At 41.8% G+C, this 288,358-nt stretch overlaps 7 protein-coding genes and 1 long non-coding RNA gene across 19 annotated transcripts; 4 read left to right on the top strand and 4 right to left on the bottom strand.

Moving 5' to 3' along the window:
* Nucleotides 1–18,705: 18,705 nt before the first annotated feature.
* On the bottom strand, nt 18,706–40,223 carry TXNDC12 (thioredoxin domain containing 12). 3 transcript variants are annotated; one of them, XM_077824453.1, is made up of 8 exons: nt 40,103–40,223; nt 38,750–38,988; nt 36,000–36,060; nt 23,984–24,036; nt 23,198–23,271; nt 22,523–22,592; nt 22,348–22,431; nt 18,706–19,587 (listed from the first exon to the last, which is right to left on the bottom strand). In XM_077824453.1, the coding sequence occupies exons 2-8, from the start codon at nt 38,838–38,840 to the stop codon at nt 19,508–19,510; spliced, it is 513 nt and encodes a 170-aa protein (XP_077680579.1). In that variant the 5' UTR covers nt 38,841–38,988; nt 40,103–40,223; the 3' UTR covers nt 18,706–19,507. The 3 variants fall into 3 exon arrangements, with proteins under 3 accessions (XP_077680579.1, XP_077680577.1, XP_077680580.1); XM_077824451.1 differs by having other exon boundaries at nt 38,744–38,988; nt 40,103–40,217; XM_077824454.1 differs by lacking the exons at nt 38,750–38,988; nt 40,103–40,223 and adding an exon at nt 39,864–39,888.
* Nucleotides 30,730–34,497, bottom strand: KTI12 (KTI12 chromatin associated homolog). Its single transcript, XM_077824315.1, has one exon. The coding sequence runs from the start codon at nt 34,462–34,464 to the stop codon at nt 33,742–33,744; it is 723 nt and encodes a 240-aa protein (XP_077680441.1). The 5' UTR covers nt 34,465–34,497; the 3' UTR covers nt 30,730–33,741.
* On the top strand, nt 40,166–56,362 carry BTF3L4 (basic transcription factor 3 like 4). Its single transcript, XM_077824455.1, has 6 exons — nt 40,166–40,287; nt 42,433–42,496; nt 43,447–43,560; nt 46,053–46,254; nt 48,792–48,851; nt 49,871–56,362. Exons 2-6 carry the CDS (start codon nt 42,443–42,445, stop codon nt 49,915–49,917), a joined length of 477 nt encoding a protein of 158 aa, XP_077680581.1. The 5' UTR covers nt 40,166–40,287; nt 42,433–42,442; the 3' UTR covers nt 49,918–56,362.
* A 25,768-nt stretch (nt 56,363–82,130) lies between these two features.
* On the top strand, nt 82,131–173,726 carry ZFYVE9 (zinc finger FYVE-type containing 9). Its single transcript, XM_077824548.1, has 19 exons — nt 82,131–82,288; nt 108,076–108,180; nt 124,173–124,277; nt 125,156–127,260; nt 133,874–133,973; nt 142,220–142,396; nt 142,983–143,152; nt 143,792–143,915; nt 145,571–145,693; nt 146,725–146,880; nt 157,180–157,404; nt 160,519–160,601; nt 161,197–161,301; nt 165,366–165,516; nt 166,932–167,012; nt 168,302–168,464; nt 170,081–170,186; nt 172,246–172,422; nt 173,234–173,726. Exons 3-19 carry the CDS (start codon nt 124,208–124,210, stop codon nt 173,393–173,395), a joined length of 4,278 nt encoding a protein of 1,425 aa, XP_077680674.1. The 5' UTR covers nt 82,131–82,288; nt 108,076–108,180; nt 124,173–124,207; the 3' UTR covers nt 173,396–173,726.
* A 2,010-nt stretch (nt 173,727–175,736) lies between these two features.
* CC2D1B (coiled-coil and C2 domain containing 1B) lies at nt 175,737–243,530 on the bottom strand. Of its 8 annotated transcripts, XR_013346878.1 has the most exons (26): nt 243,450–243,530; nt 241,791–241,885; nt 234,607–234,748; nt 228,005–228,117; nt 226,873–226,995; nt 224,101–224,235; nt 221,520–221,811; nt 220,754–220,878; nt 220,530–220,605; nt 218,800–218,910; nt 212,318–212,448; nt 209,772–209,844; nt 206,596–206,711; nt 205,571–205,775; nt 202,778–202,950; nt 202,104–202,229; nt 197,807–197,865; nt 197,484–197,600; nt 196,824–196,897; nt 195,512–195,570; nt 192,749–192,800; nt 191,101–191,200; nt 180,709–180,799; nt 179,212–179,344; nt 178,548–178,744; nt 175,737–176,886 (listed from the first exon to the last, which is right to left on the bottom strand). XR_013346878.1 is itself a non-coding variant. In XM_077824551.1 (25 exons), exons 2-24 carry the CDS (start codon nt 241,854–241,856, stop codon nt 179,225–179,227), a joined length of 2,679 nt encoding a protein of 892 aa, XP_077680677.1. In that variant the 5' UTR covers nt 241,857–241,885; nt 243,450–243,530; the 3' UTR covers nt 175,741–176,888; nt 179,217–179,224. The 8 variants fall into 8 exon arrangements, 7 of the variants coding, with proteins under 7 accessions (XP_077680679.1, XP_077680677.1, XP_077680675.1 ...); XM_077824551.1 differs by lacking the exon at nt 178,548–178,744 and having other exon boundaries at nt 175,741–176,888; nt 179,217–179,344; XM_077824549.1 differs by lacking the exon at nt 178,548–178,744 and having other exon boundaries at nt 175,750–176,886.
* A 168-nt stretch (nt 243,531–243,698) lies between these two features.
* Nucleotides 243,699–270,299, top strand: LOC144269260 (uncharacterized). Of its 2 annotated transcripts, none has more exons than XR_013346896.1 (3): nt 243,699–243,728; nt 256,848–256,984; nt 269,770–270,299. It is a non-coding gene; the product is annotated as an uncharacterized LOC144269260 (long non-coding RNA). The 2 variants fall into 2 exon arrangements; XR_013346897.1 differs by lacking the exon at nt 269,770–270,299 and adding an exon at nt 259,366–259,568.
* Nucleotides 246,139–281,687, bottom strand: ORC1 (origin recognition complex subunit 1). 2 transcript variants are annotated; one of them, XM_077824776.1, is made up of 18 exons: nt 281,554–281,687; nt 277,902–277,995; nt 276,978–277,105; nt 268,522–268,691; nt 266,998–267,382; nt 263,989–264,283; nt 262,180–262,290; nt 261,961–262,065; nt 259,657–259,858; nt 258,502–258,608; nt 257,472–257,573; nt 256,699–256,870; nt 254,042–254,149; nt 253,160–253,309; nt 250,335–250,454; nt 248,475–248,641; nt 247,172–247,259; nt 246,139–246,719 (listed from the first exon to the last, which is right to left on the bottom strand). In XM_077824776.1, the coding sequence occupies exons 2-18, from the start codon at nt 277,988–277,990 to the stop codon at nt 246,525–246,527; spliced, it is 2,694 nt and encodes an 897-aa protein (XP_077680902.1). In that variant the 5' UTR covers nt 277,991–277,995; nt 281,554–281,687; the 3' UTR covers nt 246,139–246,524. The 2 variants fall into 2 exon arrangements, with proteins under 2 accessions (XP_077680902.1, XP_077680903.1); XM_077824777.1 differs by lacking the exons at nt 276,978–277,105; nt 277,902–277,995; nt 281,554–281,687 and adding an exon at nt 269,230–269,300.
* Nucleotides 281,688–281,850: 163 nt separating this feature from the next.
* PRPF38A (pre-mRNA processing factor 38A) lies at nt 281,851–286,964 on the top strand. Its single transcript, XM_077824973.1, has 10 exons — nt 281,851–282,043; nt 282,538–282,697; nt 283,537–283,658; nt 284,380–284,465; nt 284,625–284,735; nt 285,287–285,399; nt 285,563–285,589; nt 285,668–285,765; nt 286,144–286,192; nt 286,539–286,964. Exons 1-10 carry the CDS (start codon nt 281,914–281,916, stop codon nt 286,579–286,581), a joined length of 939 nt encoding a protein of 312 aa, XP_077681099.1. The 5' UTR covers nt 281,851–281,913; the 3' UTR covers nt 286,582–286,964.
* The last annotated feature ends 1,394 nt before the right edge of the window (nt 286,965–288,358 follow it).

Raw genomic sequence — 288,358 nt, 5'->3', positions numbered from 1 at the left:
AATTACTTCACGACCTCAGGTAAGAGGGGAGGGGAGGAGGCAAAGCTCAAGCCCCACCACTCTGGGCAAGGGGACCAAAGCTGAAGCTCAAGGGCTTCAACCCCAGGCAGGGGGCCTGCAACCTGAGCCCTGCCGCGCAGGACTGAAGCCCTCCAGCTTTGGTTTTGGCCCTGGGCGGTGGGGCTCAGGCTTCAGCCCCAGGCCCCAGCAAGTCTAAGTCAGCCTTGGTGACTCCACTCAAAAGGGGGTCATGACCCACTTTGGGGTCCCGACCCACAGTTTGAGAACCTCTGTTCTACTTATTTTCCTGCTTACCTCTCCCCATCCTGACAACGCTGGGAATCTGAGTGATTTAACAAACCCCTCCTAGCTCTGAAGAGCAGCTGCTAACGGGGTTGGTCTGTCTACCTCAGCTCTCTCTCTCTCCCAAAGGCTGCTGGGAACCAGAAGGACTTAAGCATTTAAGCCATGGATTCTGCTCCCTCAATCTGGTCACTTGTCTTAACCTTCCAGCAGAGGTATTCAGCCATCTTGTGGCTCTGAAGAGCTGCTGCAAACTGCGGTTGCCCCCGGGGTTCTGGAACAATTTGTATAGTGGGGCTGCAGAGAGCCATTGAACCAAACTGCAAACCTTGTATAGGATGGCAACCACTTCAAGCCAGCCGGTGCTGCGCAACCTCAGCACCACTAGTTCCAGTGCCTATGGCAGTGGTCCCCAACCGTTTCCTGTCACATCCCCCCTTACCAGTAATGGAATCTATTTGCCTCCGCCTCCCCGGGAGCCACGGTTGGGAGCCAGAAGCCAAGCTGGGGCCGGGGCCAGGCCATGGTCTGGGCTGGGAGGCGGGGGGCCATGACTGGGATCAGAATGGAGCTGGGGGCAGAGCTGGGCTGGGCGGCACTCCCTCCCCACCCCCCATGGAGGCTGGCCCAAGCCCCACTGTGCCTCCCGAATGTTCCTCTGCGCCCCCCTGGGGGGCACTCCCACAATTTGGGGACCTATGGGTTACCCTTCCCCTCTTCCCCCCCACCCCAAAGAACACTGGGAGCCAGAAAATTAGTCAGTGGCTCATTGCTTATTATTTTTTCTATTAAGGATGGTAATTTTATTTTGGTATATCAGCCCACCCTGGAGAAATAACTTATTTTCTGCTGTTTTAACCTATTTGATGACCAAATAGTATATTTTTATGCTGATAGTTCACCTAGACACAGGTTCTAATGTTGTGCATAATGGGGGCTCTAGATCACACTTAGTTCTTCCCTGTATACATGTTCCCCATTTTCCTCAAGATGTTTATTAACCAACGTCAAAGAGAAAAAGAGGGAATAAATATCTGACATCAACTGCTCCTGCAATTCCTTGACATGGAGTTAGAAGAAGAAAGGGGTTTTGAACTCTTCCTTCCCCTGCCTACTCATCCTTAGCTATAGCAATGTTTGATGCAGTAAGTGTTGCTGAAAAATTCTCCCTCTTTCAGATCTCTTCAAAAGCAAGTTCCAATATAACGTGGAGATTGTCATGTTTTCCAGCCTCAGTCTTGACCCAACTCTTTGGAATCTAAATTAGATTTCTCTCATCTTAAATTATTGTTTTAGAGAAAAAGGAGGTTCTGTGAAGCAGCCTCAAAATGTAGAACATCAGAGTTACTGGCACAGAATGGGAGCTTAAAAAACCACTTCCTGGCATAGTGGCATTATTACAAAAGACAGCGCCCCACTTCACCGAGAGATTGTGATTCTGGGAAATAACTAAAATGTGTAATAGGAAGCAATGTGCTCCAATTATTGCATGGGAGCCAGGAGACCTGAGTTTTATCAGCTCTGCCTACAACCTGTTGTATGACCTTGGCTGAGTCACTTGTACTCGTGTCACTTGTACTCTCCGTGCCTCAGTTTCCCAGCTGTACAATAGGAATAACATTATCTAGGATCTGTTGTGAAGGGCTTTGATTTCCAGAGATGAAGTGCTATATGAGCGCTACGTATTATATCCCCGAGAATTCTCACACTGACTTTTGGGATAAAAGAGTTACGTTACAACAGACGTTTAACCCAGAGCCCTATTGGCAGTACCTCCCAACACAGTGGGTCATAGGATTAATACCCCATTCCGATGCACAGGATAGTTCACACTGCTTAGTTACACTCAGGTCACATTTGAGGGTTTTTCTTCACAATCATGAGGTCTCGAAACTTTCAGTTGAAAAAACCACTGAAAACTGGGATTCTGACCTCATCATGTGACTGAAGCCTTAGGCATGGGTTTATAATGCCTAGGCCTTAATCCAGCCTTGGGTGGAGGGTGTCTTTAAAGGGTAGACTGCTCCCTACCCAGCAATTTCCCAGGGGTGGGGATCTAGACTGGAGCTACATTAGTGTGACATCTCCTGGCCTCAGCCGTTGGTGTCATGTTGTTGTTGTCATGCCTTGTTGTCAGACATGTCAAAGGTAGAAATCATACCTGGAGTTGAATTTTACTTGTTTGCATGGTGCAATATCCAGCTGTTGAATAGATTATTTTATTATATTATTATAATCTAAGGTGTATTTGAGTTAGTTTCACAAATATCCCTTTGTAATTTGGAATTTGTAATTTGTAATCCCTTTGTATATTTGGAAGAGCAATAACTTTTCTTTAGTAGGGTATAATTGGAGAAATTATATATTTTTGCTGCATTATCCCAGTCTGATACAGTCACATGTGCTAACCACATTTTCCATCAGCGATGACAACAGAAATCACACAACGTGTAAAAAAAGTCATTCAGAAGTGTGTTTCAAGAAGTAGTATGGTGAATAGACAAGCAGAGACAAAACCCAAAAATTGCAAAGAATGGACTAATGGGGGATTATTTTTTTACATTTGGAATTATCATGGGGTTACAACATATGTACTTTTGGCCATCTGATTACTGAAAGGTTGGTTTGTAGGATCATCCCTCAGGACTTTTGCAGAATGTGTCTCTTCTCTAACTAACACAGCAAGGGTTCCAACATCTTGTGCTACAATCTAAGATCTTCATCATTGAACTGACCTGTAGCATAGCCTGAAAGGCTTTTAAACTGTACAATATGTCCTATCACTAAGTGGTACAAAGAAACAGTATTAAATACTGACCCCGTGCACTATCATTGGCCCTTCTGACAGGGAATTATCTTGGGTGAAACAGTCTAGAAGAATGGCTGTTTCTAACACTGAACAGTTTGTACTCAAGGGTATGGACAGATGTTCAGTGTATATAGTGAACGAGAATCCTCTTAAAATACTACTTCTTCTAGAAGGCATGGAGTTAAACTTTTCACAAAGGCCAATGGGACTTGAGAGGACTTTTGAAAATGCTACCCTTGAGCAAAAGGCACGTATTTCAAGAGTCCCATCCTATGATGTATTAAATGCTAAAAACAAGAACTACATTAATCTCCTGCACCACTCTGCATCTCCATGACATGCTAACCTACTGCTTTTGAGGTGAACTATTAATTAGTTTTGTCTTCTGAGACGAGTCTTACTCTATGGACTGATCAGCACTAAACACACCAATCACAAACATGCAAGGACAATAAAATTATACTCCCCTTTTATACAGACTGGAAAACTTGGGCACAGAGAAATTAAAGGTCTTGTTGAACATCACACAGCAAGCCAATGACAGGATGAGAATAGAAGTCCAGGAATCCTGACACCTCCCATACTCTATTAGTCCCCAAATATATAATATAATACCCCCCAAATATAGGGGATGAATAAGTCTCACTGCTTGTTACAAAAGATCAAATATTTCCTGACACTGGGCGATGATGACTCAACTCAATTACAGTGAATTGAACAAGCTTTTGAAAACATGCATTGAGTACCCTGGGACTCTGGCCACAGTATACTTTTTTTTAAAGGGCAGGGTTATCGTTTAATACCAGCTTTTACTGACTAATGTTGAGAAATGTCCCAAAATATTTAATACCATAATTTCTAAGCCTGAACTATTTAAAGAAAAACTGATGGACAATCACAACACAACAGCCTACTTCACAACATGAACAATCAATTGACCTGAATGTTATGAAATCCCACCTAAAATGGCAATTGCCTTGCTACTGAGTACACTGCATATTAACAGACAGTATTCTACAAGGACTGTGATGCCTGAAAGAAGGTATGCCTTGGAAGCAGGAGGAGGAACTATGGCTGTGTTACTAAGAACTAAAGCACCATGTGGCATCAGTTCATCACAATTTAGTACTAATACGTTTTCAAGCAAAGAGTGCAGTACAGCTTTGTCAAAATTACAAGACAAACTTGATTATAAAATTGGATTACCTGACAATTACATTAATCTGCTTTAAATCATTATTATAAATTGCCCTAGTATAAAAGCCTCTTAAAGACAGCGATTACTCCAAGGTCAGGGTAAATACATATACTGCACCTTACATGGTAATGAGCCTCAATAACTATAAAGAGGAGAAAGGCTTGTTTAATTTCCTGCACATAGAGGTATATAGGTCTGATCTTGCGCCATTGGAATCCAGTGGCAAAACTCCCATTGAATTTTTGGATGCAGGATCAGGCCTCTGAGCCTAGGGGGCTGAGCCTCCTCCACTCTTATGAAATTCAGTGGATTTGAGACTATGTAGCCCTCCCAAAAGGTGCTCAGTACCTTGCAGAACTGGGCCTTATTTGTTAATTTTATCCAGAAGAGAACCAGAAGATTTGTTCTAATTTTAGTGTGACATTGCCTTTGATCCTACAGGAAATAATATTGGCATCAGACATGACATAATGATAACATGATAGTGGTATACATGGGTGAAAAAACTTGAAAAATAGCGGCTTTGTTGCATTTTGATTAAGGGCATGTCTCCAATACAGGTGATTAGCTGGACCGGGTGAGATGGCAGCTGCACAAGAAAACTGGTAGTTTCTCAGTTCATTTGTGTAGGCCGGTAGATCATGAAGTGAAGCTTCAGTAGCCACCCCATAGTTAAAGCTGAAGTTGCTTCCCATTGTAAACCCAGTTTTCAAACTCAGTTGTCTGGAAATGAACAGTTAAAGAGATCCATACTCTTCCCTACTATCTATAAATTCTTCTTCACTTTATCATCCTCCATGATTTCCATCATCCATCCAAGCGTAACTTTCTTCCCTTGTTTGGCTCAGTAACGCAAAAATGTTGCTGGATGCCTACTGCTGATTTTTATGTATGTATATTAAATGCAAAGATTTTGAAAGGAATATAGTTTCAGAGTGCATTTAGCCATGGCAGAGTGCCATACATTTTTTTGATCAAATGGTTGGCAGAATAGAAGAGTATTTTTGTGAACAGAATTGGAATGATTGATCTGTTTTGTTTTATACAGTCTGCTGATTACATGCTGTTGTAGATTAATGTACAGATATAGAGAGTTTACAAGTTTTTATTTTTAACTGTATTGTGTAATGATGTACATACATATGTTTTGTAGCGAGTAATAATAATCCTATTTTTGCAACAGTGAGAGAAATTCTATTCCTCTCAAACAGGAAAAATGATTTTACATCTCTTAGTAGTTTGATGTTTTTCACTTCTGCATTTTTTGAAAATTTTAGGGGGGAAGTTAAGATTGGACAAGAGTGAAAATCATGTGGCATGACAGAAACTGCTGAACGATTACACAGCAATGGGAAAGCAGTTAAGTGAGCTCTTAACTATTTGTTTCCAGACTTTCCAATATTTGGAATTTTTTGAAGTATATTATTTCAGCCTTCACTCTTTTTTCCATTTCGGAATACAATTTTTTCCATTTTGGAATATAAATATACTATTTTTTCTACATCACTTTTGAGATTTCCCCCTTAATACTATAAGTATTACAGAATATTATAAATAGTCCAATCCCACAGTCCCTAATCAGGCAAAATTTCCTCTGACTTCAATAGAAATTTTGCTTGCAGTAAGGACTACAGGACTAAATCTAAAGATTAATTTTAAATATAGAACTGATCAAGCAATATCTGTAAAAAAAATTTGCAAGTCATCCTAGCTGTATTTATTCCAATTCATCAGTCACCATGACTCTAAGGACTCTTTAAAGAATTATATATTTTTTTATTTTTAATTCAGTACATTGTATTGTGTTACATTATTCCCAGACTATCCCTTTGTTTACGATTTATAACTTCAAAAATGCTCACCTGGGTTTTAAACTTGGCATAGAAATTCTCAGCCCAAAGGATGTGTCATTGACACAATGTATGGTGTTAATCCTTCTGGAACCTACTTTCAATCAGCACCATAGCACATTGGGATTGATAACAGGGGCATCATCCAGGTGTACCAAACCTCAGTGCTTCTCCATACACATCACAACATCTCTGTAGCATGGGTTAAAACAGAAGCACAAGGTAGTGACATTGGTACCCCTGGATTTCCTTTCACTCCTTCCTTTCCCCATTCTCTCTTTATAACTGTTTCAAAATAAAGCAAATTAATTTAAAAATGGGGGGAAATCAGGTTTACAGTAGAAGGCAAGTAAGCAAGGAAAGTCAGAGTTAGAGCAGACACTTCTTTAATTCATCCTTCATTTAGCCCCAAATGGTGGATCTCTCTCTCTCAAACAAACACACACACACACACACACACACAGAGTAACGCTGGGCACAATCCCAAAACCTGGCACCATATAGCGCGTTTCTAAACTGCTTTTCCCTTTGATAAAATAACTCAGACTTTACTCTTAATCCTGCTCAAACTCTACACTCTAGTATTTGTTATCTGCATTATTAGTAGTACATTTTCACCGTATCAAGATAAAGCCTTCTTTTATAGGAATGGGGCAGTCTCCATATACGTCTAATACAGTGATTGCTTTTCTGTAGGAAAGCAACTAAGTACAGCGTGGACACTACCAGACAAATAATAATAGTACCTGAAGAACGGGAAGTACACAGGGTCTGCGTTAAATTAAAAATTGTCCCGAGGCAGAGAGAGCGAGGAGGCAGGAGGAGGCTACATAACCTCCTTTCAGAACTCTGGAAGTTAAATCACACTCTTCTTTTCAGCTCTGTTCGAATAAACACAGCGGCTGCCAGGAGTCACTGGGGATTTTTAGCCCTTCGGTTCAGAAAAGGGGTCAGTGGCAGCAAACAGCGCGTTGGCTTCAGTTCTCCAGGGTCCCAGCGCCTCCTGCAGCAGAGAGCCCCGGGGGGCTTCGCACTCCGCAGTCCTGCTGCGGGGCGGTGGCAGCTTTGGAAGCGTCTCGTCGTTTCGCAGGGGCCGGTGCCCCAGGTTTGAAACACACCCAGCACCTCCATGCCATGCCCGAGCCCGCTGAGCGCTGGGCAGTCAGCGCCCTCCTGACCATGCCAGGCTGCCTGGAGGGGCTGGGAGCTGCCGGGAGGGTTCCAGCCTCGCCCCAGCTCTGCGCCCAGAGGAGCGGATGGGATTCTCCGGCACGGCCACCGGCTGCCCGGCGCCCCCCGCCTCGGAGGACCCGGGGAAAGTTGGAGCAGCCCGGCCAGCCGCGATCGCTCTTACCTTGGGCGCAGGGGTGCAGCCTCAGAGGGGGCAGGAGCACAGCGACCCGGCGGGGCGGAGGCACCAGCCAGCGCCGTGCAGGGCTCCCCGGCGCTGCGTGAAGCTGAGCTGAGCGGAGGCTCTCGGCGGCTCCTGCCCAGGCCAAGAGCCGGACCACCTGGGACGGCCCTGAGGGCGGAGCTAGGGGCGCTGGAGGCGGCTGCAGCCGCCTGCCCTCCCCGCTGGGCGGCAGCTCACGGGGGGGGCGCTGCTGCTGGGTCCCCCGCGCGGAGCCGCCAGCTGCGCTGCTGCGGGAAACCCAGCGCGGGGACCCAGGCGCAGCCCGCAGGGGCAGGGGCAGGGGCAGACTCTGCGCTCAGCCGCACCGGTGCGCGCACACCCCGGGTACACCCCGCTACACCTGTCTGCGCGCGCACACCCCGGGTACACCCCGCTATACCGGTGCGCGCACACCCCGGGTACACCCCGCTACACCTGTCTGCGCGCGCACCCCGGGTACACCCCGCTACACCTGTGCATGCATATACCCCGGGTACACCCTGCTACACCTGTCTGCGCGCGCACACCCCGGGTACACCCCGCTACACCTGTCTGCGCGCGCACACCCCGGGTACACCCCGCTACACCTGTCTGCGCGCACACACCCCGGGTACACCCCGCTACACCTGTGCGCGCACACACACACTGGGTACACCCCGCTACACCTGTCTGCGCGCACACACCCCAGGTACATCCTGTTATACCTGTGTGCATACACACCCCAGTAACACCCCCACTATACCTGTCCACACACCCTGGTTACACCCGCACTGCACCTGTGTGCACACACACACACACACGAGTTACACCCCAGCTATACCAGTGTGCACACACACACATTGGTTACACCCAAGCCATACCTACCTGTGCACGCACACACATCCCGGTTACACCCCTGCTATCCCTGTGTGTGCATACACACTCCGGTTACATCCCCCCTATACCTGTGTGCACACACAAACCAGTTACACCCCAGCTACACCTCTGTGCACACACATGGGCTACATCCCCATAGCCTCCCTAAACCTGTGTGCACACATACTGGTTACACCCCCACACCCTTACTATACCTGTGCACACCCACACACTGGTTACACTTCCGCTATACCTGTGCACACACAAATGGGTCACACCCCCACAGCCCTGCTATAGTTGTGTGTGCACACACATGCAGGCTACACCCCCGCTATACCTGTGCACCCCCACACAACCCCATTATACATGTGAGTGCACACACAGACCGGTTACACCTCTCCTACACCTGTGTGCACACTCACACACACCAGTTACACCCCAGTACGCCTGTGGACACATCAGTTACACCCCAGCACACACACACCAGTTACATCCCCACATCCTCGCTACACCTGTGTGCGCACACACCAGTTACACCTCCGCTACACCTGTGTGTGCACACACTGGTTACACCCCAGCTACACCTGTGTGCATACACATGGGTTACACCCCACAGCCCCACTAAACCTGTGCACGCGCACACACCGGTTACACCTCCACAAGCCCATTATACCTGCGTGCGTGCACACACACTGGTTACAAGCGGGCTGTACCTGTGAGCACACCCACACACACCAGTTACACCCATACACCCTCATTATACCTGTGCACACACCAATTATACCCTCACACCCTCATTATACCTGTATGCACACACACACCAGATACACCCATACGCCTCCATTATACTTGTGCACACACGGATTACATGCCTGCAATACCAGTACACACACAGTATACACATACTGGCTATACCCATACACCCCCATTATACCTATGCACACACCAATTACACCCCCTCTACAAACACACATGCCCCAGTTATACCTATACACCCCCATTATATTTGTAAGCACACTAGTTACCCCCCCAGTATACTTGTGCGCACCCACACATCAGTTACACACATACACCCTCATATACTTGTACACACTCCAGTTACATGCCCTCTCTACATGTGTGAGCATTAGGTACAGCCATACACCGCCATTACACCTGTACACACACCAGCTACATTCCCTACTATACCAGGGTGTACCCATGGATTTCTCTGCTCCCCACCATACCCATGTGAACATGAGCATCCACATACACACACATACCAATTATACGCAGGCATACCTGGACACACACACATTACACTCATGTATCTCCTACATTCCCATTACAACTGCGTGTCTTCCCCCTTCTCTGTTGCCCCTTCACATCCATATTCATATTCCACCCCTACACATCAGGGGGATCTCTTGCCACAGCAGCTGAGGAAGAGGGGGGATTGCTTACCCAAGCCAGGGAGAGGAGGGGAATCATGGTTCCCATAGGAACATTGCAGACCAAAGGTGATTTTTACCATAAATACAGGGCTGCGGAGGTACAAAGAGGAGAAGGAATCATTTACATTGATCCAGCTGAATGGCAGATTGACAGTTTCTCCCTTCCCCAGACCTGGATTGTTCTGACTCACTGCACAGTAGCTTTGCAAATCAGTACCTATCTTAGGGCTTGTCTACATGAGGACTTTGACCACTATGACGTAAGGTGTGATGTGAGTTTAAACCTCTGTAGTTATACCCTGTGTAGACTGGCCCATAAAGGCTGCCATCGCGTGCTGCATCACCTCAGTTTTCATTTACAAAATTAAGGGCTGGACTGGCTGGTGCAAAGTGAATTTAAAATTGCAGAGGTGGTGGATAGAGGATTCCCCTTGTGCAGAGGAACCTGCAGCCAGGGAAAGCTGGCGAAGAGGGCTCTGCCACATCCTGCACGAGCCATCCCTCAACAGAAAGGGGGAAGAAGTTGTTTTGGGGGTGTGCCAGGGTTGGGGAGAGAAAGGGGTTTGACGGAGCAGACTCCCTAAAGGACCTTCCATCAGTGCCATACATTAGAGCTATTGAGGGATTGCCGATGATGATGACATTAGAGCTCTAACTTGCTCCAGGGCCAGGCAGCTCAGATTAGGGAGCCACAACCAGTGCCCTGATGGTCCTGTGTCCCCACTGCACTTGAGCTCTGCTAGGTTCTGGTGGTGAATCTGCCCCACAGTGTCTCTAGCGCCAGGAAACATAACTTGCTACTGATGGATTCTGGTTTCAGGATTCTCCTGGAAAGCTAATCTGGTCTCCGTTTATATCCTTCTTGTAGAAAAGTGGATATTTGTTAGGACTTGGGGGACACGGTGAGTCTGTGTACCTTAGACATTTAGACATATCTATATATCTTGAGGAAGCCATTGCAGCAGACTGGAAAACAATGGTACTTCTAAATGGTCTGTGTTACGCACGGGGTCAGACAAGATGATCACAGTGCTCCCTTCTGGCATTAAGCTCGATGAAGAAAAGCTCTACATTAAAATCAGGACCATTTCATATCTGGCCCATAAAAAGAGTGGAAAACAGAGAGACAGAGAGCAACAAAAATGATTAAAAGTCTACAAAACATGACCTATGAGGAAAGATTGGAAAAATTGGGTTTGTTTAGTCTGGAGAAGACTCAGGTGGGAACGTAACAGTTTTCAAGTACCTGAAAGGTTATTGCAAGGAGGAGAGAGAAAAAATTGTTCTTAATTTCTGAGGATAGGACAAGAAGCAATGGGCTTAAATTGCAACTAGAGTGGTTTAGGTTGGACATTAGGAAAAACTTCCTAACTATCAGGGTGGTTAAGCACTGGAATAAATTATCTCGGGAGGTTGTGAAATCTCCGTCATTGGAGGTTTTTAAGAGCAGGTTAGACAATCACCTGTCAGGGATGGTCTAGATAATACTTAGTCCTGCCTTAGTGCAAGGGACTAGACTAGAAGACCAGGAGTGCCAGGGGGGAAGGAGGGATGACTGCAGGCAGAAGGGGTGGAGAGGGGGCCCACCACTTGCTCTGGCTCAGGGCCCCACAAATCCCTAATCCACCTCTGGCTCTAGGAAGCATACCCACCTCATCCCTCTCCAAAACCTACGTTCCAGAACAGCCAATGTACATAATGGGTGTTTGCTGCTTTGTCTCATCACAGCTGGCGTTGCTGTTCTTTAATATTCTCTCTCTCACTGGCTTGCATTAATTCAAGGCAAGGATCCAGATACTCAGGCTAGGAAGGCATTCCAAACAGACAGCCTTCTGAAGCACACGCAGTCTCTATCTCTGATTTCAGAGAAGGCACATTTTGACCTAGTACGGCTTGTGGCACTGTCTCCAAGTCAACCCTGCCAAACATCCCCTGATAATCTTCTTGATAGCACATGAGCACTGTGCCACTGTAGAGCCCAACAGCCCAAAGGGACTGTGCGTATTCACAAAGTTGCTGGAATTGCAAAATTCACATTCAACCACACTAGAGCGTCTCTCTTGTTAGACTCTTGTGTGACTCAGGGCTTAACTGGGAGGGATGGGATAGCACGAGTGGAACAAGAAGTTTATAGGGTATAGTGGACTACTAAACTAAATCAAGGGAACATGGGAATTTGTCTTGGCCAAGGTTTTACTTTCTTCTATAGGTCTTTGGAGTACTATCTATAGTACTTCCATCCAGAATCTCTAAGCACTGTACAATAGTATTAATTACCCCTCACAACAACCTTGTGAGCTGGTTAAGTATTATTACAGATGGGCAAACAGACAAAGCAAGGAAGAAATTTCCCCAAGCTCACACAGGAAGTGTGCAGAAAATCCAGATGTGATTTTTTTTTTAATGATATAGTGTAGGGTCTTCTTTCAATGTCTGTGCATAAGTCCTGAGAGCATGTGTATCAAGCGGAAGATACTGAATACTCCTACGTATTTTAATTTGATTTTATTAAATTGGCTAATTAATTAATTGCATTATTACATATTACAACTGACCTAAGACACTCATTTCATATTGTTATTTTAATCTTTTATTTTGCTAACTCTTTTTAAAGGAGTATATTATTATTGTTATTTTATTTATTGTGTTAAAATAGCACCTCGGGGTCCCAATTAAGGGCCCCACTGTGCTAGGTGCTCTACAGAGCAGGAATCAGAAGACCATCCCTTTTCCCAAAAGGCTTATAGTCTAGGCTTATAACAAGAAACAACAGAACAAATGTGGCAGAGGGTAGAAGTGGGCGGGCGAGGCAATGGTAAAATAAGCAGGTTTTGCACACTAGTTAGTAGTGTCAGCTTATTACCTCAGCTAGACCTGAGTATATTTGTTCCCCAGTGCACGTATAGTGTCAATCCATCCGGAAGACATAATCACAAGTTAAAATGGCAGGACCATTAAGAACTCCAAACTAGATGAAATATTCCTGACACCGAAGCCACACTAGACAAAGTTCTTTGAAAATGTACCACTGCCAGGGGGAAAAAAATGCAGAGAGCCAGCACAAAGCCCTATTTCAAGGAAGACTTAAGAGCCACGTAGGCCTCATGCTGGCCCCCAACCCAGCTGTGAATTTCATTCCCTTTGATTTGTATATATAGTATGTCATTCATTACAAATTAAGTTTGCATAATACCTTTAATATCACACTATGACACAAAAATAGCACTTTACTACACCAGGCCACAATTGTTCCTGGACTCGCACCATGTTTGTTGTCCTTTGGGATGCACTCAAGAAGAAGATAGAAAATCTGAGAGAGAGAGAGTTCATTTTAGATAGCAAAATTTAAACGCAGGGTTAGAATCTTAGGGCCGTTGATTAGGATCCAGTGTTGAGAGAGTTTGATCAGTTTTAGAGATGGCTCACTCAAAAGTGTGGCTGTAGGCTATTAACCACCATTGTAAATCGAACCTTTGGGTTCCATGATAAAAGACAGTAATGATTTCCCTATTAATTGCACGAAGACTATGAGCAGATGTAACCCACACTGAAATCAGTCTGTTAATTCCAGTCTCTCCATAAGACCCTGCTGTGATTCCAACAAGAAATTAGCCATCTACGACACCTATTTATTTTATAAAAAGAAAAGGAGTACTTGTGGCACCTTAGAGACTAACAAATTTATTTGAGCATAAGCTTTCGTGGGCTACAGCTCACTTCATCACGAAAGCTTATGCTCGAATTTGTTAGTCTCTAAGGTGCCACAAGTCCTCCTTTTCTTTTTGCGAATACAGACTAACACGGCTGCTACTCTGAACCCTATTTATTTTATAGTGTTTCCCCTTGCCATGCTGTAACTAGCCTTCATTGAGTAACCCTGTGATTATGTTGTTACCACTCTTTTTCCCTCATCCACCTCCTCCCCCCTCACAGCCTCTTTGCAATTTGTCTAATATTAGTTGAGAAGGGGTTAGGGTCTTGTCTTTCCCTCTGCAGTGAACACCTATCACAGCTTTGGCCATTATAAAAAATTGATTATAGATTTAGCCCATATTATTACAATTCCTGTATATTGCACATTTGTCCCAGCTTCACTGGCTAGTTCCTGTTGTTTAGTAATTCAGAAGGAGGAATTTCAGTATTTGTAGTTGACACCTACTGAAAAGTCTGGTTTCAGAGTAGCAGCCGTGTTAGTCTGTATCCACAAAAAGAAAAGGAGGACTTGTGGCACCTTAGAGACTAACAAATTTATTTGAGCAAAAGTCTGTTCATCCCCAGAAGCATAGAGCAACTTCTGTTCCAGCCTGCCAGATGGGAAGCTGCAGTTGATTTACTGTTTAATTAACTTTTGGATTTTCTTCAGCGTGTTTGTTTCTTTCTTTCAGGGCGGTTGATTACCAGGGGCACTTCACTGGATCAAGATTGAAGAGTCTGGAGTGGAGTTTGGAGTATTTGTTCCACTCATACAACAGAGAGGAAACTGGAGACCCCAGAGGATCTCTGGGAAAATGCTAAAGAAAATTCAGTATTGTATTAAGACTTTTTTTGAGCTTTCAAAAAAAAAAATCATCATTGCCCTGACAGCAAAACCAAAACCATCAGTAAAGAGAGAGACACACAAAGAAACATGACAGATAAACAATTCTGAGGCTTTAATTTTTGTACACTGCTGGGCTGACCAAAAAGCTAACCACTTGCCACAGCACATCATACAACTTTAGGCTTCAGTCCTGCAAACACTTATACACCTGAATTGCCCCACTGAATTCAATGGGACTGCTCACATGCATAAACTTACTCATGTTACAAGCATTTGTGGAATCAGGGTCTTATTCTTCAGATCATCTTTCAAAATGTGTCCCTCTCTTTATGGAATTAAATACCAAACATCCTCCACTCTTGGATATAAATAGTAAAGTACCATGGTGTATAGAAATTGTGTGGGGAATGAATAAAAGCACTGAGGTATTAGACCAATAATAGAGATATAGGGAGAAAATACATGTTCAAAGAGAAGAGAGATGAAGAAAGTCTAGAGCTGTGTTTTACAATACGTACTTCTTTTGCCTAAGAAAAATTATTTCATACTCAACACCTTTAGATGAAGCAAGCTGAGATAAATCCACAAATTTACCTGCTCAATACAGAGAGTGAGTATGGCCAGGTAATTAAAGGTGTCAAAAGATACATACAATTGAGTATCGGCATCATAAAGATGGTTGTTAAATCTAGAGGTAGTCGTAAAATAACAGAGACTACGTAGAGAGAAAAAAGCAGAGGGCCAAAGATTGATCTTTGTGGCACTGAAGGAGATGGTTCTTGGTACACCACCAGAGGGAATGAGTAGAGGGACACATAGGGACAGAAGCCTGTCCAGGAAGGAAGCAAGAAGAAGAGGGAGCAGGTCAAGGTGGTTTTTTTTTTTTATTAAGAGAAGGTCGCTGGGGCAGATTTGAAAGAGATTAAGTAGGTACCAAAGAATAGGGAGTTGTTGACAATTAATGCAAAGAGAGAAAGCAACAAATAGTAGGAGGGAAAGCAGGTCAAAGAAAGCATGTGTTCTTTAAGTAACTGGATTATGGCTGGAAGGCCCAGGGTGACAAAGGAAAGCAAGCAAAGGAAAGAGAAAGAGAGATGGAGACCACCTTGAATCACAACTATCTTAGCCTGAAGCAAGTTCCTCACACCTGCCAGGGAAAGGAAAACTGAGCGGCTGGAGAAGTCGGTTAAAATGACTTTGTGGCCACATTATTTTGACCTCAGTACATCCTGAAAAGCCAGGTCTTTGGGAATGTTTGTCTCATATCACATTGATTGTGGCTTCACTGTCAAAATAAAAGAGGCTAGGGTTGCTGTGGGTTCCACTACAACATTTGTGGGACAAACCATAAGGAACCATGGTTTGAGCCATTACTAGGATCCTGAAATGTGTGATGGCTGTTTGTGATTATGAAAAGAAGCTGCGCATTAAAGTGCACAATAGCAGAGGGGCAAAAGATTGTGCAATCTTTTTAAAAACTTGCATTTTAACTTGTTGAAGTCTATCTCACTGAAGCTACTCATTGCAGCTAGAATGAACAGGCAGATTGCTCCCCCGGGTGGCAGTTGGGAAAGCTGCAAGCCACCTTTTTATTTATTTATTTATTTTTTAGAACAGATTTTAAAAAAATTATTAAAACTAATATTAAAATTATATAATATAAAGGTTAAGGAAAGAGTGTCTGTACATCTGGGTATAGTGCTTAAATTATCCCAAAGTACAAAGGGTGGTTTAAAAGTAATACAATATATATACGGTACATAATCAGCAATAACCCAAATAAGATTAATACATTTAATGATACAATTTAGATATTAGCATCCAAGTATTCAGGTACATCACTCATGAAAAGTTATACAGTGAGCTGGTTGTAGAAAGCAAATATAGGAATGAGTGTAGACTGTCCCTCAGTAACTGAGCACTTGAGATTGATGGATTATATCTACTAAGGGACAACCTGAGAAGTATTTCAGTTACTTTCCGATTTCCCTTCTCATTGGCACTCCAGCTCAGCTCTCCTGGTATTGCCAATGTCTGGTGATGTGCTGAGATAGATATCCCTCAACCATCTGATGGCATCCAACACCACGAGTTGCCACATCAGCCGAGCGTAACGTTGACTGATTCTGCATTCTCACAAAACTCACTCGTTACTGGGGTCCCATGCACCCAGGGCTCTGACGATCAGCAGGTAAGTTTGAACCTTGTAGCCCCTAGCTCTCAAGGTGTCTGCCAGAGGGAAGTATTTCTCCAACTTTCGAGACTGGGCATCGTGGAAGGCCGGGGTCCTGTTTTCAAAGGGAATTGTGAGGAACTACTATGATGATCTTCTTCTGTTCCTCGTTGGTGATGACAATGTCCAGTCGCAGTTGTCTGTCTGTTCCAGGGATGGCTGAGTTCATAGCAACCTTCCCCACAGGTGGTGGGATGGCTCTGACCAAGCGATCTTGGATGGCATTGTTTGAGCAGAGCTGCCAGGCTGTGGAATGGGGCTTGCAGTAGAGTCTCATTAGCATAGCCACACTTCTTGTACTCTATGCAATGTTATTGTAGCCCTGTTGGACCCGGATACTGAAGAGACAAGGTGGGGTGAGGTAATCTCTTTGATTGGAACCACTTCTGTTGGTGAGAGAGAAAAGCTTTCGGGCTTACACAGAGCTCTTCTTCAGGTCTTTTTTATATTGTTAGTTCTATTTATGTATTTATTTGCAGAGGTCCTAAGTTTTGCTGTTTATTTTTAGGTAAACTGACTCATTCTAAGGAGTAAACACTTTTTTATAAAATCAGTCCTTAAAAATAATTTGCATTACCTAAAAAAAAAAAAAAAGGCCCCTCCAAGCCCCTTCACTCTTTATGATGAACTCCCGGCAAGTGTGAGACTTCTAGGGCCTGCTGGGCAACTCTACAGCCTTGCACTCCTAGAGCTGAATTCCTAGTATGTATGGGGTGAGGGAAAATTTTAGGGTCCACCACAGCTCTCTAGAAATAATTTGTACCACACTGCAGGAATTTTCAATACATATTTTATTTTTGCTTCAGTTGGGTTTTGTTGCATTAATACTCAAAAAAAACCCTAGACTTAAAACACTGGACATAAATCCATAGACGTAAACCAGATGGTACGTTTTAGAAAAGAGCACTGACTGTGGAATATATAGAGGCAACTGTGATATGAAATATGAAATGCAAGTGTGGTTGCTCAGCTCTGCACATGAAATCCAATCAGCTGTGTGTGTGCAAGAGGAACAAAGCCCAGGCACTGACATACTGTAGTGATGAGTGCAGTTATAAATACCAAGACAGATTAGATGGGAGTGTGTAGAGCTGACAGACTCCACGGACAACAGCACTGATGGACACAATAGACAACAGCGTAGAGGGCCCTGCGGAAATTGTGGGAAGGCTTTGGAGGACTAGTGGCCCTCAGCTGTGTCAGCTCCAGCCTACATTCACACTACATGGACAGCTGACAAGGGCAGCTCACTCAAGAACTGTCCTATACCCCTGGTCATGCCTGCCAACTGGTGTTACTAGCACCACCAAACATGACAGAGGGGTTTGGGTATGGGCAGGGGTCAAGTTAATGGGAATACTCAAGCTGTTACACATGGTAACTCTGTAGTAGAGACACATTCTCCGTGGGTATAAGAGCAGTTTCCCTTCCACAACTGGTAGGCAGCACACAGGGGATAGCAGCATGTGGAACGTACGCAGGCTACACAAACGGTACTTGCTGCTGATGGCTATATGACTCAACAGGACAATCCTGCTCAGGAGTTCTTTCACTAACAGTGTTAAAAATCCCATGTACTGTTATGCGAACCGTGACAAGCCAGGCCTTAGCAAAGCATAGTTCTACAACACATTTCTCTTGCATTCTTTCCTTCGGCCTTTTAAAAGAGACAGACCTGGCCATAGATTCACTCGATAATTCCCCAGTCAGTAAACACACAGTGTTTAGGTCAAGAACAATGGTAACTCATTCAACAAATGTTTCTATGCAAAATGGGTAAGCGATATATATTTTAGGATACATTAAAAACCATTTTCTTTTCAGTTCCAATAGGTAATTGCTTGGTACTTTTCTGTTCCCAACTTCTTTTAAATAGCATAAAAGTGGCTGGATAATAATTAAACGTTGAGAAAATAGGCCTGTTTCAACCACTGAAAAGCACAGCGATTGTCATTTTTCATAAAAAAGTGAAAATCTTTTTAATCTGTGACATTCAACATCAGCACTACCACAGTTTAAACATATTTAAGTCCCCCAATTCCTAAAAGGAATGGAAAATTACTCCATTCCCCCCAAAAACCTCACCATGCATTTTATTCTTAAAAAGTTTCATTTTTATTTTTCACCGTAGTACAAAAATACAGTACAATGCGATGGCAAGACATTCTCCAAAAACATTCTGCAAAAAGGGGGAGAACCCCATAATGCTTCGATATAATCCATCTTCTCTTAATAAAACAATTGAAAGATGAACATACAATAGATAGGTGGAGTTTCAACCTGAATGCAAGTAAAGTCAAGTCACAAAGAGTTCCTACAAGAAAAAAAATGTTCAGAGTGAATATTCCACATGCGACTCTTAGATATTAATGAAAATAACTCTACTTGTGTTAGTGTTCATGGCAAAATTATTGGTTTGATATTTTTTGGCTTTTCAGAATAGAGCAGGCTTGAGTCACATCCTCCTACTCATGAGTTTCCCCACTGAAATCAAAGGGATGACAATGTCAGTCAGACGTGGGGGAGCAAGCGCTGATTGGAGACCAAGTGTTGGCAATTTGAAAACGTAAAAATCATTCCTCTTAAGAGGGTAAGATCTAGGCCTCTGGATACTAGTGGTCATTGTTTACACGGACAGATCTGACATATCCATTCAAGATGAGGTTGTGTATGCAAGTACATCAGCTATAAATAAGCACTGAAGTGTAAACTAGACGGGGAGGAGAAGATAACACTGTATTTGATGGAGGTGTGTGAAAAATCAGATAGTGAGAGGAGAATTACGTCCTTCCAGTGCAGTATATTTCTTGGTACGTTTAAAGGTTTAAAAAAAAAAAATTATTTATCCTTTCAGAGCTTCAGGGTGATGGAAAAGGAACGTTCAATATATATATTATAATTCATCTCCAAGATGTTTTTGTTTGAAAGCATCTCCTGTCAGCTTCTCTTGGGCTTCCTTCATTCCTTGGATAACTGTCAAATTAAATACATAGAATATCAGCTGGATCATTACTACACATGATATGGATCAAGTAAGGAAGTGCATAATGAAAAGTATTTTTATCAACCAATGGTGCAATCTTATAGAATAAACCCGTTGGAAGTAGCCTGCAAAAGAAAAAAGTTAGAGTTATGCTCTTTTTGGCTTCTATTTGATGGATAAAGAAGCATTAAATATCTCCCACTCGTACTCTCTTCCCTTTCCCATACCTTTTTTAAGTTCATGCCTCATCTACCCTATTTTTGTTGGCAGACTCTATGGACAAAGAAAGAACTAGCAGGATTATGACATCAGATAATAGGCACATGAAACCTGATAATTTGAGAGGGAAGTAATTTTTAATCACTTTTTTTGCTCACAACTTAAATGGCTGAAATACACTTGGGTATCTGTATTTAAAGTTCAGCACTCCCCTAACAATCCACATCTCTAAGACCCTCTCCAGTATTACCAAGAAAGGCAAGTTTTGATATTCCTGATATTTCTAAGGTAAAAGATAAATTTAAAAAAAAAAAATCTTGTATAAAGCCTGAGAGTGTTTTTGTTTTGTTCTTTTAAAAAGTCACAGCCGCAAAATTCAACAGAAACCTATTTTTCTCTTTTATGGGTCACCTTTAATATAACAGAACAAAGCTTTGCCTGCATCTATCCCCATCAGCACACCTAAGCCATTCTGCTGTGGTTCGTTACTTCAATGGCAGTTTCGTGCCTGCTTCTCTCAGGCGCCATTGAAAAAATCTCTACCAGAACAATTAAGAGGAATTGAGATTTTTACATTCAGAATATAATTAGAAAGATTCCCTCTGCTTTACCATGCACAAAACACAGTGTCACAGCTCTCGGCCTTGTTGGCTCTCTCAACAGCAAGGTGAGCAGTGAACCTGAACTATTCTTTCACAGGCAGGTGGCCTCTCCAGGGTCAAGGTAAACAAGGGAGCCGGCATGGGGAAGCCTGCACTGCTCTACATGCTGTTTTGTGGATACCTGTGATTCAGTATCCAAGACAACCAACACACCACTATTTGAAATGTACCAGTAAATTGCATGATGAACTAAGTACATTCTATAAGTGGGGCTTAGTTTACCTTAATATCAGGTATGATGCTGATGTGATGGACTATAGGACTGGCAAACCCTTAGAGAGGTCACTTTTTTTCCTTATTATTCCTCTTCATCACCCTCCAAAAAACAGAATCACTACTCTTCCCAACTGATTATTTTAGGGCCATGTCTACAATCTCCCACCAGATCATCTCCACTGGTGTTAGCAATTTTGGAAGTCATAATATAGACTGGTTTCAGAGTAACAGGCATGTTAGTCTGTATTCGCAAAAAGAAAAGGAGTACTTGTGGTACCTTAGAGACTAACCAATTTATTTGAGCATAAGCTTTCGTGAGCTACACGATGAAGTGAGCTGTAGCTCACGAAAGCTTATGCTCAAATAAATTGGTTAGTCTCTAAGGTGCCACAAGTACTCCATAATATAGACTGACACTGATTACAGGTGTGCCAATCAGACCCGCTCTTAACATGGTTAGATGACATGATTTTTAAAATTCTAGCAGCAACTGGCCTATACTAGGGCTCTGAAGGTTGCTTATACTGGTAGAGTTGGGCTGGCAAGATATTTTTGGAAAAAGTTTCCATAGTGTAGACAGGGCCCAAAAGATTCACAATTAGACATTTCTTGATTTGAGAACAGCGTTGTTAATTAACCAGCTTATATCACACATAACAGGGCCACATTGCTCACAGCTAGCACCTGGTCCTAATGGCTATTTAGATACTTTACTGAAGAGATAGAAAACATAAGGTAAATTAATTCTTCTTAAATGAGGTTGTCGTCTTACAGTTGTGTGAAAAGGGAAAGCACACAAATGGAGAAGCGTCCACATTTACATCAGAAGTCACAGATGGATATGTAACATCAAAGGCTGAATTTTAAATGATCAGAAATGCTTTTATTTTACATCATGATTCTGTAATAGAGGTCAATCCATCCACCCACAAGGTGCAAAAAAGCCACTCATTCACCTTATTTGTAACAGCTTCCAGTTGTGCTGTGTTAAGGAAAAGTTAGCATATGTGACTCCATTTTGGTTTTGGGCCCACCATTGTCTAAAAGCAAGCACATCATGCACCAGGAGGAGTGTTCCTTAGATACTGCATTCCTGTGAAAACCTCCCCCTTGTTTCCAGCCTGTTTCGACTCCCGGTTTCTGTTCTTTGTCTGTTCCTAACTCCCTGCCTCCTGGCCTTGTGATGTGGGCCTCCCATCCTGATAAGAAAAGTTACTGATGCATTGCTTTAGGACCATGTTGTATAGCTGAAGTAATGGTTTAGCACGGGGAATGTACCTAGCAGGGATAGGTGGTAGATAAGGGAACGGTTTGTCTATTGGCTAAGGTTTCCGATGCACAAGGGCAACATGCTTTGCTACAAGGTATATAATCTTTGTATAACCTGCATTCGGGGTCCCCTTCTGACTAGCAGGGGGGCACCACGCTCGAGCATAATAAACTTAGTATCTTTGGGAACTCTGCAGTTGTGGACTTGGTTCACGTGCCTCAACCTAGACTCGAACTGCGCGTGACGTATCAGGTATAATTCGCAACTGCTGTGAACTATAGGTTACCTCCACTCAAAAAACAAGCTCACAATAGCTGCCATTCCTATGACATACCTGCAATGCACTCCCACTCAATTCAAATTTAGAGCTCATTCTCGCATACCTTGATCAGCATTGATGTAGAAATACTTATAGCTTGGGTTTCCCTTCTCATTAATAATCTCTGAATGGACCTTCCCACTGGGATCTGTGAAACGAGAAAGTGATTAAAATGTGTAAGTGGTGAAGATGACAAAGTAGTCCTATAAGAGGTTGTAACAACAGTGAGCATGCCTTACCCATGAAAAGGATTCTGGGAATATAACCACCATCAGGGCTAAAAGCTTCATCCTTTGGCTCTTCTTCATCCTATGGGTGCAAGACAGATGTAAGACAAAATTCTCCTTTCTAAGCAAGGGATCTAACAAAATGTAACATTTACTTTAAAGCTATTTTCTTCCAATGGTTGTTATAAAATGGTAGTTTTAACTAACATGAACAGCTTGAAAAGAAAATAAATGAGTGCAAAATCCTCTACTTTTGCCAACAAAGTAAAAAGGTCACCCAACAAGTAACAGTTTTAAAAATAACTGTAAATCAAATATTTTCATCAGTTTACATTAAATGGACTCACTATTTTGGAGTTTTATAGGTATCTGGAATGTTTTATAGGTCATAAATCTGTATAGAAAAGCAATTTCCTTTCTTATTATTAGGGAATAGTATAATGTACAGATTGTTAATAAAAAAAATGGAACGGAATCAGCTGCATGAATAAAACCATATAACAATACAGTAAAGGTTTTATTTTTTAAACGATCAGTTATATCAGTCAATACTTTGTATCTATTAAATAATTATAAGAATTTAGTTAGGAAGGGATGGAGTCAGGAGAAATAAATAATGATAAGAAATAAGGGGGAAATGCTCAGTTACAAAATAGTAGTATGGACATGAACTGTAGGGAAGCCTACCTCAAGGTTTACCATAATAAAATTATGGGCAAGTTCGGAGATCTCCTTGGATTCAGCAAATTTTGGCTTTAAAGCTAAGAAGAAAAAGAAGGGTGGGGGAGAAAAGAGAAAACTGTGTAAGAAAAAAAAAATCATAATTCAGGCCTACACCAAAATCACCACTCCATCCCTTCTTCCAGAGGTTAGATGCTTGACTCTGAATAGTAAGTAACTGAATCTTTGTCTTAAATTACTGAACCCATAACACAGAGTGAAAGTTAACCAGCCCAATCCTCAGTGATCAGTCAGATAATGAATACTGGCCAAAAATAGTCACATGGGTAATTTTTGAACCAATGGTACAGAAGAAAAAACCTTTCTCTGTCCCATTACCAGTCACCCAAACCACCTCACCTAATTTTTAGACCTATGTCATTATAGTTAGCCAGCTCCATTATATCACTGAACAAGACAAAAATCTAACCATCCACTGAGAAAGTCCAGTTGGAATATGCAGGTTTACTGTTCTTTCAAACTTTTATAATTTTCCATACCAAGGATTAAGCCTTCAATAGAAATGGAAGGTACCTCCCATTTGGTGTGTTTTTTTAATAACCAATTTATAGCATGGATTTGGACAGCTATTAATTTATTGCATTGAAGATTTCTATTTGTGCGCTACTATATTGATCTGAGCAAAAAGCAAAATACTACACATGCTATGCTTCAAATGTAAATAATAATAGACTTGTATAACGAAACCTTCCATTAAGGATTTTAAAGTGCTCTAGAATTAAATTCACATACCTTTGCAAGCGCCACACCAGGACTTGTGGATGATAATCATTAGAGGCAAACCACTTTAGAAAAAAAACAAAGCACAACTGATATCAATTCTAAGACACTTAACAAGACTGCATTCCTGAATGAAACTCTGAAAATGCACTTTCCAGTAATTAAAACTTTTAAAGAAGGCCCTACCTACTGGAAAAAGTCATAGATGTAAACTGATTCTATTGTGCTCCCGAAGCTTCATTTCCTTGCTAAAGTCTTCCCAAGTTATAACCATCAGCACCAAATAATCCAATAAAATGCCTTGTGATACTCTGTACCTCAAAATAGTACTCTGGAACCCCCATATCACCACTGTGATCGGATTATATTTTGTACAAAGTATACCTTGTGAGGTATCCTTTGAGAAGTTATGATTGGTTGAACATTACTATTCTGTTGAATTATGTGTGTTACCATTGTATCTGAAGTTATGAAGTTTTGCTGTGTGTGTGTTACTGAAATATGTTGTATCTGGGAAACGCCCACTGCTAGTCTTTCATTGGCAACAAAGAAGCAACTAACACTGACAAGACAGATTTACACCAGGACCAGTCAGATGTGTTTATGACCCATTAAGAAGAATCCATTCTCCCAGTGACTCCTCAGAGAGGGCATGTTCACAATGAGGGCTATCTAACCCCCATATCCCTGCAAGGATCTTTCTAGCACCTGGAGAAAGTATAAATGAGGGTCGATGACATCACCACTGTGCCTTTCTCCTCCCCCATTCAACATCTGGAAGATTGTTTGGAAGACAAAGACTTGGAACTGGGGAGATTGACAGGCTGAGAAGAGAATTCAGGCTGTGTAATAAGAACTGTAAACTGCCTGGAACATCCAATGGGGTGAGAAAAACTGCTGGATTCAAATCTTGGTCTGATAAAGTATCAAATTTAGACTGCAATTTTCTTTTAAATTTCTTATGTAACCAACGTTGACCTCTATGAAGCTCTCCAACACCACTTTCTACAAGCCATTACCCTCTGATCCCACTGAGGGTTACCAAAAGAAACTACAGCATTTGCTCAAGAAACTCCCTGAAAAATCACAAGAACAAATCCGCACAGACACACCCCTGGAGCCCCGACGTGGGGTATTCTATCTGCTACCCAAGATCCATAAACCTGGAAATCCTGGGCACCCCATCATCTCAGGCATTGGCACCCTGACAGCAGGATTGTCTGGCTATGTAGACTCCCTCCTCAGGCCCTACGCTACCAGCACTCCCAGCTATCTTCGAGACACCACTGACTTCCTGAGGAAACTACAATCCATCGGTGATCTTCCTGAAAACACCATCCTGGCCATTATGGATGTAGAAGCCCTCTACACCAACATTCCACACAAAGATGGACTACAAGCCATCAGGAACACTATCCCCGATAATGTCACAGCAAACCTGGTGGCTGAACTATGTGACTTTGTCCTCACCCATAACTATTTCACAGTTGGGGACAATGTATACCTTCAAATCAGTGGCACTGCTATGGGTACCCGCATGGCCCCACAGTATGCCAACATTTTTATGGCTGACTTAGAACAACGCTTCCTCAGCTCTCGTCCCCTAACGCCCCTACTCTACTTGCGCTATATTGATGACATCTTCATCATCTGGACCCATAGAAAAGAAGCCCTTGAGGAATTCCACCATGATTTCAACAATTTGCATCCCACCATCAACCTCAGCCTGGACCAGTCCACACAAGAGATCCACTTCCTGGACACTACAGTGCTAATAAGCGATGGTCACATAAACACCACCCTATACTGGAAACCTACTGACCGCTATTCCTACCTACATGCCTCCAGCTTTCACCCAGACCACACCACACGATCCATTGTCTACAGCCAAGCTCTAGGATACAACCACATTTGCTCCAACCCCTCAGACAGAGACAAACACCTACAAGATCTCTATCAAGCATTCTTACAACTACAATACCCACCTGCTGAAGTGAAGAAACAGAGTGACAGAGCCAGAAGAGTTCCCAGAAGTCACCTACTACAGGACAGGCCCAACAAAGAAAATAACAGAACGCCACTAGCAGTCACCTTCAGCCCCCAACTAAAACCTCTCCGATGCATTATCAAGGATCTACAACCTATCCTGAAGGACGACCCATCACTCTCACAAATCTTGGGAGACAGGCCAGTCCTTACAGACAGCCCCCCAACCTGAAGCAAATACTCACCAACAACCACACACCACACAACAGAACCACTAACCCAGGAACCTATCCTTGCAACAAAGCCCATTGCCAACTACGTCCACATATCTATTCAGGGGACACCATCATAGGGCCTAATCACATCAGCCACACTATCAGAGGCTTGTTCACCTGCACATCTACGAATGTGATATATGCCATCATGTGCCAGCAATGCCCCTCTGCCATGTACATTAGACAAACTGGACAGTCTCTACGCAAAAGAATAAATGGACACAAATCAGATGTCAAGAATTATAACATTCATAAACCAGTCGGAGAACACTTCAATCTCTCTGGACAGTCGATTTCTGATCTCAAAGTGACTATCCTTCAACAAAAAAACTTCGAAAACAGACTCCAACGAGAGATACATTGGATACAATTAACTTAGGCTTGAATAGAGCCTGTGAGTGGTTGAGTCATTATACTAAGTGAAACTATTTCCCCTTGTTTATTCCCCCCACCCCCCACTGTTCCTCAGACTTTCTTGTTAACTCCTGGAAATGGCCCACCTTGATTATCACTTCAAAAGGTTTTCTCTCCCCCCACCCCACTCTCCTGCTGGTAATAGCTCATCTTAAGTGATCGCTCTCCTTACAATGTATATTTTTTCATGGTCTGTGTGTATGTAAAAAATCTCCTCACTGTACTTTCTACTTTATGCATCCGATGAAGTGAGCTGTAGCTCACGAAAGCTTATTCTCAAATAAATTGGTTAGCCTCTAAGGTGCCACAAGTACTCCTTTTCTTTTTGCAAATACAGACTAACACGGCTGCTACTCTGAGACCTCTATGCTAAAACTTATAATCACTTAAAATCTATTTTCTGTAGTTAATAAACTTATTTTAATGTTTTATCCTTACCAGTGAATTTGTTTGAAGTGCTTGGGGAATCTGCTCAGATTACAAAGGCTGGGGCACATCCACTATCCTTTGACAAAGTAGTGTACTAATTAATGAATTTGCATCATTCAAGAGAAGGTCTCGAGCAGCAAAAGATGGTTACATTTCTGGGGTGCAAGGCTTGGGAGCTGAGAGATTTGCTGGTGTCTCTCTTTCTGTATAGTTCATGAGTAGCTTCGAGAGCATTCATGCAACTTAGCTGGGCATGTCTCTGCATGCTGTTGGCAGAGTGATCAGAGCACCTGAAGGGGTTTGCTACTTGTCACTAGCACGGCATTGTAAGACACAGCCCAGGGAGGAGTGTTAAGGGGGCACAGTGGTCCGTCCTTTCCAGGTTGTAGCCTCAGGATATGTTACAGCCATCCAACAACTTTTCCAGCGTTCAAATTCTCTAACCTCCTTTGCATTAAATTCAATCTGTTAGGCAATTAGACAGAAGGACCTTGAGTGCACTAGAGATTTTTCCTAACGTTTCCCAGTTTCTAGGAGGCACCTGGTAGGGCCGGCAGGAGCACTACAGTAAACTGCCCTGAGCAAAAGAGACATTGCTACATTTTAAATGTGATGTTCACATTTCTAGCTAGGTAATAAATATGATGTTCACATTTCTAGCTAGGAAAAAATAATAACAGGCATGCATGTAGGACATTTAACCACCATGTCACACAGCTCTGCTCTGAGAAAGGCTAGCAGACACAGTGCTTACTATGCCAACAGCCACCTGGAGCCCTGTTTTCACTAACATGCTCACTGTGTCTGCTACCAGTGGTAGCAGTAATAGGAAACCCAGGAATTCAGTAGACACAGATGGCAAACTCTATTTATTGCCGACAGTTTAAAAAATAAAAATAATAAAAAAAAACAAACTATGAAGCAGTTAAAAAATAGTAATGAATAAGCTGATCAATGGCTGAAGCCCAGAACAATCTCATTCTCTAAGTGGTAATGATGGCTATTGGTATAGTTACATTGCAGCTGGTCACTCTGTCAGACCCTAAAAATCTATCAATCATCTACTATAACAGGAATGATGTCATGGCAACAGAATGGTAAGAACATAAGAATGGCCATACTGGGTCAGACCAATGGTCCATCTAGCCCAATATCCCGTCTTCTAACAACAGCTGGTGCCAGATGCTTCAGAAGTAATGAACAGAACAGGGCAATTATCAGGTTGTCCAGTCTCAGCTTCTGGCAAAAGGTTATCAAAAGATAATTTCATGAGCCCATTCCCTTTCTCTAGACTTTCTGATGAAGCAGCAGTCCACTATCAGAAGCATTCCATAAACCAGTGTTGATTTCTATGTTCCTTTCTATGAAGCACTGTGGGAATCACCAAAAGTATCTTGGGGCTCACTTGAGGAGGAAGTGTGGAGAGCTGCAGGATGTGGGCTCATGATTTGAAGGACATTGAGGGAACCCCTATTTTAAACAATCAACTACTAGAAGTTTTTGTTGAAACTTTCTGCAAAGGAAGAGTCCAAATATTGATTTGCCAGTTACTTCATGTATACTTATTACTAAACAAGACTCCCAAGAAAAAGTAGAAACGTTATTCTCCTATGTTTGTAGATTTTAAAGCCAGAAGGGACCATTATGATCTTCTAGTCTATTTCATCCTACATAACACAGGTCACAGAGCCACACCCACTAATTTCTACATCAAACCCATAATTTCAGTTTGAGCTAGAATGCAGAATCAGTCAACACTATGCTTGGCTGATGCAGCAACTCATGGTGTCGGACACAATCAGGTGGTCGAGGGACATCTATATAGAACACATCACTGGACATCGGCAATACCAGGAGGGATGAGCTGGAGTGCCAATGAGAAGTGCAGTCAGGAACGTAACAAATACTTTCCTCATGGATTGTATATTCTAAGTGGACAACCAACCTAATTCTCAATTACTGAGGGACAATCTCCACTCATTGATATATTTTGCTTTCCACAACCAAATCTCTGTACAACTTTTCATGAGTGATGTACCTGAGTACTCGGATTCTAGTATCTAAACTGTATTCTTAAATCTATTCACCTAAATTTGGGTTATTGCTGATTATGTACTCTATGTATCATGTGACTTAAAAATTAACCTCATTTTTGTGAATAATCTAACCACTATACCCAGATGTACACACTCTTTTCCCAACCTATGTATTATACATTTTTTTAACATTAACTTTAATAAAAATTTTACATCTTTTAGAAATACATCTCATAGTCACTTAAAGAGTTCCGGTGATTTAGAACCCACTATATCCCTATACAGGTTGTCCCACTACTTAATTACTTAACTGTTTAAAATTTGCACTTTATTTCTAGTCTGAATTTGCCTAGCTTCAGTTTCAGATCACTGGATCTTGTTATACCTTTGTCTGCTAGATTAAAGAGTCATGTGCTATCAGAAATCTCTTCCCATGCAGGTAGTTGTAGATAATGTCACCTCTTAACCTTGTCTTGGATAAGCTAAATAGAGTTTCTTAAGTCTTTCACTGTCAGACAGGTTTTCCAGACATCAAATCATTCTAGTAGCTCTTTTCTGAGCCCTTTCCAAAGTGTGGACACTGGGTTCCAGTAAAGGTCCTACTTATTCTGTATACAAAGATAATACCTGTTCATATATTAACTCCAAGCAAACAAGTTCTTCTAAAATCTTGTCCTAGAAAGCACCTCTGTTTCTTCACTAACATCTCACAATTATATAAACACTTTCCAGACAGCAAGATTCATCCGCACTAGAAAGCCGCCGTCTCTAGGATAGACTTTTGGGGGTTTAATATATGTCTTTATTTTCTCCAGTTTGGGAAGTATGAAATTTAGCAGTATGTTAAAATATTTCTGAATGACATGGTCTAACACATGATCAGAAATTGGCAGAATTACAGGTAGAATTGAAAAAAAACAAACACATGTGATTTGATTGGAATGGATTATTTCAGTAAACTAGGGGTTTTTTGAAAATATGCAGGCAAACAATATTTCCCCCAAGATTTGTATATCAGCTAAGCCTTGACTTTCCTTTACCTCAAAATATTGCATTTTAAGTCATCAAGTTGTTTTTTTAAAGTTGTTTTGGATATAGGAATATGAAGCCATTCTAGACAGAACCTGAAAGCGTTAGCCTTAGGGAGGGAGTATGCCTGATGTGGTATCTAGATTTCTAGCTATGTATATCTCATATCATGTGGTGCAGAACATAGGAAAGGGCCGCTACAAATGTCAATTTAGACACAAATTGTGATTGGGTAACAAGAGTAAGAAGTTACACTGCATGAAGTTTTTAATTAAATATGAATCATGGTAGTCCAAAACAGCTTTGATGGAGGTAAGTTTACTGGCTAGCTGCTACTACTAGTGAAAATAAAAGTAAATACCTTTGTTTTCTTGAAAACAAAATTTTATGGAAAAATGTACAGGGTGGTCACTATAAGGTGGAGTCTAATTTTTTAAACAAGTTTTACATAGCATTTTTTGACACCTTACATTAAAAGTAAGAATTTCAGAAGTTGAATTTCTTGCTCATTACTTCAGTCGGGGCAACATTTCCACTCATGTTGTTCATTTGCTGCAGATACCTCAGTTTGGATGATTCACTATAGATATGAAAGTGTGTTTCACTTTTATTTATAATCACTTTCAGGTTTTCATGCAAACAGTATAATGCTATAACATTTGGCCTGTTATCACTGCAAGGAAATGTTATAAAAACTGTTTACACAAATTACAAAAAGTCATGCAAGTCTATCAGCTGTATAGGGTTATCCAGATCTTGTTTGCATACAAGAAAAACTAAGCAAGAAAGTATGGAATTATAACTAGGAATAATCTGATGGAGAAAAGGACAATTTATCTGAATATCAGGGAGAAAAAAATCCAGTAGTTAGATACATTAAGCTGTGGAAATAATGTCTTAAATGAAGTAGTGCACACCATCACTTCGGATACTTGAAGACAGGACAAAACAAAACGCTCTGCCAAGAACAGGTTTGCATTAGCAGAGAGGTGATCCATTAAGGTTTTTTCTACCTCACACCTCTAAGAGTCTTGACAGTGTCTCTTTGCACCTTATAGTCTGTTTCTAACAAGAGAGTGGCACGTAAAAGGAAAAATGTAACAGAAGGATTTTTAAAGCCACATCACAATGGCCACACACCCTTAGTAAGATAAGATCCCAAATCCCTTCACAGAGCCAGAGGCTGCTGCAGCCAGAGGGATATGGGGCAAGAAATACTCCCATGTGGAGAGTAACAGTATCTTTGCAAGGACAGCTGATACATGGAGAGCACAGAAGGCAATCTGGCACCAGAGAAAGCACACAATAGATGCAGGCAAGGAGCCAGGATGTTAGAGGAGTGTGGCATGGGATTTTTACCAATTAAACTTATAAAACTGTAAAAGTCTTCCCAGGGCAGTGGTGGCAGTGCTAATGCTTGATTCATTTTAAACGAGACTGTTCCTTACATTATATTGTTCCAACTTGCAGTGGATGACGGCATTGAATTACTTAAATTTATAGGAAAGAATGAGAGGTATGAATGGAAGCGTCCTTCCAGTTATAACCAATTATAGTTCTGAGTACCAAGAAAGGGGGGAAATTGTGCTAAGAGATGCATATACGGTCAATTCCAATTTTAACCACAGAAATATATTATCAGTATAGAAGCTGCTTCTCTGTAGCATACACAGAACATGGGCACACATTTTCCTGCCCAAACTAATATTAGAACATCAAACGAACTAAGGGATGTTGAGAAAATAGAATGTTACACCCTGACTGATTTCTTTCATGTAGCCCAACATGATTTTGCTCTTTAAATTTTCTTCAGCAGTAGGGTGACAGATTTATCCAAAAGATATACTGAAGTTATAACAGTATCAATGATTCCCATTTAATAAGTGAACACAGTCCAGCCAGCCAGCACCTGGTCTAGTACCACACACTACTATCAAGGGCAAACTTTTCTAGACAGATTTTGAATTGAGGAGTTTATAATTACTAAAATAGAATTCTCAGCAAATCAGGTATCAGAGATGTTTTACTGCTTTTGACCACACACTTCCCAGCTTTTATTCTTTCCAGTTTAATTGCCCACAGGGGGCAAAGTGGGGTCTCTTTACATAGCAGCTATAGTCATTTTTCAGTCTCACAATATACAAATCCACGTACTGACTGGTATATATTATTGGGTAGTCAGAGCATATGAACTTTTGTACTCACTGAAGTGACCCGCCCCCCACTTTATGCCATCATTCCAGACAAATAAATGAATGTTTAACAGGGAGGGAAGCCTTCCTCAAAAGGCAAAGAGAAGCAGGTATGCATATGCAGGGAGAGGGTTCATACTAAGATTAGGGTTAAACAGAAGGACAGGATCCAAAACTGAGTTAGCAAGCAGGTATGTCTACACAGCAGAATTAGTACATGGCAAGCCGCGGTGTAAATCTACAGCGCTCTAGTATACCATGCACTGACTGTGTGGCCCATGCTGGTGCTCACTAAAAATTACCTAGTGTGCTTTTAACCTACTACTGTTCACAGAGCACTAAGGAAATTTTAGTGCACAGCAGGAGGTGCAAGCAGACAGGTACTGGGAAGCATGCTACAGCATGTAGATTTACACCCCAGCTTGCCATGCACTAACTCCCCATATAATCTCTTAATTAAGGCATATAAAAGAGTTCCAAGGGGTGTATGCAATCAGAGCAGATACTGTAATAATGAAGCACAATTCAGATCATCCTCATTGTGAGAGCACCTGCTGTTAACTGAACAATTAGTGTATTTAGCCCAGGATCTGCCAATGACTTTGGAAAGGAAGCCACAGAAAGTTGCTGAAATAATTGTTTTGAAAGTAAATTAAATATTTCATTCCATCCCAGGCACAGGATTTCAAAAAGAGAGACAGACATTTGAGTTCACAAAGTAAACATATTTCCACTGTCCAAACTGAAGATTAATTTCCTGGGTTCAGAAAAACTTTTGAAAACACCCCCAGTTTTTAAAAAGGCTATAAGTCCCAATCCTGGAGTAGCAAGGCCTCCTTTGTACAGTCTGATGAATCCATTTTATCCTTGCCTTATTTAGGGCAGGCACAAAAAAACCCAGATGAAAGATTATCGTTCCTCAAGATGCTGCAGCAGCATGAGAGCTCAGCTCCCCCTGTAGCATTCCTCTTTGGACACTGCAGAGACTATACGGTTAATGGGGTTTGGCTCTCCATAGCCCCCATTAGTAGACTTTTGGGATGCTTGAGGATGCAATGGCTAGCTGCTTGTAGCTGCCCTTGTTAGGCATTCCTACTCAGATGCTGAGGCTGCTACTTGGGGGTGGGGGGAGGGGTGTGCACACCCACTACTCCTGTTAGCAGAAATCGTGGACCACCGCAGCTGGTTCTCCATACCCGCTCTGGTTGGATACTCTTGCTCAGATGATGGGCAATGCAGGGCCCTCCTATCAGCACAGACTTCTGGTCCAGGCACTGGAGACCAGGGACTAGGGACAGCCAACTTCCCATTAGCATAGACTCTTATTTTGGGGGATGTGGAGGCTCTCGGTGACTGGACCCCATTAGTCAGCCTCCTGTTCAGACACTGGACTAGGGAGACTACAGGGGTCACTGGATGCTGCGGCTCAGGTACTGCAGGAACATGTTGGCCAGCTGGGGCAGGTTCTCCTCACTGGGATGCATTTTGGTGTAGCTGATGAACTGCCTTCGGAGCCGACTCAGCTCAGCCATGCCCAGGGGCCGGCTCAGCACCAGCCCCTCGCTGGCCCCAGCCACCTGGATCAGCTCCCCAGGCTGGGCCCCGCTCCTTTGGGCGGCCAGCACAGCAGCCAGCACCTCCTGGGTGACCCGGTCCAGCTGGTGGAGGAAGCCGGCGGACTGCAGGGGCTGCGAGCGGGTGGACTGGTTGGGCGGGGGCGGCCTGCTCTCGAAGAGGGCGGCGCGGATCTCCGCCAGCGGCAGCGGCTCCTGCCCGTGCACGGTGAAGAGGGGCCGGTCCCAGCGGTTCCGCGAGTCCGGGGTCTCGAAGGGGCCCGCGGACGGATGCGGGGCGCCCCCCGAGCAGTGCAGCAGGCAATGCGGCGTGCCCGCATGCTTGGTCACGCAGTAGAGCTCGTAGCGGAAGCTCTTCAACTCGTTCCCCGCGTCGACGATCACCACGTCCCGCCGGCTCAGCCGCCGCTCCACCTCGGCCCGCAGCGCCGCGCGACCCCCCGCGGCCTCCGCCACCACGTGCACCGGCCGCTCCTCCGCGCTCAGCGCCCCCCGCAGCTCCTCGGCCCGCCGGCTCTTCCCGCTGCCCGGCAGCCCGCACAGCACCACGAGCGGCATCTTCCGGCCGCAGCCAGGGACGCCGCCATTATAACCCGGAAGTCCCTCGCAAGCACATCCGGGGCGGGCAACGAACGTCACTCCCGGCCCCAGGGCCACAAGAGAGCTTGGCCCTCAGCAGGAGGCGATGTCAGGCTCTAACGCCCCTATGCAGGGAAGGGAGGGCTGGGGGCGAGGGAAGCACGTCACAGTGTGGCCCAGCCACAGCGCCCCACCGCATAGCAACCAGCCACGGCAGCCAGCCACCCCACAGCACTGCCAGCCCACTGGGCATCGCCCCAGGTCACACAGTCACCCTGCAGGGCACTACCATCCCACAGCGCATCACCCCGGGCCATTGTACACAGCTTCTCCATAGTGCACAGCCACCCCATAGTGCCACCGCAGGCCACAGCGCTCAGCCACCCCATAGCACACACCCACGCACACACACAAAGATTTTGTCTCACCTACACACAAGGTTTTGTCTCACCTATGTACTCCTTGGTCTCATACAAGCTTTGCCACTCACAGACACTCAGATACTACAGAATCTGGCTAGATACGTCACCTGGGTCTGCCCTTCCAGCAATGGAAGATGGGGCTGTGAAATTCACTGACTGACCATTCACTGCATTAGCCAAGACTAAGGAAGAGACATCTCACTGCCAAGGCTTGACAACCTCCCTCCCACTAGCTTGTTGTCTCACTAAATGTAAGACGAACTGCGTAAGGTCACATACTTTTCTATGGAAAAACAATAGTGCAGTAATTACCACAAATACTGCAGTAAAGTGGTTTTTGGAAAGGCATATTGCATGGATACCATTACGTACAGTTAAGTGCCACCTTAGAATTCTCTAACTGCACCTGCTATGTTAATTTTATGTCCTCACTACACATTCTCATATTGTGAGTGGGAGAAAACAGATGGATCAGTTTGAATGCAAAATTCAAATTCTAGCTATATCTTTCATAAAAATCTAGTATGTAATTTTTATATTTTTTAAAATAAGGAAATATTTTACACTTCCAGATTGGTGTCACAGATATAAAATAATCTTTTCAATTAACTCTATGGCCTCAGTCCTGCAAACATTTATGCATGCAACTGCAAGTAGTCCTGTTGAGTTCCAAAAAACCTATTCATGTATGTAAAGTTAAGCACTAGTTTAAATGTCTGCAGGACTGGGGCCCATGTCTCTTTCTATATTGTAGTAGGTTGTCAAAAAGCATGAGAATTTTCTTTTCAGCTCAATGATGCAATAAAGCCTCAATCCAGCAATTGGATCTGTGGGTAGATCTATGTAAACCTATGAAGATCTACACGGCCTCAAGGATGTATCTACCTGGAAGATCTGATTGCAGTATCAAAGCTTATCATTCTCAAATGTTAAATGTCTTCTCTCTGATGTATTATCTGGGTCTGTAGGTTCTCCTATACCACCTGGATATTTTTACACATAACTAGCTCTGATTAAATATAGGATCAATGCAGAATCTTTTTTTTCTTTTTAATGTAAAGCCACCCTGTGAACTTAAATTGTATAACATACCTGGCTGCTGCCTCTTTCTTCCCATCTTCTAGTGTCCTCCAATGAATGTGATCTCCAAAACCTAGAAAAGGGAAAGGTTTATAAAAGTAGCATAATTTAAAATGTCAAATGACAGATAAATATATTTTCTGACACTATCAACTAGTTTTATTTCCCTTCTTTAGCAAGCATTTTTTATATGTAACCATTTGTTTTCAATATTCACACTCACTATCACTTGAATCTCTGTTCTTGGATAATAAACTTACTCTTGTTTTCACTATACATATACCTACGTGCTGTGCATTCAGCAGAGCTGTGTTCTAAGATATAACTAGTAAGCTATAGGGTACTGTTCCTTTAGAAACAGCAGGCCTAGTAATTCTAAGTAATTCAGTGAATAAGCAGCCGGACCTTACAGAGAGCGTTCAGAGGGCTTAGGAGACGGGTGTGCCTATTGCTATCTGCAGAGAGAAAGCAAGGTCTGCAGAGCCCTGGCGGGGAACACTGCCAGAGGCTGGGGTAATCAGGGAGCTGACACACAGCAGGCACAGGCAAGATTTGCTCATAATTGGATTTGTTGGGTAAAGTTAATTTTCATAATCCTCTTTCATAATAATGCAAGGTCTAAGAAGACTGGGGAAAATTCCAATATTAATACCTTTTAGTCAATTATTAAAGAACATGGGGGCTCAGTTCTGCATGCCCTTACTCATACAAGTAGTCCCACCAATTCTGTAATTAACAGACATGCAATCTAAGCTGTGTATCCTGAAGTGAAGACAAGGAGAGGATGCAGAATGGCACCAAGATCTGCTATCAGCACTATCCATCGAATAAGATAGCAGGATTGTCTGTGTCACTCTGAAGTTTAGAATGTCTGTTAAGTCAGTGTGAAGCGATGGAAACAGATACAAACAGAGCTGAGAGCTCTTTTTCTATAGAATATCACCAGGTTCAATCACCACTGGGATTCGCAGCCTGTTACTGTCCAATGTTTAAGTTCTCAGCCATTTTTTTTTGCTTTTTTTACACATTATGAATTACACCCATACAACAGCATGGCTTTCACCTATCACTATGCTATTTTTCTATTTAGAGTTAAACAGTACATAAGTGTGCCTATCCAGGCCTCCAGGCATCTTTGCCATTTATTAAAAATATAACCGTACTGGTACGATATATTTCTGTATGGGACCAAATTCTATTGCCTATTAAAGTCCCTTTTCTGCAAAAGTATTTAACTGTGTGCTTTACTTTAAGTACATGCTTAAGTCTAGTTCAATGTGATTTAAGTATATGCGTGCTTAAGCATTTAGCTTAATCAGGCTGTAAACAGGCAGTAGAAGTCTCTGATGTCAATGGGGACAAGACTGGGGGTATGGGGTACATTTAGCTCAAGGGAACCTTACATAAAATATTCAGGGGGATGAGGAGGAGCATTATTTCTTGTAATCAATTATATTTAAATATACATTAGATCACATTTCTTTCTAGTAAGCAAGGATGACTACATTCATTAAAAATAAAATCATTACAATCTTCCCTCGCTCCCATGACCTGTTTAATATTAATAGTTTTATTATCAAAAAAATTAAGAACCACCTTTCCACGATGAATGGAATTCTGTTACTAACAAAATGCAACAATCAACAGCTTATGAAATAACCTTATTTTTAAAAATAGGGACCTCTAGAGTTTAAATTCAACTATCAAAAAAAGATAACTAGTAATAATAAAGATACTTCTTCCCTGTCACTGAAGAACATAGTCAAGAACATTTATAAATGGACTAAACCTGCTCCTCAAATTCCAGACTTCAGAACAAAGATAGAGAAATAAAGTAAGGTGGACTGAACAGAGCTGGGGAAAGATAAATCCAAATCATAGTACAGGATAGTCGAACAACTATAGGTTTATTAAGAAAAGCTGAAATCAGTAAATAATGTAAAAAGGTAAGATAATATGGATAGAAGGGATTGAGTCAGAACAAGTGACAAGAGAGGGGATGGTAGTGGAAGTAGTCTCTAAGGTGCCACAAGTACTCCTTTTCTTTTTGCGAATACAGACTAACACGGCTGTTACTCTGAAACTAGTGGAAGTACAGTTTACTGGAATTTGAACAGTAGTGAAAGATAAAAACTATAGGACAAACCATACAATATCTACTTGATCACCTATTTACTAGCCATAACCCAATGTGCTTATGTTGCATAGTTGTAGGGATGTCAAAATGGGACAATCTGAAAGGGAAATTAAAAATTTAATTGAGATTTCATTGACAGACCATTTACAAAATCCTTCAACAGCAAAGAAATTTTAAAAACTGCCTTAAAACTATCTCAGAACTAACAAATCTTCTTCTAAATGAGAATGAGACTTGGCAGGTCTGCTACAACCAGCAATTGACAGTTTTGAAAAAGAATAAACCTGCTAAGCCCCTCTTCTTCACTCCACAACATTAAGGCATTTCCTACTGTATCACAGCTGCATTGCAATTGCTCATAATCAATTTATGGCCTGGCACCATAATATCTTGTAGGTTTCAGTCTCAGTTCTACCACTAAAGTGATTATCTCCTTACTCCCCCTACCGATGAAATTTACCTAAATAATCAAGATTACTATTTGAATGCATTATTGCAAATATTAAATACAGTTCTGGGGTGCGCGGAAGGGACCCTCCTGATTAGGGATTTATTTACTTATTTATTTACAGCAATCATAAAAGTTTAAATACAAGCAAAAATAAAAGAGATGCCAAACCCTTGCCAAGCCCTTCTCCAGCAGAGGATGTGGTAAGCACCAGGAAAATCAGGCAAAGAAAGAGATTGGAGAGTGCTGCTGTTAATTGAATCTTCATGGTGTCAGCTTGGATCCTCGGCAGCACAATGAATACTTCTCGATGGCCACAGTCAGCAAGATCAGATCAAATCTGGTTTAGGGTGCTTTTTTTTTTTTTTTTAACCCAGGAAGTGATGTTAGGCGGATGTGGGTGGTGCTTCAGAGTCCTGTATCAGGTTAATAATAAAAGGAACAGATCCCCCAAAATCTGAATCAGAGACTTAGCAAAATTATTTCTGATCTATAGCTTCAGCTCTGCATATTTGGTTCTAAACTGGCCACTTTCCGAGAAGAGACATTGCCTTGGGGGTGGGGGAGGCATTTAAATAGTAATTTCATCTAGATTTGAAAGGGGAGCTCATCCAATTCACACATGCAAACTGGTTTTGCCGCCAGCCCCTCATGAGGAGTAGTAATATTGCTCAAATCCAGATTTTGGTTAAAGCTATAATTGTTACCAGCATGATTTAATGTTTAACTAACCCAGTCTACATATGTCTTGGACGATTGACAGAGAATTGATCGAAATTGATCGGTTGCTCTTCAGTACCTGCAAGCGGGGGGTGGATTTCAGTTTTATTTTATTCTGTTAAAAAAAAAAAGTGGAGCGTATATATCACTATGCTCAAAGCGGAACGATCTTCGGGGTTGGATACATTTAACGCCTAGCTGTTTGCAAACTGAGAAAGTAAAAGCTGGATTATCGCAGATCTTGATTTATATGTTTTACAAATTGGAAGCTGTGGGATTCCAAGAGCTCTTACATTTTTAAAAACCTGCTTCTTAAAGTCTGCCTTACTGTACAAATGCTGACCAGCCAGCCTCTAAAACCTGGAATCCTGAGAACTATCCCAACATGCTGCTAACTCTGCTCAATTAGCGACTGGTATCTTCTTGGGAAACACTTCCTCGGTTTGCAACCCTGGACACTTTCCCATTTTGCAACCACCACGGCTTTTCTTTTTTGCAACAAAACAAACAAACTCAGCACCTAAGAGAAAGCAATTTCCTTGCCTACGGCAGTGCAGAAATAAACCAATACCCTCCTCCATCCTACACGAGGATAGTCCGTAATAGAATACATAGGACTAAGGCAGAGACCAGCAACAACCTCCACCCCCGTCTCCTCCTACGGAAACTACAGCTCCCAGGATGCACTACCTCGACCTGGTTCTACAGTCCCTGTGTGTGTGTGTGTGTGTGTGTGCATTGCATGCTGGGACTTGTAGTTTCCCCCTGCAGCGTGTGTGTGCAAAGCGAAAGGGAAGAAGAGGAAGCTACCTTCAACTTTCCATGTTATGCAAATAACTCGGTGTTCCTTCCAATCGGAGGTGAGTGGGCGGGGCCCAGGGTCCCGTGGTCCGCGGCCTTGCTTTCTCTGTGCCCCTCTTGTCTCTTTCCTTGCTTGGCGTGGCCGCCATCTTGTTCTCGCCGCGTGTTGGCTGCGGAGGGTTTGCCGGACTCAGGTGAGAACTTTCTATTTCCTCCCCTCCTCCACCGCTTCTCCATCCCCCCGTCCTCGCACCGGACCCTCTGCCCCCCCCTTCTATCAGTGGCTCGGCTCGGCCCGGCTCGCACGGGCGGAGGAGCGGTCCGTGCTGTGAGGGGCATGGGCCTGCCCCGCTGCCTGAAGGGAGCTCGGCTTGTTCTATGGAGTCTTTCCCCCTTCCTTCAGGGCTAGTCATGGGGGGCGACCCAGGGCAGGGACCTTTCCCGCCCTTAGAGCTGGATGTGGGGGAGGGGGTCTTCTCCACGACCGTAGACCCCGTGGGCTTCAGGGTTGGATATTGGGAGGGCCGCCTCCGTTCCAAGGCATGGACCCACTGGATATGGTGTGGGGAGAGGGTGCTGCTCTCCTGGGGGTATAATCACTTCCCACCTCCCCAGGGCTGGATATTGTGTGGGGAGGGGGTGCTGCTCCACTTGGCTATAATCAGTTCCCAACTCCCCAAGGCTGGATTTTGTCCCCTTCTCCTTTTCAGGGGCATACGCTGCTTCCCTCCAGGCGTCGGGGGCAGTTAATATTGTGGGGATCTCTTCTGCACCCCCTCTCCTGCTGAAAATGATGGGGAATTCTCTCCTGTAGAAAACAAACATCTTTCTCCCACCTTCTTTTTTCTAGCTGGATTTTGTGGGCAGCCCCTATCTCAGGACATGTCCATTATAGGGACTCCTTCCTGTGAATGTATTTGGAGGCTCTGGCATCCCTTTCCCCTCATTACCACCTGAGGCTAGCACCTTTCTTTCTTTGCCAAGTATGGAAGTTGTGAGGGGTTTCTCCTTACTGAACAGTGAGCTGTAGCTCACGAAAGCTCATGCTCAAATAAATTGGTTAGTCTCTAAGGTGCCACAAGGACTCCTTTTCTTTTTGCGAATACAGACTAACACGGCTGTTACTCTGAAACCAGTGAAACATTAATGACTTCCTGGGGCAGACCAGCTAAAAGACTCCCAAAATTACTGTATACAGAAGGTGTTGGGTGCTCTCTCCTTCTAATTATGGTGGTTTTGGTTTTAAGAAAAAACAGTAATCATCCCATTTTATGCAGTGGATACTTTAACTTCATAATGGATGAGTTGAATATCATAGCTCTTTATTATGTGAAGGGTGTTGTGAGACCATGGTATTTGTGTAGCCTGAATACCTAATAAAATTTATTCATTCAAAATGTACTGCGATATTACTGAACTGATTAAGATTAATCATGGGAATGGCAAAGAAAGCTTACATTTTAAAGCAGTCTTATGAAAGACTTCCTTTTCCAATGTCACCTTGCCATTTTTACTTTATTAAAGTGCAGTAGTTTTAGAAATGACTCTTGTGAAATGCATGCTGTTTTAGAAAGTAAATTGAGTTGCCTGTCACTCAGCTGTATTGTAAGTTTATTAGAGGGGGTTTTTTTGGGGGGGGGACACAACAAATACACTGATAGGATGGTAAATTAATATTAAAATTAGAATAATGTGTTAACTGTGACTTTGAATTTCCTGGTTTCTGTCAGTTTGTATCAGAATGCCGTCCCTTCTCCTAACATATATTTTCTTCTGCATTCTATGTCATTTAGATCAGGGATTCTCAACCTTTTCTGAGACACCCCCCCACCCCCATGCTATAAAAACTCCACAGCCTGCCTGTTCCACAACTCGTTTTCCGCATATCCAGTAGATTAAAAGCCAGGGCTGGCATTAGCAGTAGCAAGCAGGGCAATTGCCTGAGGCCCCATGCCACAGGGGGCCCGCAAAGCTAAGTTGTTAAGCTTTGGCTTCAGCCCCAGGTCCAGGTGACTTGAACACCGGCCCTACTCTGTTTTGTTTTTTTTTTTTTTTTTGGCGGACCCCCAAAACCTGCTTCTGGGCCCCCGATCCCTGGTTGAGAACCACTGATTTAGATGATACGGCTTACATATAGTATTGTCTTGAGCTCTTGTTAGCGAATGTTTTTGTTGCTTATGATATTATTTTAAAGGACATTACTATGAACTTGAAAATTTATAATGTACATTTAAAAATATTTTTAAGTAAAGGTAGTGTCATATAAAAATTGAGCTGATTTGTGTAATAAACTTAAAATTTAACATCATGCTAATATGGTCGGTATACTTATTCTTCAGACACAGCATTATGAATCAAGAAAAGTTAGCCAAGCTTCAAGCTCAGGTCCGAATAGGCGGAAAGGTAAGAAGAGGAAAACAACATTAAATTCATAGAGAGACCTGCCGTATTTTATTTTCGTTGTATATTTTAGTGGTCTGAAATAATACTGCTGTTATGATCAGGATCATAGCACACTGGAGTCTGGAAAGTATCTTTCTTTAAATCCAAAACAGTTGGTTGCCAATACATGGATATTTTATTCGGTGACTTAATCTTTTCAGTGTACATCAGTTTAATGCCTAAGGGTAGAAGGGTGTTTGTAGAAGCTTGTAGCATATAAACTTAATTAAATATGAAAAATACACTTTTGCCATATTTGTAAGATTTGCTTATATTTAAGATACTTGATGAATTGTCTTTCTGGCAAAACAAACTTTGTGCCTTTCTTAAAATAACTTTTGGAAAATAAGAAAGAGAACATCTTGAGAAAGGAAAGAAAAAAAAAGAAGGAAAATGTAAATGTTTCCTCTTATTGAGAACTTGCTGTGAAACACTTTGAGCTGTAAATAAGCCAGTGTAAATCTCTTATACTGGACCCTTTGATATTAATTTATCCAATGACTTTATGCTTTTAAAAAACCCTAGGAACAAGCTTGTCCAAGTAAAGCCTAACATACTAAAATTTTATAAAGGGTAAACTGTAAAGAACTTTGGGTCATGGGACTTCTCTATATTCTAGAGTGAATGAGAGATGGAGCATACTGGGGTAGTATGATTTTAAATTTGTGGAATAGTGTATCTTCTGGGAGAGAATTGTTCAGCTCTGTATCATTTGCTGTGAACTTTGGAAAACTGGGCCAGGTTGTCAACCCAGGCTTGATAATTATCAGAGCAGCTTTGACAATCTAAGTGCAGTACTCAGCAACTCCTTTTTGTTTAAATTAGTTAGTTGATATTATGGTACATGTGACTGTAGTGTCCGATCTTCAGAGTTGCTGACTAGTGTTTCTTGCATTGTCTGACTTTTTCAGGGTACAGCTCGCAGAAAGAAGAAGGTGGTGCACAGGACAGCGACAGCTGATGACAAAAAACTTCAGAGTTCACTCAAAAAATTGGCAGTAAATAATATCGCTGGCATTGAAGAGGTATAGTGGTATAAGAAGTTAATTGCCCTGTCTACATTGTTCACTTTAAAATTGACAGCTGGCTAGACGTTGAAATGCTAAGAAAAGTTGGGTCTGATTCTCATCTCACATGGTGTAACTCCCTGACTTCGGTGAAGTTACTCCAGGTTTACATAATTGGTGTAAATGGTAACAGATTTTGCACCCTAATTACTTTAAGCTGTTGGTATTGGAAACTGGCTGGCTGCCTGTGTTGCATATACCTTTGAATCGCTTAAAAACAAAATCTGCTCAAATGATTTTTTTTCTTAGTAAAATTGGTTTGTCTGAATTTGATTACAGTTAAACATTTCTGACTCTTAAATTAGAGTTACTTGGTAAGCAAAACAGCGTGCCTGATGCTGTACAAAATGTAAAGGAGAAACATAATGTGGACCTCTTTCTAGATTTCAAGACTTGGCTACTATATTGTTACATGGAAACAAACAGAATTGATTAACAATCACAAGGAGCAGTTGTGGGTTTTGTTTGTTTGTTTTTTTTACATTTTCAAAGACACTAAATACTCTCTCTCTACATATAAGTTATGATCCCAGTTAGCTGAATCTGGCCCAACTAGACAGTAATGGAACCTCTTCGATGTTTTTAGAATATCTTTTTTAAAAATACAAATTTTACAGGAAAGTCAGAGTATTTTTAAGTTGACCTTCCTAAGAAAATTGACCTTCCCATGTGCCACTGTGTACAAATGAAGAGAATGCTGAGATAATATGTAGAGGGGAGTGATCATAAATTAAATGTTATTGCAGTATTTGGCTGAAGAAACGTAAAACATTCGATTAATTTTAAATTTTGTATTGTGTATGTGGAGGCCTGCTCCTTCAAGAGGTCCTAGTGCCTCCCATAGGGTGACTATGAATTATCCTAATTTTCTTTGACTGTTTGTTTGAGCACAGTTAGTGTGCTCTGTGCTGTACAAAACTCAAAGATAAACACAGTCCTTGCTCCCCTTTACCCAGAGCTTAAAATCTTAATGCACAGCCAAAACTCTTTAGATACAAACTGTTCTGGGAAACTGAAGGGATGTTATCTGGACACTGCTGGCTTCCATTTTAATGACTAGGCCCTCACTCCTGAAAGTTGTTCCTCTTGGCCAGACCCACATTGACTTTAGAGGGCTCTATCTGTGCAGGACAGCTTGCAGGATTGAAGCCTGGGTGTGAGAGTGCTTATCAGTGAGGTGGGTTGAGAATGGTGAACTGTTTAAGTAAGAATGATCACCATGCACACTGAGATCTGAAACAAGTTCCAGGCATAAAGGACATCATGCAGCTTTATGAGACTGTTGTCTAAAAACAGGTTTAGAGTCTAATTCTAAATTATTTTAAATTAATCTTTATTGTGTAGGAACATTCCCTAGGCACTCAAATCTTCAGTATTTGTTTTTAAGCTTAGTCTCTGCCTTTTCCCCATAACATCTCAGTTAAAAACAAATTGAACAACTATAATAAAACAAAAAAACACAATGTTATAAATATGCTGCCATTGACTATGTTTACCAGGACTTTTTCTTTTCTTATTTAAAATAAAGACATTTCCAAAACACTCTTATTTTACACTCATTCTTTCTCAGTTTCAGAAAAAAATACCTTTCATTTTCTTTCCTTCTCCATCTAGTTTAAAACAAAACATGACAAAACCCAGATATACTGTTCCTGTTTAGAGGCAGAAATGGACTAGTGGTCCATCTAGTCAGGCATCCTTCCTCTGGCAGTGGCTAATTCCAGATGATTTAGAAGCAAGTGAAAATCTTCATCATACCTATGGTCAAGACATTGGTGTGATTGTGCGGGCATAGAGGTCGGTGCTGGCAGAATTGAGGCGTAAGGGGCTTATGATGTGCATGGGTGGACCCCTGCACTCTCATGGATTCTTTTGACTTCAGTAGGACTTCGTACAGGTATAGGGATCCATCTCTGTGCATCGTATTGCAGTATTTGGACCTAAGTTTTCAAGTATTTACCATGGAAGTAGGAGACTCTTATTTTTCCCTCTGATCTCTTCCCAGATGATAATTGGCTTATGCTCTGGAGCATGATGATTTATATAAATTGTTGTCCTTGGCAGGTCACTTTTTAACCAAAACAATTAATTTAACTGTATGATAACACAATAGAACACAGTAATCCATTGCTTGCTCACGTGTTTATCTGAATACTAGTTTCATAAAGGAACTTCAGCTCTCAACTTTTGCATTTCCATTCAATGTACATGTCCTTCTGCTATAAACCTATATTCCATTTCCATTACAGGTTTGGCTAATTATAACTTTTTTATTCATTTTTATTACTCTCTAAGAATTGTAGAGTCTTTTCTAAATTCTCTAAATATAGGCTTGAATATTTAAAAATGTTAATATAAACAATGTTGTTTTGGAGCATTTGTACAGACAAAACTGTTAGAGTATATTAGTGAAATGCATGAAATGTACTAATTGTTCTGTATTTAAATAGGTGAATATGATAAAAGATGATGGAACAGTTATTCATTTCAACAACCCCAAGGTCCAAGCTTCCCTTTCCGCTAACACTTTTGCAATTACTGGTCATGCAGAGGCTAAACCGATCACAGAAATGCTCCCGGGAATCTTAAGCCAGCTTGGTGCTGACAGTTTAACAAGTCTCAGGAAGTTAGCTGAACAGTTCCCAAGACAAGGTGGGTGTCCCTATTTGGATCATCTTATTGAAGATTTTTAAAAAGTTGTATCACCTTTTGGAAAAGGTTTGGGGTAAAATTTTCCAAAGGGCTAGTGTGATATAGGCTCTCTGGAAAACTTTATACTTGGCCTAATACTTCGTGTTTTACTAATCCAAATAAATCACCCAAACTATTTTCACAGTAAACTTCACTTGTTCTTATGAGAGAAGACTTTCTCATGCAATACAGTTTTCTTCTATATTAATCATACTACTTTTCCTAACATCTTGACTAGCACAGTGTATCTGAAACTAAATATCACTGCATTAGACTTAATGCTTTACTACTTTATGATATGAGTAGGCACCTTAAATCCCCCTGAACTATAACATTGTGATCGTTAGCTTTCCATGTATTTTCTGTTTGGCTTTCTGATAGATGTTGGATTTTTATAAATTCCAAACCCACTTTCTATTCTCATAAATATCACCATGATATAAACTGTTCTGCTCTTCATTTAATATTGCTATCCACTTAACAATGTTGTTGTAATGTAATGAAAAGCCTATTTTCTGTCTGTTTCAAGACTCTGTTACGTCGGCCCGGCTATGTGAAAAAAAGGCACATTTTTTCAGTTACAAGTTAGACATGTTTGTCAGTAGTACTGTGTTTTAAAATACCTTGCAATATTAAGTATATGGTTTCATGACTTGATGAAGCATGTCTTCTATTTTCAGAAATATAGAATGAAATATAAAAAAGGTAGATTGATATAAATTATTATTTCTAAACTGAAACTTTTAACTTGATAGAAATTTCTGCAAGAGTTGAAGTAACTTCTATAGGCAGAATAAAAGGTTAGTGATAGCTATACAGATAAAATGCTGGTGCCATAAAATCAGGTGAGGAGAATGCATAGTATAACAGTTGGAATAAACTAGTTAATTGATACTTTTAAACATCTTTTTCTTTGATAATGCTACACTTCAATATTGAACACTTACTGTAGTGAGATGTTTACCTAAAATGCTGCTTTAAATACATAAAACTAACAGTAATTCAAGGCTCACCTGGATGTAGGATTCAGTTTCTTCTGTTTAGCAATTCATTTTGAAGTAATCATAGGCTTATATAAAATGTTTTTCCCCCTCTCTCCTCACCACCTCTCCTCCCATCTTCCTTGAAAGAGCAACCATACACTTCAAACTTACTCTCAGATCATTAAAAAATGAAACTAAATTACATTTTTCCTTTTTTCATTGCACATATTTAATGTCCCAGTGTCTCATCACTTTGTAAAACCTTTAGAACTGTGATATGCGGTAACAGTTTAAAGGCTTTGTTTTACTGAAAGATGTACAGTACTTGATGCAGTTGTATTGTAGCATCACAATGGAATACCGGAAGGGGTATGTGTGGCCGAGGGGGCAGGAACTGGTGTTTTGAATTGAACATTCTATTTGGGGGAATGCATCTTAGCTCTTCAAATCCTGTCAATTTTGAACTTGCTTAACAATTGCTAGGCTATCAATCAACTTTATTAGTAAAAAAAGGTGGAAATGGGGAGTCACTTTTTCAACAGTGAGCATTCTTTCATCATCTCTAATTAAAATATTGGAGGCTTAAGCTTTAAAAACAGAGGCTGAGCATGCACAGTAGTTAGTTTAACTTTGTGCACAATGAAGAAAAGGAGTACTTGTGGCACCTTGCTATTGTCATTATTGTTGTAAACTCCCATATTGGAGTTTATAGTTTTTCATTTCATGTTGTGCATTGATGAAACTAGAGTCCTTGCTGCCACACTCATTCAAACAGAGAAATCCAGTTCTTAATTTCAAACTTTTTAAAAATATTTTTGAACATGCTCTAAAGGAAGCATAAAAATATATAGATGTAAAATGGCACTAGGTAATACCTACTACTTGTTCTAAGGTCCAACAAATTTACCCATCCCAAGAGAACCAAGACAATTTAAATGTATATTTTAATTTCCTTATTTTCCCTAAGTTTTAGAAGAGCCAAGAGTTCAAGTCAAGACAGAAACACCAAATAATTTTCTATGTTACTAGTAGCCATAAAGAGAAAAAATCCAATTTGTCTAAATTTCAAATGGAGACATGAGCCCATTCTGATACATTAAAAATCCTTGCAACCAGTCCACATTTAGGACACTTCTTAAGATGTTACAGAATTCCTCTGAGTAACAGGAAGGAAAACTGGTAAGAAGGAATTGTTCTATTCTGTAGTTTTTCACACTTTTGAGTACATTTGACAGGTATGCTATATGTTGAGGGCTCCAGTACTCTTAAAGCTGTGGTTTTATTTAAATAGAACTTACAGGGGAATGATAGGTTTCTTATGGACCCTTGAATGGGAATGCTGTATTTTTCAGAATGTTCTCTCCTTGCAGTAGTAACCTCCAAGAGAAATCAGAAGATATCCACTTCCTGTTTTAACCTGTAAATTATGGCTTTTGTTTTGAGAGAGACAAGTATTGTATAAATGGGACTAACTGTTGTGTTAAAGCATCTACTTAGTACAAAACTTTTTTATAGTGTTGGATAGCAAAGCAACAAAATCTGAAGACATTGATGAAGAAGATGATGATGTCCCCGGTAGGTTCACTAGCTCATTCTATTTCTTCAATTTGAGATTTAGTTACCATTCTGATACATGTTTAGATTTGTGCAACTGTATTTCTCTTGCATTTAGAGAGGCAGTTTGGTATAATGGACTGATCATGGAACTGAGATAAGGAACTCCTAAATTGCAGCTTTCACACTAACTTACTGTGTGGCCTTGGGCAAATCACTTAACCTATCTGTGTCTTACCATCTGTAAAATAAGGATAAATACTACAGGGAGGTTGGGAGGATTAACTATTTAATATTTGTACAGTGGCTTCAGGATGTAAAATACTATATGAATTTTCAGTAGTAATCATTGGATTACCTTTTCAGATCAGACTGTTTAAATGCATGCTCATTTCTGTAATAGGAGGTACTAAGCTCCACCTACTTCCAGGTTCTGAAAATTCTCTTAAAGGAAAAAAAATAGAATCTTAAACTGGGAACTTATAGCCACATGCCATTGTTTTTAGACTTGTTCTTTTGGGGGTAAATTGTTGGAAACTATTAATTTGTGTTTTTAACACAATTATCTTCTCTATTCATCAGTGTAATTTATTATCTAAAGAGGTAGTCAGGAGACCAAAATTCTGTCTCTGGAGTTGATATGCTGTGTGACCTTGATGGTCTATAGGTCTATTCTAAAGTTTCTACCCAACTTCACACCTAGATCCTAATTTTAAAAGGTGCTAAGCCCTCAACAGTCTAAGTGAAGTCAGCAAGAGCGCCTCTGAAAATGAGATCTAGGCATCTTATGTTGAGCATCCAGAGTTAGTGGATGTTTTAGAAATTTAGATCTTGCCTTTCCTGTACCTCAAGTTCTTCATCTTTGCAAATGATACCCCTTTTGCAAAGTCCTTTGAAATCTCTAGGTGAAAAACACTATGTAATCATTAAGTATAATTAATAACTATTTGGTATATTAGATAAAGTTACATAGTTTCTTTAAAAAATATGAAGACAGCATTATTGGGGAAATGACTATTAAATATTTCCATCTCTTTCAGATCTCGTAGAAAACTTTGATGAAGCATCAAAGAATGAAGCGAATTAAATCATTAATAATTCTGGAAGCTGGCATGGACTAGATTTAAGAAATCAGCTATGTGGTTCCAAAGTTTTACAGAAACAGAGAACATCACCTGTTAATAGTTCAGTAATATAAATATTTTGTATTTTAATTATGCTGTTTGTTCAGCATTTTCTGTCAGTTGATTTTGCATTTTGCACTTACTCCCAGGATCTACTTTTTCGGTCAAAATATAAGAAATGTCAGTGCAGTTTGAGGGTGTGTGCATGTGCGTATGTGTATGGTGTGGGTGTACGTATAGTGGAGAACAAATTGGAGAACAGTTCTATTTAACCTTCCCTTTGCTCTCAGAAGTAGAAGTAAAGCAAATCTTTACAGTTGTTACTTTTTATTTCCACCAAATAGTGCACAGAAAGCAGTGAAAAGTGAAAGTCTTACTTGTCCACATTTCATTAATTCAAGGCATTCTGCCATTAAGACTTGGGTTTAATTTGCTGTGTTAACTATTGTATTTGCAAATATGTATCTCTTCCATGTTGAAAATGTTCACATGCTATTTGCTATCAACCTCATGTTGATTCCAAATGATACCAAAGACAGGATATTTACAGCCTGTTTGGTATGGTAACATTTTTAAAAATCAGACCTAGAAGAGTTTGCTTATTTTCCTTTTTAAAATTCCTTTATCTCTCGCTGTCTCCCTCTACTCCTCCTCTAACTTTCGCCAACTCTATCAGCCTTCATTTCGAGTCCCTTATTATAGAACTGATGTTTGTTCAACCCATTCCACATAGACTAAGCAGTATGTTCTCCTCTTGATTATGTGGGTGTACTTCCCAGGAATATTACTTGCTAATTTTCAGAGATTAGTTCTCTCTACCATCCAGAAGAGCTAGGCTGAGTCAGTTCTTGAACTTGGACATCCAGTTGGTAACAGTTCTGCATTACTTTTGCACAGTAACATACTGTTGCTTAAAGGACTTTGAGCTGTTCCAGTGCCATAACTGCAGCCATTAGGAGCTGACAAGGCACTGTCATTCTCCAGGGCACTAGAAATTAGGAGTGTCTTGCGGATAATACTTAATGTGAGAGAAAGAGGTCATTGATCATATTGCTGTAGCCTCCTGCTGGGCAGTTTGTGCAATGACTCTGAAGGGATTTTTTTGGCCTATCTAACTTTGCCTATAACCTACCTCTAGGTTTGGTGTCATGGCTATAGTAGCTTATTAAATACCACAAACCTTTTGTAGGCATGCAGAGGACTTTGGAGGTATCACTGGTATACTGCAGTATTTTCTGAACCTTCCTTCAAAATGCTCAATGTGAATCCCTTTGTCAGAGGCTCTTTGAAGGTGCTTGATGTAACTTGCATTACAACATAGTTGGCATCACTGTTAACCTGTGTCAAGGGCAGCTGTGGCTTAGGAAAGCCATTTTTCTCTACATCTGTCATCTTAAATATAGCTTAATTCTGAGACATATCAGCTTTCTACGTAGGTTCATACACTAGATAACTGTAAAATACAACGCTATCAGTACATGAGAGTTCTAGTGACATCAACGTAAACTGCAAAAGCAGAGCTCTTGTGGTTTGTCATCCGGACTCAATTTATTTTATAGACTTGTTCAGTTTTCCTGTTATATTTTATATAATACATGGATCTTACTACAAAATAAAACAACAATACAAAAGAGGAAATGTTCCCTCTTGTGTGTCATTTCCTTCTCCCAGTAGCACTTTCTGAGGAATGTGTTGATGCAGCTACTGCTTTAAATAGCATTACATTCATTGTCATGTTGCGTTTGATAGCTAACATGAAAGCTTATTGGATTGGGATAGATCCTGCAATACTCTGAGAAAGCCCTGAGGATTCTCACCTTCTCCTCCCCTTTTCCTGTTAGTACTAGATGGGACTCCCTTCATTCTCATGGCTACTCCAACCTTCTGCAGATTGTTGCTCTTGGTTAATGAAAATCTCTTATTCTTTCACACGCATACAAACTGAGCAGACTGCCCTTCCAATGCCTCTTCTGGCCCAGTGAGCAAAGAAAGGAGACTAGGAAACAATCTTTCAGCTTTGCGGAGCACTTCCACTAGTTAAGTGGCATGAATGAAGAACATTTAAAAGTTGCAACTGCACTGACTTTACAGATATCCAGCATATTTTTTCACTACCAATCATTTAGTTACTGAAAATCCACATATTGTAGTATAAAGCATTGATTTCTGGAATAGAAAGTGTGGTAAAAAATATTTGGAAGAGTAAAAACAGTAAGAATCTGGGGTAAAAATGATTTGGTAAGTTTGTAATGAGACTTACTGATTCATGCGCAAAACAGAATCTTTTTAATTCTTGCTATTTGGTCATTGTAACCATCATTGCTTACCAATGTTTGGAAACCAGCAAACTATGGGCTGTGTAAACACTTTTTTTTTTTTTTTACTGTATCCAAAAGCTGTTGACCACTTTTGATTTGCTGCTGAAATGCTAAAGCTTATAGAAATCCATTAAACTGATTTTAATTGAAAATAACCCACCAAGGCTCTTGTGGAAAATAGCTAATGTTCCTTTATATATAGCTAGGAAATGACTGGAACAACCTTGGTGCACACAGACAGGAGTATAGAAAATTGAATGTGCAGTATACAGGTGCCTAATTTTGAGATGTATGAATACTACATAAAGGGTGCCAGGTGTGTGGTTTTCTTTACACTATGGGATCCAGTGTCTCCATTTGGAGCCCTGAGGATTTCCTATTTACAACTCATTTCAGTGGTCCATTCTGAAGGATAACTACACAAGACTATTTAAGAACTCAGTCTTTACTTCCCTTGACCAAGACATCATTGTTGAATTACATGACACCCCTTTTCTTTCCTTGCTTAGGTAGACTACAGCACCTGCTAATCTAGATTGCACAAGCCAATATTAGCTTAGTTCTCTGTTGGGAGCGAGTTACACGGTTGTGGTATCCAACTCTTGAGAAAACCGTGCTCATGAATCTTCTGCTTCTGGATGAGAGTTGTGGTGTTGCAGTGAACATAGCTGTAAAAGGCATGGATGGGGAGGGAAAGTTGACCTTGAATTGGACTCTGTATTCATGGGATGCTAGGGCAGAGTTAGAAGCATTGGGTTATGTGCTCGTGGTGACCTGAGATGGTCTGTAGATGGGCTGTTGTGGTTTATACCAGCTGAAGCTGTATCAGGGGTGTGGCTTTACTCCTAGATATAAACTGAAATAATCAAGCTGGAGATTGTAAGTGGGTGTTCCACTGTAGCTAATTCTGTGCCCAATAAATTATGCAATCTTCTGGCTCGCCAAAGATGGAAGTGGCCAGTTTTTCATTGCTGTGGCTGTTTGTCAAGTAGTAGTAAAGCATCTAAATGGATCTGAAGGCTACAAACTGAAGTAACAATCTGTGGGCAGATGCCCTTAGTCTTGGGGGATGTTAAAGAGGAGGCAAGTCCTTGACATCGCTCTCCGTTTCTCTCCAGCATCATTTCCATTTTGCCTAGGTTCCGCTTTATCCCACTGATCTCAGCTAGTCTTTAAGAAAACTGGGAGGTTGTGTTGTTTACTTTTTGACCTGTCCTAACGCAAATGTCTGTCTACAGGGAAGATAGACATGCTTCCTTTGCTATACTGGGTCTTGAAATAAAGCATCAAGTCATAAAATTACCAAGCTTCAATTAATATATTTCTGTAACAAAATATACAACAGAAGAAAGTTGGCCTCAAATTTTCTTTAAAAAACAATTTTAAATGTAGTTTGTGATGAAGGAGCTCTTGTTAGAACTAGTAATTTGGCTCTTGCCACACATACTTTCCATTTGTAATTATAATTGTTCATTTTAATTAGCATAAAATACCATTTAGCTTTTCACGGGTTCTTTTTAGATATTGGAACCCCATCAGTACCTGGCCCAAGCCGGGGAAGCTAATGATCCAACCAGTGGACCAAATTCGGTAATGAATCCTGGTTGCATCACATGCGACCTGCGGCACGTTGCATGTACGCATTTAAAAAAAAAAAGCCCCACACACATGCACATGAGGCATAGCATTTCACAGTATAACCCATTTCATTGGGGCACAGTTATCAGCAATATAACAGATTTCATTACTTTCCAAAGTGTTACAAAAGGGTTGTTCTTTAACTTTTTTAACAAACAAAACACCCTTATGCTGTTGACCTTTGATCCCCACCGCCTTTAAAGAATTATATGGTTCATGTTGTTATGCTGTCCAAAATATTCCTCCTCTTTGAAATTAGACTTAATCTAATCATCTTAATTTTATTTTACTGTTAAACCATAAAAATTGAAATTCAGCTGACATGAAGATTTTAATTTTTAAAGCCGCAAAAACCAAAGAAATTTTGGTTTAAGGCTGAATCTGTATATACAGGGGCTTAATTGTTCTGTTTAGGTAGGCAAAGTGTTCTTTCCAGAGTCTTGTCTCCTGTCTCGAGATTACCTTCAGGATGTTTGAATGAGAAGAAAAGGGCATTAATATAAAATCAAGAATTTGGAGATGACAATCATCTTTGAAATAATCACAGAAGAGCTGAATATTAAAATCAGGATGAACATGGAGAAGACCAAAATCATGTCAGTTTGAATGTGAAAAAAATAAAAGATCAAGAAATTATTAAAGCAAGAATATTAGGTGAAGAGGTGAAGCAAAGCTTGGTGACTCATTTCAAGGAACTTTTACATCATTAGGAGGTGCAAGCATGTTCTCTGTTTTAAAGAGACCATATAATACTTAGTACTTGCTCATAGACGACTAAAGACTGAAACAATACCAAGAAGGGTTGGAAACAACACCAAGAAGGCAGAACAGAAATGTAGGCTGGAGATAGTTGTGTCTTCTATCAAATTAGATAGGAGGATGATCAAAATTAAACTAAGTGAAGCATCTTGATGACTGAAAGATAAATACTTAGCGCTTGTATAGAGGTATGCAACCCCTGTGATCTAGCCATCTTGGACAAAGTAGATTAATATTTTTCTCCATTTCCAGACGAGGGCAGGAAATGGTTTGAGAGGTTGACTTCCTTAAGGCAAGATGGCACATCAGTGACCTAAAATAGGAATTACCAGGCCATGCCAAAAAAAAAAAAAAAAAAAAATCACTACATATGTGATGGCATGTAAAACAATACACAGAGGCCAAATTACAGTCAGCAATGAGAAAAGGTGAATTTGGCATTTTTGTTGTGTGATGGCAATAGTGAGGCTTTTATCATGTATTGAATGAGGAAGTGAAAAATATGTAAGTACCAACACTCCCTTAGCTGTACATTCAGTTGATATGAGGTAATCTTAAATATACAGTAATCACTGAAAAATTAATGAATGGGGATTGACAGGTTCAAGGGAGAAGTTCTAAACTGGATTCTTGTATTTTAGGATTTCATGTGCATAAATATAAACGATAAATATTTTTTTAAATGTTTTTTTTTACTAACAATCTAAAATCCCAAAAATACCTATCTTAGGTTTATACTCTGTTGGCTATTGAGTGCTCTGGGAACATCCTGAGGCCTGGACAAATAAAACATTGGAATTTCATCTGATTTACTACTGAAGACTTTGAGATATATTACTAGTTTGCTACCCCTGAATTTGTATGCAATGGAAAAGAGTGTACACAGTCTGCAATACGTGCTATGGGATTTCGTGGATTTTCATAGCTAATCTACTCCATATTCAGCTCATTTTTGTACAGAATGAGTGAGAGCTTCTATCACAGGCTTATTTAATTACCAGTATCCTGAAATTTTTTCCATGGCATATAATACCAGTCTTGATCTTGGTTTTTAATCCTAAATGTCCAAACAATTACATGCTTTTCATTGTTTCGTACAAAAAGGTTACTGCACCTGGCCATTTCATGCTATTTAATACCATAGATAATTGAGAGACTTCTGGTTCCAGATTGGTGAGTAACCCTTCTAGCAATTGCAATAATGTGTGCTTTAGGAGTGAACTTTTTAACTGGCTTATTGCATATCTTACCAGCTGTAATACACTATTATGGTAAATAAAACTGCATTAGTGAAGTTTCAAAATCCTGACCAATAAAGAAACAGGAAAAACTCCAATCATGTGTAGTAATAGAATAGGCAGTGTTTGCTTATGATTAGAGCATGAGACTTGGGAGATCTGGGTTTTGTTTCTAACTTTACCACTTGCTTTTTGTGCATCTTTGACCAATTTACTTAACCTCTCTTTGTTAGTTTCTAGAGCTGTAAAATGGGGATAATGTACATTTTCAAAAATTACTTTGAAATCATCAGACACATAAGTGGTAGGTATTGCTACTGGTATTTTATCAAATATCTTGAGCAAGTAAGGGAATTTTGAAACCTCGCAATGTAGTCTGTGCTTTTGAAAAAAAGAAAAGTGGAATTTTGTCTGATAAATATTGTCAGCTAAATAAAGATTATCTTTTGGACAAAGTCTACATGATCACTGATGACAACTGACGACATATATCCTATTGGGATCCAGGAAGTGGGCGGGCGGAAGCCCTCCCACTGCTAAAGGGTCCCCGCCCCCCAGCCTAAGGCGACATATATGTTGGGCAAACTAAATGCATAATACACCTGATTTCAAATAAATACAGAATGCATATACTGCTGTTACTAAAAATATAAAATATTTTAAATGCAATGAAAAATTGGAGTTGTATTTTGATTTTGTCACAATTGATTTTCAGTTTTTCAATCTAAAGGATATTTCTTAGTTTTGTCTCCTGAGGGTTCCTTCTTAATTGGACCTATCTATTAGTAATATTCACTAGTTTTCCTGAAGGTTTGGTTTGTAAATCAGAACATAGAGCTTAGAATGACGTTTACTGGCATTTTATTAAAAAAAAAATTTTTTTTTTAATTCCTTGCTTTTGACATGTTTTGTAAGTCTCTGCCATGCATCTTGAGAGTAATGTGGTCATCCCAAACTCATGTTGACAAACTTTATTGCATGAGCTACATCAAATGCAACACGAACTGTATATGTCACTGAAAAATATGACTCTGCAATTGAAGGACCATTTCACACGGTTTTCATCTTCTTCTTTTGTAAGGTGCAGCAGTAACATTAACTACTTTAAAAGCATGCATTGGAAGCAATCAAAGTTCCATAGAACATTTTAAGTCCCCCTTCAAGCATATTCCTGGGCTCAATAACGTATCTGATATTAAAGGGATACTACACAAAAAAGATTAAAGTGTGACACCAAGATGATGTCTTAAAATTAGAAAATGGACGTGAGCCAAATCCATTTGCTGTTTGTAACAATGGACTAAATTCATTCCTGATATATCACCAATGCAGGAAGTCTATTACACCAGAGGTGAATTACTGTAAAACCAATCTTCTAATTGGAGGAGGGTTGCTCTTGGTTCCTTTAGTCATTGGGGGGCTCTGTCACCTTTGAAGGGCTAAGAATAGGTGAAGCTGAAGTTCTCTATTACTGAAATTGGCTGGATTCCAGGCTGGCTGCTCTGCTATCATTTGAAGATAGCACTCTTGTTTTGTCTTAAACAAGTAAACAGACAGATGGCTCTGAGGAACAAGATTATACTAATTAAACAATCCTGCCTAAGTAAATTCAAGGATGCAGAATGGAAGCACATCATGACAATAGCCAGAACCAGTGATGGCAACTGACAGAAATAATGGCTAAAACAGAAAAGTTCTTAGTATGTGCAACTTTCCCTTTAAGTAATGTATTTTTTCTCCTCAAACACCAGTTTGCAGAGACTGAAGAACCTCGTGGATTTATAAAGAAACAACGGGGTAGTTCTGCCCATCAACAGATGGGTAGCCAAGTAGAGCAATCGAAGACAGATTCTTAAACAGGTCTTGCTGGTAGGCTGTGAGGGAATGTGGGCTACTGGATAGAGCAGAGTGCTGGGACACTGGGTTCTATTTCTGACTGTGGCATTGATTCACTGTAAATTTGGGGGGAAATCTTGTAACCTCTCAATCCCTTGGTTTTCCTGTTTGTACAACTGGCGTTCCTACCTATTTGTCTCACTTGGGTGTACTGCAGGGCTCAGATAATATATAAATCACTAGGAGACTTTTTTGGGTGAAAGGTACTGTAGGAAGTGCAAATGTTACACAACTGTTTCAGTTCCACATGACAGTTAAACACAATTGTTTCAGAAACCAACGTCTTCTCAGTATTTATACTAGAAGTCTATCTGTTTACAGCTTGTTACACTGAACCCTCTCTCTACTACATGTGATTCTGTCTTGGTACATGACTATCTGTTAGCCTCTCACGCATGATAGAGGAACGTGTCCCTCTGAACCTCGTTTAAAGAGAGTTAATTTATTATCCTAAAAATAATTATATCTTGGGAGTAACAAGAAAATAACAAGACTAATGTAACTAATCAAGATCTATTCTAGGGCTTTCCAAACTTTGTGTTCCAACTTTGTCACACGGCTGCTCTGTTTCTTGCAACATCCTTGTGGATACTAGAGCAATTGGTTATGTGGAAAAGTAATATTAGAAAGTATTTAATGTATTTCTAGTTTCTTTTTAATGCAATTTAGCATCTGGAGAAAAAGGAAGAGCCAGTGCCATGTGACCAGCTCTCCAGGGACCACCAGCAGGCGCTGCACAGGCTACAATCTGAGAACATCTCATTTATTCTAAAGACCATGTGTTAGGCTGGGAATGTCAAAATGTTGATACACATAGGTAAGTGCAGGTTTGAGGCTTCTGGGGATTGGCAATGGAATACTGAGTCTTTTCAGTACAAGGTGAACTATCAGGTTGGAGGGAGGTTACCAGTGGAGTTCCTCAGGGATCAGTTTTGGGACCAATCTTATTTAATCTTTTTATTACTGACCTCAGCACAAAAAGTGGGAGTGTGCTAATAAAGTTTGCGGATGATACAAAGATGGGAGGTATTGCCAATTTAGAGAGAGACCGGGATATCATACAGGAAGATTTGGATGATCTTGTAAACTAGAGTAATAGTAATAGGATGAAATTTAATAGTGAGAAGTGTAAAGTCACGCATTTAGGGATTAATAACAAGAATTTTAGTTATAAGCTGGGGACGCATCAATTAGAAGTAACGGAGGAGGAGAAGGACCTCGGAATATTGGTTGATCATAGGATGACTATGAGCCGCCAATGTGATATGGCCGTGAAAAAAGCTAATGTGGTCTTGGGATGCATCAGGCAAGGTATTTCCAGTAGAGATAAGGAGATTTTAGTACCGTTATACAAGGCACTGGTGAGACCTCACCTGGAATACTGTGTGCAGTTCTGGTCTCCCTGGTTTAAGAAGGATGAATTCAAACTGGAACAGGTGGAGAGAAGGGCAACTAGGATGACCCGAGGAATGGAAAACCTGTCTTATGAAAGGAGACTCAAGCTTGGCTTGTTTAGCCTAACTAAAAGAAGGTTGAGGGGAGATATGATTGCTCTCTATAAATATATCCGAGGGATAAATACCAAAGAGGGAGAGGAATTATTTAAGCTCAGTACCAATGTGGACACAAGAACAAATGGATGTAAATGGGTCATTGGGAAGTTTAGATTTGAAATTAGACGAAGGTTTCTAACTATCAGAGGAGTGAAGTTTTGGAATAGCCTTCCAAGGGAAGCAGTGGGGGCAAAAGACCTATCTGGCTTTAAGATTAAACTCGATAAGTTTATGGAGGAGATGGTATGATGGGATAACATGATTTTGGCAATTAATTGATCTTTAAATATTCATGGTAAATAAGCTCAATGGCCTGTGATGGGATGTTAGATGGGGTGGGATGTGAGTTACTACAGAGAATTCTTTCCTGGGTATCTGACTGGTGAATCTTGCCCATATGCTCAGGGTTTAGCTGATCGCCATATTTGGGGTCGGGAAGGAATTTTCCACCAGAGCAGATTGGAAGAGGCCCTGGAGGTTTTTCGCCTTCCTCTGTAGCATGGGGCACAGGTCACTTGCTGGAGGATTCTCTGCTCCTTGAAGTCTTTAAACCACGATTTGAGGACTTCTATAGCTCAGACATAGGTGAGAGGTTTTTTGCAGGAGTGGGTGGGTGAGATTCTGTGGCCTGCGTTGTGCAGGAGGTCAGACTAGATGGTCATAATGGTCCCTTCTGACCTTAATATCTATGAATCTATAAGTCTCTGACTTGGACACTGTGCCTAAGGATTCCACAACTCATTCTGCATGGGTGGAGAGGTGCACCCACGCAGAGCATGTTGCAGAATTAGGACCTGTGTTGTTAGTCTCTATTTTCATCTGATATTTGGCTGGTTACTGATGTGAAATGAATTGGTAATTTCCGTTCAGTAGGGAAGTGTTTGCGTTGCAATCGACCTCCCTTTTGGCAGCCTGAGGAGAGAGGCCAATGAAGAAATCGAACTTGGAACCTGAATCTTATCCCTGCTGGTGCTCGCTACACATTTGAGGCATACTGGCTTGGCAGCACAGCACATGGAAGCTTGCACTGCTGCCTACACTGTACCTAATCTATGCAGAAGGAAAGCACTTGCAACTCTAGTGCTATCAGTCTGGCACCTTTCACAAGCATTACATTCACTGAAAACCAAGATGGGGGGAGGGAAAACATTAGAAACTGACGTGATTTGTTATAACACATTAACCTGTATTTTTAACAACTGTAGTTTCTTAGAACGTTTAACAGGTATTTTTAAACAGCCATTTAAACCTGAGAGGAAAGTGATCAGATGTGAAGTAAAGGCAAGTTTGTAATGTGAAGGAGTTGCCCTGCTACATGTACTTGGGGAAAAAATGTGTAATCCTTGCTTCTGCATCCTTCTGATCCAACTTTTACACCACTTTGCAAATGCACAGCACCCAGTGATAGGTTTGCTTTTGAGATGCACATCATGCAAGCCAACAAAGATTCAGTATGAAAAGAGTGTGTGAGAAGCTATTAAAGTTTTGAACGGTCTCTAAATTGATGTTACATGAGCAGCACAATCCCAGAATTTACTCCAGAGTGAAATTTTTGAGATGTTTTTTTTAAAAGGCCCTACTTCAAATGACTTTAAAATGGTGTTTAATTTAAAAATACCCTTACATTGTGTACAGCTCTTTTCAGTGCTGAAAAACAATGGAAAAACCAAAGTGTATTTTCTGCTATCATTACCAATGCAAAAGAAAAAGCACCAGTAAAGAAATTTTTCTGCAGAAGTTCTTTCTAGAGAGAACAATTAGGGTTTTAAACCTTTTTTTTTGCGGGGGGGAGGGGATACTGCTCCTTTGGGTATCTTAAACAACCTGCTTCCTAAAAGATGGATCTACAGGCTTGCAGATTTCCACTTACTGGTTATTTAGGTGTTTTGTTTAAACTTGAATTCTGTAATGAGAATTTCAGCCCACTGAAAATGTCATATTAACCCCTCAGAAATTACTAGAGTTGAGCAAATAACTTTCAGCAAATAGTGTTCAAATTTCCATGCTTTTTTGTTTGAAAATTTTTCAAGCAGTCTGATTTTTCAGTTATTTGAAATGATACATTATCTGTGAATACAAAAATACCTTAATCTCCGTTTATACTTCTGCCTTTTATTGGTTGTAGGGAACAATCCTGCATTGGCAGGATGTAATTATCTGCCTTTTCCATCTCTGAGTTCTTACAGTTTATCTAATTACTTTAAAATAATTTTATAATTCAACTGTTCCTCCCCATGTTTTGAAATGGGCTAAATTTTCCAGAAAATATTTCAGCTATTATTTTCCTTGTAAAGGGAACATCAAGATTCTAATGGATAGATTCTAGCCATAACATTTCGAGTCCCACCTACCCCCACGTAGTTAAGACTATGTTCAGAAAATAAATAAATGCATATACCCATTCTACCTGCACGTTAGGTAGACTGTATTTTGCTGGTAGGGTCGATAGATTATAGAGGTGTTGCATAAAATTGCACTGAGACATTAAGCACAGTGGTGCCTGTAACAGGAAAGTGAATTTTCTACATGGGATAGCTTGTTCCTTGAAGCAGAGGCCGTTCAATGTAGATTTACTATACACAACCTGGCTGCTGGCATTTTTCCACTATGAAAGCAGGCCCTTTCCATTGTTTTATCTGCATAAGCATTTTACAAATTTTGCATTAAAATGTTTGACATAAATTAGAGCTAAACATCTTTTATTGTTTCCTTAATGGTTCAGAGTACCACAGCCGAGCATGTATCCTTGGTCCTGTGTCATGACTACTTATCTCATCCTGCTTGCCTTCACTGTAAACAATGTTACTCACTGACAAAGAGACAGAATAGTTGATTCTGGATTGAGTGATGATATGGGATGCACTAATTATTTCAAACTGTTTGAGTCATTAGACTTGCTATGATTTCCAGTGGCCAGTTCTTGTCTGGCCAAGCAAAATCTTCCTTCAGTAACCACTATGGACTATTATCAATTCAATGCCAGGCTTTTCTTGCCTTGAATAATCAAGATGATGATTTAGTAAAGAGGTAAATAATCAAAACATATCCATGGAATCTTTGTTAGAATTTGAAAATGAACTTGCTTTGATTCCGTTTCTGACCTGTGTTTTGCTTCTTGCAATAATTTTAGAAGTTTAAGTTTTACTGGTAAAAAGGTTAACAGGCATCGCATTTCAAACTTTTCCATTGGAGTGTTTGCAACAATTAAAGTGGAAGAAACATTTTTAAAATGTCTGAATGATAAATCTGAGCAAATTGTGATCTGCTGAGATTGTCGTAGGGTTGGTGTTGCTTGGTGGATGTTGAGGCCATGGCAGGGTAAGGCTTCCCAAGTTTTACTTCCCTTGAGACCCTACAAAACCTACAGCATGCCCCTGTGATTTTAGCAATGAATAAATAAGCCTGTCTCATAGAAGTAATTATATTGTACTTTTGTTTATTAATCTGGTGCCTCTCTGTTCTGTTTTTGCAAAGTCAAAACAGCACAGCAAAAAAAAAGATTTTTGCGGTGCTACCAAGTTCGTATGTGTAATAGTGACCCTGACCTATGTACATATACTTGTGCCCACATGCTTAATAGTGAGTGGGGTTTGTCTACTTCATGCATCAAAACAAAACTGAAGTCCTCTGAGCTGGCAGTTATGACTTCTGAAGACTCTGTGTTCACCACCCCTGTTGACTGTTTCATAAGATATAGTCTGTGCCTGCATATCTGTCTAGCTTTCTTGTATTCATATTTCATAGTGGAAGGGAGATACGGACTGGAAAAAAAAATCATTGCATAAATACAGTTGCCTTGGCGGGGTTAATTAGAGTGCCTCTACTAAGTAAAAAGAAAAGGAGTACTTGTGGCACCTTAGAGACTAACCAATTCATTTGAGCATGAGCTTTCGTGAGCTACAGCTCACTTCATCGGATGCATATTGTGGAAACTGCAGAAGACATTATATATACACAGAGACCATGAAACAATACCTCCTCCCACCCCACTCTCCTGCTGGTAATAGCTTATCTAAAGTGATCATCAAGTTGGGCCATTTCCAGCACAAATCCAGGTTTTCTCACCCTCCGCCCTCTCCCCCCCCCCCCCACAAACTCACTCTCCTGCTGGTAATAGCCCATCCAAAGTGACCACTCTCTTTAAAATGTGTATGATAATCAAGCTGGGCCATTTCCAGCACAAATCCAGGTTTTCTCACCCCCCCACCCCCCTCCAAAAACCCCACGCACAAACTCACTCTCCTTCTGGTAATAGCTCATCCAAAGCAACCACTCTCCCTACAATGTGCATGATAATCAAGGTGGGCCATTTCCAGCACAAATCCAGGTTTTCTCACCCCGCCACCCCCATACACACACAAACTCACTCTCCTGCTGGCAATAGCTCATCCAAACTGACCACTCTCCTTACAATGTGCATGATAATCAAGGTGGGCCATTTCCAGCATAAATCCAAGTTTAACCAGAACGTCTCTATCAAACATTCTTACAACTACAATACCCACCTGCGGAAGTGAAGAAACAGATTGATAGAGCCAGAAGAGTTCCCAGATGTCACCTACTACAGGACAGGCCTAACAAAGAAAATAACAGAACGCCACTAGCCGTCACCTTCAGCCCCCAACTAAAACCCCTCCAACGCATTATTAAGGATCTACAACCTATCCTGAAGGATGACCCAACACTCTCACAAATCTTGGGAGACCGGCCAGTCCTTGCCTACAGACAGCCCCCCAACCTGAAGCAAATACTCACCAACAACCACATACCACACAACAGAACCACTAACCCAGGAACCTATCCTTGCAACAAAGCCCGTTGCCAACTGTGCCCACATATCTATTCAGGGGACACCATCAAAGGGCCTAATAACATCAGCCACACTATCAGAGGCTCGTTCACCTGCACATCCACCAATGTGATATATGCCATCATGTGCCAGCAGTGCCCCTCTGCCATGTACATTGGTCAAACTGGACAATCTCTACGTAAAAGAATAAATGGACACAAATCAGATGTCAAGAATTATAACATTCATAAACCAGTCGGAGAACACTTCAATCTCTCTGGTCACGCAATCACAGACATGAAGGTCGCTATCTTACAACAAAAAAACTTCAAATCCAGACTCCAGCGAGAAACTGCTGAATTGGAATTCATTTGCAAATTGGATACTATTAATTTAGGCTTAAATAGAGACTGGGAGTGGCTAAGTTATTATGCAAGGTAGCCTATTTCCCCTTGTTTTTTTCTACCCCTCCCGCCCCCCAACGTTCTGGTTAAACTTGGATTTATGCTGGAAATGGCCCACCTTGATTATCATGCACATTGTAGGGAGAGTGGTCACTTTGGATGAGCTATTACCACCAGGAGAGTGAGTTTGTGTGTGTATGGGGGTGGCGGGGTGAGAAAACCTGGATTTGTGCTGGAAATGGCCCACCTTGATAATCATGCACATTGTAGGGAGAGTGGTTGCTTTGGATGAGCTATTACCAGCAGGAGAGTGAGTTTGTGTGTGTGGTTTTTGGAGGGGGGTGGGGGGGTGAGAAAACCTGGATTTGTGCTGGAAATGGCCCAGCTTGATTATCATACACATTTTAAAGAGAGTGGTCACTTTGGATAGGCTATTACCAGCAGGAGAGTGAGTTTGTGTGCGGGCGGGGGGGGGCGCGGAGGGTGAGAAAACCTGGATTTGTGCTGGAAATGGCCCAACTTGATGATCACTTTAGATAAGCTATTACCAGCAGGAGAGTGGGGTGGGAGGAGGTATTGTTTCATGGTCTCTGTGTATATATAATGTCTTCTGCAGTTTCCACAATATGCATCCGATGAAGTGAGCTGTAGCTCACGAAAGCTCATGCTCAAATAAATTGGTTAGTCTCTAAGGTGCCACAAGTACTCCTTTTCTTTTTGCAAATACAGACTAACACGGCTGTTACTCTGAAATCTACTAAGTGAAGAAATCTCTGCAGTGACGTGGGGGCATGGTCAGTTTTTTCATTTGACTTTGCTATGGCTTAGCATGTCCACACAGCATCACTGTTTTGTGACTGCATCGGTGCATTCTGGGGCTCCTGAGTCACCTAGTTTATAGTACTGAACACTACTCCTGGAGTTCAGGAATTAGGGGTACATTGAAGTGCAGAAAGAAATTAGAAGCACTGGCTGAACCAAGGCAGCTGCAATTTTTGTGGCTTACATGCTATGCTAGGGAGAAATTGCTGTAGACTAACCTAGTTCAGCCAGGCCTGAACTCAAGATCTGTTCCAAGAATTGCTATTAATGCCTAAAAAACCCCTAGGGTGACTGCCATGGATACAAGACGTTGAACAGCTGCTGTAACCTCAAGGGTGATTTAATCAAGATTGTTTCAATACTTTTTCAACTACTGTAGACAAGGCTAAAGGCTTTCTCCTCTGAGAAATGGCATGATATTACCCAAAGGGAGAGGCTAACTTGATCCACCAACACAAGCTCCCAGAGAAATGGAAATACATGAAATCCTTTAACAGTCTCTATTTGGGAAATTCTGCTGAAGGTGTTTCTGATCTGTGCAATCTGAGTCCCTACACTTCACTGACCACCTGCTTCCCTTTCATTACTCATAATTCAGATTCACCATCCTCAATATCCTTTTGCTAATTGTAAACACTTGCTCTCAACCTTATTATTAAGAGTACCTTGGATATCTTGTCTCTTACTCATACTAGACCCTCTATTTATTATCTTCCTAATTTCTGCAGCCACTCTCCTGATCACTACATGTATCATCACTCTGGTTGTGCTGGTCTTAAAGGTGGCATTACCAATTGCCTTCAGTTCCACATTTAATTTTAATTCCCATTTCATTTCCTCTTCTGTTCCATGGTCCTCAAGTATCAAACCATCTTCTATACCCTCTACCATAGACAGAACTGCCTTCCTGCTAGATTTTCTGGATCATTTTCTCATTATCCTTTTCCTCCTCAAGATTGCTCACCACCAAGGTAAAAACTTCCATGTTTTTATAAATGAAACAAACTCTAAAGTTCTTACTCATTTTTAATGCAATCTTTATTCGGGTAAAATGGAGCAAGGTCTCCAGGATTCTGTCCATTATGGTTCATTAGCACCATCAATGTACTTGACTCTTTGCAAACTATAAAGGGAGCCATTCCTTTGTCATCAGTTTCCTTTCTGGATAGTTTTGGACAGGTCCAAAGAACAAGACCTTGTTATTGAGGAATGGGTTGAGATTGGTTGTGCAGTCTTCATTTCTGATTCTAGAGGGTAGCTTGATAGCATATTGGGGCATTTGTTTTGTCAGTTTCCCTCAAGGGCTGCTTCAAACACAAGTGGTGTCCCTGTCGTCTCCCACTTCTTGCCCCCCTCGGAGTAATCCTTCTTTCATCCTCTCTTACAATTTTATTTATATGTATTTAAAAAATTCTTTATAAAAATACATTGTTTCTATCAGTGAGAACAGGTTGATTGGGGCAAGGCATGAGGGTGCATGGGGCAGACTGCCAGGGCAGAGGAAGGACAGTGACATGGAAGGTGGGGGAAGAGGGTGCACAGAGAAGCAGCAAACACCATGAAGTTCCCCCACATGGGCTGTGTGAGACGCAGGGACAGTAGCAGTGGCTGGGAGTGGAGAGGAAGGGGGCCTGGGAATAGCGCTGAGGTGATGGCACCATAAAGTAGCTGAGGTGAGTGGAACAGTAACAGTCGGGATGACTAGAAGAAGCCTCTGTTTGAGATAGGAGGTAAGGGAACTGGGGAATCAGGAAGGAAAAGAGACTGCCCCATTCTCCTCCTTCCCATCCAGTATCCCTTTCTCCACTGCTGCCTTCTGTCACTGGACAATGGGAGGTTGTCTTAGGACTGAGCAGATCTGAAGCCTTGCTTCAGGCCCATGAGGCAGAGCCTGGGCTCAGATCAGCCATCCCACACTCATTATGTGATGTATATCAGAGGAGTGAAGAGCAAGCATGGGCACAACTCTGACTCTCTCTCCTGACCTGTGGAGGCCCTTTCCAAACAAAGTGACCTGTGACCACATGTTCAATAACCACTCAGAACCATCCCTATTTTCCCCCAACCTCTAGTCATAAATTTTGTAATTAAATTGCCAGTTGGTTAAGCTTACCTCAGCGTCTCTTCACCTTAGCAGGTCTACCTAAGGCATTCTTCAGAGCCTGTGTACTACTCTGGAGTTAGATGAATGGCTTATTATTGAACTTGACCACCTTACCTCTATGGATCTCCATAGTGGCCTGGGGAAAGGGCTTCAAAACTGAACAGCGGCCTCATGAACAGGAGTACAGAATACCATCACTAAGCTTTTGCCCTTTCTGATAGTCTGTTTTAAGTAGATACTGAGGTAAAAATCACCTAAGGCACAAAGATTGTTTTTGTCATATGAATAATGTGTCCCACAGAGAGCAATATACATGAATAACTGCCTCCCTGGTTAGTTTATAATGTAGGGTGTTTCATGTCATTACTACTGACTGCTTTACTTTTCAGAGTATTAAAATGGGTGTGCTGTTTGCAGCTTGACTGTTGATTAACAAGAAAGCAGCTTCTCTGAATACAGGCTGTAGGCAAACTAGTGTTTTAACCTTATGATAGCAACTAGCTGAAGGACAGTCATAAGGCAGGATGTAATCAAGTCATGTGCTAGTTGCAGCATTTCAAGCACTATTTCTATATTTAAATCATAACTTGTCCAGTTTCAGAGTAGCAGCCGTGTTAGTCTGTATTCGCAAAAAGAAAAGGAGGACTCGTGGCACCTTAGAGACTAACCAATTTATTTGAGCATAAGGTTTCGTGAGCTACAGCTCACTTCATCAGATGCATACTGTGGAAAATATAGAAGATGTTTTTATACACACAAACCATGAAAAAATGGGTGTTTATCACTACAAAAGGTTTTCTCTCCCCCCCCGACCCCACTCTCCTGCTGGTAATAGCGTATCTAAAGTGATCACTCTCCTTACAATGTGTATGATAATCAAATGGGCCATTTCCAGCACAAATCCAGGTTTTCTCCCACACACACACACACACACAAACCCACTCTCATGCTGTTGTATATATGTTTCCCCGGCCCTCCCACTACCTTTTTAGAGTTATTTTCAGATCATAGTAATTGTAAGAAAATAAAAACCCACCTGTTCCTGACAGAAGTGGAAATGGAATCAACAAAAATTTCCCCTTGCTAAACACATCTTGCCACCTTCCATGGATTTGTGAAGGCAACTGGTGTTATGGTAAATTGTGTGGTGTGAACAAACCATCTTTCCTCTAAGAGATGGCAAAGGCCTGTTGCTCATCTATTTAGTGACCCACGTGGCCTGGTGGAAAGTACAGTTGGCTATCTAATAAATTATTTGAAAAAACAAAGCCATTTTTGATGCCTGCAGAACAAATGTCAAATTAGTTTCTGGAGCGACTTCAAGTGGAATTACACTTTGGATTTGGCCCCATTTATATTTTACTAGTGAAGGACATGCTGATATGAGTTCAGTGACAGGGACATCTGCAACTCAATCATCATTTCACCCCATACATAACAATCTTTGAAATGTAGTGTTGAAGTGGACCTTAAGAAGTCATCATTTCCAGCCCCTTGGGCTGAGGCAGGACCAAGTAATCCTAAACCCTCCCTAAGAGATGTTTGTCCAACCTGTTCTTAAAAACCTCCAATGATGAGGATTCCACAGCCTCCCTTGGAAGACTGTTCCAGAGCTTAACTACCCTGAGTGTTAGAAAGATTTTCCTAATAGCTAACTTAAATCTCCCTTGCTGCAGATTAAGTCCATTACTACTTGTCCTACCTTCAGTGGGCATGGAGAACATCTGATCACCATCCTCTTTATAACCACCCTTAACATATCTGAAGACTATCTGGTCCCACCAAGTCTTTTTGTTTTTCCTCAAAATTAAACATGCCCAATTTATTTAACCTTTCCTCATAGATCATGTTTTCCTAAACCTTTCATCTTTTTGTTGCTCTCCTCCTGAACCTTTTCCAGTTTATCCACATTTTTCCTAAAATATGATGCCCAGAATTGGATGTAGTTCTCCACGGCTGAGTAGAGCAGGACAATTAACTCCTGTGCCTTATATGTGACACTCCCGTCAATACTCTCCAGAATGATATTAGCCTTTTTTCACAACTGTATCACATTGTTGTCTCATATTCAATTTTTGATCCAGTATACCCCCCAGTTCTTCTTCAAGTGATGGTCCCTATATGTATTCCAAACACAGGTGTGCATATGTACCCTGCGCTGGAGCCAGAAGATTTCTGTACCAGTGTCCATTGACCCCCACATGCATCGTATGTACCCTTGTGTTCCAGGCGAGGTTATATGAGACTGTGGGATGATGATGCCCTCTTACTTACCGCTTACTGCTGCATGCTCGGAATCAGAATCTCTGTGCTTGTAGTTTGACTGTGAGAGCCTTCTTGTTTGTTACTGTGCATAATTTTTTTGTTTTGCTTGTATAGGTGGTGGTGTTAGTGTATTTAGTTTCCTTTCATCCTGCTCGGGGCCCAGCCCCACTTTCTTCTGGGGACTATGCCCCGCATTCTGGGGTTCAAAAATTGTGCTTCTTACCCTCACTGCTTCCTAGTGAGTGACGAGCCACCAATGTTTCCTTTGTTGCCTCGGGAAGTACATCTCTCTGTGAGTTCTGTAGGTCTTTCTCGCCACAGACCCGCAAGGCTCATCTGCTATGCTTCCATAAGTTTTTCATGGAGGAGGCTCTCAGGCCACATGCACAGTCCAACTTGGGACTGTCGGACCTGGTGGTGCACTGCCCTTCACTGGCAGTAAGTATCCTGCCTAGCACATCCTGTGCCTTGCATCCGGCAGTACAGACGGTGCAGAACAGACTTAAACATGAGAACCACAAATGCTTTCATGGTCATCGCAGCGGTGAAATGAACATGTTTCACTTTCTGAGCTTAGCACCATCGCCTCCCCCTCAACGTCATCTCCATCCCTATCATTCTGAACTACCTCCCGGAACTTAAGACCTCAGGCCTCTCCCTCAGCTGTGTCCCGGTCCACTTGGTGGTGCTTAGTATCTTCCTTCCACCTGTGGACAGACATTCGGTGTTTACTCACCCCACCACCGCTTGCTTCCTGAAGTGGCTGTTAAACAGCTTCCCATCAGTTCTCAAACCTTGGCCCCTCTGGGACCTCAACTTTGTGCTGTCCACCTTCACCAGACCCCCACTTCAAGCCCCTGGCCATGTGATCTCTTTCTATGAAGATCATCTTCCTTGTAGCTATCACCTCCGCTTGGTGGGTCAGCAAATTGGCAGCCATGATGGGTGATTCCGCCCCTTATATGGTCTTTCATAACGAGAAGGTTTCCTTATGCCTTCACCCCCAAATTCCTCCCAAAGATGGTCTCGGAGTTTCACCTCAACCGGTCGATTCAACTCCCGGTCTTCCATACTAAGCCGCACACCACTCGTGCAGACAGGACCCTGCACTTGCTTGATGTCCATCGTACACTTGCATTCTACCTGGAGAGAACCCACATCTTCTGTGCCTCTCCATGCTTGTTCGTGGCCATTGCGGTGCCCTCTCCTCCCAGTGCATCTTGAAGAGGGTCTCTACATGCATCTGCGAGTGCTATGTGCTGTGTAACACCCTGCCACCCAACTGGATTACGGTGCACTCAACGTGGGCACACATGACCACCTCTGCCTCCCTGGCGGACATATCCTGGCATGACATCTACCAGGCAGGGACCTGGCATTCCATGAACACCTTCACCGCTCGTTACACCATTGACCAGGGGGCGGCAGATGATGCGGCCATGGGCTGTGCTGTCCTGCAGACTGTGATACTTCTTGCATCCTCACATCCACCTTTGTGCTGATCACTGCTTGCTATTTACCCGTTTGACATACATATAGGGCCCATCATTTGAAGAAGAAGAGGTTATTTACCTGTAACTGGTGGTTCTTCAAGATGTGTGGTCCATATTTGAATTCCAGTACCCTCCCACCATCCCTTCTGCTGCGGACTGTACTGTTCAGTGGTAAGAGGGTTACTGAGGGACATTGTACTGTGCAGCCTCATATAACCTTGCCTGGAACTCAGGGCTATATATGATGCACGTATAGGTCAATGGACACTGCTACAGAAATCTTCCGGCACATGGCGTGCATGTGCACTCGCATTTGGAATACAAATAGGGACCACGCATCTTGAAGAACTGCCAGTTAAAGGTAGGTAATTTCCTCGTCCTTTTCAGCGGTACTACCACCTAGCCAGTTATTTCCCATTTTGTAGTTGTGCATTTGATTTTTCCTTCCTAAGAGAAGTACTTTGCACTTATATTTATTGAATTTCATCTTGTTGAATTCAGACCAGTTCTCCAACTTCTCAAGGTCTCTCTCAATTCTAATTCTGCCCTCCTCTGTGCTCGTGTCATCAGCACGCTCACCACTCTATTATTCAACATCTAGCATACCAGAACATTGTAGTGCTGAACTCTGCAACTGAGATATTGCTGTTGAATATTTTGAAGAGCCATGCATACTTTGTAATGGACTGCTCTTTGAGAGAGAAGAGAAACAAAAGTACAAGTGGGATTTCCTTTAATTCCAGGAAAGAGGTGTGTGACAGGTTGGCTCACAGAAATCCCCCTGGGAACTGCCACCTGATGTGCTGAGACTACCTCTGAGCCCATTTTCCCTGCCAGCTTGGGACTTCAATGCCCTGCCTGGTTGTGCCAGACACACTAGCCTGCTGCAAACACAGACCCAGGTCTGAACCACGTCCCCCAAAAGCTACAGGCTTAACTGAAAACAGCTTAAGAAGTATTCCTGTCTCCAACACCCAGATACCCAGTTCCTAATGGGATCCAAACCCCAAATAAGTCTGTTCTACTCTTTTTATAAAGCTTATATAGGGTAAACTCATAAATTGTTCCCTCTATAACACTGACAGAGAGATATACACAGCTGTTCGCTCCCCCAGGAATTAATACTTGCTCTGGGTTAATTAATAAGTAAAAATGATTTGATTCAATATAAAAAGTAGGATTTAAGTGGTTCCAAATAATAGACAGAACAAAGCGAATTACCAAGCAAAATAAAATAAAACACGCAAGTCTAAGCCGAATACAGTAAGAAAACCGAATACGGATAAAATCTCACCCTCAGAGATGTTTCAATAAGTTTCTTTCACAGACTGGACACCTTCCTAGTCTGGGCCCAATCCTTTCCCCTGGTACAGTCCCTGTTCCAGCTCAGGTGGTAGCTAGGGGATTTGTTATGACTGCAGCTTCCATTGTTCTGTTCCACCCCCTTATATAGCTTTGGCACAAGGCGGGAATCTTTTGTCTCTTTGGGTTCCCACCCACCCTTTTAAATGGAAAAGCCCCAGGTTTATGATGGATTCTAGTTCAGGTGACATGATCACATGTCACTGTAAGACTTCATTACCCACTTGTCAGCACACACTATACAAGAAGACTTACAAGTAAACAGAGCCATTTACAACCAATTGTCCTGGTTAATGAGAGCCATCAAGATTCCAAGCCACCTTTAATGGCCCACACTTTGCATAATTACAATAGGACCTCAGAGTTATATTTCATATTTCTAGTTTCAGATACAAGAATGTTACATTTATACAAATTGGATGACCACACTCAGTAGATTATAAGCTTTGTAATGATACCTTACAAGAGACCTTTTGCATGAAGCATATTCCAGTTACATTATATTCACACTCATTAGCATATTTTCATAAAATCATATAGAGTGCAATCTCATAATGTGGATTAGCGTGGAGCAGTATTTAAAACTAACAAGAAGCTTTGGAATTTCTTAAATGCCTTGAGTGTTTTAGGATGGACAAAACCAAAAAAATTAACCCCAAAGTGTGATGCTTTGAATGAATGCTGAGCATTCTCCCAATGCATAGAAGATAATAGGAATTGGGATGCAAGGTTAAGCAGACCCAAGACAGGGCTGCTGAAGAGTCCCCTGTCATAGAGTTTTTTTGGAAAATAAAATCTCCTTTCTCGGGGTTTGCATTTACTGTGTTTCTAGTAACACAATTTTAAAAAGTCATAAGCCAGGGTCACAGCCACGTGCCTCCTTGTATAGCTAGCAACCATTTAACACCAGCTGAACAAAGCAAGGAAGTGATTAACAGAAGTGAACCCAGCTATGTTTACCACTCCCTACTAAGTTAGCTATGCTTTGGGTTCCTGTTGCTGTTGAAAAAGGCCCATCTTTTTATATAATTCTGAACAGAAAGCTTCATTAACCTAGAGTTACAGTTGAGAAAGTAGCAGAATGTAAAAGAACTTAAAATATACTTTTCAGGGTTTTTATCTCCCCCTGACATTCAAAAATAAGGAAATTCTAAAACAAGGTTAATTTATATTGTCAACCGGCCTGCCTCCCAGAAAAGAAAAAAAAGATTAGAAGGTATGAAAATGCATATTTATGGTCTCGGAACAGTCTTCCCTGTATTGGTTGTCTTTATAAAAGATATGTGCTAACTCAACCAGAAGTTGTGGGCTTGATGCATGCCTGACTAATGTAATTGCCTTCTATGACGAGATAACTGGCTCTGTGGATGAAGGGAAAGCAGTGGACGTGTTATTCCTTGACTTTAGCAAAGCTTTTGACACGGTCTCCCAGAGTATTCTTGCCAGCAAGATAAAGAAGTACGGGATGAATGGACTATAAGGTGGATAGAAAGCTGGCTAGATTGTCGGGCTCAACGGGTAGTGATCAATGGCTCCATGTCTAGTTGGCAGCCGGTATCAGGTGGAGTGCCCTAAGGTTGGTCCTGGGGCCGTTTTGTTCAATATCTTCATTAATGATCTGGAGGATGGCATGGATTGCAACCTCAGCAAGTTTGCAGGTGACACTAAACTGGGAGGAGAGGTAAATATGCTGGAGGGTACGGATAGGATACAGAGGGACCTAGACAAATTAGAGGATTGGGCCAAAAGAAATCTGATGAGGTTCAGTAAGAACAAGTGCAGAGTCCTGCACTTAGGATGGAAGAATCCCATGCACTGCTACAGACTAGGGACCGAATGGCTCGGCACAGTTCTGCAGAAAAGGACCTAGGGGTTACAGTGGACGAGAAGCTGGATATGAGTCAACAATGTGCCCCTGTTGCCAAAAAGGCCAATGGCATTTTGGGCTGTATAAGTAGGAGCATTGCCAGCAGATAGAGGGACGTGATTATTCCCCTCTATTTGACATTGGTGAGGCCTCATCTGGAGTACTGTGTCCAGTTTTGGGCCCCACACTACAAGAAGAATGTGAAAAAATTGTGAATGTGAAAATGTCCAGCGGAGGGCAACAAAAATGATTAGGGAGCTGGAACACATGACTTATGAGGAGAGGCTGAGGGAATTGGGATTGTTTAGTCTGCAGAAGAGAAGAATGAGGGGGGATTTGATAGCTGCTTTCAACTACCTGAAAGGGGGTTCCAAAGAGGATGGAGCTCAGCTGTTCCCAGTGGTAGCAGATGACAGAACGAGGAGTAATGGTCTCAAGTTGCAGTGGGGGAGGTTTAGGTTGGATATTAGGAAAAACTTTTTCACTAGGAGGCTGGTGAAGTACTGGAATGCGTTACCTAGGGAGGTGGTGGAATCTCCTTCCTTAGAAGTTTTTAAGGTCAGGCTTGAGAAAGCCCTGGCTGGGATGATTTAGTTGGGGATTGGTCCTGCTTTGAGCAGGGGGTTGGACTAGATGACCTCTTGAGGTCCCTTCCAACACTGATATTCTATGATTCTATGATTATTAGGTGAAATTCTATAGCCTCTGTCATGCAAGAAGTCAGACTATATGATCATAGTGGTCACTTCTGGCCTTAACAATCTATGTATCGTAACTCTGCTCCCATACCATCACAATCTTCCTTGTGTACTTGCGCACTCTTAGTACTTTATAAGGTGAGGTCTTATTATTTATACTACAGTAGTCTAGAGAAGAATTCCAGCAGGATCTAGCAATGCAGGGTAAATAGGCAACACAATAAATGGTATAATGCTGATAACATGCAAAGTAATGCAAACTGGAAGAAATAATTTGAATTTATATGAAGTGTGAGTTCTCAGTTTTAACCACTCGGGAAAAAGACCTGAGCAGTTCTGTGGAGTGGACAGCTTAATGACATCATCTGCTAAATGTACTCCAATTATTAAAAAAAAAAAAAAAAAAGATGTTGGAATGTACAAAAATGGGATAGAAATTATAGTAAAAAATGATGATGCCATTCTGTAAATTGATATGTCCTCACCTAGATTACAGTTCAGTTCCAGACAACCTATCAATAAGGCTACAGTTATGTCACGGCAATCACAGAAGTCATGGAATCTGTAACTTCCAGAGACCCCTTCACTCTCCTGCAACTCCAGCTGACCTTTACTCTAACATACTCTTATCTTTTTAGGCCTTGAAGTCCTAGCCATAGGAAAGGCTTTATTTGACTAAGTAAATAGGATGGGCTTGTGCTCATGATATAAGATATAGGTCTTAGAATCAGGGGATAAAAGTAGGTTCTATTCCCAGCTCTAGCCAGATTTCCCAAGTTACCTTGAGCAGGTCACTTGAACTGAGAGTCTGTGCCTGTCTGTAAAAAGTATGCTGTGAGGCTATGCTAATTTGCGCTTATAAAGTGTTTCAAGATCTTCTAATGGCATGTGAGTAAGTGTGAAGTGGGCTTAGAGCATTTTTAAGCAGATGAAGATCTGAAGTTAAATTTCAAACTCAAAGGTTCATAGTTTCAGTGAGATAAGTATCCCAAGTGTTCAGGCAATATGAAAATTATCTTAATCATAATATTTAGCACACTTTTCATATGACAGTCGCAAAGTGCTTTACAAACATTAAGTGTCACACTGCCAGGGCAGTAAATACTATCTTCACTTTACAGTTGGGGAAATTGGGTCAGACAGGTTATATGTCACACAGCAAATCAGTTTTAGAGATGGGACTAGAATCTGTGTCTCCTAATTCCAAGTACTGTGTCCATACCACTCAGCATAACCATACTAATCTGGAGCCTAATCAGAATTATCTGAACTTCCTTGTTCTGCAGAAAATGCTTTTGTGAAAAATTGCCAGTATTTCCAGCTTCTGGCTGGACCAGGAGTACCATCAGAACCATACAGTGCTTCGGAATTCCAGACCCAGTCAGCGTGTGTAAATTCCTTGTGTGAAAATAAACAGTGAGAACAAAAATTATCCAAATGTTTATGATTTGTATTATTTTAGTACTTATAAGGCCCAGCCAAGATCAGGGTCCCATCTTCCTAAATTCTTTATAAGTTTACAGTAAGAAAGAGTCTTTGCCCCAAAAGCTTTTATGCTAAATAGGCAAGAACCAAAGGAATTCTTATTACCATTATTTTACTGATAGAGAACAGAAACTTACTCAAGGTCACATTAGAAGTTTGTGGCAGATCCACGCTAAAATCCAGATCTTTTGAAGTCCTAGTCTGGTACCTAACTACACAACAATCCTTTCTTCCTATTATTTATCTTTAAATAGTATTCAGAGGCACAATTTAGTTCAAGGCTCATTGAGCAAAGCACTGTAAAAACATGTAGTGAGAGACAGTACCAGCCCTTCAGAGTTTATAGTGTAAAAAGGACATGATATGCAAAAAGCTGCTGTTTAAAAAAAACAAAAAACTACAAAGTGAGAGGAGGGGAAGAACAGGAACAGCAATTACTTAAACTTGAATATGAAATTATTAAATTTTTCTGCATACATGCATAAAGCAAAGCTTCGATTGGTGTAGAAATAGGCTAGAGAACACAATCAGAGAGAAAAGATATTTATCTGACTCTTTAAGGATGTGTACATGACTATAGTTTAATGATCCAGTATTATTCCTCTTTATCTTCAACTTGTTTCAGGGGTTATGGAAGAGGGCTAAATTGCCTTTGTTCCCAAGTAAAGAAGATACCACAAACATCACGGTAACATTGACTTTGTAGGAAATGTGTTCAAACTTCACAACAGTTTTGGTTTAGGGAGTGAAGGCTTAGGTGAGTTCCTACTTTATCCCAATGGCTTCACCCCCCACAAAATAGTTAAACAGAACTGAGATTCCAAAAAGGAAACAAGCTAAAATGTTTGAAGAGACAGCAAAGGAAATGTCTTTTTCTAGTCAGACATACACCTTTTCCTTGCAAAGAGAAACATTTGATGCCTTTGTCATATACCTTTGCCTCATTTCTTGGTTATACAGATTAAATTAAATATTCAGCATTGAGATAAACTTTCACCTCTGAGATGTAGGGTAGCCTAGTGGTCAGAGTACAGGATGGAGAGCTTCCATTCATGAGTTCTAGTCTTCAGTGGGTTTCAGTTTCCCTGTACCAGATCACCTAATCTGACTTCCTGTGTAGCGCAGGCCTTCAGCACCCACAAAATAAACCCAACAATCAATATTGGACTAAACTATTACAGTCCACAGGAGACTAGTCCACTATGTGTGACAAAGAGAATAGGAGAGACTGAGGTGCACCCGTGCCTGAGGAGCCTGCAATGCAAGAAAATGATTACATGGGATATATTAGATAATCCCAGAAAGTGACGGCCACACACACTGCATAGAAAGGCAAAAACAAAAAACCCAAAGTCTATGCCAATCTGACCTGGGGAAAATACCTTCCCAATCCCACATATGACAATCAATTAGACCCTGAGCATTTGAGCAAGAACCAGTCAGCCAAGCATGTGCGAGAGAATGCTCAGTCCCACCTTAGGGCTCTGGCCTTCCCCATCCAATGTCCCATCTCTAGCTGTGGCCATCCCTGATGCTTCAGAGGAAGGAGATCAACCTCCATCCCAGAATACATTTTTTGGGGGGGGGCGGGGGGTGGGAATCTCTTCCTGACCTCTGTAGGTAGCTGGCTGAAACCATGAAGCGTGAGCTTTTATGAACATAAGAGGTGAACTGAAAGTGAACCCCAGGGCTGCTGAGCCCTGCACCCTACCAACATAAGCAACACCATCATACAACCCCACTCATAAATTTGTCCAGCTCTTTCTTAAAACTAATTAAGTTCTTTGCCCCCACAACTCCTGTTGGGAGGTTGTTTCAGAAACACATCTCTAATTGTTAGAAACCTTCTAATTTCCCGTCTGAATTTGTTCATGGCCAGTGTAAACCCATTTGTTCTTGTGCCAACACTGTCCTTTAGCTTAAATAGGTCTTTACCCTCCTAATGCATTTATAGAAAGCAATCATATCCCTCCTCAGCCTTATTTTGCTATGCTAAATAAGCCAAGCTCTTCTAGTCTCCTCTCATAAGACAGGCCCTCCACCCCTGATCATCCTAGTAGCTCTTCTCTGTACCTGTTCCAGTTTGAATTAATCTCTCTAGAACTTGGGTGACCCAAGCTGTACACAGTATTCCAAATGAAGTCCTCCCAGAACCTTGTAGAATGGGATTAATACTTCTCTATCGGAAATGCCTTGCCTGATATATACTAGAATTGCATTTACCTTTTTTTCACAGCCTCAGCACATTGGTGACTCATAGCCATCCTGTGATTGACCCATACATCCAGGTGCCTTTTTTCCTCTGTTGCTTCTAACTGATGAGCTCCCAGCTTGTAGCAGAAATTCTTATGATTAGACTCAAAGTCTATGTTCTTGCACTTCGTACTCTTGAATTTCATCCCACTTCTGTCATTCCAGTCTTCAAGGTCATCCAGATCTTCCTGCATAATATTCCAATCCTCTTCAGTATTGATGATGCTTCCTAACATTGTATCATCAGCAAATGTCATTAGTACTCTCCTACTTTTTGTGCCAAGGTCATTAGTAAAAATATTGAATAGGATTGGTCCCAAGATCGATCCTTGAGGAATTCCATTAATGACCTCCCACCAGTTTGATAGTTCACATTTCAGCAAAAGCTGTAGCAGTCTCCCCTTTAGCAAGTTCCTTAGCCACCTTACAATTCTTGTATTAATCTTCTAATTTCCTGTGTGGTACTGTCTCAAATGCTTTACTGATAGCTAAGTATATTAGATATACTGCATTTCCCATACCTAAAAAAAACACTTATTTTCTCAAAGGAGGAAATCAGGTTAGACTGGCATAATCTATCTTTGGTAAACCCATGTTGCATTATGTCCCCTTTATCATTTGCCACCATTAATTTAGTTATTCTTTGCTTCAAGATTTGTTTTAAAGCATTGCTTACTATTAAGGTCAGAGTAACAAGTCTGTAATTGCTCAGATCACTTTTTTCCCCTTTCTTAAATATAGATATGACAGTAGCTGTTGGTCATCTGGTACCCTCCCCTCCCCCCCAAGATAGATGGATTTATTAAAAACCCTTGCTACTAGACTAGCAGTCTCATGTACCAATTATTTCAGTATTCTGGGATGGAAATTATCTAGTTCCCCTTCTTACACTACATCTTTCTCATGGGTATATGCAATAGTTCTTTCCAGCACAGGATCCCCCTATCAAGAATCCCTTCAACATTTATCCTCCTATAAGAATTTTTCCATGAAAGATATGTGGATCTGTGATTTCCTTCTCTCTAAATCCTCATTCTTCTGAGATTTGTGGTCTTCTTTGATTTTATTAGATGAGACATAAGAAATTATTGAAGGGAGTCAAGTATCAGAGGGGTAGCCGTGTTAGTCTGAATCCACAAAAACAAGAAGTGCGGTGGCACCTTAAAGACTAACAGATTTATTTGGACATAAGTTTTTGTGGATAAAATACCCACTTCTTCAGATGCAATTTAGTCTTTAAGGTGTCACTGGACTCCTTGTTGTTTTATTGAGGGTAGTGTGAATGTGTGTGTTTGTTTCTGCAACTAAAGTAATTTATTTGTGAAACTCCATGATGAAGGTCCTATGACACAGAACTATTAATTTCTATACAGTAGAGGACAGTGGTGTGTATGTATGCACGTTTACATATACAAGCACAAGAGTCGAGGACTGAAATAAATAACACATTGTAAAATCTGTAATATCTGATGAAGTGAGCTGTAGCTCACGAAAGCTCATGCTCAAATAAACTGGTTAGTCTCTAAGGTGCCACAAGTACTCCTTTTCTTTTTACATTGTAAAATGTAAACAAAAGATAAGCAAATTGCAGATAAATAATATAAAAGGAAAAAACACATTCCCTCATAGGCAAGTTACTGATTGTCTAAAGCTAGGGAACAAAGAGGCAATTTGATTTTGGTGGTTGTATTTTCTTGGCTTCCTTTTTAAAAATAAATAATTGTTGGGATTCTACAGTAAATGTACAATAATGGTTTTTGTATATCTGTCAGTTGTTCTTCAGTGTATGTGTGTTTATATGAGAAATGTGTGTGTTGTCTGTTGTATGTATTATCCGTTCAGCTGTGTATGTTATTCTTGTGTGTACAGTTGTGTGTCCCTAGGTAGATGGTAGTGTGTGTATGTCATTGTATGTCCACTTATGTATGGTTATATATCCTCGGTGGATACTTGTGTGTTTCTTTGCGTCTGGATGGATGGTTGTCCCTATGGGTGGGGGATTGTGTGTCCCCATGTGTGATTTGTATATATAGTTATGATTGTCTCCTCTGGTATATATCCCTGTGTGTGATTTGTGGGTGCAGTTATGGTTCTCTCTATGGTGTATTCCTTGTGCATGGGTGCATGTCCCTGTTTGTTGGTATGTATGGTTTGGGAGTATGTATCTTTTTGTGTATATGGAATGAAATTTGTGTGTACATTATGGTTGTCTCTCTGGTGTGTGTCCCTGTGTGTGTAGTTATGGTTGTCTCTCTGGTATATATATCCCTCTGTGTGTGTAATTACGGTTGTCTCCCTGGTGTGTGGTTGTGTGTTTCGGTGTGCGAGAAGTGTATGTTGTTATAGTTGTCTCTCTGGTGTAAATCTGTGTGTGGTTGTGTGTCCAGCGGTGTCATTACAGCTGTCTCCCTGGTGTATCTCCATGTGTGTGAGAAGTGTATGTTGTCATAGTTGTCTCTCTGGTGTATATCTGTGTGTATGGTTGTGTGTCTGGGAGTGTGGCATTACAGCTGTCTCCCTTGTATGTCCATGTATGTGTGTAGTTGTGTGGGATGTGTATGTGTGTGTGTGAGATGTGTAGTTGTCTCCCTAGTACATAGCTGTGTGTGGGATTCTCTGTCCAGGTGTGTGGCACTACGGCTGTCTCCCTGGTGTATGTCTGTGTCTGTGTGTAGTTGTGTGGCGTGTATGATGTGTAGTTGTCTCCTTGGTGTATAGCTGTGTGTGTGTTTCTGTGTGGTTCTGTGTCTAGGTGTGTGGTATTAGGCCTGTCTCCCTGGTGTATGTTGGTATATGTGTATATTTGTGTGGTGTGTGTGAGAGAGAGATGTGTATGCTGGTATAGTTGTCTCCCTGGCATGTAGCTGTGTGTGGTTGTGTGGCATTCGGGCTGTCTCCTTGGTTTGTGTCCGTGACAGTTGTGTGGTGTGTATGTGTGTGTGTGAGAGATGTGGATGTTGTGTGGTGTGTGTGTGTGTGAGAGATGTGGATGCTGGTATCGTTGTCTCCCTGTGGCCGTCTCCCTGCAGTGCCCCGCTGGGTCCCCTCTCGGGGACGAGGGAAGTGGAGGCCCCGGCCCCGGCCCCGGCCCTGGCCCCGTGTCGCGACTGGCGAGTGCGGCAGGCTCCCCGCTCCCCCGCCCCGCCGGCGGTGCCGCAGTGCCGTGCGCTGCGTCTGGGGCCGGCCAGGGGGCGCTGGCTGCTGCTCGCCGAGGCGGCCTCGGCCGCGGAGAGAGCTCGCCCGGGCTGGCTTGGCGTGAGGGCGGGCGCCGGCCTCTCCAGCGCTCGCTCGCTGTGTGTGCGGGGCCCGCCCAGGAGCGGCGGCGAGCGGAGCGGGGCCCGGGGGATCCCTTCAGCCATGCAGACCCGGCGGCGCCTGCTGCCTCCCGAGGTGAGTGAGCCGGCCCGCGCCCTCCACCCCGAAGGCCCGGGCATCCCGCTCCCCAGGCCCCTGCTGCCCGATGTCAGGCCCTGGCGGCCGCCCAGGGCGGGGGCTGGCTACCGGGGGAAGCCCCCTCACCTGGCGGGAGCGGCGCGGTCCCTAGTGTGTCGTGAACGGGGACCAGGGCTGGGGACTCGACGGAGCCAGGAGCCCCCCTCCACCTGGGGCAGCCAGAGGGGAGAGACCCCCCCACCACCCACCGAGGAAGAGGTCAGGGACGACTCCTCAGCGAGCCCCGGGCCCCCCCTCCCCCGCCTGCGGCTGAGGGTGCTCGAGCCCCCCAGCCCCGGGGACCCCCGCCTGCGGCTGAGGGTGCTTGACTTCCCAGCTCTGGGCACCTCTTCTCTCCCCCGGCTACAGTTGAGGGTGCTCGAGCCCCCCACTCCCCCTTTCTGAGCACCCAGCCTTCGGATCCCAGAGAGGAGGGAAAGAGCCCTCTAGAGTGCAGTTAGGCTCCCTCTAGAGTGCTCCTTGTGCCTTCTAATATGTTGCTCCTCCCTGAACCCGCAGCCCTGGGATCCCTGCATCTCTTTGCTCTGTATCTGGCATGGTAGCAGCCCCACTTGTAAGGGATGCTGTTTATGTGACTCAGTTTTTTTGTGAAACCCCAGAATTGGGGGGGTGAAACAAACCCCTGTTTGCCCCTAAGGTGCCTCTCTCAGACCCTGGACCTAAATCCTAAAGGGGAGGTTTGTAACTAGTATCTTTTTAGTACTATGCTTGAGATGTCTTTATTGGTTGTGAACATTATTATTTCATGGTGGTGTTGTGAAGCATGTCACTTCTGCAAGGGCAGTGGTGATGGGGAGGAAAGGGTATGTTTTATAACATCTACAGTTATATTAAACCATAGACTCATAGGACTGCAAGGGACCTCGAGAGGTCATCTAGTCCAGTCCCCTGCACTCAAGGCAGAACTAAGTATTATCTAGACCATCCGTGACAGGTGTTTGTCCAACCTGCTCTTAAAAATCCCCAATGATGGAGATTATACAACCTCCCTAGGCAATTTATTCCAGTGCTTAATCACTCTGACAGGAAGTTTTTCCTAATGTCCAACCTAAACCGCCCTCACTGTAATTTAAGCCCATTCCTTCTTGTCCTATCCTCAGAGGTTAAGAAAAGCAATTTTTCTCCCTCCTCCTTGTAACAGCCTTTTATGTACTTGAAAACAGTTATCATGTCCCCTCTCAGTCTTCTCTTTTCCAGACTAAACAAACCCAATTTTTTCAATCTTCCCTCATAGGTCATTTAATCATTTTTCAGAGTAACAGCCGTGTTAGTCTGTATTCGTAAAAAGAAAAGGAGTACTTGTGGCACCTTAGAGACTAACCAATTTATTTGAGCATGAGCTTTCGTGAGCTACAGCTAATCATTTTTGTTGCTCTTCTCTGGATTTTCTCCAATTTGTTCACATCTTTCCTGAAATGTGGTGCCCAGAACTGGACACAGTACTCTAGCTGAGGCCTAATCAGTGCGGAGTAGGGCGGAAGAATTACTTCTCATGTCTTGCTTACAATACACCTGCTAATACATTCCAGAATGATGTTTGCTTTTTTTGCATTTAGTTTGTAATCCACTATGACCCCCAGATCCCTTTCTGCAGTACTCCTTCCTAGGCAGTGATTTCCCATTTTGTATGTGTGCAACTGATTGTTCCTTCCTAAGTGGATTTGCATTTGTCCTTATTGAGTTTCATTCTGTTTACTTCAGACCATTTCTCCAGTTTGTCCAGATCATTTTAAATTTTAATCCTATCCTCCAAAGCACTTGCAACCCCTCTCAGCTTGGTATACTCCGCAAACTTTATAAGTGTACTCTTTATGCCATTATCTAAATCAGTGGTTCTCCAACTTTTGTACTGGTGACCCCTTTCACATACCAAGCCTCTAAGTGTGACCCCCCCTTATAAAAGAAAAACACTTTTAAATATATTTAACACCATTATAAATGCTGGAGGCAAAGTGGGGTTTGGAGTGAAGGCTGACAGCTCGCGACCCCCCATGTAATAACCTCATGACCCCCTGAGGGGTCTTGACCCCCAGTTTGAGAACCCCTGATCTAAATCATTGATGAAGATATTGAACAGAACCGTACCCTGCGGGACCCCATTCGTTATGCCCTTCCAGCATGACTGTGAACCACTGATAACTACTCTCTGGGAACGGTTTTCCAACCAATTATGCACCCACATTATAGTAGCTCCATCTAGATTGCATTTCCCTAGTTTGTTTATGAGAAGGTCAAGAAAGACAGTATCAAAAGCCTTACTAAAGTCAAGATATGACCACATCTACCGCTCCCCCAATCACCCCCATTCATGATCGTGTCCAACAATAAAAATAATCAGGTCCCTCAATATTTCAGGTTTTGTCAGTTGTGTACTAATCCTTTGGTCATAAACAGGTCCAGATGATGCATTGTGTCCGAAGGACTGTTTTTAACATGCTAACTAGCTTGGAAACGAGTACCAGATGGGAATTAATAGACCTTCAATTTTAGAGTTAACTATCTTGTTTTACAATTATTTTTTAACAAATCTGAGCCTTCCAGGGATTTCATTGTTAGGTATACTTTTATTCAAATGTTTCTGTTAGAGATGGACCAAAATGTGAAACTTCAAATCCAACCACCTTCCAATTTGGGTGGTTATAGTGCTTGTTTAGAATTCTTAGATGAACCTTCCTTCCCCTAAGATTTTGATTCCAGATTGGATTCAAAACAGGAAGGGGCCTACTCGAGTGAGTAGGGAAGAGATGGAAGTTATGCTGTAATAAAAGCTGTTCTGATGGTTGGGAAAGTTTTATTGTTTAGAAAGTGTTTTTAGACATAGTAATTGAATTTTAGTTGTTTTCTGTTGTGTGGAATGCACCTAGGCTGTAGGTATGCCTGACAGATAATTCAGTGATCAAAAGAGTATGAAAAATGTATAGATACATAAAAATGTAAATGTTTATAAGTTCTGGTTCACATGTGTCGATTTTATGAGATATCAGCCCAAGATAGAGGAAATGGTATCCAATCCAAACCTGGACCCAGATTCAATCTCCAAACCAAGCCCTCATCTAAATCTAATACATAACTAGCTCTAAACACTGCCTGGCTCTCTAATTTCCATATTTTAGATTGGCAGATTCAACTCCTTTAAACCTATGTTATAGGGTTCAGTACTAGGTCAGGTACAAATTAAATATATTTGTTTTTAATTTGGCACAATTTAATTTGGCACAAGAGCTCTCCTGCCAACAAAAAACTTTCACCCCGCATCAAGTGGCAGTGGTTTTGTCGGCAGGAAAGTGCTCCTGCCGACAAAGCGCTGTTCACACCGGTGCTTTTCATCAGTAAAACTTTCCTCATTCGGGGGTGTGTATTTTTTTTTAACACCCCTGAACGACAAAAGTTTTGCTGATGAAGTGCCAATGTAGGCAAACCCTTAGCAAATACTGATTTCTGTCTTTCTATTGGGTCTTGTTGATTTCTGTCATTCTATTGGGTCTTATTTATTTACTTATTAATGCTCCAGTATCCTCCAAGATGCTAGTGCAGCTCTGGGTCTGCACAAAAGGGCAAAGCATTTAATGTATATGCTAAGTATACATTATTGTTTTTTCAATGAAGTGGCAGATAGGGACACCCATCCCTCCGACATCCCTGGATACGTGGTCATTTCCCATCAGATAACTTCGTTAGGTCAGATTTGTGCCAATGATGCTTGTGAGTTCTTGTATTAAAAGAAATGCACTTACTGCACCAATTAAACTTTGCAGCATTATTTGTGTTTCTCATTTTCCTGGTCTTAACGTGGCGTTCAAGAAGTATCACCACTTTATGTTTCAGTGTTTTGAGTTAATATAGAATAATGAAAGTGTTTCTGTATGACTTACTTGAAACATTTAATGGAAACGTGAAATGAAACCATTATTCATTTTGCAAATGTTCTTTCAAAGTACAGTATTTATATTTGCTCTAAATTTTAAATGTTTCTTTTGGTGAATAATAAAAAATGAATTTACATTACAGAATTCATAGCAAGATTATCATTGGAGGTCTGGTGATGATTTATTTATTTTTCTACAAGAAGTATGATATACTTACACTGAACATTACCAACTCTTTTAAGAAGTAGATCAAAGAGCTTTTCAGATCCCATAATAGCAGTTCTGTCCATGAATGACAGTGTAACTATTAGAGAGGCTTTCCGTTTTGCAGATTTAGTGTTGTCATGTCAAAACTGCTTTGAACTCAATACACATGTTCACCTACCTGTTTTTGCTTTAAGTACTGTATGATCTAACAATTGATTTGGGGTCAGTAGGATAAAAGCTAATTCAGATGTAGTTATGAATCCAGAATGTGGGTATATACAGTGATTGCAAATATAAGGTGAAATAACAAGTTTGTATGTTCACCAAGAAATATATTAAACAAAATCAGTTGGCCAATCTGATTGCTAGATGGCTCAGAGGTGTCAATAAACAAAAATTTAAATTAAGACTTAATGGCACTGTCAGGTTAAAAATAGTTCACAAAAATATATTTCCTTAAATATTAGTAACAAAGCTCAGATTCTAAAAAGTAAAAATTTTAATCAGCTAATTTTATGTTTGCTATTGTTTACTTTTTACATTCCACTCAGCAATTTAAACCGGTCTATCTCACTTTTGTTTCTACTCAGTTTCACTTTTCTGGTGCTCATGTGCTCATTGTTCCATTAGCAGGGTTGCAAATACTACTGGGGAATGTTTAAGGAAGATACAGAGCTGGGGGTCTTCTATTCCAGCTTCTGTCCAGACTTTTTCTTGCCATGGGCAAGTCACTTAACTTTTGAGTGTCTTAAATTTGCCTGTCACAGGTTCAGGTTATCTGCACCTTTTTGGTCCCACCTTTTCGGCCTGCTCAAGGAATGCTCTAGCTTTCACCCCTGTCTGGGTAGGGACCCTTGTCCTATTCCCAATTCCTTCTGACTAGAGATTTTAGGCTGCAGCCTCCTGCTCCTTACTGTGATTCTCACCAAGCATATCACACAAACATCCAGCCCCCCTGCTCCTTTATTTCTTTCCAAGGACAATGGCGTGGTCTTTACAAATGACCAGACAGTCTTTGTAAGCAGACTGTATGTATTCAGGGATGAAGAGCATACAGAGAAAATGTATACACACTGCAAATGTACATGCACAGCAAATATACCATAAATCACGCATTTTCCACATGGGCAATCTGGCAGGCCAATGCCCTTCAAACCTTTTGTCCAGGGTTGGGTCCCTTTTTTAGTCAAAAGGTCATGTCTGTTGGATCAGAAAGAAGATCCCTGAATCTAGTTAAACTCAACCTTTTATGCCAAAAACCTTTCTTTGTTTCCTTGGGCCTCTGGTATCTGTTTGGCTCAGAAATGCAAACCACCTTAGGGTAGTACTACTTCGGAGTTGTTTACAATCTAAGAAACTGTAGTGATCACCTCCAACTGTTTTTATTTCCAGGAGCAGTTGTGGTAACCCTCCTCCCATAGAGCTGAACACAATTCCTACTCCACAATGATAGACAGAACATTCCCAAAATTAATACTGTGTGGTCCCCAAAAATGCTGTATGTAGTTGCAATATCTGTGACAGTTGCTATCAGTTAAATAGGGATAACACTAACCTTACCCTTTTTGGGACTGTGACAAGTGCTGGTCTCATATGATGACGACCCGTTGCTGGGGGGTGTGTGTGCAAAGGGTCACATGACGCTCCCCAAAGTGCCTGGGCAGGGCCAGAGCTGGAAGGGAAGAGGCAGGTCCAGAGCCTCTCCTCTTCTGGCCACACTGCCTGGTGCAGCTGTCAGCAGCTGCATTCTCCCAGGCAGCCTCCAGCCTTGGCAGGCTGTGTGGCCAGAGGCTGCTTGGGAGATGCCAGGGGACTGGAGCAGAGTGCCCCTCCCCCCACGCCAGGTAATGTGGGATGGGAAGAGGACGGGGAGTGCGCAGGGCCCCCGGGCTGGGGGTGGAGTGGGGACGAGTCATGTGGGGGGTGGGGTGGAGTCACATGAAGGGGTCACGTGGGGGTGGGGATGAGTCATGTGGGGAGGTCACGTGCCCCCCTTTAGCTGGTGCCCACTTTGTGTCCCTCCTACTAGTCACCTGCTAAATTAACTAGTGTTTCTAATTTTTAGTGGCTTTTGGATAGATGACAATGTGCAGTCTTGCCTACACTGGAGAATTGACAAAGAAATCCCCACTACTTCAGCTGGACCAGTGGTGGAACGAGTGGGAGCCCCGATGTAGACAAGGCTCTGGTGGTTCGACCTGTAAACCACCATTTTAGTTCTAATCAAATGGTGGTAAAAATGGGTCTGGTTGCTGGAGCCTTACGTATGGTAGGACTCCTACTAGTTCTAACCCCAGCTCTGCTGAATTGGTAGGATTTTTTGTCAACAATTTCCCCAGTGTTGACAAAGCCTTGAAATGGCAGTACTGTTTTAATCTAATTTAATCTAATCCGATTTTTAAGAAATCATTGCATTTATATTAATAGTTTGTAAAATAATTTTTAAACAATCTAAATATTGTCTAAAGTACCTGAGTGTGCCTTTGAAGTAATTTATTCATAAAATGTACAATATTTGATGTATGATACTATTAAACACACTTTAATCTAGTACATAAACCCTCTTTTAATTCATTGATTTGATGTCACAACTATAAATACTGAAATTTTCAGGAGAAGAAAAAAAATCATATTAAACAATTTAACTTTTAAAAACTGGTGCAATTTAAAAAGTATTCTAGGAACTAATTGTTATAGTGCAATGATTTATTTTTTTAAATGCCTGTTTTATCACACAACAACATATGCATTACGGCCGCTAAATGGACATTTCATCTGTACTGTGATCGAGTGAGTGACAGCTTTACTCTTCACATATTAATCTTTATCTGGTTTTGGTGTCTAATTTATACACAGCCTTAGCACATCAGAACAGAAATGCTGTTCCCTAATACAACAAAAATAGGTACTATATCATAGTTTTCAGACTTTGTTTTGTATTTGGGCTGGTCTTAACTATGGGGAGATGCAGCAGCCAGCAGGTGGAATTGTTGCAGCAGGGATCGATTTAGCGGGTCCAGTGAAGACCCGCTAAATCAACAGCAGAGCGCTCTCCAGTCGACCCCTGGTAATCCAGCCTTCTGAAAAGAGTAAGGGAAGTTGACGGGAGAGTGTCTCCCGTCAACACAGTGCAATGAAGACACCGGGGTAAGTTGATCTAAGCTACGTCAATTCCAGCTATGTTATTCACGTAGCTTGAGTAGCATAACTTAGGTTGACTTACCCCCGTAGTGAAGACAAGCCCTCAGTTGTTCCAAACCATGCCATATAATAAATTGCCACTGCTCCCACTTTTAGGCCAGCTTGATAATCCAGCAGGGCACAGTAGCTGGTCTTGTATCACAAAATTACACTGTGGATGGGCTGGAGCTTAATTCATCATTAGTGTATATTGGATGCTTCTTCGCTGTTTGGTGCAATCAGCATATAAAAATACACTTAAACAAATGTAAAAATGCACATCTGTTAAACTACAGTATTTGCAGGTCACTTTAAATAGCACATACGGAAATGGGCTAAATGTCAAATTGTAATTCTGAAATTCTTATCAATGCGTTTGTTTTTGTATAAGTGGTGAAAGGTGAATGAAAAGTCAGTTTGCTTTACACAATGTACTGTACTTTTTTGATGCTATAACTGTTTTTAAATGTAAAGTGTCGCTTAATATTGAACATCAATATACACATGTATTTGTAATTAATAATACATGACTATCGTTGATATTTGAATAACATACTTTTCTGTGTATCATACTTTCCTAGCTTGCAAAGTCTTCAATTAATTTGTTACCTGTAAAATATATTTGCAGTTTTCTTTCTCAATTGATATAGTTCCCCCCCCCATTTTTGGAAAAGATCTATATTAATGCACAAGGAATAGAAACTGATTTTGGAGACTGATGTAGAAGAAACTGGTATAAATTAAATGTCCCTTGTTCACTGAATTTTTTTTCTTGCTAGTCCTTTGTTTTTCCGTAGCTGTCTTTTCATCTCTGCTGGTCAGTGTCACTTCTCTACAGATGCATTTGTACATCCTCTTTTGCCTTTTAAGTGAACATGTAAAGAAGATCTTTTTTTGTTGCTTACAAAACTTGTATTAAGTAGAGGTCCTGAGTACTCGGTTGCTTGAGTAAAGTGTAAGATATGTGAGTGTCAGACCTGGGCCTTTCTGGATACTGTGTGTGTGTGACTAAATGTTGTAAATCCTATTACCCAGAGTAATGTGCATGGTTAATGTAATGCTCCTCATCTGATACCTTAATGATCAACTAGGAACCCAGATTGAAGATTGTAGTTGAAGTGGCTTGAAGAATTGGCTTCTCTTATCACTTGGAAGTGTGGTAGGCACACTGTGTTGACAATTTCATCTGTGTTAGATGTAATGTTTTGATTGGGATCTTACAGGAGTGTTTGAGGCACAGAACATCACATGCCCTGGAAAGCAGGGGCAAGAAAATAGGTGAGTGTTGGAGAAATGAACGGGAAAAAGGGAGCGAGACTGGGAAATCGATAAGGAGATTAGTCCTTTTTTTTTTTTATACAGTGCCTAAAGTCTGCAAAGTGCTTTACAGACAGATAATATAGATACAGTCTCTGCTCTGAGTAGGTTAAAATCTAAGGTCCTGATCCTATGAAGGGAACTGCCATTGTCTGGAGCCCTAATTATTTTGGGGGGAATCTGAAAGAGGAAATCACTTTGCAGGATCGGGACCTAATTGTATTCATGAAGCAGCAAAAGAGAGCAAACAGTGATAGGAAGCATGTGGGTTAAAATAATCTGTCCCACCTTGACCTGCTTGTTTGTTTGGTTCACCTATTATGTCTTGTCTCTTAGATTGTAAGCGCTTTGGAGCAAAGCCTTTTGTATAAGTTTGTACAGTATTTATCACAGTGGGCTCCAGCCTGCTGCCTGCTTAGTCCCAGAGCTGCCACAAATGATAAATAAATAATTAGGTCATGTAATTACTCAGGTTTGTTACAATCTTGACTTTATTATTTTACTGCCTTTATGCGTGTATATAAATATATAACCTTCAAACGATTATATTTAAACATATAAGTTTATTTATTTACTTGAGTTTTTGTTTAGAGGGAGACTTGAGAAAAGGGCACAGATAGAAGTGGAGTAAGAAAATGCAGATTGGAAGAAGGAACAAAGGAAGGAAAGATATGGGCATTAACAGACATGGATGAAAATGTTTGAGAAGGAAAACTGGACAAAGATACTGAGAGAAAGTAGTTCAGAAATTGACTACTATTGCATCTGAAATTCAAAGGTTTTGATAGTGATTGTGAAAACTCAGTAGTAATGGGGGATTTCAACTATCCCCATATCGACTGGGTACATGTCACCTCAGGACGGGATGCAGAGATAAAGTTTCTTGACACCTTAAATGACTGCTTCTTGGAGCAGCTAGTCCTGGAACCCATAAGAGGAAAGGCAATTCTTGATTTAGTCCTAACTGGAGCACAGGACCTGGGCCAAGATTTGAATATAGCTGGGCCACTTGGTAATAGAGACCATAATATAATTAAATGTAACATCCCTGTGGTGGGGAAAACTCCACAGCAGCCCAACACCGTAGCATTTAATTTCAGAAACGGGAACGACACAAAAATGAGGAGGTTAGTTAAACAGAAATTAAAAGGTACAGTGCCAAAAGTGAAATCCCTGCAAGGTGCATGGAAACTTTTTAAAGGCACCATAATAGAGCCTCAACTTAAATGTATACCCCAAAATTAAAAAACATATTAACAGAACCAAAAAACTGCCATCGTGGCTAAACAACAAAGTAAAAGAAGCAGTGAGAGGCAAAAAGGCATCCTTTAAAAAGTGGAAGTTAAATCCTAGTGAGGAAAATAGAAAGGAGCATAAATTCTGGCAAATGAAGTATAATAATATAATTAGGAAGGCTAGAAAAGCATTTGAAAAACAGCTAGCCAAAGACTCAAAAAGTAATAGCAAAAATTCTTTTAAGTACATCAGAAGCAGGAAGCCTGCTAAACAACCAGTGGGGCCACTGGATGATTGAGATGCTAAATGAGCACTCAAGGATGATAAGGCCATTGTGGAGAAACTTATGAATTCTTTGCGTTGGTCTTCACAGCTGAGGACGTGAGGGAGATACCCAAACCTGAGCCATTCTTTTTAGGTGACAAATCTGACTGTCCCAGATTGAGGTGTCATTAGAGGAGGTTTTGGAACAACTTGATAAACTAAACAGTAATAAGTCACCAGGACCAGATGGTATCACCCAAGAGCTCTGAAGGAACTCAAATGTGAAATTGCAGAACTACTAACAGTATTCTGTAATCATTTAAATCAGCTTCTGTACCAAATGACTAGAGGATAGCTAATGTGACGCAATTTTTAAAAAGGGCTCCAGAGGTGATCCCATCAATTACAGGCCAGTTAGCCTGGCTTCAGTACCGGGCAAACTGGTTGAAACTATAGTAAAGAACAGAATTGTCAGACACATTAGATGAGCATAATTTGTTGAGGAAGAGTCAACATGGTTTTTATAAAGTGAAATAATGCCTCACCAATCTACTAGAATTCTTTGAGGGGGTCAACAAGCATGTGGACAAGAGGGATCTTGTGTATATAGTGTACTTAGATTTTCAGAAAGCCTTTGACCGGGTCCCTCACCAAAAGCTCTTAAGTAAAGTAAGCTGTCATGGGATAAGAGGGGAGGTCCTCTCTTATATAGGTAACTGGTTAAAAGACAGAAACAAGGGGTAGGAATAAATGGTCAGTTTTCAGAATGGAGAGAGGTAAATAGTGGGGTCCACCAGTTGTCTGTACTGGGACCAGTCCTATTCAACATATTCATAAATGATCTGGAAAAAGGGGTAAACAGTGAGGTGGCAAAATTTGCAGATGATACAAAACTACTCAAGATAGTTTAAGTCCAAAGCAGATTGTGAATAGCTGTAAAGGGATCTCACAAAACTGGGCGACTGGACAACAAAATGGCAGATGAAATTCAACGTTGATAAATGCAAAGTAATGCACATATAAAAAAATGATGGAATCTAAATTAGCTGTTACCACTCGAGAGATCTTGGAGTCATTATGGATAGTTCTCTGAAAATGTCCACTCAATGTGCAGCGGCAGTCAAAAAAGCAAACAGAACGTTGGGACTCATTTAGAAAGGGATAGATGATAAGACAGAAAATATCATATTGCCTCTATATAAATTCATGATATGCCCACATCTTGAATACTGCAGATGTGGTTGCCCCAGCTCAAAAAAGATGTATTGGAATTGGAAAAGGTTCATAAAAGGGCAACAAAAATGATCTAGGGGTATAGAATGGCTTCCATATGAGGAGAGATTAATAAGACTGGGACTTTTCAGCTTGGAAAAGAGATGGCTAAGGGGGGATATGTTAGAGGTCTAAAATCCTGACTGGTGTGGAAAAGTAAATAAGGAAGTGTTATTAACATAAGAACTAGGGGTCACCAAATGATATTAATAGGCAGCAGGTTTAAAACAAACAATAGGAAGTATTTCTTCACACAGCACACAGTCAACCTGTGGAACTCTTTGCCAGAAGATGTTGTGAAGGCCAAGACTATAATAGCGTTCAAGAAAGAACTAGATAAATTCATGGAGGATAGGTCCATCAATGGCTATTAGCCAGGATGGGCAGGGGTTGTGTCCAGAGCCTCTGTTTGCAAGAAGCTGGGAGTGAGCGACAGGGAATGGATCACTAGATGATTACCTACTCTATTCATTCCCTGTGGGGCACCTGGCATTGGCCACTGTTGGAAGACACGATACTGGGCTAGACTGACCTTTGGTCTGACCCAGTATGGCCGTTTTAATGTTCTTATTAGAATCTTCCCTATAATATAGAGAGCTGTCAAAAATAGGCACATTTTTGGACAACCTGGTTTTTAATAATTACTATTTTTTTTCAGAATTTTTAAATAGCTCGTTCTTGTCAACTGCTGGAAATGGCCCACCTTGATTATCGCTACAAAAGGTCCCTGCCCCCCCCGCTCTCCTGCTGGTATTAGCTCATCTTAAGTGATCACTCTCCTTACATTGTGTATGGTAACACCCATTGTTTCATGTTCTCTGTGTATATAAATCTCCCCATTGTATTTTCCACTGAATGCATCCGATGAAGTGAGCTGTAGCTCACGAAAGCTTATGCTAAAATAAATTTGTTAGTTTCTAAAGTGCCACAAGTACTCCTTTTCTTTTTGCGAATACAGACTAACATGGCTGCTACTCTAAAAGAAGTATCTTGATTCTCACTTACACTTGGGTGCCTTTACACCACTCTAGCAGTGAGAAGGAGCCTTAAAATGAATCTAAATATAATTTACTCAACTCTAAGGTCTCTTAACACTGCCAAGCTGGTGTAAAGGTAAATGAGAGTCAAGTATACAGAAATAGTAGTGGAGTCAATTCCAGCCCATAACAGTAGAACATTACAATTCTTGTACTGAGTTGCTAATTGCTGAAGACATATTACACAGCAGGACTTAATAATGCAGTTAGATAAAGAACATGTACATTTAGTAATGAACTTCATAAAAACTGACAAGAAACAACAGTGACTAACATTCATGATATCATGCAGGTGAACATAAATCAATATAATGTAAATATGATAAAAGTACAAAGACTGCCATATAAGGGCAAATACCATTGTCACAGGATAGTAAGTTCTTCCTGATCCTTCCAAGGATATTTTAGGTCAAAAGGTATTATGAGAGAAATCTCCATAGGTACCTTATTTACTTTTGGAGTCTGATATGAAAATACCAGATTTCAGTAGTTTTAACTATTTGATCATCTATAATTCATAAATTATATAGCACTAACAGAGAGGGGAAGTGGATAGGGTGATCAAGATTGTAATAAATGATTGTTGTACAGATACACATTTAGCAAAGGTGACCACAGTATTGTTCAAAAATGAAAATAGCTAAGTGTGGTGATGAAAATGATTTTAATATTTGATAGACTACTATTCAGCATACTTAAATGGAATGTAGATATGAAGGCTTATCTTCTGTACAGAATTTTCTTTTTCTGAAAACTCTATAAAGAGCCGTTAGGTGGCTAATTAAATAGAATTGAGGTGATTTTCCTCTGTGGTTAATACATCTTGAAACTTGGTGGACCTATAAATAAGTAATAGCAAGTGATCTTTTTTTCTTCAAGTTGCATGTTGTTCAGATTTGACTTTTACTATAAGATACATTATCAGGTCTTCATGGGTTTTATAATGGGGATTGTTCTTTGGCAGTCCCCAAAGCTTAGTCAGTGAATCTAGTGGACCAGTCTTCATGAGGTAGTTTCCAGTTTTGCACTTATTTCCCAAATATAAAGGATACCTGTGAATTTCTGAATGGCCTTTGCCATATTTTTGAGGAGTCATTCTCTTTTCCTTTACATAGAAGCTGAGAGAGCTAATTATAATCAATTACAGGAGTTGTCACAGTAGATGATTGATTCCTATTGAGATGTGGGGCATTGTGCTTGATATAAGTTTACTCTTCAAGCCTGTTAGGCTTTAGGCTTTCTTCCACAGTGACGTATTCTAATAGTCAATCACTTGCCTTTCCGAAGAACAGACAAACATGCAAAATAAATTGTCCCATCTTAAAACAATTTGTCCCAAACTCTTATTTGATATGTTTTATTCTAGCCTTTATTAGGGAAATGTGGTCTATGTGAAATTGCTATAAGGTGGGTGCACAACCGGTTGAAAGACCATACTCAAAGAGTAGTTGTCAATGGTTTGCTGTCAAACTGGGAGGATATATCTGGTGGGGCCTCACAGGGGTCTGTCCTGGATCTGGTACTATTCAATATTTCCATTAATGATTTGGATAATGGAGTGGAGAGTATGCTTATGAAATTTGCAGATTACACCAAGAGGGGAGGGTTTGCAAGCACATTGGAGGACAGGATTAAAATTCAAAATGGCCTCAACAAATTGGAGAACTGGTGTGAAATCAACAAGATGAAATTCAATATAGAGAAGTGCAATGTACTTCAGAAGGAAAAATCAACTGCACAGCTGTAAAATGGGGAATAACTGGCTAGGTGGTAGCACTGCTAAAGAGGATCTGGGAGTTACGGTGGAGCATGATTGAATGTGAGTCAACAAGGTGATGCAGTTGTAGAAAAGGCTAATATAATTCTGGGGTTTGTTAACAGGGTTGTCATATGTAAGATATGGGATGTAACTGTTCTGCTCTGCTTGGCACTGGTGAGGTCTCAGCTGGAGGGCTATGTCCGGTTCTGGGCATCACACTTTAGGAAAGATATGGATAAATTGGAGAAAGTCCAGAGGAGAGCAACAAAAAGGATAAAAGGTTTAGAAAACTTGATCTACGAGGAAAGGTTAAAAAAAATGGGGCATGTTTATTCTTGAGGAAAGAAGGTGTGGGGGGTGGGGTGGGGTGGGGTTCTGATAATCTTTAAATATGTTAAAATATACTGTGATAAAGAGGATGGTGATCAGTTGTTCTTTATGTCCACTGTAGGTAGGGCAAGAAGTCATGGGCTTAATCTGTAGCAAGGGAGATTTAGGTTAGAGATTAAGAAAGACTTTCTAACTATAAGCGTAGTTAAACTCTGGAATAGGGCTCCAAGGCAGGTTGTGGAATCCATATCACTGGAGGTTTTGAAGAACCAGTTTTACTGTCAGGGATGGTCTAGATTTTCTTGATCCTGTCTCAGCCCAGGGGGGTGGACATGATGACTTTCAGAAGTACGTTTTGAAATTCTGTGATTAGTGTCAAATTTGAAATAATTACTGTCAATTATATTATGCTCTAATTGCTGATTTAAAAAACAAACCAAATATAACTTATATTAATTACATGTTCTATGGAATGGGTCCATGACTAAATTCAGAAGAATGAATCAAGTTTAAATTAGAAAAGCATGAAATATACAATACATGAGATTTCTGTGTTACAGTATTTCAAACTGGGACATGTGAAATGCTAGCTTGAATTTATACTGCATAATGTATTAGGAGAGAGCTTTATCACATCATATCAAGGCCTATAGGTTGGGTTTCAGAGCCAACCAAAACTGCTCTTTTGTCAGCCAAAAGAGGTTGCATAAGAATGGCATGTAGTTTTCCCCTCCCGCTGCGTTCTGAAGGCCCTGCCTCCACAGCATTCTGAACATGTGTAGGTTTTTTGGCCTGAGTATTTTCTGTGTCAAGAAAATAAATTTTCCTCCCTCTAAAGTAGAAAAGGGGTTTGTCTGCAGTGTTGGGCAATAGGATTTGTCCACTACTGTAAGTATTGCCATAGAGTAGGTGTCTTTTACCATCAGACAAGGATTGAAAGTGTTGTTTTATTTTTCTTCTGCCCTTGCTGGTTTGACTGGGAAGCCATATACAATGTTTCTTTGAGGTGGCTGTTGTTAGGTATACTCTGCTGCTGCTCTGACATGAGTGAATGTCTTTCCTTATTGGAGACGCAGCAGGAGACAAGAATGAAAATAGCAGCCTTAAAACAGCATGGGGGAAAAATATCTACAGGAAAAATGCAAATATCAGTGGAAAAGCTAGAGGTTCTTTCATTCCTCCTTAGTGAGAATTCATCTTTCCTTTGCAAAATCACTTAGACAAAGATAGAACTAAACAGAACGAACAGAAGTTCATTGGCTAATCTTTTATAGGCAAAGAGAGGAAAGAATATAAGTTACAATGGCTACTGCACATGGTCAGTGGAAAACCTGAAACACAACTATCTAATCTTGGGTTACTCCACATTGAGTAGCAGGAGCAATGGAGAATTTTAGAAGATGAAAAATCCAAGGATACTTGGTATTTCTGATGCTGTTGATGGGGAGGAACCATTAGAAAAGTTTTCATCTCTTTTAAATTAACTGAATTTAATCCCCTACTTACTGCTCTTAATAAAGTATTTCATAACCCAAATAAAAGATGAAACCATGGGCTCAACTCTTCTGATATTGACTCCAGCCTAATCTGTGGACGGGGGGGAATATCTGATAAAGTTTGACAGATGAAAGGGATCATAGACTTTTTTTTCCCTCAGGCACTTCCAGATCAACACACAACATTGCTATCCCAATTTTCTACATTGTTTTCCAACAGATTAAGACTGGAAAAGGTTAAAAAATTGTTGGGGGTTTTGAAATATAAAGGTTAAAAAATAATTGTATTTTGATGATGTGAGGGTGTTTTTAGTGTCTCAGTTGTATGCTAAGGCTGTTATGTCTAGTATAGAGGTATGTGGTTCCAATGATGTTACAGAAAATTTTTTACATCCAGAACACACACACAAATTTCTTCTTAAAATACAGAGCGATGGTAGGTGCTTTTGGAGGTTTCTACACTAATACTGCAATACTAATATTTTACCTGATGGGTTTTTTTAGGCTAAGTATTTTTTTTCTCTTACTTTAATAAGTACCAGTGTTGTTTTTGTTTGGGAGTGTGTGTGTGTACGTGTGTGGGGAGAGGGAGAGGTTTGTGTAATAGATAGAATTTTAAAAGTATTTCTTTTCCTTTCTGTCTAATCGCATGATTACAGGTTTGCAATGACAATAAAAATATTTTTAAAATGCCAACCCATGTTCAGGATGTAGTTTAAAGTCCCTCGCCACAGCAGAGATTTTAATGCGTATGGTGCAGCTATTACTGCTGTCACATGTCTAAGACATTTTGTCAAACCTGCCGTTACTTTTGTTTGGCATACACTAGATAGCAACAGCCCTGTTTTTTATCTCTGCAACGGATTAATAACTCTCTGATTGTGAATTTTACTCATGAAAGACAACAGACTGACAGCATTGAAAACTGAAGTCTTCTATTTATCCACAGAGCATAGGTAGAGCCTGTGTACCATCAATACAAGTTTCACCACGCAGTTATATCAAGGCTGGATTGCGGAAACCAAATATAGAGGGAGACTCCATTCATTAATTTGCCTTTCCACTGAGGCTGACAGTTTTGGATTTTTTGGTAATATAGGCACATGTCCACTTGAAATGGGGCTAAGACATCTAGTTCATAGGCTACCAAAGAACCATAATGAAGTAGTAACTCCTTGTCTTTAGCAACCTTGAACTGGTGACCTAAAGGTAAAACACTCTGATTCCAATTATTAGCCTTCTTGGCCATCAGTTATCTGAATGCCGGTACCACAGATCAAACCAACTCTCACTAAGTGTTTATAATTATCATTCAGGTGAACCGTTCAAATGATTGGCATAATTGGTATCATTTATTTGAAATGTCTGGCCTGAAATTCATTACCCTGGTTATAGTATTGTTTAATTTTAACATTTCTAATTATGTCCTGTGACAGGGTCAGGCCAGATGGCTACAAGAGAGTGCTAGAAGGCAGATATATTAGCCCCAGGTTAAGTAGGTCCCTTTTCCCTGGGTAAGGTAACAGGGAAGGTTCCAGAACAATCAGGAACTTTCTGGAAACAATTAAGGCAGACAGGCTGATTAGAACACCTGCAGCCAATTTAGGGATCTGGAGCAAAAAAAATTGGGGATTAGTCCTGCTTTGAGCAGGGGGTTGGACTAGATGATCTCCTGAGGTCCCTTCCAACTCTGATATTCTGTGATTGGATAAAGAAGCAGCCAGAATCAATTAAGACAGGCAGGCTAAGCAGGGCACCAGGGTTTTTAAAAAAGGAGCTCACTTCAGTTTGTGGTGTGTGTGTGAGGAGCTGGGAGCAAGAGGAGCAAGAAGCTGAGAGTGAGAAGGCGTACTACTAGAAGACTGAGAAGTATGAGCATTACCAGATATCGGGAGGAAGACATCATCTCTCCTGTGGTGAGAATAAAGAAGGTGTTGGGAGGAGGCCATGGGGAAGTAGCCCAGGGAGTTGTAGCTGTCACGCAGCTGTTACAGGAGCCACTGTAGACAACTGCAATCCACAGGGCCCTGGGCTGGAACCCGGAGTAGAGGGCAGGCCCGGGTTCCCCCCATCCCCCCACTCACTACTTGTTACTGGAGGAGTTGACCTGGACTGTGGGTTCCACCAGAGGGGAAGGTCTCTGGCCTGTTCCCCGATCCACTAGGTGGATCAGCAAAGACTGCGGGGATTGTTCTTCTTCCTTTTCCCCATGCTGGCCAGTGATGAGGCTAACTGAGTGAACGGCAGATTTGAGCCATGAAAGTGGCCAAACTGAGGGCTGCCGTGAACCTCTGAGGCGAGCAAATCCGCCAATAAGCACAGGACCCACCGAGGCAGAGGAGGAACTTGGTCACAGTCCCTATTAAGCAAAATCATCCATTTTTATTATAACATCTGTGACTCATGTAACTGATAAAGCTTTAAGTGTTTTAATCACTGATCGTTGATAAACCGTGCATTGCATGTTGGTTAGTCTCTCTGGTATTTTCAACCAGTGATTCCAGAATGAGGAGAGAAGGAAATTAAGACACCAGAATTACAAAGTATGGAAAGGCTGGCAGAATTTTTTTTTATTTTTTTTTATGATTTCAACAAATATTTATTATTTTAAACATTTAAAAATATTTTTATTGGTTTAAATTTTCACAGTTGTGTGCAATTAATGGCTGCAAGCAATTTTTTTTCCAATTTTTGTCAATTTAAAATTTCACAGTTATGGGAAATTGTGTGGGTAAGACAATTATTTAATGAAGTAGATGCTGAAGTTCAAAAAGGTAAAGCTTTGTAACCATTAAAATACAAACTGTCAACATCACATGTCAAAATATACAAACTAGATATCCTTAATTCAAACAGTTAGTTCTCAAGCAGCATTTTTCTTTCTTTGTCTATCTGTAAATTTCGATAATTATCAATGGAAATATTTTTTCATTGATCTGTGTGTGTATGGTGAAATTGACATGTACTGATTAAAAATTGAATCCTTCCAAGCCTACGTATGGTTTTTTGGGTCCTGATTCTTATTTATACTAACACCACTTTATACTGATCTAGCAGTATACAGGTGCCTTGAAGTGGATGCACATGTAATTCGTGTCCATTTTAAGACATCTTTACGCTGTCAGAACAGCATGAAAGGGACTTAGGCCTTGTGTATACTATGCGGTTTTGTCGACAAGTCAGGATTCGTCAACAAAACAGCAGATGTGTACACACTACTATGCTCCTCCTGCTGATTTAACTCTCCTGGTACGTTGACATAATAAAACCACCTTGATGAGTGGTATGGAGCTTTTTGCAACGAAGTTAGAGTGACACTGTGTCAGTGTAGACACTGCACTTGCTTATGTCGCCCCAAGTGTCCCACAATGCCCATCATGACCGCTCTCGTAAGCAATTTCTACCCTGCTACCCTGCAGGCAGGTACGCAGGCATGGGCCCCTCTTCCTTTAAAGCCCTGGGAATTTTTTAACTCCACTTCCTGTCTGCTTGGTGTGAACAGCTCACATTGCATCTTCCCAGTTGACTGTGCCGGCTTTCCAGAGCAAACAGTCTCCCAAGTGGAGTACAATGGACTTGCTGGATCTGTGGGGAGAGGAGGCTGTGCAGTCGCAGCTCCGATTCAGCCATAGGAACTTTGACATCTACAAGCAGATTGCTTGTGGCATGGATGAGAAGGGGCACAAAGGGGAAACGCAGCAGTGCTGAGCTAAGATAAAGGACTGAGGCAGGTGTACCAGAAGGCAAGGGAGGCCAACCGTCACTCTGGTGTGGCGCTGAAAACATGCTGCTTTTACAAGGAAGTGCACACCATCCTCTGTGTCGACCTCACCTCCACCCACAAGAGCTCAGTGGATACTTCATGGGGATTGGAGGCTGCGGCCAGCGGAGTCAACCCTGAGGACGAAGTGGTGGATGAGGAGGTCGAGTTGGAGGAGGATGTGGGATAGGCAATAGGCTTGTTTGGTGCCATGGCAAGCCAGGACCTCTTTTTGATTCCAGAGGGGCTAGCCAGTTCCAGCAGTCCAGGTCAGGTGTGCCTGAAGCAGAGAGGGGAGCTCCGGTAAGTACTCTTTTTTTCTTTGATAATGCACGATTACATCAGGTAGAGGTGTCCTTTATTTTGTTACATGGTGCGTGTGGGAGAAGGGATTGAATTTAACAACACTAGGTACTGTTTGCATCTGCTTTGCCTTCCCCTGTGCAGCTACGCAATGGGGGCCCTGCGGAAAAGTTTGTTAATGCACACTGAGATCTCCCGGGAAGCCTCCATAGAGATCTCTAGGAAACTTTCCTGCAAATACTCTGCAATCCTCTGCCGAAGGCTCTTGGCACAGCTGCTTTGTTTCTTCCCCCATTGTAGGAAACTGTTGCGCCAATCAGCAGTTATTTCTGAAGGAACAAAAGCAGCACACAGGCGAGCAGCATACGGAGCAGGTCTTAAGCCACATGCATGCAGGAGATGCACCCTTGCGTCTTCGGTTACCTTCAGTAGTGTGAGTTCAGCTTCGATCGCCCCCACCGGTGGAAAATGGTGCCAGTATTAAGAATAGTGGTGCTTGTACTGGTGCTTGTACTGATCCCCTTCTGAAACCACCCAGACCCTGTCTCATCTTGCACACTCCCATCCCCGGCCAAACTCACCATGTTTAGTGCTCTCGCCATGCTGCATGATTGCCAACAGAAGGTGAGAAAGAGGTGTATGTAACTTTTATGATTCAAGACCGAGAGTGCACATGTGATACTGACTGTGTGTATTGTTTCTTTTGTTTCTGCAGATGTGCCCTTGAGGGCCAGCTCCTACACACCATTGGAGTGCCTCCATCAGATAAGGAGGTGAACAAGGAGGAGTAAGGAGGACATGTTTCGGGAATTGCTACAATTGTCAAATCAGGTTGATAGCAAGCACAAAGTGTGGAGAGAGACAAGAAACTACAAAGGGATAGCCAGGAGAGGAGACAGGGTCAGGAGTGGATAATAAAGCTCATGGAGGACCAAACAGAGATGCTGAGGTCCCTGATTGCGCTGCAGGTGGAACACACACGTGCTCGACTCTCACTGCAGTCCATGCAGAGCTGCATTCCTTGCCCTCCCACATTCCTCTCACATTTCCAGTCTGTGTCAGTACCCCTTGCACTCCACCCCGGGACATTTTCCATAAAGACAGCTAGACTTACATGCAGCTCTGAGATCCTCACTTCAGTGATTGTTGCTCACTGTCATGTCCCCTGTAAGAAATGTTAATCTGTGTATTGTTGTTTAATAAAAATTGAGTCTTACAAAGACAGTGATTCTTCATTTGTGACCTGCACAGGGTGGTTGCAACAGAAATCCAATCACAGTGGCAATCGCCACAATTGCAGACTACAGTGAATGCTCAGGCAGGAATCATTACAGGGGTCATTTAAGGTGGCAAGTAAACAATGCCTGGTTCAATTAATTACAGAAAGACACATTACTGGGGCTCATTATCAAGATGCTGCTTCAAAGCCTCCCTGATTTGAATAGCCCCACATTGAGCCCCTCTAATAGCCGTGGGGTCTGGCTGCTCAAAATCAGCAGCCGGGCGATCCACCTCAACGCTCTGTCTCTGTGGTCGCTTTTCCCCCTTGACTTCACAAATGGTAGAGCACAGCAGACTGCTATGATCATGGGAATATTTTTCTCATTGAGGTCTAACCTGCCAAAAAGACAGCGCCAGCGACCCTTTAATCTGCCAAGCGTACATTCTGCGGTGATTCTGCACCTGCTGAGCCTGATGAAGCGCTCCTTATTGCTGTCAAGCTTTCTGGTGTAAGGCTTCATAAGCCTTGGGAATAAGGGGCAGGTTGGGTCTCCAAGGATCACTATGGACATTTCCACATCCCCCACTGGAATCTTCTGGTTTGGAAAGAAAGTCCCTGCTTGCAGCTTTCTGTACAGATCGGTGTTCCTGAAGATGCGTGCGTCATTCCTCTTCCCTGACCACCCTGTGTTGATGTCAGTGAAATATTCGTGGTGATACACAAGCACCTGTAATACCATAGAGAAGTACCCCTTTCTATTGATGTACTCCGTTGCAAGATGGTCTGGTGCCAAAATTGGCATATACGTGCCATTTATTGCCCTGCTGCAGTTAGGGAATCCCACTTCCGCAAAGCTAGCATATTTTACACACATTGCCAAGAGTCATGGTCTTCGTAGCAGCATGAAATTAATGGCCCAGCACACTTGCATTAACGCAGCCCCAAGGGTGGACTTCCTGACTCCGAACTGATTTGCGACCAAGCAGTAGTATTCTGGAGTGACCAGCTTCCAAACTGTGATCGCCATATTCTTCTCCACCGAGAGGGCAGCTCTCATTTTGGTGTCTTCGCGAAGCAGTGCTGGGGCGAGCTCCGCACACAGTTCCAGGAAGGTGGCTTTCCGCATCTGAAAGTTCTGCAGCCACTGCTTATCATCCCAGACCTCCATAACGATGTGATCCCACCACTTAGTGCTTGTTTCCCGTGCCCAAAATCGACAGTCCACCATGTGCAGCTGCTCTGTGAATGCCAAAAGTAATCTGGTGTTGTTTCTTTCCATGGCACATAGCGGGTCCAGCACCTCTGATTCCTCTTTAGATAGGTACCTCATGATTAACTGTATTACCATCTGTGATATGTTAAGGAAAGTGACCACAACATTAGAGAGCAGTGCAGGATCCATCCTTTCAGACGGAGATGGTGGGCACACACTATATTGGGGTCATTGAAAAATGCTGTAAAACGCTGTCGGGAGCCCATAGAATGCTGGGATGGAAAACAGTACATCATGGGACATTGAGCCCACACCCATGATGTGCTGTGATCCACTCCGCCTTCCCACAAGTCCTAGTGGCAGAAGGTGGCAAGTAGCATAGTGGGATAGCTACCAACAGTGCACTGCTCTTACTGTTGATGCTAGAGTATCAACTGTGGACACACACTGCTGACAGAGGGAGCATAGTGTGAACATGCAGTAGCAATGTTGCTATAGCACTTTCTGATTGTCGGCATGTCAAAACTCTGTAGTGTAGAAAAGGCCTGAGTCTCCTTTCATCTCCTCACCCTGCTGTCTCGAGGCCCCTGTTTACTACTTATATATAAATTGAGGTAAAACATACATTCCTTTGTTTAGGATAGACCTGTTCAACAACTTTTGCCTAGGCAAGGTGTGTGGTTTTGAACATGTGCTAATAACATCATAAAGGGGTATTTCATAACTTTACATATAATGTTGCTACATACATTTCACCATGATGTTATTGACCAGTGAGGAGTTAGTTTTCAAATGATATCTCACGAGGCATATTTTGTACAAAGATTATTACAATTGTGGATAGGGTGTGAATACAGGGGTGCTTATTGTCACAGACTCCTATCGTAGTAGTGCAGGAGATAAAATGCATCCGGTCATTAGCAAATCAGTGAACGTGCCTTAAAATGCTCAAAGTAAACAAACTGGAACTTTGAGGTTTTTTCCTTCTTTTTCAGTTATAGTGATCTTGGGTTTTACTAGGCACACCATTCTGAGATGGAAGTATTATTCTCCCACTCCTCGCAGCTGATGGTGTCCCTTCTAAGCAGAGGTTGATATTCGTGCAGAACTTAAGAGCATTGACCATTAAAGCTAGTGAATATTATCTGTGATTTTATTTTAATCTGTTTCCCCTTTAACTCTCTCTATTAGAAGAGATCCTTTTTTATTATCCTCATTTTTTCTCTTTTAAAAAATAAAAGCAGAAAAAAACCCTACATTTTTATCTGTTTTCTGAAATGGCTCTCTCTATATAAATAAATTGCATTTATATTTGTAAATGTGCACTGATTTTTGGGTTGACCTTTGTGGATGTTCCAGTGTGTGTGGTGTAAACAAAGGAGCATTTTGGACTCCAGGGTAATATTCTAAGAATTTTATTTGAAGGCTGGTGGCAATCCTTCGGTTGTGTTTCCTTCTCCAGGTTGAACAATTAGGAAAAAGTTAAATTTGGTACACAGGAAAAGGGACCAAAGAAAGTAGATTAGTTTTACTGTTTTCACACTTTATTCTTATAGCTATTGCCCTGCATGCCCCAGATATTTCCTCTGTGGGAGACTTGTTTGCTTCAGGGGATTGTTAACAGAATATATATATTTTTTCACTTATAGGTTGTTGGTTCTAATCCAGTTCTGATTGGTAGTGATCAAAATCTGTTGCTATCAGATAGTAGTTTGGTGGCCCATGTGAAATGCATTTGGTGACCAGGGTTTGGTTGACACATAGCATGAACAGAATTGTTATTAAGTGGGTCCCATTTTTCAAAATCTCAGCAGAGAGACCAAGAATTGAATGGGCCATGGAGGCTGAACTATCCTTTCGCCATCTACAGGGTGATCCCTTCAGGTCAGGGAGGGGCCATAGTAGTGTAGTGAGGAAGCTTGCACTGATATCTGTACCTCATCTGTCTGCAGAGAACCTTTCATGCTCATGGAATTCACCCACACCCTCACTTCTGTATGTGTATTATTGCCAATTTACATATCAAGTGATAACACAGAATAGAAGTTCATTTCTTTTTCCACAAGTTTTTGACTGTCTCCTTAACTTAAGGAGGCATGAATATGCTTGGAAGTGCTGTAGTACAATTAGCATGCAGGAATGGTACTACCAGCATATGATGCTGTGTGATTTTATTCCAGCCTTTTAAATACCACTGTTGTGTTTGCAACTGTTCAATTCATTAGCTTCCTGGAATTATTATTGTGGCATATTTCTGAAGAGAACAATAAACAACCCTGGGAAAATAGTACTGCAACACTGAACATTGTATTGGTCCATGGAGAGTAATATTTTTTTAAGCTCTTTCCATTTCACTGGAGTTTTGTAAGAATCTTTTCAAGCTGTGTCAAAGCATTAATAAACATATTACATGTTAGGCAATTGAAATGCATTAGAAACAATGTCAACACACTTTAAAATATGAGTTTAGTTTAATTGAGTCCTTGTTCTATTTGAGGCTCGTCTTGGCAGTTGGTGATGCACGACTGGTTGTGCCCCCAGTGTGCACAGATAGGTCATACGCTTGTGTTTACTACTATCTGCAGCCACATGAAAATGAAAACATGATGCTATCTAAGATGTTCTATTCAGCAGAGTAAAATACTTTTTCTAGGGATGCTTGTCCTGTTACATGACCCCCACTGTTAAGGGGTAATGCCATTTTGTGGTGGTAGATTAAAACCCTTTAGGAAATTGAGAGAGACTGGGATTGTAGGAATAATTTGGCATAAAAGCAGTTGTTTGGCAGTAAAGAAATCAGCAGGAAGCCATTGGGTGGAGTTTCAAGAATTCTGAGTGTGAGAGTCATGAGTTGTTAAGTATCAAATCTACTAGCTTTTATTCTTGGAAAGCTTAATGTAATATAAAGTAATTAACTTTATAGTAGGTCCATAAATTGGCATTACCGTCAAGGGCATCGAGGATACAAGGACAACTGCAGTTGGTGCTTCATTCTATAGGCCTTTTTAAAAGAAAAATAATTGTAAGCAGGTAGCAACATATCCTTTACCACTGGTCTCTTCAGTCAGAATATTTCTGCTACTGCCCTACAAAGCACATAGATCCCTGAATTAAAAGCTGCAAATACAAACTAAATCATTTGGAGATTTGCAGCATTTGCTGAATGTGCTTGTGCTAGCTGCAACAAACTTCCTGTATTGCGAAAACATGGTTCATGACAGAATTACCAATCTTAAAGTCTGCTTTTATTTTTTCTTTTCAGAATCAAATAGAACGTACTGATTCAGCAGAACTGGCTGATTGTGCAGCAGTCCTCATGAATAGGCACAGGGTCATCGGTTTCTTAACACATGTATAAGATAAAAAGGTAAGAAGCAAGTAAGCGCTGTTGTTAATACAGTTATTATATAATGCTATGCTTTGTTAATACTGTTATTAGGTAGTATGTAGATTATGATCAAGAAATAGATTACTTTAAAATGAATTAAGAATCTATATGGGGTACAAACTCGGTTGTGTGAACTAGATGATTTAATTATTTCAGACTTGCATTTTCCTTTTCTTTTTATTGGGATTAAGTTTATTTTAGAATAAGGGTTTGTTGTTTTTTTTCGCAGCCCCAAATCTGTCTCCCTCAGGCTGTGCTGAGGGCAGATTTCATCATCAGGGACAGACATATCTGTTGCTTAGCTCTCTTAACAAGCTATTCATTACGCTTGAAGTGCTTAACTCCTCCTTCTTCCCAGGAGAAAATTAAAAAGGTCACTACTGTGTGCTGGAATAGAGTGCAGACTTGACCAGCACTGCTAGGGGTTGAAGCAAGTCCTCAGGAGCATTGGATCTAACACATTACTTACCTGAGTTGATGTGCAATCCCCTGTAATCATGCTGTCAAACAATGACAGTGCCTGGAATCTAAAACAGACAGGATAAAAGAGCAACTTATATATATATATTTTTTCATCTGATCACAGACATTGCAATTTTCACCTCAGGAATGTTCCAATTATATTTGTTATAAGGTCTATTGTAAATCATTCTAGTATTGTCTGGTAAAGTTTAGTGAAATTTATATGTTCACAATTAATCACTGAGAAGGAATGGTCTGAGCATAGGAGGGGGAGACAAGAATTCCTGTATTCTTATCCTGGTCCTTTTATATTGGGTTTTTAGGCAAGTCCTCTCATCAGATTGCCTTATTTTCCCATCTGTTAAACGTGGATAACAACATTTACATACCTTCCTTATACAGGTATAGTAAGGTGTCAGTGCCCATAAAGCCCTTTGAAGATCAAAAATACTATGTAAGTCCAAAGTGGTGATGTTGCTTTCCATAAGTAAAGTTCTGTCACCATTTCCATCAACACACTCCCCACCCCCGCCCCAGACTAGGTAACTCTGCCATATAAAATTCATTCTGAGACTTTTTTGAGAAGTTGGAATAAAAGTGTCATCCACATAGTATATTAATATAAATTATTTTAATATCATGATATAAATCAGCTTACTATGTAAGTTACAGAGGAATAAAAAAGGCAGTACTTTAAAATATTCTTGTTAAATATGGATCTTCAGGGAGCCAGGAGGCAAAAATGGTTGCTTAGATCTGGAGCTCCTGCTCAATCCCACTAAAGTCCACCAACATCCGCTGTTCTAAAGCCACAGTTTTTGTCTCTGGGTGGTTCATCCTACAGCACACCAGATCAGTGTGCAAGGGTGGGCTATCCTCCAGGATTGGGGAAGGTGAAACTAGAGTCTCTACTTTAGAAGACAGTATGGGCTCATAGAGATCACTACAGACCAACCACTAGGTGTGATCCCAAAGGTATAAAGTAGAATCAACCATCTGGAGAGCCAATCCAGAAGAAATAATTTGAGAGTGGTTGTGTTCCCTTTGGAATTAGAAAAGGACAGGCCAGTAAATTTTTTTCTAAGCCTCTACTTGAGATCCTTTCCTTTCTCCCTGATGCGGATCTGGACATAGAAAGTGCCCACTGCTCAAGCCCTTAGTACCTAAGCCCACAACTAATGCGAAACCCATGGTGTTTATATTAAAATTCCTAAAATACAATGTGAAAGAATCCATCCTTGAAAAAGGAAACCTGATGTGGAAGGGGCATAAAATGATTTTTCCTGACTACAGCTAGGCCATCGTTGGAAAAAAACCTGTTCAGTACAGTAAGGAACCCATCTTGCCTGTGTGTCAAGCCAGGTGAAGCCACTGGACACTCAGACTCAGATCAACATACCACATCCTGCTGGGCAAGAGCCTTGACCAGCTTGGCTCCAGAGGAGACAGTAGCTGTATCCTGTCCTCTCACTGGGACACCCAGGGTGATTGATTTGCCTAACAAACTGGGGTTGGTCAGCTATCAATCTGGTTTTCCCGACTTCCATTTTGAATTGTTATGGGGTTTTGTTTTACTGGTTTTGTGGTTCAGGATGGTGGTGGTAGGGGTTGCTGTCTCATCTTACTGATAGTGTTTTAAGAACAGCATACTAGTATTGTATTTAGTTTAAATTGCAGATGGTAATGTCAGGTGATATACCAAGAGGTGAGAGCAGTATTTCAGTTCTTATTGACCTTTAAGTAGCCAGCTATCAAAGGGCCATACACTGGATTTTGGATCCACTTGTCTATAGGAGGTGTTTTGGATTGGTTGTTCTTTCCCACCTGCCCTCTTTTTTTCTAGTGGACCCCCAAGCAGATATCTGTCTTGTAGGATTCTAACCTTCAATGCATAGTTATGTTATTTTAGCTCAGAAATACTATTTAAAGCGTATTCAGGCATGTTCACCCCCCCCCCACCTTTTGCAATGCTGAGGGAGGGACCTCAGGAATATTTATTTATTTTGCATTCAGTGTGGGTCAGAGGGATTTGTTCATTTGGGCTGCCCCTCTCTAACGGACTTCTTTGTCTCACTCTGACTCAAGAGTGTTGCTCTCGCACACCTTTGTTTTTCTTACAGCCACCCGCCCTACCTCCTCTAAATTCTCTTACTCAGCACTTAAACTCTTGCTACTCTATCATCTTTTCTCCCTTCTCTTCATCTAAACGTCTTATGAATTCCCTTAAATACCCTTCATCTTGGATTCTTCTCACCCTACCTGTACCTCTTGAGTCTTGATGGGCACAGCATAAGATACATGTGGGGTTGCTTCCCCTTGTGAGTACCTATGGCTAATCTACTTACATGTTTCTTGGGATATAAAAGGAATTGGTAACCCTCTTAAAAAAAAAAAAAAGTTATATCTCATTTAAAATTGAAAGTTAATATAATACTCCTCCAGGAAACCCACCTAATTGAGTCTGAGGCTGAAAAGCTGAAAAAAGGCAGGATTGTTGATGGCATTTTAGTAATTACTTGGCCAAGTCTAGAGGAGTGTCAGTTCTATTAAGACACCCCCCCTCCCCCGAAAAAACAAAAAACAAAAAAACCCCAAAAAAACCAGCACACACAAATCCCATCAACTGCTCGACATGGAGGGAAGACTCCTAATGGGTAAAGTGCATATGTCTGATTTTACAGACACTCTTGTAAAAGTCTACACCCCAACAAAGATGATTCCTCCTTTTTCAATCAATTATTTTCTAGATTGACTCCTCCCTAGAAAATTTTATTGTGGCGAGGGACTTCACTGAAGTGTTAGACCTGCTTTTGGACAGATCAAGGACACCTCCAGTGTGCTCAATCCTCTGCTGGCCACACCAGTGTTGCCCAGAGGGAGGAACTGGGTTTAAAGGACATATGGAGGCTACAGCACCCTACACCTTTTTCTCACCCCCGTGTTCCACACACTCACTGATCCGTTATTTTTTGGTAGTGGGTGTCTTGGTCAGCTCTGTTGTTAACAAAATAAAAGTAATTATGATTTCTGATCAGCCCCTGGGGCGTTGCAGCTCTTATCTAATGAAAAACTACGGGCTACCAGGAGATGGCAGTTAAACTCTTTACTACTAAACACACAATTTAAAAAGTTTGTGGAGGATGAAATAAAAGTTTTCTTTGAGACTGATGACAACCCCTTAATTTCCTGAGTGTTCTTGTGGGACACTTTCAAGATATAGTTAAGGTGCACGATAACATCCTACTTCTCCCATTAAAAGACACACATGCAGGCTGAGCTGGTGAATTTAATGGAAAGGCTGATTCCCCCTCTTCAGATAAACACTTCAAGGTGGCAAATCTCAGATATGATATTAATAAATTAACCTTAGCTCAGGCTGAATTTGCTTTGTATAGACTAAGGCTGCGTCTGCACTGCATGCTTCTTTGTGCAGCATGCAGTGTTCCTACCCAGGTAGCCTCCCTAGCACAGGTATAAATAGTAGTGTAGACTATGAAGTGGGGCATAGGCAAGTAAAGACACGCCTGAAGAGTGCGGGCACGTACTTGAGTACATACACTATACTGCTCTCTACTCAACCAACCTGTGCCTCCCTGTCTACACTGCTACTTTTAGCAATGTAGTGCCCTGCTGCTGAAGCCTTTTTCCTATGGCAGGAAAAGACTCTGGCAGCAGGGAAAGGCTTTGGCGGGGGAGAAGCAGTGGTGAAAGGCTCCAGCAGCTCCCCACTGCTGGAGCCCTCCCCCACCTCAGGCAAAAACTCCACCAGTGGGAAAGGCTCTGCCAGCTCCCTACTCTTGCACCCTTTCTCTGCAGCAGGGAAAGACTCTGACAGCTGCCTGCTGCTGAAATCCCCTGTCACAGGGAAAAACTCCAGCAGCAGGGAAAGGCTCTGGGAGGTGTGAGGCAGGTTCTGGCAGCTCCCGCAGCTGTAGGGTATAGTGTCCTGCTGCCTCCCTGTTGCTCAGCCTTTCCCCATGCCCTCCCACTGTCTAGCCTTTCTCCTTTGCAGTGAAAGGCTGTAGCAGGAAGGAGCTGCTGAAGCCTTTCCCCGCTGCTTCCCCTCTTGCCAGAGCTTTCACTGATGGGTGTAGCTACACACTATAATGTGGACACTGTGCGCTTTTCACTGTGGTGTGTTGCTACATGTACACTACGCACCACTGATGGTGGTGTATAGTATAAGCATAGCCTAAAACAGACATTCTGGGAAACTATTAGTGCATAGACTTAGAGTGAATTCACTAAAAGCTAAAATCCCCTCAGTTTGCTCTAGTCAGGGCCAGATACTGATCAAAAAACCGTTAACAAACAATTCTCCAAATTCTACCAGTGCTTGTATTTAGAGGAAGATACCCTGATAATCAGTTACTAGAAGAATATATCCAAAATCTGCAGCTCCCCCAGCTAACAGAAGAACAACAATTTGGCTCGATTCTCAGTTACATATCTCTGAGATTTGGCCACCCTAGGCAACATGAAATCAGGCAAGCCCCTGACTCTAGGGCAGTATGAAGAATTTTTTTTTTTTTTTTTTTCTGACAGTCAATGTGTGTTTGTCTTATGCATACGGTAACTGGCGCATTACTTATATATACACATCTGTGATGCTCCCCCGAGGTACCCAGGGTTGTGAGGCACCTTACTACTACCTTCCTTTAGCATGAAGCAGTCTTGTCTACACCTGCTGTGGATCAGCTCCCTGAACCCACCAGTCTCTGGCAATACAAGCACTATGTTCCAGGCCTCACTCTTTCTGTACAGGTAGCAATAGGCATACGGCAACCCCTCAGGGCTGGTCTACGCTACCACTTAAATTGGTGTAACTTAAGTCACTCAGGGGTGAGAAAACGACAGCCCCCCTGAGCGATGTAAGTTACATCGACTTAAGCGCTGTCCATGCTGCGCTATGTCAGTGGGAGACCCTCTCTACTTATCCAGTGAACAATCACTGAATTACCAGGCCTGCTGTTCCCAAAGGAATAGTATGCACCAGCTTGTAAGAGTCAACTCAGGATCAGTACTTTGCTTAACACCACAGCACTTAGGTATGGTTACTATGAAAACAAGAATAAGTTTATTATCAAAAAACAGAGAATCAAGTGATAGGAAGTAAGAATATTATTGGAAAAAAATGGTTGCGTATAAAACAAAAACAGAAGGTGCTTTCTAGAGACTAAATTTATCAAACAGATTAACTTCCTGTCTAAAGAAGTTTATCTCACTCAAATTTCACTCCAGCATTTTCAATCAAGCCCAGTTGAGACCCCTTTTTCATGAAGCAAAATTGCTGTCCTTTTACTTCTTCAGAGAAGAGTGGAAGGGTGTCTCTCCCCCAGATTTAGTGTAGCAAGCCTCTGATGTGTACCTCTGGATTGGGTCTCTTCCCTCACCCCACTATTTTTCTGCTCCTGTTAGTTTCTTTCTGAAGTCCCCACTCCTTCATTTGCATTCAGTTCAGACTGGTGACAGGAGATCTATTGTGAACTCTACAATATGTAATTCACATAGAAACACCCAGCTAGTTAATTCTTGTGTGACAAGATACCTGTTTTTCACTTTTGCTGGTGACCAGTCCTTAGACACAGACTTTATAATTTTCAGTGTTTATACATAACTCCTTACACGACATCTGTACATGCATTTCACAATGATGCTGCTGACTGGGGTGACACCTTTTTATTTGAGGCCTCACATGACATTCATAAGTGAAATAAAATGCACATATCAGACTCAGGAGATTCCTGTGACCTGTATGGACCTCCTCTGTGCCACTTGCCAGGCACTAATTGGTTCCTGGATCACAACATCATATATAAACCATCATATATAAACATTTTTGTGCAGGCAACTTAATCTGTAAATAGTTATAAGCGTTCATTGTTTTGTTGCATTTTTGGATCAAGTTGCACAATTCTTTATGGTATTCAGAATATTCAATTTTCATAGACAGACAGATTAGCCTCTCTTCTTCAAGGAAGATTTAGATTTGAAATAGCATAGAGATGGACTTGGGCTTGGGTGCCATGACAGAGTGAACATTTATATATGATCTGTAAATATTGGAGATCTCTTCAGTCTGCCACACTGTTTGTTTATACCTGAGCGTTCATAAGCTCTAAAGAGTAGAGAAGCCTTGTAGATGCTGAGTAATGCATGCCATGATACAAACATTTGGTAAGTTGATAAATAAAACATGCTGGTTTTTTATTTGTTTATACAAAAAAACATGACCCAGTGGTGTGACTGGAAGTTTTCTAATTGACATAAAACATTATTTCATTAGCTTTACACTGTCAAAAATAAGTGATTTGGTGGTCTCAGCCTACATCACAAAACCATCACCTATGTAACAGTCTTCAGTCAGGAGAAACCCAGGACTGGAATATTAAGTGTTATTGGCCAGAAATTGAGGTATATTCTGTGGGATTATTCACAAAGCTGTCTTTAAGCAGTGTGCCTGGCTTTGGCCATTGTAATCAATAATACTTTCATAAGCACCACAATTCAAATTTAGCCTAAATCAGTTCATAAAGTGAGGAAGAAAGACGACAAAAAGAAACATAAGGTTGGCTGAAAGAGAGGCCCAGCATTTGGTGGTTCAGAAATTGACAGGCACAAACGTTGATAACCACCTGGATGCAAAAAGTAAAAATGTTGTATTTTTAGCTACACTTCTTGCTACTTCATAATACATTGCTTATAATTAGTTATTCTTGCTATATTTTTACACAGTGGACTTTCTGAGCTGTTTCTGGAATATCAGCTCTGCTTTTCAGTGACTCAGTAAACTGTCCTTTCTTCAATGCAGTGGTCATTGAATTCAGTTTGTTGTTCAGTCTTGATTTATTATACTTTCTCATCAACAAATAAAATGCATCTCTGTTGAGCTATTGAAGATTATTCTGGTTAAAACATTTAAGTTTCTGCTCTCTTCAAAATAATGATTGAAAGAACCAGCTTTGAGCCAGAAAACCCTGCCCTACTGATTCAGTGACAGTCCTTACTTAGACCTTAGTCCATCCTGTGCTTTGCTGCATATTGGGCTACCCACATTTGCCATTCTTGCCTGTCAACTGTCCTCTCCAAATCTTCCCATTTCATGTTGAGGTGCTTGATGCCACTCAGAACTGTTCGTTTCCCTGTTATTGGCGGTCTTCCTCTCTTTCTTGCGTTTTCTGGCTTCCATTCAACGGTGGTATTTGGTAAGATTTATTTTTCCATTCTCCGTACGTGTCCCAGCCACTGATGTCTTCTTTTGTAGATTATTTGTGAGAGGGTGCCTTCATTCATCTTCCTATCTCTATATGTTATTCCCAATATTCTTCTCTGACATTTGTGATGAAATGCATCCAGCTTTTGCGTATCTTTCTTGGTAAGTTGCCATGTCACACTGCTATATGTTGTGATGACGATAACAATTGCTTTGTACACGTTCAGTTTTGTCTTCAGGGATATGTTTTTGAGTTGCCAGATGTTTTTGAGTCTTCCAAATGCAGCATTTGCCTTCCTGATTCTTCTTCTTATTTCCTCAGAACTAGTACCATCTTGGCTGATGGTACTTCCAAGATATGTAAAATTGTCCACCTCCTCCAATTTCTCTTCTTTAATTTTGATTTCTGTCCCTATAGTCCCCATTAACATGACTTTACATTTCTTTGCATTATATCTCAAACCTGTCTTCTCCATTACTACTTTTACTTGGTTTGTACATTTTTGTAGTCCATTGGCATCTTCACTAATAAGAGCGATGTCGTCAGCAAAGTCTAGATCAAATAGCCTTGAATTGTTCCATTTTAGGCCATATGTATCACTGTCGCATTGTTTTGGTCCATGAGTAGCATAAACAAAAAAGGAGACAGTACGCACCACTGCCTTATACCTGTCTTGATGCTGAATGGCTTACTCAATCCATTTTCCATTTTAATGCAGCATTTTGAGTTGGTATAGAATGCCTTCATAATGTTAATTAATTTTGTTGGAATTCCAGATTGTTCCACAATTTTCCACATTGTTTCTCTGTTTACACTATCGAATGCCTTTTGAAAGTCCACAAAATTGATGGCAAGACTGCCTTGGAATTCAGTTGTGCTCTCAATAAGTCATCTCAGGGTGCAGTAAGGTGCAGTAATTAATCATCTTAATCAGGTTATACCAACTCTTTCAAATATCAGGATGGCCTATAAGGTGGAAAAGAAAACAAGGTAAACAAAGACGGGGAAAATGTTATACTGCAATAAATTTCTAAAAAAAAAAAAGTACAGTGACTTAGTCACATAACTCACTTCGATTTTAATGGAAACATGTAGCTGAACATATGGCAGTTACCCCATTGGCCGGATCCACTTTGTTTAATATGAGCTAGGATACTGTTATTTACTAAAGGAAACAATAAGGTGCTATCTAGCAACATAAGGATCTATCCTTCCAGTCCTCATTTGCACAAATACTGACTGCTCATGTAAGTAGTCCCATTGAGCTCAGTGGGATTGCTTACATGACTAAGGATTTGCAAGATTGAGCAAAGAGTCCTTTTTCTGGAACAACTAGGTTAAAAATGTTGTTGGGGGCCTTCTCTTCCTTAGTCTTGTTTCGGCCTCAGTTTTCTAAAGAGAGTTGTGTCTTCCCTGTCTTTTTCCTCAAATCCTATAAATATTCATAAAGGTATGGGTCTTTGTTGCCATGGGGCACTACACGGAAATCATATGATCAGCAGTCCAGAACTGCTCTACAGTTATGAATGATCTTCTTAAATGTTATATTATCATCTAAAATAAGGGATGAGGGGGAAAAAACAACTCCACTTAAATTCTGACCCTGGTACGCATTCCCATTAATTGGGTGCGAGGCAGTCAGCAAGCAACAAAGGTGTATGTTTCTGTTTGTTTATGAAGTGGGTTTAGTTTAAGGGTAAAGATTTTTTTTTATTAAACTACAATTCTAAACCACGGAGACCATAGCTGCCAGATCATTGTAGCATGCTATATTAGACCCTTGTGTGTTTTTACTTCCAGTCCTTAATCCCTGGCCATGCAGGAGAGAAATATTCAATCCCAGGCAGGCTCCGATACTTTGGGAGATTTGGACAGGGCATTGGGGAAAGAGAAGCATGGGCATCCATTGTTTATATAAACACTAAGCCTCCTCCTGTGTCAAGAAAAGGGCATTAAGGGCACTAGCTGTGGTTTTGGCTCTTTTTTTTTTTTTCTTGAAGGGAGATGGGAAGAAAAGGGTCATTTGTTTTATAAATAATAATTGCTGATTTTATACTTCAGCATTTCCAGCAGACTTTTTCTGGTAAATAGCGGCTAGGGATAGGCATCAGTTAGCTTATTTAAAGGGACTGCGTCAGTTTAACTAACTGTTGAAAACAAACACATTTTTAATACTTGATACTAATACTACCTTGGATTATTAAGTGAAATAATTACAATGTTTCAGTGTGCTTGTCTCTTCTGATGCTCTTTGTTTACTTTGTATATTTCAGCATGGACAATGAAAATCAATGAAGTCAGATTCATTTTTGTATATTCAATTTCAGTGGCTGGTTCTTAGTGCTTCAAGTCATTTTGGGCTTCAGACTTCTTAGTAGAATGTGTATTTGTTTACAAACAACTCTTTGCATTTGGATTTATGGAGGGGAAATGTGGAAACATTTCTATTTGTCTTAGGATGGACCAAATTTAAATCAGCAGTTTCCCATTAAAAATATTAAAATATACAGATTTTTTCCATAAGGTTTATAAAGTAATTATTTTAAAACATTAACTGTACTGTGTTGTGTAAGACTTTCAGGGTAGTGGATATAAAGTGTTAGGAGTAGTCGTTTTGTGGGCTTGATTTATTATTGATGTATAGACAGTTCCATGTTTTTGCTGAAGATGTAAAATTTTGTATTGGATATTGTTTTGTAACATTTGTAAAGCACCTGCTATTTGAGAGAGACTAAAATCAATAAAAACAGTGCCATTTAAAGTGAATTGCTTTCTTTAGTTGTGTGACCTTGTTCTTCAGCTTGTTCTTTGCTGTCACTTCAGCCGATATAAATCATGTGATGGGCAAAACTCAGGCATGATTAGGGAGGGAAAAATAATCTAATTTAAATCTTAATTATACCAATGCAGATATATTTGAGCGCATACTAAACTCCTGTTTTCAGGAATCTTAAGATGAGCCCGAAAAATGTACTCTGTACTGAAAAATGACCTGAATGAGTGATCAGATTTGATTTTTTCTTAAGCCAGAAACATTTTTCTGCATGTGGCATTCTTTACAGAAACCTAAAGAGATGTTTCACTCTTCAAAAATGTTTTCAAAGCCATGTAATCAGTGTTGTGTATGTCTTCCTCCTTCCGCCCCAAAAACCAGTAGGTCAATGATTGTTGGTATCTCTAATTACAAAAATCAGTGCTTGTCGTTCAGTTCACTTGCACGGTCTTACAAAAAAGTTTATATATTTATGCTAGAGAATTCCTTTATGGATGCCCTTTTTATGTTTTAAGAAGCAGAAAAAAATTTGAATGGAGTGGTTTCAAACAGCATCGTGGTTCACTTTGTTACTGAGCACAGGAATCCTGTCTGATGCTTTTCAAACTGCTCAATCCTACAAGTGCCCGGTACTTTTGGGCAGAATCTAATTGACCTCAGTGGGACTTTGCCGAGGAAGTAACTATTCTCAGGTGTGTAACTGTTTGCCAGATTGGGCCCTTGCCAAAATTCTAAATTAAATACAAACAGTGTAGATGTGAAATGTACAGTATAATACTTTGAATAAAATAACAATCTTGCTGTAGTTGAGTTAATTTTGATTGATCATCTTTAGAAGGCTTTGTGGAAGAAGCCTATTTTTAAGGAGGAATAAGTATTAAGAAGGTGGTGTTTTGGTGGTAAAGGTAGGTGTTTCGAGAGTTTGGTGGGGTGCTCTGAGTGAAGGCATCAAAATGAGAGGGAGGAAAAGATGCAAGAGAACCACTAAAGCTTTGCAGGCTGTTTTGTTTCTAAAGTGCACTAATTTAGTGTTTTGTGTGTTTAGGGGAGAAACAGCTAATTTAAAAAATGCAAATGCTGTATACTGCAATAATTTATTTGAATGAAAAATGTTATGAAGGCTTTTGAGTGCATGGACTTAGGTGTGCCTGGCAGCCTAATAATCTGCTGATTTGCATTAAGTGTCTGTAGGGACCCATGAATACAAGCTGTCCCAGTCTGCTATGTAAACCTGGCATTTTAGAAAATCTCTAAATCCGTACAGTAGACTTTAGATGCTTGGAGAAAGCCATATGGTACCAAATGAAAAATGCTGAACTTTTCTCAAACTCTTGAAAGCAAAGCTTGACTTAAAGGTGCTATTCTGTAAATCACTCAGCTTGTTGCCTGTATGCCTGGTGATTGTAAATGATATTGTTAGTCATCTAGCTGTATGCCTTGCAACAGTGGATGATCTTATACCCAGTACCAGACACAGTACAATACCCCTGGGCAGATTTGGGAGGGCTAAGGCCAGGGATCTAGCCTTATCTTTGAATTTCCTATCAAGACCACTTCACATTTTGATGTAGTGGTTTTGCATGAATTGAGATTTTGCTGAATTTTTATTTAAATTTTTTTAGAGTCAACCCACCCAGTAGTATAGTCTCCACATTTCACTATATCATAATCTGGAGAGGACTGTTCTCTGGATTCTGTGTCAGTTTTAAGTACAGTTTTCTCATTGAGAAACTAAGGAGAGAAAACATAATTAGTGTTAATGCCTGACCCTGAATAGTTTATTTTGCTGCTATATAAATAGCCATCTAACCCAAGTTAATTATGGCTTGCAAATATTTAGGTTTTTGCTGGGCACAGTTGGGGTGGGGGGCACAAAGGAGCAGATGTGTCCCCCTGACTCTGGAGTTGGTTCTGTGCTGGCCCTGAAATACTTTAGGCTGCTCTAAAGTACACTGCTGACTGTAGCCCCCAAAGGAGCCATCTGCCAGTATAAAATATTTGGAATGCAGTAGTGTCGTTTCTGTGTTCCCTCCCGTCCCAGTTAATTGCCGAGTTGGGAGTTGGTGTAGCTACACTCACGCTACGCCAGTTGGGGACTTCCCCATGCCAGGTGAGATCAGGCTGCTCTCTACCCCCTTTGGATCGCATCAGTGAATCTGGTCCCTGTTTTTTTAACATGAGCTTGTGATGGGGCCTAATACAATTCATAACTTCAATAATACTTAACTGATTTTCTTTAAAATGGATATGTTTTGTAGATATCCCTGAGACTTAAAAATAAAACATTTCCATTGTATTATATATTGATAAACAATTTGTAATCAGATGTTAAGGTATAAACGCAAGGAGGCAAAGTTAAGATTGAGCTTAAAAACATTAAATCTGCATATCCTCATGTTTGAATGCGCGATTTCTCATCCTTAATTTTGCATTATTGCTGGTTGACCTGCTAATATGTTTAAACACAACAGTCTTTGTCCACACTAAAGGAAAAATTGTGTTTAACGCTGTGCTAGTTAAAATGTGTTAGTCAATACATTTTCTAACATTATGCATTTTCCTGGTGTAAACAAGGTAGGGTGCATGGGTAGGGTGAAGTATCACTTCAGATTGCAACCCTGCTGTAATTAGTTCCCTGATGCAGTTGTATCTGTAGCATGGACAGACCCTAAACCTTGCAGCTGGCTGTTCTGCATGAAGCCAGAATCTAACTCTCATGCCCTATGTGTATGTCTGTACTGCGGTTAGATACCTGCGACTGGCTCATGCCAGCTGACTTAGAATCATAGAATCCTAGAATAACAGAATTGGAAGGGACCTCTGGAGGCCATCTAGTCCAACCCCCTGCCCAGAGCAGGACCAATCCCAACTAAATCATCCCAGCCAGGGCTTTGTCAAGCCTGACCTTAAAAACTTCTAAGGAAGGGGATTCCACCACCTCCCTAGGTAACGCATTCCAGTGTTTCACCACCCTCCTAGTGAAAAAGTTTTTCCTAATATCCAACCTAAATCTCCCCCACTGCAACTTGAGACCATTACTCCTTGTCCTGTCATCTGCTATCACTGAGAATAGTCTAGATCCATCCTCTTTGGATCCACCTTTCAGGTAGTTAAAAGCAGCTATCAAATCCCCCCTCATTCTTCTCTTCCATAGACTAAACAATCCCAGTTCCCTCAGCCTCTCCTCATAAGTCATGTGTTCCAGACCCCCAATCATTTTTGTTTGACTTAGGCTATGGCTACACTGGCACTTTACAGCGCTGCAACTTTCTTGCTCAGGGGTGTGAAAAAACACCCCCCTGAGCGCAGCAAGTTACAGCGCTGTAAAGCGCCAGTGTAAACAGTGCCCCAGCGCTGGGCGCCGTGCTCCCAGTGCTCTAAGCTAATCCCCTTGTGGAGGTGGAGTACCAGGAGCGCTCCCGCGGCAGCGCTTTGAAGTTTCGAGTGTAGCCATGCCCTAAGGCTCGGGCTGAGGAGCTGTTTAACTGTGATGTACATATTTGGACTTGGACTGTGTAGACATACCCTGACTGTTTTTCCCCTCGTCACACAGTGTTGAAAACAAGTCCTGAGGAGAATAAGACCTTTTCTCTCCCTTTTTTCAGAGTAACAGCCATGTTAGTCTGTATTCGCAAAAAGAAAAGGAGTCCTTGTGGCACCTTAGAGACTAACCAATTTAATTGAGCATGAGCTTTCGTGAGCTACAGCTCACTTCATCAGATGTATCTCCCTTTTGTTTCAGATGATTTCCAAGGAACAGGTTAAATCAAAGATCCCATATACAGTAGACATGCTATGGCATGCACTCTGTAACAGAGAAAATGTCTGTGCTGGGAATTTAAATGTTTTCAGAACTAGATCAGCGCATCTCAGTGCTGGCAACCATTGTTAGTAAAAAGATCATCTTCCTTGTGCTGCCAGAGCTAAAGTGTCACTTGACTGGTTATGTTCCGTTGAAGAAATGTCCTTAATGACTCAGTTTAGCTATCCTTCCCAAGATGTTTTCCTTTCCACCCTGAGACTATCTTTTAATGGGGGTGTTTACCTTATGTTGTTAGGAATCACTAGAATCTACTCAGCAATTGTGTCAGAGCATTTCACATTTATTCATACAATACCTCTGGGAGGAAGGGGGCTAAGTAATTAAGTATTATCTGTATTTTATGTATAGGGAAACAGAGACATGGACATATTAAATTACTGGTCCAAAGCCATATAGCTAGTCCAGTGGCAGAATGAGACTAAAATCCTGAACTTCAGACTATCAGTTGAGTGTCTCATTCATTAGATGGTGTTGCTTTTCCATTGTTCCAGGCTTGTGTGTTGAATGTGGGAATTCTCACATCTACAGCAGACATGGTAGTAATTTAAGTATTACAGAAATCCCATCAGACTGATGCTTACCATTGAAAGTGAGTCTCACCTTTCTGAGGGTCTTTTGCGGGAGCCACATTGATGCAGCAATATGGGGAAGCTTGCACCTTTGACATCAGAAACTTGTACCGGGTTAAATGTTTATCTTACCAGCTTTGAAAGTTCCATTTAAGTGCTGGGGTAGAAAGCAGTATTAATGTATTCCTTGAAATTGAAATATTTAAGAAGGTCCTTGAAACACCTAGTTATGCTACCAGTAATGAGCCATGTTGGCAAAAGTGTATGATTATAGTGTGATGTTTGATTTACTGATGATGTGTTGAAAAATATCTCCGCTCATCAGTTAAGATGGAAATGCTGTCAATAACTAAGAGTAGAAGATTCCTCCTCTTGAATTTATCACTGTATTGTGGTGGGAAAAATCTGGGAAGTTTGGAATATGGGAAAAAGGGGAACTTCCTTCTTGCCACCCCTACAGAAAAATCTCTCTCTCCCATTTAGATTTCATGAAACATTTTATTTTTGTATCTCTGAAAGATAGTCTTGCATATTATGCCTTGTAAGTGGTGTGGTCTGGAATGAAGTGTACTATGAAATGACTTAACACTTGCAGACTCAAATGGCTTAGTATTCTTTCCATTCATTTGATTACAATAGTTTCAGCTGCTCTGACAGCCAGCATATGAAAATGAAACCTCCTCTCCCAAATGTTAACAACATTGTAGCTTCAGCCACCTGGCCCACATCAACAAATTCTACATATAAATTTGCTTTGTCAATATGCTGGTTTTTAGTGTCTTACATTTCAAATCTGCTCTTAGATAGTTCATTATTTTAAAAAAATCTGGACTTGGCTTAAAATTTAAAGCATATATGTTTTGACATTATTTGTAAACTTTGAAGGCTGCCAAGTTTTAAAAAAATTCCAGTTTATCCTGATGGGGAAGCAACTAATTAGGATTAGGTTAATGCAGAAATAATTTTGATCATCAGAAAAAGCCCTCAATTTGTGTGTGCAATATGTTAAATTGATCTACATTTTGAATATATTTGAGGGAATATTCTCCTGGTAAATAAAGGGAGTGGATAATGGAATATTGCTAACTGAATCTTGAATACCTGTTGGTAATCTGGTCTCTGTTTGACAGGTTCAATCAAGGAACTGGGTGGTATTTTCTGACAAATGGAGAACTATTTCCAAGCGGAGGCATATAACCTCGATAAGGTTTTAGATGAATTTGAACAAAATGAAGGTGAGTGACTTTGTAAAAAGGTTGTAGATGCATGTGTTTGACATTACACAGAGAAAACCATAGGTGGGGCAGCGTAGTGTAACATCCTTTTAATTTTCATGAATTGCAAACTGATCTCATTACTTTCAAAGCCACCTGTGAATTTTAAATGGTTTTCCTTAGCAGAGGACAGCATCTCATAATAATTTTCTGTTTACCTGTATTATCAGTGGTGAGGTGCTTTATATTTAATTGTTGATGTAGTAAATTTTTAAAGGGATATTGTTAGAATTGTAGCTTGTGTTAAAGTAAAGAGTTTTACAGAACCTAATAGGAATAGAAATATTGATGAGACTTGTTTTTAACAATTCTATGAAAACAGTTATTTAAACATTCTTCTTCAATATTGGGAGAACCAAGCACCCTGACAAAAATGCCACCACACATAAATCCTAGAGTGAAGACGATCATATTCTAAGTATAAAATCTCTGTGTGCTCTGATTTCCTCCCTCTTACTGTGGAGGGAACCAAGGATTTTGTCTTGTGTCCCCTCCCCCTTTCTACTTAATGTATCAATCAGTCAATCAATTTAGAATTGCCTGTTAAGAATAGAACTGGACAACTGACTGGTCGTATAGCCCTAAAGATGTTATTTTCCAGAAACTCTGTGCAATTACATCATTAGATGTTGATCTTGGATTCTTAAGTATTAGAAAGTGGTCTTTTGCTATTGTGCCCGTATTCAGACATCTGTGCATTTCTGGTTTAGGAGTAGTTTTGTTATACAAAAGGATTATAGGAACCATGGAGGTTAACTATCCTATAAAGTAGAGCTGGGGGAGTTGTGTCACTGTGATGGATTATAATATAGTCATTATTTAAACTATTAATTTTTCAGATGATGCCGTTTCACCTACATTATTGGGTACAAAGTGGAATCAGGTTCTAGATCCCCCTTCTCATCGGCTGTCATGTAATCCAGCTCTGTCCAGCGTGCATGAAGCTTCAATTCCTAATGAGTGTCAACAGAGATTAAAGTCTTTCTCCCTGACCCATTCAACCACCACCCCAACAGAAGGAGAGGGGGATCATTGTGCTAATGGAATGGATCTTAGTGTAAATCCAGAGACCCCAACTGTGTGGATTGATGATCAGGCAAAAGCAGATGATCATTTAATGAAGAGAAATAGTAATCAGGATGATCAGTGTAATGCTATGGAAACAGGAGAAAAGAAATGTGGAAATCCAGCCTGCTTGCCAGAAGAGAAAAATGTTCTAGTAGTGGCAGTCATGCATAACTGCGACAGAAGGACTCTACAAAGTGGCAATTTGCTGGATTGTAAAAATTACAGCACTCAGTCCTTAATGGACACTGTTAGCTTTACACTGGATAATGAAAACCGACAGAATGATCAGTTTGGTGTTACTGTAAATGGATCCACTGAAAAAGATACAGATACAGAAAAGCAAGGAGTACAGTTAGATCGGCTATATGCTGAGGCTGACTCTGTTAGCCATTTGATTAATACTTCATCTGATAGTCTGTCCAATGCATGCCTCCCCCATCGATTAAAGGATGATTCTAATATTAATAGAGACTCTCTGTTCTCAGAGTCTACAATTGCAGGGATTAATGCAGTGACCTTATTGCAGAGACCAGTTGATGGTACAAAGAAACCACAAGAGAGTTGTGCATCAGTTGAGGATTTTACTAGCAAAGTAATTACTCAACGAAAAGATCCGGAAGCTAAAAATTCTTCTCTTAGTTCAAGTAATGGAAGCTTCATGATAGATGAAACTGTAGAGGAACAAACATCTCAACTGTATCAATCTGGGCTACCTGTGCGCTCTCAAACTTGTCAGCCTAATATGTCTGAAAGTGGCAATTACAGTGAATGCTTTGAAGAATGTATTACTTCTGAGGATGTTAGTGGTATGGAAAGTGAAGTCAGTGAATGTGACAAAATTCTCAGCACAACTGAATTGCTCAGTGGAGCAGAGTGTTTCCCTGAATCTCAGGAGATGACTAATTGGGAATTGACTAAACTGAACAATAAGCAAACTCATGGAGAGAATGAAAGACTTTTGCAGATGAAAGAGCCTGAGGAGGCTTGTAGTAATAGTGGGAAAGATGGAGATGGGATGATGGAAGCAGGCATGGACATAAAAAGGATTTATATAGATGAGCTTGAAGGGTCCAGTCTCTCTGATGTTATGGGTACATCAGCAGCAAGCTCTCTGTCTAATGGTTGTGATTCCTATGGAATGCAGAACCCAATTGTTGCTCATATTCCAAAGACTTTACCCTCCAAGGAAGACTCAGTGACAGAAGAAAAGGAGATAGAGGAGAGCAAGTCAGAATGTTACACTAATGTTTATGAACAAAGAGGAAATGAGGCTGCTGATGGGAGTAGTCTCATTGTAAACAGCACTGGTGACCAAATGAAGAAAAATTACTTACATAATCTCTGCAGTCAGGTACCATCTTTGCAAGGGCAAACATTACCAAAAACAGTAACTAATCTGCAACCTATCAGTGTTCCATTTGGTGGTGCAAGACCCAAACAACCTACAAATCTTAAATTGCAAATTCCAAAGCCATTATCGGACCATTTACAAAACGACCTTGTTCCCCCAAACTCTGGAGGTAATACTAAAAATAAAAATGATGTCTTTGGTAAAGCAAAAATAGGGGAAACCTTGGCAGCTGATATGTTTCCTGATGAGACATCATTAAATGTCTCTGTTGCTGATACCACTGGGGAACATTTAGAAGAGTATGAGTCTGGGGTCTCTAGTAGTCCGTGCCTTGCAGTAGCCCCAGATAGTCCAGATAATGATCTCAGAGCTGGTCAGTTTGGAGCTCCCACTAGAAAGCCATTTACTACTTTAGGTGAGGAGGCTCCAGTTTGGGTTCCAGATTCTCAAGCACCAAACTGCATGAAATGTGAGGCCAGATTTACATTCACCAAAAGGAGGCATCATTGCAGAGCATGTGGGAAGGTAAGTTCATATTCAGTGACAAAGCCTTGTGTTCCCTTATTTGTAGTCTCTCTCTCTCTCTCTCACGCCCGCCCGCCCGAACTGGCTACCATTGCCTGACATCTGTCTAAAGCAGTGGTTCTCAAAGCTGGTCTGCCGCTTGTTCAGGGAAAGCCCCTGGTGGGCCAGACCTGCTGCGTCCGCAGGTTCGGCCGATCGCGGCTCCCACTGGCCACGGTTCGCCGCTCCAGGCCAATGGGGGCTGTGGGAAGCGGGGCGGGTCAAGGGATGTGCTGGCCATCCTTCCCGCAGCCCCCATTGGCCTGGAGTGGCGAACCGCAGCCAGTGGGAGCCGTGATCAGCTGAACCTGTGGACACGGCAGGTAAACAAACTGGTCCGGCCTGCCAGGGGCTTTCCCTGAACAAGCAGCGGACCGGCTTTGAGAACCACTGGTCTAAAGCACAGTAGCATACTCCATTTGATTTGGTTAGTTTCTTTTTAAAAAGTCCCTAGACTCTCATCTATTCATTGTTCACATTACTTTAATAGAGAATAACTATTGGTTATTCATGATGATAAGAAAGGTTATCCTTTAAAAGCAGTTTGTTAGTTTATTATAGCCATTAACAGATATTGAATTCATGTCGGACTGCTATAAAATAACTAAGTGCAGGAAACTAATTTTCAAAAATCACTGCATCAATAATTTCCATTCATGACACTGCAACTTGTTGACGGGGATGGGAAGTGAGCTACTGAACTGCCAGTTTTTCTGCTGGTTAACATAGCTGACTATCTTCATTCTTTTATCTCCCCTTTACTCGCTTTGCACATGCTACCTACAGTATTTACCAAAATATATCCTTGCTTTTGAAAAAGTGTATTGACTATAATAAGATTTTCCCAAATTTGATGGATAGGTGAGTGTTGATATGGTTATTAAGAGGAATTCTGTAGGAAGGTCAATTAAATGTAATTTTTAAATGTATTTTTATTGTATGAGGAATGTTTCTTTGAATATTATAACTAAGTTTATTTCTTAGTAAGAACTTATTTTTATGTATACACCATATCAGTTAGATAGGACTGCATTAGTTTAAATGCAAATATGGCTTTTTTGTGATAAAACAGCTCATAAAATGTTTGTACATATTTTGTTGTTGAAGTATAAGTAAATGGCACACGCCACTGCAAACAGAAGTCTAAAACTAATTGATCAGTGTGACTGGTTCCCCCTGGGGTGGCACTTGGAACTGGGGTACCACTGAGCCCCCTGATGCACCAGCCTGGGCTCCCTCTCACACTGTACTGCTGTGACAAGCCAGCACTTTCAGCACTCCAGACAGCACTTTCACCAGCATACACACAGGTATGGACACACCCAGCTGCAGTTACAAGCAGGCTCTCTGACCAGCCCCTGCATGGGAAAGCTACTCCCAGCTCCTCAGGCATGCACCCCCTCTGGAGTATAAACCCAAAATTATACTGCCTTGGACTGCACAAGGAACTGTACAGCTTAAGCTCATAACATTCGCCCACTCCCTCAATGTGGAGAGGAATATGCAACAGCCTTTTGCCCCTGAGTTATGATTTCCACACACTAGTTTAGATAAAGCTAACTACAAAAGATGGATTTTAAGTGAGTATAAGTGATAGCAAACAGATCAAAACAGATTACCTAGCAAATAAACAACAACCGCAAACTAAGTTTAATATACTAAATAGATTGGATATGAATAGCAGATTGTAACCCTAAAATGATACAAGCAGGCTGCAGATTCTTAAGGGGCAAGCTGCACTTGCTTTAGAGCTTGGAATTCCCAGATATTTCATTCACAGGCTAAAAATCCCTTTAGTTTGGGTCCAGCACTTCCCCCAGTTCAGTCTTTGTTCATCAGGTGTTTCCAGGGGTTTTCTTGTGTGGGGAGTGAAGAACACCCGACGATGTCACTTCCTGCCTTATATAGCTTTTGCATATGGTGGGAACCCTTTGTTTCAAAACTTGGTTCCCTGACCGGTCTGTGGAAAAACGCTGACATTCCAAGGTGGAGTCTAGAGATGTGGTCACATCACATGTCGTTGTAGAGACATAGCAGCCATTACTTAGAAGCTGTCTTTAGTGTTCTCAGGAAGGCTCCCCAGGTAGGAGATAAGCTTCTCCTAAGACCTGTTGTTTTTTCCTAATGGCTCATTGACCTGAATAGGCCCTTCCCCACCCAGCTATCTAGACTGAAAGCATCTTGTCCAGTGGGTGTTACCCAGATGTAACTACATTTGAAATACAGAAAAATAGTTACATAGCTAATATTCATAACTTCAGATACAAAAATGATACATGCTACAAATAGGATAATCATATTCAGCAAATCATAACCTTTTCTATGACATCTCACATGACATATCTTGCATAAAATAAATCATAATTATCAATTATTTCATAATCATAATATCACTATGAAGAATATGGGGTGCAGTGTCACAATCAGATTATTCAAAGTAATTTTAAAAATACTAGGCTGGTAAACATTCATGAATTACTTTAAAAATAAGATGAAAATGCAACATTAATGCATTTTAAAAATAAACGTATTAAAGTAAATTTGGTTCATTTAGGGTCCAGTCCAAATCCCTGTGAAGTCAACTGACTTCTCTGGGCTTTGGATCAGATCTTTAGCTGCCAGAATAGCATAGGGAAGCAGAATGACATGAACAGAGGACCTAAAATAATCAAATTCAGCAAACATAGATTCATATCTGTCTGCTCCAGGAAGGAGACTTGCAGAAAATATTAAGCGTCCCATATAGCTGTCTAGGTATGACAGTTGTCTTTCTTAGCAACTAGAATACATAACACTGAATCTGTTCTCCTGGCAATTGTCCAATTAAGTGAAAGGACTCAGTAAGTGGGTTGTGTTCACATTCATATTTTTGCATTTGTTCCATGTTTTCTTTATTTTGAGACCTGAAGAAAAATTCTTCTCATGATAGGTCTGACTGGTTTAAGCACTCATTTGGAATAAACACATACTCTTATTAATACAAATAATATTTAAATCCACCAATATTAGAATATGCAATAAATTATTAAAAATAAGTAATAAGTAGTCACTATCTACTTGTACCATATAGTTTAAATCCCTAAATTTAGTGCATCTTTCAATTATTGATGTATTTAAATGTCCAGTCCTACTCCCGCCAAAATCAATGAGAATTTTTAATCCACGTCAGTGGAAACAGGATAAGGCCTCTCACTGGTATTGGATTTTAGCTGTCACTTATTTAAAGGGTCACTGTCAAATAGCTAGGCCATACTTCAGTTTTTTGTGAGTTTACCAAATGACTACAAGCTTTGGGGATGTTTTGTTTTAAAGAAAAGCAGCTCTTTGGTTTGAACTGAATCATTCTCCTTGAAACCCAAGTTTTATAAGTGGTGTTGATGCCCTTTGGTCCCTGCTGTTCTCTGCCTGTGGCACACAGCCATTTAGTCTTCTGAAGGCTATAATGTTTTGGTCTAATTCTGGTAGTTGGGTTTGGTGTGTCGTGGCTGTGTGGTATTTAGTGTCTTGTGATATACAGGAGGCCAGAATAGATGATCTGGTGTCCCTTCTAGCCTTAAACTCTGAGACTAGTTTACTGTTGCTGAATGAGAAACAAAAAGTGAAAATGACTGAAGGGTAAACAGAAATACATAGCTAAATAAACCTCATAAGGGGCAAAAATAATGTAGATTTTTAAAATGTTCAGTGTTAATAATCTAAGAGATTCTTAATCTGAATTGTAACACAACAGTTTCTCTTAAAACTAACCGTTGTGGCAAAAAGTCCTAAGAATAAAAACTGCATTTAAAAATAGTTGGATGGTGCCTGGAGAAAGTGTTGCTGTTTTAATTTGTGTAGTAATTGACAAAATCAGTGTGAGCCACTGAACATCAGGGGAGATGGTAGAAATTAAATATGCATGTTTACCAAACTTTGTTTTAAACTTAAGAACCTGAAAAGTGATGATATATTTTAGGAGAAACTATTGATTTTAATTGTTATTATTTTGTATATGTATTTTCCATTGCCATCTGTAGTGGTCACCTGTGATATCCTTGTGTAGAACAAGTGGAGTATTTGTATGTGACAGTTCTGTTCTGTTCTGTTGGCCAAACTAGTAGTGATTCTTGCACTAAGAAGTAGAACAAAGACAAACATAAAATCTTGTAACTGCACTGTGCAAACTTGCTGAATTTTAAACAAGCTGCTATTTTCTGCTATGTGAAATACTAATTGCTTGACCGTTGCTTTCAGATATACTGTATATATATATATTGCTGAAAAACAGGAAAGCACACTTCACTTTCACCTTAAATGTTGTTTATATTTGATTATATGTAACACCTGCTCTCTACCCTACTACAAAGTTAAAGATGCCAATGAGAACAGGTGTTAACGTTTTGTCATTCTACTATTTATTTCTGTTTAGTATTTAGATCATAGAAATCATTGTGCTTGAAAAGCTTTGTTAAATGCAGAATGTAATCTTCTTCAAAAAGTCCTGAATTAGAAATTAATTAGTTTAGTCCTTTGGTCTGTGGTTGAGGACATTGATTTTTCCATGTTCTGTAATTGTCCTCCTAGTTTAAATCTGAACTGAATTTTCCAGTGGATAGGCGTCCCTAAGAATTGAAATGAAGCAGAATATTTTAAAATAAATTACTCCGAAACCAGTGCTGGTAATGTTACTTTAAAAGCTGGTAAAGTATAGCAGACATAATTAGAAAAGGAAATTTTACAGTTTACACACCATTAGATGAGATCATCCAGGCGACAAAATTGTTATTCCAGCTCACATCATTTGTATGCTAAAATCTTGTCTCAGGCTTGAGCTTCATCTCTACGTTACAAACTACAACAAAGTTACAGGACCTATTTACAAAATGGCTGCCCCTAGTTACAACATGGCCAACATTTTTAGTGCACACTGAACCAAACTGTGTCACTTTAACTGGGCTAGGAGGTAGACAGACACTATTATGTTTAACTGTTGGAACAGAGTACCTTGGCTCATTTGTAGTGTAGATGGGGCTTTGTATTTAGTTTTAATATGTGCAAGATTTAGAAATGTTGTAGTTGGGGTAGGGAAAAAGTATAGGATTACATGAAGATCTATGAAGATTAAAAGAAAGATATACTGTTAATTATGCATATGAAAACCAAATAAAATTGAAACTACTTTGGGTTGAAATTCAAAATTCTGACTTGACTTTCAGAGAGTGTTTACAGTATAGTATCTGATGTGTCTAAGTTTCATATGCGTTAAGCTGTTTTTCTGCATGAAACGTGCACTCATCAGTGGCTTCATATGCCACCTGAACAAAAGCCCTGGGACACATAGGGGAAAACATTGACTTTTTATTTAAATACACATTGTAAACCTTAAGATAGACTGGCCAGAATCTTGTCTGTACTGGAGAATTTGGGCATTACAGGCACCATTGCATTGCCACATCTGTAAAGTACCTCATGTCTCCATACAAATGTTTGTAATGGTGCACAAGCATTACAATTGTTGTTACAATTGCACTTTCTTGTAGCATGCTGCCCAGAATCACTGAGCTGTTAGTCGTGGAGCAGGTGGAAAGTGCTGGCAATGCAGCTGCAGCATTCTCATTGGTCCTTCCAGCACAAGTCATGCAGTGTTCCCCTTTAGCAACCCGTGTGGTGTGGAATGAGTCTTGAACTCCTGATTACTTTCTTGTTGCAGCTTCAATAATTCTGCACATATGAGTTTTCTCTTTTATAAAATGCAATGCAGTGATCATAAGGCTTTTCTTCTTTGAAAATATGTAATGCTGATATTTAATTTTACACAATTTCTTGCTATTTTATATATTGAAAAATACTAATTTATACATTTTGGCACTGCATCTAACAGTGGATTATTGTTCCCCCAAACTCTACTTTTGGGAGGGACTTATGTGGGAACTGTGGGATAGGTACCCATAATGCATGGATACTGCAGGAATTGATAGGTGTACTATGTACCAACGGGTTAATAGGTAGCCAGGGCTTAATAGGTAGCCAAGATGGCTGGTGAGGACACACTTTTACGGTGATTCATTTGAACTACTGAGAGTTACAACAGTGCAGGTCTCAAGTGTAGAGACAAAATGGATGTCCTTTCTTCTGAAATGTATGTCACAGTTCCCCATCCAGTTTTGGCTTCGATTTAAGTGACCTGAGAAACTGCCTGAGCACTTTCCCAGTGTTGTGTTTTAAACATGATTCGTTCCAGAGAGCTGTAAAGCTGGCCTCTATTAATTCCCAATCCCTCAATTCACTGAGGGATTACATATATGATTTTCCTGATCCATTAGCCATTATCTCAAACCTGCATTTTTAAATTACTCCTGTGGGGAGTGTGTACATTTATATTGTTGCAGATAGCACTTACTCCAGTAGGATTTAATGAGACTCATACTAGGTCATTTGATCTTAATCAATTTCACTGTGACACTGTTGAAGGATTATTGATAATTTGCCTCCTAATTTTGCACTTTCTAATGTATTCAGTATCTGAATTAATCTATTTAAATTACTCTTATCATGAAACATTGAGTGATTCAGTGTGTTTTTTCTTTTGCTCCAGGTTTTCTGTGCAGCATGCTGCAGTCTGAAATGCAAGTTGCTGTACATGGACAGAAAAGAAGCCAGAGTGTGTGTAATCTGCCATTCAGTACTAATGAATGGTAAGTAGAAAAATAGGGACTAAATGCAAAGTTTTACTGGTTTTGTGTTGATCAGTGGCTGATGTATGCCTAGCCTATTGAAAACACTATATTCTTACTGGCAAATATTTAAAAATGCAAAGGCTCTAAAGAACTCAACTTGCAATCCTTGTGAGACTTGGGGACTCTTGTACCACACATAATTAGTGAAATCCAAAAAGCAGGTAAGGTTGCAGAAAGATTAAGAGCTTATTTCATAAAGCACCCTGCTTGGATTTCAGAAAATTTGTTTTGTATGGAGGAAAGTATGGAAGCTTACTCTGCTTGTTTTCTTACAAATGGCTGATCTGTTACCTGCTCCTACAGGAGACCAAAGGGAAGAAACCCACATTTGTGTCCCTTTCTAGACTACATACTATAGGGAAATCATGAAAGAATCTTAGTCCACAAGAGGATGCTGCTTCATTTCTTACTAGCTGACTTATTAAATAACATCACTATTGTTAACTACTTCGTGTCAGAGAAGGAGGCCTGGTCTAAAGGACTGAGTTCAGGAAAAACTCCTGAGGCATAGGCACAGCTAAATAACTCTTGTGTTCTGATCTTGGCTCCAGGCAAATTACTGGCAGAACATGAGCTCTGAGGGAGATGCTGGGACCAAAAGGGCTAATGCAATCCTTGGATGTATAAACAGGACTATTGAATAGAAGGGGGGCGGTTTATATTATCTCTGTATGTGACACTAGTACTACTACAACTGGAATACTGTGTCCATTTCTGGTGTCCGCAATTCAAGGAGGATGTTGAAAAATTGAAGAGGGTTCAAAGAAGAGCCATGAAAACAATTAAAGGATTGGAAAATATTCCTTATAGTGAGAGACTCAAGGAACTCAAGTTTATCAAAAAAGAAGGCTAAGGGGTGTGTGACAGGGTCGGGCCGGATAGCTACAGGAGAGTAATAGAAGGCAGATATATTAGCCCCAGGTTAAGTAGGTCCCTTTTCCCTGGGTAAGGTAACAGGGAAGGTTCCAGAACCATCAGGAACCTTCTGGAGACAATTAAGACAGACAGGCTGATTGGAACACCTGTAGCCAATCAAGAAGCTGCTAGAATCAATTAAGGCAGGCTAATCAGGGCACCTGGGTTTAAAAAGGAGCTCACTTCAGTTTGTGGCGCATGTAAGGAGCTGGGAGCAAGAGGCACTAGGAGCTGAGAGTGAGAATGCATACTGTTGGAGGACTGACGCGTACAAGCATTATCAGACACCAGGAGGAAGGTCCTATGGGGAGGATAAAGAAGGTGTTGGGAGGAGGCCATGGGGAAGTAGTTCAGGGAGTTGTAGCTATCGCACAGCTGTTCCAGGAGGCACTCTAGACAGATGCATTCTACAGGGCCCTGGGCTGGAACCCAGAGTAGAGGGCGGGCCCGGGTTCCCCCAAACCTCCCAACTCCTGGTCACACACAGGAGGAGTTGACCTGGACTGTAGGTTCATGAAAACGGCCAAACTGAGGGCTGCCGTGAAACTCCAAGGCAAGCAAATCCGCCAATAAGCGCAAGACCCACCAAGGTGGAGGAGGAACTTTGTCACAGGTGATTTAAGCACAGTCTAAAGATATTCACAAATGTGTACACTAATTGGATAATAGGCTCTTCACTCTTAAGAGTCGTAAGTGTAACAGGATCCAATGGCTGGAAATTGAAGATAGCCAAATTCAGACTAGAAATAAGATTCAGTTTTTCAACAGTTAGGGTGATTAACCATGGTAAGATGTTCCAAACGATGATTGTAAGATGATTGTGGTGAATTCTTCATCACAACACATTTTAGAATCAAATTTGTATGTTTTTCTAAAAGAAATCCCATAGTTTAAACAGGAATTAATTTAGGGAAGTATTATGTCCTGTGTTATGCAGGAGGACAAACTGGATGATTACAGTGGAGGTACCTTCTGGCTTTATAATCTTTCAGTCTCTGAAATTACTTAGGCCAAGTTTTCAGAAGTGTCCACTAATTTTGGGATGCCTTGCTTTTTGTGTTCTCTGTTGACACTTCATCTTAGAGCTTGATTTTTCACAGGACCTGAATACACTTGGAGGTCCCATTGACTTCAGCTGGAGTTGTGAATGCTCAAGTATGGCATTCAAAATTTTTGGGCAGATTCCATAGCTGTTAAATGGGAATAATTTTTATCTCTCTCAAAGGAGTGTTAAAGATTAATTAATGATTGTGAAGCAATTTGAAAAAATATAAAGTGCTAAATATCAACATCTTCCACTGGAGGCTATAAGAAGCATGGTAAGAAATTGTAGTTTACAGAACTAGGAATTAAAGGTAGGCAAAAATATGACATTGGTTTTTGATGAATTATCAGACATGTAGATGAACACAATATATTGAGGGATGAGTCAATGTGGCTTTTGTAAAGGGAAATCATGCCTTACAAATGTATTAGAATTCTTTGAGGGGGTTAACAATTATGTGGACAGAGGTGATCCAGTTGATATAGTGTACATGGAGTTTCAGAAAGCCTTTGACAAGGTGCCACACCAAAAGCTCTTAAGCAAAGTAAGCATGGGATAAGATGGAAGATCCTCTCATCGATCAGTAACTGGTTAAAAGATAGGAAACAAAGGGTAGGAATAAAGGGTCACATTTCACAGCGGAGAAGGGTAAATAACTGGGTTTCCTAAGGATCTGTACTGGGACCAGTGCTGCTTAACATATTAATAAATGAGCTGGAAAAGGTGGGTAACAGTGAGGTTGCAAAGTTGGCAGACAATACAAAATTACTCAGGATAGTTAAGTCCAAAGCTGACTGTGAAGAGTTAAAAAGGGATCTCATAAAACTGAGAGACTGGGTAACAAAATTATAGATGAAATTCAGTGTTGATAAGTGCAAAGTAATGCAAATTGGAAAACATAATTCCAACTATACATACAAAATAATGGGGTCTAAATTAGCTGTTACCACTTGTAGCAGGGTGCTGTAAGGCCCTCTTGGCTCCTGCCCCTGCTGTGCTGACAGAGTCACTCGGAGACCCTGGGGTTCAGAAGCCACTGGTGCTGTTTGTTAAAGGTTTTGCTTCCACCACCTTTTCACCACATACAGCTTGGGTTCTAGTGTCTGCACCCAGGGGGGAAGAGCTATCGCTGTGCTTCCACTCCCTCGCTCCCACCCCCGGCTTCCTTCCTCCCAGCCTTTTATATTTCCCCAGGCTAATTGGACAGGCAGCTGTCTCCCATTCACCAATTAGGTGCAGGTTTTCTCTAGCCAGCTCCAATTTATTTCCATCCAGGAACAGTGTGACAGAGGGCTGAGTCAGCAGTTCTTGCCCAACACCCTGTCACACACGTCCGCCCCCCCCACTTCTCCAGCCACCAGGTTCGTCCATCCAAGTCCTCTTCGCCCCCCTACTGGGCGGGGCCATATGGGAAATCCTCCCTCATCTTTCTGGTGACCCACCGGGTTGGTCTTGTGGGGTTCAGCCACCCCCAACCCGCAGAAGCCACATAGCGTGGGGGGTAGACGCTCTCATAGCTCTGCTGCCACCCACAGTTCCTCTCACCATTCACACCCCCAGACGTGCCCCCCTTCCTTTCTCCCTTTGCCTCTGACAGGGGTTCACCCCTGACCTCCTTTCTCTCTTAGGCAGGGGTCCCAGTCAATGCCCACCACCACTGGGTACAGCAGGCCCTCTACTACCCAGACCCGTTTCCAGCAGAACCTGTCCTGGACTTCAAGGGGCACCTGGGCCATTGGGCACTGCGCCTCATCCCCATGGATGCTCTCCAAATTCACTTTGGCACCGGGAATCATAGAACTGGAAGGGACCTTGAGAGGTCATCTAGTCCAGTCCCCTGCACTCAAGGCAGGACTAAGTATTATCTAGACCATCCGTGACAGGTGTTTGTCCAACCTGCTCTTAAAAATCCCCAATAATGGAGATTCCACAACCTTCCTAGACAAATTATTCCAGTGCTTAACCACCCTGACAGTTAGGAAGTTTTTTCTAATGTCCAACCTAAACCTCCCTGGCTGCAATTTAAGCCCATTGCTTCTTGTCCTATCCTCAGAGGTTGAGAAGAACAATTTTTCTCCCTCCTTCTTGTAACAACCTTTTATGTACTTGAAAACTGTTATGTCCCCTCTCAGTCTTCTCTTCTGCAGACTAAACAAACCCATTTTTTTTAGTCTTCCTTCATAGGTCATGTTTTTCTAGACCTTTAATCTTTCTTGTTGCTCTTCTCTGGACTTTCTCCAATTTGTCCACATCTTTCCTGAAATGTGGCGCCCAGAACTGGACACAATACTCCAGTTGAGGCCTAATCAGCATGGAGAAGAGCAGAAGAATTACTTCTCGTGTCTTGCTTACGATACTCCTGCTAATACATCCCAGAATGATGTTTGCTTTTTTTGCAACAGCATTACACTGTTGACTCATATTTAGCTTGTGATCCACTATGACCCCCAGATCCCTTTCCGCAGTACTCCTTCCAAGGCAGTGATTTCCCATTTTGTATGTGTGCAACTGATTGTTCCTTCCTAAGTGGAGTACTTTGCATTTGTCCGTATTGAATTTCATTCTGTTTACTTCAGACCATTTCTCCAGTTTGTCCAGATCATTTTGAATTTTAATCCTATCCTCCAAAGCACTTGCAACCTCTCTCAGCTTGGTATCGCTCACAAGCTTTATAAGTATACTCTGTATGCCATTATCTAAATCATTGATGAAGATATTGAACAGAACTGGACCCAGAACCGATCCCTGCGGGACCCCATTCATTATGCCCTTCCAGCATGACTGTGAACCACTGATAACTACTGTCTGGGAACGATTTACCAACCTGTTATGCAGCCACTTTGTAGTAGCTCCATCTAGGTTGTATTTCCCTAGTTTGTTTATGAGAAGGTGATGCAAGACAGTATCAAAAGCCTTACTAAAGTCAAGATATACCACATCTAACGCTTCCCCCCATCCCCAAGGCTTGTTACCCTGTCAAAGAAAGCTATCAGGTTTGTTTGACATGATTTGTTCTTGACAAATCCATGCTGACTGTTAACTATCACCTTACTATCTTCTAGGTGTTTGCAAATTGAGTGCTTAATTATTTGCTCCATTATCTTTCCGGGTACAGAAGTTAAGCTGACTGCTTTGTAATTCCCCAGGGTTGTCCTTATTTCCCATTTTATAGATGGGCACTATATTTGCCCTTTTCTAGTCTTCTGGAATCTCTCCAGTCTTCCATGACTTTTCAAAGATAATCGCTATTGGCTCAGATACCTCAGAATCACCCATTGCGGCTTCACCAGCCCGCTCCTTACAAGAGAGCAGTCCGAGGCCGTATCCACCAGACCCCACTGGGGTCTCCTCCCCACCCTCACGGGAATAGTGGACAGTTTCCGCCCCTTCCCCTACCCTCCAGAGTTGGTCCACCCATAAAACTCTGCAAAGCCACATTCCATGTCCAGGGAGTCCCCCTTTTTATGTCCTGGTTGCCCACATTGCCAGCAGACGAGCGGCCTGGTCCCAGTGGGAGCTCCCCAGTTGTTCTCCTGTTTTTTCTCCAGACCCTTTCCAGTCGAGGGTTCCCTGGATTTTCTCCTGGTTTCTTCTTCCTTGTATGGGTGTCCCTCTTTCCTGGAGAAGTTTGCCTCCGCATACTCCTCTGACAGTTTTACCGCTGCCCCTACCGTATTGGGTTGGTGGTGTCTCACCCATACCCTTTGTTCTTGGGGAGGCCATGTAAAAACTGTTCTAGGATGAGCGCCTCCATGATCTCTCCCACTGTCTGGGTGTCAGGTCTCAGACATCGGGTGGCCCAGTCCATTAACTACTGGGTGAATGCCCGGGACTGCCCACCTTGCCGCCCGGAACCTCTGGAGGTACTTCTCGGCGGACAGTCCACCCGATCTAGGATGGCTGCCTTTACTGCGTCGTAGCTCCTGGCCTGTTCCTCACTCAGGGCCATATAGGCCACTTGGGCTTCGCCGGCCAGGTAGGGGGCCAGCCGCAGGGCCCAGGTTGTCTTCTCCCATCCTGCCCCACAGGTCACCCAATTAAATCGTTAGGTAGCAGGTTTAAAACCAACATAAGGAAGTACTTCACACGATGCAGTCAACCTGTGGAACTTGGTACCAAGAGATGTTGTGAAGCCCAAAAGTATAATTGGATTCAAAAAAGAATTACTGAAGATAATTTCCTGGAGGATAGGTCCAGCAATGGCTATTAGCCAAGATGGTCAGGGATGCAGCCTCCTGCTTTGGGTGTCCCTAAGCCTCTGACTGCCAGAAGCTGGGATAGAGGATGGATCAGTCGATAATTGCCCGGTTCTGTTCATTTCCTCTGAAGCATCTGGAACTGGCTCCTGTCAAAAGAAAGGATAGTGGGCTAGGTGGAACATTGGTCTGACCAAGTAGGGCTGTTCCTATGACAAAGGTGCTGAGAAATGTTACATTTTAGATAGAGACATTAATACATTTCAGAATGTACTGAACAAGAACAATGAAGTATGCATGATTTTGGCTAGAGACCGCTGGCTCCATTTGGCTGTGAGTAGGATTTGTTTTTGTTTTGGAGAAGTGAGGAACCTGAAAATATTTTAGTTGAAACCAAATGTTCTTGAAAAGAGGTATAACAAAATTGATCACGTTACAATGATTTCCTTTTAAAAGCTTTTCTGTCCTGTTGCCAGCACTGATACACATCAGTGGTAGACAATGGTGACACCACTACTTGTTTTATTTTAGGGAAAGCATTGCCTGCATAATAGCACGTATCTGCCTCTGGGCCAACTTGTCATCTGTGTTTCTGTCCATCTGCAGTGCTTTGTAATGATGTTTTCCTTTTGCTAGTCAATTGCCTGTCAGTTCATTTGACCAGATCTAATCTCACCTGATCCAATCAGTTTCCTTGCAGTTCCAGATTTTTGTAATTCAGAGCAGTGGGTTAGACATTCTTTGCACTTGTATAGATTATACTTTAGATGTAGTTATTTCACTTGGTTGCTGAATTGGATTTTCATTTCACTATTTTTTGTTCGATAGTGCTTATCCATAGACAGAGTATGTGCTTAATTACAGTTCTGGATACCATCTTTGTCTGAGAAGGTGTTTCTAGTTGATAGCTATTTCTGAACTGACACAGGCTGTCATGAAGTGAAGGAGAGAAGATTGAAACAAAACTGCTCTGGGTATCCCAAGAAGGGGATCCTAAGGATATCTGTTTCCTTTGTTTTAAGTCTCCCTCCTATATGTCCAGACTCTGTATTGACACTGAATTGCTTTTTCAAAATAGTTGAATCTGCCCTACCTTTCTCGTCAAATTGAAATGTCTTAAAGGGCTCAAAATCCTTTCACTGGCTCTGTATTGTGTTTGTAGGTTGATGCAAGAAAGAGCTATTTTTCTTTATGTCCTATTTGCTTTTCTGTAGTTAAAGATGTTCATATATATTTATTTGAAGATGCAGTGTGCTCTTCTGCATGTGTGAATCACATGATTATCTTGTACAGCTGCACACCTTTTTATGTGCTTTTGACAATATAGACAACCCAATAAATAGCTCAGTTGAGATCTAGTTCTGCAGTGTTCTCTGACTAAAAGAGAAGAGCTTGTTCTCTGACTAACGTTGACTTAAAAGTTGTGTGTGTTGTGTTTAAACTAAAAATCATGTGGGTTTTTTTGGGTTGAGTTCAAGTTCAGGCCATGCCTTCAAAAATTCACAGCACACAGTCTTCTTCATACCTTGAAAAATAAGGTGTTAATGTAGACTGGTTTATTCTGGATATAAAAAAATACAATGTACTGTACTCATTTGCAAAAGTAAATCTGTTGCGTTGGTGTTGTGTAACCTAGATTGTAAAATCTTCACGGTAAAGGGTGAGGCTTTTGTCTGTCTGTAGAGCACCGTGTGACTCTATGATATTGTATACATAAATATTGATTTTTCAGATCCTCTAAGGAGACAACAAAACGACGGACAAGGAACTAAGTGCCACTAACACCAAAATATATAGCTAACAATTTTGGAATACGCTTCCATGTGAGCTGAGGTTCTTATCACAAAACACCAATACTTTTTCTTCAATTTTGTTCTTTAATCACAATCTCTCTGTATAAGTCCTCTCTGTTTTTAACCAAAGTAAGAAGAGATTGGCCAGGGTAGGTGGAAAAGCCCAGAGCTATTGTAGCTGTGAATTTAACCATCATCATGGAGCGTTGTGTACTTAGATGTATATTCACATTTCTTGTTTTCTGTTTGCTTTAGCTCAAGCCTGGGAGAACATGATGAGTGCCTCAAGCCAGAGTCCTAACCCTAACAATCCTGCTGAATACTGTTCTACTATCCCTCCCTTGCAGCAAGCTCAGGCCTCAGGAGCCCTGAGCTCTCCACCTCCCACTGTGATGGTACCTGTGGGAGTTTTAAAGCACCCTGGAGCAGAAAGTAAGAAAACGCTTTCATTCTTTCTTTTAAACAAGCTTTGATTAAATGTTAATGTGAATCCCTGGTAACACACCCCTTTCAAACCTTGCAGCTAAGGACACTTGTCATGTTGTGGGTGGGATCAAAGGGAAGGAGAAATGCAGACAGGAAATATATGTACAAATGTAATTTCCAAACACATGGAGATGATTGTTCCTAATCATGCTGGCAGATATTTCTCTAAAGTACTCAGTGTGTAGGAATTATATCCGAGAGCCCTATATATGCAATAAAGTTTTTTTTTCTTGTACTGATTAAGTAGATATGTCTTATTTTCTTAGTCTAGGGAATCTTGCAGAGATACCATCTTATCACTTGTTCCTCCCATCTCTACTGGGTAATATAGTACTATCACCCACTGACCCTGGTGCCCTTCTGCCACCGTTTGAATTTGTATTTAATATTTGCCTAATAATGTTAATATGGATTTGTCATATCCCTGCTATCATTGCTACTTTTTACATTAGAACTAAACACCTTCACTTTTCTTGAGCGAAGCTTCCAGTTCATGTTGCTGCAAGATTTTGAGCTTTGTTTTTCTCTCTAGTGGCTCAACCCAGAGAACAAAGACGTGTTTGGTTTGCTGATGGGATATTACCTAATGGAGAAGTTGCTGATGCAGCAAAATTGACGGTGGCTGGGACAACTCCTGTAGGCACCCTAGCAGTGTCACATGATCCAGCCAAGCCTGTGACCAACAGCACTCTATCAGCAGAGGTGAGGAAACATTGTGCTGTTTGTTGTTTAGAACAGCATGGTCACATTGTCCTGGATGGTACATTCAGTTCTATGGCAATTTAAGTGAGACTGATATGTGAAGTCTGTTGATTTTAAGATTCTCTTTTAGTAATATGTATGGCTTATGTCCAGGCTGATTTTGAGGTTTGCAGAGTCCTGAAGCTGGCTATATATTTTGGAATGAGCCATTGAATTGCATATGCCATTATGCAGTAGCATTTTAGAGCTCTAATCCAGTATCAGGCCAGTACTATTCAAGGAGTTTTCCAAGCTTTGGGTATATGGCCTGTCTGTATGCATAAAGGGCAGGGCTTAAATTCAGCTGGAGCTGTCCAGAATGGCGCTCCGGTAAATATTTTCAAAATCGTGGGCAGAAGCTTGGTGTAACCGTAGCTGGTTTGTTTCTGTTTTGTTTGTACACGTGTTTATAGAGAGAGGAGGTGCTGGGTCTGTCTTAGTCTGTGTCAATGTCATGTACCAAGGGTTAACTTATATCACTCTATAGAATTATCAGAGGTATATCTCTTCCACCTACATCTAGCAATCTAAGGGTGAAGTCTACCCAGCTCTTGCTTTTTTTAGAAAATGTTGTCCTTTCTTATTGTTTCCTTTTTGTAGACTGATAACACTTCTGGATTCTCGGGAAGTATAACTCAGGTTGGCAGTCCAGTTGGCAGTGCGATGAACCTGATCCCTGAAGATGGTCTTCCTCCAATTCTGATCTCCACTGGAGTAAAAGGAGGTGAGAGCAGTAGGGGTAAATGGACACTTATTTTTGGCATTCACTGGTGACAGTTTAACAATTCAGGCTGCCACATATAGATAGAAAGTGGAATCCTGGATATAGCCTAAAGATATTAACGATGAATACTAATGTGTAGTTAACTGACTTGGCCGTAGATAGTGTTTACAAGCACCTGTAGAAAATATTGTTCAGACAATGAAATTACTATTAAAAGTAAAATACAAAGCAAAAAAGAAAATTTAAATTGAGCCCAGAAGTATGTGCTAATTTCCTCATTAATCAGGCTATGGGGAACATTCAACACAGAGATACATTTTAATTAGTCATATAAATATTCATGTTTCCACTCTGTGAAATTTTCTTGGAACTTCTGTTTGGTTTGAAGGTATCCGAAAATGCATAATTCAATGACATCATAAATACCATTGGTTGTGATGAGACTTCTCATACTTGTGAGTATCTTAAGTGAACCAGGAAGTTCTTAGGAGAGCGTTAGCATTTATTAGAGGCCTTAGCTCAATTTTCACTTTTTGGTAGTTCCCCTTTAAAATTTGTGGTTAGTTCAGCATATTTCTAATTAAACGGTAAGTAACTTTATCTCGGATATTGTTAAAAAATAAGCATACTTTCATTTTCAAAACCAGTCTGCCCCAATCTGTATTAGCTATTCGTGAAGCTGCCTAATTATTGAACCTCTGTAACAGAGAGAAACTAGTAACCTAGCTTTACTTAATTAAATTGCAGTATACTTTTCAGCACGCAAGCCAAATCTCACAAGCCCAACAATTTTACATGGATATCTTCAGTAAATCATACTTTGTGTGTGCTTGAATTAATTCGAATGTCATTGTACCTGGTTTGACTTACAACATTTTAACTACCAAGTGGACATTTAAATCACATTTACAAATATTTAAAATATACTTTTCACATTAGTAAGGTGAACTTTCTCTCTAGATGTTTATAGGTGGCAGGATAACAAACACCCTTCCAAATTTCCCTTATGTCTTTATAATGACACATTGGCAGGAGCACAGATTACTTCACCAGTTTGGGTCTTTATATTTAAACACTCCATTCATATGGATCTAATCAAAGAAAGTATCTATACTTTGAGTATCTTACTGAATACATTTGAGACGCAGGATTCGAACCTTCTGTCCAGTTTCTTGTATGCTTTTGTGAAATGTGGTTTCACATGATGCTCCTTCCTATGCGGTTGTACTGTAGGCTGTTGCACTTAGATTATAAATTCCGTGACTGAAGCTCCTAGGTGCTACCACAATAGAAATACTAAGTGTTAACTTTTTTTTTTAAGCATTTTACATTGTAGTCTACACTAACACGTGTTTCTAAAAGGAAGTCAAAGGTTTGATTTTTCAAGTTGCTACTGCTAATGATACAAATTAGTTGATAAAAATTAAGGCTGGAATTTTCAAAGGGGCCTGTGGGAGTCAGGTGCCCAAATCATTGAAATTTGAAAATCCCTGCCCAACAAGTATCAGAACAAAATACATTTTTAAATGTCAGGTAAAATGTAAGTGAATCAAAGTGTATACATTAGAGTGATGTCATTGCTTCGCTGATTACATTGCTGGGTAGATTACTGTCCAAATAAACAAATGACTTCATGATGCGTTTCTTTCTTATAGACTATGCTGTAGAAGAAAGACCATCTCAGATCTCTGTGATGCAGCAGCTGGAAGATGGCAGCCCTGACCCTCTTGTGTTTGTTTTAAATGCAAATTTGCTGTCCATGGTTAAAATTGTGAATTGTAAGTTATTCTTTATTGAATAAGAGGGGGGCAAAAAGATTGTATACATACTCCTGGTTGAAAACATTTGATATTTACTACCCACAATCTGTGAATTGCTGCATGGAAGGAAAATGTACTATATTTTTATTCCTATTAAATTATAAAACGCACCTATCCCATGCTCTAGGTTGGATTAGTCCAGTTTGTATTTTTGTATAAAATTATCTGTACGTGCGCCTGGAGCATCCTACATACTCATCCAACCCAGCAGGGCTCACTTTTATTCACCAATCCTCCCCTAATTTTTAATCCACTTGAACCCGTCTCAAATCCTGGGAAAACAGATAAATCTTTCAGTGATGCTCTGAAAACCAGCAGGACTGTGGCTCTGTCAGACCAAGGGGTGAAGTGAGATCCCCAGTCAGACAGTCCTCGCTGAAAACCACCCGGCCTCTCAGGTCATCTTGTCTACATTCTGGAGGGGGTATGAGTGGGGAGGCTTTTAGTTCAAGTGCCTCAGTTGGTCTCCACTTTTATTTCAAAATAAAAAGCAGGACACTTTTGTAGCAACACATTTTTAGGGTCTCAAAATGCTCATACAAAAGATAAAAAATGCACTTTTAAAAATGTGCCCTGGTTTTGCTACTCTCTGCATCTGACACAACAGCAACATGTTGGTCTTTCTTGGAACATGTCCTACATCCCCCATTCCCAAACCTCGAAGCGGTGTAGTGGCCCAGTGGACCATGCTATGCACCATCCGATTAGCCACCCCCCTGATTCCTCTACCCTCATCCACATTCCACCCCTATTTTGGAATGCAGACACCCAGTGTGTTGATCTGCTCTATTGTGTTCAGGCATGTTTGTGTGCAAGATTTGGGTCCTAGAGCCTTAGGTATCTGAGTAGCAAGTGCCAGAGTTATGCAATGTTAGAGTAATTGATTTTTTTAAAATATGCTGTCTTCTTATAGTGAAGTTTGGGCATGGCAACAGATGTTGAGTGGAAATCTACTTTTTCCAGCCTGAGTCATGTTTTCCTCTCTGCAGATGTGAACAGAAAGTGCTGGTGTTTCACTACAAAGGGAATGCATGCAGTGGGGCAGTCGGAGATAGTGATTCTCCTGCAGTGTTTACCTGATGAGAAGTGTTTGCCGAAGGATATCTTTAATCATTTTGTACAACTTTATCGGGACGCCTTGGCAGGTGGGAATGATTTCTATTTGAAATCTGTAGTAGGTAACTTCAATAAATAAAATGAATGGACTAGAGAATTGCTTTGATAAAATTGAGAATTTATTTTTATTTAAAAGTAGAAAACTTAGTGATCAAATTTGGTAGTGGTCTGAGTTCACTTCAGTTATTAGTATTCAGTATTAGTATGATATTCACTAAGGTAAATGGGAGTGCAGTAAACAAAACAATATATCTAAGCTCTAATTGGAGAAGAGGGTAGCATTACAGTAGCAACAATTATATTGAAGGGGAAGCGCTTTCCTTCTAAGCCCCTTTTGCCAGCTGTCTGTAATTTTCAGAAAATTGTACTTGGATAGAATTTTTTCTTGCATTTTTCAGCTCAAAGGTGACTCTCTAAGGTAAAATTCTTTTTAGCCCTTACTAAGTTCTGAAAGTGTGAAAGTGTCTAGGGGAGGGCAGGGGAAATGCTTCTGGGCCATGCATGCACACATGAGAGGGGGTAAGGTGAATAAAGGCCCATCATATGCTATTATAGCATTAGGGCTTGAGAAGTCTCCATAAAATAGCTCTGCAGTCTGTAAAGAGGGATTCTACTGTGCATTTGTCCAGTGCCTGGTCTGGTATGCCAGGTGGTGTCCTCAGAATTTGGGCAAGGGTTACATAAATTTGAAGTTGGTAGCTCTAGTTTTTACAGTACCTAGCACAGTGGGCTCCAAACTGGAGCTCTTGGGCACTGCAGTAATACACATAATAAATAATATAATAATTTCACTTTGCAGTCAGAATTTTTTAACACATGGAAATAAAATGCAAGAACTCGTTAATGAAGCATTGTAGTTATGGTAAATGTACTAAAATTATCAATATTATGATTTCCTATAGTAATTGTAAGTTGGCCACATTACAGCCTAAAAAATGAGTTCATAAAGTAATGTTATGTATATATGTAAGGCATGGATGAACTACAGTTGCTGTAGGAATCATACCAGAATTTCCTGTCTTTGATAGGTATAGAATCCCAACCATGAAGTTGTATTAACATATTTTTTTGTACCTAATTTAGATATTACTGGGCAAACGGGCTGTCACTTTAACAATTGCCAGTCATAAGAATCCAAAAAGCGTTAGTTATAAAGAAAAAAATGATGGTATAAAATATCCAGATATGTTAATTTATTTTGTACTCCAGATTAGTCCTCTAGAGGAGAAATCGTATTGCACACAGGGATTTATATTAAAAATTCATATACATGTACAGATCATCTATTGCACGTTCTGCACAAAGTATTGTGAATAATCATCCAACCAAAGCTCTCTTTGAATGATCGATTGAATCCAATTGTTAAGTGAGATAATGAAAAAGAGGTCTCAAAATATTTGTCTTTGTTAAACAAAGGCCAGCTTGTCCAGTGAAGGTGCTTGATACAAAATGTACCATTGTCACATGGCCTCACTGGTTTCAGATATGGTGGGAATAAATAATTTCCAAATCTGACTTAGCCAACAACACAGAGTCGTTGTTGTCTTTTATGATGGTGTGTATATTGCAGTGCTGTGGTGTACAATTACACTAGGGAGATACATAATTCATAACTTCTACCTAATGTATTCTGAGTCCTATTTTTAACACTCTGCTGGTAGTAATTTGATGTACTACCTTGCAGTGCTAAGAGAGAGGTAGTGCTTGCTGTTTTACAATTTTTAATCAGAAATCAAACTCCCGCACTTAGAGTTCCCAGTTTTTGAGGTAGTTTTGAAAATACATAGTGCTATATTTCAGACCTGTAGTAGAAACAAATTGTATCTTGAGTAGTTGTATGATTTAAAAATGATTCTCACTCAGGCTTTCATAAATCATGGCATGCAGGATAAATTGCCACAGCAGCATATTATGCATTCTTTACATATCCATCCTTTCCTCTCCCAAAGTCATGTACCTATGAGAGAAATAAAATATGCACACATAAATATAGGATTCTTGCAGACTTGACTTTCCTCTGTCTGCTTTCCTCTCTATTCACCAAGAGGAAAAAAAAGTGAGGTGCCATGAGAATTTCTCATGTGACTGTAAATTCTTGGGTGTTGTTAACAAGCATGCTGGTTATTACAGACATGTCCAAGCTTCCAATTTTGCCCATTTTATCAGAGGTGCTGCACCCCTGATGTTTATCAGTCTGTGAGAGTGGATTTGCAGTGAATGAGAATTTATTATAGAAATTAGAGACTGCTTGAAAACCTGCTTAGCAATTTTTATTTCTTGATTATAATATATGTATTTGAATTGGTGTTGCAGCCAGGGAACAGAAGTATTTTTTTGTTTTTTGAAGAAAGTTTGCTGCAGAAGATAAATAGGGAGGAGTGTAACCATACTGGTTATCAATAAAGTGTCTTGAACAGCTAGGATACAGAAATTGGTTTCTTAGTTTTTGTCACTGAAAATATGTGATAATTATTTTTGCTAGATTTCGGTAAGTAACGAGATGTGCATGCACCTTTGGTGAATTTTCAGGAAACAAAATTAAATATATGTGCTTGCTCTTCCATCTCAGTTCTTCACTTTTCAACTCCACCTTTATGGAAGTAAAAATCTTAAGTGTTGTTTTTATATATATATATATAGGTAAAGTTGCATAAAACCATATCTAGTGCAGTGTTCATGCTAGTTTGAATTTTCTGCTTTGAAACTGCAATGATTTTCTTCATAAAGCATGTCAATTCACTGTCAAGCTGGGGTCTGTTAGGTGTATAAAGAGTTTTTAATTGCAAAACTGCAGATATTTTGAAGAAAAGATACGGGGTTTCAGTATGGATTGCATCCGTAGAAAATATATTTTAAAATGCAGGGCTCTTACACTTGGTTTAATTGCTGTTCCAGCCTCTCCTCCCCATCATTTTGTTTCCCCTCTGGCCCCTAAAGGCTTTGTTTGTTGTCAAGCTCCCTGCTGAATTGTTGCTTTTCTTGTTTTGAAATGGTAGGCTAATGCTTTTCTGTTGTAGTAGTAATCCCATGATGATGTCTTTGTGTTGGCTATAAGCCCAGCAGGAAGTCCAGCAAGTTGAGAAACGAGAACTTTGTCCATGTCAATGGCTTCTTTGAAGCAGTCAGACATGCTAATTGAAAGCTGCTCGATACGCCTTAGTACACTAGCTTATCTTTTGATGGAATATAGTAAGTACTTGCATTTTAATATTGACTAATGTAAATCTGGCAACAGGTGATTTAGTTCCACTGCCTAAACACATTATAGGTTTGCGTAAGGTTTTGTTTAATTTTTATTACATTTTTCATTAAACGAGCATGCAGCGTTAAGAGGAGCAACATAGAAGCCAAATACAAAGTTCATATAAAAAGATGCACATGTAAAACCTGGATAAAGGAGAGAGGTTTCATAGACCTTCACTTCCTGAGTGTAATGCACAGAGATGAATGCAAAACATACATTACTTAGGCAAAGAGACAAAACCTAGGGAAGATGGTCGTACCATGGCATGGAGAAAAGATGAGAAAATTGTGAATTGGTCACTGAAACCTACTTTTACCAACCTTAACCAAGGACAGTAGTAGGTGGTAAAGCATCAGTGCTTCCAGACCACATCACTACTTCATCCTGAATTAGTTGCTGTTATCCCATGTGATTAGCCTAAGTATGTCTCAGTAAAGGGCTGCCAGGCACAGAAAAAATCTAGTGTGTTCAGCTTTATATTTGTTTTCTCAAACTTGGCATCTTCTAAAGCATGTTGCACCAAAGTGTTAGATATATGGTTCTCCTGTGTATGTATTTGGCCCTCACTGCCATGCTCTCTGGTTTGTCTCTCACTTTTCCAAGAAGAGAGAGTGAAATTTTTTGTAGAAATTCAGATGGCCTGGTTTCCCCCAAGTATTATTGATTCAGTTCTATTGCTGCAGGATTAGGTTGCACAACTTTCCACCTTTACGGAATGGCATTTAATCTTAGGCAGTCCTTGATGGTGATTACTGTTCATGATGAAATGAGGGATGAGTGTGCAATGAAGGCAGCTCCCACTCCACTTAATTGCATATTAACATATTTAGAAATGATGCTGGGACCAATTCTCTGACATGGAATTCATCAAATTATATATATCAAAGGGGTAGCCGTGTTAGTAGTTATCCACAAAAACAATGAGTCCAGTGGCACCTTAAAGACTAACAGATTTATTTGGGCATAAGCTTTTGTGGGTAAAAAACCCCACTTATTCTTACCCATGAAAGTTTATGCCCAAATAAATCTGTTAGTCTTTAAAGTGCCACTGGACTCCTCATCAAATGATATGGAAATCATCAAGAATTTTAATAAGCTCCACCCATATGGTTTAACTGAGCACTGAGCAGGGACGTCTTATTTTGTATGTTATAAGGATAAGGGTACATGAGAATATACTGGCACCTAAAAATCTGTTTGTAAATAACAAGGTAGAGAACTCGAGTTAGAAGCCGATCTGTCCTCAGTTAAAATATGGAAATAGCTGAAACTGGAAAGTTGTTTAAAGCAAGGAATGAAGAAACATTGTGGTCCTTTCCCTCCCCTTTCCTGGTATGAACTAATTTAACTGATGAGGTCAAAAAGTATTATCTAATAAATATACAAAATGTTTTGCTCATTAAGCGAAGAAGTCCCAGTGAAGGACTAAAGACAGTCAGGGAATAGGCCTTCAGGAGGAAAGTGACACCAATGGACTGGCGTGTGATGATTTTTTTTTTAAAAAGAAATCTATAGAGCTGCTTGGGATTTAAGGTCAAGGGTAATCCAGTATAACAGAGTACTTAGTTGGTATTGAACTTCTGCAAAGCTGCTTTAGATGCATCATGCACACCTATGGCAATGTATAAATAAGATTAATCTCATTACATCACATGTATGCGGCAGCTACTAGCAAAGGCACCTTTCTCTGTATTTTGGAACTACTCTAGGTTTCTTTCTTTTTACAAGGAAGTTATAACATAGGCTACGTTAAATTATATGCTTTTGAGAAGGATAGCATAGCTGAGGTTCCTTTATTTAGAATTGCATTTTGTCTAGAAGCTTCTGAAATAACTAAGTGTTGTGTGCAGAGTAAATAATAGGATCTGGCTGTGGTTTATGGTAGCAGGGTATTGGATGATTGAGTTGCAGTTTCCACTCTTGCTGGGTTTATAACCTGACTTTCAATTTGGGTTGGGATGAAAATTGTCCTGTAGGCAGCCAAAGTATGCATCCCTCGAGCTGTCACCTTCAGAAGGCTGGTGCCTTTCACTTCTGGTTCAATACTTGGCTTTAGTCACAATTGGAAATGTTTGGTCTCTTCATCATCTCTGTTGGACAGTAGTCCATGTCACAGAACTGTAGAATAGTATATAGCTTTATTTTCCTATTGTCTTTTGGTACAAACAGTACATGAGAGAGATGTATAGAATTAAATAGTTACACTTAAAGTAATTCAAAGACTCATATATTTTAAGGCTAGAAGATACTATTATGATGATGTAATCTGACTGAAGAACTTCACCCATAATTTTTGCATTGGGCTCATAACATCTATTTGAATAATAGTAGAGGAGAAGAGATGTTTTCCGTGATTTGGAAATGGGCAGAGAGCCAAGACAGATACTAGAAAGCTGTTTCAGAGGAAAGAGAGAACTCTTTCATGGGCATTTTTTTTTCATAATTTTCATTCACTATTTAAACCTGGCACCTAAACGCATGATTGGTGCACTAGAGCCCCCATCTGCTGCTTCCTTTGTTCCTTCTGGTGCAGTGAATCAACAGACAGAGAGAGGAGAGGGAGGGCGTGGGGTCCATTGGAGTGTCTGCCCCTTCTATTTATAGTCCTATCATCTAAGAGGCATTTCCAGTAGGGAGCATGGCGCCTGGGATACTGTGTGGACAGGAACCCCATGCTGCTGCTTTGCTAAAAATGTAGATTTTCTACCCATGCCCCTTTTCCTGCCAGCGAATAGCTACTTAGCAGGTAATGGTCCATTGACCTTGTTTACACCTGGCTGAGGCATAAGCCTGCGCCTTTGTCTCTGAAGAACTGGTTTGGCCACTCCCCAGACTTGGAAGATGTTTATGGCCTTGTCTACACTAGTGGGGTAAATCAAACTAAGTTACGCTACTCCAGCTATGTGAATAACATAACTGGAGTCAACGTAGCTTAGGTCGACATACCCTGGTGTCTTCACTGCACTGCGTCAACAGGAGACGCTCTCCCGTCAACTTACCTTACTCTTCTTGGGGAGCTGGAGTACTAGAGTCGACCGGAGAGTGCCCTGCCGTTGATTTAGCGGGTCTTCACTAAACCTGCTAAATTGACACCTGCTGCATTGATTGCAGCAGTGTCTCCCTGGTAGTGAAGACAAGCCCTTAGTAACACCATACAGTGGAATCGTATAAGTTTACATACATTATTGCTACACATATTTTATCAGGACAATAATGATCAGCACATTTTGAGTTTTCAAATGATACCTCACAAGGCATACTTTGTATAAAGATTATTACAATAGTGTGCAAGGGGTAAATACAGGGGTACAGTTTGTCACAATATGCTTAACTGGTTAGAGTGTTTTTCCTTTTTAACCTTTGAGAGTTCTTTTTTAAATGGGGTGAAAGTTTCTAGACGATAGAATTTGCAGTAATTTCACAATGTAGATTTCTAACACATCCGTGTGCGTAAAACTCAAATTTAACTTGAAGACATGATCCTACTGAGTGACTCCTGTGAGATGCTGTGCGCCTTCAACTTGCATTGGGGAAATGAGTGCTCAGCACCTTGCAGGATTAGGACCAGTGTTAAAAAAGAGAGCCAGTAAAGCAACATTAATAACAATGTTCACAGTTTCTGAATTTTGGTCCAAAAAAGGTTAAATCACACTGAAAAAAGCAAGAGTTGCATTGAAGGTGGGTTTGCCTTTCTGCTTTCCCCCTCCAGAATTCCAAATGGATCGGTACAGGGATATACCAAGGACTGAACACTTTTTGCTTGTTCATAAGTCCTATCCTTTGGAAACATTGCCATTTCAGAATCAGCCGCAACAGATTGACATTTCCTATGCAAAGAGTTAGGATTCCTGTACTTAGCTGCAGGAGGCAGTGAGATGAGGCTTCTGTTTACAGACATGCCCTACTAATAAGCTGTAAGCCCAAACTCCTAGGGACCTATAGAAAAAGGAACATACGATGATTGTGCTGGCCTGGGAGAGCTGCAGAGACAGTGCCCTTGGTCCATGAGGGCAAGAGAGGAACATCTTGTGTCGCCCTCAGGTGAGACTCTTGGAGCAGAACCATGTCCAGCCCTGACTTCAGAGAGAATCAGTGTGACTTGGAGCCTTCGGAAGTGAGTTGATCCAGGGACTTCCTCCAAACTACTGTTGGTTAACCCTTCCTTTGCCAGATAAAATTGTAGTAGCATTATGTATTTTTCACGCACTGTAATTTGTAGTTATTTGAAAATGGCTTTAGGCTGTTTCATAACAAAATCAAGAAGCCTTGTAACTGGCTGCCACATCTACCGTTCTGAGTGTCGATATAGCTACTTCGATGTGACTGAGATTTTACTAACTTAAGACCCAGTGTTCCTCTCAACTGTGTGGCATGGAGCAAAGCATTAGTAACTGCTTTAAAATGAACATGAATGTTGCCTTAAATTAACAGTAGTCAATGAGGGGACTGTGGGCTTCAGAGGCACGGACAGCTGTAGCAGAAGTGTGGAGACCGAGATCAATGCCTGCACAGCGATCTCGCGTAGCAGACCCGCTGACACTTGTGGAGGAAATTCAGCAGCAACTACTATTTTTTAGAGGGCAGTTAACTTCCCCTTGACACTCTCTCTGTTCCTCTCTCAGAAGGGAGGGAATGTACACATGTAGGACAGCCAGCAGGAACACACTTATCAAGTCGGCCATGCTACTGGAATAAAGAAAGCCCTGGAATAGTTGCAGAAGAGCTGGCCTTCGGCATGGATGCCTCCAGACCTGTGGTTCTCAACCTGTGGGCCGCTTGTGGACCAATCAGCACACAGCTGCGGCCCATGTGACATCCTCAAGGCCATTCGGGTACTATATATATATTGTGTGGATGTGACCCACATAACATACAGAGAGCTGCATATTCAGCCCACAATGGTAAATAGGTTGAGAACCACTGCTCCAGATCGAAGAGATTGGTGCCAAGATTCCTCTTGGGTCTCCAGAGATGGCATGAAGGCCAGACCACAATCCCCTCCATGAAGTGTGATCTCCCCTCCCTAAGAGCAGCATGTGTTGCCTTTGTAAATCCTAAATTAATAAAACACGAATTCTGACATTCAGTAAGGATGAGAAATGTTACCAGATGTCTCCATACATTATTTAAACCTTGTTGTGCCCTTCAATAAAGGGAAGCACATTAGTGTATTTTGTGTACACGAGCTGTGTGTGTTATTACTTGATGTTTTAATCAAAGCTTTGTTTAAATGTTGCATAGCTAGTTATATTCTTACAACAGAAAGGCCAAGGATTAAATGAGCCAGGGAGACTGAACTTCTCTCCCCTCAGGTGGTGGTCACCCCAGTCAATGGAGTTGAAGTACATGTGGAAACATTTCCTTGTGCTTTCACAATCCTTGCTGTACCTATTTTGTAGATAGAGGTCAGTCTCAAGGCCTGCCAGCACCTTTCATCAACACTTGCATCCACTTACTCTCTGTTTAAAAAAGGGGGAAAGAATTTTGTGTTTTCCAAAATGAATGATCAGGATGCATCTCTTGATTGGTGGATAGTAATAACATTTTGTTAAATGTTTCCTTAATTATCTAATCAACTTTAGTTCATAAAACGATTCCGTCAGTAAAATTTTTGCTTATTAGGATCAAAGAATAGAATTTTGATTTAGAATTAGTGATATTTCTCCTGTATCCATCTCAGCTGCAATTTACATAAACTAAACACTCTTATGTAATTCTTCAACTGACCCAGATCTTCAGAATGTTTATGCGGGTACTGTATCCGTTTGTGTAAAATTAAAAAAAACAGACGTTACTGATTTGGCCAAATGTATTTGTGCTGTTTTGCCACAAAACTCTCTTCCTTTTTCAAGTAGCAGCATCTGTGGACCTGATTCATTAAACAAACGTGTCCAGTTTCTGCATTGGAGATTCCATGTAAGGTCATGAAAGAACTGAAAACAGATTTTCTGTTAGGGGTTTTCATAGCCTTAGGCACCGTGGAAGCCAAACTTTCAGTGGATCCTTAATCTCAGTGTAATACACCTCTTGAATTGCACATGAATAACAAAATTGAAAGCAAGCTCCATTCATACTTGAGGTGCATATCAAAGTAACTGTCTTTTTCTCTAAGTATGACTCGATAGCATAGTAAACATGTAATCTATCCCCTGATGTGCATGTAAAAATTGAGGTGCCTATGTAGCTGTGTGCACAATCCCTGATTTACACACATGCATGGACCTAAATCAGGCAAATACCAAAATGAATGTATGCTCTTTTGTGTATGTGCTCCTACAAATCTGGCCTCATAAACGTTTCAAGACTCATGGTTGCACATGTCACAAGTGGATATTAAGTGGAGCAGAATTGCTTTTATTTTTCTAAGACCCCATCTACACTAGAAAATTAGGTTGATTTAACTACATCGGTCAGCAGTGTGAAAAATCCACACCCCTTAGTGGCATAGTTAAACAGACGTGAATCCCTATCTAGACAGCGCTAGGTCTACAGAAGAATTCTTCTGGCGGCCTACTTACTGCCTCTTGGGGAGGTGGATTACCTACGCTGAAGGGAGAATCCATCCTGTTGGCTTAGATAGTGAAGTGCTGCAGCTGCGCCACTCTAGCATTTTAAGTGTAGACAAGCCCTATGTTTTTAAGCTTTAAGACCTAGTTATATCACATTGACCTCTAAGATGCTTGGGAAACCCAAAATGAGGGACACCACTGATGCAGCAGAGCACAAAGCTTGACATGATGTGGGAATCGCTTATTGAATGTGTAAAACTTTTCTAAACTTGGTTTCAAGGATTGGTATAATTTGCAATGGTTGAACAAATCTATTGCCTACCCAATATTTTTGGATGCATCTGTAGTCTGGGGTGGAAATTCCAGCACAGAGATACTGTAGAATAAGGGGTAACTTGAATGTTCTTGGGTAGCAGGTATTTTCATTCTGTAATGTGACTAATGGGAGTTAACTAAGGATGTAATTCCAGGAAGAAAAGTGTGTGTTTAATCTTATTTTTCTCTTTTAAAACAAGTTAGTGAATTTTTTGGTGCAGACTTTAGGGCAGTAAAATAATGAACTTCATGGTTCCTAGGTAATGTCGTGGGCAGCTTGGGACACTCCTTTTTCAGCCAGAGTTTTCTTGGCAGTAAGGAACATGGTGGATTTTTATATGTGACATCTACATATCAGTCACTGCAGGACCTGGTGCTCCCAACTCCGCCCTACTTGTTTGGTATTCTCGTTCAGAAATGGGAGACTCCCTGGGCTAAAGTGTTCCCCATCCGACTGATGCTGAGACTTGGAGCTGAATACAGACGTAAGTAGCCTGTGTTCTCTTAACTCTAGTGACCTGTGTCTGTGTTTGGGTGACATTGCTGAGTGCTGTGGTTATGTACATCAGATATACAGGAATAGTGATTGTGGGGAATGTGCCCCACTAACCACAACCCCAGTGATTGTGCCTGTAGATAGATACTTTACTAAGTCAGTCATATGACCTAAAACTTTTTAGCTACAATTAAAACTATTAACCAGCTAACAATTAACTGAGGTCCTGGTAACACAACCTGTGACCTAAAATAGAAGAACAGTACATGGTAAGTCTGAGGCAGTTGTTCTATTTAGGGCAAAAAGCTGCTTTTGATACTGTGAAATTCATTACATGCTTAGTGAAATGGAGGCTGCTCTTTAGTTTTTAGGTTTCTCAACTATGCTAATCTAAAAAATGGTAATATATATGCAGGTGAAACTAACTTACAGTACTTTATAAAAAGGCAGTACCAGCTGATGACAGCAGGCTACAGAGAGTTCTTTAGTTGGACAAAGTCTAAAACTGGCATAAAATATTCCCAGAATGGCACTGTCCATATTTGGGTCTAAAAGAAGTCATGTTAACTCCTAATTGGCTACCGGAAAAGCTAAGGGCTTTCTGCACTATTCGTCTGCTGCCTGGTTGGTAGGTCAGTTTAAAGCTGACTTGCTGTGAAAAATACGTTTTAGATTCTTCTTTGTGCACCAGCACTGTAACTTCCCATAGCATTAGTAAAATATATTTCACAGGCTTGCCAAACAATGATATTAAAATTTAAGTTGGTGTCACTGAGAGTCAAAAAACATCCACTGGAAATTTTCACAGGCTTTGTAGATCAAACTTTTCTTATCACATAAAAATTAGGACTGTATCGCGATTAATTGCACTGTTAAATAATAATAGAATACCATTTATTTAAATATTTTGGATGTTTTCTACATTTTCCAATATATTGATTTCAATTACCACACAGAATACAAAGTGTACAGTGCTCACTTTATATTTATTTTTTATTACAAATATTTACACTGTAAAAAACTAAAAATAGTGTTTTTCAATTCACCTAATACAAGTACTGTAGCACAATCTCTTTATCATGAAAGTTGAACTTACAAATGTAGAATTATGTAAAAAAAATAAAACCTCATTCAAAAACAAAACAATGTAAATCTTTAGAGCCGACAAGTCCACTCAGTCCTACTTGTTCAGCCAACTGCTAAGACAAACAAGTTTGTTTACAGAAATGCTGCCCACTTCTTGTTTACAATGTCACCTGAAAGTGAGAACAGGCATTTGCATGGCACTGTTGTAGCCTACATCGCAAGATATTTACATGCCCGATGCGCCAAAGATTCATATGTCCCTTCATGCTTCAACCATCATTCCAGAGGACATGCGTCCATGCTGTTGAGGAGTTTTGCTCAATAACAGTCCAAAGCAGTGCGGCTTGACATATGTTCATTTTCATCATCTGAGTCAGATGCCACCAGCAAAACGATGATTTTCTTTTTTGATGGTTCGTATTCTGTAGTTTCTGCATTGGGTGTTGCTCTTTTAAGACTTCTGAAAGCTTGTTCCACACCTCGTCCCTCTCAGATTTTGGAAGGCACTTCAGATGCTTAAACCTTGTGTTGAGTGCTGTAACTATCTTTACAAATCTCACATTGGTACTTTCTTTGCGTTTTGTCAAATTTGCAGTGAAAGTGTTCTTAAAATGAACATGTGCTGGGTCATCATCCAAGACTGCTATAACAGAGCAAGAGGCATATAATTTTCCCCAAGGAGTTCAGTCACAAATTATTTAACGCATTATTTTTTTAAGGAGTGTCATCAGCGTGGAAGTATGATCTCTGGAATGGTGGCCAAAGCATGAAGGGGCATACGAATGTGTAGCATATCTGACTTGTAAATACCTTGCAATGCTGGCTACAAAAGTGTCATGCAAACGGCTGTTCTCGCTTTCAGGTGACATTGTAAATAAGAAGCGGGCAATATAACTCCCATAAATATAAACAAACTTGTTTCTCTTAGAGATTGGCTGAACAAGAAGTAGGGCTGAGTGGACTTGTCGGCTCTAACGTTTTACATTGTTTTGTTTGAATGCAGTTATGTAACAAAAAAAAATCTACATTTGTAAGTAGATGAAGTGATTGCACGACAGTACTTGTCTGAGGTGAATTGAAAAATACTATTTCTTTTGTTTATCATTTTTACAGTGCAAATATTTGTAATAAGAACAATATAAAGTGAGCCCTGTACACTTTGTATTCTGTGTTGCAATTGAAATCAATATATTTGAAAATGTAGAAAACATCAAAAATATTTAATAAATTTCAATTGGTATTCTATTGTTTAACAGTGCAATTTAAAAGCAATAAATTTTTTTAATCGCGTGAGTTAACTGCGATTAATTGACAGCCCTAATAAAAATATATATTATTGAGTTATAATAGGAAGCAAGCAACAGAATTTAATGAAAAATGATGACGTTTGTAGGTGATTATTAAAACATTAACAACCACATTAATAAAGATCACTAATTTCGGCATTCATTGTTTGGTTGGGGGTGGTGGTGCGTGTAATTAGTTTAACTTTTATGTGTATCTATTATAACTAAGATTTTCCAAAGTGGCTGCTGAACGTTAGGGTCACAGTCCATCTCTGAACACTTAAACACATGATCTGATATTCAAAGCTGCTGTGCCGCACAGGCTGTCATGGATTTCAGTAGCTTTGCGTGCACAGTACTTTAGAAAATAAGGGCACTTATTTAGGTGCCTAAATAAGTATTTAAGAGCCTTACTTTAGACATCCATTTTGGAAATCTTGGCATAATTTATATTTAGTTCATTTTTCGTCAGAAATCTGCTGCAATATAATATAACATGACCGAGCAAATCCCTGTGCATGTTGAGTTGTATCATAGATAAAATTTCATAGATATGGATAAGTATGCCAGGGAATGCAGATATTTTGCTGCCATTGGCATGTCAGAAATGTACTTTTAGTCCTTCTGTTGAAATGTTCCTATATGAAGAGGCTTAGATTCAGTCCGTTTTTTACATAACCTTTCAATAGGTGAGTTTGAATCTGATTATTCATTTTTAAAAATTTTCCTAGTTTATCCGTGCCCACTTTTCAGCGTCAGATTTCGTAAGCCATTGTTTGGGGAGACTGGACACACAATTATGAATCTTCTTGCAGTAAGTGATGAGTGGGGTTTTTGTTTGTTTGTTCCATCTGTATATATGGAAGAAAAGGGGAGTGTTGTACTATGATTATCTTAATTTATTTGTATAGTAACTAACTTTCAAAACACTATGATAAGGAAATACTGGTATTGTGTTATTTGGGTGGTGTCCTATTGTCTAATCTAGATATCAGACAGCAACTTTTGATGATGCAATAAATATTAATGATTGCCCAAATCAAAACTCTGGGTCTTAAACAGCTGTATATTTTTGGATCTGGATCTAAATTTAGCTGCTCAGACCACTCTTCAAAAATGTAGTCATAATTCTGTGATTATAGAAAGTTCCAGCTGGAGCTAACTTGTTAATTCTAAAGTGTAGGGAACATGACTTACTCTCACTCCCGCTGAATCTGAGGTCTCTGTCTTATCTAGCAGAATGCAGAGAAAATTTTCCTATATAGAGTAATATAGTCAGGAGAATATTAAGTTTTATGCATTATACTTCTATTTAATAGTTCTGTACCTTCGTCTCTTTCTGAAAGGAGAGCTACTCTGTATCACTAATGACTACGTTGTTTCACTTCTTTGTTCCTCTAAAACACAAGGACTTCAGAAATTACCAGTATACATTGCCAGTGGTCCAAGGTTTAGTGGTTGATATGGAAGTGAGAAAAACCAGCATCAAAATCCCCAGCAACAGATATAATGAGGTAATACTTAGAGTAAATATATATGTTTAGTCTAGTACAATTTAAAGATAAGAGGGATTGGGTCCAAAGGAATTTATTGTGTTTGCCACTGCCAGTGAAAACTGCCTCAGAATTAAACTATAAATGTATTACGTATATATTTTTTATATATGAATTGCCTACAGAAATGAGTTATGCACAGATCAATTCAATGTGGCATTAGTTAAAAAGAATGGATAGTTGCTCTTATACAGAGGTTATTACTTTTAAATATACTTCACATGCAATTAATTGAAAATCTGGGGTTAGAGAGTTGCACATACTATTCTGATTTGAGTAAATGAATCCGTTAAATAACACATGCTGTATGGGTGTAAAGCCTGGAAAAAAAACTTTCTCCAAGTACATGTTGGGTGTTCATAGTGTTTGTGAAAGTATTTGTTGGCTCTTTGTCGATTTTAGTGCAAAATATATCTCTGTACATTTGAAATAAGAGTTCGATTTAATTGCATGAGAAAAGCTTCAGCTGTCTTTTAGACTTAGTTGATGTTGACAGTCAAACTGCTGAGTGACAATCATAGTTGAGTGATTTGAACAATATTGGGGACCAAAGAATGGAAAAGTGATAATTCAGTGGTGACATATCTAAAGGGCTAGTGACAAATGATCTCCTTGAGGTTTTAAAGGAAATCAGTAGCAGAGACAGGAGTCAGTCTTATGCTTTCCAACTATGATATAGCACCAAATAAGAATGGAATACAGAATAGGAGAGAAATGGATTTTGATACTAAATGTTTCTTGCCAAATAGAGATGGAGCATCAATTGGAGAAAAGCATGCATTTGTACTAATTCTTTCAAAGAGAAATTATTTGTCCAGGTAGATTCCTGCAAGAACTAGAGAGATTTGCAAACAGAGAATTTTGTATAGATACAACATATGAATCTGGGCACTAGACTAGGAGTAGCCCTTTGATATCCTGCTGATAGATCACTTGAAAAAAATACCTGAACAAACAGCTTCTGGGTTATGGATATAAGGGGATCACCAAATTTGAATTTTTGAGGAAAAACTAATAGGGGTTGCTCAGGACCAGTCCCTCCACAGTTCTGTTAAAACAGAGCAGATATCAAGATTCCACAAGCACTGCAGAACTTATCTGATGAAGTGAAGTCTTGAAATTGTAGGATGCAATGTGGTTCATAATAAAGTTAAAAATTGATTTTGGAGTCAAACTAGAATTGTCTATTTCTCTGGAGGGAAGCCCTGAATTCAGTGGATTATTGAACAAAATATATGGAAGAACTTAGTTTAAAAATAATTTCTAGACTAACCTCTCTTAGTTTAAATGTATAATGGTTGAAGTATGACTAAATTTGAGAATTTGAGCTATACAATTATTTGAACCAATGTAAAATAGGAACAGATAACTCCTGGAAGGTAAGAAAGTCAAATTCAATTTCAAAAGGTATTGTTAATATAAAGTAACCACTGCAATTTTGAATACACAACTCAAGAAATGCTAGGGTTCAAATTCTCAAATAATATTAACTTTGTCAACTATATATATATATTAAATTTAATTTGAATTTTGTCTAATTAATAATCCAAAATGTAACTGTTGCTACAATGCTAAATTTTGCAGTTCTTGACCTCTTGTGTTTACATTTGTAACATTAATGTTGTAAACAGAGCTATATGCTTTATGCATTTAATCTTTTTTTCTTCAAGGACGGGGTGGGGGCAACCGGAGTCCACCATCCGGTCTCTGGAGGGGCTAGGATCTCTGAGGATACTTCTCCTGACACATGCATCGATGTAGCAAGGAATGCCTTGATGCATCAAGAGGATGCATTGAATGTAAACCTTTTAGCCCCAATGGGATGCTGGGTGGAGACCTGAGGAAAGGAGAGTATGTGGAGAGGAGGGGTACTTACACTGCATCAGTGAGAGGGATATAGTATTATACTCATTTTACAGATTGGGAAACTGAGACAGCAGCTAAATGACAAGCCCACAGGCATACAGGGGGCCATGACAGAGCCAGGAGTAGAATTGAGGAGCTTCTAGCTCCCAGTTCTGTATTCAGAACATACTGGCTCTCAAGAAGTAATATGTATTCCTTTAAGAGAACAAGCAATTGCCTTATAAGAGTTGTGCCTAAAACGTGTCACTTTTTCAGACTCGAAGAGACCTTATCAAGGTGTTTCCTGTGTAGAATGGCATTTTTAAAAGCTCTTATAGCATCAGAGCAGATGCTGCATTTTGTATAAGGTTTCATATAACAGCATTTCATACCAGGTTTTCCATACAAAATGCATTCCAATGTGCTTTAGAGTGGTAATAATAGCAAGGGAGAGTGAAAATATGTATATAGGCAATGGGAAGAGCTATTTTTAGATGAGATTTGAAAAGATGGAGTTACTGAGGCGGAAAGATACAGGAAGGCTAGTAACTGAATTATAAGGTGTATTAATTCTTGAATACTATTGTGAAGGGGAAAAAAGTCCCCATTTCAGCCGGTATGGATCTAAATCTATTGTACTTGAAGATTGTATATGCAATACACAATATATGGTAGTTAATTTCAGTGTGGTTTAACCTTTTGTCCAGTGTTTATGTACTTGTTATCTTCAGTTTTGTACTCTTTGCTAACTGTGCTAAACTGAACCTTGCGGAAATGCCTGTCGTAAAAAGGTGTATCAGCACCTCTGTATTAGGTTGGGTTCAGTTTTCTGTTTGAAGCAGGGATTCAGCCTCTTGTTTATGTGAAGAATACAATGTATCTTCCTCAAAATTTACAGCACAGAAAAAATTGAATTTTCTGGAGAGTCTCAATCTGTTTTTAAACATGAGACTTTTGAGAACATTTTTTTTCACCCCGTGTTCTAACTGAAGACTGGTTTGTATCATTCAGACTGTCCAGTTAAAACTATTGAAATCTCATGCATGGGCTATATTTGGAGACGTGCTTGTAATTAAGCAAAGTTATTAACAATTACTTTATCCTGTCTTTACCTTTACACTCATCATTTTCCAGTACTCAAAATGATTGTCATTTCCTCTAACTTTCACTGGGACTTAAGAAATCCAGTTGCATTGAAGTTATTCCTGCCCGCTGTACAGATGCCTGTCATTTCGCTAATGCCTTGCCATGTGAAAGTGAGGCTGCCATGTTGTTTCTAATGGGACTGAGGGCAAACGGTACCCTTGGTAAAGGTGGCTCCCATTTCACTAAATTCTTACCTTTGGAACATGAGGTGCTGAAACCAGTAATGAAACACACTACAGTAATACAAAATCTTAACTATGATCTCATTTCTCCCCCCCCCCAAAACACACCACACTTAACCTGTGCATATATGAGTGTTGAATATTTGCTGACATTGTAAGTAAGGTTTTGTGTTGTACTGAGTGGGAGATTAATGTGTTGTGTGTAATGGGCTTCCTTTTCACTTGGAGACAGAAGACAGTGTGTAGTGTCTAGTGCTGTCAGTGAAAATGTGAGCACAAGGCTACTGTTAAGAAGTGTCCCATAACATGATATTTTCCTTGCTTTTTGGGGTTTCATTGAGAGGATGTTATAATTAATCTTATATGCAGTAGTGTTTTAGCTATGTTGGTCCCAAGATATTAGAGACACAAGGGGTGAGGTAATCTCTTTTATTGGACTAACTTCTGTTGTCGAGACCAGCTTTTGAGTTTACAGAGTTTACACACTCCAGACTTGAAGAAGTGCTCTGTGAGAGCTTGAAAGCTTGTTTCTCTCATGAACAAAAGTTGGTCCAATAAAAGAGATTACCTCACCCACCTTATCTCCACAATTAATCTTACATGCTTACGCTCCTAAATTCCACTTTCAGTGAGATTTAGGCACTCTTGAAAATGGGCCATAGGTGCTTCTGAAAATTTTATGCTGTGAGGGTTGTCACTAAGTTTGCTAGTCTTTGCAAAGGTGTCACAGTTGGATACATTCTAATAAGATTCTTCAACCAGATTAAACCACACAAGCCACTGTTTATGCTAATAATCCATGTGCAGGATTTAAGGCTAAATGAAAGTGATAAACTTTCTTTTTGTTTGCAGATGATGAAAGCCATGAACAAATCTAATGAGCATGTTCTAGCTGGGGGAGCATGCTTCAATGAGAAAGCAGACTCTCACCTAGTGTGTGTCCAGAATGATGATGGGAACTACCAGACGCAGGCCATCAGTATTCATAATCAGCCAAGAAAGGGTGAGATGGGACTGATCTAAGGGAGCAGATGGAGGCTTTTCCCACCCAGAGCATCTTGCATGACTTTCTTTTGTCTATTGTGCTGCCATTAAAGCATATTACTTTGTAAATATGCCAAAACAGGTTTTGTCTTTAATTCATGGACCTTCTGAAATTAATATTTTGCACAGAAACCAGTTATTATTGTATGATTAGAGAGCTTCTAGGACTTGATGGGGGCATGGCTTCCATACATGCGGCATAATGGGAAGGCCCAATGCAAATGTGTGAATAATAAGAAAGTGCCCTATTTGCCTCTGGATTACCCTGCCCATCCTCCTGGCACTCCTTTTCAATGTCCACAGTTTAATCTGGTGTTTGAAGTATTGCGTACTGTTGATGTGGATTTTTCAGATCACACCTCTCTATGGTTACTGTTGGTGTTCAGTATTTGTCCAGCTGAGATGTGAGTTGGCAGCTTGCCAGGAGTTCAAGGGCCTCACATAACTGACATAAAATAAAGCAGGTTTTTATACCCCTCAGGGACGTATTTATACCAGTGTACATTTGTAATACAGATCTGGCCTTTATGTACCTAACCCCTCCTCACCGAGAGCTGCAAGAGCTTTCTGTGTGTATGTTAATTAGACCATTTGATTTTCAGGCTTTATTTTTTGTTAAGACCAGGTGAAATGATGCAATAGCAACTTAGCATTTTAAGAATTAAAATGTTAGAGCTTTTTTTTTTTAACCAGACTTCATGTCAGAGTTGATAATCTTATGTTAGAAGCTCTATGATGTCTCCAAATGAGTACAAAAAAAGATACGTTTCTAACCCTGAACATTCATGATCTTCACTCACAATTTCAGCATATATGTTGGCATGTCGGTTCCTTTAGGGCTGGCACTAATTTCTAAGTAGTATCTTCTGTACTAGAGCAGGGGAGGATGGATTTCAAGGAACTCCTTTGTTGTATTGGAAACACAATGGCCATTCCAAGGGCTTTTGCTTTTAAGCTGTCTTGTAGGTAGTTTAGAAAATTTGAGCCACTCCCCTTCTGACTGGTCAGTAGTACAATGTCATCAGCAAAAAGCCCAAGTAAGATTGTTTCTAGTCGCATGAGGACTTTTTAAAGGTCATAATGTGCGTGTTTACCCCTAAAACAGACCCCTCATTCTTAGTGAAAAAGAAACTAATTAAATATTAAAATTTTTTAAGGTTGGCAAAAATTGTCATCAAGTTTAGAATATCATCAGACAAGGGCACCCTTGCTGCCCAAGCATCTGATACACACTGGAATCATAATAACTTTGTGCTACATAATTCCTTATTTAGGTTATTAGGTCTTCTGTGGATGATACAGTTACAATACCTGATTCTTGCATAAGGCATTGCTTTGACAAGAGCCTCTCTAAAATCAGTCTTGTTATTGCAGTGACTGGTGCCAGCTTCTTTGTGTTCAGTGGAGCTTTAAAATCCTCTTCGGGCTACCTTGCCAAGTCCAGCATTGTAGAAGGTAAGGAATGAACAGCTTGCTCAAAGTACATTGCTTCCCTCCTGATAACTATATTTGAGCTTAGTTCTTGTGCCCTGGGTATTTGAGAATCACGCTGGTTACTCAGTGTTATCTCACTCTTTAGCTAAACACAGTTTTTCATTATGGCCTGTAACTTAATTTAACTGAGAAAATGAGAATAACTAGTCCAGATGCCCTGGGACACCAGTACAAGAAAATTAGGGTAGATATGAAATACTTGGCTCCTGTGCTGGGGATCAGAGCTTACAATCCTTGACTGAAGTAGAAAATTGCAAGCATAAAAAACTTGGAGTTTATCTCCATAGCAAGAGATGAAGCCTTGCTGTGCATTAGCCTGTTCATTTAATAGCCTTGCAGTGGGCAAGCTTATAGATTTCTGAGGTTTGTATCCTAGTACATCGTCAGGTGACAGCGTGAAAGGTCAAGGTTGTCCAGACTGGGTTGTGTCCCCATAGTTCATTCTTCCTTTGCCAACAGAGTCCGATGATGGAGCTGATTCTCCAGTTTGTGCACTCTCTCCTATATTTTTTGGGGAGGGTCATGGCTTTTAAAAGTGCCACATTAAAACAAGGCTGAGTATATGTTGTTCTGGTACATTCTTTATTTAAACCAGAAATTATCTGTTTTTAGTTCAGGATGCAGAGTTGGAAACTCATCTGCTGGGGAGTTGGGATACCTCAAGGAATTAGTAACTTGCTGTTTTATGGAACTGTTCGTTACCAAGTTACTTGTGGAAACACCGTTTATTCAGGCTGGTAATATCCAAAAGCTGTGACTTATTTTTGTTTAACAGCCTGCGTGAAATGAGTTGCTGGCCGTGGTGGGATTCCTGGTGGGCAAGTGTCCACATCACAAAAAACACTGCTACTGCTGGAGTCCTTCTTGCTAATCTCATTGGAGGTCAAATATTTGAATGATCATGATCGTTTACCTCTCATATCTTGAGGTGCGATCTCCAGAACAGGGGTGCAGTGCAGTGGCAGGGCTGTGTGCGTAAACTCATTGTTGCCATTGCTAAGGTTGAATCTGTTCTGTAAGTAGACTTCAGCTTCCACTGGTACGTCCTCCAGGCCATGTTCATAAACGTTACATGGGAATGCTACTAAACCAACAGCTTTCTATAGCGTTATTACTTATGGCCTTTCAAATAGATATTGCACGTTGACATTGAATCGTAACAGGAAGAATGGTTTTAGCTCTGTTCTGAATGTTCTTTCTTAAATGTGGCTGTTGGTTGTTTCTGATGATGATGATTATTGATTCCTTAGATGGTGTAATGGTCCAGATAACTGCTGAGAACATGGACTCCTTGAGGCAGGCTCTGAGAGAGATGAAAGACTTCACTATTACTTGTGGCAAAGTAGATGCTGAAGAGCCTCAGGAACATGTTCATATTCAGTGGGTGGAAGATGACAAAAACTTTAACAAGGGGTGAGTAGATGAATAATCCCTTGACACTTCTACAGTGTTAATTTGGCTCTGTTTTGTCTGCTGCTGTGTGTCTCTATAGCTTACTAACAGCATGTTCTATCCATGAAGAAGAATCCACATGCTTTGTGATTTTTAGAGTGCTCCAAGTTTCTCAGATTACATTTGTGACAAGATGAAGGAAGAGTAATCAGTGATTGGCTTTTTGCAAAATAAGTTTTTATCATATATGTTTGTTAAAACTCTGAGGAGCTGATCCTGAAAGATAAAGAGTGACTTCCTCAAGTCAGTATGGATTGAAGGGGCTTAGCCCCTTGCAAAATTGCACCATTAGTTTGAGAGATCATACCTTTGTATCGTTATTAAAATGGGGCGGAGGTAAATAGAACTTCAGTGCATCAGTTTAGAAAGTTATCAAGGCTACAGAAAGATTTCTGCTATTGCAAATTTCCAGTTATTTTAAACCATTATACTGGTTATAAAAGGCCATCTAGCTGCTAATTTTTGAGTGCTGAATCTCGCACGCTAGGAAAGTTTCTTATTCCTTCCACTAAGCTCACATTCAGTAGTGGTGTAGGTAAAATCTGATACATGCTGGACAGCAGCAGTGAATCTATAACCTTGAATCTGGAACCTTGACAATCAATGCAAGATGGCGAGTACATGGCAATTTAAGCATGCAGTGTGGTGGGTGAGGTTGAAAACTCGAAGAAACATAGATAGTAGCAGCAGCCTAGAAAAGGAGACCGTTCTTAAGGTAAAGACATTTCACATGTGTTTGGGACTGTTTGTGAAGTCCCACAGAAGTGGCCATTTCAGGGCATTAGTTAGGCTGCTTGTTCTGTTAAATTCAGTGTAAATAACATTTTAGACATGACTGAATTGTACTGTTTGGTTTGATATTTATAAATAAATAAAATTCCAATCACTGTGTAATAAATCTACATAGGTTTCTGCATGTTCCATATGTGGAGAGCTCATCAATCCCTTGTGAGGTCACAGCTCAAATATAAGGCTATTGCAGACCTAATGCAAGCTACCTCTGTACTCCCCATCCTCAAGTCCACCTAGTCTAGTAGGATTTCAAGTCTAGATACTGTATCTGATTGTTTTCCTGTGTGATGTGGCAGAAAGCACTGCACTTTTCAGCTGTCTCCATTGTAATTATCTGGGGTAAACTCTCAACACAGCAGGAAGACAATTTCAAAAAGCCTGATTACTGCTGAGATCCATGCACTAGTTCACACCTCCACAACTGGAATTAGCGATGATATTCAGTATCATTGTGTTTGGTACATTGAAAGAGATCTTTCTCTGGAGAGCTCCCTTCTGGGATAGTTAGTGTTTGTCCCTTTTAGCAAATGTGTCTAGTCACTGTATGGCAGTTTAAACTGCAGAGTGCTCACTTTTGAAATAACCTGCAGTGGGGTCACTTTGAGAATCCAGGTAAGTCAAAATAAGTGCCCTTTACAACCCTTATATGAGGTTTTCCTTTACAGTGTCCTCTGTTCTGCAAATCTCTTCAGATGGCCAAATTTGAAATCAGCTTTTATATGATGGCATTTAGTGTTTGGAGGCATTCTGCTAACTTAAAACTGTGTTTCCCTTCCTCTTTCTAGTGTTATAAGCCCCATTGATGGCAAATCCATGGAGTCTATAACCAGCGTGAAGATATTTCATGGCTCAGAGTATAAAGCAAATGGAAAGGTCATTAGGTGGACAGAGGTAAGAAAACAAACCTAATCTGCACATAAAACAGGAGTCTTGGTACTTTGTGACTAAGGAGCTATAACACTTAGCCCCCTTCTGCAGAATGCCTCCCTTTGACGAGAAACCAACTCTACTTGCTCTGCCCACCAAACTGAAAGCAAAGATTTATGGGGAAACAACAGTGGCCTTTTCCATAGGGATGTAAATATCCATTAAAAAAGTTAACCGTTTAAACAATTAAAATGATGTTGTTTAATTGTTTAACTGATTAAAGGGGAAAGGGGTGGAGCTGGTGTGGCTGGGGCTGCCATGGCTAGGGGTGCTCTGGCTGGCCGGCGCAGGCCCGGGGATGGGGGTTAATGACACATGCTTCCAGTTAATTGTTTCGTATTTTATATCCCTACTTTGCACCTGCCAGGAAGTCTTCAGTGACTGCGTAATGTACAAGTGGCAATGTCATGCCATTGAAATGTGTCTTGAGGTGCTACAGAGCCCTGGAAATAAGTAACCACACATCACTGGCCATCCCATCTACTGCACTTTTACTGAATTTTGGGAGAATCTGCATTCAAGTTGAGGGCTGGGGAAAGTGTTGTAGCTTTCCATTATCTAAAGGGCACAAGCCTGTGTATTTGTATTTAAAGTTCTAATCAGCAAGAGCCTTTTACTTTAATGGAGACAAAATCCCAAACAGTTTTTAAATATCATTTCTTTTGAGCTGCAAGCTGCATTTATCCATTCTGTGTGGTGCAAACTGTCAGTGCCAAGGAACTTAAATCTGCTTTTATAAAAGATTGGGTTTTTTGTAATTCTCAAACTTAATCTTGCTCTTTATTGACCTATTAACAGTTTGGGGATGGAGCAACTTCAGCGCTGAAATGGCAGCAAAAACACAACCGGAAAAGATCACTCTTAGTGGATTAATTGTATGAAAAGTTAAAAACAAGGTGCCATAGTATAAATGACTTGGGTTATTTGTTTTGTCACCCAGCATTGGCCATGGTGGTATTCGACTTACAGGACTGACCTGGAGCTATGGCTTTTGTCAGCACAGAAGTGTTAATGTTAAATGGTTCTTTGCAAACTGTTTCAATTAATTTGCTAGTGTTAGCTGCAGGGAAACCAGGATAGTTTTAGCTGTGCCACTTGTCATACATGTATTCTTTTCCCAACGTTCAAGGTGATTTGAGGGAATGTTGCAATGTTTAGTTAATAACTGTATAAAAAATTCTGGCTTTTTTCAGATTGCAGGGGTTTCTACCATAACACAGTATTTATTCTGAAGTCACTTTAATAACAACATGCTTCAAAAATGATAGTGTAATTTTCTGAAGTGGAAGGGATGTTTAGTTTACTTATAAGGTTTTAAAAGTCTTTTTATCTAAGGCAAGAGTGTGGAAATGCATACACGCAGAAGCCCTTATACTACTAGGGTGTATTGTGAATTTCCATAACAGGGATTTTAGATTCAGTTGGAGCACACCCTTTTATACAAAGTCCCTAGAGCACTTTGGGATCAATCTAGGAGTGAGAGATCAGGACCATTCCAGTCTATATCCTTATAACTCTTAAACCCCTTTATCCTCAGTTATCAAATCGGATTGATGGGGACTCATGCTGATGAAGACTTGAGTTATTTTAAATCCTGTAAACGGAACCAAATGTGAAACTACACCTTTAAATAGTTATTTGACAGCCCCTGTGTTAAGTTGTTACAGATTCTAGTGAGCACCCCTTCCTGGTCACCCATTAGGACTGCTGTGAGGTGAATCCAAGTCTCTGTGCTCTGGAGCCTGGACAGAGTCCAGCTAGTGCCCCCAATCTCAGGACTCTCAGGTGCAGACCTTCTATCTGGGGAGCAGCTCCTCTTTGAGTCTTCAGAAAGTCCCCAAATAGTGTGACGGGCTGATCAAAACCTTTTTGCTTCATGTAACATTTTTCTAAGGCAGCAGTGTCCTTAAGTAGCTGTATTAATTGACAGTCTTTTATATTCTTTTTACACTCAGTCTGATGCTGCTCTTTTTTGTAAAAGCTGGTTGGTAGGTCATGTTGATCACTCCTTTTTTTTGTTCAGGTGTTTTTTCTGGAGAATGATGACCAACATAATGGTCTAAGTGACCCAGCAGATCATAGCAGACTGACTGAGAATGTGGCCAAGGCTTTCTGCTTAGCTCTCTGTCCTCACCTTAAGTTATTGAAGGAAGATGGAATGACTAAGCTAGGTCTGCGTGTTACACTTGACTCGGATCAAGTAAGTTGTAAACAGTTTCTACTAGTTTAAGTTGTCCGTAATCTCATTTTGGTGGTGTGGAGAGGGGGAGCTGAAAAGGGGACATGAGAGTTCAACCATTATATTGCTTGATTCTGGAGCCTAGGAATTGGCAACATTAAATGCTACTCTATTAGCACTTAATGCTGCAAAATCAATTTTTTTCTAGAGGAAGAGGCTGGTTTTTTTCTTTCCTGTATTCATGTAACTGTAACATGTAATTTTGACCTGTCAGTCCTTGTCCTCAAAGGAAACCCGCACAACACTTTCAAAAGATGAGCCTGGAACTTAAATTCATATCTGCTAGACACCAAAAAATCATGGTCTCTATAAGGAGACTGGTTTTATGGCTCCTCAAGGCTTACAACCACCATTTGTAACATACTAACCCTGCTTTGTCCAATGACTGCAGAGGCGTTAATTGCCTCCTCCATTTCAAGTGTTTTCTTGCGTATGTGTTAACCATTTATGCTTAACAATCTATCCCATCTTGCATTTCGCTATGACCCTCTGGTTACCTTTTCCAGACCTGAAGAGCCCTGTGAAAGTGTGTGTCTTCCAACCATAGAAGTTGGTCCAATAAAAAGATATTACCTCACCCACTTCGTGTATCATGTCTTTTTGGGGCATTTTTTGTTAGTTCACATTAGGTAGTGCTTTCTGCTTCTGATATCCATGCTAGAGCCCCTTAAATCAGTAGCTGAACTCTCAAAGCAATTGTATCACGTGCAGTATGGTCAGAGATCGTGGTGGAATAGCTCCTCTCTTAAATCTTTCACTTTGTATCTTTTAGGTTGGCTATCAAGCTGGGAGTAATGGACAGCCACTGCCCTCTCAATACATGAATGACCTGGACAGTGCCTTAGTTCCAGTGATTCATGGAGGAGCATGTCAGTTGAGTGAGGGGCCAGTCATAATGGAGCTCATCTTTTATATTCTGGAAAACATCTCATAAGAGGACTTCATTTTCTGTTCAGACCTGTTCCAGCAGCAGTTGTATCTGAATCATTTGCACTTTAAAACTGGAAGATTAAGCTTTTGTTAACACTATGGGGGGGTGGGGGGGTTGTTCCATAATTCTAAATCTTCTATGCATTGTCAACAAACAGAGGATCAGGGCAGCTTCTATACTACAAAATGTTTATGCTATCCTTGCAGCTCATACAGTTCTGTTACTGTTTAGAAAAATAATGCTCATATTTAAAGACTTAATTCCAGTCATGTATTCTGAATGCTCAAACGGGTGCAAAGATCACTGGGGCGTAAATAAAAGATGAAATGTCAGATTTGTACTGTTTGTAGATGGACATGTAAGAAGAAACAATCAAGACCTCCATTCTGACCTCATTATAATGCCATTTGTGGTTATTCTGTAGACATTAAAAAGTAATGTTTACATTATTTTGACCAGATTATTGGTTGAAGTACATCAGACACTTTGGGATATGCCTAGAGAGATGCATGGGAAGGTTACCTAGCCAAAAAATATGGCATATGAAGATGACCATTCATTCAATCTGAGTGAAAGTAAGGGCATATCTCTGACAGTAGTATATAATTTAAACTTGCAGTTTTGTGTGTATATTAGGTTAGTATACTTACTTTCCCCTACTTGTTACAAAAATTGTCACCTCGGATTTCTATAAGCTAGAAAAACTTTGCCATTCTGTATTTTGTTTACGAATCTATATGAATGTCAATGGTATACACCTGGCACAGGTAAAAGAAAAGTTAACCCTAAAGTGCGGTTATGGTATTCCAGTTCCCTCAGTAGGTCCTGCTTTATTTAAAACAAAAAACAAAAAAAAACCCACCCAGGGCACTTTCGTAAGTCTCCTCATTGGTGTAGACTGTAGCCTAACACTAGTTTCATGTAATACAGTTTGCACTTAACACTTCATATTAGCAGCACCATGTAAAGCTTACCCCCCTAACAAAAGCACAAAGTGGCTGTTGTTGCATGTTGTGCTAAAAAAGAGGCTTTTGGTTCAGCTCAGAAGACTTGCACTTAGCCTCACCTACAAATGAAGGGCAGTTGACAGGGGAAGCAGCTGCTCACTTCTGCTACACAGCATTAGGAAAAGCTAATAAGAATGTGGTTCCATATTCTTACTAAATCAAATTTCCATCCATAGAAAATGGCTAGTAAGTGGAAAGAGCTGAAAGCAGGAGTAATGAGCTAGTTTAGCATGCATAGGAGCTGCTACTTAACTGTTAGGACCCTCTTCTTGGAGATAATAGGCAAGTCTAACAAAACAACAGTAAAGTGTTTTTTTGGGAGGGGACAAGCACTATTAAAGTGGTATTTTAGTGAGGACATCAGTCAATCCTGCTTTGAAACTAATTTGCACTGTGGAAAGTGTAGTGTTTGCAGCAGAACAAAGGAACAGCAGAGCTAGAGTTAGGCTGATATGGTGCTTTAAGCAAGCAAATAGACAGTAACAGCTGGGAGAAGGGAAAACTATACAATGTATTTTACAGACCAGTACAATAGCTACATAGGTGCTGAATGGAATCGTGAATAAATGGCTACTGCTTTTTTAAAAACAGTAAAACTATCCACATACAGTCTAGAAAATTCCAGTTGCCACCTCAAGACATGTTCAGAAGGAAGAGTTGTAGAACTAGGTCCAACTGAATTAGTAAAATCAATCACTGGCAGGGAGAGCACTTAATCTGACTTTTCATTTGTGTTTATATTAAAATGAACCTTACCTCTGTCAGGTGGCTATGTGCTATTCTTAAAAAGTTTCTGGCTGATCAAAGTTTAAGTTCCTACACAGCAATCCAAGAGGCTTCCTGCATTTTCATTTGTTTTGCTATAAAGAAATGTAATTAAGTTTGACTTGAGTTACTTTTAAATTCCCTACAACACATTTTGTTTTTGCACACTCCTGAGTATTGATATACATGTCTACAGAGTGTAAGTAAAACTCTGTCTGAAAACTCTTTTGATTGACAACTACAATAAAATCCTACTGCTGGAAACTCTATTCCAGTTTTGCACAGCAGAAGTGTCAGTTACTTTAGTTCCATTAAGTTATGCTTATTGAGGCTAAAAAAACCAATCTTCTCTTCCTTACCCCTAGGAGTCACTTAGGTTTGGGTTATGGTTGTGCAAAACACTATTGACTGGTGACTGACTTGTTTGCTTCAATCATAGCCTTTTAAATGACCTTAAAATTACCATATTGTTAAGAAAATGAGTACCTGTTTTAGAAAAAAATTGTACTTTTAAAATTCAGTTAGTTAACACTGCAAAAACTGCATATTATATTTTTATTTTCAACATGTAGTTTTGTATATTAAATTTATTGAAATTAAAAACTAAATACTGTATTGTTTTCATCCTGTCAGGAAGCAGAAGTGCTGCTGTAGGTTGGAGAGTCTTGTCTATGAACTTGATCCAATGGACCATATGCTGCAGGCATATCCTCCTTTTACTATCAATTTCTTCAGGCTCATGTAGTTTAAGAACACACATCAAGCAGTTTTGATACCATATCATTTTATATATAGTTCATAAAAAATTCTGCAAACAGCCATGATCCAGTTTTCTACACAAATAAGAGTGGCTATTTTTCAATCAACTAGTAAGTAGTCTAGTGAAACACTCCAATCCTTCAGTAAACCCTGTGATCTTAAACAGGCCATATCAGGCTTTACAGATTCCCAAGCATTAAGAAAATGAAGGCACACACAGCAGGCTGAGTTGGAACAAAGGGGGGGGGGGGGAAGAACATGGCAGGCAACTGATAACCAATTCAAAACCCAGATCTGCAACCCTATTCTAAAAAAATCCTCATATCCTATTGTTACCTTAAGCCAAGACACATCTAGTTAAGAGTGCTGCAAGAGCATGCAGAGGAGATGGGCTACGCTGCTGCTAAAGTTCTGCTTGAAGTGAACTATTTTCTTCATCCCAGGACACTTATAGGAGGAGCATGGTGATCTTCGGAAGGGCCGGAGGGTGATCGGAAGAGGACGCAGTAGGTGGTATTCAACGCATAAGAGCTATATGCCTGAAAAAGAGTTGCTTCTAGCACAAGCTAGCCATGCCGGGAGCACGAGGTCTCATTTGCAAATTAATTACCTTGCACTGCTCCAGTGAATTTTTTGAAGAGCAAACTGTTAAAGGTTTCACACACCACTATGAAACAGTCCCTGGAGAGGATAGTTGTGATGAGTTTATATACCATTCACCTGGTGCTAACGTTAAGGCAATTCAATCCATTTTGCATAGATGAGTTCCATTTTTCCCCACTAGTAGTGAGTTTCCAGGGCCTTACAATACTTGCCTTATAAAACTTAACACACAGTAAGGTAGTTACCAAAATAAAGACATGTTATGTCCATTAGTGCATTCATCTAACATCTTTGGTGCTCGCGGGTAGCAGCGTCTTTCTATGTACAAACTCGATTCTGCAGCTTTTAGCATTCCTGGATCTGGAAAAAAAACAAAAACCCACCATGTCTTGCTACAGTGCTAAGTAAGTATCCCACAATTAAGATCACATACTGTTGACATTATTCTGTCTGATGGCTAACTAGCAGCCTTCATAGAAATCCCAGGCAAAACTCTTCATTAAGTTGCAGTTAAAGTGATTGAAGATACATTGTAGCAATGTGTTAAATTATAGGTGACCAAAAGTTAGTACTCTCAGCACCTCATGGCTAGTAATGCCACTGCTTCAAGGGTGTGGGCAAATACATCAGCCCTGGAGTATCTTAAGAGGTCACAGCCATACAGCCAAACTTTGTACAGAAGAGCTCACTGTTGGGCTCTTCGGGTGTGTCAACACTGCAAAGAAAAACGTGTGGTGCTGAGTCTCAAAGCCCAGGTCAACTGATGGATGGCTAAAACTAGCAGTACAGACATTCCTGCTTAGGTTGGAATCCGGTTTCTGAAATCTGATGAGGGGGAGCGTCTAGGAGCCCGAGTTCCAGCCCGAGCAGGAACATCTATATGTCTATTTTTAGCCCCAGAGACTGAGCATGAATCAATTGGCCCAGGCTTTGAGACTCAGTACCATAGGTTTTTCTTTGCAGTTGTAGACATACTCAGTACTGAATCACTTAGTGTGATTTTCAGTGCTCCAAATTTGGACCAAAGCACTAGACATCATCCAGATGTTTCAAATAATATTTAAAGTCTTTGGTAGCTAGGACATGACAAATCAGGATAATATTCACCTACTTCACAGAGGTGCCATCTAAGCTTAATTACTATTTGTACTGCAAAATGAGATATGCCAAGCAAGGCGCCATGACAGCTGGAGAGAGCGGAGGGCCTGAGTCTGCTCTGAACTCTAGGCGCCCAAGGGAAGGGAGAGGGAGTACTGTGCATATGCTTATATCATCAACTTTCTACTAGGACTGAGTGCTTTGGAGCAGCTTTTTTGTTCTATGTTTGTACAGTGTGGTCCACAAATGGGCTCCTAGATGCTGTCACAATATAAATTAGTAATATCTGCTCAAAAAGAGCCATCCAATTATTTTCTCCACAAGTACTGATGTCTTGCAGGAGCACTGCTAAGCTTTATACCCATACACTGACAGGAAAGAGAGAACCTCCAGTGATTCACACAACAGGGTTGAGTACTGAGTAACCACTCTCCTAGGGGTTCATGAGCACAGCCGAAAGCTAAGAGAGCCAGGACAGTTTTAAGAATTATGGTTTCAGACAATCCATACAACTGGTACATCAGAACATTTTGAAGAAAAAAAGATCAGTTTGATGTTGACTTTTTAGACTTATAGTTTGGTGTATACTTACACACAAAATCTACACTTAAAAGAACTTTCAACTTAATGCAAGAACTCCACAGACAGGAAGTGCCAGGTGTATAGTTGCCCAGGAAATCTTAATCCAGCTCCCCTGTACATCCAATTCATAAACTGAATGAGATAGGGGCACTGTGGAAAAATTGTATGTGATCATGTAATTAAATTATGCACAAGGGGGCTGAATTAAGATTCCACAGGCAGCTGTACAGCTGGCATTTCCTAACTTTCAGCTTCTTGATTTGCAATCTCAACCTTCCTTAGAGTAGATTTTTTTTTGTATGTAAATTTATTCTAAAACAAAAAGTAAAAAAAGATGATACCTCACAGGGGGAAGAGATGCTATCTAAGCTGGATCCAAAGTGGTGGATAGGAAGAGGGGAAGCTTAGTTTGATTCTTCCCCTATTCTCTACTGCTACAGCTGTTTTGCCAGCAGCCAGGTGTTCCCTCTACAGTGTGTGCATGGGCCCAATTCTTCAGAATGTTCAAGTTGTTATTTTGGCATGATACTAATATTTCCTGAAGAATGCAAGTAACAGAAGGGAAATGGCAATTTCAACAGTTTATACCACAGCTAAACCTAAATGACATTCACTAGACAAAGAAAAGGAATTTTTCTAGCCCAAGGCCTTTCTTCCTGCTAAATTTCTAAGGTCTCATGCAAACAATAAGAGTATTAGGAAAAAAAGATCAAAATAATCTTTTATAAATGAAAGTGTTAAGCAATGTAAGTTCAGGAATTGCTACCAGTTCTCACTATGATATTTCACATCCTATTGACTGAGATTAGTATAGGGAATATGATCAGATTTTGAATAGAAATAACAAACATTTAAAACATCACTAGAAATAAGGAAGATCCATCTAGGAACCTGAGCCACACAGGTAGGTCACTGACCATGTAAGACATTCTATTTCATGCAGAAATTGTTAGTGGCCCTCAACTTCTAGCCAGAAGCACAGACAGAAGAAAGGAGTGTTCATACCTTATTAGGATAACTAATGTTCAAGGACCAACCAGTTTTCCGTAATTGTTTGAAGATCTTGACCACTGAGTGGCTCCCTGAGTCTCACTTTCACCTCTAGTTTCCCTCCGGTGGGCTTCCTACCATCCAGAATCTGAAAGCACCACAAAAATAAGATTGCTCTCTCACACACAGACGCGTGCGCATGCAAAAAGGAAGACTGACACTGCAATGTCTTGTGGCAATCTCACTGAAAAGGGCAACTGTTTTATGCCTCCCATGTGGTTATACAGGATTAATACAAATGTGCTAGAACACTGACATTCAATAGAACGATCAACAGGGCTGGGTCAGTTTGTATTAGAGAAAGGACTTTCATAATAGCCGAAGTTCTCTGAAAAATAAATGGATTTAACCTTTTTTAGATTCTTACATTTATTTACCAAGACACAAAAGGGATGTGGGTCTAGTTGTACACACTACAGGGATAGGTCTGGTATTTTATTTGCAGACAGTATTAATGCTAGGTCTACACTACAGAGTTTTGTTGACAAAAGTTATGCTGCTTTAATTAAACAGCTGTTGCCTGTCCACACTATGCTCCTTGTGTCAGCAGAGTGCATCCTCACTAGCAGCTCTTGCATCAACCCAGAGAGCAGTGCACTATGGATAGCTATCCCACGGCAACTGGTCACAGGATGCTTTGGGAAGGGTTTCCTTTGGCAATGCCTCATGAGGCAGGTACAGCATCACCTGAGGCAGGTTTCTCAATCCCACTGATTCATAGTCATCCTAGATTGCCACCTGCTTTTCCACTGAAGTATATGTGGGGCTGGGTTGGGGGGGAAGAGGAGGAGAAGAGTGAGTAAGTGTGTGTGCAGAGCGAGAAACCGTGTGTGTTGGGGAAGTGCGTGAAAGATTGTGTGTGTGTGTGTGTGGGGTGTAGATGTGAGAAAGACAGAGTGGGTGTTGGTGAAGTGTCTCAGCATGCTGTCTCTAAGTTCAGACAGCAGCTTGAGCAACCAATTCTGGGGGACGAGGACACCTCCCTCCCCCATCAGCCCCTGGCTCTGCACAGCAGTCTCTCCAGCCCCTTTCTCCCTGAGCAGCAGGTCACCCTGCCTGCCAATTCCACATTAATGGTTCTGTTATTCCTTCTGAGTTCTCCCACAGCTTCCGTGGCTACCAGGAGCGGCATCCTCAGCAGCTCTGTGAGCTCTCCACGCTGAGGAATGTCAGAACTTCCCGGAGCTTCGAAAGGGGGAGATGTGCACGCCTGCAGGGCAGCGGAGTTCAAAACAGTGAGCAGAGCGGTCACGATGGGCATTATGGGATACTGGGGAGGCCAGTTATGGCGACATAACGAATGGCTGCGTCTACACTGACACTTTGTCGCTTTAACTTTGCTGCAAAAAATTTTATGCCTCTCATCCAGGTTGTTTTATTTTGTCGGCAAAAGCTACACCTGCATGCTCTAGCATTTTGTTATTGCTACATCAACAGAAGAACAAAGCATACCTCAATGATCTCTCTAATTTCACATTCTGATTCCAGTTTGTCCAATTTCAAATGTGCTGTTCCCACTTGCTTGTCACTTCTGAAAAGGCCCCTGTTTTAAAGAAAGTTGCCTTAGTGGAAGAAGGACAGAGACAAATGGTATGAGGTCATGCACCCTTTCATCAAGGTTTTAGGATCGTGACAGTAAGGGCCTGGCTACCCAGCTGTACTAAAATGGAGGAACAAAGGATTAAAGTCTTTAATCAATTAAAATAGGAGAATTAGAAAAAAAGAAAAGGGGTGAAAACTCGGAAAGTAATGGACTAAATAAAAGAATCCAAGTCTTGGCAGTACTAATGACAGTACCCTTCATCACTGTGCAGGAGAGTCACACTTTAGAATAGCCTTAGGACTCCCACTCTCCCCGACTGTCCTGGATACCCCATAATCAATCAAGATCTTTTGGGGGGATGGGGGAGAGAGAAAATCAGCTGGACAGAAGGGAACTATCTCCCACACAGGATGTGTCAATGAAACTTCTACAAGACATTACTTATTAGAGCTGGTTGAAAAAAAAGTTGACAAAAGTTTTCCATTGGAAAATGAAGTTTCATCAAAATCTAAATGTTTTGTGGGAAGTGTCAATTTCAACAAAATTTGACAGAAGAAAATGAAAAGCAATGGACTTTCTTGTTTCATTACTGTCAAAACCCTGTTTCAATAAGGTGATAGAAATGTTTTGTTTCAAACTTTATCCTTTCAATTCATTTCAAAAATATTAAAACATTAATTTCATTATATTAAATATCTTATATAATAGTTTAAACATTATTGAAACCTTTTTGAAATTAAAACACTTTTTTTCAAAATTTCCATTTTGTGGAAAATTTTAACATTTTGTTTCGATTCAGAATGAAAACAATTCTGAAGTGTCAGTTTCCCACATAATGAAAATTCCATTTTCCAACCAGCTCTATTATTTACATAGCACTGTGTCTTTGTATGGCATTTTACAGAGCATGGCACTTACAAGCAAGCAGTAGCCAGAGAGAGTCTGGAGCTAATGCAGTCCTCTGAGGAACGGTCAGAGGGCAACCCAGGTTCAGAGACCACACCTCATTCTGATACCTGCCTGGCTCAGATGGCAGTGAAATACTTTGAGACAGGCACATATTGACTGTCAAGGCTAGAAACCTGCAAAACCTGAAAATCCTGGAAGCCTCATCATCTCAGGCATTGGCACTCTGACAGCAGGATTGTCTAGCTATGTAGACTCCCTCCTCAGGCCTTACGCTACCAGCACTCCCAGCTATCTTCGAGACACCACTGACTTCCTGAGGAAACTACAATCCATCGGTATCTTCCTGAAAACACCATCCTAGCCACTATGGATGTAGAAGCCTTCCACACAAAGATGGACTACAAGCCGTCAGGAACAGTATCCCCAATAATGTCACGGCAAACCTGGTGGCTGAACTTTGTGACTTTGTCCTCACCCATAACTATTTCACATTTGGGGACAATGTATACCTTCAAATCAGCAGCACTGCTATGCGTACCCGCATGGCCCCACAGTATGCCAACATTTTTATGGATGACTTAGAACAACGCTTCCTCAGCTCTCGTCCCCTAATGCCCCTACTCTACTTGCGCTACATTGATGATATCATCGTCATCTGGACCCATGGAAAAGAAGCCCTTGAGGAATTCCACCATGATTTCAACAATTTCCATCCCACCATCAACCTCAGCCTGGACCAGTCCACACGAGATCCACTTCCTGGACACTACGGTGCTCATAAGCGATGGTCACATAACCACCACCCTATACTGGAACCCTACTGACCGCTAAGCCTACCTACATGCCTCCAGCTTTCATCCAGACCACACCACACGATCCATTGTCTACAGCCAAGCTCTACAATACAACCGCATTTGCTCCAACCCCTCAGACAGAGACAAACACCAACAAGATCTCTATCAAGCATTCTTACAACTACAATACCCACCTGCTGAAGTGAAGAAACAGATTGATAGAGCCAGAAGAGTTCCCAGAAGTCACCTACTACAGGACAGGCCCAACAAAGAAAATAACAGAACGCCACTAGCCGTCACCTTCAGCCCCCAACTAAAACCTCTCCAACACATCATCAAGGATCTACAAACTATCCTGAAGGACGACCCATCACTCTCACAGATCTTGGAGACAGGCCAGTCCTTGCTTCCAGACAGCCCCCCAACCTGAAGCAAATACTCACCAGCAACCACACACCACACAACAGAACCACTAACCCAGGAACCTATCCTTGCAACAAAGCCCGTTGCCAACTGTGTCCACATATCTATTCAGGGGACACCATCATAGGGCCTAATCACATCAGCCACCCTATCAGAGGCTCGTTCACCTGCACATCTACCAATGTGATATATGCCATCATGTGCCAGCAATGCCCCTCAGCCATGTACATTGGCCAAACTGGACAGTCTCTACGTAAAAGAATAAATGGACACAAATCAGACATCAAGGATTATAACATTCAAAAACCAGTCAGAGAACACTTCAGTCTCTTTGGTCACTTGATTGCAGACCTAAAAGTGGCAATTCTTCAACAAAAAAACTTCAAAAACAGACTCCAACGAGAGACTGCTGAATCGGAATTAATTTGCAAACTGGATACAATTAAGTTAGGCCTGAAAAAAGACTGGGAGGGGATGGGTCATTACACAAAGTAAAACTACTTCCCCATGTTTATTCCCCGCCCCTGCTGTTCCTCAGACATTCTTGTCAACTGCTGGAAATGGCCCACCTTGATTATCACTACAAAGAGTTTTTTACCCCCCGCTCTCCTATGTGATCACTCATTACAGCGTTTATGGTAACACTCAATTGTTTCATGTTCTCTGTGTATAAAAATCTCCCCGCTGTATTTTCCACTGAACGCATCCGATCAAGTGAGCTGTAGCTCACGAAAGCTTATGTTCAAATAAATTTGTTAGTCTCTAAGGTGCCACAAGCCTTCCTTTTCTTTTTGTGGATACAGACTAACATGGCTGCTACTCTGAAACCTGTCAAAAAAGGCTAGAAAAGTAATTTTATGGAGCTTAGTAACACACAATTCAAGATTATGATGGCAACCAGTGTATGTTGGGCTGACTAATGGTTCCAAAGAACACGGTATTGGGAGAATGATTAGAAAAATTCTCTTCAGTTTCTTACAGCTGAACAGTTTTGTAATCAGTGACCTGTTTTTCCAAAGCATTAGCCTTAAGCCCCATGATCAAGCCATTTTGTAAAATCTTGAGTGGCCTTTATTTTTCCGTTTTTCCACTGAATGCATCTGATGAAGTGGGCTGTAGCTCACAAGAGCTTATGCTCAAATAAATTGGTTAGTCTCTAAGGTGCCACTAGTACTCCTTTTCTTTTTGCGAATACAGACTAACACGGCTGCTACTCTGAAACCTTTATTTTATATAAATTTATCTTGATACATCTCACTTGTAATATCTGAACCTTGGCCAAGTTGACACTGCAGATATAATTGTAAGTTTCCTCCAGGATGTTGAGTATTTATTATCCTCTTTCAAATGTCCACATGACTCTAGCACATTTCTTTCCATTTCCAGATGAATAGTTTTAACCGCACCAGATATGCCCTGTTGCCGTACATCCTTCCCTGCTGGGAGCATGAAGGGAGATTCCAGTATATCTGAAGAGGTTTGAGAACTGCCAGGCCAAAAATGGTGACCAGAATTATTGTTCCTTTGTGACCACCTTTACCATTTCCACTATCAGCAAAGTGGGAGGCATAAATGAGATCCTCCTGAGATAAGATTTCCATAGCCTGATTCAGTGCAATTACTGGCTGGAAGGGAAGCAGGAAATTCTGCAAGGTCCCACTGAAAGGTATCCATTCATGAGATCAACATGCCCAGGGGCTCATTAGGGATTTTAGCACAGAAAGCGGGGGAAGGGGAAATTTGTGTTTGACAAATCAAAGGCGCTATCTTCTGCTTTCTCTCTTCTGAGATAAAGACTATCCTGGTGAACAACCCATAGATGCTGGAGATTTGTGAAGGCTGTAGTTGGATCTTCCCCCTTCTTTATTTCAGAGCCAGGCTCATGAAGAGATATAATGAGAGTTGCCATACCCTGCTATGACTTGGGATGAGGGTCTGACGAGATGGTGTGACAAAGCAGGACTGTTCTTAATGTTACCTCTGACTATTGTGGGGGCGCCTCAGTTTCCCCTATGCAGTTCTTAAGTATCTAGGTGGTGGGATAAGGGTGTATGATTGTTGCAGAGCCCTAGGGGGCAGGTGTGTGCAGGGGTCTGGAAACAGAGAATGGCTGACACCCTGTTTCCTGGCAACTGATGGCCTGGCCCTTCCCCCCGCAAGGTGAGAGCTAAAGGGTTGGAGAACAAAGGAATCAGGTGCCCTCCTGGCCTGGGAAAGGGACAAAGCCCAGAGGAGGGTGGATAGGGCTGGAGAGAGTTTCAGTTTGGGGCTGGCTGGGGACATGGAGTGAAGTGCAGATGGGGTTCTCTGGCTCACTGCCCCCCAAAATGGACCCAGCTAAGGGGTCCTGTTCTCTGCATCTACAAGCTCTGGTTTAGATCATGTTCCTGTCGTCTAATAAACCTTCTGTTTTACTGGCTGCCTGAGAGTCACGTCTGACTGCGGAGTTGGGGGGCAGGACCCTCTGGCTTCCCCAGGACCCCGCCTGGGTGGACTCGCCATGGGAAGCGCACGGAGGGGCAGAGGATGCTGAATGCTCTGAGGTCAGACCCAGGAAGGTGGAAGCTGTGTGAGCTGTGTGTCCTGAAGACAGTCTGCTCACAGAAAGGAGACTTCCCCAGAGTCCTGACTGGCTTTGCAGGGAGCAGTTCCAGAGCATTGCCCGGGGACTCCGTGACAGATGGTCATCCAGAAAATCGGTAGATGTGGGTCCCTTTCTTTTGGAGGGAAGCTATTGGGACAACTGGGATCTTCATAAATACATGTGGATGTTGTAAGTCTGAAACATGAGTGCTCTGTATTGAAAAGTGTTTCCTGTTTAAGAAAAACCCAGAAGGCATCTCAACTGATGACAACTCATCATTAAATCTGAGGGAGATTTATCATTACATACTGAAGATATTGAGCGTTGGAAGGATGTTACTGTAATGTCTGTCGGTTTGTTTCAGAAATGTGAAATCCAGTATGCCTTGCATGGCTGTTTCTCCTCTGTAACCCTAAAATACTTGATTGTGTGCCACAACTTCTTGTTTCTCCATGGAACAGGATCTATCGTTCCGAAATGTAAGGTCTGCTATACGTTCATTTTCTGAGGCTATAAGAGCTGTTTCTTAAATTAGAGGGAAAGAGTAGACTTGGGCCAAGATTAAAAAAAAAAAAAAAAAAAAAAGTTGAAAGACAGGATGATAAGTACTTCTAAAAATCAGACCATTTAATTCAGGTGCCTATGGGATTGGGAGCCTAATTTTAGGCACACATTTTTTTAAAACTGTGGCCTTGTTCCTGGGAGAAAAGGTAGATGTACTGAATGTACTCCTCTGATTGTCTCAAGCACCCATTTCTCCTCCATGGCTGATTCTTGGGTTTAACCTCCCAGATAGGAGGGGCCAGATTCTGCATGGCACCTTATGAAAGGTGCAACACAGAAGGCACAGCCACTGCAGTGGTGTAAAAGGGCTTCGGTAGGGCCAGAAAGTGGCCCAATATGTCCTCAAACTTTGGGAAGCCAAAGTCCTGCGGAGGTTTCTAAGTTAGATGGTTTCTATAGAAGCCTATTATGTATCTTCCAACTCCCCAAAATGTCTGCCTCTGCCTCTTCCTAGTGTATGATATCTATGCTGGTCCTTGGAACAGTGGTAACCTTAAAGAGAATATCCACTGAGGTAATATGGACTGAAATCTCTGATTAGAATGAGAGGAATGTGGGGCTTTTTCCACCTTGTCCAAAGCCTCTGTGTCTACTTTATCTATACGCTCCCCAAAGAGCCTGTACCACTGGAATACAGAAGACATCATCTGATGTTAGAAGCAATTTTACTACGCGTATGTTATGTTGTGCCCCTGGGTGGGTTGTCAGCAGCAGAGACTGAACCTGGGACCTTTGGCTCTGAAAGCAGGAACCTCTATTGTTTAAGCTAAAGGACCCAGGTCTGTTACCCAAGGCTGTAGCAGGCTGATGAACCTCCATATGTAACCCAGCCACCACTAGATGGAACAGTGCACCACACTGAATGGGTGTGGGCTACACACAGATGGAGCAACAGATGCTGCCAGGCTACTACACTGGAAACCTTGGAACATGCAGCAAATTGTAATCAGGTGAAGCATCTGAAAGCTATTGCTAGGGAAATTTAATTTAAAATAGATTTCATTTTATTGTGCCCTGATGGCTTCACATTTCTGTAAGCTTGCCCATCCAAGCAAGAGTAGCTCTGGCAAAACAAGAGGATGCAGTCAGTGCTGCCAGAACCAGAGGCCCCAATGATCCAATTTTCCTGTCTCTGGGTTCCTTTGGCAGGAGCTCTCCCTCCGATGGTGCGACTGAGACCTTCACTGATGAATCTCCACTGATGTGACAAAGTCCTATAGGAGCATGTAGAATTGTGAAGTTACCTGTTAGAGTGTTTCACCTTGCTAGGAAATTTCCTGTGTGTTAGTCACATCCTCATCATAAGCCAGGTGAAGAGGAATTAGAGAACTCTCCTTCAGCAGGCTTTTGGTGTTTTTTTCTTTTGTTCATGAACCTTTAAAGTTAAGCAGCAACTTTTTAGCTCTAATTATTTTTTGTTTCAACACAAGAGCCTGCAAAGACAGACCCCATCTCTGCTTAATTCTGGGGAATCCACAGCTGAGAATATGAAGTGTCTCACTCCAGGCCATGGCTTCAGAAGTTTCATTGGCTCAGAACCAATTTTAACAGTATATTGCATCTGTCTTCTGGTTCCAGGCAGAGCATGAAACATTTTAACTCAATTTGGCCACATTCCACCATTTCTAAAGTAGATACATTCAAATACGGAGCATACCCACAGTAAATATTCATTTACATGGCACTGTAATTGTACACAGCCCGGCATATTAGGAGTGTGATGCCAAAAAATATAGTAAGAGGATCTCTTGGCACACAGGCTGGAAAGTTTCTAAGCAAGAGTTGTGGGTGGGCTTTAGGTTTGGAATACATCAGGGAATGGGCAGGGTCCAAATGAATGTTTTGAAGGAAAGTGAAAGTGCCACACTTCAGTAAAGATCTGGATAAACTGAAGAAAGTCCAAAGAAAAGCAACAAAAATGATAAAAGGTTTAAAAAAATCTGACCTATGAGGAAAATTTTTAAAAAACAGGGCATGTTTATTCTTGAGAAGAGAAAGGGGGGGGGGAGGGGCCCACACCTGATAACAGTCTTCAAATATTTTGAGGGCTGTAATCAATTGTTTTCCATGTGCACTGAAGGTAGGACAAGAAGTAATGGGCTTAATCTGCAGCAAGGGAGGCTTAGGTTAGGAAGTTTTTCCTAAAATATAACTATAAGGGTAGTTAGGTTCTGGAATAGCTTCCAAGGGAGGTTTTGGAATCCCCCTCACTGTAGGTTTTTAAGAACAGGATGGACAAAACTCTGTCACAGATGGTCTAGGTTTACTTGGTTCTCCCTCAGCGTAGGAGGCTGGAATACATGACCTTTTGAGGTCTCTTCCACCCCTACATTTCTATGATTCTAAGAGCTATGAGGGATACTTTCCCTCTGGAAAGGCTTTTAGACTTCAAAGGGTGCTTTGAAGGCAACGAGACAGCCTGATGTATAGGACAACAAGGAGTTGATCCCTAGGCCAAATCACTGAGAGAGAAGAAACCAAAGGAATAGTGTCTGCAGGTGTTTCTTACAAAAACAACAACATTACCACGTCATCATCGTTGAGGGCAAGGGGGAGGTAGGCCCATACCCTCAAAAAGTAGAGAAGAATGAGAAGCAGAGCAAGACACAGAAGACAGAGGAACTGCCAGTATCTGAATAAGGAGCTGGCACCTTCTTCAGTAGCTCAGGCATTGTGGATAAGCTGCTGACAGAAGAGAAGTTCCACAGCCTTCTTACATGACTTGATAAAGACCTTATCTACATGCTGCTGGAATATTCAAACTTTGCCCCTTGAATCTGCCTGGAGAAAGCTGAGCAATGGCATTTCTTGCCCCCCTCCTTTCCCTTACTGTCTGCCATTTCTGAGGAGTACTGGGAAGGTGTTGCCTCATAAACCCCTCCTTAGAAACCCAAACAGATTTTTGTAGGTACCAGTTATGAGGAGAATAAATCTCAAAACCAATCAACACAACCAGAGGAATTTAGTTGAAAATCTTTTACAAATCTTGTTAAAGGCTCTGGGTCAGGCTTAGAATGAAATTAATAGGCAGCAGGTTTAAAAACAAACTAAAGGAAGTACTTCTTCACACAATGCACAGTCAACCTGTAGAACTCTTGCCAGGGGATGTTGTGAAGGCCAATATTATAACACTGTTCAAGAAAGAACTAGATAAGTTCCTGGAAGATAGGTTCATTAATGGCTATTAAGGGATGCAACACTGTGCTCTGTGTCCCCCAGCCTCTGTTTGCCAGAAGCTGGGAATGGACAATGGGGATGGATCACCTGACTGCCTGTTCTGCTCATTCGCTCAGAAGCACCTGGCTTTGGCCATTGTTAGCAGACAGGATACTGGGCTAGATGGACCATTGGTCTGACTCAGCATGGCCATTCTTATGTTCTCTGCTGCAGAGGGACACCAGAGTTTGTCAGCTGCACATGCCTGGAAGCTCGGAGCTTTGGAGAGTTCTTCTCAAGAAGTATTTTAAGCCTGACCCAGCGCCACATAGCTCCAGCTGCTAAGGGGATGGGAAATACTCCTTGAGAAGACCATCAGGACATGGAGTGGACAAGAAAAGTTAAAAAAAAAAAGTGAACTTTTTCAGCAAAAAAGACTGTGAGGTACCCCAACACTAAAATCTTGAAACAACAACAGTGACAGTTGAGTAGTCAGTGGTGATGTAGAAAAGGGGAGAGGGCTCAGGGGTGGAAGAGGACAAGAATCAAACTTGCCTTCATTAGTGACATAAATGGAAGATTTAGATTTAAACAAAATAAGCTTTTTAAAAAAGTTAATATTTTTCTTGTTCATAAATTAACTTTTCTAAACTGAAAGTGATCTCAGAACAGTTCTGTATGTGCCAGGAAGAGAAAAAGAACTGCACAAATACACAGCCATTGAGATGGACAAAGGCCCATTATCCAACATCTTAGCTTAATGATGAGTCATAATTTACCTCAGAATTAATAAATCTAAATCACTCCAGTACTAATGGAGTCAAAATGAGCCCAGAGGTACGACTTTTTTCTCTACACATTTTTAATTGTTAACTTCCTTTTTATCTGCTCTCTGTCTAGATATTTCTAAGGTGCCCCATCACTGTATTATCTGAGCTACTTGTTATAGCAAGAAGAAAGGTGCATCTCATGTGTCACTGAGATGGAGCCTTGTCTAGTGGTTAAGCACAGGACAGGGAGTTAGATTTGGATTCTCTTCATGTCTCTATCCTGGAATAGCTGTGACCTTTGGAAAGCCATTCATGCTGTGCCTCAGTTTCCACATAAGATTGAGGTAGGTGCTGTAAGGTTTAATTCACTAGTAATGGCTGGGAAGTGCTCTGAGATCCTCAGATACAGGCACTACAGAAGTGCAATGTATTATTATAATTTGCAATTATTTATCATCCCTTTTACTATTAGTGCTTTGCCAATAGATTATTAGATGTTTTTGTGTGGATGAAAGAGAGAGACCAGCAAGAGCCAAGTTTGATCATCTACTCAATTTGAGACTTGGATACAACAGAATCTCAGTAATCCACAGATCTGATGGTTTCACTCTACATCTCAAAGATCTTGTAGCAGAAAGCTGCAGTGAGGTGCCATATCACCCAGATTTCATTACTTTATAAAGTTAGCCCACACAACATTTTGTAGAGTGCACTGAACGATCACAAATAGTTCAAACCAGGCAGCACTTATTAAAGTAACGTGAATGAAATACATTTTGATGCTGTATCTTTTATTTCTTAAACTGCATCTGTCAGTGCTTGTTAACTGGTAGAATGCAGTAATTGACAACTCAGTGAACATTAGTGAGGTTTTACTGTGTTTTGTAACGGAAGTCAGGGTGCTCAGACACTCTTTCATGGTAATCCGGAAACATGGTAGCATGAAAATGGACACCTGTTTACTGCTCAACTGAAGAAAGAAAGGCAAATTAAAGGAGTGTCATTCCTAAATTACAAACTCTGCAAACAATTCTGTCATTTTGTTACCCCACAAGTTCACCGCTACTGGGTCAGGATGGAGAATAAAAGCCACTGACTTACCCTTTGTGAAATATTTCAAACTTAATTCCCTTGGTCTGAATCACTCTTCGGAAGCCTCTGTGATTTCGGTTAATGGTCAACTTGAACAGCTGATTATATTCTAGAAACAGGAGGGAAAAAAATGTGAGAATTGTAAAAATCATCAAATTAAGCGACTAGATCTTTTTCAGTGATGGACACATTGCATTCAGAACTTTCAGCCTACTGCAACTTGGCCCATATAACACCGCTTCACACTTACATAGCAACTTCCATCTCAGAAGGCCAAGGCGGTTTCAAATGTTAATGAATTAAACCCCACAATACCCCTCATTATCACCACCCCCACTTTACATATCTGAAGAAAAGATTAAGTGATTTTCTCAAGGTCACACAGCAAATGTTTCACCAGCATAAACATCAGGGTAGTTATGAACCACCAGAGATAGAAACAAGGGGACAGATTCCAATCTCAGCTACACTGATGTAAATCCAGAGCATATGACTAAGAAATAGGGATCTGGCTTTTTTAACATGATTTGTGTAGCTGCCATATTGAAAACTAGAAACAAAACGCTTTCAAACCTCAAGGAAAAAAACCAGCTTGGAATCCTAACTTCAAAGTTTATTACTCCCAATTAGTGTTTTGGAAACTAAATGCAATTTAAATGGCATGTGGTGGGGGGGGAGGGGGAAAAAGAGGGTAAACAGAATGTTACGAATTTAAAATTGACCTGCAAAGGAAGAGGAATTGGGCTTGTAACCTGTTTTCCTTCTTTATTATATATAAAGAAAGCCTGAAGGGATCTTTTAAAAAAAAAAATTCCTCCCATTTTTTTGAAATATGAGAAATAAGGTCTAGGCTGGAAGATTCTAAGACCATTATTTAATTTAAATGGTAAATGAACATTGTGGATAAAGGAAACCTTTGTTAAAGATTAAGTGCCTCTACCCCTTCAATTAAGGTCAGAGCTCACAATACACATACTTCTGAAACATCTAGCAAGCAGGTCCTCCTAGAAAGACCAGACTTGACATTCCTGCTATTTTAAAAAGGTAAAAACGAGTAGGGGAAAATCCCACAAAACCTGGTTTGGAAAAAACAAAGTAGCAAAAAGGAACACAATCCCAATTTTTAAAAAGTCCTTTGCTGGTCATCTTTAAGATCTGCTGTGTTGTGAAGGCAACATTTCTAACATTAACAGATCAATAAAAATGATTAACAAGATCAGTCAGGCTAATCCAGTCACTGCCCTTGGAACAAATGATCAGAAAGGAAATAAAGTGTGATCTCTGAAGATTCGTAAGTGAATTATTTATTTATTATTATTTATTTACTTAAGTTTTTGTTTTACTGGTGTCTCGCCTAACAGTGCTACTATAGTACTCTGAACCTACTGGATGCAGCAAAGGCTCAGTGGTACTGAGCAACAGGACCATTTGATTAAGAAGTGACATGAACAATGGCTCCCTGCACTGGGTGAGAGAGAGTGGGGATAAAAAGTTAAACTCCTACATGAGCTGGATTTCCCTAACAAGGCCTCTGGTAATTGAAGAGAAAAGCACAGTCTGTTCTTCTAGCATGGCTCAGAGAGTGGGGGACTAGCCTGTACTCCAAAGTGGTTTCAAGGTGCAGTGTTTCACTCCCACCCCCAGAACAGGTACCAACCTGGAGAATTGGTATTTTTAATTACTGCCGTTTTACTTTTCTGAGCTTGCTCCTATTAAAAAAAAAGAAAAAAAAAAAAGCAACATTTACATAAAGCCACCAACCTGTGTTGCAAATACTGCTCATATGAAGCACCAAACTTTTTTTTTTTTTTTTTTAAACATAAATGAAGAGCTTGAGTTGCCCGGCATCATAGCAAAGCTTTTTGGTGAAAATGGAGAGAGCTGACCCCCGTTCTCTCTGATAAAAAGATTCCAATAAAGTTAAAAGGTATAGGGTATAAAATTGTAATGTGACCCTTCCTAATGTATGAACAGAGACTTGTCCAGCCACAAGGAAAGAAATCAGTATGTTCTCCACTACGGAAATGAAGATGGTGAGATGGTCAAATGGCTGGACATGCAATGATAAGAAATGAAATGAGGTTGTGAGGGGCCTAATATGGGTCACCCCAACTGAAGACAAGTTGAGGGAGGCAAGACTACGTTGATATGGACATGTCCAGTGGAGACCTGAGCGTTGTACTGGAAGGATGGCCCTTGCAATGATCGTGGATGGAAGATGACCAAGGGGAAAGACTTGGTACATGGACCAGATATCAGCAAACATTAGAAGAGACCAATTTGCACATCCAAAACTCATGATAGTACACCTGGTTTGTAAGTAGGCTATACAAGATTCTGACACCCCCCCCCCACACACACACACACTAGGGACTGGCAAGGAAGAAGAAGAAGAAAGAGCCTGAGTTATAGGAGGTTATCCAGGGTAAAAAGGGGCATGGGCACATTTATGATTCCAATATTTGTATTTCATTGCGGTAACAAAATTTAACTTTAGATATAGAACTAGCCACAAGCAAATATTAAACAAGTGCTATAGAGAAGTTATATGGCCACACCTGATTCAACACACTCATCATAAAACTAATTGGTGCTGCTATGATACATGATAATCTAGGCACATTCTACTAGGCTATAATGCTATTCCTTCTACTTGAGCTGAAATAAGAAGAAGCTTTTGGGGCTGCGCAAGGAGTCCAACACAAATCATTCAGGGAATTTGCCAACTATTATTCTTCCTGACAATCACTCTGCCACCAAAATGAACTAACTTTTAACCCAAAGCAGAGTATCAGCTAAATGTCCTTGTTCACCCTCCAGAGAATGTGACCTAATTATCATAGCTACTTTGAAAAATTGATTCCAGCTATGAAGGAGAAATAAGTATATTTAAAGTTTTGGCTAAGACGTAGTGATCTGGCTTTTTTATCACTGAAAATGAGAGATTAAAAACAGCTATACTGGCTTTATATGTATTCCTTATAAAATTACACATACACATACTGATTTTGTTCTATTATGCTGATGTAAATCAAATGGAGTGACTCCAGATTGACACCCATATAACTCAGATCAGAATATGGACCAGCCCAAGTTTCCTTTTTCGCACCAGGTTTTTCCACAGGTAATTCAATAGACTTCAATAGAGTTACTACAAGTGTACCATGGGGTAAGAATCAGGTCCTGCATATTTAAAGAACACCAGGGGGCTAAAATCACATGCTGATGAGAGATAGAAAATTAGGGCTAAATGTTCTACAATGCTATAGAAATATTGCGCCGGGAAGTCAGTGATGGAAGCCCTGTTACATCTTATGGTATACATGTAGAGTCCCCTCTAGCACAGACTGCTGCACGCAGAAACTGGAGGAGAGGTATAGCACCATGCACTGAGGATGGAGTGACAGACTTCACTTTTCATTTCCTGGTTTGCCTCACATTTTTGTAAAGACAGATAACCGACTCCCTATCTGTGTCAGCTTCTTTGGGGCCATCCCACCGCACGGGATGAACTGTATATACCACCATATCAATCCACAGGATCACACACTGTCACCGTTAAACACACACAAACATGTTGCAAAAAATCAATCCTGAATGCAAGGTGCAGTCTGTGTGCAATGTAACAGTATTTTAACAGCAATGGTATTTTAAAAACAGGTTAGACAAACATCTGTCAAGGATGGTCTAGGTATACTTAATTCTGCCTCAGCGTAGGGCATGGACTAGAGCTCTCTTGTGAGCCCTCTCAGCTCCGCATTTCTATGATTCTATTACCAGGGATTCTCATCAAGATAGCTGGAAAGGAGGGGCTGGCACCAACGGTCTTCCAAAGAAAAAGGACAAAATAAATCTGAAACCATTTTGGAGTCAGTATTCAAAGGTATGTGTTCGGGGGGGCGGGGAATGGGGGGAAGAGAGGGAAGAGACTGTCAAGGAAAGGAAATTATTCAAGGTCCAATAACATTTACATCTTTAGGGAGAGGGAGAACCTGAACAGCTAAGTCTCAGAAGACCCCATTTCAATGTTTCAGTGACAAAAATAGCCTGAATTCTACTAGCAATTATATAAACACAAACAAAATCATCTGAGAAAAGGTTACTTATATGGGCCAGATCCTGTCCTCAGAGATCTGAGCATCTCCCACTGACTACAGTGGGAGTCACATGCATTTATATGAGGGCAGAGTTTTTTGTCCATTTCTAAAACAAGCATCTAAAAACAAGCATTTTAAAAAAACAGGTTTGCTTTTAGGCTTGCAACTCAGTTATAATTCATAGCAAGCATTTACAACTTGTCAACTTCTGAAAGTAATAGGCCCACACCACCTCTAAGATAAATCTGGCTCTATAAAATAACATTGCTAAGTAATGCAGGGTTTTGGATTGAGGAACAGCAAAGGCCTGAACACACACTCACCGTATTAGGGTAATGAAATTCAAATTTCACATATGCATCCAAATCATTTGGTGTCACACCTGTGCAAGACAACAGTCAAACAGTCAATCCAGGGATTTTCAAAAGCACCCAAATGACTTTTAATAGGACTCATGGACCTAAATCACTTGGATGTTTTTGAAAACCCCATCCACTGGAACACTGGCAATCAAAGGCAAACATTCTGCTAATGCTCTAGTTGGTTCTGAGCACATACATAAACAGCAATTAAACCCCTATAATAAATAAAGGACCTAAGAATAATTTGTGTTGCTATAAGGCTGGGATGCTCTTGAACATCTCCTGCTGGTTGGCTGACGAGACAGTAAAAGCAATCAAGCCATCTCAGAGCTATACAAAATGTTTATAACAAAACCTGAAGCCTTGTGAAATTTGAACCTAGGCCCAGTTTCGAGCAAAGCTGGGACAACTTAGGGTTCTGCCTTCAAAGCAGAGGAAACTCTGCAATTTACATTGAGTTTTGTTTCAGTTTTTTGGAACTGAACTGAAACTTGGGGGCCTGAGCTAATATGGACTGAAATTAAAAAGCTTTCAAAAGCTCTAAGTCAGCTAGGGTTGCCAACTTTCTAATCGCACAAAAACAACAACCTACCCCGACCCCTTCCCTGAGGCCCTGTCCCCCACTCACTACGTTCCCCCTCCCTCGGTGGCTCGTTCTCCATCACCCTCACTCACTTTCACTGGGCTGGTGCAGGAGGTTGGAGTGCGGAAGGTGGTGAGGGCTCTAACTGGGGGTGTGGGCTCCAGGGTGGGGCCAGAAATGAGGGTTCAGGGTGTGGGAGGGGACTGCAGGTTGAGGCAGAGAGTTGGAGCACAGGGGGGTGAGGGCTCCGTCTGGGGGTGTGGGCTCTGGGGTATAGGAGGGGGTTCTGGGTTTGGATGGGGGGCTCAGGGCTAGGGCAGGAGGTTGGGGGTTAGGGTGCAGGCTTACCTAGGGTGGCTCCCTGTCAGCAACACAGCAGGAGGGGCTAAGACAGGCTTTCTGCCTACCCTGACTCTACCCTTTTCCGGGGTGCAGCTCGAAGCCAGAAAAGATACGGACTAGCCTGCCTTATCTCCGCAGCACCGCCGACTGGACTTTTAACAACCCAGTCGGTGCTGACCGGAGCCACTACGGTCCCTTTTCGACTAGTGTTCCAGTTGAAAACCAAACATCTGGTCACCCTAACGTCACCGTATTATCCCTAGGGCAAAGAAATCTTATTCCCCACCACTAACCTCCCTATGGTCTGAGAGAAAGGCTAGAGATCAGAGTATGTTTCCTGATCCTTACCTGGGGGAGCTGGCAGGTTTATTCCCCTGACAATGATAAGATGCATTTCTGTACTGTTGAGTTCAGAAAATATTCTGGAGAGGGAGAGAAAGAAGAGATACAAAACACAGGTTCAGTCCAACAGCCTGGCATTTCCCAACCCACTGTCAGGCCAGGATTCCACTGCTGTAGTTCAGAGACATGACACTTGGCAAACATGAAGGGGAATGAGAGTCCTGGAGAAAAGCCTATTTCTACATAAATCTCAACCCAAGAACTGGAGAGGAGAAGGAAGGCAAAGTAGAAACAGGCAAAGGCTATTTTTGGTTCTGTGCTGGATCTGGGTTACAGATAGCATTGTGAAGGATGCCAAACACAGGCCTCAAAGACATCAGTTCTGGGGGGGAAAAAACATGGTTAAAGCAGGGAGGGTTGGGGGAAGATGCAGCTGGATTTGTCTTTGCAATAAAGAGACCCAAAAGTGAAGTTGAGAAACAGCTATTTAATAAATCTGAAGAATCCTTAAATTTTTGGGAGTCTTTTCTTAGGAATGTGGAGCAGTTCGGAGTGCCTACCTCTTGTTTGCTCTGATGGGAGTTAAAGCCCTCTATCCCCTGTACATAGAGACTAGAATGAGTATCCCATCCCAGTCTGCTGATGACACCCTTTGACTTTTTGTACCTTATTATTTTAAAGGTTCTCTCCTCAAAGTGATGGCTGGGGGGATCCATCCCCTGGGCCTGTGCAAGCTGCAGAATCTCCAGGTCCTTTTTACATGCTTCTGCCAGTTTTTCAAACCTGTAAAGCAGTGGTGGTCAGCAAACAGTATTTTACTGAGTACAAGATACAGACTGATTCACTCAGCTCCACCACCTAACACCACAAGTAAATCAGTGGCCAACAGCCCACAAACACCAATCTCCTTTTGTACTTGAAAGCACGGCAGCCCCTGCTCCAGGTAGACCACATGACGGGATAAATACAGATGGTGGCAGCAGACTTACCGGGCTGTTTCAGTTATGTTTCCCAGATGCATGAACTGCCTGGAATACTGCAAACATTTCTATTAACAGAAAAAATAAGTAACAACGATTATCCCATGATACACATCTCTGAAGAAAGATTTCAGATTGAGAACCTGCATGTTACACAGAAGAAAAGAGGAGGTTACTCACGCTGTGCAGTAACTGAGGTTCTTTGACACGTGTCCCTCTATGGGTGCTCCACTTGTAGACGCAGCAGTGCCCCCTGCGCCCGGGATCGCAGGTCTTCATCAGTGGTGCCTATGGGATTGCACAGGCGCACCTCCCTCTCTCACACTGTGCGTAGGGCGTATATATAGAGCTGTGCGGTCGGATCGCCCCGAGTTCCTTCTCTGCCGCAGAGCTTATGTTTTCGGCTCTGAAGCAGAGGGCAGGAAGTGGAACTCCCACAGGGACACACATCTCAAAGGCCCTCAGTTATTGCACAGAGCGAGTAACCTTCTCTTCTTCTTCAAGTGATGTACCTATGGGTGCTCCACTTGCAGGTGACTAGAAAGCAGTGCCCCTAATTGCAGTGTGGCTAATGAATATGCCTTCCATCCAAATAGATCTTGAGGTTTCCTATCTCTATCTGGATTGTCAGAATGGGATTGGAACTGATGGCCTCTCTCTTGCACCACACTGACCACCAGAGAATTTGGGTTGGGGTGCGAAAATAAGAATCCCGAATCCTTCACTGGAGCATAATATTTCCTCTTGGCACATTTGTAGGTTGGAGGAATAGACACTGGGGTCTGCCACAAAACCTTTGTGGGGGTTGAGAAGAGCCTCACTGATCGCAGTGCGATCTTGGGAGAAGAGGATGTGTGAAGTATATCCAGCAGTTTATGCTGCTGGTCTTTAACCTCCTCCAATGGGATCTGTAAAGATTCTGCAACCCTGTTGAATAACTTCTGAAAGTGTCTGAAGTTGTCAGCAGATGTGGGTGATAGGGGCATGATAGCCTCGCCAGGTGAGGATGAAAAATGTAAGGTTGGTGGAGCCTCCTCCTGTTCTTCCTGTTCAGTTGGTGCCGGCGGTAGTTCAACCTCTTAAAGGTGAGAGACCGATGGAGAAGGGAGAGGTGTAGGTCTCCGTTCATGCTCCCTGGTAGGGTTCCCGAACTGTGCCCTGTACACGGCCCAAGGGTCATAATACGGCCAGTTCGGTGGGAGTGTCACATGTGGCTGCATCCATAGTGGCCACTGCCAGGCTTGAGGACCAGCGGGAGATTGTGCATAGTGAGGATGGGCAGGTGCAAGTTACCCTGTAGTCAAGCGAACAATAGAGCCCTGGCCTCTTCCTCATTACTAGGGAAGGGAGGTGCCATTCTTGGTGGAGAGAGGGAGGAGCAGCATGAGTCTGGAGAGGAAGGTGGAAGTGGGGGTGGTCACACTGCATAAGAGGAGACTCAAGAGTGTCAGAGACCAACAGGTGCGTCGGGTATCTGAATTCTTGTGGAGGGGGAAGAAGCATCATCGCTGCTGATGGAAGACGCGGTGCCGAAGGAAAGCGTATGTCCCTGAGACACTGGTAGATGGCGCTGGAGGCTAGGCCAGTAACACTGGTTTGCTCGGTGCTACTGACTAGATCGGTGCCAACAATTTTGCTAGTGCCGACGTCTTACTTGGTGCCTAGAGCATTGTCGGTGCCAAAAACGCCGTTGTTGCAGCAGCTCCTGAGGGCGGCTCGGCTTGGTCCCCCTAGAGCTGGGAAATGGTGCCAAGGGCTGTAGTCTGCTCGGTTAAGACCGTTTAGACCATTTCTTTGAGCTGGAGGTACTCAGACGAGCACTGGGGCTATGTCCCCCATCAGATGAGTCTGGGTAACAGACCTCACCGGGGACAGTGTTCTGGTGGGCTGTGCCTCAGACTGTGAGGAGGAAACCCGTTTCCTGACATCCAAATGAGCAAGGGATGACTTTCTCTTCAGGGAACAGGGACAGTGAGGATTGGCAGATGACCTGGCAGAGCATGAAGGCCTCTCTGGGGAAGAGTCTGGGCCTGGGTTCAATGCCAGCGAAAGCAAATTCTCCATAAGGAAGAGTTTCAATCTAATGTCCTGGTCCCTTCTGGCCCTGGGTGTCAGGCCAGGGCAGTGGGAACACTTTTGTGGGACATGTCTGTGACGTTACACCCCACATTCTCCATAGAAATCTTGCTATCATATGAATATGGCGTAACTAAAATATGTTTTATGCAAGATGGGTGATGTGAGGTATCACTGAAAAGGTTATGATCTACTAAATGTGTTTATCCAATTTGTATGCACGTATCGTTTCTGTATATGACGTTAGGAGTATTGACTATGTAACAATTACAATTGTGTGTGTACTTGAGAATCGCCCACCAGACAGTAGGCAATCATCCTGAATGAGCCATTTAAGGACAATAGAATTTTGAAGATACTAATCTCCCACCTTCCAGAGGAGCTTCCTAAGATGTTGCTTTGACACAGCACGGTCATCTGATGATGTCACCTGGTACAGAATACCACTTTGGACACTGCTGGTACTTTTCCACTGGAAACAAAGGGTTCCTGCCTTATGTAAATTCTATTTAAGGCTGGGGAGTAAGGCAACCAGGACTCTTCTCCATTGCCTTCCCATACAAGAAGGAATATTGCTAAAAACACCTGAAGGGAAAGGCAGGGGCCGAGTCCAGGTTGAGATAGAGGTCCAGTCTGTAAAGAGAAATAACTGGACCTCTAAGCTACAGAAACTCTGCAACCAGCCTAAAACAACTTTTAGGGCAAGAAATTACATTTTGTAACCTATTTCTTGAGCATACTAAGCTTAATTTGCGTGTTTTGTTTTATTTGCTCATTAATCTGCTTTGTTCTGATGTTTGCTATCCCTTTACTCACTTAAAATTTACCTTTTGTAGTTAATAAACTTATTTTTGTTTTTATAAAACCCAGTTTGTACAATTCATACGCAAAAAGCTGTGCATCTCTCTCTCTCCACATTGAGGGAGGGGGCGATTTTTAGGAGTTTGCACTGTGCAGATCTCTCTATACAGAGCAAGACAATATTATTTTGGGCTTACACTCCAAAGGAGGTGTGCACAGGAGTGCTGAGTAAATCCCCAAGCTGAGTCTTTGCACACAGAACTGATTTCAGTCTGTGTCTGCAGCTGGGTTTGGCCTTATGTGTGTGTGTGTGTGTGTGTGCTAGAGAAGGTTTGAGGGCCTGGCACAGCTAGGACAGCGTGAGGAAACCCAGACTGGGTGGAACCAATGTAACCCCAAAACATCAGGTGGCACCCCGGATGGGGGGGGTTCAACCCATCAGTGTCCCTCTCCCAGACAGTGGACACACTGAGTGTGGCCAGCTGTTACAGGGAAGGCTGCCCAGCAAGAAATGCACCTCTTAAACCTGAGGTATCTGGGCATAAGGGTGGAGGGAAAGGCTTCCCAGTCGGGAAGGGCGGGAAGCAGGGAAAACCAGAAACTCAAACTATTAAAGAACTGTAAAGGTAAAGACAAAATAAATAATAATTAAAAACAAATTTTTTTTGATAGAAGAGGAAAGGAGAAGAAGAAGAAAACACTACACTGCTGCGAATTCCGTCCCAGACCAGAAGTGGTAAAGAGGGAACTGGGAGCGGTTGGATTGCACAGCACTATATATATGTCCCACGCACAGCGCAATGGGGGGAGGTGTGCACACGTGCAGTCCGATGGCACTGCTGATGAATATCTCTGATCCCAGACACAGAGGGTGCTGCCGCACCTACAAGTAGGGCACCCATAGGGACATCACTCAAAGAACACCTCCCAGTTTGTCTAAATCTCTGCAGGTGATTTCACCACCACCACCACCCACTTCTTTTTAAAAAAATACAAAACCAAATATAGCGTTTGCTTAGTTTCTACTGCCTTCTCTCACTTTTTCCTCTAATAGTTTTAGACATGGCATTCACCCAAGGATTAACTGTGCCCTAAGGATTAAGGCTAATGTTTTCAAACTTGGGTGTCCAAAATTAAGACACCTAAACCAATGGCAGCAGTGCACAGCACAAGGGCTCCCACTGACTTCAAATGGAAGTAACTGAAAACCAGGCCACTGATTTAGGTGCCTAACTATAAACACCATATTTGAAAATGCTTATATAAAATAGTATTTTTAAATAGGAGCTGAAAATCCTACCGAAACAATGATGGGATCATGATCACAGCAGCAGCAAAAGCCAAAGAAACACTATAAAGCATACAAAGCATTTCTTCCGTCACTGGATTCTTAACACATAATGATGTACTGAAAGGAAAAGGTAGTTACCTCATGCTGGTCCTTTAGCAGTTTTATAAGCTTAGCGTACACCTCTTCTACCTTCTGAGAGAGTTTGACGTCGTCATGGTGGATGAAGATGAAGTCACTCTCGTCATCTGTAAGGGGTGATGGTAGCTGCACAATACCACACAACATGGCACATCAGAGCTCCTTGCAGGAACATGGAAGCAGAACAAAAGCAGCAAGAGGGGATGGGAGAAGTGTGAGCAGAACAGGGAAGGTGGGTGCGGACAGTGGTAAAGGGATATGGCATATCTCACTCTAGGTCACTGGTTCCAAGACATCTGTTAGTTGCCGCCATGTGATGACTGCCCATGCAATACGAACTGGTGGTCTCAGCTCAGCTGTTAAGATTACAGTTATTTGTCTCACAGTGGCATCTTTGAGGCCAGGGAGCAAATGGGTCATGGAGCCTAAACTCCCCCACAGAGGTGGTTCTGCCAGGCCAGGATCAGGCACTTTGGGGCTATAGGGGAGGAGTAGGAAGAACAGCACTATGACTGGAGCATTGCCTGTTTTGTAGCTATCTGGCACCTTTCACCAGCACTAAATTCACATGAGAAACATTAAGTTTTAAAGCATTCTTAGATTTATGCAAGCAACAGGACATTTGAGATGCCCAAGGAGCAAAGCAGAACACTTTGTTTATAGTCTTTACTAACCTTGGAAATATCAACAGATTTGCCACTTTTTGCCAGCTCAATCTTTGGGTCCAAGTTCTTTGCTGTCTTGAGATACAGTTTGGCTTGTTCAAGGTCATTCTTCTGCTTTGCTTTGATCGCTGCCTTCAAGTATTGTTTCTTCCTGTTCTCTAGAAATTCCAGTTGTTCACTTGCTAAAAAGGAACAGCTATATAAAACACTTATCCGACATAACCATGTCAATGCACCATGTTCATTTTGTTTGATTTATACCAAGGAAAGAGTCAAAGCCCAGGTACCAGCTGAAAACACTTGCCTGTGTGTTTGATATGCAATAGTCACACCATGGGTAGTTCCATTTGTACACTAGTACAAAAATACTCATTTCCTTTTCTATGGCACCTTCCATCAAGGAATCCTAAGGCAATCTACAAACCAACAAACTTTTATTTAAAGCACTACAATAAACCTGTGAGATAGATACAAATTATGTCCCCATTTTACAGAAGGGGAAACAGGTTAAATGACTCGTGGAAGGTTACTGAAGAGCTGTGAAAGTCAGCTGCAGAAATGGATTTAAAACTTGAGCTGACTCCCAGTTCCATGTTCTATCTTCTAAAAAACACCTGATAATTGAATGATTCGTTATCTGTATATGTGCACGCAATATATTGTGTACTTTCTTTATACACATACTTTTTTTTTTCTCTCAACTTACCAGAAAAAGCAAACACATTGACCTCAATGACAAAAGAGCAATTACTTCATTGGAAGGCACACCGAGACCACAACCATCATAGCTCATCCCCTCTTCCTGCCCTTTTTATACCCCACTGTTACTACTTCTTGGGTCACCTCCCACCCATCCCTGAACAGCTGGTACAGTTTTAAGACTCAGAAAGGATTGATTTACATCATCCATGCACCAAATCCTACTTTCTCCATACTTTTCTTGGTATAGAAGGAAGAAGCGTGCAGTGGGTTGACTACCTCTGTTTCCCTAGATTCTTATACTGTGCTCACCTATTGCAGTATCCAAATGCAATTACACAAGCTATGCACTTGCAGGAGGTAGTTTTCTCACCATACAAATACACAGAGTAGGCTGATAGCACTATTAACAGCAGAAAGAATATACTGACTTTTAGTCCCATCTTCACAGTGGAGCTGACAGCATCACTGTTGTGTGCAATTTGACCAGTCATCCAAATCCAAACCGATCAGACAATGTTGCTTGCCCTGGTTTTAACTGAGTCAAAGCAGCCAGAACACAGTTTGCTCAGTGGGGTTTAGAGAAGAAAAACATATCTTCATGCAGGCTCTGCAGAGAGTGGACTGAGCAAAACCTTGCTATCCCTCTGCACCCCCACCTTTCATAGTGGGTGCCTTTGCATTGCAGGCCTTAAATGAAGCTGCCTTTTCCAAATGCATCATCCTGCAAGAGGAGAAGAGACATACCAGCTCGGGGATGCTCCAGCTTTACTCCACTGAAGGTTTCTTTGGTATGGGAGCCTAAAGCCAGTTAATATACATAGCAAGATAAGCATGGCATGGTGTCACATCATCTCTGACATGTGAAGTATGGCACTGTATGACTTTGGGGGCCACACTTGGCTTGTGCAGGGCACACGTTGGTTACCCTGATCTAGTTCTACCAAAGCAAGATACTGGCACCTCCTGCAGGGTGAATCTGTCCAGGCTCCTGGTACTCTTTTTTACTTTAGAACAATTAGAGCACTGAGGAGAGACTTGTGGGCACACGCTACATAACAACAGTCAGCTGGGCTGAAGAGACCAGGTATTATCTTAATATTTTAATGAAAGGGAGAGGCGCCTCAATTCCATAACTGACAAATTACATCTGAGGTACTCCATTTATACATTTAAATGATCATTAACATCGCAGCTGTAGCAGCAAAAATGGGGAAGCCAAATCTAAAGCAGATTCACAGATTTTAAGGCTTGGGAGACCATACATACTGATAATCTAGCCTGATCTCCTGCATAACACATGCCACAGAATTTCACTCAGAAGAGAGGATGGTGTGAGCTAGTCACTATGGCATTCAGAAACACATCCTCACTCTCAAAAAGTTCTCCATTACACAAGTGGCAAGAGGGGCTCTGTGAAAGTTGTGCTTTGGTTTGAAGAATCTTCCAAAAGTAGAATGAGAAAAGACGACTAGGCTTATGGTTAAGGCTCACTATTGGCAATCAAGAAGCCTGGATCCCATTCCCAGTAAGCCACAAGCTTACTGTGCAGCTTTCGGCATGTCAAAACTTAACCACTTTGCCTCTGTTTCCCCAACAGTAAAATGAATATTGTACAGACAGGTATTTACTGACCTGACAGAAAGGTAATAAGGATTAATTCTTTACAGTTTGTGAGCCACTCTGAAATCTTCAAATGGGAAGAAGTAGAGAAATACTATGTATTGGCCACTGTGAGACACAACACTACACTCAATCAGCCAGCTGTCTGGACTAGCAAGCTCAACAAGCTTTTGTGAATTCATTTTGAGTTCCATAGTCAACAGGGATGCCTCAGCTAAGCATTATGAATCAATAAATTTACTGCATCAGAATTAATGAACCCATCCATCTTTCTAGTCACTACTTTGCCTCCTGGAAACAACACTGCATAAGTGATTCGGATCTGCCCCGCAACAAGCACATGGAGTGGTGCTCCTGTTGAAGTGAACCAGAGTCACACGTTCACGTCTACAGGCCGTATTTTTTCCTAAAACTCGACGAAAACATTAAGAATATTTGGTCCAAATTGATTGGTGGGAGTGACCATCTCTTCATCCTTACCAGCTAAAGGGAGATGGTCGTTCGATACAGCTTTGCCTGGTTCTCTTACAGGGGTGGATGGCGACATGGCTTTTTTCACACTCTCAGAAGAGTGCTCTTCCTGGGCTACAGCAGATGGCACCATAATTGGCTTTACAACTTGTGTTGGCTTCTGAGGCAGCTGAGCAGGCTTTTTGGCAACAGGGGCCTGTGTGGGAGATTCACTCTAGCATGGCAAAAGGAACTAAATGTTAAACACATAAAATCTAATACAAGGCTCCAGCAACTCAAAATATTAATGGCACAGTCCACTGTATCAGACTTCTGCTGATACACTGAGAGTAGCAAAGGACCCGAGCCAGACACTTTAACTCAGTCTAAAAGTGATGTCATGCCAGGTTTGGCTGCTTGCTTGGACAAGAAACAGATTAAACATGGTGCTAATTCGGAAGAGAGGCAAAGAAAGGCAGGAACAGAAAATTGTCAAGATAGTTTTCATCATCTAAAATTGCACTCCACTTGAAAATATGAAACACGTTGGTCAGTAACAACCTGAGTGGAAAGAACCAACCCAAAATCTTATGGTAGGTGTAGATTGCTAGACAGCATGTAAACGCCATATAAAATTCTGAGCCACCAGGAGGCCACTTTTGAGTGCTAAAGGGCTGTACAGGTGGAATAGCTACCACAGAGGCAGTTGTTTTGAAGACAAAACCCACATTTAAACAGATACAGGGAAACAGATATAAGGAAAAAAGGCAAGCCAAATTATAGCCCTATAAATCCCTTTAAAACAATTCAAGGTCTTTCATGTAGGATGAACTCTTTGCAATTCTCACCTCATCAAAAGATCTCACCTTTACACTCCCAGCTGATTCTTACTGTCCCCCTACCCCAACAGACCAGAATCCTGTACTGTTCCAGCTTCCAGAAGAAAGGTATTTTATTGCAATACCACACCCAGCTGGAAATCCAATAGCTTCTTCTCCACACAAAAGAAGATATGTTTTTAAAAAAAATTAGACATATTGGTAAGTAATTCAAACCTCCACCTCTTCATCTTCTTTCTCCTCCATGTTAGCCAGATGGTTGGCGCTTTCCAGCACGGCAGCTATTGTACTGTTGCCATCTGTGGGTGTCACACCGGGAATGGGGGGGAATCCTGAGGAAGAAGGAGCTATGGTTCAAAACAACCAAATGAAACAAACCCTAAATTCTGTAACTTTTGCCCTTTCCAGGGATGTAAGTCTTTCTCTCTGTCATCATCCCTTCAGGATCAGTGCTTGGAAAAGCTCAACAGTTCTGAAAGTATTTATCATCATCCACCAATTTAACCCCTGGGAAAGTCTTTCCCACATAACTTTAGAAGTCAATGCCTCATGAATCACAAAAGGCAGAGACAAAGGCTATGCACTATCTGAAAACTGATATTTTCACTTTCCCAGTGGTATTACACATTCCTAACAATGATATTTCACAAACTATTGGACTGTTAGACATGCACCGATTTCTCAGTTTAGCTGCTTTTTTGACACAGGATTAAGCCTAAATAGCCAATCCTGATTTGTGTAATCTTCAATGCCTGTTACGCCTTGTTTCCCCAATAACTATTACTGTGTGCGCTCCACTGGAACATCATAGCAATTCTACATCCCTCTGCAGCTCAGCAGTTTCAGCAAGAGCAGCACCACAGTAGTTAAGAAATGTTAAACCCATTACAATTCTTTTGACCATTTTCTGTCCTTTTGAAGGGGAGTGAATGGCTTTGATAATGGGAGACAGTCTTTAATTTCTAAGGTGTCTTGTCTACACTGCCACTTACAGCGCTGAAACTTTCGTAACTCGGGGTGTGAAAAAACATCCCCCTGAGGGATGCAAGTTTCAGCACTGTAAAATGGCAGTGTAGATAGTGCTGCTGCACTCCCAGCACTGGTAGCTATTCCTCTCATGGAGGTGGTTTCATTACAGCACTGGGAGAGCTCTCTAGTCACCAGTTCAAATCCAGCCTGGGTCAGTAGTGACCAGAGTTACCACTATAAGATAGCTGCTTGGTGGCATTCACATTGCTAAAACCATCCTTGTTAGTAGTCTCAGCAACCAGGCCAAGGACGGTCTGTGACCGAACTGCTCTCACCCCAGAGATGGCTACTCCAGGGGAGAGGGCAGGTTTGAGGTATACTGCAGAGCAGCCTGTGCAGCACCTGATCCATGACTAAACAGAGGATTTCTGTCTCTAAAGCTGATGTCATGTCTGGCCCCTTTCAAAGTTCAGATGCAGTGAAATGAACACAAATATCCCCCAGACCTAACACAACATTGCTGGTTTCAGTGGGTGTTCATGTGTAAGTCACATATGCCCTTAAAAACCTGGTTTGAAAAATATTTACATAGCCAAGATGCGTGAAGAAGTTTAGGAATTATGTTACTTTCCCACTGGTTTATAGACACAGCAGTTTCTCCTTAAAGGCACTGACATTTAACAGGAAACAGGCCATGTTTTACAAGTTGTGGTTGTTTGTGTTTTTTTAAACACATTAAACCATCACAGCCACCTAAAAAACTTGGCACAGGGATTAAAATAGGTTACCGTGCCACGTACATCCCCTGGAAAAAGAGAGCTGGGCATGGTGATCGAAGGAGTGATATGGTGTTCAGATACAGTGATGAACATGGCAGGATATGGAATTGCCAGGATAGAGGACATAGAACAGCTGAAGTTAGAGACAGAGAATTCCTATTAGGCCCTCTTATCCATCCCCTTATGAATGCAGGATCATTCCTTACAGTATAGAAAACAGAAAAAAGGAAGTGTGGCTAGTTCTGAGTTCTATTCCTGGCCCTCACTGACTTTTAACGTGACCACGCTGGGTCACTTTGCCTCTTTGTGCCTTAATTTCCCCAACTGACCTTGGGGAACAACAACACTGAGCTTCCTCATAGGTATGGCCCTACCAAATTTACGTACATGAAAAATGCATCATGGACCATGAAATCTTGTCTCCCACCATGAAATCTGGTCTTTTGTGTGCTTTTACCCTATACTATAGAGATTTCATGAGGGAGGCCAGTGTTTCTCAAATTGGGGGTCCTGACCCAAAAGGGAGCTAAAGGGGGGGCTGCAAGGCTATTCTAGGGGGGTCACGGTATTGCCACCCTGACTTCTGCACTGCCTTCAGAGCTGGGCAGCTGCAGAATGGCAGCTGTTGGCCAGGAGCCCAGATCTGAAGGCAGTGCCCCGCCGGCAGCAGAACAGAAGTAAGCGTGGCAATACCATATGATGTCACCCTCACTTCTGCACTGCTGCCTTCAGAGCTGGATGGCTCGACAATGGTAGCTGCTGACTGAGGGACCAGCTCAGCAGGCAGCAGCGCAGAAGTAAGGGTAGCAATACCACACGAGGCCATCCTTCCTTCTGTGCTGCTGCCGGCAGCTGCTTTGCCTTCAGAGCTGGGCTCCTGGCCAGCAGCCACTGCTTTCCTGCTGCCCAACTCTGAAGGCAGCACCACCACAGAGAGCAACAGCAGAAGTAAGGTTAGCAGTAGTGCAATGCTCCCTACAATAACCTCGTGAAACCCCCACAACTCCTTTTTGGGTCAGGACCCCTACAATTACAACACCGTGAAATTGCAGATTTAAATAGCTGAAATCATGAAATTTACAATTTTTAAAATCCTATGACCATGAAATTGACCAAAATGGACAGTGAATTTGGTAGGACCCTACTCACAGGGGTGCTGCAAGGTATATTTAATAGGTGTAAATAGACTTATGCCTACTGTAGAACTGGAAATTACCTGCTAGAACATCTCCAGAGATTTCACAATTCCCTGCAAATAAACTAAAGAGCAAATATTCCCAGTGCTTCCCCTCCCCCAGACTGGGCTGGCGGATGGGGCAGGGAGTGACCACTCAAGAGCTTGCATATTGTTAAATCATGCTCTCCAACTTGTCTGAGTAGGACCAGCTGGAGCACTGTTCAAATGTTCACACTTCCTTACAGACAAGGTCAATAGCCAAGAATATGCAACCATGTGAAAAAGTTAAGCGTAATAAGCAGTTCTACAGTGTATTCTTCAGTGCTGTCATTCAGCGAAGCCAGTCTTCCCACTGTGAAGCAGGAGGAGGAGCTCAATGGGCTTCTGAAACAATACTACCAGAAGTCCTCTGGGTCCTAACAAATAAGGGAAATGTTGGTGATAGGGTGTTTCATATACACACTTACCAGGGGGAACTGGTAATTCAGCAAAATTCACTTTTCTCCCTGCTTTATGGGTTCTTATGGCATCTTGGTATTGCTGTAATCAGAGATGCTGGTTAGGCATAGGCTGGACTTGGCTATTGTTAAGTTAGCAGTCATTTCATGCTCAAACTAGGAGAAACACTGATGCAGAATGTAAGGTGCTTTGCTATAAAGTCACATGCTGCTTTCCAAGTTCTTTGTGCACTGCAGGTTTTCTATACAAATATGAATCTTTGCTGAACTTGTTGCCAGGACCGGCATGGGCCTTGAAGGGCTGCAGAAATCACAAATGCAGACAGTGAGCAAAATAAGTGTCTCTCTCATCTTTCTTCCTAGTGGCCTCTCCACTCCCTAGACCAGTGGTCCCCAAACTGTGGGGCTGTCAGGGTTCCCTCCCCACTCTGAACTCTAGGGTACAGATGTGGGGACCCGCATGAAAGACCCCCTAAGCTTATTTCTACCAGCTTAGGTTAAAAATTTCCCCAAGGCACAAATCCTTCCTTGTCCTCGGATGAGTACTGCTGCCACCACCAAGTGAGTTAGACAAAGATTCAGGAAAAGGACCACTTGGAGTTCCTGTTTCCCCAAAATGTTCCCCCAAGCCCCTTCACCCCCTTTCCTGGGGAGGCTTGAGAATAATCTACCAACCAGATAGGTAAACAAGGTGAGCACAGACCAGACCCTTGGGTTTTTAGGACACTAAAACCCAATCAGATTCTTAAAAAAACAGAACTTTATTATAAAGAAAAAAAAGTTAAAGAAGCACTTCTGTAAAATCATGATGAAAGGTATTTTACAGGGTAATAAGACTTAAAACACAGAGGATTCCCACCTAGGCAAAACTTCAAAGTTACAAAAAACAGGGATAAACCTCCCTCTTAGCATAGGGAAAATTCACAAGCTAAAACAAAAGATAATCTAATGCATTCCTTGCTATTACTTACTATTTCTGTAATATTAGATGTAACATTTCAGTAGGAGCTGGATTACTTGCTTGGTCTCTCTCTGTCTCGAACACACAGAGAGCACAAAACAAAGCCTTCCACCTGCCCCAGATTTGAAAGTATCTTCTTTCCCCATTGGTCCTTCTGGTCAGGTGCCAACTACGTTAATTGAACTGATTAACCCCTTACAGGTAAGGGGATTCTGTATCTCTGGCAAAGAGGGATTTTATTTTACTGTATACATAAAGGTTGTTATCCTTCCCTTTATATTTATGACAGAGGCGCACCCTGAACATTCAGGGGGGTGCACAGGGGGCCCAGGTCAGTCCCCATGTTGGGGGCAGGGAAGCAGTGCCCCTCAGCTCTGCTCCTGCCCCCACCCCCCAAGCTGCATCCCTGTCCCCCAGTCGCGGCCCTGCTCCACCCTCATTCCGAATGGCCCTCTCTGTCTCCTGGCCAGCTCCACCTCCTAGCCCCAGCTCCTCCCCCATCCCCAGTTCTGCCCTCATTCCCTCTCTGCCTCCAGGTCAGCTCCACCTCTAGCCTCAGCTCCTCCCCCACATCCCCAGCTCTGCCTTCAGCCCAAGCTCCTCTGCTGAGGAAGCCTTGACTGTGCAGTAATGGAGCAGTGTCCGCAAAGAGATTCCATTATTGGTCAGGGGGCATGACAGTAACTGCCCAAGGCAATGAGCCTTTTCCTCACACTCCACCAGTAAACAAACAAAAGACATTTCTCTGCGGAAGCGTGTCCGCAAAAAACCTCAGAACTCCAGGGACTGGATAATCAGAGAGAATTTTTCAGACTAGTCTTTTTTTTGTGAGCCTCCAGTTCTGCACTAATGATTGTACCCACAACAGAGGTCCCTTAGATGTCTATGTCCCTGTGTTCAAGCCCACAGAAATGGAGGAATAGTGTCTGAGTACCCAACCTTTAACATCCCTCAATTTCAACAAGTTCACACATTAATTGCTTGTGTCCCACGGAGCCTAGTACAAATTGCTTGATACACATTAGACACCATCCCATGAAAACCATTTAGGGGACTGGTACTTCCGCCTTCTGCAGTGGCACACAAGAAACAGCATCAAAGAGGTTACACTGTATTGAAAGTCTATTATGCAGCCAGAAGGGATGGCTGAGGAGTCTAAACATTATGTTTTAAAGATCCACTCCTCCTCAGACTCCAGTCAGTTATGTCAGCACTACATTCTATAGGCAGTTTCAGTTCCCATCCAGAGAATTCCTGCCTTGTAAAGACCAAGGTTCTACATGGAGGAGTAAAATGCCATATCCATGTAGGGGTTTGCACAAGTGTCTTTGGACAAAAGGTCTCCATCCCCCCACTGCTCTGCCTTGAAGCACTGAATTTCAATGGGGTTGTATATGCACAGTTTATAGAATATTTCATTGATAGAGGTGCTGTGCAGGAAGGAGCAGAAGGTTAACTATTTTAGCTCATTCCAGCTGGCCGGACAACATACATAAATGATTTCAAATACTTTAATGCTTTGCTAGCCAGCTCCAGAGGAATGAGCTCAAGCAGCTTTGCTGAAGCCAAGCTATTTACTGTGCTTCCCTTTTACCTTGGCTATCCTCTCATGCATCCTGCCTTTCCGATCATCCCCACTTGCTTTGGCCTGTGCTGCTGCAGATCTGTATTTCTCCAACCTCTGCTGCAAAGCTTCCAGCACAGTTTTCGGCTGCTGAGCAGACACTGAAATAATACAGACAATAAAATGCCACATGATTGAGACTTCAGAACATGTGCCAGCTGCCTCCATTCCCTGCCTTCCCCAACCTCCTGCAGAGCCATTGACACAGAACTGAAATCCTATCAAGGGCTACTTTTATTACATAAAAGCACCACAGAGCTTTATTACTAAGTGTTGTTAAACCTTTTTCTTCATAAAGGAGAAGTTATTCACTTGTGCAGTAACGATAGCTCTTTGAGATGTCTCCCCCATGGGTGCTCTACTGTAGGCGTAATTGCACCCCTGTGCTGCTGATTGGAGAATGTTGGTAGCAGTGGCCATAGGTCTGCACATGACTCTCTCTCCTCGTGCCCTGCAATGAGGCTAGCCAGCATGCACAAACTAACGCCCTTCAGCTCCTTCTCTACCACAGAGTCATTGATAAGTACTCTGAAGTAGAGGAGAGGCAGCTGGGTTGTGGAGCACCCACAGGGGGACAAATCTCGAAGAACCATTGTTACTGCACAAGGTGAGTAACAACTTCTTCTTTGAGCAGTGTTCCTGTAAGTGCTCCACTGTAGGTGACTCCTATGCAGTACCTGTATGGAGGGCTGGGACTTCAGAGTTGGGTCAGTTACAGATGACAGTACTGTGGAGCCAAAGATGACATTGGAGGCAGAGTCCGCAGTGATCACATAATGTTCTGCGAAGGTGTGGACTGATGTCCATGTCGCTACTCTACAGATCTCTGAGACATGGACATTCTTGGAGAACGCAACAGATGAGGAGATGACCTTGTGGAGTGTGTACAAATAGTATCTGGAGGGGTCATATTGCTAACTTGTCTGATATAGTTAAAGACCCACTTGGAAAGCCTTTAGGCTGATATTACCAAGCCGTTGGATCTTTCCGCAACAGAGAGGAAAAATCTGGGGGACTTCCTGAAGGCCTTCGTTCTGTCCAGGTGGAAGGCTAGGGCCCCTCTGACATCTCGGGTATGTAATACAGCCTCTCTGTTGTCTCAGTGAGGCTTAGGATAGAAGGTTGGAAGATGAATCAATTGGTTTATGTGAAACAGAGAGGTTACCTCAGGGATGAATTTTGGATGTGGTCTGAGCGTAACCTTGTCCCAAAACAATAAGATATAGGGGGGGACGTGCCATCAGAACTGCTATTTCTCCTATTCTCCTTCCTATCAGGAAGGCTGTTTTCACTGAGAGGTAAGTAAGCAAACAAGTGGCCATGGGTTCGAAGGGATGCCTGGTCACTCCTTTCAGTACCAAGTTTAAGTCCTATGTGGGACTGGGAAGCCAAGTTTGTGGAAAGAAGTTTACTATACCCTTGAGGAACCTTTTGGTGGTTGGGTATGACAGAACTGAGTACCCCTCTACTGGATGGTTAAAGGCTGTTAAAGCCACTAAGTGGACTCTACGACAGCTTATAGACAGCGCCAGTCTTTTTAGGGCCAGTGCATAATCTAAGATGTGTGGAAAGGTCATGGATGTCAGGGAAACATTTGTTGGAATGTACACCAAATCCAAAAGCTGGACCATTTTTGCAGTTAAGTACGCTGTGTTGAGGATTTTCTGCTGTTTAACAATACCTCTTGCACTTCCATTGAACAGGTGCTCTCTAGGTATTTGAACCAAGAAGGAGCCATGCCTTGAGGTGGGGAATCACCAGGTTGGGATGTAGAGTATGTTCTCTATTCTGTAAGAGGAGTCGCAGAGTGAGTGGGAGAGAGATTGGTGGGTGTGTTGCAAGCTGTGACATGTAAGGGTACCAGGTCTGTCTCAGCCACGAAGGAGCAATTAGACTGATATGTTCCCTTTCTTTTTATTTTCGGTAGGACCTTCGATAGCAGGGGAAAGAGAGGGAAGGCATAAAGGAGGTCCCTGTTTCAAGGGAGGAGGAGAGCATTGCCTAGGGAGTATTGTCCTATCCCTGCTCTGGAAGGGGTAGCTTGAACATTTCTTGCTCAGGGAAGTGGTGAACAAGTCTGTAGTCAGCATCCCGCAATGCCTGAATAGCTTGTGAAGTACTAATGAATCTAGTTCCCACTCGTGGTCATATGGGAATTTGTGACTAAGGCCATCCACCATCGAGTTCCGTGTACCTGGGAGGTAGGCCGCTGACAGCGTGACGTCGTGGGAGATACATCAGTTCCATAGTCTCATCGCTTCCTCACAGAGGGAAGGAGACCCAACTCTCCCTCATCAATTTATGTAGAACATACAGGCAACATTGTCTATTAATACTTTCATGTGTGACCATTTGATCAGCAGGAGGAAGTAGATACAGGTATTCCTGATCACGCTTAGCTTGAGGAGGTTGATGTGATATCTCAGTGGGTGACCATTTTCCTTGGGTTGTAAGGTCATTTAGATGTGTGCTCCACCCTATGAGCGATGCATCGGTGGCGAGAAGCAACAACGGAGTTTTTGCGCAAAGGGGATCCCTTTGCAAATGCTGGCTGGGTCTTTCCACTGGTGTAGGGAGATTTTGACCCTGGTGGGTAGTGACAGGGGTTTGTCTAGTCTGTTTCTGTTTGGTCGGTGAACTACATCTGAAGGCACCGCATGTGAAGTCTGGTGTGAGGTATTGCCACTGTGCCCGCTGCCATATGCCCTAAGAGTTGTAGAAAATGTCTGGCTAACATTCGTGGGGTGTTTCGAATGGTCTCTGTGAGTGTAGTCAGAGAGACCGACCTGTGCTGAGGTAGGAGGGCTCTGGCCTATAGTGTGTCAAGGTTGGCTCCTATAAACTCCAGGTGCTGCACTAGAGTGAGGGTTGATTTCTGAGCACTGATCTGCAGGCCCAGCTCTGTAAACAAGCGAATTGTGGTTTTGGTGATTCAGTGAGCCTCTTGGAGAGGCTGAGCTCTGAGGAGGCAATCGTCTAGGTAAGGGTAGATCACGATCCCTGGTGCATAAGTAGGTGGCCACTACTGAGAGAACCTTGGAAAATACTCTCGGGGCTGATGATAACCCAAAGGGGAGCACCATGTACTGGCCGTGGTCTTGTCCCAGAGTGAATCTAAGAAATCGTCTGAGAGTTGGTAGGATTGAGATGTGAAAACATGCATCCTGAAGATTGAGGGCTGAAAACCAGTCTCCCCATTCCAAAGCTGGAATGATGTTGCTAAAGTGACAATTTTGAATTTCTGAGCTGTGACAAACTTGTTGAGAGTGCTGAGGTCTAATATGGGTCTCCAGCCCCCCTTTTTCTGGGTATTAGGAAATACTGAGAATAGAACTCTCTGCCTCATGGATGTTGAGGTACCGTTTCTATGGCTCCCAACTGGAGGAGACTGTCTACCTCTTGTTGTAGAAAACTCTCGTGAGAAGGGTCCCTGAAGAGGGACAGGAAAAGGTGTTGTGGAGGGGGCAGAGAGGTAAAATGGAGAGCGTACCTATAGCCATCTCTAGGACCCATCAGTCTGATGTTATGTACTCCCAGGTGCTGCGGAAAGCTGCCAGATGGTGGCCAAATGGGTGCGTAGTGATGGTTGGTTGTAACAGTTGCAGAGAGTGGTTTGCTGGCACCTTGACCAACATATCAAAATTGGTGTTTGGACATGAATGGCTGGGACAAGGAAGATTGCTGACCATATGATTTATGTCTTGAGAATTTAATTTTCTTCCTCTGCAGCTTGTAGTATCATTTAGCTGGCTACTGGCATGTGAAAAGATTATGCTGGGGCTGCGGACTAAATTTCTTTTTTTGTCCCAATGTGTAGGTGCCCAGTGAATGGAGAGTGGCCCAAAAATTCTTCCAAGTGTGAAGGGAAGCATTGGTTTTCTCCGCGAAGAGCTTACTGCCCAGAAGATCTTCGACAGTTGCCTGCACCTCCTTTGTGAAACCCGACAAATGGAGCCAAGAGGCACGCTGCATCACCACTGCCATGGAGATGGATCTGGCTGCAGTATCGGCCCCGTTGAGGGCAGACTGTATAGTTATCTTTGCTTCTAGCTACCCCTCTTGAATAATGGCCTTAAATTGGTTGCGATGCGACTCGGGCAGCTGCTCAGTTAAATTGTTCAGTTTTGAGTAGTTTGTGGAATCATATTTCACCATGAGGGCTTGGTAGTTGGTGATTCAAAACTGAAGCGTGACTGAGGAGTACACCTTCCTTCCAAAGTGGTCCAGACGCTGCCAGTCCCTATCATGGGAGCGGACCTCATGTGGTATCGATGGCCACGAGAATTAATAGCATCCACCATGATGCAGTAGGGTAGAGGGTGGAAGAAGAGGAACTTTGTTTCTCTCACTGGGACACAGAACTTTTTGTGTGATCTCTTGCAATTCGGTGCAACTGATACTGGGGTCTACCATATGGTTCTCGCAGGGTCAAGAAGAGCCTCATTGATAGGGAGGGCAACTTTTGAGGAGGAAGATCAGAGGAGGATGTCCAGAAGCTTGTGGTGTGTGTCCTTGACCTCCTTCAGCAGTATCTGGAGAGAGTCAGCCACTCTCTTTGTGTGATCCTGGAATAGGCAAAAATTATCCAGCAAGGATTGTGAGGGAGGCATGACAGCCTCATCTGGGGAGGAGGAGGAGGATATAGTTTTTGGGGTCACTGCCTCCTCAGCCTCACACTCCTCCAGGACTTCTTCTGGGGGCTCCGGAGCCCTGGACACCGTGTCGAAGAAGTGCGTCTTGGGGACTCACGGGTGGGACTAGAAACCTGAGAAGCATGGGGGCAGTATGCAGCCCAGCAGTTCCAGTAGAGCCACTGGGGTGGCATGGAGCTCTGTGATGGCGCCCATGCATGGCCGTTTGAGGATGATGATAGTGGGGTCTTCTGAGGATATGCTTGGGGGCCCTGCTGGTATTGGGCACCCTAGGGGGCTTGGGAGGAGTACTAAAATATTCCCTCCTCCAGTTCACTATCCGAGTCCACACTAGAGATTGGTGGAACATGGCAAGGCAGCACGGAAGACTCCCATACTGGACGAAGGCTAGGTGTGGAGATCCTGGTACTGAAGAGAGGAGACTCGACTCTGGCACATCAGTTACACGGAGATCCCTCGAGCGCTGGAACTGTGGTGGTGCCAACCGGCTCAATGCCACTGGCAGTGCCAGAGGTGGATGGAGATATTGTCCACACCGGTTGTTCATGTACTGGTTGTTCAAGAAGCATTGTACCAATGGGGCATCATGGTACCAGTGGTGCCTTGGAGTGTTTGCTCCTGTCCTCCTTCTTAGGTATCACTGACTTGGTGCCTGTGCTAATTGAGTCTGTGGGCGTGTCAATGGCACCTGCCGCAATAGTCTTTCTTGAGCTGTGGATACTGGGCTTGGCCCATTTCAGTGCCGACAGTACTGAGGATACGAAGCATGCTGGGGATCGTTTGCAGCTAGCTTGCGGCTCACTGTGGGGACTTCCCACTCTTTTTTCAACTTATGAGAGCATCAGCGGCTGATTTCTTTACCCCATAGCCCTTGGATTTGCCCGGAGACTCTTGGCGTGTGTCTGGAGAAGGTCTGAGAGCCACCTCCATGAATATAATCTTCTGCCTCAGCTCTCTGTCCTTGCGAGACCGAGGTCTAAGATGCTGGCAGAGAGCACAATTTTAAGGGACATGTCCTTCACTGAGGCAACGAATGTACCGTGAGTGTGTGTCTGTGATGGTGATAGCCTCATTGCATGAGAGGCACTTCTTGAAGCCTGGAGAACCAGACATACCCCACTGGGGGAAGGGCCTCCAACAAGAAGGGTGGGAAGGAAAAAAAGTAAACCATATATATTTATTTATTTATTTTAGAAGATAAGGTAAAAAATAAAGAAACTACTACTAAAAATTAAGCTCTAGGCTGCAAAGAAAAGGATGAGATAAACGTCACTAACAGCTCTGTCTCTAGCAGGGGCGGTTGAGAAGCAACTGAGAGGGTTAGCCCATGTGCACTCGCTACCCTCATGGCAGGGCATGAGGAGAGACAGCACGTGTGTGGACCTAATGGATATTGCTACTGAAATTCTCCAATCAGTAGCTTAGGGATGCAAGTACACCTACAGGTTTCAGAGTAGCAGCCGTGTTAGTCTGTATTCACAAAAAGAAAAGGAGTACTTGTGGCACCTTAGAGACTAACCAATTTATTTGAGCATAAGCTTTTGTGAGCTACGAAAGCTTATGCTCAAATAAATTTGTTAGTCTCTAAGGTGCCACAAGTACTCCTTTTCTTTTTGCGAGTACACCTACAGCAGAACATCCTTAGAAACACTACTCATAGGAACACTACTCAAAGTAGAAAGACCATTTATTATGTACTGCCATTATCCATTCCAGTATTCATGTATAATTTGGATCAGCATCCAAATATCATATAAGAATATGACTTACTACAGAGAAGTCCTGCTTTACAAATCCTACCTGAGGCTTCATGGCCCTGAGGTTTGAAAGTTGTGAGGGGCTGGGAATTTTCAACGGGAACAGATGCCATCTGGTTTGATGGAGCCTGCGTCTTTTTCAGGCTTTCAAGATCTGTGAGGGAAGAGGCAATTTTCAAGTCTACATTAGGTAGGAATCTTTGGCATATAGGAGAGAATCTATGAACAATCTGGGTAATTTGCTAACAATTCTAGGACTTACGGCCAGAGAAGGATAGATAAATAACCCCACCTGTTAAGATATTCCAGCCCTGGCAGTGCTCAACACTGGATGCTTTAAAAGGCAATCTCCCACATCACCTCTCCAAATGTTGTATTTACTTATATAATATTATACTATGGGGAAAAATATTCCTCTGACCCCAGCCAGTGATCATTTTATGTCCTAAGGATTTATACCCCTTATAAAATGTTTATCCTAGCTAGTGTAACTACACTTTTTCATAATTAAAGCTATGTCCAATTATGTTTCTGAATCTTACTAAGCTGCCTCAACAACATCCTACATCCGTGAGTTCTACAGGTCAAGTGTTGGGGGAGTATTGTTTTTATCTAGTTTAAGTCTTCTGCAGGACTGGAATTTATTTTAACACCAATGTTTGTTCCAGGATCAGAAATTTCTACTAGTCCTAAAAGTATGGGTCATGGTCCATCCACATGTCTGTAACTGTCAGGTCATGTGATAGACTTTAAAAATGATACCATTCTGATTAGCATCTTGTCCTCCTCATTTCTCCTTCCACTAACCATTTTAGCTGCTGCTATCTCTGAATTTACAAGAATCAGAAAATTACACCTGATATCAACTGGAACCTGTAATTCCCAGAAGCGTGCAGATGAAGATTAAATCAGTGAATGAAGTCATTGAAGATGAAATCAGAATGTAGAAGTTTTAAAAGGAGAGGCACTCTATCTTACAACCTGTCACTTAAATCAGAGTTTCTATTACTCTAGTTTGTGGAGCAGCTTCTGTCACAATGGAAAAACATGTGTTATACTGCAAGGATTGATGTTTCCTGATAAGTGTAGGCTAGTCAAAAACATTCAGATTTCTACAGGCTTTTTTTTTTATTATTAAAGATGTTCAAAACACACCCTGCTCACAAGCTTCTCTGCATCCCTATGGTGCTTCGTATCTTTATTTGATGAGAATACAACTTATGACACCAGAATTGGAGACATCCAGCAGGAGAGAACCAAATCACAAAATGAACTAGACAGATTTAAGGGAAGGAAAGGGATGAAGAGGGTTGGAGGAAACAAAGAGAGAATCAGTTCTAAGAAATGTAAATTCCTATTTCCCAGGGTGGGGTGGGGTGTGTGAAAGACATACAAAATGGAGAAGGCATAATCAAGAAGCTACACCCACTGCACTACAGCAAGTTCAACACCATCTTGACTCCTTTATCTTACCCCAGTAATGCTATTTCACATAGCCATGAATTGGAGATGATGCAGGGAATGCGTGGAATCAGGACTGGGGGGCAGGGAAGATGTCCACAAGAGGATCTTTGGTCCACAATCTGGAGTCCAAAAACCACTGTCTTAAACCATTGGGAAGCTGGGATTCTCAGCACTCATTTCTAACCCAGATGGTTCAAAAGAGTGACTTTAAAATGGGCGCTGACCCTTCAGTTCACTATGCCCATTTGTTACTAGATAACAGGAGAGGCTTAAAAGGCAGCTCCATCTAAAAAACTCTTCTGCTCTTACCTTGTGGAGCTGGGGGCATATCCTGGAGGTCTACTGGCTGTCCACTATCCAGTGCTTCTAAGACCATTGTACATTTCTAAAACAAACAGAAAAACAAAGCCAAAGGAGACTTATCTTGTGTGTTCAGAAACAATCCATGATCATTTGGAGCAGCCATGTGAACACAGGGATCATTTGCCAGGATTCAGACCCCTAACACAGAAGCTTGGTTTGTGAAAACATACCTTGCCAGTCTTCATATATTCTTTTGCCTTCTCTAGATCTCCTTGCTGTTTGGCTTTCAGAGCTGCTAATTTATATTCTTTCTGTCTTGTAACCAGTAGTGTTCGTGTGCTCATGTTAAGGGAATCTACAGAAGAATGAAATCAAGACTTATACAGGCACCTGATATCTGCATCCTTTGACATTCTCATACATCCAAAGATTCATTATTTCCCTATTGCTTTCACTCACACATCCACATTATGTACAATAGCTTCTTTATCCAGGGGCATCCCCAGAAGTCCTGCCAACTATGGCAATTCCAGCAACAATGACTGAAAACACCACTGTGCAATTCCACAGTGCCTTTCATTAAGATCACAAAGCTCTTTACAAACAGTGAATTTTTCCTCACAGCTCCTCTGCAAGGCAGGGAAGCATTACCATCATTAATTGACCGAGGAAGTGAGGCAGAGAGACCACAATGAGAGACGTGAACAGACACCTCAGAAGAGGAAGGAACCTTTAGGATGTCTTCACCCTGTGACTATAGCACATCCTTAGAGTGAAATCTGGGAGTCAGGACTCCAAAGTTCTATTCCTGACTGCAACTGACTCAACTGTGTGACCCTGAGCAAGTCATGAACTCTGTGCCTCAGTATCCTATTTGTAAAGCACTTTGATACGCTCAAGTAAAAGGTGCTACAGAAGCGCAATGTATTATTGAATCATAACCTGGCTGGGAAGATGTGTGCTCCAAGGAAAAGCTGGCATGTTGAAATTACCTACCATCTTGTAATGTGGCACCCATTTCCAGGACAGAAATAGCAGCAGCATGACCTTGTAAAGAGGCTGGCCCCGGAGACAACTTTATATCATTGACAGGCTGTAGCTCATGGTCTGCAGGGGATTCCACTTTCTCCTTGGGTATTACTTTGTCTGGATCACCTAAATTTTCTGGCACAGCTCCTGTGGCTCGAGGCATATTAGCAGAGCTTCTCCCTGATGCTACAGGGGGTGGCATTTCTTCCTCATTAATCTTTTTGCCCTTCTTCATTGCAGCCAGCATAGTTTCCAGTGTCTAGCAAAAATTGAGGAGTGAAGTCAACAGGTACTGGCATTTCCATCACATACACAGCTTGTGTACAATCACCACAACTCAGCAAACTCATATCCTTATTTACAATAGGACCCACCATGTCATTCTTTATGGAGAGCTACTAGACATCTCTGCCCATTCATATTTCCTCCTCCTATTTTTTTTGGTCACATGGGAGTCTTAGCCCTGCTGAAACATGCCTGATTGACACAGCAACAGTTTTTCTCTATAGAGCAAGTAATACAAGCTTCCTCCATTCTACCCTGTCAGTATATCACAACATACATGATGGTAGAGGATCCTACCTCTAGGAATGAGAAGACAGGTCAGTCTCTATGGCCCAATCAATCTTTTGTGGCTCAGACTTCCAAAAGGTGAGCCATTCAGTGCCAACTATGGAACTAAATTTTGTAGTAAGTCTTGGTATATTTTAAACACAGCCTTTAGTGTGGTATCTTAGTGCAAGTGCAGATCTCTGTCCAGCAGATCTGGAATGAGATCACCAAATTAATTTCACATGGCCCAGGCAGCCATCAGATGGTAACAGACAAAACTGGATTTGAACCAGCTTTTGAAAGGTGAAAGGCCCCTGCTCTTATTTCCAAACTCATGAGCTACACAGTCCCCTTGCTAAGTAACAAAGCCCAATTTCAGCTGAATTCTTTAACCCAACACCAAACATTATCCCCATTATAGGGGCTACTTAACACCTAGGTTAGGCAACAAAGCCAAAAAAGTAACATGGACTTCACAGCAGAACATACATTTATGAGAAAGTCATGTGGAACTGTGTCAAAACAGCGTAATTAAAATCAAGATATATTACATCTACGATTTCCCTCCTACCCACTAGCCCAGTAACCCTGTCAAAGAAGGAAATTAGGTTGGTTTGGCATGATTTGACAAATCCATGCAGGCTATAACCCTATTATCATTCAGGTGCTTACAACATGATTGTTTAATAATTTGTTCCCGTATCTTTCCAGATGTTGAAGTCTGGCAGACTGGTCTTTAATTCCCTGGGTCCTCTTTGTTCCCCTGTTTAAAAAAAGATAGGTACTGTGTCTGCCCTTTTCCAGTTCTCTGGGACCTCACCCATCCTCCATGAGTTCTCAAAGTGCTAATGGTTCTGAGATTGCTTCAGATGGCTCCTTAAGTACCCTAGGATGAATTTCATCAGGCCTTGCGGACCTGAATAACTCTAACTTATCTAAATATTCCTTAGCCTGTTCCTTCCTAGTTTCGGCCTGCATTCCTTCTCTTTTGTTGAGTACCCGGTCACCATTAATCTTTTTAGTGAAGACTGAGCAAAATAGACATTAAACACCTCAGCCTTCTTGATGCCACCAGTTATGAGCACTCCTTCCCCACTAGATAGAGGGCCTACATTTTCCTTTGTCTTCCTCTTGTGCCTAATGTCATTTATAGAATGTCACCTTATTGCCTTGTATGACACTGTATGGAATATAAGTGACCATTTGTAATATTACTGATAGCAATATTATAAATAGGGTCCTACCAAATTCACGGTCCATTTTAGTCAATTTCACATTTATAGGATTTTAAAAATCATAAATTTCATGATTTCAGCTATTTAAATCTGAAATTTCACAGTGCTGTAATTGTAGGGGTCCTGATCCAAAAAGGAGGTGGTGGTGGTGGTGGGGGGGGAACGACAAGATTATTGTAAGGTGGGTTGCTGTACTGCTACCCTTACTTCTGCACTGCTGCTGGTGGCAGCACTGCCTTCAGAGCTGGGCAGCTGGAGAGTGCTGGCTGCTGGGCGGGAGCCCAGCTCTGAAGGCAGAGCCACCACCAGCAGCAGCACAGAAGTAAGGATAGCAGGGTATGGTATTGACATGCTTACTCCTGCGCTGCTGCCTGCTGATCTGGGCCCTCAGTCAGCAGCTCCTGCTCTCCGGCCACCCAGTTCTGAAGGTAGCGCAGAAGTAAGGGTGGCAATACCATGACCCCCCGCCCCCAATAACCTTGCAACCCCCCTGAAATTCCCTTTTGGGTCAGGGCTCCCAATTTGAGAAATGCTGGTCTCCCCCATAAAATCTGTATAGTACACGATAAAAACACACAAAAGATCAGACTTCACAGGAGACCAGATTTCAGGGTCCATGACGCGTTTTTCATGGTCGTGAATTTGGTAGGGCCGTAATTATAAAACTGCTATAAATCTTACAAAATATGCCATGTATCAGTGGAAAAGTTATGATTTGCTAAATATGACAATCATGTTTATATGTAATGAATCCAACATACCTTGAGGCCTCTTTCATACCGTCGTGCTTTGCCACTCTCATCTGCCTCCTTCGCATTAGAGATTGCTGCCTTATAGTTAGCGATTCTGTCCTCTATCATCTGCTGCAATTCACTGGAAACAGCAGGAGATGTGCTCTCCAAAAAAAAAAAAAAAGGGGGCGGGTGGGGGGGAGAAGAAGGCACATTATTTACTTTCCCAAACTACACATGCTTCACCTTACCACTGAAAAGTAAGTATATCCCTTCTGTACAAAGTAACACACGCACACAGACTGGGCTCAGGAATCAAGACAGCAGGGATGAAATGGAAAATTTCTCTGAAACAGAAGGGCACTTGTACTGCACTAATGTTTCCTGGATCCATCTCTGGGCTTCCTATCAAAGGAGCAATAGAGAGAATTGGGTGGAGTAGTTTAGGAAACTTACAGCCACAGGGTTACTGGAGACTGGGTGGTTAGAACTAAATGAGGGAGAACAGTGATGCCTCTCAGACATCATGTGTCCAGGTGGGCTGGGTGTTATTTTGGGGTGGGAATGTTTGTTTTCTTCACCATGTTAACTTTACACCTTTCCAGGATTCTCACAACTTGGCTTCAATACAAGATCTCCTCTTTCTACCTCCTCTTGTAAGCTGGAAAGTCTGCAGTCTGAGACTTGCCCAGTGAAACAAGCAACAAAAGTAAACACTTACCATTCACTACTTATAAGCACTGTGTTGTCAAATTGACCTGTCAGCTGCCTCCTGATGTAATTATTGCCATTATCTCTACACAGACCTACTCTTGCCCTATTTATTAATGTGCAGAATGCACGGAAGTCCTGAAATCTGTATTGTATGACAACAGAAGAAAAGCAACAACTGAACAAAGAACCTGCCTGGATAGACAAATTCAATAGAGAAACAGATTCTGAAATTCTACATAACTCAGCACCACTGACAGCCTGCTTAGGAGAGACCTCAGGATTAAAACAGCAACAGCTACTGCAGGTTAGGATTCAGATGCACTGATAAAAAGGTTCGGCGTGGGGCAGAGGGGCAAAAAACATTGGGATGGTAGATAGTTGGGATGCTGGAGATCAGGACTGAGGTTTCTGTGCGGGGTGTACAGTAGAGCCCTGCAACCTGAACTGCACCCAACGGACCCAACTATGGAGTATCAGGTCCAGGTAGGGTGGGAAAACAAACAGACCCTCTTGGTGTGGAACAGGCACAGGGCTAGTAGTCACCATCTCGCTGCTTATTTGACTATAGGATATTACAGGCCATGTGAGGGAGACAGTATGGTCTAGTGGACAGAGCTCTCAACTGAGACTCAGGAGACCTGGATGCCATTCCCAGCTCTGCCCCGGCCTGCTGGGTGATCTTGGGCAAGTCTTTTCCCCTCTCTGTGCCATCTGTAAAATGATAATCATACTGACCTCCATTGTAAAGCACTTTGAGATCTACTAATGAAGAGCACTATCCTTGCAACAAAGCCCGTTGCCAACTGTGCCCACATATCTATTCAGGGGACACCATCATAGGGCCTAATCACATCAGCCACACTATCAGAGGCTCATTCACCTGCACATCTACCAATGTGATATATGCCATCATGTGCCAGCAATGCCCCTCTGCCATGTACATTGGACAAACTGGACAGTCTCTACGTAAAAGAATAAATGGACACAAATCAGATGTCAAGAATTATAACATTCATAAACCAAAAAGTAAAGGAGTACTTGTGGCACTTTAGAGACTAACCAATTCATTTGAGCATAAGCTTTCGCGAGCTACAGCTCTCACGAAAGCTTATGCTCAAATAAATTGGTTAGTCTCTAAGGTGCCACAAGTACTCCTTTACTTTTTGCGAATACAGACTAACATGGCTGTTGCTCTGAAACCATTCGTAAACCAGTCAGAGAACACTTCAATCTCTCTGGACACACTATTTCTGATCTCAAAGTGACTATCCTTCAACAAAAAAACTTCGAAAACAGACTCTAACGAGAGACTGCTGAATTGGAATTAATTTGCAAATTGGATACAACTAACTTAGGCTTGAATAGAGACTGGGAGTGATTGAGTCATTACACTAAGTGAAACTATTTCCCCTTGTTTATTCCTCCTCTCCTCCTCCTCCCCTCCCCCCCCTCCTCAGAGGTTCTTGTTAACTCCTGGAAATGGCCCACCTTGATTATCACTTCAAAAGGTTTTCTCTCCCCCGACCCCACTCTCCTGCTGGTAATAGCTCATCTTAAGTGATCACTGTCCTTACAACGTATATTTTTTCATGGTCTATGTGTACATATAAAATCTCCTCACTGTACTTTCCACTTTATGCATCCAATGAAGTGAGCTGTAGCTCACAAAAGCTTATGCTCAAATAAATTGGTTAGTCTCTAAGGTGCCACAAGTCCTCCCTTTCTTTTTGCGAATGCAGACTAACACGGCTGCTACTCTGAAACCTATATAAGAACTAGGTATTACTACTATTATGTGTAGTGCAGCATAGCAGAACTACTTGCAGTTTCAAGACTCATAACAAGAATGCTACAAAGGGGATTAAGGAGCAATAGCAGAGCTGTAAGCTGTACAACGGAAGTCTGCACACATCACCTTAAGAACAATGCAAGATGAAATCTAACTATATCAATATAGTGTCAGCTCCCACCAGGAAACATACAGATGTACAAAATAAGACAGAATATAAAGTAAGCTTGTCATCTTATAAATTGCATAATGAGAATGAATCAGTGGAACTCCAAGTCAACCACACATCTCTTTCTTACCTCTGCCTGCATTTCAGGTTGCTGCTGTATTACTGGTGGAGCTGCTAGCACCTCCATCGCTACCGTTTCATTCTCACCACTTCCTGTTTCGTCTTGCTTGCCCAGAACCTCCTGCAACTCTGCCTACAGCAAGAATCAGTGAGGTGGTTACTGTAAAGCATGCTCTGCTTTCGGCACCACGTGAACAGATATTGCAGGAACTAAAGCACCTCCCCACTGCCAGAGTGAAAAGAATGATTCAGGTCCTGAAGCCTTTTACCCAAGGCAATGTTTCAGTGTAGCTTATCTACCAATTTGTGTCAAGGGTAACACGCTTCCATGGGACACTGACAAGTGATAATCAACAGGGGTGAGAAAGCTGGTCTAGAGAAAGCATGTACCTCCTGGCTCCAGAACCTAGAGTTAAACCTCAAACAGTCTTTGATGTCCCTGAACTTCTCCTGCCTTACCTAATTTCAATTTGTTTTGCAGCTGCTTCCACATACTCTGGTTCTGGCCATGAGTGGAAATGCTCAGGCACAATATGAAGGCAATTCCTGGGGAAGCTCACAGTCCAACATACAGTGCTACGGTCTCTTACACAACCCTTTTGTTGGGTAGTTCTCTGTTTGAGAACTGAAGAACATGCAGTAGCTAAGAGAAGGATCTTTTTTCGGCAGTTATCTAAATCCCATCTTCAAACCTACAAATAGTCACCCTTCACTAATGACCGTAATAAGTGTAGTTTAGTGCCCCCTCCATACAATCCAGTCACACACAACACAAAAATCATTTTAGCTCAATGATACGGTTATTAGGCCCTGGCCACACTCAGAGCAAAAGTGTCCTAGCCATAACTAAGTAGAATGATTGCTAAAAGGCTTTCAGCCATGTTTTCCTAACTCACATGGACTGTGATTTTCCTCTCCCCCACACCTCCTCCAAGAACCATATTCACACATACACACAAACACACACATTTGTAGTCAGGTACTGGTCTCATCTTGGTACGGACAGGGTCCAACCATTCAAAAATGTTTAAATCAGCTGTAAGTTTTCCATGTCTTAATTTCCCTTTAAAAAGTTGAGAGGCTTTGTTGCTCACAGAACTTACTCTGTGATAGTCTGAATTCCACTGGCAGAAAGTACATACCAAAAGGTCCGTATCCTCCTCCAAACCTTCATCCTCCTCCTTCTCCTCCTCTTCATTCAGGTCCTTCATGCACTCCGCAGCCATCTTTTCAATATGATCCATGGGCAGAGGGGCTGGAGAAGGCAACCAAGAAGAGACAAGCCATGAGGATCTAGCATACTGTTGGACGGTGCAAACCTAAATTATGAGCATACTGTTTGGAAACTAACTGTGAGTTCACTTGTCACTTCTCCCTTTCAACTATAGGCCGTGTTTGTTTCTAATCAGCAAGACAGTAAAGCTGGTGAAGTAATTCCCAGGCCTTTTTTTGGCTGAAGCCCCACCACTTGCAATTGATCAGTGCCTTCTGCTCCACCTCCTTTGTCCTGTCACTCCACCTCCTGGTACATTTTCTGTCTTTCTATTACTTTCTTTTCCTCTCTCTGTTCTATGCTTCTTCCTTTTTTCCCTTTCTGTGTATTTCCCTGGTTTTGATTTATTTTGTTGTCTCTGCTCTCTTCCTCTGGTCCACCCACCTCTGCTCCACTTGACCACATATTCTCCCTCCTCTGTTGCATTTTCACTACATTGTGTTGCAAATTGTCTGAAGGAAAATGTGCTGTTTAGTGCCACCTATAGAAATACGTGGGTGAGGGGGATGAGGGAGAGAACATGCAATCTAAAGCTCCCCACAGCAGATCAGGAGTTCAGGCATACAACTTGATAATTCTGTAGCTTTGACAACTGGCAGGAATTTCAGTTACACATGAGAGAGCTTTTCTTTTTCTTTTAAGAGTAAATTGAATCATGGAGACTATTATTGTCAACAGTACTTATGGTCAAAAGGAATTTTATTTCTAGAGAATTTAGTCTTCCTCCACAAGAACAATGGGTCTGTGTACCCTGAAATGTGCCTCTACTCTACTTCCCTTGTTATATCTAGTGCATTTTTCTTGCCCAGTTGTGTTTAATAACATTCTCCAGAGGATAGCGAACATGCAGATTTCCACAGGGATAGGCAGAAGTTTGTATGCTAGAAATTGCAACCTGACCAGATTCTCTCCTTGCTCCATAAAACACATGCTCACCCTCTGTGCTCTCATTTGCACTACAGAAACAGATTCAAACTATTCATTTTCCTTGTCCCCTTGTCAAATAACGGCCTCTGCAACCCAGAGTCAGTAGGAAGTAAAAGAGAGGCAAGGTGGGTGAGGTAATATCTTTTATTGGACCAACTTCTATTGGTGAAAGACACATGCTTTCACCACAGAAGTTGGTCCAATAAAAAAAGATATAATCTCACCCACCTTGTCTTTCTAGTATCCTGGGACCAGCATGGCTAAAACAACACTGCAAATGGAGGTAAAAGTACATTTTAAAACTTTTCCTAAGCATTTACAATATTGGAAACAGCCAGATTTACAACTATGAAGGAGCAAGGTATAAAATACTCAGGTAAGACAACTTGAGATGCCTGGCTCCTACCTCATGCTTGTTATACCCTGGTGTAACTCCATTTACTCCTGACTTACACCCACATGGGACATAGCAGAATCAAGCCTTACATAAGAATATGAGTTGCTTAGAGCAACTTGTAACTTAAAACAAATGAAACTAGCTGCTGCCACTTGAACGTGCACCCTTAACTGTACTTATTAAGCCACAGGTTTCAGAAGCTATGCCTCCAGTGCAGAGTTGACTTAACCAAGCTTGAGTGAGAGCAGCCACACCAAGAAATAATGCGTGAGCTGCACAGTAATTGTTTTACTAGTTGACATGTTGTGCTAACTGGAGTTGTGTTCCATATTTCTTGATGGGCCAGCCAACTTGAGTTAAAAGCATCACCACACTCCAGTTAAGGGTTTTTGTACATGGATGGGACTTGAGTTAGGTGTAACACTGGCATTATAACTCAAGTTAACTCTGCAGTGAAGACAAACTCTTAGTAGCCTTCATGCAACATGATCCCCTCTCGGCTCATGATGCACAAAGTATCTATACCATAGATCCTCAACATTACACTTCCTAATACATTCACCTTCAAACATTTCTCTATTTATATTTTCTTCCAAATACTGAAATATTTTTACTATTTGTATTGCAGTAGAACCTGATGGCCCCAACTGAGATCAGGACCTCATTGTGCTAGGTGCTGTTCATAAACAAAGCAAGAAACGATCACTACAGAGAGTTTACTGAGTAAATAGACCAGAGACAAAGTGTGGGGAAAAGGAATAAATTCAATTTTATAGGTGAAGAACTGAGTCACAGAGAGTTTTAGGCCCAATCATGCAAAAAGAACCACATAGGTGACCCCTTCACACAGGTGTAGAACATTTAAATCAATGTGTCTTTGAGCAATTTCAGGGGTCCACTTGGGACCTCAGTGACTAGGCCAAGATCACCAGAATTCCGTGGCAGAGTGCGGAACTGAACCTAAATCTCGAGTCCTAGTTCACTTCTCTACCCAAAAGATCATCTGTCTTCTCTGTTTAAACTGTGCACATATTAATCAATTCCAGGCAGCTCTCATCTGCAGAGAATAGATAAAACCACCAGAGTCCAGCAGGAGAACTGAAAAAATAATAATTCACTACTAACCCAATACCAGATACACAATGAGCAACACAAACCTTTTGCTTGCTACCAAAGCGAAAAGTGTGGACAACACCTCAGAACAATAAACAGATTTTGTTTGTTTCTTTAAGATTGACAAAGAATCTTTGCCACCAGACAGGCTTTCCCCTTCAGCTTCGTAGCACTAACAAATGGTCCCATAATTCATAGCATACAAAATAAGTGCTGCAAACCAAAACATGCTGCCATTGGGGAAGGCTTCCCCTCTTCAATCCACAGGAGTGCCACAAGCCAAGCTGAATATTGGAATTTAGATCTGTCACACAAGTCAGAGAATGTTGCCCCTTATTCCCCCTCTGCCTACCCAAGATGCTACTGTTCTGATCATCTTCCTCTCCTATTGTCTGAGCAAGTTCTCTTCTTCTCATCTCCTCACTGGCCACTGGTCCACCTCCTCTTCTACTGCTGTTTAAGCTTCCAATTCTAATTCTCTTCTTGAAAACTCTACCCAACTCCTCCCCTACTTAACCCTCTGATCTCACCTCCACCTATGCTCATTCTGCCATCTGTCCAACCATCTCTCCTAATTGCTCCATTTTGTATTCTATGTTCATTCCCAAATATGTGCCTTCTTCCCCACCACTGCCTACATCCTGTTTAAACTAGTCTTATTCTTCCTCCTGCACAGACATGGGTCAGATTCTGCCCTCAGTTATACAAGTGAAAATAACAGTAGGATTTCACCTATAGCCTTAATTCCAGAAAAACAGGGATGCAATGCTCAAGCAATGCCACTGCTGACAAATGTGCTGCTCACACCTGAGGAAAACATTTGACACCTTCAGTGAGCATAACGAATACTGACTCATAAAACCTTACACAGATGATGAGGATTAACCTTCATTCTACAGATGGGGAAAAGTGAAAAAAAAATGTTAAGTGACTTCATGAGCTCCAAAGAAAGAGTCTGTGTCAGAGATGGAAGTAGAGCTCAGAAGTTCCTGGTTCCCAGACTTATTCTCAAACAACCAGACCTTACCTATACGTTATACAGGCAGTAGTGACAAAAAGATAAAAATTAAAACCCAGTGTGGCTGAAAGTACCCACAGGAAACTCACAGAGAGAAACAGTGGATCTGATGACACAAAGGGCATCTATCTCCTCATACGCAGATCTAGAACACATTCCCTTAGTCTCAGGGTATTATCAGGATTACTGATGAAGACCTTTATTTAATGCTTTCTAAAAGTCATTAGTTATAAGAGCTAGAAAGGAGAAGTCAGTTATAGGATTCTTTAATTCAATCAACAGGATTTTTTATTTGATGGCCAGTTTTTTAAAAAAAATATACAATTGTACTTTGATACAACAGAATTTCTATTAAAAGTAAGATTTAAAAAGGGAACAGGCTGAAGAAACAGCTGCATTAGCTTATTTCAAATACTTTAAAATCTTCTGCATTTATTACTCTTAAAGGGTAACTATTATCTTGAAATCTAGTCAGTATCAAAATGAATTAAATTTAGTTTCAGGTACTACACACTTGCCTCTGAGTCTTCCTACCAATTACTATTGTGATTTTACAATCACATTTTCCTGTGTATTTATAAATTTTCCTCTCCTTTGTTGTTGTGTGAAAGTACCACACAAACAGCATAGGAAAACGACAGTACAAGAAACAATTAAACAGATTATACACAAATGCTGTCAAATACACCAAGTAAACAAACTCACAGGTTTCCAGACTTCATTTAAAGGTCAGAAAGGCCCATTTTAATAATCTAGTCTAACCTCCTGCATAACACATTGCAAAGAATTTTACCCAGTAATTCCTACATCATGTCAATAACTTCTCGTTGAGCTACAGCATATTTTCTAGAAAGAACCCAGTCTTGATGTAAAGATTGCAAGTGATTGACAGTCCACCACACCTCTTGGTAATTATCCTGTTCCCTCACTGTTAAAAAAAACTGCACCTTATTTCCAGTCTCAGTTTGTATAGCTTCAACTTCCAGCCACTTGATCTTGGTATGCCTTTGTATGCTAAATTAAAGAGCCCTCTACTCTCAAAAATCTTCTCTCTATATAAGTGACACACCCTATGCCCCATAAAGAAAAGGAGTACTTATGGCACCTTAGAGACTAACCAATTTATTTGAGCATGAGCTTTCGTGAGCTACAGCTCACTTCATCTATGCCCCATGTTCACCATTTTTATACGATTATGATATATTCTGTATAAGGTATGCCTTGTGAGGTATCATTTGAAAACTCAATCTGCTGATTATTATTTTCTGGTTGAAATGTGTGTAACACTGCATGTAAAATTATGAGATTTTGCTATATAATTGCTAGTGAAATATGTTGTAGTTCTGGGTAACACCCACAAACCAATTTCTCAGAGACAAAGAAACACCAGCATGCCAGCAAGGTGCTAAAGGGCCATTACCTGCTTAACTGGCTATTCACCAGCAGGGGAGAAGGTATAAACAAGAAATTTACTTTTCATCCCAGAGACCGTTGGAATCCCAGGTATACAGGGATCTGTTTGTCTATACACTGCCATGGGGTAATCCTCAGAGAGGAGGAGGATATAAAAATAAGGAGACAGTGACCTCCACATCACGCCTCTCTTCCTCTCACCTCTCTGCCCATGGCATCAACAAATATCTGAAAAACGCTGAACTGGCGGAAGGGTCCCTAGCTGAAAGGAAATCCTACACGTATATTCTTACAATGTATGGTGAGAGAGACATTTTGCTTTTACGTTCATTTAGGTATTAGCTTGTGGTTTTATCTTTTTATTTCTTTTGTAACCAATTCTGCTTTTATGCCATATCACTTCAAATCTATCTTTTTCCAGTTAATAAACTTGTTTTACTGTTTTATCTAAACCAGCGTGCTTGGATTGAAGTGTTTGGGAATCTCTACTTAGGATGACATGGTTGCTGCATAATCATTACCCAGTGTTGGAATGATGTACTTACTGTGAGCTTACACTGTCCAGAAAAATACTGAGTAGTGCAAGACACACATTTCTGGGGAACAAAGCTGGGGCTAAGACTGTGAGGGTGTGGCCCTGTATGTAATTCATGGATGGCTGGGAGAGCATTCATGTATTCAGCTGGGAGTGATTTTGCATACTAAAGGCTGTGTGAGCAGGTCAGGAGTGGCTCTTCTGACTGCAAAGCAGTGTAAAAGGCACCCCGGCTAGAGAACTAAGGGGACACAGCTGTTCAACAGTCCAGATTGTACACTGGGGAATGTCACAGAAGGTATTTAAATACCATGATCAAGTCACCTCTTAATATTCTCTTTGAGCATCTCAGGGGCGTGCCCAGGAATTTAAATACTTTTGGAGGGGCAGGTTAAACACACACAAATGAAAGGTTCGTGTGACCCTACCTCCCATTTCTTGGGACACCTCTGGCAGGGACACCCTGGAGCAAGGAGGAAGCAGCTCCCTCTGCAGCAGTACTCTCTGTGTTCCTGCAGCCTGGGCAGGGAGGAAGCAGCAGGGCAGCTGGTTGCAGGGTCCTCCCCCAACCCCTACAGCTGCAGCCTGCTGGTTCTCTTTCCCTGCTTCTGGAGTCCCAGTGCTGCTGCCTGCTTTACAGACGCCTGCTGAGGTGAGTCAGGGGCTGAAGGCAGAGGCAACATGTGGGACTCCAACAGCAGGGAAGGAGAAGCAGCAAGCTGTAGCTGTAAGGATAGGGAGAGGAGGAGCTCAGCCGGCAGCCAAACCCCCTGCTGCTTCCTCCCTCTCTGGGCTGCAGGAATACATGCAGATTTTTGTGGGGGCCAGTGCCCCTGCTTCCCCCCCTTGTGCACACTCCGACTACATTTTAAATCCTTCACTGTAAAGCAGACAATACAGAAAAATATTTCTCTAATCTCTGAGTTACATAGTAATCTTAGGTGTTACAAGTAACAACCATAGGGGAAAAAAAATCCAGAAGGAAGTATGATTTGTAAAATCATGTCCCTTTTATTTACATAAATAACACAGCTCTTCAGGCAGCAAGAACCAGGAGCAATGACTTACTTTTCCGTTTGGGGTTTGACTTCCCTTCTGTCACCTTCTCTCCTGTGATAGCAGCAAGCTCCGCTTCTAGATCCTCATCACCACCACCATCCTCTATATCCAGCAACATTGCTTCAGGATTGAAATCTACAAAGAGCCCCAGCTGGAACCAAAGGAAAATATTCTAGTAAGAACAGAGAAGTCACTCAATCACATCATATCACCTGGGTTATTTAAACATCTCAGTGCATTCTGAATTCAAAGATAACGTGGGTTCTGGCTAGGAGTTTTTAACCACAATCCCCTGTAATTTTGGCTAGTTATATAACACAGACAAGATATACACATAACTGAAACCAGATACACCTCTTTTGAGAAGCAGACAATGAATCCCCCCTCAGACCTTGTCAAGGTTCCTTCCCCACTCTCAACTTTAGGGTACAGATGTGGGGACCTGCATGAAAGACCCCCTAAGCTTATTCTTACCAGCTTAGGTTAAAAACTTCCCCAAGGTACAAACTTTCCTTGTCCTTGAACCATATGCTGCCACCACCAAGCGTTTTAAACAAAGAACAGGGAAAAAGCCCACTTAGAGACATCTTCTTCCCAAAATATCCCCCCAAGCCCTACACCCCCTTTCCTGGAGAAGGCTTGATAAGAATCCTCACCAAATTGTACAGGTGAACACAGACCCAAACCCTTGGATCTTAAGAACAATGAAAAAGCAATTAGGTTCTTAAAAGAAGAATTTTAATTAAAGAAAAGGTAAAAGAATCACCTCTGTAAAATCAGGATAGTAAATACCTTACAGGGTAATCAGATTCAAAACATAGAGAATCCCTCTAGGCCAAACTTAAATTACAAAAAGATACAAAAACAGGAATATACATTCCATCCAACACAGCTTATTTTACCAGCCATTAAACAAAAGGAAATCTAACGCATTTCTAGCTAGATTACTTAGCTGTAGCTCACGAAAGCTCATGCTCAAATAAATTGGTTAGTCTCTAAGGTGCCACAAGTACTCTTTTTCTTTTTGCGAATACAGACTAACACGGCTGTTACTCTGAAACCTAACTTTACGGGAGTTGTAAGTCTGCATTCCTGATCTGTTCCTGGCAAAAGCATCCCAGACAGACAGACAAACCCTTTGTCCCCCTCCTCCAGATTTGAAAGTATCTTGTTCTCTCATTGGTCATTTTGGGTCAGGTGCCAGCTAGGTTACCTTAGCTTCTTAACCCTTTACAGGTGAAAGGGTTTTGCCTCTGGTCAGGAGGGATTTTATAGCACTGTATACAGAAAGGTGTTTACCCTTCCCTTTATATTTACGACAGGCCTGCACTTAATCAACCTGAATCCTTATAAATAGGTCTAACTGGTATTTGAACTAACAAGGTAAAAGAAATTTTCTGCTTAGCAAGTCTTAACAGAAGCTATGAAATATATTTGATTATTTCTCCTCATATTACCCAGGTATTCTAAACTTGGGCACAGCTAAGATTTCATCTTGAACTTTCATACATATCCACACATTTCACCTCAAAAGGTCCCATATCACTTTGTAAACTATATACACAAAGGAATCATTTCATCCACTGATGTGCAGCCACCTCTGGTGTAGAATCAGCAACTGTTTAACACTGTACTGCACCAATACACAGCTGTTTAGAACAGGAAGCAAATACTAGTATAGGCAACAGAAACTACAGGTTGAATTGAGTAGGAAGAATATTATATAAATTAGCATTTGACTAAAACACTGGGGTAAACTCCCCTACTGTTGCAAAAAATGCCAAAGGACTTTAACAAACAAGGGTGAGGACTTCTGTTTTCTCTATCTAAAAGATGGAACCTCCATAAGTACAGTAATCCAGGACACTGCAACACTTATCCAGTACTGACTCCGAAATGTCAACCACTGAAATACCAAATGTTTCCCATCATAGTGTTGTCCCGCAGAACTTAGAAGAGTTGACGAGTCACAGCCCAAAATGATAAGGACAAAAAAAGATTTACTGTTGCTTAGCTTTTACCTAAAACTACATAAAGAAATTCTACTGTAAACAAAAATAATGCTGTACAATCCAAAGTGCAGCCTTCTTGAAGAATGTATCATTATATGTGATGCATAAACAATGAAGCGTATCATTTGTTTCTATGACTTTTATAGATACAGAAAAATGTATTACTTTGATAAGGTGAAAGAGGTAATATCTTTTATTCAACCAAGAAGACAATCATAGGCCTCGTATATATAAGTTAGGTTGAGATAAGCAGTCTTATGTTGACCTATTAGCACGTTTACATGTGTAAACATGTGTCTAAAGTGTCCTGTTATGCCGACATAGTAACCCCAGTTCTCTGAGTGGTGTTAAACCAAAGTCGATGCAAGTTAAGCCGACAATCAAAAACTGGCATATTACATCACTTGTGCATGTTCACACAATGCTCCTTCTGTCGGCAGAGCGTGTCTACTACTGGTGTTCTAGCATCGAAAGTGAGAGCAGTGCACTGTGGGCCCGCCAACCACTAGTTGTGGGAAGGCGGAGTGGATCATAGTGCATCATGGATGCGGGCTCAACGTCCCATGATGCAGTTTTTTCTGTCCCAGCATTCCATGGGCTTCCAACTACATTTTGCAGCATTTTTCAACAGCCCCTGTTTACTGTGCACACACCATCCCCGTTTGAAAGGATGGATCTTCCACTGCTCTCTACAGTTGTAGTCACTGTTATGAACAAATTGCAGCTGGTCATGTAGAATATCATGAGCAGCCAATCTGAACAGGAATCTCAGAGTTGTCTGACCTGCTGTGTACCATGGAAAGAAACAATACCAGATTACTTTTGGTATTCATGAAGCAACGGAATACAGTGGACCATCACTTTTGGGTGCAGGAAACAAGCATTAAGTGGTGGGATCACATCTTTATGCAGGTCTAGGATGACGAGCAGTGACAGCAGAACTTTTGGAGGCAGAAGCCACCTTCCTGGAACTGTGTGCGGAGCTCGACCCAGCAATGCGGTGCAAGGACACCAAAATGAGAGCTGCCCTCTCGGTGGAGAAGGGTGTGGCAATCACTGTGTGGAAGTCAGTGACTCCAGACTGCTACCAGTTAGTCACAAATGAGTATGGAGTCGGGAAGTTCACCGTTGGGGCTGCATTAACATAAGTTTACAAGGCCCTTAATTGCCTTCTGCTACAAAGGACTGTGACTCTTGGCAATGTGCGTGAAATACTGGATGGCTTTGCAGCCATGGGATTCCCTAACTGTGGAGGGGTAACAGATGGAACGCATACTCCCATTTTGGCACTGGACCACCTTGCAATGGAGTACATCAATAGAAAGGGGTATTTCTCTATGGTACTGAAGGTGTTCCACTGACATGAACGCGGGGTGGTCCGGGAAGTGCATGATGCATGTATTTTCAGGAACACTGGTCTGTACAGAAAGCTGCAAGCAGAGACTTTCTTTCCAGACCAGAAGATTCCAGTGGAGGATGTTGAAATGCCCATAGTGATCCTGGGAGACCCAGCATGCCCCTTATTCCCTTGGCTCATGAAGCCTTGCACAGGAAACCTGGATAGCAGCAAGGTGTATCCATGGGGCTCTTGGCAGTGGAGGTGGGTTTGTCGCCAATGATAGCGTCCAGCTCCTTCTAGAAGTGGTAGGTCTTTGGCACGACACCAGAGCAATAGTTGGCCTCCTTGCCTTCTGGTATGCCTGCCTCAGCTCCTTTATGTTTTCACGGCACTGATGTGTGTCCCTTATCCAACAAGCCACGAGAAATCTGATTGTAGGTATCAAAGTTCCTACAGCTGGAGCAGAGCTGGAACTGCACAGCCTCCTCTCCCCATAGGGCCAGCAGATCCAACAGCTCAGGTGTGCTCCAAGTGGGAGAGCACTTGCTGTGTGGAGGTGCCATGGTCAGCTGGGAGGATGCGATGTGAGCTCTCCATGCAGAGCAAACAGGAAGTGGAATTTCAAAAATTCCTGGACCTTCAAAGAGGGAGGAGCAGATGCCTGTGTACTTGGGTGCAGGGCAGCGGAGTTCAAACTGCTGAACAGAGCATTCAGAATTGGCATTATTGTGGGACACCTCCTGGAGGCCATTGACAGTGTCATAACAAAGCGTGGTGTCTACACTGATATTTTGTCAATATAACTTTTCCGCAAAAACCTCTCGTCAAGGTGGTTTTATTTTGTTGGCAAAGCAGGAGAGTTTTGTCGGCAGAAGGAGCACTGCAGTGCGTACATCTCCACTATTTAGTCGGCAAAACTGTGTCGTGCAGACAAGGCCCTAGAGCAGAGGCTCTCAAACTGTGGTCCGCAGACCACTGGCTCCATTCAGGTGGTCCATGTAGTTCCCTCTAAGGTGCGCGCCTGGGTGGCCGCACGAGAGAATGAAGGGCCACACATCTAATTAGTGTGGGTGCCTGGACCCTGGAGAAGATGCACATGTAAGGTGAGGTGGTGCCCTTGGGGGGAATGGGGTAGGTGGAAGGGGGCAGTGGGATGAGAAGAGGGGGTGGGGGGAATTTGGACGTGCAGGGCTGCGATGGCCAGAGAAAGAAGTGACCTTCCCCAGCTCCAGGGCTGTGGCTGCAGTGGTGGGGAGAGATCCCCCTCTTTCCCAGCCCCAGCTTGGGAGCTGCCATTGCAGGGGAGAGACCCCCCCCCCCCTTCCCAGCCCCAGCTTGGGGGCTGCTGTGGCAGGGGAGAGAGGGTACATCTATCGCATTAGAAAGGTCAGACTACTGATATTAAAATATGAGTTGTGTGCTTTTATTTGTAGAAAAAAAAAGCTAATTATTATTAAGGTTTTTTTTTTATATAGTGCTTTTATCCAACGCGCTTTACAATAGTTAGCTAATGGTACAAACAACATTCAGAAAGATCATTAAGTGGTCTGCCGAGACCCTCAGCAATTTTCAAGTGGTCCGCGAAAAAGAAAGTTTGAGAACCACTGCCCTAGAGGATGAAGCACAAGATCGAATGCCCGTATTTACTAATCCTGTCTCTACCTCTGATTCACTGCATGTTGCTGGAAAAGTAATCTTACCTCTCAATGCTTCAGTTTCTCCCCTTCCCCCCATACCATTCCCACCACCTGTAAAATGGGGATAATGCTGCTTCCCACCGCTCAAGGAAGCGGGAGGAGATTAGCAAATGTTTATACAGTGCTTTGAAGATGCAAAGCTCTATATAATATTATGTACCTTTTACAAATGGGTAAACTGAGGCCAAAGTGTATGTGATTTGCCCACTGTCCCATAGCAAGTTAGTTGTGAAGCCAGCAATGGAATCTAGGGGTATATCTACACAGCAATTAAACACCCGCTGCTAGCCCAGGTCAGCTGACTGGGGCTCAGGGCTGTAAAACTGTGGTGTACACATTCAGGCATGGGCTGGAGCCCGAGCTCTAGGACCCTGCGAGGGGGGAGGTTCCATGAGCCCAAATGTCTACACGACAATTTTACAGCCCATTAGCTGCCCATTTACTGACACAAGCCAGTGGGGGGTGGGGGGGTGTTTAATTGCTGCGTACACACACCCTAGGAGTTCTGGCTCCAACTTCCTTGTGTGCAGTAAACCACACTTCTGTTGAAGTCAATGAATATCAAACAAGTGCTTTAAATAGGAAGGAAGGAAAAGAGGGGAGACAAGGACAGGACTGAACCAGGAAGAAATGCAGCGAGCACACTGTAAAGCACAAATGAGCTCTACAGAACATGCTCATTTATGACTGGAAAAGACACTGGAGAAGATATTGTAGGAAACAATCTTACATTTGCCACGACATGAACTGGATGATTTAAATATGCTTTTCCTATTTTTGATCCTATAGGACTGATCAGGTCCTTTGATTTACTGGTTATCCATTTACATTTTATTTCTTTTAAATCTTGTTTGCTTCTTTTGATCTTTGTATTTTTTCTTTGTCCAAATGAAATAAATAAAATGCATATATTTTAATTTAGACATTGAAACTCTATTGCTAAAGTAATGGTAGCATTACGAATACACTGACACGCACATAGCGAGAAAAGACATAAGTATTGCTAACGTGGTGGGGAAAAGCACCTAATCTCAGCTCCTATGCACTTAGCGCTCTGATTCCAACTAATCTGAATTCATTTAGGAATGGACGGAGAATTGATCAGCCGTACCATTTTTTCTCTACTAAAAATACATTAGCTCCTGTTCCAGTAACCCCCCATTTTCGCTATTTTCTCCAGTCCAGTCTACCTTTCAAGTGTAGACAAACCAAAGCCAAGGTCTCCCAGTTTTGCCTTGATACTCGCTGTTTTCCTATTTCATCTCCACATTTGCTTCCCCTCTCCTGAGTACAACTCAAGCTTCTTTTCATTTTCAAAGCCTTCATAATTTCATTCCCTGCCTGTGTCTCACTACTCATTTCTGGATGCACCCCTTCTTAGAAAGGATACTCTCCTGACTCCGCACTTTGGCTTCTTCTTTGTACTTCTGACATCGTCACACTATCTCCAAAGTTTGCACAGTTCAACAAAGCCAAGCATTCCTAAAATTATAACTATAACTATCCCACAAAGATTAAAATTTCCTCACAGCACAATCCACTTATCACATATAGTTACTCAAATGTACATGGACCTGCTGTAAACAGCCGCAGACAAACACCTATGTGGACTCAATACCCCTGGATAGAAGTCATAAATACAACAGTGGAGCACAGGCAATGCCAGTCCACAAACAACCACAGAACAGAGGGAACTAAGTTAAAACTACTTGTCTAAGTAGTGGCAGGATTTACTCTTCTCCAAGAGGATCATCCAGTGCCACTAAGATAGTCATTAACCATTCTGATTTTCACAGGTCTGTACTTTACAGATGTTATAAAAATTTTGAATGTTAGCTTGAGCAGGACTGTATTATAATCAGGTTGCAAGGCAAAGTTCACAATGTTGTGACAGGATGAACTTGGTCTTGTGGCAAGTCTGTATTTTTAATGCCTTAATCAGCATGGTATATGGATGTCAGTCTCTGCTACTAGAAGATAAACTAACTAGGGTGGGGAAAGCAGAGGACAACTAATTGTATAGAAAGGTTTGTAGGATGCCCTGCAACTCTGGAATCATGTTAGCCCAAGGAAGAATCACAAAGCAGGACCCCAAGTGTGCAAGCTTTTAACCAGACTATAGTGTGAGAAAGGAGGTTTCTATACCTGCTTTGCAGCAGCAGCTCCCTGGCCCTTTGCCTGGGGACTTTTCCTGGGTCTTCTCCCAAGCATGTCGGCTCATGAAACTCAAACAACTCTACCTTTAATGGACACAAAAAGAACCCCACATATACATAGGTTAAGACATTGACATCCAGCTGAGATACATGACAGAAGCCTGTAAGCCAACCTAACCCAGTTGGAAAGCTGGGCACAGCAGCCTGTAGCCCCACAGGTTACAGCTCCACACCAAAGACTCCACCCTGTAAGCACCCCCCAGGGTCACTATACCTAACCCCGTAACCCCCCTCCCCAGATTACTATATCCACTCCACAGATCAAGGATACCAGTCTGTAACCACCAACCCAGAGTTACTATACCCACCCACCCAGACCAGGTTACCACCATGTAATCCCCACACCAGGGATACTACACCCACCCTGCAGACCAGGGACACCACCCTGTAACACCCTGCAAATTACTAAACCCCTCCCAAGATCTAGAGCCGGGCATAGGAGCCTGTCCCCCCTCCCTCCAAGTTCTCCCCCCCCTCCCCCGAGCCGGGTACAGGAACCTGTCCCCTCTCGCCCCCGGTTCTCCCCACCCCCACCCCTGAGCCGGGTACAGGAACCTGTCCCTCCCCCACCCCGAGCCTAGTTCAGGAACCTGTCTCCCCCGGAGCCGGGCACAGGAACCCCTCGCCCCCGGGTTCTCCCCTCGCCCCCGGAGCCGGGCACAGGAACCCCTCGCCCCCGGGTTCTCCCCCCGCCCCGGAACCGGGCACAGGAACCCCTCGCCCCCGGGTTCTCCCCCCGCCCCGGAACCGGGCACAGGAACCCCTCGCCCCCGGGTTCTCCCCCCGCCCCGGAACCGGGCACAGGAACCCCTCGCCCCCGGGTTCTCCCCCCGCCCCGGAGCCGGGCACAGGAACCCCTCGCCCCCGGGTTCTCCCCCCGCCCCGGAGCCGGGCACAGGAACCCCTCGCCCCCGGGTTCTCCCCCCGCCCCGGAGCCGGGCACAGGAACCCCTCGCCCCCGGGTTCTCCCCCCGCCCCGGAGCCGGGCACAGGAACCCCTCGCCCCCGGGTTCTCCCCCCGCCCCGGAGCCGGGCACAGGAACCCCTCGCCCCCGGGTTCTCCCCCCGCCCCGGAGCCGGGCACAGGAACCCCTCGCCCCCGGGTTCTCCCCTCGCCCCCAGAGCCGGGCACAGGAACCCCTCGCCCCCGGGTTCTCCCCCCGCCCCGGAGCCGGGCACAGGAACCCCTTGCCCCCGGGTTCTCCCCTCGCCCCCAGAGCCGGGCACAGGAACCCCTCGCCCCCGGGTTCTCCCCCCGCCCCCGGAGCCGGGCACAGGAACCCCTCGCCCCCGGAGCCGGGCACAGGAACCTGTCCCCCCAGGGTTCCTCCCCGGAAGCCGTTCCCAGGAGCCGGTCTCCCGCGCGAGTTCCTTCCCCGCTCCCAGACCTGGAGCCCGGCACCGCGGCTAGCGCTCCCTGTCAGGGCAAGGTGGGGGCCGGGTAGAGACAAGCAGCGGGCAACGCCATGTAAATAACCGACTCCCTCCCCCGCGACGCGGGGCAACGGGGCCTGTGCCGGCTGCGGGGAGGGGACAGAGGCGACACCCGGCCTCCGCCTCCGCACACGGCGTGGCGCGACTGGCCTACCCTGCCCAGCCCCAGCGCCCAGGAGACCCTCAGGAGGCGCGCCCCCGCCGCCACTCCGCCAGAGGACGCGGCTCCGAGCTCAACGCACGCGCAGGCGCAAAGCTGAAGGGGCTGGGGCCAGGAATGAGAGAGGGGCGGGGTTACGAGAAAGGGGCGGAGCAGAGATGGGGAGGGCCATAAGGAGGGGTCAGGCGGGGTGGAGTTTTAGAGGGGCCATAGGGTCTTGCCATATGGTCCCGGAGTGAAGTTTGGAGGAGTGGATCCAGTACAGGGACAGCGGTAAGTGGCTAGGTAGAACCAAACCCAGGCCCCTGAACACTGGTTCAGGGGCAGAGGGAAGCATAGAGCAAAGAACAGGGCCTAGATAACCACTGGGATGCCCAGGGGAGGGATAGTTATTTATTGCCATAGTTTAGCCTGAGACAGTTAGTTGCCCTTAGAACTATTTTCCAGTCTTTGCCAGCAAGTCCCAGTCATACCTTTTGCAGCAGATGACAGTTCCCTGCAGTTAAAGTCATGGCCAGCCAGCAACTACACTAGTTTTCTTAAGCAAGTACGTATGGATTTGGTGCCTGATAGACACCCAAGCTTAACATTGGCCTAAAGGTCACTGAACCAGGGACAGCACCTGTTTGTAAAGGGCAAAGCAGACAGTCAGTGATCCACAGACACTGGTCCTGTGTATGCCTTGGATTCTCTCTCCCACCCCCCCCACCCCGTTTTTTTTTTTTTTTTAAATTAAAGCTGTTTCTAGCATTTGATTGTGAAGATAGTTCACACCTCAAAGCTATTTTTTTTTCAGACTCTAGAAAATTCAGTGTCTACTTGGCCTTCCAACTGTGAACTATCATTCTTCATTCATCTCACTGGACTTACCATTAGTTTTCAGAGTTGTTATTTAAAGCCAATTTTATTAACTATTTCACTGCTGATAATTTTAGCAGAAATATGCAACTATGGTGGTTTATTCCATCCTAAACTGCTGCCCCCCACCTTCATGTGCCAAAAGTTCTAAATATGCCTACCTAATTACCAAAACCTTCAGATTTACCTCCACAGTCCACAATGCAGTTGTGTTAAACACCAATCAGTGACAAATTTGAAAATTTAGACACAGAATAAAAACAAAATATTGTACCGTTTTATTCTTTAAATCATGACATCCATATTTACATTTTCCCTAAGGCTGCTTTGAAGTTCCAGTCTGCCACAGAAACTGGGGTCTTGCTATGGAATTTAGATCCAGTCTGCCACAATATTTTGGGTTATGAGTTACTGTAGAAACTGATGAGTTCCTAGCTCTCAACTAGTGTCGATTCCATAAAAACTCATTGTGAGGTAAACCCTCTATCTGTACAGTAAGCCATTCCCACATTTTCTAAACTGAAGTCACTTAGTACAAGCTTGAACTATTTTTGCAGCACGTTTCACGCTAATAAATCATTTTAAAGTGATTAAAATGTCATTTAAAAATAGCAGATCAAGATATCTTCAGTAATTTTGGTAATTTTTTTCTCAAGTACAATTTCACACTGAAAACACAATTTAACCAAACCTCCGTCAGCTATCTTCAGGCAAATCCTCTGAAACTCTTCTTTGTAACAGATAAATATGCTTAAATTCAAAGTGAAATGTAAAGCTCATTCTTCTATGAAAATACAAATTTCCACTGGCATTTTTATTTCCGGTAGCAAACACTCATGCTCCCCCCACCTCTTTTGGCCTTGCCTACAGCTCTGTATACTTTCACTGCACATAAGGCTATGTTTTAGTCATAGGTATTTTTAGTAAGTCATGGATAGGTCACGGGCCGTAAAAACTCACGGCCCGTGACCTGACAATGATTTATAATGTATAACCCTAACTAAACTTGCGCTGGGGGCTGCAGATGCTCTGGAGGGAAGGCACGGGGGTGCCACAGGGCAGACGGCAGCGTGAGTGCTGGGGCGGGGAGGAAGGACAGCAGCACACGGTTTGGGACCCCTGCTGGTGCTGGGGTATGGGGGAGGGTTGGCGGGGCTGACAGGCTCCCTACCTGGCTCTGCGCAGCTCCCTGGAAGCGACTGGCATGTCCCTGCAGCTCCTAGGGGGAGGGAATGCCGGGGGGCTTCGCACACTGCCCTTGCCATGAGTGCTGGCTCCGCAGCTCCCATTGACCAGGAACCGCAGCCAATGGGAGCTGCGGGGGCAGTGCCTGCAGGCAGGGGCAGGGCAGAGCCCCTAGCCCCTCCGCCTAGGAGCTGCAGAGACATGCCAGCCACTTCCAGGGAGCCCCCCGAGGTAAGCACCTCCCCGCACCCCAACCCCCTGCCCCAAGCCCCCGCCCACACCCAAACTACTACTGCTGCTGTTGGGATGGGGAGGGTTGGGAGCGCAGTGGCCCAAGACTGCCCCAGCAGCATCTGGTGTGGCTGGCCCAGGGGCTGCCCAAGCTTCTCAGGCAGCCCCGGAGCCAGCCACACTGGCCGCTACAGAAGTCACGGAGATCACAGAAAGTCATGGAATCCATGACTTCCGTGACAGACACGCAGCCTTACACATAAGCAACAGATGAGAAATTTAAGTTTAGAACATGTTTGAAAAGTGTTAATCAGGTCTCATGTATCCAGTTGAAATTTTAGAGGGAAAATTACCTAAATTGCAGTTTAGTAAAGATACCCCTACTCTTGCAAAAAGTGCTTTAGCATCTTTAGCAACCACAAGTGGTCAAAATCTGTTTTCACATCTTTCCACAGCTTATTTGAAAGAGGGCACCTTCCACTTTGTTTCATGGCACTCTTTCAAGTACTGGCTCAGAGGAGAGAGTGCTACCTACTGAACATACCACTTACTGCAGCACCGAAAAACATTCAAAACAAGTGATTTAAATGCAAAGGTATAAAACACTTAGTAAGGAATTCTTTATTATACAAAAAAGTGCTTTAATAGATTAAAAATTTAAGCAAAGAGTTTAAAAACAATGGTTTCTGGTATGTTCAATTTTTATCAACACAACTTTTTAAAACCAGTCTTTTTAAAAGTTTAACAATATTTAAAATATTTACACCTACAAATATACACAAAACCTCTGTTGCCTTATTCCTGCTTGAGTGCATACATGACATCATCTTGGCTGATATTCAGGCGCACCCGCACGTGCAGGTATTTATTACTGGACTCTACCAGCAAGAAACGGCAGGCACCAAGTCTTGAGCAAATTGCCATAATTTCTGATACCGTAGGAATTTGCAGACCTTCAATCCTACACAGTGCTACATGCTGATGATAGATCTAGAGGAACAAGATACAACTCAATTTAGTCACTATATTAGATTGGAACAGGAAACAGAAGAGGTGGAAAAGATGGGCTTTCTACTCTCAACCTCTATGGATGGGGAGAAACAAACAATTGAATCTGTTTGGAGTGAAGATGACACACATGCTGTTGAACACAGAACATTAGGACTATGTCCATGAAATAAGAAATTGTAACTCAGCTAAATTTCCTCTATGACCCAACCATACAAATACATACAATAAATTAGGATGCCAGCACCTATGGTTTTTTGTTCTATCAAGACCTTTCCATTCTGATCTTCCTTAGCTTTTGTGAACGGGGTTATATCAATTACATATATTATCTTTGCTTCTATGATTTGTTTCAAATAGATTTACACTTTGAAAATAGTCAAACAATTAAGACAAAAGCTAATGTCCAAGTTATAAAAAAACAGTAAATGTACCTGTTGAACTGTTGCTTCCTCGAGCCCTGACCTACGAAACTCTGCTATAATTGCTTTCAGGAACATTTGCTCATGCAATGAAGCATTCCTGAAAGAGAATAGGAAAATCTTACTACCAATCTTGCTCGACCAAATCTAGGGCTTCACTGACTCGTAGGAGGTGGTTTGAGTTGTAGGAAATATCTGATAAGGCCTTGCTGAAAAACATTACATACATTTTTTCCCTTTTCTGCCTCAGGAAGTAAGATTATTTAGTGCATCGCCCTGCCAACATACTCTCGTGTCACATTTCACCCCATATATTGTAACACAAGGCTTTACAAGTTATTTAGAAACATTTCATGCAGTTTAATCATCATGCCACTATTTACAAGCACTCACATACTACGGTGATGGGACCATGTATAGGTACCTAGATAGGCAGAGTGCAAGTACTTTAATATGGCAGATCTGTGGAATTAAAAAATTCCAGCACCTAATGATATTTGTATTTGTCCTTCTGGTGAACAAGTCTGTATCTCAGTAAATAAAATACTGGCGCATGTGCAATGCTCAGTATGTTATGAATGATTTACATTTGTGAATTAAGAATTTCACGTTCTAGTTTTGACCTAAAATAAATATTTAAAGCACAGTTCTACTCTGAAAAAATGACACCTTCTTACTGAAGGCATCTCTTCCATGTGTGCTTTCAAGTCATATCTGCTTGCTTTACTGACTAAAATAAAATATACTCTTTTTTTCCCATTAAGCTCTGCAGAACTGAGGCTGAGCCAGATTCTCTCCTTTCTTGAGTTTCACGAACAGCTTTCTAAATTCATGTCAGTTACAACCTGTGCAAATGCACTGAAGGCAATTGCGTTCCACAACTTTAACTGAGAGACTAATTTGGCCTGCAGAATTTCCTGATGCTCAAGAAAGAATCCAGTTTAAATGGTTTCAGAGTAACAGCCGTGTTAGTCTGTATTCGCAAAAAGAAAAGGAGTACTTGTGGCACCTTAGAGACTAACCAATTTATTTGAGCATAAGCTTTCGTGAGCTACAGCTCACTTCATCGGATGGGAATCAGAATCTTTGCATTCTTCCCAGATCTGTCACTTGCCACAACAAAGCACTTATTCTGTACCTTCATCTGGAAAAGAGAAATGCTTCCTACCCTCCTAAAGGTGCTGTGAAACAAAGTTTGTAAAGTGCTTGATATAAGTGCAGATATTACATATTCTCCCAGATAAACAAAAACTATATAATTGGGCTCGAGGTTGGGGCAGAAATATGGGAAGATACTGCTAAACTGCAATTTTACCTGATTGAATTTATATAAGGGGATGAAAACATTTCATCTATAGCTTTCATGACATGGGCCATGCTGACCAATCCAGAGGTACTTTTCTGGCTTGAGAACTCGCAGATCTCAGTGGACCTTCTACAGATATCAAGACAACGCCTTGCATCACCAGATAATGCTGCTACCTGAAAAGGAAAAGCATCACATCAATAAAAGTAGTTTCCCAGCAGCTGAGAAACAGCAACAAGAATTGACAGGGTTCTTTTAAAATCTGCAGAGCTGTGCCATTATAGACAGCCATTCCTAGAGATCCTTGTTTTAAAAATTTAACTTTTATTGATCAAACCCAAAAATCCAATCTGGTCATTACATCAATTGCTGTAAAGGTACATGTATAACAAGTTCTACATATAGGGCGGGATTTTTAAAAACCTCTCTGCATTGGCTCAACTCTGCACCTATCAAAGTTAATGATAAAACTCTCACCAACTTCAATGGGAGTAGAGTTAGGTCAACACTGGGAATTTTTGAAAATCTTACGCATAATCTGTATTCTAATCAATTTTCAACCAGAAAAAAATCATACCATGAGCAATACACACAGGTGTTTATCACTCAGTAATGCTTGGTATTCTCATCTGTTGTTTCTAACAGACTGCAAGAGAACATTGCAAAACGCTTTCCCCAAATATATAGCTGGGGGATTTTCAAAAGTGCCTGATATTTCATGCCCAACACCCATTGAAAGTCCCTTAAGTGCTTTTGAAAATCCCATCTGTAGTTTACATTTTAACACAGGAAAGAATTTGTGTGAGAGAAATATAGTAGTGGCCTAATTTTCAAAGGTGCTCAACACTTACAGCTCCCCTTGTTATCAACAGGAGACAAGCCAGCAATACTTTTGAAAATCTGGCCATAAGTGATTGTTCTTACAGAGTGCAATCTCTTAAAAAAAAAAAAAAAAAAATCACACTGACCAGAAGACCCATTGCAGATTAATAATGTTAATTTTGCAGATTAGTCAGTAATCTTACCAAAATCCAAGCTAGTTCATAAAATGTTTTTTTTTTTTAATTTTGACAATTATTTGTGAGAATATTTCATAGCATACTAATTTATGTTTTGCAATAGCAATGAAGTCAGGAAAAGGCACCTCACTTTTAAATCCATGTCAAGAAGTAAGTTACGATTGTGGGTTTTTAAAGAGAATTATTGGTTTGCAATTAACAGTGAGAATTAGTGAGCTAATGTGTATCTCAAAGAAGGTTGTAATGATCAATATTAACAACATACAATAACAGACATTTTAAACTATTTATACATCTTAATTTGGAGTGTTATTGACTTCAATATATTTGTACAATTTTGTACACTAAATTAAATATTAATCAGAGGAGTGTATCAATCTGGAAGCACAACAGGTTCCAAATAAGAGAGACAGAATGGTGAGGAGTACTTTGGAGCCTGATCATCTCATTGAAGAAAGTGGATCTGGATATTTCCATCATGATTATCAGACTAATGTTTGCAAGGCCACACAGTAATTCACATTATGCCAAATACTGGAGAAAGATATCACCACTTTATATTATCAGGATCCTACTGCAATGCTCCTAGTCTTCATTACTGTGTGACATTACTGAACCAAGAGGGAACAGGCAAGCAGATTGCTCCAGCATCACACCTTACAGCACTGCTCTGCACACCAGTCTGTTGAGGGCACAGTGCCAGCATCCTCCTCCACCCGTTGGAATGAAATGTCCAACCATGGGGATGGGTCTGCTCTCCATTACTGGCTACAGTCTATTATGTTCCTCTGACACTAACCCCCTCACTTAATGGTGCAACACAGATAACCCAGTCCTGTACTGTGTTTACCTTTCTGGAAACTAGCTGGATTGCATCCTCTTCAAATGCTTTTATGTGGTTCAGCCTGGATGAGATAATCTGCTGTAACTGTTTGTAGGTGTAGGGCTGGAAGGACATTCTGGTGAGACCCTATAGAGAACAAATGAGCAAGAATTATTTACTTGTTAACACACAGTATGGATTTATTGATGCTGTGTAATTTCACAGCAAGGAGTGCTTGTCTAAATAATTTCTTGACTCTTAAGGAAAGCGTCCCCTCCTCACCAATTAAAACTCTTAGGGTATGTCATGTCTACACAGCAAAGAAAAACTCATGGCTAGCCCATGCCAGCCAACTCAGGGTCGTGGGGCTTGGATTGTGGGACTATTTCATTGCTGTGTAGACTTCGAGCTTAGGCTGGAGCCTGAGCTCCATAGATGGTCCTAGAGCTCGGGCTCCAGCCAGAGCCCGAAGTCTACACAGCAATGAAATAGCCCCACAGCCCAAACCCCGCAATCCTGGGTTGGCTGGCATGGGCCAACCACGGGTTTTTATTTGCTGTGTAAACATACCCTTAGAGGCTGTTCTACATCCCCTTCACACACATTGGGGCCTGCGCATTAATGGCTTCCAAAATAGCTCATTGTCAATCTTCTCACAAGCATGGCTTGCTACGGATAACTTTTTCAACTTCTGCAGTGGGAACAGTCTCTCCATTCATCCCCCAAGTCCAGTTCAAAACTTTCATCATTGCTGCACCATACATGCAAAAGAAAAAGGTGCACCCATTCAAGTGAAAGCTATTGAAACTCTCCAGGGAAGCTGACAGCATGGCCTGCCCCCACTGCAATGGGCCTGAGGAGAAGGAGCACCTACTTTCAAAATGCAGGTTTCCAGCACAGAAACTATGGGCCATTAGGCTGCCCCAGTAAAGGAAGCTTTTAAATGTGACCCATTTGTCTCAGAATCATTCAAGGAGAGACTCTACTCTATGTAAAAATAGCCCTTTCTCACTTAACATATATACCTGTGTGTGTACATAAACATGCAAAGTCTTAACTACTGACTTTAATGACTAAAGTACTCCTTTCAGAGTAGCAGCCGTGTTAGTCTGTATTGGCAAAAAGAAAAGGAGTACTTGTGGCACCTTATGCTCAAATAAAGTACTCCTGTTATCCCTGGACAGTTAGTAACTATTAGGAGTGAGATAGTTCTGTTCTGGCTCAGGCATCAATGGAATTAACTAAATGTCAATTGTCAGGCCAAACTGTGCCTTTGGTTGCACCCGTGCAACCTACTGCCTTCAATGTTCCACAAGACAACAGAATTTAGAACTACCCAGAATCTTTATTTCTATTGATTATACATGAGCCAAAAAGTAATCAGATCCCAGGTTAAGTTTGCAGGCCGGGCATTTAGAAAAAATAATTTTACTTGTAAACTGAGATCTGAAAGTCACTGAAGGAATCAACCTGCAATCCTGGTCCAATTTTAACAAGCCACTTTTCTGAACAGCATTGAAAATATGGTTAGGAAAATATAATCTGTTACACACTGGATCAGACCATGTCCAATATTCTGTCCCAAAGTAAGCAACACCTTATACTTCAGAGAAAGGCAATAAGCCATTGTGCAATGATGTGATGGGGATGAGTAGCAAAGGAATTTTCTCTGACGCTGGGGCAATCAGTTTACCCAGTGAAGTATGACATGTAATTATCCAAATCCTAACATGTATAACTGCAAATTTTATAAAGTCATCTGGCTCCAGTTTCCCTAATTCATCCGGACACGAAAGAATACAGAGGGCTCCTGTCATAAATATAAAGGGAAGGGTAAACACCTTTAAAATCCCTCCTGGCCAGAGGAAAAACCCTTTCACCTGTAAAGGATTCAGAAGCTAGGATAACCTCGCTGGCACCTGACCAAAATGACCAATGAGGAGACAAGATACTTTCAAAGCTGGGGGGGAGGAGAAACAAAGGGTCTGGGTCTGTCTGTGTGATGCTTTTGCCGGGGACAGAACAGGAATGGAGTCTTAGAATTTAGTAAGTAATCTAGCTCGATATGTGTTAGATTATGATTCCTTTAAATGGCTGAGAAAATAAGCTGTGCTGAATGGAATGGATATTCCTGTTTTTGTGTCTTTTTGTAACTTAAGGTTTTGCCTAGAGGGATTCTCTATGTTTTGAATCTAATTACCCTGTAAGGTATTTACCATCCTGATTTTACAGAGGTGATTCTTTGTACTTTTTCTTCTATTAAAATTCTTCTTCTAAGAAACTGAATGCTTTTTCATTGTTCTTAAGATCCAAGGGTTTGGGTCTGTGGTCACCTATGCAAATTGGTGAGGATTTTTATCAAGCCTTCCCCAGGAAAGGGGGTGTAAAGGTAAGGGAGGATTTTGGGGGGAAGACGTTTCCGAACGGGCTCTTTCCTAATAATAATAATACCGGTTAGACGTTTGGTGGTGGCAGCAAAAGTCCAAGGGCAAAGGGTAAAATAGTTTGTACCTTGGGAAAGTTTTAACCTAAGCTGGTAAAAGTAAGCTTAGGAGGTTTTCATGCAGGTCCCCACATCTGTACCCTAGCGTTCAGAGTGGGGAAGGAACCTTGATAGCTCCCCTTCTTGATATAGCCTCTAATTAGCGAGCTGGCTCCTGCAGTTCCTTTCTTTGGATCCAGAACATTCATCATCCACCTTTTCCCCCCTTGAGAGAAGGATCTAGAAAGGCAATATTTTAGGTTTACTTCTGTAATGTTGCTCACCCTCTGCCTCTTCCCAGTCACACTGGACTGCAACTAATCTCCCCATATCGCCTCTCAGCATAGCAATCAAACTTGTCAGGACATACCAGCCTGCTAGCTACTCTGTTCATCATGATCCTCTCCGGCAAATCCATGGTGTTAGCAATGGCCAGGATGATCAGCTTCGCTTGCTTTTGGGTTGGCCAGTCAAATAGATTGTACATCACATCCTGCTTTCGGGTCCACAGGAGGTCAAGCTGGACCCAGGAGAGAAAGGAGACCGATGTTAATTGGAGAGGAAGGATGTTCTTCCATCCTTTATCTGTCTCATCTATTTAGACTTTAAGCTCTTCAGGGAAGGGACTGTCTTTTACTAAGAACTTGTACATTGAATCCAGTCTTAGCTGGAATCTCTTGGTGCTGCTGTAATACTAATTCTACTATTACTAATAGGTTTGTAAGACAAGATGCTTGTGCATCCGAGTAAGATCACAGCACCGAGTGTGGTCTATTAGTTTTTCATTACTACACATAGTATGCATTTGCAAAAAGTTTGCAAATAGAAGGTTTACAAACTAGGACACAGTGTCCCCATAACATTACTGAATTTGCGCTCGCAGTAAGAAGAAAACACCCAGACAACAGGCAGCCTCTATTGTAGCTGAATCACAGTCTATTTTAAGTGCTTTGCAGACTGTAACTAACTCCTTAAATTGTACCTAGAAGCGAACCGGAAGCCAACACAGAGCAGAGTTATAATGTGCTCTCATTGGTCTAACCTACTAAGGCAGCAGAAAGGCTCATTCTGTACATTCAGTTTCACAGGATTGCCCAAAAGATTCATTTTGGTGCCTTAAATCTCCCACTGTCTCCTAATTTTAAAACACATACAGGCCATTTGATAATCCCCCTTGCATTCTCATCTAGCCCCCAAAATATCCACTCCCTGTGATATTAGAGTAAAGGGGGCGTGGGACCCTTCTCCTCACCTCATCCACTATCAGCACTGTGGTCTTCCTTTTTGGCCCTGGTGTGCTGAATAGCTTTGCCAACAGCTCTGCAGCATGGGTTGCTGTCACCTTCTGACCGGTCAGTAGCTGAATGAGATTAAACAGTACACAAGATTAATCAGTCTGTAGTCCAATACCTAGGGGTCTAATTCTTAGTCTGTTTGACATCTGTCTACTGCATATCACCAAGTAGCTGAACACTACATACACACACACACAAGTTAACCCGACAGAACTGGGCTCAGGAGCCCTCAAAAAGACAAATCACTCTACCAAAAACTGGACAAAAAGGAAAAGAGGAGGAATCAGGAAAGACCTAGTTAAAAGGAAGGTCATAATGGTCACGGGTGACTTGTTCAAATAGAGAGATCTTGCAACAAACCCTTGAAGATAGTCTTAGAAATATTTAAGCAGGCACACTTAAAGAGGGCTTCACAGAGACCCTGAAATAAGAAAGCCCTGCTGCCAGCCCAAAGCAGTTGCAAGAATAACTTGTCTGACTCCATCAATCTTGGGTCCATATTAAAGAATTTATGTTTAGCCAAAGAGACCTTGGATTGAATACTCTTCTGTCTAATCTTTCTCCAAGTTTACTTCTGAATTGATCTTTAAAGCAAGAGGTGGTAATGTAAAGTGCTGTCCATATTATAGCTTTTCCTTTGCAGCTCTTGAGGCGCATAGGAATCAGTGTGACCATTTCAGAACTACATCACATACATAACAGTCAGATAGCCACAAAGTTCAGAATCATGCGGGTACAGGAAAACCAGGTAAACATGACTGTTTAGGAAGGGGCATATAAAGTACATTCTTCTCCCTGCCATACATTATAAGCCAGGGCACTACGAATTCCATGACTGCAGAACTGTGCTCCAGAATATCAACTTTCATTTTAAAAAAGTGTTTCTAGGACTGAGGATTGCAAAGATAACCTTGAAAACACAGAATGTAAATCAATGCATTATTTTGTTCCTCAATCTGAAGATAGCCTGAAACAACAATTGAGAGGTGTGCACTCCCTTGGTCATCTGAGTCAGGTCCCATGGACTCCATGATTCCACAGCTATGGAATTTTGCATTTTCCCAAGATGCCATGGAATTCAGTATTTTTGCCACAGCATGGGGCCTGAAGATCTGTTTTCTCACTCCCTGATCTCTGCCAAAACCTGCTGGTAGCTGCCTGTTGCTTTCCTCACAAAGGAGAGTCAAATGGATTACAGTGATTATTCCCTACACTGTTCCACGGAGCCATATAGCAGAAGGTCAGGGAACCAGAGCGGGACAAGCCTTCAGCCAGGGAAGTAGCTGGAACCAGAAGTGTATGTTGACTGGCTGAGCTGCCTGGAGAGCAGTGCAGTAGTCAAGGCCAGGGGAACCAGAGAGATGAGTAGTTTACGTTGGCTACAAGCTCCCTTTTCCTGGAACCCAGGGGAGAGGAAGGATGTTCTAAGCTGGGATGCCTGCATAACATCACAAATGGTGGGGCTGACAGAGACCAGCCTTATGGAAAGCAGTGAAAATGCCCTATTGTCAAAACTAATCATTGCTGAAAATAATCCTTGACCTATTTTACACCAGTGAGCGTTTTCTACAATGATCCATAGTTGTGTGTGTTTTTGTCAGAGTTGGGAGGATGGATATCTTATGGCAAAAAAGTACCTTGGAACGGAGAGGTGCTTGCCATGGAACTTGGTTTCATTGTGCTGCAGAGCAAAGGGCCATGACTACAGCAGCCCTTTCCTGCACTCCTCTCACCACTGCTTTACACTTGCACACTCCCCCCACAACAAATACCTCTCTTACTTTAGCATAGAAACATTTGTAGCTCAGCCAATACCACCAGCCACCAGGGCAAATGCAACCTTGAATTTTAATTAGGAACAGAAATCTTGCAAGGGAAGGAACTGATGTTTCAGAAAATTTGTAATGGAACACAGAATCTTTCTTTTCTAGGTCACTGGTTTGACAGCCTAGACTGACAGAGGCCATGAGTTGTTACCATTGATGGCTATTTAGTGATCTCAGTCCAGTTCTTAGAAGACTGGTGTCTACACAGTAAAATACTTTACCTGTCAACTGGCAGCATTTGTGGCAGCTTCAAGAGAGATACTAAGGATTAACTTGTCAGGGAGATTGAAAACACTGTATGTTCCACAGAGGCAGTCCCTCTTTGTCAGGGCTGAAGCATGGTGGCTATCAGGTCTGTCACCCTTTAGGTAACTATTCTGTTGCTAGAGTGGGCTCTTGTATAGTCAGCTCAGCAACTTTCAGACACACAGGCAAGCATGCACAAAGAATTATGGGGGGAAAAAAATCAGGAATCTACTTTGTAATTTTTTTTAAAGGAATTGATGTTATAAAAACTGATTTCCTTGGTGCTGCCATCTTGGTGAAGTTCAATACATCAGAGTACTCAAGGAACAATTTCTGCAGCCTTAATAGTAGGAATCTCCAAAATGAGATCACTGTACAATCCTGTCCTAGGAGAAAAGCATGCTGTTCCTTGAGAGGACTGCTGGGATGTGTTAGTTAGAGTTATGGCTCACATAAGGCTGGGTATAGGGATCTGAGAAAGAAAAGTGACTGGAGTTCAATTTCCCTTCATATCAGGGATATGTCAGAGAGGCCTTACTCACCTGTAATATTTGCACATAGGCCTGGTGAGGGTCAGTCAGCTTCATGCCATTGATTTCTATGAATTGGAAGGATGGTAGCTCATCATTTTCTACTGCTTCTTGGAGACAACGAATTACTTCGTGAACAGTTGCTGTTTTGCCTGTTCCAGGAACCCCAGAAATGTACATACACCTGAAACAGGAGAGGATCCATTCATGATCTCAGTGATCTGCACACAGGACTGGGAGCTGGGAACTCCCAAATTCTAAACCCAGCTTTGAAAATGACTCTCTTCGGTTGCCTTGGGTAAGTCCCTAAACTTCAGTTTTTCTATCTGCACATTGGGGATAACATTTTCCTGCCTCACAGCAGGGTCATAAAGATTATATGCTGAGTTATTACTACTTCTATAGAACAGGCAAAAAAAATTATCTTTCCCAGCACATCTGAAATTGACTAGATATCTCAGTCTTTAGTTGAAATCTCAGTAAGCAGAGAGACTGCATGAGAGTTTTTTTATCAAGTAGAGACAAAAGCAAAACACTGCTAGGATTATATGAATTTCAACAAACTGGGAATAACTTATTCAGAAAGATTAGAAGACAGACTACTGCTGCTCTTCTGCCACAGACAAACATGATCTGGGTGAGTTACTGCCTCCTTTCCTTTCCCAAATTGCATTTCAGTGGAATAAAATTTCTCTCTATTTACCCAAACAGCCTGCTGAAGTGCTTATAGATGCCTCTGACCAACCCCTCAACTGTATACAGAAGTAGGCCATCAGACAACTCACCCTCCTGTTCCATCAATAAGTTTGCTTTCTACAAAATTATAGATATCCTGGAACTCCTCTTCTCGGCAAGGCAGGGAACCTGGGATGGTGGAAACGTGCAGCCTTTGATTGAAACAAAAAAGAAAACACACTAGTCAAGATTTAAGAGTTTTCAAAGCTCCAACTTGCAGAAAGGCAAGTGGGAAGAATCCCCCTCTTCCTACACACACGAATACATATAGATACCTGGAATCTGCCTTACACTGTAAGAGTGCTTGGTTTCTTTTTTGTTTTTGTTTTAAAAGGAACCTTAAATCTTAAAGTCTTTTAGAAAGTGACCTTTACCTAGCCTTCACGTGTTCTCCAAAAACTTCCAGATGCCACATGCTCTAATCTTCGCAAGCAAACAGCACGAATGTGCAAAAGTCAGGAAAATTAATCTACTGCTTGTCCAGACAAATTTACAAAAACCACAAAAAGGAAAGAATGAAGGAATAGGAGAACCTGATAACAGGAAGTATTGGGGGTGAGACAGTCAAGTAAAGGGAAGGAATTGAGAGAAAGACACGGCCAATCCCACAAGCATTTATTTCAATGGAGCATGTAGGACTAAAAACTAGTGGTTTTTTTCACTAATGGGAACCAGTACGTAACTGCCCTGCAGAAGGTAGGAGAGACCCATTGATTCTCTAGCGTTGTGCAGAGTAAAATAAATATTGCTACCAATTTCTGAAGCTCAGGGATCTTAGTAATGAATATTGTTGAGAAGCAAAAATGAAAATGTTGGAAAAAAATTTACATATCCAGAAACCTAAACTTAGTATGCATAGACCAGTCTAAATGTTTTTAATCCTGAAGAGTATTCCTGCCCTTAGTCTCTGAACCAAGGATGCTTCTGCTGTTGCCAGTTCTTGAGGAAACCCTTAGCTTGGAAATTGCATGTGTGCCTTTACCCCATAGGAAAAAAGCAAAGGTGGCATTTCCTTGGTGTTACCCCTTGTTCCTCATTTCTCTGCTGAAGTAACAGGATAATCCCTCTGCTACACTTTACCTTAATCGGGCCTCTTCTAGCACATTGGCTGGTTTCTCTGTTGCTTGGTTTCGAATGGGAATTCTGGGAGTAGTATTTCGGGGTGTCTTGGGGGTTCTTGGCTCAGACTGCAGAGAAAAGTCAAAATCCTCAAACACTAGAAGTAGGTTCTGCATAGTATTAGACGTATTTATATTAGAGACCATCTTCTGTCTACATTTGCAAAAGATTGTTTATGCTCAAAGATCATTTGAGGATTTCAGGGTGTGAAAGTGAGGAGAGAGCTGGACTTTATTAAGGATATCTGACAAAGATTTAGACATAAAAATTGGGCTTTTTTTTTTTTTTAAAGAGGGATATTTGAAACCCCCAATTAAAAAAATCCCATGAAACTTTTAAGCATCTGAAGAGTTTTTAAATTTAAACAATCCCCCTTGCGATGCTGTAAAACCACAAGAACCAGAGAGACTGAATAGGCAGTGACTCTCATGTCTAATTTCAGTGACCAACTGAAAAACAAAGCAAACAAACAGCACCTCAATTATTTGTATTACCACAGTGCCTAGAAGAACCAGTCACCAATCAGAACCCCACTGTTAGACACTGTATAAACACAGAAGACCATCAATAGCGACATAGATTTAAATAGTTTCAGTTTTAATAGTTTAAGGTGGGATTCTTCAAGTATTCTGTACATCACTTTTTCAAAGAAAGATTCTTTCATGGACCACCTCCCTACTAAACATCTCAATACCTCCTCACCCCTTGGTTCTTGATCTTTTATTCTATCTACCATCAGCCAGGGACCTGTGTCCTGATCCACAGTTTGAGAAACACTGATTTCAGGCATTAGTAACAAAGGACTTCATTTCTATTGTGTTTCAGGAAGCAGAGGCGTAATCCAGAAGATAGGACATCATGCACATCTATAATTTATCTTTCACCTCCAGTCCAAAACAACATTTCCCCCCCTAAGGCTGGCCTCTTCTGATTTATAGTGGCACAATATACATAATTCAGCAGGTACCTTACTTCGCACACTGAGCCACCTTGCTCCAGATGATTTGTTCACCTTGGTATACATGCATGAAACACTCAGATGAAACAAATGGCTTAGTTAGAACTAACAAACCCAGAGCAAATGTTTTTCAGGCCAATGGCCTGCAGGAATCTTACAGCATTTCTGGGGGTCTTAGCAGGGGTGGTATCAAAGGGTTTCCTCGAAGATATTGGGGTGCTCAATGTGGTGCTCGATCTTGTTTTCCTTTTGGGTGTAGAGGGCACCATGCTCTCCTCTTCCTCACTGCTACTGGAATCAGAGCAGTCTGTGCTGGGCAGGTAGTCATCTTCCTGATCCTGCTCAGATATATTTAAAAAACTAAAAAAGAAAAACAGACAGAGGATTTGGAAAAACCAAACAAGGAATTTCTAATGACAGTATAAAAACAGCAGCACAATGTTTCAGTCACCTGGGAATAATTATTGATAAGAGAAGGTTGCTTGTTGTTGTTTTGTTTCTCTAATTATCATGGCAATGAGCAGGCAAAGATTTTGTACCTGCCCTTGTAAATTTTCCATGGTCATTACGCTGGGCTGGTTTAAGAAAAGTCAGTTTGCTGATCATCAAGTGTAACTATCATGTTATTAAGTCCTGCATACTCTATACTCATTTTTGTTGCTCTGGAGCTGCATTTGAACTTCTTGCTATTACCACTCTGCTTCTGGATGCTCAAGTGTCAGTATTTAAAGACTTGTAATAGCAGGTAACATCATCTGGGCTGTTTCTGTTGTCAGTGTCTGGGACAGAACTCTATACATTAGAGTAGTTTGCTAATACTGATCATAGGTACCCGAACAAGTGGGCAATCTATAGACTCAGTCCTGGCCCACAGAGAGCCTACTTCCGATTCACCAGACCCAGAGTCTGACAGACTTCCCAACATGAGGAATAGCATGTTGGCTTAGTCAGGCTTTGTGAGAAGAGATCTATTCACTAGTGAAGGCAGCCATTGGCTAACATTAATAGGGTCGTCTGACTGCCCCATATGGATGGCAGTTCTATAGTACTAATTAATATGAAGCACTTGCATCTGTGCTCTTTATTGCTCCTTTGATGATGTATAAAGACAGCCTCAATTCACTCCTCTCCCTTCCAGTTTATTTTTAACCTTAGAAAGACCGTATTCACTCCAGATGCTTCAAGCAGAGTTTTTACACCAACATGCAAAAAGTGACCTCACAAAGCCCACTTGGGACCGCTATTATCATTTTACATGGACAGTGTTCAAATATTATGGTGATGGGCTGCAATATAAAATCCTAAAATAGAACCAAATCTTTTTGTGTTTATTTGCAAGTTAAAACAGAAGATACAGTCCACACCATATTTATTTTATCTGTATATTTAAAGGCAAACTGTAAAGTAAAATTTAGTTTGTGCCCCTTCCTACTCTTCTTTTCTGACGTGTGAAGATGACCTCACTGTTTCCAAATACATATATTCCCTTTCCTCCTTCCCCTCCCCATTGGTAATATCAGGAACATCAGGTTCTTGCTCCTCTCAGGACTGCTAATGTAAGGCCAGTCTGCACTACATCACTTAACTATGATTTTGTAACCACTTAATGGCATCATCAACTGTTCACACAGCAGAGGTCTTGCTATCTCAGTTGTGCACATCCAAACCTACTATGCTGTCTAACCCTTAATTCACTGGATTCTGGGAAAACAGTGCATGGTGGATGCACATACAGAGCAGCAGCATCTGCATATGGGGCAGGGCACTAGATAGGTGGGAAGGAGGAGGACTTGTCAAACTGGGTACACAGGCAGAGAGAGAGTGCTGTCTGAACTTCAAAAAAGCATGCTGAACTGGTAGCGCTCCAGGGGTGAACACTGTTAGTCCTCAGTTACTAAATAAGTTTTTTATATGAAGTGTGAACATAAACCTATTTAGAGACCACTGGCCTGGTAACTACCAGGTTACAAACTAAACTAAAAGTTGCACCATGGACAGGACCTTGGACTCACTCAGATGAGAACTAGAAAAACTGTCACTCAGGCTTCAGCCATTGGTGATGTCACCATTTCACTTCACCTCTCAAAGAATCCACCAGCAAGAAGAGTGGAAACATCAAATCCCAATTATCAAGTAAAACAATATGCAGAAAGCATTTTTGGGGAAAAAAAAAACAAATGAGTGTCTTAATACATCACAGAACAACAGTAATGGGTAAAACAATTTTTCTTGTTTTTTACTTGCAGTTTACTTTAATTAAAGGATGAAAGTAATTAATTTGAAAATGCAGCAGAAGGATTTTGAATTGTTTTCTTGAGAACAATTTGCCTTGCAATCACACAAACTATTTCCTTGCATGAATGAGATTCATTTGATTTGCATTTCAACATTAGACTACGTCAACACTCAGAGCTGAAAGCCACCAATGGCAATCTGACTCAGACACAATGGAGAAAACTTACTGGAGTTGCTCTGCAATGCGAGCAGTAGTCTTCTGCACACATTTCCTATGAGAACGTGGGATCACCACTGGACTCCTGGTCTTCAGCTCTTGCTCCTCAGCTAAACTAGAGAAAGAACAAAGCTATTTGTATCTAGTCTTTATGTCAAGTGACCGAAAAATCACTCTTGAAATAAGTGAACATAAGACATGTGAACATCATTTGAATATCAGGATTTACTTTGTGTCGCTTTTAGAATTGCTCTTGGAAGTAGCTGCTTGTTTGGTTGTTCTTTTGGATTCCCTGGTTCTCTCCTCAGTTTCCTCCTCTTCATTTCTACTGTTCAAATGCCTGATGAAAAAAAAGGGACATCTTACCTATAGCATTACAAATACAAATTGTCCATTAGATGGGCCATATTGTGGTGAATTGCTCACTTTAATTCATTGCAGATACCTCTTTATTCTTTTAGATTTCTTAATTGCACTACATTGCCGACTCTGAGTGTACAACACAACAAACATTTAACAGCACACCAACACTGTGTGACCAAAAGACTTTAGATCACAGTTCCATCAAATGTCAGGTTTCAGAGTAGCAGCCGTGTTAGTCTGTATTCACAAAAAGAAAAGGAGTACTTGTGGCACCTTAGAGGCTAACAAATTTAGTTCCATCAAATGTTTGCTCCATAGTAACACTTCTTTAAAAAGGACATGTAAGAAAAATGTGTCCCTTTTTGCATTTTTATGGATGTACAATATAAAGAAGACCAGAATTTTTTCCTGCTGCTTGTGATTTTTAGCGATTATTCTGATAGAAAATACACTGAGCAAATTTAATTAAGATTCTTGTGTGGAAGATTTTTTTTTTTTTTTTAATTTGCCACAAACTTAAATAGATTAGCACATAAAGTCTGGAGAAGGACTCATATGACAAATTTTATGAGGCCCAATATAGCTTGGCTATCTTTGAGCAGATCTATCTATATATATGTGTGTGTGTGTGTAGCTTACACACATGGGATGATATGAGAGCTGTGGGGTATATATGCATCAAGTGAGGGGAAATTGATGAGGAGAGGAAGAGACTATGATGGCAGTGTATAGACTTGTAAGGGTCAACATGACTAGACCACCTCCCCTTTCTGCATCCCCATCATATCTGCCCTGGACCCCTACACTTCTCACTCTAACATCCTGACCTGTGTAGCCCACAACCCCATTTTCCAAACCCCTTACATTCCTCCCCGTCCATGTACCCTTTTGCTCTGGAAGCTCCTCCATAACCCAGGTCCATGGAGCCTCTTGTAATTATTAAAGCTTTTCTACATCAGTAGCAGGCAAAGCATTTGAGCATATTCTGGGATTTCACAGACTGTCAGTACTCTCCTGTGATCGGAAAATTGTTCAAAGTGGGATTTTTTTAAAATAAAAATTGAGTAGGAGGGCAGGGAATAATGGGAGCAAAATAAAATATAAAACATGGTAAAGCTTTCCCCACTACTCCAAGCAGATAGAGGAAATAGCAACCAATTTGGAAAAGAAAATGAAAGCTAAAAAGTCTTCCCAAAATCCCAGTATTAAAAGTTTCAGAGTAACAGCCGTGTTAGTCTGTATTCGCAAAAAGAAAAGGAGTACTTGTGGCACCTTAGAGACTAACCAATTTATTTGAGCATGAGCTTTCGTGAGCTACAGCTCATGCTCAAATAAATTGGTTAGTCTCTAAGGTGCCACAAGTACTCCTTTTCTTTTTAGTATTAAAAGTGTTAGGTTGTAAGTATTTTTGGAAGGGCACTGAATACTGAGTTACCACCACTCATATCCAATATTTTGTCTCTCAGGGTGTAGTTTTTATATGGATTCCCCCAATTTGCTGTAAAGAACATCTACTGTTAATCAGTGACATCCTTGCAGGAAGCACCTGCTCTTTCCTGCAGGATCTTTGATAATATCTTGCTTCAAGACAATGATTTGTTTTAAAAAAGGGGAAACAAGATACAAAGAACAGGGGTGCCAATCAAAGATGCATTAGAACAATGCTGCCACTTACCATGTGTCATCATCTTTCCCATCAAGATTCTTGGCTTTCAGGCTGGAATCTTGGCCCCTTCTGTAGGGAGATATCCTTATTGTTTCAGCTAGCTTAGTCCAGTCTCCCCTGATACTCAGTGGTGAGTCTGGCTCACCATTGGTGCGAGATATTTTTGGAGGTGAGCCCAAAATCTCAGTGAATGTCACCTTTCTCTTGGTAGCTGATGGTTCCAGGGCCTCTAAAGCATCACAGTCATCACCCAAGAGTTCTAAAACATCGCATCCTGTGAGTTTGTTTCTAGATTTCGTAGGACCTAAAAACCAACACCATAACAAAAGGTCACCAAGTTTTAATATGGCTGATTTGGTTAACTCTTAGCTGCCAAGCCACTCATGGCATATAATCTAACTGCTTTTTAGGGTTACATGATGAAGGATGAATAATTGAACTACTTAATATGAAAAACATTTCCTTTGTGAGAAGATGGAACACAGATTTAGGGTCTGAATTTTCAAGCCCCATATTCCCTCTTTCCCAAGTATAAGCTCATCTGAGCGTTAGCTTGCATGTGAACATCCAGACGTATGTGTATTCTTGATTGCACACATACGCAGCTAAACAGTCTCTTATCTAGCCAGGCCATAATGCAAAGTAGCCACCTAAACGTATGCTTAACCAGTAGACTGGAATAATCTGACCCTCGGTGTCTACTGAAGTACCCACCTACTCTTCATAACAGGAGACAGACATCAGAGCAGGGAAATTATCAACAATGTGTATGTGCTGGTTGATCCATTGCCCAACACTCCCGCTTGACAGATGATGTACATATTTTACAATCACCAACATAGCAGGAACATTGCATGATTTACAGCAACCTCAAACCAGTACTTTTGAAATTAAAGGGATCTAACTCTTAGTACTCCTACAGACAGTTTATCATCCCCTTTAAATAATGGCCCCAATTTACAAAGGTCATTAAAACAAAAATACTATGCTTACCAGACCAATTAATTTTCACTGCACTCTTTTTTGTTTTGCAACTTCTGTATTAAAAAACAACTAGAGCTTTATAATTCTATCCAAACCTATATCATTCCTGAGCCAAAGCATTCTTCTGCTCTTGAAAATGACATGAAAATTGCACCTTCTTAGTTAGCAGATTTGCTCCCCCACACCTGAACTGAGACATTCTATTTGCTACAGTAATTAAAATATGTTTTTACTGCTGCTTGTTTGTTATCCATGCATAGCCAACACAGCTGAGAGAGGAGGGAGCTGAATGTAATTCCTTCCTGTGCAAACAAAACTGCTTATAAAAGTTTATTAAAGTTATAAAACTGTTTACAAAGATTCCAATTATTTGAACATCTGCAAATCTATGCAAGACTCTAGGGAATGCACAAGGACATTACTAAGAACAAAAGCTGGCCTACAGAACTTTTATCATTGGTAGTGATATGAGAGAAGGAAAGAACCCAGCTTGACTCAGATCCCAGACTGAGTTTCCAGGACTGCCAGTTGGAAATAAGTTTTGCTTGTAAACTGAGCACATTTGATATAGAATCGTTGTGACACAAACATGGAATCCCACAATGGACCACCACACTAACTTCAGCACTGGCTAATCCTTCCCCACTTCGAGAAATTTTTTCTAATACTTCCTAACTAAGCAGCAGTCACTGAAATTTATTATTAAATGGATTCCCCAGGCGACATCCCATTAAAGCACGTGGATCAAATTGGGCTGACTTCTGGCAGCTTGGCAAACCAGCACTTTTCTGTCACACATGGATTTTGTGCTGCAGTATATCATCTTTCATTTAAAATGCAGACTACATCTCTAGCCCCTATTGTTGCAAATGTAACTATTACTACATGAACAGAATGCAATTCAATGCAACGGCTGAGCCTTTGGACTACCTGAAATAATAGCAACATGCAAGATGAACAGATAAAGTTTGTTCCTCTGTAGGGCATTAACTCTGAAGCCTAAAGAGGCTAGTTTAAGTGTCAGTGTTTACTATTTCACTGATCAAAGAATACAAGAAAGAAGAGGGACAATCATTCCAAAGATCTCCCCAATGTATTGAGTACAGTCCCTGGTGGTTGGGACTTAGGGTGAGGGTGGAGAAGGGGAGTGTGCTATTACTTCTTCCTCCTTCAATTCAACCCCTGAGAGTGGCCCGCCAATTGTGTTAATCATAGCTAAGTGGCTGGGTCACATGCAGGGACTGAAGCCAGGGTCTCTGTATCTAAGAGAACAAACCTCTACTGCTTGAGTTAAAGATCCAGGTCCATTAACTTAGAGGTGGCAGCAGTCTTCAACCACTGCACCTGGTCTAGAAACTAAAAGGGGACAAAGAGCCATATTGCATGCACACGGGTTACATCTACTAGAAAACCAGACTACCTTTTCGGATTATTTATTTTCTTCTTTATGTGACATCCTTTGCCCAACGATAACTCCTTCAGTGCAAAATTCCCTACAGTATTTACTCGGAAAATCTGTCATGACAGGCAGTAATAAAGATCTCCAATACACCTCAAAATACACCTCCAATACAGCTCAAAAGGCCAGCTACTAAGGGGACGATGATCAATAGCCAACTGCATAGAAAGGGGTAGCCATCCTCAATGTGCTGATCCCACACTGGTCAGCATCTTATATCTGTTCCTTATGACATATTCAGTGGCTGGATCAGCTATGAAGCAGGTAGAGATGGGACTCTTGCTCTTGATGCTGCTACTACCCAAAACAAGAACCCACTTGCTGAAAGACTGTACTCCCTATAAGCCCCCTTTACCACATTCCCAAGTGAAAAGACCTGGCAGTAAGATCACAGCAGCTAGAGGAAGGCCAGGCCCACAGGAGTTACTCAGAGAGCTGCTTCTCCCTGTACTATGGATAAACACAAGACTTCAGTCTCCAGGTCCAGCAACTCTGCTATTAGGTTTACTACTAGTTGCCAAATTACTAGTAAAACCAAAAGTATTGCATTGGATAAAGTATTGCTGTGTACATACTGTTTAGCTGTAACTTCTTCCTTGCTCCTGGGGTGTTAATGCCATTTGCCACCCTTTGGGAATGTCTCTCCTTAGACAGGGAGGACTTGGAAGCAGAGTGTCTTGATTCTATTTCCATCTGAATGTTCTTGGTTTTCATGGTACTCCGAGTGACTCTGTTAGTCTCTGTTTTCAAGGAGCAAATGAAGTCCGAAGAAAACACCTGGCAGTCAGTTAAAGGGCTTGGGCTGCCAACTCTTTTCTTTTTCTCAGCTTCTTTCAGCTCAGACAATAAGCCAGGGGACAGAGGCTTAAAGCATTTCCCATCCCAAGATTCCTTTACAAAGAATATCTGTTTTCCGTTTGACCTAACAGGCACCTCCTCCTCTGGGGCCAAAGGTATCACCTATAAATGGAGAAAAGTATCAAGTCACCCTTTAGTATCTGCTGTTTACTTAGTTCTTTGTTATTTTTCCTAATCACGTATCTTAACATTTTATCCCATGACTGTGCTATTGGTACACCTGTAATGAAGAATTACAGAGGACACTGTTGTTAGACCATATTAAGTATTCTACTCCTGGGGGAATTCTGTCAACAAGTATGTCTGTAACAATACACAGCAAAAAAAAAGATTCTGGTAATTTTTTTTTTTTTACAGATTCCTTACTAGGCATATTAATACAGAACATTGAGTTATTTATTTAAACTATAATACAGAACTGTATTTCCTGCACCTGTCAGAAGTAATGCATAGGCTTAGGTGAGTCAGGGGAAACAGAGGAGCTGAGGGAGAAGGAAGGAGCCTAGCAGTGGAGGGTGTTGAGTGGAGTGGGTGGGTGGGTGAATGGTTTTTTTTTTTTTTTTTGGGTGGGGGGGGAGAGGAGAGATTCTTAAGGAGTTGGGAAACCTCCCCCATGCAGACCCTGGCTGACCCCAATCCTCTCCCATTCAGTCAGGCACATCTGCCCCCTCCCCTCCGATCCCCACAGGTCTCTGCATCCCCCCTCCCCCATGCTCAACGTTGTCACCCCACTAGCTCCCGAGACCATGCCCCAGTCTGTCCCCCCGTTAGCCATTCTGAACCCCAGTCTGTGACCACCCCCAGCAGCCGTGTGCGCCCCACTCTGTTCTAACCTGGCTCCGCGGGCGGGGTGCTGTGATGAACTTCTACTCCTGGAGGAATTCTGCAGCACTAGACATTTTATTTTATTTATTTATGGGGGGGGGAGGGGAAGGAATTCTTTCTGCCCCAGAAGTGCTACAGTTCTGCCTCTGGTGGCCAAAAGGCAGCACTTAGGCAAAATGTATTTTTTGTGGAAAAATATAAAATTATGCGGGACAGAAAAATTCTGTGCGTCCGCAGATGTGCAGAATTCCCCCAGGAGTATAAGTATTAATGATTCCCAACATCCCTACAGAGCTGCATTAAGAATTCAAATAGGTTTCATGAGGGCAAATAAGTAGTTCCACCCTTGCTTTAGGCTTTCCAAAGTTCTTCCATCCCCTCCTTTCCTGCATGCAGATCGTGACCTGGGTACACACCTTCACGTTTTTAATGATGGTCTCCACATTTATGTCAGTGTCATATCCAGGACCTTTATCCAAAAATATCTCCTGGGAAGAAATCTCTCTTTGCAGCAGTTTCCGTTTATTGAGCGGTAGCTCTGTAATACGAGAGAACCATTGAACAACTGCATGCTTTTCTTGAGAGCCTACAGCAGAGGGAAACAGGGAAAAATTGAATCAGCATTCAAAACTCTAATTTTAGTTATAGCATTATTATTCATTATTTGTATTATAGCAGGCCAAAAGGCTCCAACTGAGATCAAAGCCACATTGTGTCAGGCACTGTACATACACATAGTAAGAAAGAGCCTTCTATCCCTAAGCATGTAGTCAAAGACCTAGTCTATGCTACGAGTTTAGGTCGAATTTAGCAGCGTTATCTCAATTTAACCCTGCACCCGTCCACACGATAAAGCCCTTTTTTTCGACTTAAAGGGCTCTTAAAATTGATTTCTTTACTCCACCCCCGATGAGAGGATTAGCGCTGAAATCGGCATGGCCGGGTTGAATTTGGGGTACTGTGGACACAATTCAACGGTATTGGCCTCTGGGAGCTATCCCAGAGTGCTCAGTTGTGACCGCTCTGGACAGCGCTCTCAACTCAGATGCACTGGCCAGGTATACAGGAAAAGGCCCACGAACTTTTGAATCTCATTTCCTGTTTGGCCAGTGTGGCGAGCTCACCTGCACAGGCCACCATGCAGAGCTCATCATCACAGGAGACCATGCAGTCCCAAAATCGCCAAAGAGCTCCAGCATGGACCAAACGGGAGGTACGGGATCTGATCACTGTATGGGGAGAGGAATCCGTGCTGGCACAACTCCGTTCGAAAAGACGAAATGCCAAAATATTTGAAAAAATCTCCAATGGCATGAAGGACAGAGGCTATAACAGGGACATGCAGCAGTGCCGCATGAAAATTAAGGAGCTCAGGCGAACCTACCAAATGTTTGAAACCATTCCCACATGTTATGAAGGTTAAAGAAGCCAAAAGACTGTGGTTCACCATGGCTACTGCAAGCCGAATTCTGCTGCCCGGCCCTGCGTGAGTAATCCCTCACACCAACCGGCATACCCTCAATAAGAGGCAAAATGTGACCTTGTAACGAAGGTACATGTGCTATGTAATGTTAACAGCAAGGTTTACTGTGAAAGAATGTACCCATTGTTCTATAAAATGTGTCTTTTTAACTACCACACTCCCTTTTTTTTCCCTCCACCAGCTGCATATGTTTCTCCTTCCCAGAGGCTAGCGAAGATTAGAAGCTGAAAAAAACGCACTTGTGATGAAATGTTCTCTGACCTCATGCTGTCCTCCCACACTGACAGAGCACAGCAAAATACGTGGAGGCAGGCAATCTCAGAGTGCAGGAAAACACAATATGACCACAAGGAGAGGTGGCAGGCTGAAGATGGTAGGTGGCGTCAGCTTGCTGAAAGAAGGCAGGAGTCAATTCTCAGGCTGCTGGAGGATCAAACTCATGTGCTCCAGCGTATGGTTGAGCTGCAGGAAAGGCAGCAGGAGCACAGACCGCCGCTACAGCCCCTGTGTAACCAACCGCCCTCCTTCCCAAGTTCCATAACCTCCTTACCCAAACGCCCAAGAATGTGGTGGGGCGGGCCTCCGGCCACCCAGCCACTCCACTCCAGAGGATTGCTCAAGCAACGGAAGGCTGGCATTCAATAAGTTTTAAAGTGCTGTGTGGCCTTGTCCTTCCCTCCTCCACCACCCCTCCCGGGCTACCTTGGCAGTTATCCCCCTATTTGTGTGATGAATAAATAAAGAATGCACGAACATGAAGAAGCAATGACTTTATTGCCTCTGCAAGCAGTGATCGAAGAGGGGAGGGGAGGGTGCTTAGCTTACAGGAAAGTAGAGTGAAATCGGGGGGGTTGGAAGGGGTCCGTTAAGGAGAAACAAACAGAACTTTCACACCGTAGCCTGGACATTCCTGAAACTGGTTTTCAAAGCTTCTCTGATGTGCACCGCACCCTCCTGTACTCTTCTAACCGCCCTGGTGTCTGGCTGCGCGTAATCAGTGGCCAGGCAATTTATCTCAACCTCCCATCCCGCCATAAATGTCTCCCCCTTACTCTCACAGATACTGTGGAGCTCACAGAAAGCAGTAATAACAATGGGAATATTGGTTTCGCTGAGGTCTAACCGAGTCAGTAAACTCCACCATCGCGCTTTTAAACACCCAAATGCACATTCTACCACCATTCTGCACTTGCTCAGCCTCTAGTTGAACAGCTCCTGACTACTGTCCAGGGTGCCTGTGTACGGCTTCATGAGCCAGGGCATTAAGGGGTAGGCTGGTTCCCCAAGGATAACTACAGACATTTCAACATCCCCAATGGTTATTTTCTGGTCTGGAAAGTAAGTCCCTTGCTGCAGCTGTTGAAACAGACCAGTTCCTGAAGATGCGAGCGTCATGTACCTTTTCCGGCCATCCCACGTTGATGTTGGTGAAATGTCCTGTGTGATCCACCAGTGCTTGCAGCACCATTGAAAAGTACCCCTTGCCAGTAATGTACTCGCTGCCTTGGTGCTCCAGTGCCAAGATAGAGATATGGGTTCTGTCTATCGCCTCACCACAGTTAGGGAATCCCATTGCAGCAAAGCCATTCACTATGACCTGCACATTTCCCAGAGTCACTACCCTTGATATCAGCAGCTCAGTGATAGCATTGGCTACTTGCATCACAGCAGCCCCCACAGTAGATTTGCCCACTCCAAATTGATTCCCAACTGACTGGTAGCTGTCTGGCGTTGCAAGCTTCCACAGGGCTATCGCCACTCGCTTCTCAACTGTGAGGGCTGCTCTCATCTTGGTATTCTTGCGCTTCAGGGCAGGGAAAAGCAAGTCACAAAGTTCCATGAAAGTGCCCTTACGCATGCAAAAGTTTCGCAGCCACTGGAAATCGTCCCAGACCTGCAACACTATGCGGTCTCACCACTCTGTGCTTGTTTCCCGGGCCCAGAATCAGGGTTCCACACCATGAACCTGCCCAATTGACACCATGATGTGCACATTACAGGGGCCCCTACTTTGTGAGAAGTCTAAGTCCATGTCCTCATCAGCCTCGTCACGGCACTGCAGTTGCCTCCTCCTCACCTGGTTTCGCTTTTCTTACAGGTTGTGGTTCTGCATATCCTGTTGGATAACGCGTGCGGTGTTTATAGTGCTCATCATTGCCGCAGTGATCTGAGTGGGCTCCATGTTCCCAGTGCTATGGCATCTCGCTGAAAAGTGGTGCGAAACAATTGTCTGCCGTTGCCCTGATGGAGGGAGGGGCGATTGACAACATGGCTTACAGGGTTGGCTTACAGGGAATTAAAATCAACGAAGGGGGTGGCTTTGCATCAAGGAGAAACAGAATGGCCCCCTCAAGGATAGAACTCAAAAGCCTGGGTTTAGCAGGCCGCTGATTTCATGGAGGGAGGGAAGAAGGGAGGAGAAAATGAATACAAAACAAATCTGGTCTATTTCTTGTTTTGATCCACTTCATCTATCTTTATACATCTTGCTGGCAGCAGACAGTGCAGTATGACTGCTGGCCATTGTCATCTCCTGGCTGCTCATTAGAAGACGGTGCAGTATGACTGCCGGCAGGACTGAACTGCCATGAGACGAAACTTAAAAGGGAAATGACCTGGCTGAGTCACTCCCATGTTTGCCCAGGCGCCCCTGACCAACCTCACCGAGGTTGGCTAAAAGAGCACCCTGGAGTACGGCGACAATGGCTACCAGTCATACTGCACTGTCTGCTGCCAAAAGGCACTGAGCTGCTGCTGTGTAGCAATGCAGTACTGCATCTGCCAGCACCCAGGAGACATACGGTGACGCTGAGCTGAGCGGGCTCCATGGCGTCTGCACGGGTAACCCAGGAAAAAAGGCGCGAAACGATTGTCTGCCATTGCTTTCACCGAGGGAGGGAGGGAAGGGGGTGCCTGACGATATGTACCCAGAACCACACGCGACAATGTTTTTGCCCCATCAGGCATTGGGATTTCTACCCAGAATTCAAATGGGCGGCGGAGACTGCGGGAACTGGGGGATAGCTACCCACAGTGCAACGCTCCGGAAGTTGCCGGTTGCCTCGGTACTGTGGACGCACTCCGCCGACTAAATGCACTTAGAGCATTTGTGTGGGGACATACATAATCGACTGTATAAAAACGCTTTCTACAAAACCAACTTCTATAAATTCGACCTAATTTTGTAGTGTAGATACACCCTAAGTAGGCCAGACACAGAGAGGGAGAAAGAAAGTACTATTATCCTCATTTTCCAGACTGGAAATTGAGGAACATAGAAGTTAATTAACTTGCACAAGATCATACAGGGAGTCTTTGGCAGAGATAGGAATTGAATCCAGAATGCCTAGGTCCCAGCCCAGTGCCTTAACTCCAAGATCATCCTTCCGCTCAATTACTAATAGCCACAGTCATTCTAGCTAGACAAAAATAGAAGGCATATAAATCCTTGTGCTACAGTGCATAAGGCTACCTTACTTGAAAAAGGTTAAGAAGAAATTCACGTTATGAACCGCTATTCCACAAGTGTTCACTATAGGGTTTGTTGCAGCTTTGTCTAAAAACTTCAGGTCACAATCAGTGAAAGGATATAAAACTAAATGGATTACTGGTCTATTTCAGTATGGCAATTCTTATGTGTCTATTCTATTGTGAAGCTGACAGGCCTACACATAAAAATTGAAACCCAAAATTGTGATTTTAGGAGGAAAATACTTTTTTACTGTGAGTTAAAGTCTAACCTTTCTCCCAGATTGTGTGTGTGTCAAAAAAATGCTGTTCAAAATTGACCTGCTGCTGAGTACCAAAATATAAAGAAGTTATAAGCATCTCTCTGTAAAACACAAACCCTCCCTCTCTGGGCATGGCTGAATGAACATCTGATTGGTGTATTTGTATGATTTCAGTTCCAATCTTTTTCTAGCTTTGTATTTTTGAAGTTATTTTTGTATTGGGAGTTTAGGATGGTTGAGATAATGTCTGTGGACTATGACCTCAAATATCCCAAAATACGTATTAACCTATCAGTATATTTTTGGACCTGTGGACTTTCTGAGCCCAAAGTTACAGGGATGGGGAAGTTCTTCATTTGCATGAAGGTGACCTAATCAGACCCCACTGGGTGATGCCAGTGATGTTGCGAGTGCCCCATTTTGATTCACTAAGAAGCTCCTGAGAAGGTTTCCAAAAAGGAGGAACCAACTACATCACCATGTTCAAAAATTGAATGAAAGGAAGAAGTCTCATTACCGGTCTCTAGCTATGCAATGCCACAATGCCTGATAAAGAAGTGGTGACACTGGCAAACCATCTAACCTGTTGTCATAAATATAAAGGGAAGGGTAAACCCCTTTAAAATCCCTCCTGGCCAGAGGAAAAATCCTCTCACCTGTAAAGGGTTAAGAAGCTAAAGGTAACCTCGCTGGCACCTGACCAAAATGACCAATGAGGAGACAAGATACTTTCAAAAGCTGGGAGGAGGGAGAGAAACAAAGGGTCTGTGTCTGTCGGTATGCTGCTTTTGCCGGGGATAGAACAGGAATGGAGTCTTAGAACTTTTAGTAAGTAATCTAGCTAGGTATGTGTTAGATTATGATTTCTTTAAATGGCTGAGAAAAGAACTGTGCTGAATAGAATGACTATTCCTGTCTGTGTGTCTTTTTTGTAACTTGAGGTTTTGCCTAGAGGGATTCTCTATGTTTTGAATCTAATTACCCTGTAAGGTAGCTACCATCCTGATTTTACAGAGGGGATTCCTTTACTTCTATTTCTATTAAAAGTCTTCTTGTAAGAAAACTGAATGCTTTTTCATTGTTCTCAGATCCAAGGGTTTGGGTCTGTGGTCACCTATGCAAATTGGTGAGGATTTTTACCAAACCTTTCCCAGGAAGTGGGGTGCAAGGGTTGGGAGGATTTTTGGGGGGAAAGACGTGTCCAAACTATGTTTCCCAGTAAACCCAGTTAGAGTTTGGTGGTGGCAGTGGATATTCCAAGGGCAAAGGATAAAAGTAATTTGTACCTTGGGGAAGTTTTAACCTAAGCTGGTAAAAGTAAGCTTAGGAGGTTTTCATGCAGGTCCCCACATCTGTACCCTAGAGTTCAGAGTGGGGGAGGAACCTTGACACCTGTGTACAACCCATAACAACTTAACAAGAGGCATTACAATTGTATCAGGACAATTCACTTGTATGTGAATATCAAAGAAACGTACTAGACCAGCAATCACTAACCCATTCATTTGTAGTAATAGAAATCAAGGGTAGATGCTAAATGTGTTTGTCTGGGTACCTGTACCCTATTAGAAGTTTACCAAATTAGATTTTAGATATTAAATCCTTTTCATGTCTTAATTACCTTACATTATGTATGCAACTGTGTTCAGTTAACCTTAAGATCAAAGATGTGAGACACTGCAGGAAGTTAATAATATTATCTAATTGTCCTCAGCTTATCTATCCGTGTTATAATGAATGACCGGCTGTTGCCTTATGGTGTAACTAGATTACCTAGTATGCACAGGAAATTGAATGTTAACTTCAAAGTGGTGGGTCAGTGTGTCCTCAACAAGGAAGAATCCTCAGTCACATGCTGTGCTCAAAACACTTGACAGCCTGACAGCCAGCTATAAAAGTGAAACCTCTGGCCTGGTCCTGCATCTCTAGTCTGCTGAATTTTAAACAGGGAAAGTTTAAGCCATGGGATTGAGATCTTCCAAGTAGTTATTTGGAATACCCTGGAAAATGCATGGAAAGACTCTAGCAGACTTTACATTTAAACTGCATTTGTATTCTAATCTTTTGGGATGATTCCAGAGATTTTTGCAAGCCAGCAGATTCATCCATCACTGCCACAAATCTGATATAAGGACCTTGCAGGCATTTGTAATGTATATAATCTTTTAACTATTCAATAACTCTTCTTTTCTTTTATTAATAAATCTTAAGTTAGTTTACTAAGGATTGGCTGACAGCATGATGTTTGGGTAAGATCTGAGATACATACTGACCTAGGGATAAGTGTCTGATCCTTTGGGATTAGTAGAACCTCACATATGGCAAATTGTTTTCGGGAACAATTTCGGGTTTTCAGGAACCTCTCACTATATTAGACCTGTTTGCCTAGATGGGAGCCAAGGGCTGTAATGCCTAAAGGGGACTGTGTTTGCCTTCTTGTTAACCTGCATGTTGCTGCAGGAGCTCTTTTGATACTGGTTTGGTGAAACTAATTACAGAATAAACCTCCAATTTTGGGGGATTGTCTGCCCTGTTTCTTGCAGTCTGCCCTGAGTGTGACATTCTCAGTGTGGCCTATCCCAGGTATCCAGTCTCAAAGACCTATGCTACCTCCACTCTTCTGGCTGGCCACCAAGGCGTAGGAGTCCAACATACAACATCTATATCCTCATTGTCTAAATGACCACAAACACATATATTTCATGGGTTACGAACTGTATACTTAATCCTGAGAAATGTTATTTGTCATTGAAATATTATATGTAACAAGATGTCCCATCCTGAGTTATATTGGAATGGTCATAAATACAAAGGGAAGGCTAACCACCTTTAAATCCCTCCTGGCCAAAAGAAAAACCCTTTCACCTGTAAAGGGTTAAGAAGCTAAAGATAACCTCGCTGGCACCTGACCAAAATGACCAATGAGGAGACAAGACACTTTCAAAGCTGGAGTGGGGGGGAAACAAAGGGTTCTCTCTGTCTGTGTGTTGCTTTTGCCGGGACCAGAGCAGGAATGCAGGCCAGAACTTCTGTAAAGAGTTAACAAGCAATCTAGTTAGATATGCGTTAGATTCTGTTTTGTTTAAATGGCTGATAAAATAAGTTGTGCTGAATGGAATGTATATTCCTGTTTTTGTGTCTTTTTGTAACTTAAGGCCCTTTCCCGGTTATATTTGTTAGATGCTTGGTGGTGGCAGCAATAAAGTCCAGGGACAAAAGGTAAAATAGTTTGTACCTTTGGGAAGTTTTAACCTAAGCTGGTAAAAATAAGCTTAGGGGGTTTTTCATGCAGGTCCCCACATCTGTACCCTAGAGTTCAGAGTGGGGAAGGAACCTTGACAGGAATGTTTTATTGTATCTATGCTGGAGTGAGGGGAGAGAGATCAGCTACTACTTAACCACCAATAATTTGGGAAAGCTGTCAATTAATTAAAATGATGATGTTTTTGTTTTAAATGACTTAGGTCCTGAGTTGTGTTCTGGCACTGACTTACAATGTAGCTTTGGGCAAGTCATTTAGCTTCTCTCTGCCTCAATATCCCTCATGTAATACCTATTTGACAGTGGTGAAGAAGTTTAGTTAGCATTCGTAAAGTGGCTTAAGATCCCCAGATAGAAGGCACAATGGAACTATTATAATGAAAATACTTGCTCTTACCATCTTCATATAGTTTCAGGAGTTTTGCCACAAAAGGTTGATCTGCATTCTCCCCTTCTACTAAAACAAATTCTCCAAGTAGTATACACATTTCTGTTAGACTTCTTTCTGATTTAATCAAGACCCCCCTAGAAAATGGAGGTACATATAGATTAACAAATTCATTTCATATTCTTTACAGATCAGAGACTATCAGGTTAAGTCAGTCAGTCAGATTTGGATCTTGTTCTTGCCCTCTTGCCAGATCTCCTTGCAAAGTCCATGCATATGTCTCCTCCTCAAATGTTTCAATTCTTTTCACCCACAACAGCAACTAATGTAGGTAGGTCAGAATCCATGAGTAACCGGACAGCTAGCTAGCTTTCATGCAAGCCATGGAGTTACATCAGTGATACTACCAAGGAATTATCAGAAACAAGCCCCTGCCCTCATCCCATCCCATCCCATTCCCCCCCCCCTTTTTTTTTCCCAAGAGTCACAGACTTACATTTTTATAATCCCTTTTATCCCAAAGAATACAAAGTGCTTTACAAACTCAAGCCCACACCACAAGAGTCACTTACCTCCGCCAGTGAAATGCAGAAAATACAACAGCACAGAGCATATATATAAACTGTTTAGGTTGGAGTGTTGAATACCTTATCCAGTTGCCAAGAAGTCTAATTTACAATGCAAGAGCTTTGTGGCCAGAGTCTTGTTTGATGTTTACAATATCATACACGGCAATAGCACTGAGCCTTATTTGAGATGACCGTTTTCATAAGATATTGCTTATGCTTATTCCAACCCTGTTACATATACCTGACACAAGTGCTAGTAATACAGTTAGTTGTTACTACAGCACTTTTGTCCATGATTACTCTCTAAAAAAATGGCATGTTTCTTTAGGAGTCTCTGTCTCAGCCTAAAATAAATATTATTTACCTATATTGAAAGGTCTTCAGTTGCTGGTCTGAGCTCTTTGCTCTTCCAACCCATGAGTAGATGCGCTTGCATTGCTGTCTTGTATTCATGATTTCTGCGGCGAGATTTTAGAACGTATCAAATTAATTTTGCTGGTGAATGCAAGTAGTGTTGTCTAATGACCAAAGCAACAAACTGGAGTCAGTATTCCTGGATTCTTAATTCCTAGCTCTGCCACTGATTCACTGAGTTATCTTGGGCAAGTCACTGGACCTCTCTATGCCCAAGCTTCTCCAGCTGTCAACTGAAATTATTACACATTTCAGAGGTGTTAAGAGAATTAGAAAAAAATATTTAAACTGGGTGACTAAAGTTAAGCACCTAGATAAAGAAGTCTGATTTTAAAAAGTGCTGAGCTTCCAGTGATTTCCATGAGACAGAGTGCTTAGCACCTTTGAAAAAAATCAAGCCTCTTATTAGGGTGCCTAACATTAGGCTCTAAGTTTGAACATTTTGTCCTTAACATTTTATAAAGCACTCTGAGCATTCCAGTGAAAGGCATTCTGAAAATGCCAAATATTTATTTTTACAGACCAGTATTTTATGTAGTAGGGCTCAATACCCATGTGGTAAAATTGTAGAACCACGTGATAACTGCACCTGAGAATGCCCAACTTGCACCCTCTTCACTAACACATCTCCACCAGGACCACTTCTAACATTCAAAACCTCTGAGCCACTCAAACAAATCCTAATGTGTGATTTCTCCCCTCTGATTATACTGGTTCAAGGTTCAGAACCAGTAATAGTCATTTCTGTACCCAACAGTAGCACATGAAGGTGGGAAAAACTCTCCTTTCCCCCCAACCAGCAATGCCCTACTGAGAAAACTCAACCTCTCTGGTACTGGAAAGAGAGAGGATGCAGAGATTTTTAATAGCAGACTGTCCTTGGACCCTGCACTGGGGCCTCTATTTTTCATATCAGCAGCTGGCTAACAGTGATCTGATAAATATGAAGCACCCTTGTAGCTGCTGGAAATGAGATATACGTGTTTGTCTTTTCACCCCTCTCCAAAGTCACTGCCAGGATTGAAGGTCCTTCTTCTGTCTCTCACCAAGATCCTCCTGACTGTTGCAAGCAGGCCGTGAGATAAGGACCATCTAGTCCTCCCGAACTCCCTTTTCTATATCTTCCTCCCCCACAAATAACTCCAATGCCTGCTTCTGCTGATGGCTCAGCTTTTTCCCCAAGAGCAGTAGAAAAATCACATGATTATTATTTATGCACTTGTTGTTGGGCATAGTCCTTGACAGTAGCAAAGAGGACAAACATAAATCTAGTCAATTTCAAAAGAGTTTAAAATAGTTTAAGGTATTACAATGGCCTGAGTACCACCACGATTTATGCTTTTTACAACCACATTAGATTGTGAGCTCTTCCTGTCTGGGATCTATCTCCCTATATCTGTATAGCATCTAGGACAATGGGCCCATTTGAAATGTTTTTCTTTCTGTTACTGTGTCAAAGACCCACACAAACACAAGAGGAAACTGAAATTTATACAAAAAGAGCTGCCAGGCCAGAAGGGACCATCTGATCATCTCGTGGCCACTAAACCCCACACATTTACCCATGTATTGAATCCAATAACCAGGATTAAACTACAGTATTATAACCCTCAGGAGACTGAACTATTGTGTGCCACATGCAAAAAACAGAAGAGACTGAGGTATACCAGTGCCCAAGACTCCTGCAATGGCAAAGAATTGATATGCTGAGATATACCCAGAGCCCTGAAAAGAATTTTTTCTCTAGTCTGTTACAAACAACACTTAAGATTACTGTAACGATAGAAGATAAAACATTTTCAGACTCATCCCTTCAAACTCTGCAGAAATTGATGGTGTGGGTCCACCAACCACCAGAAATTGATATATTTAAAGTCTTCTGTTCAAAAAAGGCTGGTTTTGGTCCAGATCCCACAATTTGCTGCACTCATGCAGACTAAAGTACCAGTAAAATCTTTTCAAACACAAGAAGATTTTTAAAGTAGTTTTTTTCTGAAATACGCTATTCACAGAACCCTGACAGCATGGTGCACTTAAAGGTTTTATTTACACCCAAGGTCTGTGACCCATAACCATCTTCCCCAGGTTATTTAGGGTATAGCTACAATTTAAGTGCTGCAGCTACACCACTGTAGCATAGAAACATACTACAGCAACAGAAGTTTTTTTTTTCCTGTGGTTGTAGTAAATCCACCACCTTGAGAGACAGGGGCTAGGTCAACAGAATAATACTTCAGTCACCATACTGGAGTTTTCAGTGGGGGTTAGATCAACCTAATTACTTTGCATCAGGTGTGAAATTTTTCACAGCCCTGAACAAGGTAGCTAGGTTGACCTAAGATTTCGAGATGTCAGATTTATGCAAGACACGAAAAAGCACCAGGCAGGGCTCCAGCCTCGGTTAGACTTGAGGCTTGTCTACATGAAAATTTAGGCCTTGTCTACACTTAAAATTTATATCTATATAGCTACGTTTCTCAGAGGCATGAAGAATTCACATCCCAGTGTTGTAGCTATGCCAACCTATCCCCCAGCGTAGCAGCTAGATCACGAAAGAACGCTTCCATCAACTAGCTATTGCCATTTGGGGAGGTGGACTACTTATAGCAATGGAAAAAACCCTTCCTTCACTGAGTGGAAACTCTATGGCGCTATAGGGCAGTACAAGGCTTAAATTCAGCTGTGTGGGAGGGGGTCTTGGGGCTTTAGCCCTATGGGGGGGTGGGGGGGAGGAGGAGTTCCGGTAAATATTTTCAAACCCACAGCAGAAGGCCAGATGCACCCCCCACTCCACCTTCCGGGCGAGGCTAAAGCCATGAGATCCCTGCCCCTGCAGCCTGGGGCCCCGAATGTGTGTGTGGGGGGGGGGGAGGTGGAGGTGTGAGAGGCTCCAGGAAATAATCTCTGAGAATTTAAACCCTGACGCTGCGAACCCTGACGCTGTGTACCACTGTAGTGCCCATAGTGTAGACGTGGCCTTAGTTTGCAGCAAACTGTGGCGTAAATCTAGGCAACCATGCCCTAAGTGTCCACATGGAGATCAGTTCCTTAATGCGCTTTCATCTGCCCTGCTTTGAAACTGGAGTCGATTAAAATGCACCAGGGAACTTTTGCAGCACAGCAGCACGCTCCACATGGACACTTAGGGCGCAGCAGGTTAGATCTAAACGCTTGCCTAGACAAGCCCCGAGCGAATGCTAGGCAAAATTCCAACAAGTAAGGATTTGTCCGCACTGGAAAATTAATCCGGATTAAGGGTGGGCGTGAATTTAAAGCACAATAATTCTAGAGTAACGCCACGTGTAGACAAGGCCAAAGTCACAGCTGCTGTTTTCTAAGCCAAGGAGGTGTCAGACTGGGGTGGGGACCTGCCTGGGCCATTGCCCCCCACCACTGAGTCCCCCAGGCAGAGGCTCCCTAGGGACCCTATAGCTGAGGGAAACAAAGGGAGGGAGGAAGCAGGAGCAGCGCTCCACGGGGTTTCTACCAACCGCCACCGTGGAGAGAGGTCAACAAGCCGGGCCTGCTCCGGCCGCTCCCAGGGCTCTCCCCCCGAGCCTTCCCACAACGGGGGACCCCGCGCAGCATCCCCCGCTCCTCACCTGCTCAGCCCCAGGCCGGCTCGGTGGCTCGCGATGACCAAGTCACAGGATAGAATTTCGCGCCAAACCCAGCTGCAAGCTCCGCCCACTCCCCGCGCGCGGGAGCGAGCGAGCGAGCGCGCCCTGCCGCCATCTTGGTTCCAGGCGCAATGAAGCCCGTAGCGGGCGGGTTGCCCGAAGCTAAGATGGCAGCTGGCGAGCGGCGACAAGACAAACTCCTCCCCTCCCCCGCGCCGCGAGACAGACCCGGAAGTGAAGCGAGGGATCTCGGCGGAAGCGGAGTCGTTCTCCCCGGAAGCGGAAGAATGTGCGCGCCTTGGTGTTCAAGTCCGTTCGTTCCCTTTTCCTCTCGGTCCGGCCATGGCGAACCGGACGGTGAAGGACGCGCACAGCATCCACGGCACCAACCCGCAGTACCTGGTGGAGAAGATCATCCGCACCCGCATCTATGAGTCCAAGTACTGGAAGGAGGAGTGTTTCGGCCTCACTGGTAGGGGGGCCGGGCCGGGCTGGGCTGGGCTGGGGGAGGTCGCGGGGGAGGAAGCTGGGCTGGAAGGGCCAGGGTAGAGGCGGCGGCGCCCCAGCCTGCCCGGTGCTGGGGTTTCGGGGGGAGGCTGGTGGGGTGTCGTCGGCCCCATCCGCATCCCCGAGCCCAAGCGCTGGAGGGGGCTCTTGCGCGGGGTCGGCATGTTGGGCCCCTGATGTGGGCGCAGGCGGTGACCCAGGCTGGCAGAATCCTTCCTAGCGCTTACCAGCCCGGGCACCCCCCCTCTGCTCTGGTGAGGACCCAGAGGCCTGTTCCCCACCCCCGCCCCGGGCAGCGTGAGTCGGCCAAATCCCCCTTCTGTGCTCTGCCCCGAGCCCCGCCAGGGCTCTAGAAGGGGTGATGATATTCGTTAAGAGCTGACAACGTGCTTAGCTCTAGTTTAAAGCCTGTAAGCTTTGGGTGGTTCAGCTGTTTCCTTTCGTAACCCCCTACTCTAGCTGAGCTGGTGGTGGATAAAGCCATGGAACTGAGATATGTTGGTGGCGTTTATGGTGGAAACATCAAGCCTACACCATTCCTCTGCTTGACCCTGAAAATGCTGCAGATCCAGCCTGAAAAGGACATCATTGTTGAGTTTATAAAGAATGAGGATTTCAAGTAAGCAGATGTTGTTTTTCCTTTAGCTGTCATATCAGAGACACAAACTGAAAGCAAACAGGAAAAGAATGGGTAATATAGATAAAGTGGCTTGGAGTGCCAGGCTTGGCTGCAGTAGGAAGCCAGTTAATAGTCTTTCTCCCATGCATTGTTCATAGTAGAGTCCTCTGGACAAATCATGCATTTCTCCATGCCTGCTCTCCAAAAATGTGCTCCACACCATGCAAGTTTCCCTGTCACAACTACTCATCTCAGTGACACCATTTCTCCTTTCTACCATTACACTCACTTGTGTTTAAGGTGATCAGATTCACCTGTTTCCTCTAGCATAGTGATATTCAGACCTCAGTGTTTCAGGAGCCAAATTAGTGATCAGCATTACCTAAAAGAGCCACAGTAGTGTGAAGTCATTGTTTCATTTACTACAGTATATATATTCATATTTAAACAGTATGACAGGAAATATTTAATTTATATATTCTCACAGTAAAATGACTGACCCAAGTATTATCATATTAACAACTGGAATTGGTTAATACTTAAAACAATGTTTTAATATCATGTGCTGCAAAGAGCCACAGGAGAGGCATTTAAGACTCAGTCTGAGTATCACTGGTCTAGCATTTCCTTCAGCTGCGAGACTGATAATGCAGTCCCTGCATGTGCAAAATCCACATAGGGGCTTGTGGGACTGGATACTAAATGAGAAAAATTGAGCAGTCTCCCATATTGTGTTTATTGTACTAAATCAGTCTGCCTCTGAGAAAGATGTAGAGTTTTAGATTATCTGTGCAGAATGATCAGATTTGTAAACTACTATGTGACATTTTGTGTTCCAGATATGTCAGAATGCTTGGTGCATTGTATATGAGATTGACAGGCACTGCCATTGACTGCTACAAGTACCTTGAACCACTGTACAATGACTACAGAAAAATAAAAAGTCAAAACAGAAATGGGGGTATGTATGAATTGCTTATGTAACCAGCGTTAGGTACTGCAGCATAGACTGCCTTTTATCAGGAATCTAGACGTCTGCAATGCTAATTGTATACTTTATCAACATAGGCTAAAGTATGTGGGGGAAGAGTATCTCTCTGGTATATTGCTTTTGTATTTATTCACTGATTACTGCTGTTCATTCACTGATGCTAGACATGCTACATTGCCTAGGCAGTATTAAATCAGCTGCCTTGATTCTGTGTACGTGTCTTCAACTTGTTTGTTTGTAACAATGGAATTGATTTTCAGTAGACAAGGGAAGAGAGGTATGACCAGAGCACAGAATTGGACCTCAGGAACTTTGGAATTTTAGCTCTGCCATGATCTCCTTATCTATAAAATAGTTTTAATAATCTTCCCAGCCCTTGGGACTTTGAGGATTAGTTTTATTCAGCACTTTGCATGGAATGACTCACAAATGTTAAATGCGAGTAACTAGGGTAAAGGTTTCAGAGTAACAGCCGTGTTAGTCTGTCTTTGCAAAAAGAAAAGGAGTACTTGTGGCACCTTAGAGACTAACCAATTTATTTGAGCATGAGCTTTCATGAGCTACAGCTCATGAGCTACAGCTCATGAAAGCTCATGCTCAAATAAATTGGTTAGTCTCTAAGGTGCCACAAGTACTCCTTTTCTTTTAGGGTAAAGGTGACTGCTCTAAATACTAATTATTTTTCTTCCAGAATTTGAGCTGATGCATGTGGATGAGTTTATTGATGAACTCCTTCACAGTGAACGTGTGTGTGATATCATTTTGCCTCGACTGCAGGTATGTAGGCTGGTAATCAATGCCTTGTTAATGATAGCACATTAGGAGCTTTCTAAATTACCAGCTTAAGGGCCTGTCAAGTGCAAAGTTAGTCTGATTTTGATGTACTGTATGTTCGTATTTGGATTATATAAGATGAAAACTTGGTGTTTCTCTTAGAAACGTTATGTTCTGGAAGAAGCGGAACAACTGGAGACTCGGGTTAGTGCTTTAGAAGAAGATATGGATGATGTAGAGTCCAGTGAGGAGGAGGAGGAGGAAGATGAGAAGGTTTGTGAATTTTTCTGTTATTTTAAAGAGATATTTACTTTTGGTGCTGAAATCTCTTATGCAGTAAACTGCTCTCAGATGATTCTAACTGAAGTGGGGAGGCCTGACCTTTACCTGTAGTCCTCACATGAGTGGAGAAGAAATCTTCATGTACCATGCCAATGGAAATTTTCTTGGTCATAAAATAGCAGCAAAATACTCTATTCTTCAGGATTATTCTTTGCTGAACTCTACTAACTTGAATCTACTCTTTCCTATTTAAATGGATTCCTATAAAAAAATTATCATCTTATGATGGTCAGATTTTTTTAGTTTGTCCATTTTGATATAGTTTTTTGGAGGGTAAGAGAGAAGCAAGATATGGGTTGCCTTAATTTCAATGTATGTGTATACCACACAATCATCAAAGCCAGGCAGTTTCATTTTATTTAAAGTACTTTGTTTGAGTAGAAGCTACTGATCTTTGAATGGTTGCTTGGTCATCCTGGTTCATAACTAATATGAAGGTCAGGGGATTCTTACAAAATTGTATATTTTTGCAATGCTTTCAGCTGGAGAGGGCACCTTCCCCTGATCATCGCAGAAGAGGCTACAGAGACCTAGATAAACCCCGCAGATCTCCAGCTCTGCGATACAGGAGGAGTCGAAGCAGGTCTCCAAGAAGGTGATGTATTTAAACCATCTTCTTTTGTTATAAACAGTTTCACCCAAAATAATATTTATCTGGTGATGTTTGCAAAGCATTAAAACTGTTAGTGAGTTGTGTGAATGCTTCACCAAAGTTCTGAAAAATCCATCCACTCTATTTTTTCCTTTTTAATTCACAGGCGAAGCAGATCTCCAAAGAGGAGAAGGTAGGAGAGTTATTGCTTTAAAACTGCATTATAAAAATTGTTTAAAATTCAGTTGTCTAACAGTCTTCTTCCTACTAGCCCCTCCCCACGTCGGGAGAGACATCGCAGCAAAAGCCCAAGGCGACACCGGAGCAGGTCCAGGGAGAGGCGCCACAGATCAAGATCTAAATCTCCAGGTACTCTAGTGCTTATTAGTGACTTATGGCAAGCGTGTCAGCAATGTACCTGGTGGTGGAAAAATCTAGTTCCTGCTGTCAGTTAGTAAATATGTTTAGCTTATTAAATGGCTCAAGTTGTATAGTTACACTTTGCAAACTGGTTTAATATGTGAGATTGCAATGTAAGTTTGTTTATTTTTCAAATAGCTCTACCACTAACTCAGTATCTATGAAGAAATTTTAAAGTTAACTGCCCACTGAGGACAAGTGTTCAGCTATTCTTTGACATTTTACATAGGGTATTGACACAGACTGCGTTAATGGAAATGGGGAATTAAACATGTAATTGTTCTGGTCATGATTACCACACAAGTAATTTACCTTTTATCTCAACAGGGCATCATCGTAGCCACCGACACAGAAGCCATTCTAAGTCACCTGAAAGGTATAGGCTAGCTGTCTTATTTCTTAAAGATGTCCGTTTATGTGAAAGTGTCCCTCCAAACAAATACAGGGGCTTCTTTCTTTACAATGAACCTGAATTTTTGAGATTTTTCACACCACTTTTAGGGGTACTGACTTCTCATATCACCTTTCTCCTATCATTGGTCTTTTAAAGCCAAGACAGCTTGTGGGGCAGCTTTCTATATTAAGCATGGAGTGATGCATCCTCAGTGCCAGTACTGGAATTATAGTAACATTGTTTGTCCTGCATAAAACAATGTACAATTTCTGTTGTCTCAGATTATCTTTAACACATAATGACATAAGTAATTTTGTTACTGTTTCAGATCTAAGAAAAGCCATAAGAAGAGTCGGCGAGGGAATGAATAATGGACTAAATCCACTAGGCAGTTTAGGGACCTTGAACTATAATGTTTGTAGATAGTGACCTATTTACGTTATGGAACAGCAGGATATGTACTGGCTGCTTTGGCAGTCAGATTTTTTTTTAAATTTTCCTTCCAACCACCCGTTTATCCCCTTCTTGTAAAAGAGCTTTTTTTTTTTTTTTTTTTAAAGGCAGGGAAACTTTTAATGTACACTATTCGTTTATCCTCCTAGTAGAAAGCATTTCTTAGTGGGAGGATGGTTGTTGTTTTTAAATGGCTTTCTTGAAAGCCAGTGTAAAATATCATAAGAGCAAGATCAAGTTGTTTAAAATACTTTGTACATTTTTTAAAATTGTTATTAAATGCTCTTGTTCCTAAACGCCACTTGCTGTTTCCATATTACTTTGTTTGTATTCATTTACACAAACACTGCCAAATGAATTGAAAGAACATTTCTATAAATATTTTTGTTATAGGATTAATCAGCTATTTGGTAAATCTCCTTCATGAGACAAACTATCAATGTGTAGCAATGCTACTTGTTTGTATGTTACATTTTTGGTGATAGTAGGTCTGTATGTGTTGTAAGCAAAGTATATCAGTAACCATTCAACACTGAATACACATTTAACAAGCAGGTGGAGTCAAAGTGGCTACAGCATGCAGAGCTCAGAGTTGCAACCCTCAACTCTTATTTACTAAGAAATTCTAGTTATTAAAAACCCCTCAGTGTTCTAGCCTAACAAATCGCATTGCTTTTTTTATACTTAAACCATTTTTATCGTAACATGTTAAATAAATCAAGCATACAAACAGCTAGTACACTTCTAATACTAGCTTCCAACTCAGGAAATTGGGCAAGCGTTAGCTCAAATGGGCAACTCAGTCTAATGTAGTAATTGACTACAGTTATGTGCATAAACTGTTCATATCATTTGGATCAAAGTTTAGAGAAACAGTTTCAAGTGTATAGTTGTAGGAGTATACAGTCCTTTCTCCCACTGATGATCTGAGTGGCACAAAGTTTTGAGTAGAACAACTTGAGGTTTGTGAATAGTAACTGAAGTCTTAGTTGTCATTTATTTGGTACATGACTGTCACATTCAGCATCACTGGGAGGAAAGGCTTCACTGCATGATCCATCCTTTATTCTTCCTCTGTGTGTCTGTTTTTCCTTTTACACTTTCTTCCCAGTCTCTGCACTAAAATTAGCTGTAATTAAGTAGCTAATAGTTATTATGAGCCCTCTGCTTAAGAATTAACACCTAATGAAATTGAGGGGTTGTGGGTGCATTTACTGTTAGAGCCATTGTTTCAGACTGTCCTTGTGCAGACTCAGGGAGAAAACACTGCATCAGTTCCTAGTGTTATATTTGGAAGGTTTGTTCATAACCATGAAGCTTATAGCAGTTAACAAAAAGCATAGAATCTGAAGCAATTGCATCAGCCATGTAAGCCAGAACTGCACAAAACAGGATGGGCTGACCCCCTTGACCACTTAAGCTGTGTCTTAATTGCAGTTAAGCCTGGGTTTTGTCTCTAATTCTCCCCTCCACACACCAAAACGTGTCAGCTGAGTTTGGTGGTGTTTTCAACTCAAGTTAGTTGGCTCACTTGGGGCTATAGGCTAATGCCTGCATGAGACTTTTGCTTGGACTAGTAACCCACACACACACAGCAGTGAGGACACAGGTTAAACTTATCAAGCGTAGATAAGTATGTTTCATTGAACAGCAGAGGTCACTCAAACCAAAGCAGGTACCTTTTGGAACAGTGAA

This window comes from Eretmochelys imbricata, chromosome 8 (genome assembly GCF_965152235.1).
Source record: "Eretmochelys imbricata isolate rEreImb1 chromosome 8, rEreImb1.hap1, whole genome shotgun sequence".
Classification (NCBI taxonomy): domain Eukaryota; kingdom Metazoa; phylum Chordata; order Testudines; family Cheloniidae; genus Eretmochelys; species Eretmochelys imbricata.
This window is presented reverse-complemented; position numbering and strand designations above follow the sequence as displayed.

Excerpts from the sequence above, each read along its gene's own strand:
- KTI12 (XM_077824315.1), bottom strand. The coding sequence starts at position 34,464 with ATGCCGCTCGTGGTGCTGTGCGGGCTGCCGGGCAGCGGGAAGAGCCGG.
- TXNDC12 (XM_077824451.1), bottom strand. The coding sequence starts at position 38,840 with ATGAAGATTCAATTAACAGCAGCACTCTCCAATCTCTTTCTTTGCCTG. Across the intron at positions 36,061-38,743 it reads TGGAGAAGGGCTTGGCAAGG|GTTTTGGAGATCACATTCAT; the intron begins GTTTGGCATCTC and ends TCCCTTTTCTAG. Across the intron at positions 22,432-22,522 it reads TCCCAGAATCCTTTTCATGG|ATCCCAGTGGGAAGGTCCAT; the intron begins GTAAGGCATGCT and ends CTCGTTTCACAG.
- BTF3L4 (XM_077824455.1), top strand. The coding sequence starts at position 42,443 with ATGAATCAAGAAAAGTTAGCCAAGCTTCAAGCTCAGGTCCGAATAGGC. Across the intron at positions 42,497-43,446 it reads AGGTCCGAATAGGCGGAAAG|GGTACAGCTCGCAGAAAGAA; the intron begins GTAAGAAGAGGA and ends TGACTTTTTCAG. Across the intron at positions 43,561-46,052 it reads ATATCGCTGGCATTGAAGAG|GTGAATATGATAAAAGATGA; the intron begins GTATAGTGGTAT and ends GTATTTAAATAG.
- ZFYVE9 (XM_077824548.1), top strand. The coding sequence starts at position 124,208 with ATGGAGAACTATTTCCAAGCGGAGGCATATAACCTCGATAAGGTTTTA. Across the intron at positions 157,405-160,518 it reads ACTTGGAGCTGAATACAGAC|TTTATCCGTGCCCACTTTTC; the intron begins GTAAGTAGCCTG and ends AAATTTTCCTAG. Across the intron at positions 168,465-170,080 it reads GACAAAAACTTTAACAAGGG|TGTTATAAGCCCCATTGATG; the intron begins GTGAGTAGATGA and ends TCCTCTTTCTAG.
- CC2D1B (XM_077824551.1), bottom strand. The coding sequence starts at position 241,856 with ATGCTTGGGAGAAGACCCAGGAAAAGTCCCCAGGCAAAGGGCCAGGGA. Across the intron at positions 224,236-226,872 it reads AACCTGAAATGCAGGCAGAG|AGCACATCTCCTGCTGTTTC; the intron begins GTAAGAAAGAGA and ends TTTTTTTTGGAG. Across the intron at positions 212,449-218,799 it reads TCAGGGCCATGAAGCCTCAG|TGTCTGCTCAGCAGCCGAAA; the intron begins GTAGGATTTGTA and ends GTATTATTTCAG.
- ORC1 (XM_077824776.1), bottom strand. The coding sequence starts at position 277,990 with ATGAATACAAGACAGCAATGCAAGCGCATCTACTCATGGGTTGGAAGA. Across the intron at positions 258,609-259,656 it reads CTAAGACCCCCAGAAATGCT|TCTGAGCCAAGAACCCCCAA; the intron begins GTAAGATTCCTG and ends TTTTCTCTGCAG. Across the intron at positions 246,720-247,171 it reads AGGAAGCAACAGTTCAACAG|ATCTATCATCAGCATGTAGC; the intron begins GTACATTTACTG and ends TTGTTCCTCTAG.
- PRPF38A (XM_077824973.1), top strand. The coding sequence starts at position 281,914 with ATGGCGAACCGGACGGTGAAGGACGCGCACAGCATCCACGGCACCAAC. Across the intron at positions 282,698-283,536 it reads ATAAAGAATGAGGATTTCAA|ATATGTCAGAATGCTTGGTG; the intron begins GTAAGCAGATGT and ends TTTGTGTTCCAG. Across the intron at positions 285,400-285,562 it reads CGAAGCAGGTCTCCAAGAAG|GCGAAGCAGATCTCCAAAGA; the intron begins GTGATGTATTTA and ends TTTAATTCACAG.